We start from the raw sequence: 288,358 nt of genomic DNA, 5'->3' as shown, positions 1-288,358 counted from the left end.
GGAACAGTGAAAGGGAAAGAAATTATTTCAGTTTAAAGTCAAGCCCCTAGAATCACTGTAACTGTCCTCCCGTTGTTCATCGATTTGCTTGAGCGGGCCCAGTAACATTGTGAGACTTGTTGTTAATGTGTTTGGCATATCGAATACGTCACGGGTAGCTTGCCAGGCTTTGCCGTGCGAGCAAGATACTCTCGGTAGCTTGCCAGGCTCTCTGAGAGGGGCGGAGGAATCGAAGGCTGAGGAATTAAACTCGGGTGGACCGGGTCGGCCAGCATGCAAGGCAAATGCCCTACCCACTGCGCTATTGCTCCAGCCCAGCCCCTAGTATATGCATTATTTGTCTTGCTAGAATAGTGCTCCCTAGGGCAGAGACTTTGTCTTGTATACCAGTGCTTGGTGTCTAGCATCTAGTCAGTGCTCAATAGATATTGAGTGGTTAAATGAATGAATATAAATAGATATACTACTCACCTTCATGAAGCTTGCATTCTAGGAGGATAGAGCAATAGAAGACATGTAGTTATAATTTGAGATGTGTACTCTAAAGATAACAAATGAAGTATTATGACAGATAATTGAAGGGAGGGGTCCGACTGTAGTTAGGGTGATGGAAAAAGGATTTCCTGAGTCAAATGTGGTGCCATTTGAGCGCTGAAGGATGAGGAGTCAGTCTTGTGTAAAATCAGTGGGACGAGGGACTGGAGCAATAGTACAGCAAGTAGGTACAGGGTCAACTCAGGTTTGGTCCCCAGCACCCCATACGATCCCCTGAAACTGCCTAACATGATTCTTGAGTACAGAGCCAGGAATAATCCCTGAGCACTGCCAGGTGCAGCTCCCCCCCCCCCAAAAAAAAACAGCAAAAAAAAAAAAGTTAGTGGGGCTAGAAGGACAGGCTGTGCACAGCAGGAACTTCTACTGTGGGGAGCGCCAGGACCCTATTAAGGGTCCTGGAGTGAAGTAAGTGAGCAGGAGTTGCAGTCAGGTGCAGCTAGAAGGGCCATTTGGAGCTTATAGGTTATGCAAAACTACAGAGCTTTGCAACAAATCCTAAGGGCAACTCACAGCACAAAGTCAAAGAAGGAAAAAATTGAATCTTTAAGTGCCCTAAGAGACTAGATAGAGATTAGACTATGGAAGCAGAGGGATGTGTGGGCAGTGACACTGGCAGCATCCAGGCATTCAAGATGTATCAAGGCTCTCCCTGTGCACACGCCCAGCTGAACCAAGTAATGTTGGACCTGTCAGAAATGGGGTTGAGGGATCATGGACTCTTGATGATCTTTCTTGTTGGCACTGATGTGCTTCAGCTTAAAACAGGGAAGATACAGTAGACAAGAACCAAAAGTGGGGCCAAAAAGAGATAGCACAGGGGTGAGGTTCTTGCCTGCATGCAGCCAACCCCAATTTAATTCCTCGTACCACACATGATGCCTGAGCACAATTAATGATCACTCCTGAGTAATATCAGCTGTGGCCCAAACACCCATGCCCCATTTTTTTTAAAAAAGGCACCAGAGGCTAATAAGTAACTAGAAAGTTACAGAGAGAGAAAGACAGAAGAGGAAAGCTTACAGGAAAGAAAGAGATACTGGAGGAGATAAGAACAGAAAGGACCACCCAGGAGAGGAAACTCTAGAAGGGAAATCTGGTGAACAAGAAGGATGCTGTTTTCAGAGGGGTCTTTGCAAAAGCCTCATAAGAGTTTACCAACGCTGCCATTTGGGGCTGGAGAAACAAAGGTTTGGTGAGCAAAAGGCCTGTAGACAAGTTTACACAGCTTGTAAATGGTGGGCTCAAATATTTGGGCATGGGGTGGGGGAGACATTCAAATCTTTTTTGTTTTTGAACCACACCTGGTGGTACTCAGGGCTTACTCCTGGCTCTGCACTCAGGGATCATTCCTGGCAGGGTTCAGGGGATCATATGGGGCACAGGGGATCAAATCTGCATGCAAAGCAAATGCCCTACCCTCTGTACTATCACTACAAGATTCAAATCTAGATCTAACTGATCCTATAGCTCTTGTGCAGGGAAGATTAAAGAGCATTTTAAAAAGAGGGGTGGGGAGAAGAACTCAAGCAATAGGTAAACAGATGCAAAAAAATTCTGCTTTGCTTGAAAAAGAGCACAGACTCCTACAGCCTTTGAGAGAAGAGGGACTTGAAAGTAGAGGGAAAAGACTTGGCCTGGAGTGACTGGCCTAAATCTAGGAGGAAAGGAGACAGAGTCCCAGATAGGGCCAACCCATAAGGAAATCCAATTACTGTCAACTCATGGAATATTTATGACTCCTCCCCTGTGCCAGTACCCACTGGGTGCTGGTGTCATGGAGATGTACTGAACATGCCCCATTCGTGTCTGGAGGGGGCAGACAGGCACATAAATAAATAAAAGCCTGTGTCCTAAAGGCCACAATACAAGTCTAAAGAAAACACAAAGGCAGCAGTATCTCTCAATGAAGAGGGTCAACAAACACCTTCTAAAAACAATGCCAACTCCTGGAGTTTCCAGGTGGGCAGGGCAGGGTGAACATTTCATTCAGAAGGAGCCGGCAGAGTGAAAATGCTGCAGAAGGTGGCTACAGACGGATCACAGACTGTCTGGTCCAACAGCAGGAGAAAAAGTATCAGAGTCAGAGAAGGAAAGGCCTGTACTATTGAACATGAACCTCATACAGCAGTGGTTTTCAGACTGTGCCCTGGGAGAACCCTGGTGTCTAAGTCAAGCTGATTATTGAATTGTAACCATAGTCCTATTTTCCTAATCTGTAACAGTGCAGATTAATACGTTAGTTGAACAAAATTTTCGTGGAAGTGTTTTCCTTGAGACATTTTTCTAGGACTTTAGCCCATGTCAATTGTGTGAGAGGATTCTAAAAGCAGCTTGAAATCCTAGATTTGTTTTAATTACAATTTTAGGGTTTCTTTTTCAGGGGGTGGAGCAGATTGCAGGCAGTGCTCAGGGGACATTGGAGCCACCCCCAGTGATAGTGGCCAGACTATTCAATGCTGGGGTCCAACTATGCAGCAGCATTCAGGTGTGCAGTACTAGGGCCCACGGGGGCTGCATCCTGCAGTGCTCAGGGGGCCATACAGTGGCAGTGCCAGGGATAGAACTTTAGGGCCTCTACATGCTGGCAATGCTTTAAGCAATCTCCTCACTCCTACAGTTTATTTGCTATAGCAATAGTTCATAGCTTCCAATTCTTCTTAAATGTCAGAAAACCATTCTGATGAAAGATCAAAATAATCTTCCATCAAGGGAAAAACAAAATCTTATCTTTCTAAGAAAATCATTCTGATGTCTGAAAAAGAAGGAATTGGGGGATGTGAGATAGGAAGTGGTTAGAAAAGTTATTGGCATAGAGAGATAGCACAGGGTGAAGTGCTGGCCTTACATGAGAACCCCGATGTTCAAGCCAAGTTGATTATTGAATTGTAACCATAGTCCTATTTTCCTAATTTGCAACAATGCAGATTAATACATTAGTTGTAAATAAAATTTTCATTTAATCTTCATTTCTCATTTAATCTTAACAATAACCTAGAAACATTGCTGTGTGAATCATGTGTTAAATTGTTTTGTTAACAATATCTCACGTGATCCTCACAACAATCTTCATAAAGTGTTATTACTTCCTTTAAAAAGGGAATCAGGCCACAGCTCTGCCAAATGACATCTAAAGTCAGTGGGAGGAATAATGGCAGAACCAGGGCTCGAAGCCAGGTTTGCCAAAACTCAACAGCATCATCACTCCTCTTCATAACCCCTTTTTTCCTTTCTTCTCCTCCAGAAAGGGAGAAAAAAAAAACACTGGCACTATTTGGGCCAATAAAATCCAAAGAAATAAATTCTTCCTTGTTTTTTGAAAGTCCTGATTCAGTGTTTCACTAACTCTATTCCCTTGGGCTATCTGCATCAGACTGTTCTTAAGAGCTTGTAATGCTTGCTAACGAATGTGGGTTCCTGAACCCTTCTCCAAAAGTCTTATTCTGAGACGGAACCTTAAGGAATTTTCATGCACATTAAAGATTCTGAGTGGCAGGATTCACTCCAAAGGATGGTCTTATCCAAAAACACCTCTCTTCCAGATTCCACCAGCGCCGTCTGTCTTGTTGTGACATCCAAGTGGGCTTTTATTGATAGGCATTTCTTCTTGCCACTTGATAGGTCATGACAGGACTTGACAACATTCCCTATCATATTTCCTGGGATACATATTTCTGCCAAACACTTCCACCGTTCCTCTCAATCATCTCCATCCACTGTGAGCATCTTGAGAAGGCTCCTCCTCCCCATCTTCCATTCCATAGTGTGCTCGCCTGTCTGTGATGACATTGTGCCATCCAACCCCGCGGGAAAAATATTATCTCCTGTATAAACGAGGAAAACACACTCCAGCATCCATGGGGGCCAAGCTAGAAAGTGGCAGGGCTAGGATTTGAACCCGAATCTTCTAACTCCCAGTCTCGGACGCTTGTCTTCATGGCAGCTTAGAGGGCAATGTAAAATAATAATAAGTTTATCCTCTCTGTTGTGCAGGGATAACGGGGATAGAATGAGGTGAAGGTGATGTCTTGAAGGGTCTTGCACCGCGAGCACTCAATAAAGAGCAGAAACCCAAACTAGCGGAGGGGAGCGTCCCCCCAGTCCCACCCCGAACCGCAGCCCGAAGACATAGCGGAGGCCAGTTTCAGACGTTTCTTGTCAGGCGATCAACTTGGGCAGGATCCGGATCTCAGCGCTACCCCCCCCCGGGTCCCTCCACCGCGGACCCCCAGCTCCCCACAGTCTCCCCCGGCGCCATCGCGCGGGCAGCCGCGGAAGGGAAGTGGGTGGCGAGGGGCGTGGCCAGGCGGCGGCGCGCGGAGATGACGTCACGCGGAGCGTCGCTCTCGGAGCTTCCTGCGGGGAACATGTGGGTCTGCGGCGCGCTGTGGGGGGCGCGAGCCCCTGCCCAGCTGCGGCAGGGACTGCTCCCCACGCTGTGCTCCCCACGCCGGCCTCGCTTGGCCAACTACTCCACACCTGCCGAGCCCTCCCGGGTCCGCGCGCTGGTCTATGAGCACCACGGGGACCCAGCCAAGGTCGTCGAGTAAGAGCCGGCGCCGAAACGGGGAGAAGGGACTGGGGTTCCTGGAGGTTCTAAGAAGGGCTGTGGACAGGGGGCACTGGGAGGGGGCGACAGAGCCAGGGGGTTAAGGCAGACCGTAACAGGACCGAAACTGTCAGCCCCGGCCGCACCTGATAGGAAAATTCAGTCATTGCATTGAAGACCCGAGGCACAATTATCCAGGCAGTAGTAGCTGACATTTATTGATAGCGTACCTGGCAGTCCCTTGTTTAAATGGATGCGCATTTAATCGTCACAATCACTTTTTGAGGTAGGTGCTTGTTTCAGTCCTATTTTTGCAAATGACTGAAGCACGAAGCCAAGCAAAATGATTTGCCCAGACTCATGCAGTGCAGCCAGTAAGTGATGGGAGACTGAGGTTTGAACCCCGGTCCGACTGAGCCTGAGCTCTTTGGCGCTATTATTTATTTGGGTGGGGAAATGAGAGGGGGAAATCCCCAAGCCTTCTGCATGCAAAACACGCACTCCTGCCCTCCAACCTATCTATGCGGCCCAGCGCTTTATTTCTTAAAGAGGATCTTCTGAATACTTTTTCCTGCTTTGGATTTTCACTTCTCAGTGAAGTAGGTCAGAGGTCATTGTTTCTATTTATTGAGATCCAGATTCTATTTAGGGATGTGTCCAAGTCATCTTGCTAATGAGTGATTGCAAGAGGGGCTGATGTGTTTCCTCTCTTTCAGTTGGTGATTTCCTCTCAGTTGCTGGAATATGTACCTTTGATTCGTCAAAAAAAGATCTTTGTGGAACCACACAGACATAAGGGCAAATCCAGGTTCAGCTCTTAGTAGGTGTCTGATTTTGAATATGTCACTCAACCCTTCCCAGCTCTGTTGCTTTTTATGATTATGTCCAAAAATTCTGTTGAATCTTAGCACTGTAGCTCTGTCCTCCTGTTGTTCATCGATTTGCTCAAGCGGGCACCAGTAGCGTCTACATTGTGAGACTTGTTACTGTTTTTTGGCATTTCAAATACATCACAGGTAGCTTGCCAGGCTTTGCCGTGTGGGCGAGATACTCTTGGTAGCTTGCCGGGCTCTCCGAGAGGGGTGGAGGAATCGAACCCAGGTCGGCCACATGTAAGGCAAACTCCCTACCCACTGTGCTATCGCTCCAGCCCCAGATAGCACTGTCCTCCCATTGTTCATTGATTAGCTTGAGCCGGCCCAGTAACATCTCCGTTGTGAGATCGAATATGTCACGGGTAGCTTGCCAGGCTTTGCCGTGTGGGCAAGATACTCTTGGTAGCTTGCCGGGCCCACCGAGAGGGACAGAGGAATCGAACCCGGATCGGCCGGGCTGGCCGTGTGCAAGGTAAACACCCTACCCGCTGTGTTATTGCTCCAGCCCCATTGAATCTTAATTCATCATTTTTGCATGCAGCTAAAAAGTAGTATGTGACTTGTTAACTATTATAAATCTGCACATGAGGACAGCTGTTTAGAAACTTTAGTGGCGTCTCTGTAGTGGAAGTCTGGGCTTAGAATTGAAAGACTTTGCCCTTCCTTGCCCTACTGTATCTCTGGCAAGTGACTGGAGTTCTTTAAAAGCCTCTGCTTCATCTTTTACTATGGAGATAATACGGTCATAGCTTCATAATGCTGTCTGCCAGGAAGCATCAGTATACTTGCCTGTAGTTCCTTGTTTACAATGATGTGATTTCTAGCAAATGGTTTGATTGTTTTGCAAAAGATAGGCAAATGGATTACTTTTCATGGTTAGAATACAGACTACTATATTCATGTTAGAATACAGACTACTGTGCACACTTTGGCAGCACATATACTAAAGTCGTAATGATGCAGAGATTAGCATGGCTCCTGCACAAGAATGATAACATTCTTGAAGCATTGCATATTTTTTTACTTTTTTTCAATTTTTACTTTAAATGGGGGCGAGGGGGTGAGGGTAGATGATTTAACAACTGGACTTTGAGCTCATGAGCCCAACCTCACCACAGTCACTGTTAGAGCAATTGAGAAGAATATTGAGAAGACACATCCGTCAATAACCCCAAATTGCATGTGGTTATAAGTAATAAATCACTGTCGGGAAGATATCTCCCTTAGGACTTCATGTTGCAGTGAACTGGGAAAACTTCTGCTCTTTCAGGTCTGCACCCCAGGCAGCAGTATAGTGCCTTTCTCGCAGGCAAACCAGTCTATATGGCTAGTGCAGAAGCTGTCACAAAATAGGTGCTTTGAAGTATTAGATGTGCATCTGTTTCTGTAAGGAGCACATCTTTTGTGGGCCCAGAGAGATAGCTCAACAGCCAGAGTGCATAATTTGCATGTTGGGATCCAAGATTCAATCCCTGGTACCACCTGGTCCCCTAAGTACGGTCAGGAGTGGCCCCTGAGCACTGCCAAGTGGGTCCCCAAAAGGAAACAAAAAAGCAGTGCACCTTTTTGTTGCATTCTGTGGTAGCAGGGAAGGCCTGTCTGGGTTTCAGGGACATGAGGAAAAACCTGGAAGGGCCTACCGCTGCCCCCTGATTGGTTCCCTCTTCTTGGGATGGAAGGGAAGCTGGAATAGACCCTTAAGTGTAGACACCACTTAGGAGAAAATATAGCTTCTCTTTTCTCCTTGCATGGAGCCGTTGGAGCTTTTCAGAAGTTTGAAATAAGAGCTTTTCGTGAAGTATGGTATTTGACCTTGCCTTCACATCTGTCACCTACAGTACTTTACTACTTATTCCCACGCCTCGCTCTTAAAGACATGGCAAGTCTAGATGGCCCTGAACCTGTTTTCTTAAACTCTACAAGGACCTCTGCTGCCCAGGGGAGGGTCAGTCTGGCCTATCCTGCAGGCAGTAATTCTTTCTTTGCCCCAGAGAGCAGCTTTCTCTTCTGACCCAGATTCAGGTGACTGAACTTACTAGTTGTATGGACAGAAGCCAGAAGCTGGTATTCTTTTCTTTGTAGTCATGCACTGTCACTGTAGCACTATCCTCCCGTTGTTCATCGATTTGCTCAAGCGGGCACCAGTATTGTCTTCATTGTGAGACTGGTTGTTACTGTTTTGGGCATATTGAATACGCCATGGGGAGCTTGCCAGGCTCTGCTGCCATGGGAGCTTGCCAGGCTCTGCCATGCGGGCAGGATACTCTCGGTGCTTGCCGGGCTCTTCAAGAGGGATGGAGGAACCAAACCCGGGTCGGCCACGTGCAAGGCAAATGCCCTACCCGCTGTGCTATTGCTCTAGCCCAAAGAAGAGAGAATACAGCCTTGCAAACAGCCACCCTGGGGTTGTAGTCATGCTTGAGGAGGTTTGGGGTAACCACGCTGTCACAGAAAGAATTGGGTGTCCACTAAACATCTTGGTGACTGGATATATAGGTCAGCTTGCACCAGGTAGGGGAGTGGTACTGCCTAACCAGATCCTGAGTTCCCCAGTGTGCTGTGGTTGTGGTGGTGGCAGTGAGGGCCAGAGTTCTGGAAGCAGGAAAGGTCAGGGGAGGTGTTGTGGGATCCAAAAACATGAACTCCACGGCGCCAGAGAGAGAGGACAGCCTGTTGGCTGACCCGGTTCGATCCGCAGTATCCCATATGATCCCTCAAGCACAGCCAGGAGTGAATCCTGAGTGCGAGCTAGGAGTAACCCCTAAGCATTGCCACGTGTGGCCCCAAAACAGCAACAGAAAACTAAAACAAAATGAGACCTTCGGGAGCTGGAGCAATAGTACAGCAGTAAGGCACTTGTGCACAGCTCATCCAGGCCCCAAATATGGTCCCCTGAGCCCCACCAGGAGTGATTCCCCAAGCATTGTTGGGTATAGCCCCAAAACAAAAGAAATTGAGGCCTCCAGAACATCCTTGGAGGTCAGTCTCTTCTCATTTGTCCCCACACATGTTAGCAGTTCTGTCCTCTCCTTAAGCCTTCTTCCCTAGTCTCTTAGAGTTTCTTTGACTTGTCCTGCAACAGACTCCCTAAATAAGCATTTAGTCCTTTTTTTACTTTTAAGGGGTTAAACAACTAATCTAAGTAAGAAAGACAATACAGGAGAAAATTACAGACCTGGAGGGCTATGGAAGTAGAAAATCCAGTGGTATGGGCCCTTTCCCCTTGTTCAAAGTTCAGGATTTTTTGACAGTCTTTCACAGAAATGCCCTTGCATGTTCCCTTTCAGAACATTGCTGGTTTCCTGGTTCCATGATAAAAAGCAGCTCTTACTTAGTTGTACATCTAGCATATAAGTCATTGGGTCAATTCCTCCACTTGTGTCATGGAATTTTAAAACCATAATTGCCTGTTTTGGGCATCACTATCCTCATTTTACAGAAAGGGAAATGGAGACTCCAGAGGTTAAAAAGTTACTTGCCCAAGAACATGTAAGAAGAACCTTCTTTATATTTTGTTGTTGCTGTTTTGTGTTTTTGTTTTGGGGCCACAACTGGCAGTGCTCAGGGCTTACTCCTGGCTCAACGCTCAGAGATCATTCCTTGCAGGCTTGGGGTACCATATATGGTGCCAGGAATCAAACTTGGGTCAACCTCATGGAAGACAAGCACCCTTACTGGTTGTACTATCTCTCTAGCCTGGATCTTTTTTAAAAAACCCTTGATTTAGTATAGACCTGAAGTAAGCAATGACAGTTAGCCCCCCCCTTTTTTTTTGAGAATGAGAGGGAATATAAAATTAGCGCTAAGATAATTCAGAAGTGAAAATGGAATTGCACTTCATTCAGGTTACCCCAAGTATCCACTTTGTGGGATGGGCAGTGCACCTTAAGGGTAAGAGAAGGAACGGCGAGTGTAGGGCTGGAGAAGTGGCCCAGCCCTAGAGCATTTGCTTTACCTGGGTTTGATCTGCAGCAGCACACACACACTGGGTTTGATCTCCAGCACCATATATGCACATACCTGCTGGTCATTACACCTTTCTTACCTGCTGACTACTAACACCAAAAAGTAATGGAACTGCAAACCCTTTGCATGGACATGGACCCGATCTGTCTTAGCCAGGTGGCATTTGGGGAATCAGGCAGTGGGGAACCGGGCTGCGTAGTGAGTTCTCACTGTAGGATGCTGTTGCCTTTCAGGGGATTTCTTTTGACAGCTGATGTCAGTGTTGGAAACCAAAACTATGCAGCTGATTTGTTTTTAAGCCAAAACTCTAGTGCTTGGCAGGGGTGGGGGTGGGAAAAGGGGGACGCAGGGATCGGCTTTCTGGCATGAGAAGACAGAGTGTCACTTGCTTGTCTCCTGGCACTTTCTCCCTAATCCCAAATGAAGGTGGGGAGGACAGCTCACTGAGGTAGCCACATTCCCTCTCCGGGACCCTGCCTCCGAGCACTGGCACTGAGGGTGCAGCTCAGTGCTCTTTCATCGCCAGGGCTGGCTTTCTGGTGCTGAGTAGTGCTGTGATGGGGTCTTTTCAGAGTGTTGGGAGTACCTGAGCCCCTCTGGGAGGTGAGAGAGAGCTTTCTGTGAAGACTTAGTCAAGTCCCCAAAGTCCAAATGGCCATGCAGGAAGAAAGTATAGAAAAGAGCCCAGGTGTGTAGGGGGAAGGGGTGTGTGTGTGTGCGTGTGTGTGTGTGTGTGTGTGTGTGTCTCTGTGTGTCTGTGTCTGATGGCTGAGTGCCTTCATGCGCCTGCCCACCATATCGTCCAAGTCTGGGGGCAGAGGGATCTGCAGATTCAGAGGGTTTAGACTTGAGCCCATGTCCTCATCCTTTGTATGCCATTGCCCTCCCTCTGTACGCCACGCTGGCTATAAGGTTTAGAGCCAAACCTGCTACCCTCACTTCCCCATTCTTGTCTCTGAGGCGACCCTTGAGGCACAGTAGTTGGGTTCTCTCCCAGAGCTGCAGCGCCTAGGGGCCTGCTGCCTGTACCCTCAGAGCCTAGTTCCCGCAGATGCTCTCCCAGGAGCCCAGTAGCACTTGTGGGCGGTTCCACTCTGGCCCCATCACTGTAGAAAGCAAGGCGAAGATGATGAAGGGTTCATCTGTGAGTCGGGACTTGTCACTGGGGACCAGCCAAAGGAGCACTGTTCTGGGTTCTAGTCTTGACCGCTGGTTTGTCGCTGGGACAAAGCAGTCACTCCTGCCTCGACGCTTCAGAGTTCAGCTTGGTTACACTCCAAAGCAAAAAAATTTTAAAAGATGGGAGAGCAAGATTCTTTGGAGAGGAGCAGCAGCCCGAGGAGACAGGTGGGAAGCTGCGCTAATTCAAAACTCTCCTGTGGGCCCAGCATTCTTGACTTGAGGTCGCCAGCGTTCCTTGCAGGAACACTGAAAACCTTCATTACACTACCGCTTCCCAGTTGTACTCTACCTGTTAATTATTAAACCCCTGAACAATGTACCCAGCACACAAGGCTTGCAGTCAGAAATAGAAGACAGCTTCTTTGTGACCCTGGAGACTGCAGACAGACCTCCCCTGGGAGGGCCCATCAAACAGGCCCCCACTTGCCCTTCGTCTGCAGGGCCTCGATACCGGCCAGTGGAAAGTCCCCTGTGAGTCTTCTACTAGGTCCTTCCTGCTCCAAATGGTATTGATGGGTGTGAGGTGATGGAGTGGATGAAGGAGATGAGTGTAAACTGTGTCTAATTAAATGTGGGAGGCAAGGAACAGAGGCAGGCAGAGCTGGCCCGTTCCTGCCTTACACAGCAAATAGAACTGAGCTCGTTCCCCCAAGCGTTGGCCTCGTTCCCCCCTCTCAAAAGGCCCTTTCTTCTGCCTGCTTTTGTCTCCCCTGTAGTTCATATGGCATCCCAGGTGTACGGCCTCGGCCTCAATGGACCCATTGTGACCTTATCCCGCTTGGGATCTGACGCAGGAGGACAGTGGCATCCCTCCGACTTGCGCGGCGCCATGACACTCACAGGGGAAGGACATGAGCAGTCGGGGAGGTGACCTGAGACCCAGCCAGACAGCATGGGCGCCTCGTTGGCTCTCTTACCCCGCAGCCACTGTGCCTTGGGTGAGTTTGAAAGGAAATCCAGGGCAAAATGGCCCTCGTGATACCACAGGCCCAGTGCCCGCAATTCAGACTCAGTTTCCCTTCGTGGTTCACCAGAACAGTCTCCTTGACGATGCCGTAGAGCTGTCTGCAGAGTGTCTAATATTGGTGGCATTCCACAGGGAGGACTGGGCCAATCTCCCTGGTGAGATGCAAATGAGCCAATACACCTGTCCCAGTAGACAGCCAGTGTCAGGCCTACGCCCACCGCTGTTTGCAGCTTCAGCTCCCAACCCTAACCAGTCTCCTTCCCTCCCCCTGCCTGGTACGAATCCCCCACCCCCACCCCCTGCCTAGCACTGGGCTCCCCAGCAGACAGAGAAGGAGGAGAAACCTCCCTGTGCAGCCCCACTGCTGCTAGGAAGAGAGTTCTGGGAAGATGGAGGTCCTGTCTGCAATGTTCTGGAAACTCAGCAGTACCCAGGCTACGGGCTGCCTTACTGGAGGACTTCTCAGAGTCTTTGTGCCTAAGTGAACAGGCTGATGCTTAAAAAGGGGCTCTTGTGGACAACCTGTCCTAAACGTATTGGACCCTAGGGAATGCCAAGACTTTCCCCACTTGCCATCCCACACGCATAGGTCAGGCCAAGAGTCTGAGCTTTTAGAGTCCTGTTTACCCTTTCCCACTGTTGACTGCCAGTTTTAGCTTGAACAAGTTGCTGAAGTTCTCTAGACTTCCATTTCTATCTGTGCATTGGGGTGATCACTCCGGAGAGATTCCTGGAACTAAACAACATCATGTAAAATCTTTCGTTCAGCACCTGGGGTTTAGAAAGGTAAATACACCAGCTGCCGTTTAACTGTTCAGCCAGCTCACCGCCAGAGGCCTTTGTGTGCTTGGACTCCGAACAGCTGACTCATAGCACTGGATGTGTGCAACCCCCAGTACCCTCTGCTCCACCCCATCCTGCTTGTCACCTGCTTCACATCCACATAAAACACGTTCCTCCATCCTCCCCATGCCTGCGCCAAAAGCCCGCACGCCCTCCAAGACTTCTGCTTCACCCCCATGATGTTGGTGACCTGATGATATCAGTGCCATGACTTATGGAAGGGTTTACAGATGGTTGGAGGATTCTCTCCATCCTCATAGCTCCCATCCATTCTGCGTCTGCCCTGCTGGCCCCTCCTCCCGCCCAAAGCCTACTTGACTCTCTGTGTAGCCTTCAAATGCTATCTCAGAAATCCCCTTCCTCCCCCGGTCGTCCTGCTGCTGTTTGTCACTCTTGGTCAGCCGTATCCCTGAGCCCTCCTTGCCAAAATCTCCCCAGGTGACTGCTGAGCTCCTCAGCACAGGGCTGGGCTGTGTTTTGACCTTGAAACTCTGTGGCAGAGTCCCCAGCACTTGGTAGGACTGTTAGCAAATACTTGTTCAGTTTACTTGAATTTGCCAAATAAAGTTGCAATCTTTTCAGTTTATTCTTTCCGAGGCAGAACCAGCCAATTGTCTCTCTGGGGGTCACAGATGTAGCTCAGTGATATAGACCTCATATCTGTGAGGTCCTGAAGCCATGGTCCCCCTAACCCGATTAGAACCAGAGTGCTAGTACAGAGTGCTAGTGCTAGTAGAGTGGGTTGGCCTCTTGCCTTGCATGTGGCTGATCTGGGTTTGATCCCTGGCATCCCTGATGGTCCCTCGAAATCCATCAGGACTGATCCCTGTGCACAGCCAAGAGTAAGTCCTGAGCACAGACTGGCATGTGTGCTTCCACCACCCCCACCAAAAACAAACAAACAAACAGCCATTTCCTTAGCTCGTCTTAGTGCTGCGAACAGCTGCCCTTCTTTAGCACCTGCTGTGTATCAGATACGCCCTCAAAGGTTTATGAGCTCATTTAGTCCATGTCCTGGGTTCTAGTGTTCTCCCCATTTCATAGCGTAGTATCCTGAAGTATGGCTGGTAGAGACCAAGTCAAACCCGAGGCTGCCTGTTTCTCTCCAGTCCTTGCTGTGCTTCATCTAGGAACATCTCAGCCATGGTCATGTAGATATGCAGGATGGAGAGCAGGGTGGGGATTTGGACCACACCTAGTAGCACTCAAAGGCTACTGGGTTCCTGGCGCGGTAATCAGGAATGACTCCTGGCAGGGCTCAGGGAACCATATGAGGTACTGGGAATTCAGATTAAGGTTGGCCAATGCAAGGCAAGCACATTACCTGCTTCACTCATACCCCGGTCATGTCAACTTAAGTATACTTACCTTGCTAATTTGATCTGCATTTTTCTGTGAGGAGAGGTGCCATGGGTTTTTGCTTAAGCTAAACTCTCTGGAGGATAATCTCCGTTATTGTTTGTGTCCATCTTTCTGTAGTATTTTCCTAAATGGTCCAGAACCAAGAACAAGTACAAGCATCAATAGCTGAGACTAGTTTCAGCCTTTCCCCTGAGTCCCTAAATGACTGGAACTTTCATGCCACATTTTCTCCTAGAGAGGAAATTAGATAATTCTCTAGGAAACATTCTGAAACACTGTTTTGATCCTGGCCACTGAGTTAGGACTAAGAGCTCAGGTACTAGAATAATAGTACAATGGATAGGGCACATGCCTTGCACTGACTTGAGATTGATCCCCAGCAATCCGTATGGTCCCCTGAGCCCCACCAGGAGTGATCCCTGAGCACAGCGTGCTGTGGATCAAAAAAAAAAAAATTTTTTTTTTAGTTAAAAAAGACTAAAAGTTCAGAATCCAGAGATATAGCTCAAGGGGCTGAGCACATGCTTTACAACTCAGGGTTCAGTCCCCAGCAATGCAAGGTCCCCCACACACTGCTGAGCGTGATCCCCAAGCAAGCATAGAGTTTCACAGTAACCCCTGAGCACCACCAGTTAAGGCCCCCAAACCAAAATGAAACTAGAAGATCTTTGCCCTCCTTGAAATCACAATCCATTAAGGAAGTACCACACACACACACACTCACATTCTGACTCTAAAACCAGGTGTTAAGTAAGAAGGCAGTGAACTCAGAGCTGAAAGCCCCAGCTCTTCACCAATATCATCTCTACAGCTCCAAAATCCAGAAAGCTCCAAACACTTGACAGATTTTACTTCCATAATTCCCATGGAGACAAGAGCCTGATCTCACAAGAAGTTTTTAAATGGTTGTGATTCATCCCACTTAGTGTGAATAGGCATGCATTTTGCTGCAGAAACCGTCTAATGAGAGTGCCTCCCACCCCAATTGCCAGTGGGTGTGGACAGTACATGGTTCCGACCCCTGGAGTGTGTGTGGCCCAAGGATTTTGGAAAAGGAACTTCTGCCTGGCAGTCGATTGAAAACGCTCGTAGAAAGACTTCTTAAGCTAAAAAGCAATGAACTGGGCCTGTAGTGATAGCACAGTGGATTGGGCACTTGCCTTGCACACAGCAGACCTGGGTGTGATCCCTGGGACCTCATATAGTCCTCAGAGCCCACCAGGAGTGATTGAGTAATTGAGTGATTGAGTGCAAAACCAGCACTAAATCCCAAGCATTGGGACCTGAGCAATGGTTTGGTGGGTGGGCCTTGCACACAGCTGACCTAGGTTTGGTCCCCAGCATCTCATACAGTCCCCTAAGCACCACCAGGAGTAATTTCTGAGTGCAAAACTAGGAGTAGTAAGGTCTGAGCATCATTGGGTGTGACCCAAAAAAAGCAAAAATAAATAAATATATAAATAAAAAGACTCAAGCATTGCCAGGTGTGGCCCCCAAACAAACAAAAAAAAACCACAAAACCAAAAGGTTTACAAAACAATGAACTGTGAGATGGTCTTCAATCAGCAGCCCCTGCTGTGTACTGAGAACACTGAGAATGAAGCAAGTGATATTGTTAGGGCCAATAAGAGCATCAAAAGATGAGTTGGGGGTCAGTGGGTAACACACAACTTTCACGCGCCAACCTAGGTTGACATCCCATATGGTCCCCTGAGCACCGCCAGGAGTGATTTCTGAGTGAAGAATCAGGAGTGACCCCTGAGCATCACCAGGTTAAAAACAAAAGAGATGTCTCAGGGGAGGTCAGATTTGAGCTGGTTTTAAAGATTGGACTGAATTTCTCACTTCATGAGATGCTGTAGAAAAGAAATGCTGGCTGAGCAAAGAGCATGTCTGCAGGGACAAACACAGGAGAGGGATCTGGGGACCAGGGGGGTACTAGCATCCGCAGCTCACTGGCAGGCGCTTTCTCAGGGATGCAGCCTTCTGCACATTCATGGAGTAACGGCTCTGTCTGCCGTGCCTGCCTGCCTGCCTGCCTGCTGTGCCTGCCCATAGCCCTTCCTGCCTCTCCTTCTCCCCCGCTGCTGAGCCCATGAAGATCAAGCCCGCACCCCTCTGGGCTGGGGTTCATCTCACTGCCCTCCGCTTGGTGTGGGGTCAGTTCCTTCACTGTGTTTGGCTTCTCTAGTGTCAGGTTTGAATTGCCAGGTTCCAATCAGATCAACCACTTAGTGCTTTGGGTGGCCTTGAGCAAGTTATTTACCGCTTTTGTGCCTTTGTTCCTCAGCTCTAAGATCAGAATAATAGCACAAAAGCCGGCATGGAAAGCACATAGTGCAGAGTGCCTGACTGGTAAGCACTCAGACGGTAGTTATTCTTACAAGGCATCCACCCCTCCAGCTGTGAATAATGCACGCATTTCCTCATACTTACCTGTTTGTTGAAAGCCCTTTATTCTCTGGTCTGGTCATCAGCTCCTCTCTAGTTAACCATTATCTGCAGAGAACATTTCTGTCTTGGCTTGTTGTGATGACAGGGAATTGTGCACTTGATTGCATTCCATTCTTCACGTTCTTTATTGTTGTGCCATCTATACACACACTTGGCTGCGGTACAAGAGGAGATTGTGTGTGTATGTGTGTGTGTGTGGTACCAGGGGTTGAACCCAGGGCTTCACGCATGCAATGCAGTTGCCCTATCTCTGAGCCATATCCCAGACCCAGGATGGCACATTTTGTTATGATGCCAAGGAATCTTGGATGACAGTGCTGCTGGAACCATGGGGGGCAGGGCTGGCAGTGCTGGGGATCGAACTCTTGGCCTCATGCTTCCTAAGCTGGTACTCTGCCTCTGAGCCCTCCTGGGGCTCTGTCTCTCTTTCACTACTTTTCCCCTCCGTGATCCAGTCCAGCCTCTTCAGCTCCTGCCCTCGGGGGTCCTGATAGAAGTCCAGGGATTTCCCAGGGAAATGAGAATGTTGACTTGGGGGGATCGCTCAGCCCTGCCACTGGCTAGATTCCCACTGTCCCTGACGCTCCTGGAGCCTTCATGGCCTCTTTGATGAGAGGAATTCTGACGCTTTCCTCACGCGAGAGTTCGTTACAGCTTTGTCAGATCATGCCGTTAGTGGCCCCTGCACAGACATGTCTGTATTAAATCCCTCTTTAAAACCTGCCACTATGTTTGATTACAGTGAGCACAAGGCTTTTCTTGACTATGATTCTTGCCCCAACATGGAGACCTGGGTATAACAAAAAAGGTCAGATTTCTGCAGGAAGTAGATGGCATCATCCTATCAGCCTAGAGCAGCACTTGTCTGAGGCTGGTGAGTGAAGATGAGAATTAGTATTTAACAGGTACGTTTGGGCAGAGAAAAGCGTGCAGACATGAAGTCTGAGGGTGTAGAGAAAAAGGATTGTTAGGGTCCCAAGGACCCTCTTTGATTTTTTGTTGTTTTTGTTTTAAAAAGCCCTTCCATCATTGACTGTTAACACTCTTACAACCCTGTTACCTAGACTATACTAATAGAAAATGTTTAAAAGGTGACATCACTCAGGAAGCGCTGATCACCTTACTTCAGGGCCATGTCTGATACCTTGCAGCCACTGCAGGGCCCTGTCTGCACATTGTGGCCCCTGTGTGTATGGCTCTGTCTGCATAGCATGGCCCCTGTGTGTATGGCCCTATCTGCGTAGCGTAGTTCCTGAATGGCTGTGACGGCATGGCCCCTAAAATCCAAGTGGAAGGAGAAATTCCCAGTAACGCAGCTGTCATGAGGGACAGCCTTCCATCTAAGGGCAGCAGCTCTCCATTCCTAGGTCTTTCCCAACTGGCTGGTCCCCACTCCCGGGATGAAGCACAGTCACCCAGGGGGTCCTTTCCACACCCCACCAACCATCTCTGTGTTCCCTATCCCGGTGTGTGACAACAGGAGTGTTGCCTCTTCCCTGTGTGCATGAGTGCAGACAGTGGAGAGCATGTGAATATGAAGAGCCACCTGGGGACCCTTCTCTGAAGATGCTGCTTCAGCACGAGATTGGGGCCCTGAGAGTTGGATGGTTAGCAGACATACCATGTGATTCCTTGCTTTTTTTTTTTCAGGGGGGACCTCCCAGATGGTGCTCAGGAGGCCCCTGGTGACTCTCAGCCAGCCAGGCCAGCAGTTCAGTGCAGGGGCCCGGGGATGCACTGCTGCTCAGGCCCTGTGGTGGCAGGAGTCCAGCGCCACCCCAGCAGTGCTGGGGGCCTCCAGAGCTGCATCTGGGGGTGCTCAGAGGCCCATGCTGTGCCGGGGTTCAAACTCAGGTCAGGTGCTTGCTAAGCATGTGCCCTAACTACTGTACCATCTGCCGGCCGCCCATGTGATTCTCATCATCAGCAAGTTTGAGGAAACAGGAGGCAAATCCAGCAGGCAGAGATTTCACTGTTTTCTATCCCAGTGTAAGAAATGAAAGGTTTTCTATCCCGGCGTAAGAAACGAGATTGAGAGGCATCCCCTCCCCACCCCCGTTACTGAAAGGGTTAACGTGTGTCCGGGCTGATTCCTCCCCTCTCTCTCCTAGCAGAACCCTAATTCCTGGGCACACAATAGCAGCTGCTCAGAACAGTCGCTACCTGACCTACTTTGGGGAGATGATTTGAGTGAAAGGCGGCCTGTCTGGCCTGGGTGACGCTAACATCTCTCTTTGGCTTTGTGCTCAGACTGAAGAACCAGGAGCTAGCTGCTATGGGCGGATCGGACGTCCGTGTGAAGATGCTGGCAGCCCCTATCAATCCATCTGACATAAATATGATCCAAGGTAACCTTGGTTTCCTCGGCTTATGCCAAGTGGCTCTTTTGCTCAGCCGCCACCTCATTTTCATTCCTCCTCAGGTGTGGGTGTGAAATTCCTGTGATTAGCAGCAGCTGTTCTCCAGATGAGGCGTCTGCAGACTGTGAGCCCTGCAGGGTGGGGGTGGGGGGCCCCTTTCTGGAATGTGAGGCTGTCGAGAGTTGGGGAGATGGCATTTGCGGGGACAGCACCCACCATGGAGAGCCTGTGCCACTATGCACTGATCCGTTTGCCGCCCCCCCCCCCCGCCCCCATGCTCTTAATACCCAGAGACTCCTTGGAGGGCGTCCCCCTCGCTGCCAGAGAAGCGAAGGCTCCTGGGGGCCTCAGCCACACTCTGGTCTAGGACAGCGGCCACACTGGCTCGGACTCCAACACTGATGCTCACTCACTCCCCGGGCCTGCTTGACTGACCCTCCGTGCTCTTCTCCCTCAGGAAATTATGGCCTCCTTCCCGAGCTCCCTGCCGTTGGAGGGAATGAAGGCGTTGGCCGGGTGGAAGCAGTGGGCAGCGACGTGACTGGCTTGAAGCCGGGGGACTGGGTAATTCCAGCCAATGCCGGTTTGGGTGAGTTTCCCCGGGTGTCTGCTGCCACTCCTGGTTCCAGGTCCTGTTTCACCAACACTGTCCAATTTGCTCTTTGCTGTGCCTAAGCCATGCCGGGTGGGGTTTTGTGTATTGAGATAATAAACCTGCCCTGGAAGGGGTGAGAACTGAATACAGGAAGCTCTGTTTTGTCTGCTCTGGAGGTGGTCACGGTCCGGGGTCCTCTCCGGCCCCTGTGGATTGGAGCTGTGATTCTCTGAACCCCTGTCCCCCTAAGACTCTAAGGGGTAATGGGGAATACAAATAAGTCACCTCTTGCCCTCCAGCAGGTTCTTTTCAATCCAAAAACTAATTAAGAAACCTCAACCCAAAAGCCTGAGTGAAGGGAGTGCTCCAAGCCCGCATGAGTCAGAGGGCATGCCGGTGTTTCCATGTATTACGGAGATGGTTTGACTGAGTAGAATTCATTGGGAAGACTCTTTGTCTTTTTGTTGTTGTTGTTTATTTGGGGATCATACCCAACGGTGCTCAGGGACTATTCCTGGCTCCATGCTCAGGGGACACACCTGGTAGTACTGGGGGACCATGAGGTGCCGGAATTTGAAACAGGGTTGTGGCTACAGCCACATGCTGGGCAATGCCTTAACCTCTGTGCTCTCTCTCTGATCCGAGAATCTTTTCTTTCCCCCTTGCCTTCCTTCTGCGGATGTTGCAGGGACTGGGGGTGACACACTTTAAGTTGCAGTGCTCCCTAAAGTTATACTCTTTTAATTTTTTTTCTTTTTTTTTCTCTTTTTATCTTTTTGGGGCACACTCAGCGATACTCAGGGGTTAGTTCTGGATCTGCACTCAGGAATTACTCCTGGAAGTGCTTGGGGGACCATATGGGATACCGGGGATTGAACCCGGGTTGGCCGTGTGCAAGGCAAACACCCTACCCACAGTACTATAACTGTGCTTAAATTATTTTTAAGCACACTGGGTAAATTTTATTACTAAAACGCATTACACCAAAACAGTTTTGGAGATAAATCTTTTTTTTTTAATTGAGGTAACACGGTTTACAGTAATGTTAATATTTATGCTTTAGGCAGATAAATGTTACTGTATACCACATGCACCACCAACACTCTAGTTGTTCTGCTGCTGGGAGCCCACTCCTGGCCACAGTGCTCGTGCATCTGTTTTGGTCACAGTGCTCGCCAGGAATAACACCCTTTCATCACAGGACTCGCACTCACCTGGATGCAGGATGGCCAGAATCAGCTGTGGCACCAGTGACCTCAGACAGCAGAGCCGCTTGGATCATGCTCAGGACCAGGGTCTGAACTCAAGGCCTCATACTTACGAAACAGGCACTTTAGCCACTAAACTAGCTCCTAGAATGGACCTTTAACATCTTGGTTAGATGGTCAAGAGCCCAGATCCTTGCATTTGGAGGAAATAAAATGAGATAAAGAAAAAGTGAGTTTGGGTAGTAGCAGGAAATCCAGTGTAGCCTCCAGAGTGTAGTCTTGCACAGGGCAGAGAGTTGCAGCAGTGAGGATGGAAGCCATAAAGGCCATGGGACCACCGTTGTTAGGGGGGGGAGCTGCAGAGGCCAAGCAAGGGTTAGGATTTATTTATTTATTTATTTATTTATTTAATATAGGGTAAAGCATCATTGGTGAGTTTTGGTGATTTAGCAGTTGATGGTTTTCGAGACCCAAACATGTATAGGATTACTGACCACAGCTATGGGAGGGAAGCAGAGTTGAAATCCAGCCCTCTGGACGTGAAAGGACCAAGCTTGAGCAGTAGCCCTTGCCCACATTCCAACAGCAGGCTGAAAGAGAGCTTGCCAGACTCTTGCCTGCTACATTTTTCTGCATTAGGATATGCTGGGTCCAAACCTTGAGAGTCTGTGCAAGCTTCTTAACAATAAAAGGAAGCTTGGGGCTCGAGGGATAGTACTGTGGGTAGGGCACTTGCGTGCACACAGCTGACCCGGGTTTGATCCCAGCATCCCATATGGACCCCAAGCACCACTAGAAGTAATTCCTGAGTGCAGAGCCAAGAGTAAGCCATGAGTATCACTGATGTGCCCTCCCCATTTTTTTTTAAAAAAAAAGGAAGTTAATTGGTCTGTAGAACTTAGATGCAAGTCACAGAAAGCTTCAGGCAAAGGTCCACCCAAGATAGCAATTTTTTCTTATTTATGCAATCTCTCAACTATTTCCTTACACCAACACATATATATACATACATATGTATATATTTATATGTGTGTGCACCCAGACACTTATTTATATTTATGAGCTCAATTATTCCTACACACTAGGTAGGTACTATTATGATTCCCATTGTGCATATGAGACAGAAAATAGAAAGATAAAGGAACTGCCCAACCAAGGCCATGCTGCTAGTTGAGTTGTGGAGCTGAGATTAGGGGTGATAGTACAATGGGTAGGACACTTGCTATGCGTGCGGTCAACCCAGGTTCAATCCCCAGCACCCTATACGGTTCCCTGAACCTGCCAGGAGTGTTTCCTGAACACAGAGCCAGGAGTAAGTCCTGAGCAAAGCTAGGTGTGATCCAAAAAAAAAAAAAGATTCTAATGCCGTCTGTTGTATAACATTGCCCATTGGCAGTTGGTGTCTGTGGTTTCTGTCTTTCTGAGGACAAACAAATGAGCCTCTAGACTCATCCAAAACAACCATCTCACTCCCCAGAAGGACTCCCTCTCGCCCTGCCAGATCCTGGCCCACCTGGGACTCAGTCACAGGAGCCCGGTGGGGGCCACTCCTGTTGCCCCCCCCCCCGACTCTCTTGCTCACCTCTGGGATATAGAGATGGGGAGAGAGGGCTGTGGCTAACACCCAGAAGTTTGGAAGGAGCAGTTCCAGGAAGAGAAGGGTAGTAGGCAAGGGCCCAGGTGCCACAGGGCCCTACCAGCACTGCCAGGTTTGACCCTGTAAGTCCCTGAGAACACCCACGTATGACCCTACAGCTCCTGAGCACTGCCAGTTATGGCCCTACAGGCCCCTGAGCACCGCTTGCCATTATGGCTCTGGAGTCCATCCCCCCACCCACCCCCACACACACTGCACTCCTCGCAATGGTGTGTGACCATGGTGCTCACCAGCTCTGCAGGGCCTGAGCAGCACCACATCCACAAACCCTCAGGCTGACCCATCCAACATGTTGCGCAAGTATCACCGGAAGTAGCCCCTGGGTCCCCTCAGCACCACTTAGGAGACAAAGCCAGAAAGCCAGTGAGAAGTTTACAAGAAGCTCTTCACGGGGGCCTTAGGGATGTGGCTCAGCAGTAGTGCTCCTGCCATGCACGCGTGAGTCCGCGTGTTCATTCCCCAGCACCCCCTCGTCCCCACGTCTCCCAGTGTGATCCCATCACTGCTCCAGGGCCACGATCTCCAGCGCACTACAGTCAGCCAGGTGCGAACACTGCCACCAAGTATGCAACCCCACTGAGCACCACAACCAAGAAGGTGAGGATAGTACCGAGGCCTGAGGTCCCCAGCAGGCTTCACAGCACAAGGGGAGGCAGGAAGGGTATGGAACCACTAGGGTATGTGTCCTTTATCAAGGGGTCCCACTGTTATTATCCTAAGTGTCCAATTAGTGGGGGCTAGAAAGAAATAGCACAGCAGGGGAGGCCACTTGCCTTGCACACAGCTGACTTGGGCTCAATCCCTGGCACCACATAGGGTCCCGGAGCCCACCAGGATTGATTCCTGAGTGCAGAGCCAGGAGCAACATTCCTGAGCACTGCCGGGTGTGGCCACAAAACAAAATAAAAAAACATTAAGTGACTCCCAGAAAGGACAAAAGCCCTTTTCTTGTCTGCCGACAGGGAAGCTGCCAAGAAGCTGCCCCTCCTTCTCCCCCCTCTCTGCTTCCCCCCAACACCCCCCCACTCGCAGCCAGCTGGCAGGGAGCACTGCACCCTGCATGCAGACGGTGCTGGAAGGGTTCAGCAGGCACAGACTGGTACTCTGAGCCAGGCCCCGTGCTGAGTGAAGGGCATGCAGGGTGGGTCAGATGCCAGCCTGCCCCTGCCCTCTAAGTGCTCTTGGCTGGAAAGGTAACACTTTCCACACTGCTGTGAAAGTCCGCAGGCACAGGTGGACACTGAGGCAAGAGGTCCCTTGCCTGGGAAGCACTAGCAGAGGCCTCCAGGGAGAGGATGCTCCAAGTTAACCAGAAGGCTGAGCAGGCATGCAGCCACCAGGCAAGGTGGCAAGGCTTCCGGGCAGGAGCTGGGCAGAGGCATGACTGGGAAGAAGAGAGAGAGAGGTGGACCAGTCTCAGAGGGCTCCCACCCAGGTCAGACAAGACCTTGGATGGCTAAGGGGAACGACTGGGTCAGGTGTGTGCCATGAAGACCGATGGCAGAGCAGAAAGTCAGGAAAGAGGTGGCCGAGCACACCCAGCTTCAGGGGATGCAAGTTTAAATAGGACTCAAGCCGAAAAGACGGTTTCCAGAGCTAGGTAGCAGAACTTGGGAGTCTGAAGAGCAAGAGTAAAGGAGTGTGCAGGCATGGGGGTGAGTTGTGCGTGGTGGTGGCGGTAGCCAGACAGGATTTTTCTCCCTGGAGAAAAGGAGTCTTTGGAACCAGGTGCCAGTCAGAGAGGATGAAGATTTTATCATTGTCGGGACTATAATTAACTCAATTATTCAGTAAACATTCTGTGAGCATCTGCAGCATGCTGGGCTCTGGCATATTCTTCGCACTCGAAGACGTGCTCTTCCTTCTCACGAAGCGTTTGCCTCAGAGGGAGAGGCAGTCATTAGGCAGGCAAGTCCTCAGTGGGCCAGATCCGGGTCATTTCTCACGGTGTGGAGCTGCCCAGCTGTTCCAGCATGCCCCCACCTCCCCCAGAGCCGCAGAAGGCGACTGCATCTCTGCCCATGGATGTTCTCGGAACTGAGCAGCAGCAGGAGCCACAGGAAGGGCCCTGGCTTGGGAGTCAGTCACGGCTTTTCTTTCCATTTCGCCTGCGTGATCTTGCTGAAGCCATAGCTGCTTTAACCTTCAGTCTCCTCATCTCTGAAATGGAGCTAGCAGGCCTAACCTGCATATCAGCACATTCGTGCGACCCAACCAAGACCCACAGTGCTCTCTGCACTCACTGCATTTCTGCCCACCAAGGGGTCAGCTGGTAAATGCCTGGGACTCTCCCGGTTGTCGCCACCTCTGCTCTCCTCTGCCAGTGATCGTAGCAGCACTAAGAAAGCAGCCTGGCCCCATGCCAGCAAATTCTGTATAAAGGCAGACAGAGCACCGGAGCTGGCTCCGGGCCCCTCACTTGCCGGCCTCTGCCGTAGGCGATAGAGTGTGCCAGGGTGGTCCTCAGAGCCAGGCAGGGCCTGGGGGTTGGAGACCCAGGGGGCTGCATGCCTGTGATGCCGGGAGTCTGTACGAATGTCAGAGATTGTCTTCACACCCTGACGTGAGTGTTATTTTCTGCATTTCGTAGATCAGGAAAACTGACACTCAAGGTGAAGTGATAATTCTAAGTCACACCACTGAGTGGCAGAGTTGGGTTTTGTTAAGCAGGTCTCTCTCTCTCTCTCTTTCTCTCTCTCTCTCTTCCCCCCCCCCCCATCCCCCAACTCCAAAATCTCAGTGTTTCTACTTTAAAAACAAACAAAAAATACCAGCAAGGCACCACCAGGGAGAAAGCTCGGAGGGAGAGCTCATGCTTTGTTTGTGTGATGCCTGGGTTTACCTTTGACCCCAACCGGCCCTCCACTCTGAGAGGACTTGGGCCTCTCATGCACTGCCCCTCCTGTAGCCAGGCTCTCGCAGCAGAGGGTTACCCTGCCCGAGCCTGGGTCTCTGTGGCTGTGCCATTCAGGGTATTGGAAAATGCCCTTGGCTTCATGCACACTGAGCATCTGAACAGAGTGGAGCACACGTTGGCCAATATGAATGGGGGCGATGGCTGTGATGGAAGCAGTGAAATTGGAAAACCAGCCCAGAGAATGCCAGGTCATCTTCTGGATTCTAAAGGGATTCTTCCATTTTTCTGCCTCTCGTTTTCCCAGCCACAGCCTACCCTAGCAGAAACGCACCCTTTAATGAAGAGTGCCCCACCTCCTGGTCCCCATTCCAGGCCCCTAGACCCACGTTGCTTTCCCTCTTCTGCCGCCCATAGCTTCAGCAGTCCCCTGTCCCCCCCCCCCCCCCCCCAGCAGAACCCTGTAGACTCCAGAGCACATGTTCCCTGCGACCCACCGGGAGTTATCTCTCAGTGCAGAGCCGGGAGTAAGTCCTGAGCACGGCCAAGCATGGCCCCAAAACCAAGAAAAAATTTAAGAAGTGGGTAGGGGATGAGGCAGAGGGCAAAGAGATATACAAGGGTGACGGCAGTTGTCTCACATCCTGCCAACCCTAGTTCCATCCTCGAGTGCTCCTGAGCACAGAGCCAGGAAAAGCTTGTGAATACGTCGTATGTGGCCCAACAGCCCCTCAAAAAACAAAAGAACAGTTTTCTCTGAGTACTGCTGAAGTCAGGTGCCCGGGTGCCCGTTCCCTGCAGAGAGAGATCCTCAGCAGCCTGCGCTCCCCCTGCCCAGGCACCTGGCGGACCGAGGCTGTGTTCAGGGAGGAAGCACTGATCAGAGTCCCGAGTGACATCCCTCTTCAGAGTGCTGCCACGCTGGGCGTCAACCCCTGCACAGCCTACCGGATGCTGAAGGACTTCGAGCAGCTGCGGCCAGGTAGGGTCAGGGTCCAGCGGAGGGGTGGGCAGGCCAGGATCTCCTTTGTACGTGGCCCAGACCCAGGCCCTGAGGCCAGGTCCCTAAGGGGGACTGGGGGTAAATGGGGAGCGGGGAGTGCTGCTTATAGCAGAAGGAAATGGGCTTGGTTTCTAGACCAGCGACCTTCATCCTTTCGCCCCAGTGGTCCTACATGCTGGTCTACAGACTGGCAAGCTCTAACCAAGGCAGTAGACAGTGAGTGTCCACTGTCCCCTGCCCCAGGGAGACCTTTGACCTAGACAACATGCGGAACCTCCCGTGGACTACACTCTTGATAGTCACTCACCGAGGATCTTGGGGGAGAGGGGTGGCGATGCCTCTCCTTCAACAAAACATTGATCTGTGCTAAGCTCTGGGAATTCAAAGTCAGGTAAGATGCTGAATTTAGTGTTGGTAATTCCTCTGCTCAGCGATCTGTAGCATTTCCTGGTCTCTGGAAGTGCCCTCACAAGCATCAGACCCATAGGATGCAATCCATCTCCAAAACCGAATTGTGAAGTCACCGCATTGGTTAACTGGTGACACCCTGGTACAGGGAGATGGCCCAAAGCGTGGGCTTTACATGCTGGAGTGTCAGGTTCAATTCTGGTACCACATGGTACCCTGAACACTGCTGGGAGCAGCCTCCTAGCACCACATGGGGTGTAGACTTCCCACCCCCTGGGGGAAAAAAAAAGCACAGCTTCAGTCTTTTCACTGCCCTGTGAACTGGACTCTCTAATCCCCTGGCATTGAGTAGCATGACAGTGCAGCCTGGGGTTCAGTTTGCAGCTCCACTGAGTGCAGAGCTGAGAGCAAGACTGACTGGGGACAGACAGATCTCTTGGGGGCCGACCCCTGGAAGCAAGAGTTGGGGCTGAGGAAAAGGCAGTGGAGGTTGTCAGGCCACAGGCCTGCTGGTGAGGGCAGGACTATCTACCTCTCAGTTGTCTTCTGGGGCTGGGAAGGTAGGTCAGGTGGTAGAGCCACATGCCTTCCTTGTGTGTGGGGCTGGGTTTGATCCTTGGCACTACACGCCCGCCACAGACCACTAAGTGTGCCCCCCCCACCCCCATGTTGAGAACTAAATTAGCCTCTACCAGAATCGGCCACTTACCCGATTCTCGTTCCCCGCTGTGCCTCTCTGAGCTCACAGGAGTATAGAAACCCCCAACGCAGCTCCAATATCCCCGTGTGGACTGAGGCCAGGAATAGGGAGAACCAGGCCTTTTGGTGACCGGCCCCTGTTCGGGACACTCAAGCGTATTCTCAAAATCGTGGCAAAGCAATGAGATGAACCTGTGGTGGGGAAGACCCATAGGTGAGACAAAGGACCTTCACTCAGGTCCTGATGTGACTGATACTTTGGTCACCTTCAGGTCTCCTCTGGGCTGAGCTGCAGCTGTCCGAGAGGGCACATTGGGGCGTTGACTCCTCAGGTGCCCAGGGTGCCCCAGGTGGGTGTCACCTGGGCTAGATGGATGCACGATCTTAGCTCTTCTTTTTGAAAGGAGGTGATCGGGGCTGGGGAGGAGGCACACCCTGTGATGTTCAGGCCTTACTCCTAGCCCTGTGCTCAGGGGTGACCCTTGGTGGAGCTCGGGGGGACCTTATGCAGTGCCAGAGGTGGACAGTATGGAAGGGAGAAAGCTGTCCTCAGCTGCGCTCTGATGGAGCCACAGGATTTCAGAAGGAGGCGGGTGGGGGCATGTGAAATACTGCCGAGGGCATAACCTCAACAGAGCTTGGAGATTTGAAATCTGTGGGGATAACAGGTGACATCGATCATTCACACAAAGTGGTGCAAATTATGTCCATTGGGGACTCCCAAGTTGGAAATCCCGGCAGGCCCTGTGGGTCTTGCAGGCATTTGGAATAAGAGTGAACTACACTCCAAGGTCTTGAGAAGGTCAGAGCCAGGTCCTGGCTCCCTATATATCCTGCAAACACCATCCCTTGCAGGATATCCCTTGCAAGTTTCTAGCCTAGGAGCTATCTTTGGGAGGAGGGGAGAGTTGAGATGAGGAGGGGAGGAGTGTTGGGCCACACCCAGTGGTACTCAGTAGATGCTGCTGGCTCTGTGCTCAGGGGTCACTCCTGGCAGGGCTCAGGGAATCCTAGGGGTCCCAGGTCAGCCACATGCATGACAAGTGCCTTACCCGCTGTACTCTATCCAGCCCCCTGAGTTCCTATTAGAGATTGCAACAGCTTCACGTGGGTCTCTTTCTGCCTCACAGGAGATTCCGTCATCCAGAATGCATCCAACAGTGGAGTGGGGCAAGCGGTCATCCAGATCGCCGCAGCCCTGGGCTTGAGGACCATCAATGTGGTCCGAGACAGGTGCGCGGGATGGATGGAGGGCCTTACCCCAGACCCAGACTGGAGCCCTGGCTCGCAGGCCTGCCGGTGCCCACATCTCCACTAGGTGGCGCCCTTGCATAATCCTCAGGAAGTCAGGCAGCCCGGGAAAGAGTCCAGGTCCGTTTTAGGATGAGCGAGACTTGGAAACACAAGAGTTAAAGACAGCCTTTTTGAACAGCTAAGAGACACGTGATAGCCTCATGTTTTCATTACCACGGTTGTCGGTTGTCGTATTTGGGAGCATTCTAAGGTCTGACACAAGGACCTTGCCCCTTGCATTTGAGTGATGGCTGACGGGCACGACCATACTACGTGAAGAAGGTGGGGTGGGCCTCTCATCTCTCTCCTGGATGGGGAAGCTGTAGTTTCAGAGAGACATGCAGCAGGTCAGGAACAGACTGATTCTCCTGACTAGACCTCTTTCCCTCACATCGTTCCAGTAAGCATCACTGTCCACCGTGGCCACATCGATCATGGAAGGCCAGTCTCAAGGAGAACTGTCCTCGCTGACAGGAAGCGTTCTCTCTGCCCTGGCCAGCAAGCCCATAGCCACTCCAGGGCTGGCATGTGTCTGCACAATGCTCTGCACAACTTCTAGAAAAGTTGCGGGGGACGGGGGAGAGTTGGTCCCTACAGTAGTAAAGTGATTTCTCCCTGGGCACAGATGATCCCTAGAGAGGCTGCTGGTCCTGCCCAAGGCCGGGCTCACCCCAGGCCCCAGCTTCCCTCAGGCCTAATAGCTCCACACAGGGTCTCCAGGAGCATTGATGGAGAAAACGCCCCTGTGTTATGAACAAGGACCTTGGCTCTGTTTGGTTTCCAGACCCGACCTCCAGAAGCTGACCCAGAGACTGAAGAACCTGGGGGCTGAGCATGTTTTCACAGAAGAGGAACTCAGAGGACCTGAGATGAAAAGCTTCTTTAAGGTACCCGGTTGAGGGCCATGCCACCACCCTTTCTTGCTCATCACTCTGAGAAAAGCTGGTTTGAACTGGGAAAGCTGACGACCCACCTCACCATTCCTCTTAGCCCCTCCCTCAGGCTGTGATGAAGGATGAGGGCTGACCCCCTCTTGCCCAGAAGCTGCGAGGGGCGCAGGAGAGACCAAGGGTAGGAGAAAGCCTATGTGACTTGCAGGTTTGAAGATTCATTGTGGATTACATCAGTCTTTGATCCTCAGGTCAGGTGTAAGGGCTATCCATTTTACAGATGAGAATACCAAGACCTGGAAAGAATAAAAGACTTGACAGAGCCATGTGGTTAGTTACACAAACAGGAAAGTCAGGGCACACTCCAAGGCTTGCTGATCTATCTCAAAACCTCTTAACCTTGCAGAACATCCACACCCTGGAAAACGCATGACACTCATGTCATTCTCTAAGAGACCACACACGCACATACGCACATGTACACATGCATGCATGTAGCACACGTTCACACATGTTCCTGCACCCATGCACACATACACACATGCAAGTACACACATGCTCACTGGCGAACTCAGGCACCTCTGAGAACACTGAAGCAGCAGTTGGTCGGCACTGTGGGTTGAGATCAAGTTGTCAGTGCCTTTTTCAAAAGCCCACAGAAAGGAACAGAGAGGCCTTTTCTCTGTGCTTGCCAGAGAAGGGGAGGATTGAACCAAATCTCAGACAGCAGAATTAAATTGGCCAAAATCAGGCATCAGGATTTCAGTTATACTGGTAATACAGGTGAATGCTATAGCCATTTATCCAAATAGACTTATCACTATTGCTATCACCCCGTTGTTCTTCAATTTTCTCGCGCGGGCCCAGTAACATCTCCATTCGTCCCTGTCACGTGCAGGTGTAGCCCGATGACATATTGGGGGCTCCTTCAGGGTCAGGGGAAAGAGAACCATTCATTGTTACTGTTTTTGACATCAAGTACGCCACGGGTAGCTTGTTAGGCTCAGCCATACGGGCAGAATATACTTGGAAGCTTGCTGGGCTCTCTGAGACGGATGGAAGCTTTGGGGGCAGCCTCTAATCACCTTTACAGGTGTTCCTAGTCAGGCATATAGGCGGGTATGATACTCTCAGTAGCCTGCTGGGTTCTCTGAGAGTGAGAACTAGAGAATAAGGGGTCGCGGCCGCAAATGCGGCCACGCGCTTCCAGGATTTTGGTTTTGTAGTTTCTGGATGGCCATTGATGGGGTTACACGGCAGTTGGTGGGTGTAACTGTCTAGCTACTGGAAGGTGGAGGAGCTGGGTGGAGGAGTCCCAGTCCCGAACCAAGCAGACTTGGAGATCTCAGCCCCAGGTCCCGCACACCTGGGTTCCTCTGCCGGTTCCTCATCCAAGCGTGTGGAGAGTGGTCTCAGCATGGCTTTGGCTGGGTCACGGAGGTCTTCAGCTGTCGGGGCTCTGCTCGGGATGGAGAGGGAAACTCAACCCGCCCTCCTCCAAGGGGCCCTGGTGAGGACAGCCAGGCACGGGGGCAGGAGACTCTGCCTTGTTCTCTTCCGGGAGCTTGGTTTTATAGTCTCTGGATGGCCATTGATGGGGTTACACAGCAGTTGGTGGGTGTAACTGTCTAGCTACTAGCAAACAGACTTAATAACACTGAAAACATGAGATCTCAGCTGCGACCACTGGAACTTCCAAAGAGCCTGTCAAGTTGGCAGGCAGGAGTGGGGCGAGGGTTGGGAGTAGGAAGGAAATATGGGAACACTGGTGGATGGGAGGTTGACACTGGTAGTGTTGATTGGTGTTCAAGTATGCCTAAAACTCAACTATCAATAACTTTGCAAATCACAGTTCTTTAATTGGGGGGGAAAAATACCTCTAGGCTGTGGAAGAGGCATCAGTGGCATGAATGTCCCCGCTGTCCTTCACTAAGGCAGCACTTGGGACTGGAAGAAATGTTTTTGTTGATGTTTTTTGTTGTTGTTTTTTTTCTTTTTGGGGCACACCCAGTGATGCTCAAGGGCTACTCCTGGCTTTGCACTCAGGAATTGCTCCTGGGGAGGCTGGAACAATAGCACAGTGGGTAGGGTGTTTGCCTTGCACCGGGCGGCCCGGGTTCAATTCCCAGCATCCATATGGTCCCCTGAGCACCGCCAGGAGTGATTCCTGAGTGCAAAGCCAGGAGTAGCCCCTGAGCATCGCCGGGTGTGACCCCCTCCCCCTCCCCACCCAACCCCCCCCCCCCCCCCCGGCAAAAAAAAAAGTAATTGCTAATTGCTCCTGGCGGTGCTCGGGGGACCATATGCTGGGAATCAAATCCGGGTCAGCTGCATGCAAGGCAGACACCCTACCGCTGTGCTATTATTGCTCCAGCCCCGATTATCTTTTTGTATTTTCTGGGGCTTTATTTTGTTTGTTTGTTTGCTTTTTGGGTCACACCTGGCAATGCTCAGGGGTTACTCCTGGCTCTGCACTCAGGAATTACTCCTGGCGGTGCTCACGGGACCATATGGGACGCTGGGAATCAAACCCGGGTTGGCTGTGTGCAAGGCAGACGCCCTACCCGCTGTACTATCGCTCCAGCTCCCCCCACCCCCCGGAAGAAATGTTTGGAGTAGCTTTCAACCTTCCGTATCAAGTGCCAGCACCCTCACAGCAGGTCTTTTCTTTTCCAGGATGTACCTCCGCCCCGGCTTGCTCTCAACTGTGTTGGCGGGAAAAGCTCCACAGAGCTGCTGCGGCATCTGGCGTAAGTTCCTGGCCTCGCAGGTCAATAGGTCTGGCCCCTGGCTGGTCCAGGCCTTTAGCTAGGAGGCAACCAGTGACCCAGGCCCAGTGACCAGTGCAAGCCAAGACCTCATCAACAGTTCTTGGAGTACAGGATGAGGGTGAAGGCCAGGCCGCAGCTCTCCAGGCACTTCCTTTCTCAGCCTCCTCCTTTAGAGGTGCTGAGAGGCCCAGCCAGTCAGCCCGGGGTCTCCAGAGATCACGCTGCTGAGCTCTGCATTAGGGGAAGGATTGAGGATTCATAATCTAGATTAATAATCCCCCAAAGTCACTCCTTTCCAGTTTCCACATCTTTTATTAGCTTTTTAAATTAGATTTCTAGGGCTGAAGCAATAGTAGAGTGGGTAGGGCTCTTGCACGCAACCAACCAACCAGGGTTGGATCCCTGGCTCCCCTTGTGGCTCCCCAAGCCCACTGGGAGTGGCCCCTGAGTGCAGAGTAAGTCCTGGGCACCACAAGGTGTGGCCGCAGAACAAAGGAACAAAAAATAGATCCTAATTTTAAAGTTAATGTCATGCTGTTAGAAAACATTTTGAAAACATATAAAAAAAAATGTATGAAGCACAGAAGTCACCTGTCACCGCCCAGCCCGGGGACAGCCTTATTGACAGTGATGACTACACACCTCCTCCATGGCGCTTCCCTTTCACGGAAGCTGCTCCAGCTGAAAGACCCCCCAAGGCCTCTTCCCAGGGGCAGCAGGAATGCCCTCAGGAGCACTCATCACATTTGTGCCAGCACATACTAGCTACCAGGCTCAGAAATGGCTGGGAAGTCTCTGGAACTCTGAGCCTAGGGGTTGGGGGTGGGGGATATGTGGCAGAGAGCTAGTTCCAAGCATCCACCGTGCCACTCTGCAGGGTGCAGGAAGCAGGCACCTCCAGACACCTAGGAGCAGGGTGCTCAGTCCCCGTTTATAAAAGGACCTGAGAGGATAGTCACCCCCTCCGAGGGCTCGCAAGTGGGAGAGCCAACTTTGAGCCCAGTTTCTCTGAATTCCGAGCATGCCTCTTCAGGCACCTCCTGGGCAGCTGCCCTGCGATGCCACTCCTGGAGCCAGGAGCAGACGCTGGTTATAAGTGTAGGCGCTGGGCTGTGGAAGACGGAGTTCACAACCCCTCTGCTTTGCTTCTTAGTCGCTGTGAGGCACCCCATGGAAAGGGGGCAGGCCCCAGGCACTTCACCCGCAAAGTGCAGAGGCATAAGGCTGAAATCCCTTTCTGTCTCAGGTCAGTCTAAGGGACATGGGAACACAGGGCCCCTCTACAAGTGAGGCTTTCAGTGGTCTCATTGACAGAATGGGGCAGTGGACTAGGAATGGAGCTTGCTCAGAGGTCACTCCTGGCAGTGCTCAGGACCGCGTGGTGCCAGGGTGTGAATCTGGGGCCTCCCACATGCAGGCATGCACTCCGATTTGTGGAGCCCTCTGTCCCTTGCCTTGCATGTGTGAAACCCTGGGTTTGGTCCCCAGCACTGCCAGAGAGAGAGGGAGAGATTACTGAGAATGCTGCTTTTGGCATCCAGCGAAGATTTTTACATGTAAAATGCTCAGACCTGGTGCATAATGAACCTCCGGTAAAGGTGATGTGAGCTCAGCTGATTAGACCAAATGCATGGGGGTGGGCGTGGGGGGAGGCAGGCGTACCAAGTGTCAGGGGATTAGCGGCTGCCATGGAGACTACCTGAAGAGGCCTCCTCAGAATTCACAGAAATTGGGGTCAGACTTGTCTCTCCCACTTCCTTGCCCTGGCTTGAGTGCCCAGGAGCTACTTGCTGGAACAGGTAGCAGTTGAGGGTTATTAAGACTAACCCCACCAGGAGGCATAGAGACAGTACAGGAGGTAGGCTGCCAGCCCTGCTTCAATCCCTCACACTGCATGTGGTTCTCCCCCACCCCCACCCCCCTGAGCATCACCAGGAGTTATCTCTAAGCACAGAGCCAGGAATAAGCCCTGAGCACTCCTGGGTGTAACCCAAATTCACCTCTCCCCCCCCAAAATAAATTACAAATTAAAAATTTAGCTACCTACCTGCTTCAGAGACAAAGAGTTATAAGCACTTCTGGCATTGTGTGGTTTAGTCTCCCTTGTATTGTCGTGTGCCTTGGCTTGTCCTTGGCAGATAGACACTTAGAGAGCCTGTGAGTTGAGAGGGGGGCAGAGTTGCTAAGTCCTTCCAGCTCATAAAGTCCCAGCTTCAGGGCAGTGCCCCAGACTGCCTGTCTTTTTGTTGTTGTTGTTTGTTGGTTTGGGTTTGAGGGCCCTACGTAGCAGTGCTCAGGGGTTAGTCCTGGCTCTGCACTCAGGAATCTCTCCTAGCAGTGCTCAGAGGGGACTATATGGGATGCCGAGGATCAAACCCTGGTTGGCTGCACGTGAGGCTAGTGCCCTACCTGCTGTACTGTTGCTCCAGCCCATCATGTCTTGAAGTGGGAAGAGCCTACCTGAACTTGCGTCCAAGCTTTGCCTGCCAAGCACACACCCCCATCACACTTCACCCAGCCTGACTCCGGTTGATGAGTGGGTAACGTCCAGGACACGCTCCAGCTGGGCATCCCAGGTCACTGGAGGGGGCTTGTTTGTTCTCATTAATACAGACCTTTGCCTCTGGGGTTGGGCCCAGGAATCCGGATTTCGGAAGCTCTCCCGGAGATTCTCAGAGTAGGCACAGGAGCATGTGGCATCCCGCTCACTCCACCCTCTTTGGCTCTGCAGGCCCGGAGGAACCATGGTGACCTACGGAGGGATGGCCAAGCAGCCCGTCATCGCCTCCGTGGTAAGTTCTGCCCCTCAGCCTTGAGCACCGGGGGTGGCATCTGAAGTCCTTGCCCACCAGCCTGTCCTCCCTGTGCCCACAGAGCCTGCTCATTTTTAAGGATGTCCGACTTCGGGGCTTTTGGTTGTCCCAGTGGAAGAAGAACCACAGTCCAGGTGAGCTGGTGATGGCCTGGTTGCCAGGGGTCGTGCAGGGGACGGTGCCACCCTCTGAAACGCGCCCCTGGTCCCAGCTGCAGTCAGCAGTGTCATGGGTCAAACTGGGCTTGGGCACACCACCCTGAACAAATGTGCTGCCCGCATCCTGAGAGGCTAATGGTGGGGGGCACTGCCACAGGGCTCAGCCAAGCAAAGTGGACCACCAAGGCTAGGCCACCCCCAGTGCCAACCCCACCTCTGTCATCCGCACAGTAGTGCCTTATGCAGGATCTGCATGCTCCCTGGAGCTCAGCCTCCACTTGTGTTAAAATAGTTGAAACTCTGCTTCTCCCTCTCTGACAGAGGAGGAAACTGAGGTTCGGAGTGGCTCAGTAGCTTGCCCAAAGCCCCCCATCTATTGCTTCTGGAGGACAGGTTCCCCTGAGTGACCCTCAACCTGAGAATGACAAATGGCCTGCAGTTATCTAAGTGAAGCAAAGAAAATCGATGCATAAGTGGGGGGTAGGGTGAAGGAGGGGGCAAAAAAAAAAAAACACAAGTGCAAAACCCATCCTGGGAAGTAGGGAAGGAGACGAATAGATGAGGACCAGATCACAAAGCCCCTCTTTAGTCTTTGTGAGAATTCAGGCTCTATTTTTGTTTTTGTTGTTTTTTGGGGGGATTTAGTTTTGGTTTTGGAGCCATACCCGGCAGTGCTCAGGGGTTACTCCTGGGTGTGTGCTCAGGGATCACTCCTGGTAGGGCTTGGAGCCATATGTGGTGCCCGGGAGCAAAATGGATCAGCCACACGCAAGGCAAGCACCCTACCCACTGTGCTATCTCTCTGCTCTCTTTTTGAGACTGGGTGTGTGGTGTGTGTGTGTCTGTTTGTCTGTTTCTGTGTGTTGAGGTGGGAAGTGAGACCGGTGCTTGTTGGGCCACACCCAGAGTGCTCAGGGTTTACGCCTGCTCTGTGCTTAGACATCACTCCTGTCAGTGCTCAAGGGACCATATAGGGCGCCCGGGATGGAACCCAGTCAGCTGCATGTAAGGCAAACGCTCTACCCCTGTGCTCTCTCTCTAGCCCCTCAGGCTCTCAGAGGCAGCTGAGGAGCCACTGGCCTGCGTGGGGCTGTGGTGTGAGTGGACTGTAGCATGAACTCGTGTCTGAGAGAAGACTGCCCCCCCCCCCCCCACACACACACACACACGCCAGGTGCTCACTGCTCTTCCTGTGCACTGTGGGGTCTTACTGGGGACAGATCGAAGAGGCTACTGATGATGGTCTTTGGGGGTATCTTGGGAACTCAGGGAATGTTCCTCTTCCCTAGTATGGCTCACCAGTGCCATGTCAGCCAACACACCAGGCGCACCCGCCTTCTGCCCCGTACCGCTCTGGCTTCCCCTGTTCAGGACTCAAGTTACACCCTAGTTCTGTGGGCCTAAGCCATCTTGCCACCTCCCTGCCTGCTGGTCAGCTCTTGGGGCTACTCCCCAGACCCTTCTGGCCTTCCTCTCCTTCCGTCTCCACTGCCGCCCTCTCTGGGGGCTTTCCTTGCTCAGCTGCTGCCCCAAGTGACTTCTGCCATCCTCCCACAGACGAGTTCAAGGAGCTGATCCTCACGCTGTGTGAGCTCATCCGCCAAGGCCAGCTCTCAGCACCCGCCTGCTCCGAGGTGCCCCTGCAGGACTTTGCGCAGGCCTTGGAAGCATGCATGAAGCCCTTCGTGTCTTCCAAGCAGATTCTCACCATGTGCTGACTCCGGAGGCGAAGTGGTGGGGAGCCGGACCCACAGACCTGGTCTCAGCTGCCACTCACAGCTCCGCTCCTCACCATCACTTCCAGCTCTGAGAATTGTGCTGCTGGCCAAGGCTTCCCCCGGGGTATGTAAAATAAAAGTCTGAACTTCCTAGAACCAACCTAACAGAAACTAACAGCGGAGCTGCCAACAGCTCCAAGGGCTGGAACCCGTTCTTTGCATGAGGGGAAACCCCAGGTTTGATCCCCTGCACCACATGGTCCTCAGAGCACTATTGGGAGTGATCTATCAGCACTGCTGCAGAGTGCGGGGGCCTCCCCACCCCGCCCAAGAAACCACAGCAACCTTCCCAACCAGGAGGCCCAGAGAAGTCCTCTTACTCTTTTTGTTGTTGTTGTGTTGTGTTTTGTTTTTCATTAGGGGACATATCCAGTGCTTCCCATGCAAAGCAAGCACCCTACCCACTGCACCATCTCTCCAGTCCCTTTGCAGCTTGTTTTGCCTAAGAATCTTCTATTTTATTTCAATCCACGGTATCTGGGGTTTCTCTGAACCTAATCCTAATTGACATTCTCTGATTGAATTTATACTGAAATCAGCTGACCCAGTGAAAAAGTAAATTGTGAACGTTTGTAATTCCAGCTAGGAAATTTGGACTTAGCCTGTTGTCAATAGAAAACAAAACAGTCTGACTCAAAATACATCACATCCTCTACGCTTTACAAATACAAACTGTTTTGGTTTGGTTTGGTTTTTGATTTTTGAGTCACACCCGGCAGTGCTCAGGGCTTACTCCTGGCTCTGTACTCAGGGATCACTTCTGGTAGGGTTTGGGGGACCATATGTGGTGCCTGGGATCAAACCTGGGTCAGCTGCATTCAAGGCAAGTGCCTTCCCTACTGTACTCTCAGCCGCCGGAAACATTTTTTTATAATTTTCAGACTGAGTCATCTCAATGGAGTTGGGATAGCTCTAGCCCAGTGAGTAAATAATATCCTTCTCAGATAGCTTAAAAAAAAGGGGGTTCGTTGGCCCCAGAAGAATCAAAGAAGACCAAGAGGTATTGCCTCCTAAGAATGAGCTTGAGCATACCAGAAGCCCTGAGGCTTCGTGACTCTTGCTCTGTGGTCTCCTCAGAGCCTCCACCTTATGACTGCCAGCAGCCACTGCTGGATACTGGTACCTTGATTGATAAGAGCTAATGAAGTCAGCTTTCCTCAAGGAAAGACTGAGGTCTGGAAGAAAACTATTACTGGGCACACCTATCTGTGCCAGGCATCCCTGACGCATACCCAGAGGCTCTCAGCAGCACTCACAAGCCTCAGGCTTATTTGTAGGCACCATGTCCTGTTGAGGGCACTGGGCTCCACCAGCACAACTGAAAGGAGAGTCATCACACTGCATGTGAAGGCAGAAAAATCCTGGAAAGACAGCAAGCTTGCCCTAGGTACACGGGAAGATGTCAGCACCCTCGGAAATGGAAGGTTTCCCTAAACCATAGCCCTATGCAGTGTGTGACCATCTCCAGTGACTTTACAGCTTCCCTATACCCAAGACGGTTGTATCCTTTGCGTTACAGAGGAGAAAGCCAGAGAGAAGTAAACTAAGGTCACATAGCTCAAGGTGACAGAGAAAGCACCCAACTCCCTGACATTGTCTGGCCTCTGTGCTAGTCAGTACCGATGTGCATGTTGCCCCATGGGCCTTCAGCACTCACTTTTCTCGGAAGTTCTTGATTTTGTCTATAGTGATTGATGTGTCAGCCAGGAGAAGTTCAGATTTCCCTCTGCCTAGTGGGAGGCGTGCAAAAAAGGAAGAAGCCAGATATGATTTCAGTAGTCCAGGTGAGAGATCATTTATTCATTCAGTAAGAGCTGGGAGCTCAGCAGTAGAGCACTTGCCTCAACTGTGTGGCCTTCTACAAAAACGCTGTTTGTTTGTATGTGTGTATAACCCAAGAAGCCTATGTTTTAATTCACTCAGTAAATACTCTGAACACCCTTAAATGAAAAGCACTGTGATAGGTTGTTAGGGTTATAGCAGAATTAAAAAGAAAAAGGACCCCTAATAGGCAGAGAATGAGTGAATAAACAAGGTAATTATCTAGGAAAATAGCTTCTAGGAAATTAAAAATACAGGGGGAGCAATAGTAATGAAGACAAGGAAAGTAGACATATTAAGGTAACTAAGGATGGTCTGAAATCTGACGAGGGAAAAGCCAGCCATATTTCAGGCAGAAGGAACAGTGAGCAGATTTAAAGTGCTGATGTGTGAACAATACAATGAGGCCTGAACTAGTTTAGTCAGTGGGAGAGAAGTGACAAAATTCCTAAACATTTAGAACAGAGGTTTCCAAACTTATTTGCTCCATCATTTTTTGGAAATGGGGAATTCTTTGATGCTGGTGTGTACCCCCAGTGGCTCACACTTCGATGGGGCTTAATTCCCACCAATTGCAGCACCATCAGTATGTTAAGTGAGTAAACAGAGTGGCCCCCAACTGAATGCACATGAGGCTACTCCACCCCTGTGGATTAGTCTAGCGCCCCCAGTCCACCACCCAGGACAGTATTACTCACTCTGGGGAAGACTGATTAGAAAGAAGAAACCAAAGCACAGACTGGATGTGGTATCTGACGGCAGGGTTGGCCATCTTGCCAGTGATGTACTCCCTAAGTTAGGGTACTTAGGAGGAGGAGCAGGTTTGGGACACAGCAGTTCACCTCTCTGGGGGCTCACTCATCCTTGCAGTGGGTTTGAACAGCTGATATGTCAATGAAGGTTAGCACTAGTTCTTAGGAATATTATCCTGGAGACGAGGGAGATAGCTCAGAAGACTGCAGTACAAGCTTGATCCCCTGCAGTACACTCAACAACAATCCCCTTCGCATGGCCACATATTAGCTCAGATCAAAAAATCCTCACACCTTGCTAAATTCCAAACTAATTTTTTAAATTACAGGAGTCACAGAGACCTACAGTGGATAAAGTGCTTGCCTTGCATCTGGCTGACCCAGCTTTGATCCCCAGCATTCCATATGGTCCCCTGAGCCCTCCCAGGAATGAGCCCTAAGCAGAGACCCAGAAGTAAGCCCTGAGCACAACCAGGTGTGCCCCCTGCACTACCACCACCAAAATAAAAGACAAATATATGCTCAGAAGCCCAGCTGGCATGGCTTTTATGATGAGGCTGCAAGTTCCATCCCCAGAAACGCCATTATGATCCCCAACTGATCAAGTGTTCAAGAAGCATAACAAATATGGTACTGGCATTCCTGGACAGCAAAGCAACAACAGCAAAGGGAAGAGGCTGGAATAAGCTCTCAGGGTAACAGAATAAATCAGGGGAATCTTTTGATTTGGTTTCCTCTGGTTTGGTTTGATTTGGGGTCCATACCCCATAGTGCTCTGGGGACCGTACAAGGGATCATACCATATACAAAGCATGCCAGCATACTTTTGAACTATCTCTTTGGCCCCACCATGAAAGGTTTTTTAAAAACAAACAAAATCTCGGTGGTAAAGCCGTTGAAGCTTCAAGGCAAAATCCAGAACCAGAAAAATAATAAATTTGAACCCATATCTAATGTTTTAGCATGACAAAATATACTGTGGACCAAGTCAAAATCCAACAAACAGACCAATCAAATTATTTGCAATTTATTCGACAAAGAGCTCCTGTGAATAAGAAAAATAGGCAACAGATCTAAACACACAAAAAGCACATCTCAATTATATAAAAGAAGGCCCAGTTCATTCAAAATAATTGCAACTTAAACCACCCTGAGATTCCATTTTTCAAATCAACAAAAACCACTAGGGGCACGGATAGCTCAGTTGGATTCGGTTTCAGAGTCACATCGGGCAGTGCTCAGCACTTATTTCGGGCTGTGTTTGGGGGACCCTGTGTGGTGCCAGGGACTGAACCCAGGTCAGCCACCTGCAAGGTGCTGTATGATCTCTGGCCTTTGTTGTTTTTTAGCACAATGCTGGGATGAAACCCAAGGTCTCAAGCACATTGAAGGCACGTATTTTAGCACTGAGACTCAGTCTTTATTCCTAAAAGATAGTTTTATAACTGTTGATGTGCAGTTGGGGGAAATGGGGACTTAAAAGCAACTGAGCCACGTCTGTCAAAATTCCTCATACCCATACCTAACTAGCCCACTTCTGGAAAAGAACCTACATGTAAGTCTATACAGAGTAGTGCATTGGGAGTTTAACAAAGATTTAAACCTAACTCAATGTCCTAGGGACCAGGAATGTATCTTAGTAATTTGCATGAATCCTTGGGTTCTATCCTTGGTGCCAAAGACAAGTAAAGAAAGAAAGAAACAAAAAACAACCATAGAAATAATCCTGAGGAAGCTTCTTTAGTACCCCCACCCGTCTTTTTTGCAGAGCCACATCTGGTGATGTTCAGGGGCAACTCTGGCCTTTTAGGGTCAAGTCTTGCATACTGGGGGATCTGTGGGATGCTGGTGCTGGATTTCAACCTGGGGGGAACACGGGCCCACTACGTTTATACTGTCGCACTCCTGTTGTTCATCTATTTGCTCTAGCAGGCCCAGTAACGTCCCCATTGTGAGACTTGTTACTGTGTTTGGCATATCGAATACATCAGGGGTAGCTTGCCAGGCTTTGCCCAGCGGGTGAGATACTCTCGGTAGCTTGCCTGGCTCTTGGAGAGGGGCAGAGGAATCGGGCTGGCTGCGTGCAAGGCAAATGCCCTACAGCTGTGCTATTATACTACTGTTATTTTATTGCAAGGTGTGGGGTGGTGAAGGGAATGAGGGCATTAAGCTCCTTAACTTCTGTACAATCTCTCTCTGGTTTTTGGGTCACACCCAGCGGTGCTTAGGGGTTACTCCTGGCGGTGGACCATATATGGGACCGGGGAATCGAACCCGGGCCTCCGGCGTGCGAGGCAAACGCCCTACCCGCTGCACTATCGCTGCGTCCTCTGTCGTGTTTTTGAAAGTATCGGTATTAGGCACTGGCGATGAGCTGGCATCAATACTAAGTGCTTGACGGTACCCATCAAGGCAACTCGGAAAGTTCCCGTCCGCCCGCGAGGTGCCGCCTAAGAAGCCCAAGGTCACGGACACGCAGATGAAGGCGGAGAAGCCAGCTCAAACTCAAAGCTCCCGGCTCCAGCCGAAAGCACGCCCGGTTCAAAGGACAAAAGCAGGCATTCCCGCTCCGCTGGGGGAGGGGCGGGCACTTCCGGGGGGCGGGCTGGAGCCCGCGGGCGGCGGAAGGCCCGGCCCGACTCGGGCGCCGCGAGCTCGCGAGAAGACAGGCGGCCCGCGCGCGGCCCGGCCGGCCCGTCGATCACGTGGCCCCGCCCGCCGGCGGCGCGCCCCCGGCACGCCCCGCCCCCGCGCCTGACCGGGCGGGAAGCGAAGGCGCGCTCCCTCCCGTTCCCCTCGGCCTGCGGGGAGGGCGGGGGCGGCGGGAGGCGCGCGCCCGCGGGCTGCGTGCTCGCGCACGTCGCCGGGACTCGGCTACGTCCGTCCCGCCGCCCGCCCGTTGCCGCCGCCGCCGCCGCCGCGCCGCGCCGCCGCCGCCGTCGCCGTCGCCGTCACCGTCGTCGCCGCCGCCGCCGTCGCGCTCTCGCTCCGCGGGCAGCCGCCTGAGGGGGCTGGGGCCGGGCCGAGCCGCCGCCAGCGCTGCCGGGATGCCGCGGGTGTACATCGGCCGCCTGAGCTACCAGGCCCGCGAGCGCGATGTGGAGCGCTTCTTTAAGGGCTACGGGAAGATCCTGGAGGTGGATCTGAAGAACGGGTGAGGAGGGCGGGAGAGGAGCCGGCGGGGGGCGCGGGCGCGCGGGGGGCGCGGGGGGCCCCGGCTCGGCGCGCCTGCGCGGGCGGGGGTGCCGGCGGGCGCCGCGGGCCCGGCCCGCCGCGCCGCCCCTCCCCTGTCCCCGCCCGCCGGCTCGCGCGCGGGCCCCGCGGCCGGGGGAAAACAAAAACGCGCGTGGACTCCGGCCCGAAGACGCCGCGGCGAGTGTCGGGGCTGCGGAAGGACGCGCGGGCGCGGGGAGGGTGGGGGGAGGCCGGGGGGCGCGGGGCCGTGCGGGCGCGGGACGCGCGGCTCCGGGGCGGCGAGGCGAGAGGAGGGAAACGCCGCGCGCTCGCCGTGCCGCCGGGGACTGGCCGGTTGGGAAAGTTGGGAAGTTGACCGTGTCGGGGGAAGCGGAGGGCGGCCGGCCGGGTGTCGGGTGTCCAGTGTCCGCCCCGGCCCCGGGCCCTGAGGGGCGGGACGCGACGCGCCCGGGGGAGAGAGCCGGAGGTCTTGCTGGGGACCCCGCGGACGGAGGCTCCTGAGAGGTGGATGGGTGCTCAGAGCCCCGGTGTGGACCGGAGCGAATCGGGCAGGCCCCGGTCGGATCGCCGTTGCCCGCTCACTGGTCCCGGGCTCGGCTGCGGGGTCCTCCGGGGGCCCCGAGGAAACGGAGGAGGGTGGAAGTCGTTGCAAGGCCCGCTGCGAGCCGAGGGGGCTCCCGCCCTGCTTGTGGGCATGTGTTGGGTGACAGGAGCGTTTGGTGAAGTCTGTGTTCAAAAAAGTGACTCAACTGAAGGCAGGATATGGTGTTAATGGGAAAACTGGTTGTTGGAATAAATATGTGAATCACCTACCAAGATGCCTGCTGCTGTGTCAAATTGGGGCGGGGAGGCGGGAAGAGGATAGATAAATGGATTTGACATGTATACGTCGAGTTAAGAAGAATAATTGCTCCCGCTTAAAACTTAGGCGAGTAGAACTCGGAATGGCTGCTTTCGAAGAGTTGCTTGAAATGCGCTTTGAAGAATCAGTTCACGAGGCTTTGGAAATGAGGGGGAAATTGTGTGTGAATAGTGTAGGTCATCACTGGTAAGGGAAGGTGGTCCGAATGGGAACAGTTTTGAGAATTGAAATAGTAACCAGTCTGTCTTGGATTGAGTCTCATGAAATACTGGAAACTTAATGTAAACCAGAAAAACAACTAGAGTGTTTTACATTTAATGTTCAAATCATGGGGTCCGTGAGATGGCCCAGATGAGAGGAGCACAAGCATATGTTGCTTGTAACCCCAGATTCTATTCACGGCACTGTGCATCACCCAGAGGGACATCCCTAGCCCTCACCCCCTCAAGTCCCACCCACTGGTGGCTCAAAAATAAAAAAGACTTTTTGTTTGTTTGTTTTAGAGTTTTTGGTTTTTGTTTTGATTTTTGGTTTGGAGCCACACCAGGCAATGCTCAGGGTTTACTGGTGGTTCTGCACTCAGAAATTTACTCCTGGTGGTGCTCAGTGGACTGTATGGGATGCCAGGGATCCAACCCAGCTGGGCCATGAGCGGGACAAGCACCCTGCCAAATGTATCATCGCTCCAGCCCCGCAGTGTTTTTGTTTGTTTGTTTTTATGAGTAGAAATGTTAATCTTCTGGAGGAAATAACTCAGGAAGTAATATAAAAGGAAGAACATCTTCCCAGGAGCCTAAATACCTGGATACCTTGTGGGAATTAACCATTCCTACTGTTCTACTACTAAAGTATGCATGAAATCTGTGTTTCAGAATCGAGGTTGAAATGAAACTGGGAAGTCAGTTTAGGGATTGGGGGGGAGGGGGCGATCATATCTGGTGATGCTCAGGGGTTACTCCTGGCTCTACACTCAAGAATTACTCTTGAAGGTACCAAGAATTGAATCCAGGTTGGTTGCATGCAAGTCAATCATCCTACCCACTGTACCATCTCTCCAGCCCCAGTTCAGGAATTTTAAAGGTTTTCAAAATCACCAGTCTCCTGACAGCTTTTAGGAATGATTGTGAAGGAAAAAAGACTTAGGAGCAAAGAACTAGTGGTGTAGCTCTATTTCAAGCAAGAATTTTGACTAGTAAAAGTGCAAAGGCGTCTGAAAGGAAGTAGTAAGTAGGTGGTACAATAGGGGAAGAATTGAACAACATGTATAATCTGGTCCTGCAAACTGAGGATTATAGGTCCTTGCTACTGAGAAGCATTTTTTAACAAATTTTGGGTAATTGAAAATTAAAGACAGTTTTGGTTTGGGTATGATTTTGAAAAATTGCTGGGAAATTTCAGATTTATCAAAGTTATGTCAGTGGCTATAGTAAGCTTAAGGATAGGAAGCAAAATTCAGAATTGCTTAATTTCTTTTACAAAAGAAAGTTGAACAGATGAGGACGCAGGTGTGCTCTCAATAGAGAGAAGACTTTGTCCTCTTGGGATTTAGAGAAGAGGATGTATGCATTAGTTCACTGCCTGCCAGTTTATTGAGCCAAACCCCCCTAATCTAGATTGCCTTTGTTTAAAGAACTCATGGAGCATGCAAATAACAGTGTATGCTCCCAGGACTACATAGACCACTGCAGATCTCCTTGGGGGTCTCCTGCATTCATACCTGCCACACTAATAAGCATGAGCTAATAGATGTGGGTTCAGGGGATCGGCAATACTGACGGTGCTTTTTTTAGTCTATCACTACCAGGATAGTTTATGCTGTCTTTTGTTATTTGTAAACTTGATGGGTCTTTAAAAATAGTTATGGTGATCATTCATTTAAAGTATGCATTTAAATTTTTCTCTTGCTAATGAAGCTTGTGGTTTCAATTTTAGATCTTTTTATCTTAGGGTTTTTTGTAAGTATTAATAAACCAGGGGCCAGAGCAATAGCACAGCGGGTAGGGCATTTGCCTTACACGCGGCCGACCTGGGTTCAATCCCCGGCAGCCCATACGGTCCCCCAAGCACTGCCAGGAGTAATTCCTGAGTGCAGAGCCAGAAATAACCCCTGAGTATTGCTGGGTGTGACCAAAAACAAACAAAAAAATACTAATAAACCATTACAATTCTAAGATTATTTATTTGCCTGGTAGCTGGATAGGTAACCCCTCAATTCATTCTAAATTTTTTAAAGGAAGGAATTTAACTGACTATAAATTTCCAGACTTACGATTCATATTCAGTGAAATCATTCATTGCCAGAATTTCCAAGGACTAACCTGGTCTTTTTAGTTGGATTTTCACAGTACCCTAAGAAAGTTTTGTGAGGTTTTGTTTTCATCCTTTTAAAAAATTCCTTTAAGGGCCAGTGTGTTAAGCGGCTTGTCTTGAACGTGGCTGGCTAAGCTTGATATCCAGAACTAATTACAATCCCCTGAGCACTGCCAGGAGTGATCCCCTGAGCATAGCCAGGAGTAAACCATGAGCGCTGCCAGGTTTGGTCCCAAAATAAATGAATTCTTTCAAGTAGAAGGTTCCTAAGTCCATTCTTAAAATAATGTTAAAACACTTGTGATGAGCCAGGGATCCTTGTTCACTACAGGGCCCAGTTAGACCTTAGAAATTGTAATGAATCTGCCAATCCCAAAAACTACAGGGGGATTTCTCTTGACTGAATTCTCAAGGAAAGGTGGTTTTCTTTAATGTTCCTTTAGAGGGGTGTTAAAAAGGAAATGTGATTAGTGTTCTAGGTTGTTGTTTTCTGGCTAATTATCTGTTTCTTCTTAATTATGTGGCATATTTTATCTCTGTTCTCCACCAAATAGGTAAATGCTTTATAATTTTTACGACACTGATACCACTTGTGAGTGATGGGAATGTCTAACTGAAAGCAAATACTTCTTTTAAGAGCCCACTACCTTTTTTTAATGGCAGTTCTGCCCTCAAAAATAGCATCATTGGTGCCTGGAGAGATTGCTCAGTTGGCTAAGGATAGATATGCTTTGCATGCAGGAGATCCAAGTTTGATCCCTGGCACAGTATAGTCCCCAGGTGTGGTCCAAAAGCCAAAAAAGTAAAGTGATATCACGAGGGCCAGTGATGTGACCCAGTTGGATAACACTTGCCTAACAAGTGTGATACCCTGGGTTTGGTCCATGGTAGTACAAGTGACAAATTTGGTTTTAATTGTGATTAGAGAGATTAAACATAGTTTTTATTTAAAAACTGTTTGAAGACTGTTTGTGGCTAGTTAAAATTAAGGACCATTTTAGTTCATCTAACATTTTTAATAGCATGCATTTCTGTCTATAAAATATGAAAAAGAAATCAAAGATAAATGACACTCTCCATTAAGATTTTTCTATCACACTTGATTTTTTAAATCTTGGCTACACCCAGCATTGTTCGGAGTTTACTCCTGCCTCTGTGCTCAGGGATTACTTCTGGCAATGGTCAAGGAACCATATGTAGTTCCAGAAATTTAACCCAGGTTAGCTGTGTGCAAGGCAGCACCCTACCCCCCTGTATTATCTCTTCAGCCCTTACTTGATTTTTAAACACTTATTTTATTTATGTTCATTTCTCTTTGGGCCACACCCAGTGATGCTCAAGGCTTACTCCTGGTGCTGTACTCAGGAATTGCTCCTGGCAGTGCTCCATGGACCATATGGAATGCCGGGGCAACCATGTGCAAGGCAAACATCATACCTACTGTACTCTCTCCACCTCTACTCTTCACTCCTTTGGGTTTTTTTTGGTTTGGGGTTTTTTGTTTGTGTTTTTTATGGGGAGGACAAACACCCCCTCCCCCCAACCCCAGGCCCAGAATTGAACCAAGTTCAGCTACATGCAAGGTAAACATGTACTGTTTCTCCTGCAATTTTCACAAACTTGGTATCAAACTTTACCTAGTATTTCGTAACTTTTTTTTTTTTACCTAACTCATACTGATCCTTTTCCTTTGTCAAGCTTACTGTTAATGCCTTAGTATTCCCAGATACATATGTACATAAAATGAATAATGTACATAAATAAAGCATGTTGCATGATGTGTAGGTTGTCTTTTTTTTTTCATTGTTTTATGCATATATTATAGTGATAAACATTCGTTATGTAAATTTTTGCTGCCTCATTTTATTTGCTGCTGTTTCATGTACGAGCATGCCCATTGGGGCAGCCTCAACAGTGCTGCTAAAGAAGCCATGCTGCTTGAAATAGACACTGTTTTAGCAAGTGAAATGGTTTTGTGTTTTTTGTTATTTGGGTCACACCCTGTGATGCTCAGGGCTTACTCTTGGTTCTGCACTCAGGGATCACTTCTGATAGGCTTGGTAGACCATCTGGAGTGTCAGGAATCAAACCTGGGTCAGCTACGTGCAAGGCAAGCACTCTGCCTGCTTACTATCGCTACAGCAATACAGTGTCTCTTACGGCCATAAAAATGCGACCATGTTTTGTTTACTAGTCAGTCTATCCCCAAAATGTTGTTCTCCCCACCCAAGATATGAGTTATTTTTAAGTTTTGTCATTTTGAAAAGAAATGCCAAGAGATAATGCTATAACTACGATTTTGACTAAGCATTATAAGCATATGTTACTCTAGCTCAGACTTCCACTAGTTGATTCTGAGGTTTCCCAGTTTGTGATAATCAGTATCTTCTATAATTGTTTGGCTGAGTCATTTTAAGCCCCTGTTGTGTCTTATTCCTTGCTTATTGAAATAATCATGTTTCCATGTGAAGTATTTGTCCTTAGAATCGAGGCATAGGATATAGCTTAGATAATATCAGTTTAACTGTGCTAATTTTGGATGCGTGCCATAGGTCACCAAATTGTACTTGGGGCGTCTCAGAAGGTGCATTGAGCGTCTGAGAGAATACAGATGGGGGTAGCATTTATAAATTTATACACTTAACAGAATTCTAAAGCTTTATAAGAAGTGGAAATAAAATAGTTTTATTTAAAGAAACTTGCTTAAGTGTGAGAGGAGATAGATATGTATTCATATGGAGATAGATATGTATTCATAGTCTTCTCCAGAGGGGGGAAATGCCAAAAATTTTTAAACTTTAGATTAACAACGTACATGATAATAGATTTCGACTGAGTTTATCAAAAGTATTCTTCAAATTTGTGTTATCTTTACTTTGTACTGATGGGTTCGTTAAGTGGCCCCAAGGTTACATGACTTTTTGACAGCTTTGGAAACTGAGTATGTACCTTATTCGTCTACAAGAGGTAGCATGGGCACTGTCAGTCATAACTTCTTTCCTGTCTTTTTGGGACTTGTCTACAAAGATGATTCAGGTGCCACAGCCTGTTTAGTCTTTAGTTTCCACAGAGACTTTCAACACACCGTTATTGCAATAGGTGGAACTTTCTTTGACCTGGACTAGACAGACCTCTAATGGAGACTTTTAATGATTCTTGTTCTCAGACCATTTTTGTAGAGAGCCGTAAGGTGATATCAGCTTGGTCCTGGCTAACTAGGGTTGTATTTGTGTAAGAAAATGGTCTCTTTGCTGCTGATATTACTAAAACTGGTATTCTGCAGGTAGGGGTTCACCTGTTTTGAATTTGTAGCTCATCTTTTGAGGAAGGAAGTGCCTTATGTGATGGAAATCTTGTTTGTTTGGGGGGGGGGTCACCCACCTGAGATGCCCAGGGCTTACTCCTGGCTCTATATTTAGGGATCACTCCCGGCAGTGCTTAGGGGACCATATGGGATGCCGTGGATTGACCCCAGGTTGGCTGTGTGCAAGGGCCCTACCTGCCCTACCCACCATACTATCACTCTAGCCCTTGTAATGGAAATCTTGAGTCTCTAACCTGTAAATAATACCAAAAGAAGCACTCAGAAGCCATCTATTGTGCCTCCTCCAGGATGCCAGAGCAAGGAAACTTCATGAACAGAGACTTCTTGAGAAAGGAAGAAATTGAAATAGGGAGGTTTGAGTTCAGTTCAGCCTTCAGCAGTGAAAGAAGCAAAAGACATGGTAATGGTAATCCTGAAGTACTCTTTGAGAAAAGTTACTATGTACCTGAAATTCAACTATTGTTTTGGTTGATACCAGTTCTGCAATTTCAAGCCACATTCAAGTGTGAGCTACCAGTGATCTGTACTGTACCAGTGACATCGACATGTTAATATTGAGAAGTACCCTAACAGGAGTGATCCCTAAGCACAAAGCCCAGAGTAAGCATTGAGCATTGCTGGATATGCTCTATAAAGACCCTACCACCAAATGAGAGAATTGTTTGTCATTAGAATCTCTGACAAATTAAATTGCCAATTTCAAGGTATGGCCATTCCGAGGATACACCATAGAGTATGGTATCTTTAACAAAAAACCAAAATGACTGGGAGATAGCTCAAAAAACTTCAGTGCACTTTGTGGTGGGACCCTTTTTTTGGTTCCCAGCAATACATGGTCCCTCAGTTTCAGATGTGGTCCAAGAAAGAATGGACCAGAGAGATAGTCCCCCAGCACCACCAGGAGTAATCCCTGAGCAGAATCAGGAGTAAACCCTGTGCACCATCAGTTATGTCCCATCTCCCCCACCCCAAACAAAAAAGGAAAATAGAAAACCTGACTGTAGACAGGGACTGTGTGATGTGGTTCTGAGGGACTTGGGAATAGGCCACAGTGGTCCCAGAGATTGAACCTTTTAAAGGGTTCCAGTGTAGTGTCATTTTAGAAGTTTTAGAGGTAAGTATGAACTGGTTCTTAATTTTTGGTGGTAGCTTTGGACGACTACTGCGCTCACCACTATACTACCAATATTTGGTGGTAACTTTGGTATAGAATTAGGTAGTGCTACCTTCTGCATATAAATAAACATTGATCTCATTGAGTTTGAGTGATATAATACAGTACTATCCCAAGAGTTTAATCCTATTAGCAGTATGACTTTCATCACAAGTTTTTTTATAATCATTTTTAATTTGTGCTTGAGTTTTTATGAGTGTTTAGTTTATTATTAGGAAATACATGGTCCCCTTGTGGGATTGTTAAATTTCTTTCACCCTTAGACTCTTGGTGTTGTTAAGTATAGGAAAATGGAGCTAGGGTGCAATTGCTAGCCCTTGCCATCTCTTTTCAAAGAAAACATTCATGTTGACTTAAAAATGTCAAAGTAGTGTATTTTCTTAAGACGGGGAGGTTATGGTTATGATAGTTTGATCCACAGACCTTGAGAGTGTGTTGCTTTCTGGTGGTAGTTTCACTTTATATAGAAATATCGCATCTTGCAGGGTAGAAATAGTGTGGTAATTTAGTTGAATTAACTCCCTTCACACCTTAGGTCATTTTTGAATGGTCTTCAGACTTGAAACAAATTGGCAGATAGGACCATAAAACAGTTACTAAGTAAGACTAAATTTTCATATGTTGGTGGATTTTTTTTCTCTCTACCTCCTACAGTTATACAGAAATAATGATTTTCGTTCAGTTTTTAGGATGATGATTGTTTATATTTTCTTCACTCCAGTCAGTAGCTATTTCTTAAAGATAGTAGTCTAGAGTTCGTATGGGTTTTTTCCCCCCTGTTAGGTTGTAGTTAAAGGAACATGTTTACATTAATTTTAAGTGTTGGAGACTGCTGTTTCCTTGATGATATGTTCTTTAAATTTGTATTAAATTTTTGACGATAGGGGGCAGACAGTCAATCCCTGGCACCACATATTCTGCCATGACTGATCCCTGAGCGCAGAGCCAGGAATAAGCCTTGAGCATACCCAGGTCTAGCCCAAAAACCAAAAAGTAAAATAAAATTTTGACTGTTAATGTATTGGTTTTGTTCTGCTAGTAACTTAGAAAATATCCTGTTATTACTTAGGAAATATGCTGGTATCGGATACAGAAAAATTTTAATGTTTCTCATAAAATGTTGATATTCATGTGGGCATTTGTCTTCAATGTAATTTGATCAAACTGATTTTCTATTTGACCTTTTTTTCTCAAGCTCTTTGTAGAGACAGGTAGAGCACAATGATTTCAGTAGATTTTGTAGAATGTTAGTTTTATTTAGGTTGGGTTCTAAATTTGAAGAATCACAGATGTTGGGTAACCTTGGCAGGTTATTTAATTACTCTTCAGTTTTGGTTTCTTCATCTGTGCGGTATTATTAAACCTCAGAGTGAAAATTGTGAAGAAATTGAAAGAAGGAAGGCATGTTCATGGACTAGAATAGCCGCCACGTTAATTGTAGTTTGGGGTTAAATTAGATTTTTGATGTGTTATCATCTGCAAAGTATTTTTTTGGTTACTTCTATAGGTCTGTAAATCTTTAAATGTTTTTTGATTTCTGGTCCATTTTTTTCCACTTCACTCATGCCTGTATTTTTTTCTTTTTCTTTTTTTTGGGGGGGAGGGCAAGGGGTGGGTTGGGGGAGGGCGTCCCAGTCACCATTCCTTATAAAACTAATTGAATGCATCCTTAAATACATAATTTTGTCAATTTCCATTCACATCCACAACCTGTAGGTCCTACTCTTTATCATCTCTATGCTGTTCTAATTTTTGCTGAGCCTTAAAACTAAAGACAGTTTTCAGGGGGTGATATGGGACCTCCAGTATGGGGATTGCACAGAATAATCTTATTTTTCCTCTATTCTTCTAGTCTGTTATGTTCTGAACCCACACATGTTTTCGGAAGGACCAGATGGCTGACACTGGCTAATGGGAACCAAAAGACGAGTGAAAGTAACCTGATTGTCACTTACCCCAGGCATAGAGGTGCTTCACCCTGCCCCAAGATCAATTTATTTTTTTCCTCTGGAGATCTATCCCACTGTAGAAAAATAAATAAATAAAAACACTTTAATACAACCTGGCATACCTGAGATGAGATTATGGGTGAGACAGCAACATTTGTTGGATAAGAAGAATTGTACTCAGGATTGTGGGACAGAAGAAGGCAATGTACCTCGTGGTTACAAAAACTTCGATTTGGGAGACAGATGGAGTTGGGTTCAAATTCAGCTACACTATTTTAAGAGATTCTTGACACTGAGCAAAGTGGGTTAGCCTTTCCAAGCCTCAGCTTTCTTATTTGTAAAATGGGAATAATAGTAATTATACATTCTTCACAATGAGAAATGAATGTAATACTATAATTTTATTTGTGCCAGGCAGTATACAGTTAGCCTTTGTTATTATTAAAGAACTCATAATGAAATGAGAAAAGTAAACACAAAGAATAAGACTCAAAAGTTTACAAAACTTTGTCATGTAGAATACAAACGAAGGGCTAATGAAAATGCTAAAATGATTGAAGTCAGGCAAGTTTCTGAGACTTCGTGAAAGAGATGACTCAAGTCTATTGAAGATTGGTATGAGTCACCTTGTTTAATCAAGGCATTCTGAATTTAGAGAATGGTACAGAGGAGTCACTGGAGACCTCTGAGCAAAAGAACGTAGCAGCTGGCTTTCCCTACTAAATGAAAACAGACAAGTTGACAAAAGTGGCTGTGTTCTAGAAGTAATAGTTTTGAAGAAAGCCCTGAGCCCAGCAGAATGAAAAAGGTATAGAACTGGGCGATGGGGGCAGTAGAATGGGTGGACACCCAAAGAGAAGAAGTCAGGTGCATTCAAGGTTGTTGGTAGTGACTTAGGGGGTCCAGAAGAGAGAAATCATGAGGTAGGTTTTCTTCTTTGAAGGTGGGGAGAGCTCAAGTGCAGACTGAGCTGTGGCCAACGTTTGCAGACCAGGAATCCACACTAGCTCTAATCAGAGAGCTCTTGGTGTGCGGGAACTGCCAGTTTGCCGACGTGAAAAGAGCCCCAGACTGGGTACTGGTGAGCCCTGAAGTCGCACCCCAGCTCTGCCACTCAGTGAGCACGGGTAAGTCATCCACCTTCTCCGGGTGGCCTTGATGGCCCTCCCTCCTCTGAGGCTAAAGAGAGGTAGGCCAGATGCCCAGAGCAGCCTCCTTCCTGTCTCCGGATAGGAAAGAACCTTAGGGACCTTCTTCATGGGTTAGGAGCTCCTAGCTGCGGGTTATAAACAACCCTCCGTTATGGGGAGAGTCAGATCACAACTATGATCAGTGACCCAAAGCAGTGTATGTAACTGGTTAATTTTACTTTTGGTTAATTCTAACTGCTTCCCTGGAATGTTGTTGAAGCAGGGGCAGTTACACTAGTTCTCACGCACAAGCCTTTCTCTGAGTTGGCCTCACCTGAGCATCAGGCAGTTTGTTGCACAAGTGTCTTTCTGCTGCTTCTAAGCACATTATGCGGACAAGATTTATCGTTTTTGATGACTGTCCTGTCAATGTGTCCTAGCTTTTTTCACCTCATAACACAAATTGCCTGAAACATAGGACCTACACTGAGTGCTTTGAAAGAAAGCTGTTTGATTCCTGCTCACTGAATGCCATTTCTTTCAGGGTAGATTTAAGGGCCTTGCCCTAAAGTACCGTGCTATTGACCCTAGTTTGAGGGTTCAAGCCACCCCATGGGTTAACTTCAACAGATGAAAATTTTTCCTTGGCTACAGCAACATCCCTAATCCTGACCAGCCATGGAGAGGTTCGGTTCTTACAAGGAAAATGAGTGAATGTGGGAATGGCTCACCACATTGGGAAAACAAAACTCACATCCTGCTGATGGTTGGCTGAGGACTGTCATGTCCACATACAAAGAAAAGCATGTGGCACAGTTTTAGGACAAAGGTGAGCAGAGATCCACTGTGGAAAGGGGCACATTTCTCTTATAGAAAGAACGTCCAAGGCATGCCCCTCGGTAAGCAGTGTTGGTGGGTGACTGCAGGCACACGCATGGAGGCTTGCTTTCCCCTTGCTCCTCATATCCACTCCCCCAGTTAGCTGGTGCCAGGCACCCCATCATCATGCCCCACCCAGCGAACTGTTTTTGAGCATATCTCCAGAGCAAGGGGTGCTCCTCGTTTTTCTCGGAGGCCTTTTCTCCAGGCTACCTATTCAGTGAAGATATTTGGAGGTGACTCTAAGCCATTCTGTAAAGGGTAAGAGAAACGCCTCATTCTCTTCAGTAGAAGAACACAGTGATATTTTGGACCATTGGCACAATTGATAGGTTCCTTGGGATCCAAGGAAAGCCTAACAAAAATACAATACGTGGTAATTCTTTAGTGAAAAAAGATGTGATTAACTTTTCTACAGTTAAAGTCTTGTAGTAGCTTAGTTTTTTTAAAAAACATGTCATTCCAGCTGTGGCTTTTCAGCGTTTGTCTGTTAGCCTGAGCAATACATAATTTGTTAGAAGGAAGACTAAAGCACTGACAGTTCTATAGGAATGGACAAAGTTTAGAACAGCCTACATAATTGATTGTGGCTTATGTTGTAGTGTCCAAATTCCTACCTATACTTGGTAAAAGTTGTGGTGCCCACCTCCCTGCCCCCTATTTTTTTCTTTTTGAAGGAAAAAAATGATAGTAATTCCCTTCTTTTTTGACTAAACTCATTAGGGTAAAACATGACCCCAAGAAAACTTTTGGGAAAGGGAGTAGTGAAGGAGTATTGAAAAGAGAATTTTTCTTTTAATAACAAAATGTACATTTAAAGAAAAATGCTCATTTATTGGGCCCCACTTTTTGCTCTTTCACATAGGCATAGAGGGGAAAGAGGTGACATAAGGACTAAAGGAAGTTGGACTAGAGGAAGCATATTGGGGCAATTTTTGTTTTAAGAATTCCTGTAAGGGGGATTTTTCAATTTGTCATAGATTCATTCTTCTAAATTTCTTCATCCTTTTCATTCTCATGCTGGAATTATTGAAAGATGCTCTTTGTTTTTAATAGAGCAGAAATGCAGGGTATCTGCAGGTAGAATTAAGAAATGTGTTTTTGAATAGGTTTGGGAGGCTTATTCTTCGGTCACACCAGAACTATGCAGACATACTGGCACAATAGTGTATGTACATGCATGTGTATATTTCATATTCATCCCTACTTTTACAGATGATTTAAAGGAAAGTGCTTTTTTTGGACAAAGGAGTGATTTGGGGGTTAGTTATAAGCTGCTGATCTAAAAGGGATAAAAGGTCTCATATTAGCAAGGACTGCTTTACTTTGTTGAAGGCACTAAAATTTAAATCTGTAGTTCAGATGTTTAAAACTAAAATGAGAACCCATGCCAATTGTTTCATTTTTAGATGATAAAAATATTACATTCATCCCTATCCACTTGTCACAGTTGTATATGCCTGTGGTACTGCTATTTTTATTTAAGTTCCTCCATTGTTAAGCCAGAGGCATACTTATTTCATATTATGTACCCTACTCAAGAACTAGATTTGCAGTGTCGCTCCTTTCACAAATTAACTAAAATCCAGAGAAATCAGGTATCTTGAATATGTTCTTCCAGGTTGGTTGATAGCAGAACCAAATCTAGGACCCAGGTTGCTCTCTAACTTGCTGCTGTGCTCCAGTCGTAGATACATGGTTGAGCTCTGGAGTCAGGCCACAGGCTTTGAATGCCAGCACTGCTCCTTATTATGGAAGTTATTTAACTCCATTTCTCAACTTCCTCAGCTGTAACACAAGAAAAATCCCTTCTTTGGTGTTACTGTGAATAATCAGTAAGATAACAATTGATCTAATGAGAGAGATTTCCTAATGAATTACTTTAAGTAACTTTATTATCTAGTCCTCTGGCCTTTATTTGGAGGACTGTTCACTCTCTTTACTGAATGAAACAAAATTCTTTTAGTAAAATAGATACAAAATAAACAGTAATGTGGTAAAAATAGCCACTCTGATCTGGTCTTTTCTTTGCTCTCCGAACAGAAGTTCTATCAAGTATGTTGAGCACCCACCCACAGGTCAGTGGTAGATAGCAGTGGAAGGCAGATACCTCATTTACTTTTTGGACTGGACTTTGACACTAAACAGTTCCATATAAATTCTATGATGTTTTACAAAGTAGTAGCCAATTTTTTTTTCCTGAGAAATTATCTCATGTTAGATATTTGAATAAGGGATTGACTTGGATGTCCCATAAATGTGGCTACTGATGTGATCTGTTTGTTGGGACTTTTTAGAAGATTGAGGAAATACTATTAGGGAACCATCTCCTTTTTGCCTTTTGTTCCCTACAATTCAGGGATGAATTTTACTGGCAAGATATTCCTTGTTCCAGCCTGCAAAGAAACATTCATCTGTCTGAGCATTACATTTTGTTTTAAAAAATTGTGCCTCTACTTAACAGACTGCCATAGTTGCCCTGAAAGGTCTGTGAGGTCTGCATATAAACCCTGCAACAGAAGGAGCCTGACCCAGGGTGACCCTTGAGTCTGGGGAATACATTACCACATAGCACTCACATAGCATCATTTATCATTAATAAAATTTGGGGGCTGGAGAAATAGTATAGTGGGTAGGATGTGTGTGGGTGACCAGGGTTTGCCTCCCAGAACCCCATATGGTCCCTCAAGCCGCACCAGGAGTGATCCCTGAGCACAGAGCCAGTGTATACCCTGAGCACCATGGGATGTCGCCCAAAATTTAAAAAAAAAAAAAAAAATTTGGCTTTATTTTTCATATGACTTCCAGAGCTTAGGGTCTTATATTCTCTGATCCCCTGAATGAGTGGTTGTGCAACGTAATTATTTTGAAGAAAACTGGATGTGCTTTTGATTTGTTCAGTCTGTAGGAGTCAGCACTCCCTTCTGACTGACATCCCTCTAGACAAATTTGGGTTATTGAAAGGTGCCCAAGCAGTGTGTCACTCTCAGAAGGGGGTGGAGCCCACTAGAAAGGTTCTCTCATCCCTCTGCTTAGCATCAGTCTCTCAAAGAAGGTCAAGAGCAGTGGCACTCTGGGCAAAACAGACCCAATACCATTGACATCTCAGTTTTTCCTTGAAAAAATTTTTTTTCTTATGATCGGTTTACTTTTTAATTGAATTTTGTCTCTAGAAATGTTAGTATAGTTTTTCTGATGACCCACTCTCCAAGAAAAGGGAACAAAGGCATATACAATTAGATTTCAGATATTTTCATTCACTCTGGGATTTTAAGCTGCGTAGCAGTTTTCCGGCCTGTGGGAGTATAAAACCGTAGTTGAAGACTCCATGGCCCATTAATTGAGCCAGGTGGTTTCTGAATTGTTTTGTTGTATCTCCCATTAAACAACTAGGTGTGTCCATTAGGTTTTTAATGGCATTCCAACTGAGTGACTTCAAGTTTGAATGCCAGTCATAGACATTTCAGCTAAATGAAACATCCAAAGTTGTTTAGTTGTACACTTGACCCTGTTTGTAGGAAGTTTTTGGTAAAGGAAGAATTCCAGAATTCTGTGTTCTGTCACTTGCCATGTTGCTGAATGCAGCATTACATGCAAATCAAACTGGAAATTTTTTTCTGTCAGGTTGGACAAACTTGTGGCAAATCTTGTACCTCTTTTTAATTAGTCCCAATGTGTTTAAACACATGGGAAATGCTAACCAGTGTTTGCCTATGTACACAACTTTTTTGGTTTAAAGACATTGAGTGTAACTCTTAATTCTGTTCAAAGTATGACCATTAAGATGTTTTCGGTTTTTATGAGCAGTGGTCAGGAAGCTATACTTTTTATAGCTTATGTTAGACCAAACTAAACCTTTATTGATAACACCATTTACAGGATATTTGTTTAACCTTGCTTATAAGTACCTTACAAATTTCTCACTTCAGTTTTATGAGTTTTGATCTTTAATCGGATTGGGTGGAGGGTTTCTTTCAGATATTGTTTACTGTGTTAAGCCACCAAACCTCTTTAACTGGGAAATTCAGAGTACTACTATGTAAAGAGGTTTATGCCGTTACTCTTAAAATTTAGAGAGCTCGGTCTGCCTAAAACCTCATGGAAATGAACTTGGAATATCATGATGGGAAAGTGAATAGATCCTTTTTTTAACACTGATTATTTCTAGAACAGTTAATACACTGTGACTAATTTGATGAGGTAGAGGAACCGGAAGTTTTAAAAAATTCTTTCACCTAGATTTAAAGTATTTTGATTTTTTTTTCTGATACAATGTTCCAAACATATTTTAGCAGATAAGACACTGATGGTTTTCTTAAGACATCATTTTGGTCTAAAGCTTAAGAAGATGAGTTTTTTAATGTGACTACAAAAGAGAAGATCCTCAGTTTTGTAGAATTCTATATTTTCATGCCTTATACCAGACATCCCTGTAGAGGTCTTTGTAGTTGCCACCAACTACTTGGGGAACAAAGTAGTGGTCTTTTTCAGTCATCCAGCCTCCTACTACTAGGAAGTCAGGGGTTTACCTTGAGAAGTTTCCCTCTCCTCTTGCAGTGCCCTTTGGCACAAAATCAAGTGGTTTCAGCTAAAGGGAAGAAAAATACTGATCCTTAGTTTGCAAAACCCACCTAACCTTTGCTAAGCATGAACCTCATTGCTTTCTCTTTAATGTTTGTGAAGCTAGGTGTCAAGTTGTGCCAACAAGGGTTTGTTTGCTTTTTTCTAGATATGGTTTTGTGGAGTTTGATGATCTGCGTGATGCAGATGATGCTGTTTATGAACTGAATGGCAAAGATCTTTGTGGTGAGCGAGTAATTGTTGAGCATGCCCGAGGCCCACGTCGAGATGGCAGTTACGGTTCTGGACGCAGTAAGCATTTAAAGGACATTTGTATCAGTGACATTCTTTTGTTCTTAAATGTTAATTTTTAATAATTGATTAATGTTACAGTGAAATGTATTTATATGAACTCATTTGTTTTTTATAAGTTATGTATCTTTTTAAATATAAAATTGCAAATAAACATCTTTGATAATATCTTTAATTTTAATAGCATAAATTTCTTGTCTTAATACTATATAAATATGTTTAATGATGTGTGTTTGTGTTGTTTTTCTTTTCTCTATAATGCAATTGTTTAACATAGATTTAACAAAGACCTCAGTGTTTTAAATAAGAGAATCCTTTGAGGCTAAGATGACTGCCTGTTCCATATGCTGACCCTGGGTTACCTTTCCATGCGTGGCTCTTTGAACCATTGTGGCCCTTGGCTGACCAAAAACAGGAAGCCATGTGACGACCGCAACCTTTCCCCATTAGACCTGGGTGGTGAGGATCCCAAGGGTTAGACACAGATGAGATTAAACCGAAATAAGTGCCTGAAAATCTTTTTTCGTATAAAATATTCACAAAAACTTAAATCACTGTGAGTAACATCAGATACTGATTTAGTAATTTGGTTATGTATTGTCAAATTGTTGATAGTTTTTAATTTATGCATGTTAATTTTATAAATATTAATGAATACATAAACGTACAACTTTGTAAATTAAATTTTCATCTTTAGCTGGTTGATTTTTATTTGTTAAAATAGTTTAGAAGTGAGGGTGGGAATAGAATTTATATGTAATATTCTGTATATATGTAATATGTGGGTGGGGGTATTTGTATACTTAAGGGGAATATGTATAGTCATTTATTTCCTTTTCCTCCGCTGAGGTAATCTTGTTCATTTGAACCTTCCAAAGGTGGATATGGTTATAGAAGAAGTGGCCGAGATAAATATGGCCCTCCTACCCGCACAGAATACAGGCTTATTGTGGAGAATTTGTCAAGTCGATGCAGCTGGCAAGACCTAAAGGTTAGGACCCGATTGACCTTGCAGCATAAAGTTGGGTGGGAGTTAAGGTGGAAAAGGAGGTAACCAGACAGTCCCACCGACACATGGAATGTATTGGTGTTCCTGTTTGAAAGCTTTCCCAGAGCATTTGGGAAATGAAAGATTTCATAGAATCTAAGATATCTTACTACTTCTGTATCTGTTGGACCAACACACTGCGGTGCTCAGGGGACCATATGGGATGCTGGGAATCGAACCTGGATTGACCGCGTGCAAGGCAAATGCCCTACACGCTGTGCTGTCGCTCCAGTCCCCCAACACACTTTTTTTGTATTTGGGCTACACCCGGCAGTGTTCAGGGCTTGCTCCTGACTCTGCACTCAGGGATCACCTTGGAGGGCTCGGGGGATTGCATGCGAGGCAGTGTCTTACCCACTGTACTACCTCTCACACACTGGATTTTAGTTTTTAATCTTAATAGGGTAGAGTAATCTAAATAAACTGGGATAGTAACTCCAAAGGCTTTAGCGCATGCTTGGTATGGTGGAGTCCAGCTCTAGCACCACATGGTGCCTTCCCCGCCCCCACCCCAGCATTGCTGGGAGCGAGTACTGGGCAGTAGCAGCCCCTCAGTGCCATTGGGTATGGCTCAAAGACAAAAAAACTTATTGAATACTGTCGTAATCTGAATGTTTTAGAAGGACAGATGTGAAAAGTCAGTTTTAGAACATTAAGCTGGAGCACAGGGAGTGAGTACATTTAGGTTTAGCAAAAAGTTAGTAGCTCAAAAGGTCGGAGTGTCTGCTTTGCATGCTGGAACTTTGTCTTCAACGCCTGGTGCCACATGGTTTCCCAAACACTAAGCCAGGAGTAGCTCCCAGCACCACTGACATGAAAAAAGAGATCTTTTCTATTTGTGTAATTGTAACTTTAATTAAAATCCTGTTATATCTTTTTTTTTTCTTTTACAAATTTGCTTTCAGTAACCTTCATATAACAAAGATGAGATCCAGAAAGGGTTAATTCAGATGGGTATCCGAGTGGAAGTGCTGGGATAGGACTCCTGACTCCTTTCTGGTGCTTTCCCTAGTACCCCGTGCTGCTTGTCAGGGCAGCACTGTAGCAGCACTTACAGCATGTACTGTCCTACTACCTTCGGGCAAGAGTGAACTCACAGAAGGACTCACTCCACTCTCCTGGGAGTGAAAGGGTTGGACTTAAGGAAGGGTACTTAAACCCTTAGAAAAGTTCTCAGTTTTTAACTTAAAATGGAGTCTAGTTAATGTCCTTGTTGGTTTTATACTTCTGTACTTTGGGGAGTTTCATTCGTTGGAGAGTATGAATAGAATAGATTTTTTTTTCTTTTTACTTTTTCCTTTTCCTGCTTTTGGGCCACACCTGGCAGTGCTCATGGGCTAGTTCTTATTCTCTCTCCTTGGGCTGGTCACTCTTGGTGGTGCTCAGACCATGTCATGGTGGGGACTTAACCAGGGTCATCTGCATGCAAAGCATCCACTCAAGCCCATTGGGCTATCTCTTCAGTCCCTACAGTAGAATTTTTTTTTCTTTCTTTCTCTTAGATTTTTGGGCTACACCTGTCAGTGCTCAGGGTTCACTCCTGGCTTTGCAGTCAGGGATCACTCCTGTTCGTATTTGGAAGATTATGTGGGGTGCCAGGGATTGAACCCAGGTTGGTTGCATGGAAAGCATGCTAGCCACTGTGCTATCGCTTCACCTTGAGAGCAGATTTTCTATCAAAACCAAGCAGCTTTTTCCCTCTGCCTCATGTAGTCCTCAGCTGTTAGAGTATTTATCTCTACTCAAGATTATTGTGAAAATTAAATGCATTTTTAATGAAATGTCTAGAACAGTTTCTGCCACAATAAATACCAGTTATTAATCAACTGAAACAAATTTAAGAAATTTTATTTTAAAATTAATGAGATCTGGGCTGGAGCAATAGTACAGCTGGTAGGGCATTTGCCTTGCACGCAGCCAACCCAGATTCGATCCCCGGTATCCCATATGGTCCCCAAGCACCTCCAGGAGTAATCCCTGAGTGCAGAGCCAGGAGTAGCCCCTGAGCATCTATATTAATGAAACTATTAATAGCATTCGCATTCATCGCTGGTGTGACTCCAGAAAACAAATAAATAAAATGTATGAAATCTAATGCTACTGTCCTAATTGTGCAACTTTAAACCTCGTTAAGCTGGGAAATTTGTTATCAGGTGACTCATACATGTGGGCAAATCAAGTTCATCTGCGCCAGAGAGGAAAGAAAGCGATTAGGTACTTGAACGGTGGAATTCCATTCAGCCTGTGAATGAACAGTGGGAATGTTGGACAGGAAGGAAAGAGTGGGCAGTTAGTCAAGTTTTTTGTTGTTGTTGTTGTTTTTAAGTTAACATGCTCCCTGGATTTAAATAATAAAACTGTTTATGACATGTTTATGTTTTTAAAAAAATTTTTTTAATGAAAAAAATAAACGAAATCTGTGGCTGGAGAGATAGTACAGTAGGTAGGGCACTGACCTTGCATGCTAGCTGACCCATCTTGATTCCCTGGCACCCATTATGGCCCCCTGAGCACTACTAGGATTGATCCCTGAGGGTTGCTGCATATGGCACACATACACACACACACACACACACACACACACACACACACACACACACACAGAGCCAGAGTGATAGTACAAGGAGTAAGGCACTTGCCTTGCACACAGCTGACCAGGGTTTGATCCCTGGCACACCCCATATGGTCTTCCAAGCACCACCAGGTGTGGCCCCAAAATAAACCAAAAAAAGCAACCAAAATGTATGATTTCATAGTACCACGTGATGATCGCATTAAGATCAAAATTGCATAGTAGGGGCTGGAGTGATTGAACAGCGGGTAGAGCGTTTGCCTTGCACGTGACTGACCCGGGTTCGATTCCTCGCATCCCATATGGTCCCCTGTGCATCACCTAGTGTGACCCAAAAAAGGGTAGGGGGCTGGAGCAATAGCACAGTGGGTAGGACGTTTGCCTTGCATGTGGCCAACCCGGGTTCGATTCCCAGCATCCCATATGGTCCCCTGAGCATCGCCAGGTGTGACCCAAAAAGCAAAAAAAAAAGAAAAAAATTGCATAGTAGTGGCTGAAATAGAAACATACTTGTGTTGGCATTGAGAATTGGTAGTTTCGCCAACTAGTGATAGTACGTGGGATCGTATTAAGATGGTGTGTGACTGCATATGTTTCGGTTTCGGTTGCCACTTCAAGTGAGTTTACTTAACATCTTAACATTTCACTTTTCTCATCTGTAAAATAGTGAATGGCAGTAATCAGGGCTGAATTACTTGAAGCATCAGTTGCTGTTAATTTGGAATCCTGCTAGGATAGAGCTAAATTAGTGCCACTTGTCAAGCCTTTTCACCAGAGTTATAATACATCTCAACTTGCCCAAGACAATTTCCACTTTGAGAAAACTATTAATAGCATTCACATTCATTCTCATATGTCTCCTTTTTTGTTTGAGGCCCACCACAGCGGTGCTCAAAGCAACTCCCATCTGGGTACTTAAAGGTCACTCCCAGTGTGTTTGGTCAATTAGGTTTGGTCAACCTAATCTCCAGCCAGGCAAAGCATGCACACACAACTTTGAGCTGTGTCTGGGTTCTGTATCACAGCTTGAATCGATAAATTGTTCAAACTCCCTCTTTTTACTCCGAACCCCACTCTTATTCTGCAAATATTATGCAAATGAAGTAAAATATTTTGTGCCTCTTGAGACCAGAGAAATCACACAGGAATTAAGACACTTACCTGTGGCTCACTCAGGTTTGATCCCTGGCACCAAATCTGATACTCGAAGCACCACCGCAAGTGACTTCTAAGCACAGAGCCAGGAATAGTTCTTGAATTTTGCTAAATGTGGCCAAATTTTTTTTTCTGAAATGTGGGAGTGGGCTGGAGAGAGAAAACCATAGGCCAGCCACTTGCATTGTTTAGGGTCAAACCAGATTCCTGACAGTGCTTCTGGTCCTTTGAGCACCATCAGGAGTGTTCCCTGTGCAAAGTGAAGAGGAAAAGCTTTGAGCACTGTTGGGAGTGGCCCCAAAACAAAAACAAATAAAATGTGGGGAACTTAGCTGTATCGCTGTCACTGTCATCCTGTTTTCATCCATTTACTGAAGTGTGCATCAGTAATGTCTCCATTTGTCCCAGCCCTGAGATTTTAGCAGCCTCTCCTTATTCGTCTTCCCAATGCTGCCATATTGGAGGCTCTTTCGGGGTCAGGGGAATGAGACCCGTTATTGTTACTGGTTTTGGCATATCGAATATGCCATAGGTAGCTTGCCAGGCTCTGCCATAACAAAAAATAAAATGTGGGGAACTTAACTGTAAATTTTAAATTTGTTTGGTTTGGGGCCACATTCAGGAACCTGCCCGTGAAGGAGTCGGGCCTGGGCCTCCCGCATCCCAGTGTTCTAGCCAGTGAGATCTTTCCAGCCCCTGAGTTCTCAAGTCATACGAGTTTCTATTTCTTCTCAAAACTAAATGTGTCTGTCTTGTCTGTATATCACTTTAATTTCTTTGTAATATTTCAGTTTTATCCTCATTGGATCATTTTAAGTTCTCAAAGAGAAAAGTGGTTATGAGGGGGCTGGAGCAACAGCACAGCGGCCTGAGTGCAGAGCCAAGAGTAACCTCTGTGCATCACCATGTGTGACTCAAAAAAACAAAAATAAAAAACAACAAAAAAGTGCTCATGAAAAGATAGTGGTCATACCACTTTTTAAGATGGAGATGAAAAATTATGTACATTTTTTGTCTTCTCTTTATTTTAAAAAGAAAAGATGACAGCAATTTTAAATAGAATTGGTACTAATTTCATATAGCCTTTAGATGTTAGTATCTATACAAGTTTTCATATAGGATTTATAATAAAGTGTAAAAGGCCTAACTTATGTAGTGATGTGAGCTTTTAAGCTTTTGTAAGCAACAAACTACAAAATTTAGAAAATTGATGGTCAGCTAAGTTTTTAGAGTCACACTTAATTTTTATTTGTTTTGAGGGGCTGGAGCGATAGCACAGCGGGTAGGGCGTTTGCCTTGCACATGGCTGACACAGGTTCGATTCCCAGCATCTCATATGGTCCCCTGAGCACCGCCAGGAGTAATTCCTGAGTGCATGAGCCAGGAGTAACCCCTGTGCATTGCCGGGTGTGACCCAAAAAGCAAAAAAAAAAAAAATTTGTTTTGGGGCCACACCTAGCTGTGCTCAGGGCTTACTCCTGGCTCAGTGCTCAGGGATCACTCAGTACTTGGGACAGGTCATATTTGATGCCAGGTCTATTTAGAGGAACAATTTAATAATTATCATTCACCAGATCTTAGTGAATGGTGTGTAGACTTAAGAATTTATTTAAGAATGTGTTTGAGAAAGAACCCTATTCTGAGGAAAGCCATCGTTTCTTCCTAATGGAAAGGAAACTTTGTTAGTATGATGGCATTAGATATTTTACAAAACATGACCTTTTTTTCTTTCCATAGGACTATATGCGTCAGGCAGGAGAAGTGACCTATGCAGATGCTCACAAGGGACGCAAAAATGAAGGAGTGATTGAATTTGTGTCTTACTCTGATATGAAAAGAGCTTTGGAAAAGTTAGACGGAACTGAAGTCAATGGCAGAAAAATCAGACTAGTGGAAGACAAGCCGGGTTCTAGACGACGTCGGTCCTACTCCAGGAGCCGGAGTCATTCAAGGTACTACAGATGTTTTTATATATTGGGACTCAGTGAGAGGTCTGTGAGTTCATAGTTGTTGTTTTAAGGACGGTTTTTGTTGTTGGGGTGTGTGTGTGTGTTTTGCTGCTTTATTTTCTACATCCAGCGGTGCTCATAGCTTACTTCTGGCTCTACTGTCAGGGATCACTCCTAGCAATGTCAGGGCAGCATATGAGGTGATGGGAGTGAAACCCAGGACAGGGCATGCAAGCACCTAACCTGCTGACTAGTCATCCCTCACATTTCTTCCTAGGTCCCCAAGTTATGCTTTTAAGTTAGGAGCAGGGGTTTCTATGCTACAGGTACCCAGCAGTGGGCGCCTTGTCTTGTTTGCTGCTCTGCAGATGGCCAGGCCCTTGTGAACAAGTCGTGTTGGTGCTGGCCTGAAATTTAAATCTAGTGGAGAAGATGAGCATTAACAACCTTAAGTGTGGAGGGTGGGTTAATGGCTGATGCTCCTGTGTTTCTTGCAGGAGCCCCTGGGTTCATTTCCCCTTTCACCAAATGGTGCCCCAAATCACTGCCAAACGTGGCTCAACAGTAAATTATGTGCCTTGCTTACATGAGGCCTGGATTCAGTTCCTGGTACCAAGGGGAGAATGCTTCAATGAGTTGCTCTTTTTGTTTCTTTCCTTTTTGTTGATTCTGTTGTGATATAGTGTGGGGGTGAATAGAGAGTCATCACATACGTGGATGCTTGCTTGGTTGCCTGGTTGCCACACCCCTCTAGTTGCAGTGCTTATTACATACAGCTGACTGTTGTACAGCTGGAAATTGCTTGCTGCGACCTCAATGCCTAAGATTGAGGCATACAGATCCCTGGTACAGCAGAGCCACCAGATTCATGTTCAGTGCATGCGCCTGCACTCCGGATAGACATTCTGTTTTTTTGTAAGAATAGTTCACAAACAACTGGAGACCCTCCTAACTGCAGCAATGGTTGGTGCACTCTCACACGCACTCGCTCTCCACTTCCTGCCCCTCTGCTCAGCCACAACCCTTACCCTTTATCTTTTTCTCTCTGCAATCTGCCTTTCAATGAATATTTAAGTACGTATCTGAGAGTGAAAATAACCATACCTTGTGGCTTAAGAACTACATGAAGGGCTGGAGAGAGAATATGATAGATGGGGCAGTTCCCTGCATCCCATATGGTCCCCTGAGCACCACCAGGAGTAATTCCTTAGTGCAGAGCCAAGGTCACTCCGAAGTATCACCAGGTGTGGCCCAAAAACAGAAACAAACAAAAAAAACTACAACGATTAGATATAGTCATTTAAAGGTAAGGACATACACAGATTTTCTCAAAAATTGATTGGATGTCATGTAGCTGCACTTTTTCTGTTTAGGGTAAGTCCTGGGCTACATTGGAAGGGGCCATCAGATATTTTCAGACTATTAAGAGACCTTCTATCTTATCTCCCTCATGACAATTTTTGGTGTTGGGGGGAGGACCACACCCAGCAATGCTCAGGGGTTATTCCTGCCTTTGTGCTCAGGAATCACTCCTGGCAGTGTTCAGGGGACTATATGGGATGGCAGGGCTCCAACAGCTGCATGAAGACAGGTGCCCTATTTGCTGTACTGTTACACCAGCCCCATGATTGATTTTTTTTTTCCAATGCTATCCCATATTAAGAATTTGTGTTTCCTGTTTGGAAACATTGTATTTGAACTTCATTCCACTAAACTTTTTATAAACTAAAAGTTAAGTGTAGATATTGAGGTGCAGTATATTTTTCACAATGGTACTTGAAAGTGATCCAGGATCTTCTGGTGTTACCCTATTTCTGTCATAATGAGCTGTTCTAGGTCTTCCTTCTGTTGTTCCTGCACTACCCGTGAATTCAGTCACTTTCACCCAGGAGTCCTCTAAGTGGTATATTATTTTTCTTGTATACGTTTGATCCCCAGCACCACGTGGTCCTTTCAGCACCACTGAAGGTCCCTAATTAAAAAGAGAATGAGCTCGGTGTTCGGGAAAGTTAGTTATGAGTAATTTTATTATGCCAGGAAAGAGATGGTGAGGGCAGCAGCGGGAAGTGGGCATATTCTGGAAAAGTTGAAGAGGCAGAATCATCAGTACATAGGAAAGAATTAAGGAAGGGTCTGGTTTCTGCTAAATGCCTTTTTTTTTATAAAGTTGTTCACAATATTTGATTACATTTATCCCACCACCATGTTTCCATCCTGAACCCCAAACCCTGCCCTCAAAGCAGAATCAAAATAATTTATTTTGCATTGCTTGTTATGAATAGTCCACTAAAAATGAGACAAAAATGTTTCTTAAAAGTGTGTGGAGATTGGTCACGTTGTTCATCGATTTGCTCGAGCGGGCCCAGTAACGTCTCCATTTTGAGACTTGTTGTTACTGTGTTTGGCATATCAAATACGTCACGGGTAGCTTGCGCGGGCGAGATACTTTTGGTAGCTAGCCAGGCTCTCCGAGAGGGGCGGAGGAATCGAGCGGCCGGCCCGCTGCATGTGAGGCAAACGCCCTACCCCTGGGCTATCACTCCAGCCACATGGAGATTGGTAACATGTTAAAAGTTGAGCCTACGTATTGTATGTATATATCTGTAAAAATATATTCCCCCCTAAGATTGCTTGCCTTCTGTCTTACACCCCATCAAATGTGGTGGGCCACTCTTGGAATATTGGTATAAAGTATGAGATGTCAGGAATAGATTCACTCATGGATGAGGCTCGGCCCCAGTGTATGGGAGAGTGGTCGTGAGCCTAGCGGTGATGAGTTCTGGAGATTTTCAGCTGCTGGGGCTGACCCCACTGGGACGGGAAAGGGCCTCACCTGCCCCCCCCCCCCCAGGTTGCCCGGAATGAACAGCCTGGCTCCAGGTCCAGCGGTATGACTGTGGCACATCATTTTATGCTCTCTTCCTCTGCTAAATGTCTTAGTTTAGCATTCAGCTAGGTTTTTGTCAGCAAATATCACAAAAAATATTTTCTCCCTCTAGGTCTCGATCTCGAAGTAGACATTCTCGTAAGAGCAGAAGCCGTAGCGGCAGCAGCAAGAGCAGTCATTCTAAGAGTAGATCCCGGTCCAGGTGGGTCTGCTTGCTGTGCGTGGGGTCGGTCGGGGGCCCCTCCCCAGTTCACTTTGATTTTACTCACTCTCCTGGTCTCTCCTTACCCTGTTTTTCCATCTCATGAGAAGATAAAATCTGACTTTGCTTGACTTTGCTGTACGTGTGTCCCCTCAGATCTTCCCGGAGCAAGAGCCGCAGCCGCAGCCCCAGCCGCAGCCGCAGCAAGAAGGTCAAGAGCAGGAGCCCCAGCAAGGACAAGAGCCGCAGCCGCAGCCGCAGCGCAGACAAGGCCCGCAGCAAGGGGAAGGAGCCGGCCGAAGAGAAGGTCCAGAACAGCGACGAGGCCGGCAAGTCCAAGAGCCGCAGTCCCAGCAGACTAAAGAGCAAGAGTAAGAGCAGGAGCAGGAGCCCAGAGCGGAGAGCGGAGGTGGAGAAGCGCGGGAGCAGGAGCCGGAGCAAGGAGAAGAGTCGGAGCGAGGAGAAGGGCCTCCGCAGGAGCAGGAGCAGAGGTGGGAGCAGGAGCAGGAGTCGCAGCAAAAGCAGGGACAAGAGGAAGGGAAGAAAGCGCAGCCGGGAGGAGAGCCGCAGTCGCAGCCGCAGCCGCAGCAAGAGCGAGAGGAGCAGAAAACGCAGCAGCAAGCGAGACAGCAAGTCGGGCGGCGGCAGCAGCAGCAGCAGCAAGAAAAAGAAGAAGGAAGACACGGACCGCTCCCGGTCCAGGTCCCAGTCTCGCTCCGTGTCCAAGGAGCGGGAACGAGTCAAGGCCGAGTCTGGCCCCAGGGAAGGCCGCGGGGAGAGCGAGGATGCCGGCACGAATCAGGAGACCCGGTCCAGGTCCAGGTCCAATTCCAAATCGAAACCAAACCCTCCCTCAGAATCACGCTCCAGATCAAAGTCTGCTTCAAAAACCCAGTCTCGGTCCAAGTCGAGATCCAGGTCTGCATCCAGATCCCACTCCCGGTCGAGATCCAGGTCCCACTCGAGGTCCTAACTGGCTACAACCACAGCTGGAACTACCCGAGAAGTCTTTTGTACATGTTTGGTAGCCGTAGCACAAGTGATCGAAGTAGAACAAATGTCACTGCTGTACATTTTTAACTCCCCTAATGGTGTGTCTCCAATTGTTAAATCTAAGTGCTTCCTCTTCGTCAAGCCTCCTGGCACCAGGCCTGCCTGCCCGACTGAAAACAATCTTCTCTGAAACCCCCTTTACTCATGGCCCACAGTAGAATATCCAAAATGTCTGGGCGTTCAAGCCTGGCCTTCCTGCAGGGAGCTCCCGTCCTGGCCAGCTTTACGGCTGGAATGATGACATAGGTAGGTATGGTGAGTTCAGCCATTTTTGCCCTTGAATTGTTCCCCTTTGATGTATGCCATTTAGTAAAAGTGCTAAGTCCTAAATTTCCAACCAATTTGGTTTCATATTTTGGGACTTAACAAAGTTGTGAATAGCACAGTCTAGGAAAAATTATACCTGCAGTAACTCTTAGGAAATAAACTGTAGAGTTCCATATTCTGGTATGGTATTGTGATTATATTGTTTTATATTTAAAATTAAAAAAGAAAAGATTTTTTTTAATTTTATTTTTCCCCGTCTTGCAAAAGTATAGTGACCCCTGTTTCCATTAAATTTGAATAAAGACTATTTTTGCTTGACAAGATTTCATGGTGCTTGAATTGAAATTGCATTTCCTGATCTATCTTGACAATCTCTTCTTAACCTAAAAAGTTCATTATAATGACTGTTTTGTTCCTTAGGGTCACCCATGCGTAGAGAGCCAACACTTTCCTACAGGGTTTTTCTCAACCAACAGAATAAAGGCAAATTTCTCAGGAATTTACAATTTTTGCTCTTGTAAGAAGTTTATGGGGCAGGACCAGAGAGATAGTACAGTGAGTAGGGCACCTGCCTTGCACACAGCCAAACCAGGTTCAATCCCCAGCATCCCATATGTTCCCCTAAGCACACAAGGACTGATTCCTGAGTGCAGAGATAGGCGCAACCCCTGAGCACCACCAGGTGTGGCCCCAAAGCAACAACATCAAAAAGTTGTTTATGCAGCTAGGGATATAGCTCAGCAGTACATACAGCGAATGCCCTGCAGGTATGAGGGCCTGAGTGATCTTGCATGCAGTTGACCTGCGTTCCATCCTTGGTGCCACATATGGTTACCAAGCCCCTTCCAGGACTGATCCCTGAATGCTGAGCCAGGAGTAAGCCTTAAGCACAGCCTGGTATGGCCCCAAAAAGAAGGAAAGAAGGAAGGAAGGAAGGAAGGAAGGAAGGAAGGAAGGAAGGAAGGAAGGAAGGAAGGAAGGAAGGAAAATTGCAGGTTGTGGCCAAACTGAATAGAAATGAATCTGTCTGGGAACACAGTGCATTACCCAGTGAATTTTTTAATAAACAAATTATTTTGTTCTCTGAACTTCAGCTGTGCATCTGCAGTAGCATACCTTAGAATTTGGTCCAATCAGAAATCAGGAAGCAATGACGCTGGGGGGACAGGGCAGTGTGCCTGTAGAACCTAAAGGGTGGCCACGACAAATGAAAGAAGAAAGCAAGGTGGAATTTGGACTGGAGCGCATTGAGAGCATCCTCGAAGAGCAAGGAGGGCGTGGGTCCTGGAGCACTGCTTGCAGGGGGCACTCCAGTAGTGCCCAGTGCTGAGTGCAGGGAAGCCAATAACAGGGAACACGCTGGCTGGGGATTAAACCCGGGTGAGCTCTGTCCATCCCCTCGTGTTTTCCTTCTTAATTCACCTTTAGCCAGTTCGTTTAACAGAAAGGAGCAGGAAAGACCAGCAAGGGCTGGAGGGAGGGAGCTGCCCAAGAGCAATGAGATGATAAAAGCATTTCTGAGGAATGGAGAGGATAAAGGTGAGTTCATTTGGGGAAACATGGAATTTCAGGGTCAGACAGGCAGGGCCACCAAGTGGAGCAAAGACTCCTAGAGTATTCCCGCCTTTTATTTTGACCCATTCCCCACTGCCTCAACTCTCTGGGCACCAATGACAAGGATAGGGATGTTTCTTCGGGGTAGAGAAAAACTCCCACCCACAGTGGTCTCAGCCGTGCAGTGCTGGCAACCAAACCCAAGAGTGCCAGGAGCAGAGTATATACTCCAGCTGTCTGGCCCTCTTTGAGATGTCCTCTTTTTACACAGAAGTTCAGATTGTTTTGTTTTGGGGCCACACTCTTGGCGGGCTCGGGGGACCAAACTGGGTGCTGGGGATTAAACCAGGGTGAGCTCTGTCCATCCCCTCATGTTTTCCTCCTTAATTCACCTTTAACCAATTCGTTTAACACTAAATATTAAAGATCTGGGAGCCAGAGAGAGAGTGCAGTGTCAGATGTTTGCTATATAAGTAGTCGACCCAGGTTCAATCCTGGTACCACTTATGGTCCCCGGAGTACCACCAGGAGCACAGAGTTCGGAGTAAATACAAGGACTACTTTCATATGTGAGGCACATTAATTCAGCCTAATGAATTTGGTACGTCTCATGTTTAAGTATCCTAGTACTGAAAGCCCATGTATATAAAAGAGATCTGTAGTCTATTGTTTTTTTCTAGAAAAATTGGTTTTTTGGTACCAGGCCTTACACATGCAAGGCATGTACTTTACTGTATGTACTGAGCCACATCCTAGCCTCATTTTTTTTTCCAGAAAATATTTATCTCCATATATAAATCTTATCTATCTCCACCACCTCATTTGTTTTTAGTTTGTTTAAGATTTTTCTTTTTTTTTTTATTGAGGGGGCCAGAGAGGTGATAGTCCTGTAGGGAGGGTGTTTGCCTTTTATGTGGCCAACCTGGATTTGATCCCTGGCATCCCATATGGTCTTCCGAGCACTGCCAGGAGTAACTCCTGAGTGCAGAGCCAGGAGTAACCCCAGAGCATTGCTGAGTGTGACCCAAAAAGAAAAAGCAAAAAAAGGTTATTTTTATTGAATCACTGTGAGATAGACCCTTACAAAGCTGTTCATAATTAGGTTTCAGTCATACAGTTCAGAAAAGTATTGAACACGTTCCTATTTAGATTATGAATGTCAAGTTTAAAATTTTTTTCCAGCAAGAGAAAGGAATTCATTTGTTTCAGTGTGTATTAGCACAGATATTAGCACATCCATGTACTTTTTATCATATCCTCACCACCCCAACCCGTTGTGTTGGTGTCATTCGACTCTGATGGTTCCGTGGCACTGGTGTATTGCTCCATTGCAGATACAGAAACTGGCAGTATCCCTGCTTTTCCCCTCAGCAGTGCCCCATTTATATTGGACTGCCTTTCTGTAGGCACTGGGAACTGAGCAAGATAGACACGGCCCCTCTTATAGAACATGGGTTTTCTTACTCAGCAGGGCCTCACACGTGCAAGGCAAGCTCTCTCCCCCTGGGCTACATCCTTGCCACATTTTTCTCTTTCTCACAAGGGGATTTCACTCAGGCTGAAAGATTACCTTGGCACCTGCAGCCATACAGAGATTTGAACTTGCAGCCTCGAAGTCTAGGTTGGGAAGGATGATTTGGATTTGGTCAAATGGGAACTCACAGGCTGGCCTTTTGAGTCTCAATCATAGGATATGTCAATTAAAATACTGGGTTTTGGCACCAAAAGCATCCAAAGGAGCTCCTTCATAGTAGCAGAAAGTGAAATTTCAAACCTCTGAGCCACTTCCCACGCCCTGCAGGTGTGCCTTTTAAGGTTGAGATCAAAAAAACAAAGGCTGGGGTCATAAGGCTTGATTCATGAAGTGTCAATGCTGCTGGGATTGACAGAAATAGGGTCAGTACCTGTAGGTCATTGCTAGGAGTTCCTCTGCTTTGCCTTCATAGAAAAGCTTTTCTAAGTACAGTGTACTCTAAACTGCATTTTCCCAAATTATATTTGAGCCAGAAGGTAACAAAAATGTTTGAGGCTAAAGTAACACCTGCACCTCCCTTCCCACCCTCTTGGTTGAAGGGAAGAACAGCCTTGGGAAACAAAGCCCTTTGGTTTTGGTTTTAAGTCCCTTTCCTACCAGCATCCCCTGTGAGCCAGATGCTTTTTCTTGTTTTGTGGTGTTGGGGAGTGGACCAGGACCTCACAAGAAGAGCATGCCCACGACCTCTGAGCGATGCATGGGATGTTTTTTCACATACAGTATTGGATAATCCATTTTTGTTTGGGGGCCACAGCCAGCAGTGCCTGAGGGCCATTCCTGCCTCTTCAGGACAGTATGTGGTACCAGAACTTGAAGCCTGACCTCCCACTGCAAAGCATGCATTTAGCCCATTGAGCTGTCTCTCTAGGCCTTTGGACTTCATTTTTTAAAAATGAAAGCAATTTGCCAAATGTAGCACAGTTGGTAACAAAGGTAGGATTTATTTCTAGATTTCTCTTATTATAAAATTTTACCATTGTGAGCAATAGCAGGTAGGGCGTTTGCCTTGCACATAGTCAACATGGCCTACCCGAGTTCTCTGCCCCTCTCGGAGAGCCCGGCAAGCTACCTAGAGTGCCTCACCCGCACAGCAAAGCCTGGCAAGCTACCCGTGACATATTCGATATGCCAAACACAGTAACGTCTCACAATGTTACTGGGCCAGCTCGAGCAAATTGATGAACAACGGGAGGACAGTGACAGCCCAAATTCAAATCATCCTTCCCATTTTTAGAGAGCAAGCAGTGATGAAAAGGAGGATGACTTGTTTTTGCTTCTGCAAGGAAAACCAACATTAATACCCACAAAATTTCTTTTCCCAAAATAAACACTAAAAGGTCCACTACAATTTACCTCTTTGCTCAAAATTCAAAACTCACAGTTGCCTTTCTTTCAGTATTTTTACCTTTCATCCCAACTTTACCCAAAGTTGGGAACTGGAGAGATAGTACAGGAGTTAGAGTACTTCTGTGGCACATAGCCATCTCTGGTTTCATCCCTGGCATCACATATGGTCCCCCAAAGCACCACCAGGAATGACCCCCCTGAGCTCAGTGCCAGAAGTTAGCCCTGAGAACTGTTGTGTGTGACTCCAAAATAAAAATACTGAAAAGTGTGAAGTTAACATCAGTAATTCATGTCAGTGATCGAATTATAAGATAAAGATTGCCAGTAGATTGAAAAAAGAAAAAATAAAAGACCCAGGGTCCAGAGCAATAGTACAGCTTGTAGGACATTTGCCTTACATGTGTCTGACCTGGGTTCAATCCCTGGCATCCCATATGGTCCCCAGAAATTTCTGAGTGCAGAGCCAAGAATAACCCCTGAGCATTGCTGAGTGTGACCCAAAAAGAAGGGGGGGGGGGGAAAGCAACTATCATGTATGTAGCCTGTGAGAAACCCAGTTTAGGGCCTGGAGAGACACTACAGCAGGCAAGGTACTTACCTTACACACAGCCAACCTGAATTCAATCCCCAGCACCACATAATGGTCCCCTGAGTCACACCAGAAGTAATCCCTGAGCACAGATGGGTGTGGTGCAAAAAACAAGTGTTTTTTTTTTTTAATTTTCAGTTTAAATATAGAGAAAACTATTGGTAACTAATCAACTGGAACAGCTCAACTAATTTCAAACAAAGCAGACTTCAGAGCAAGGGGACTTACTCCAAATAAATGAGGGGTGATCCTTGATAGAATTAAACTAGAAGTAAGTCACAGGAAGATAGCAGCTGGAAAGTCCCCAAAATAGTTGGAGATTAAACAAACTTCTAAGTAATGTAGGTCAAAGAAGTCTTAAGTATTTTGAATTAAATGAAAATATAACATCAAGTTTTGTCAGATAAAGCAAAAGTGTCAACTATTCTAAAGAACTAAAGTCAACATGCTTCAACCTGAGGAAACTGGAAAAAGAAGAGAAAATTAAATCCAAAGTAAACAGAAGGAGAGAAGTAACATTCAGCACAGAACAATGAAATTGAAACTGGAAATCAAGAGATCAATAGAACCTAAAGCTGAATTTTTGGAAAACTTCCATAAATGTCTAGCAAAATTAACCAATAAAAATAAGACTCAAGTTACTAATACAAGAAAGTAGAGCCCACTACTGATCCTGGGGGAAATTAAGAAGGTAATAAAAGAATATTATGAACAACTCAGGTTTGATCGTCTAGATTAATTGGATCAAATCCTTAAAACAAGCTAACAAAATTAACAGAGTGTCTAACAGACCTTTATTTAAAAGACTGAAGCAAGAGGCTGGAGAGATTGGTTTAATTTTCCTATATGAACAATTGGAATTTGAAATAATACAATTTATGTAAGCACCAAATAATAAAAGGCTTAGACATAAATATAACAAAATACATACACAAAATCTCTTGAAAGAAACAATCTTGAGGCCAAGGAGATAGTACACTCCCTTCCACGAGGCTGACCCAGGTTTAATCCCTGGCGCCACAACTCGTTCCCCGAGCACTTCCAGGAGAGACCCCTGAGAGCACAGCCAGGAGTAGGCCCTGAGTTTGAGCTAGGTGTGGCCCAAACTCCCCTCTCTGCCCCCCTCAAAAGAATCAAGAGCCAGGAGGAATTACTGCAGGGTTCAGATGCTTGTTAAGCATGTAACCTCAACCAGGCTTAGCTCTCGACTCCTGAGCATCAACAGCATCATGTCAGGGTCGACCTGGTGGCCCATCACCACAGGGCAAGAGAACCACATTCGTGAGCCCTAGCACTGAACTGCTAGCCAGGGAGCCAGATACCACTGGATCTCTTTAGCACCATTTGAAAAAGAACATTTAAAAGAACAGCAGTTCCAGATGGCTCACTCTTAAAATCTACCAAACATTTAAGGAAGAAACTTTTACCGTTTCTTGCAGAAAACAAGCAGAAGTAATAATAGTTTATGACATCAGCATTACCTGACACCCAAATCAAAGATGGTAATAGGAAAACTACAACCAATATCAATATATCAATACAGAAATTCATCAGAATATTGCAAATAGAATCCAATGATGTATAAAATATTTATATGCCATGACCAGATGGAATTTATCCAGGTATGTGAGGCTAGTTGGACATTTGAAATAATTTGTAATTTGTAATAAGTTCTTTGCCTTGCACACGACCGACCCGGTTCATTCCTGGCATCCCATATGGTCCCTGAGCGCTGCCAGGAGTAATTCCTGAGTGCAAAGCCAGGAGTGACCCCTATGCATCACCGGGTGTGACCCAAAAAGCAAAAGAAAGAAAAGAATTTGTAGTCCTTCACATGAATTGGGATGAAAATTGACAAGAGTTTATCATTAGATGCAAACATTCATGACAGAAACTCTTCCTTGGACCAGAGCAGTAGTACAGTGGGTAAGACTCTTGCCTTGCATGCAACCAGCCTAGGTTTGATCTTTGGCACGACATATGGTCCCCCAAAACTGCCAGGAGTAAGCCCTGAGTACAGCCAAGTGTGGCCAAAATAAAGTTCTAAGCAAGCTAGGGAATTTATCTTGCTAAATCTACAAAAGACTTGCAGCTAATGAACTTGATGAGAATGTAATTGCTTTCCCCCTAAGATAAGCAACAAAAAAGTCCCCTTTCACTACTCCTAGGCAACATCTTACTAGAAATCCTGGTTAATGCAGAGATAAGAAAAGTAAGTACAAGATCTTCAAACTGGAAAGGAAGAATGCAATGCTTTATTCACAAACGACTTGATCATCTTTATGGGAAAAACCAAAGAACAAAAACTGGAACCGAATAAACAGTTGTAGCAAGGTTTTAGGATATACGATTCATATACAGAAAACACAACTGCTTTCCTGTATTCTAAGCAATGAGAAATCAGAATTTGAAGTAACACCATTTACATAAGCACCAAAAAGCGAAATGCTTAGATATAAATATAATAAACTATGCATACAAAATCTTTTAAAAGAAGCAACCTCAGGGGGGGAAAAACAAAACAATATTGGCCAGAGAAACAGTGCAGGGATTAAGACATTTGCTTTGCACTCAGCCAACATTGATGTGATCCCCTGTATTGTGTTTGGTCTTAGGAGTTGTTCCTGAGCACAGAGTTGGGAGTAAACTCTCAACACAGCTGGGTGAAGTCCCCAAAACAAAAAGTTATTTTTTGCAATTGTGCTAATTTTTAATTTTGAGTTGTGTGTGTTTGTGTGTGTGTGAAGCAAAGTAATTTTTATTGAAACTTACTTAGAAAGATGTGAGGGAAGAGAAAGAAGTACACGCTCAAGAGAGAACTCAGGCTTCCCCAGAGTGGAACGAGGCAAGCAAGAAAGAAACGGACAAGCAATCCAGACGCCTGTTCTTGAGCTCAGGCTTGAACAAGTCTTAATGTAATGTCTCTTGTAGTTTTGGTAACATAGTTACACTAAACGAAGAGTTGTGGTTTTGATATACATTCTTACTACTTTTACCATCACTGCAGTGCCCAAGAATGCCACCTCTGTCCCTGTGCTGTTTCTAGTCCATTTCCCCTGCTGCTCAGTAATCCGAGTTTTGTAATCCAAGGCCCAGGGTTTGTCATTCAATACTGTCTGTCCCCATGTTTTGTTTATATACCACAGATAAGTGAGATTATCTGGTGTTTATCCTTTCTCTCTGACTTATTTCACTTAACATGATATACCCTCCAGTTTCATATTGCAGCTAACTGCAATATTTCATTTTTTCAAAAATAAATAATGTTCCATTGAGTGTATGCACCACAACCTGCTTTGTTTTGTTTTGTTTTGGAACCATACTCAGTGCTCTGGGCTTACTCTTGGCTCTGCATTCAAGGGATCATTTCTGGCAGAGCTCTGGGAACTGTATGCAGTGCCGGGAATTGAACCATGGCTGGCTGCATGCCAGGCAATCGCCATAATCCCTGTACTATCTGTCCAGCCCACAGCTTCTTTATCCATTCACCTGCTATTAGACATTTGGGTTTTTTCCATATCTTGACTCTTGTCCTCCATACTGTAATGAACAGAAGCATGATATAGCTTTTTAAGTTAATGTTTTTGTTGGGGAGGGGGGATGATAAATACCAAAACATGGAATCACTAGGTCAATGGAAGCTCCATTTCTGGGTTTTTTTTTTTTTTTTTTTTTTTGCAGAAATCTTCATGTTCTTTTCCATAGAGGCTGAACCAGATGACACTTCCAACAACAATGAAAGGGCTCTTTTTCACCACATCCCCACCAAGGTTGTTGGGTTCAGTTGGTTCTAATCTTTTTAGTTTCAGTTTGGTCTTGAATTTTGGACTACCTACAGCTTATTCAGGTTTTATTCCTGAGGGGGCTCAGGGGACCATATGTTGTACTAGGGCTCCAACCTGGGTCAGCCAGGCAAATTCATTGCCTTATCTCTCTTGCCAGTTCCAGTCCTTTGGTTATGCTGTTCTTAGTGGTTCTAAATGAGTTCTCACTGTTATTTTGATTTGCATTTTCCTGGTGACAGTGAACCCCTTTTCATATGCCTGCTGATCTTTCACATGTTCTCTTTAGGGAAGTGTCTGTACATCTCCTATCCCAGTTTCTTTTTTCTTTCTTTTTTCTTGGGGGCGGGGGCGAGGGGGGCACACCTGGTGTGCTCAGGGCTTACTCCCCTAGCTCTGCACTCATGGATCACTCCTGGTGAGCCTCAGGGGAACCATGTGGGGTACCAAGGATCGAACTTGGGTTGCTCTCATACAAGACAAGTACCCTGCCCACTGTACCATCTCTCTGGCCCCCCAGTTTCTTTTACTCTTTGCTTTTGTTGTAGGGCCACACTCAGCAATGTTCACAGTTTACAACAGACTCCGTGCTCAGGGATCACGTCTAGTGCTGGGAGTGAAACCCAGGTAGGCTGCAGGTGGGGCAAATTCCTTACCAGCACTACTGTCTCTGGCGCCCATCCCTGTGTCTTGATGGGGGTAATTAGGGTTTTGGTATTGAGCTTTGTGAGTGCTTCATATGTCTTGGATATTAACACCAGAAAGAATCAACTTTTGAATAAATTGTGTCAGAGCAGCTGGATAGCCACCTGTAAAAGAATGATTCTTGACATACTCTGACACATTTCCCAATGGACCAGAAGGCAAAACAATCAAAAGATGAAAATTTTAAGCCATAAAATAAATGTCACGGAGGTGTAATGTACAGCACGGAGACTCGTTTTCATACTGTGTTGTATATTTGAATTTTTTTAAGAGTGGATCTTCAGAATCTCATCCCCAAAGAACAAAGTGTAATGTGTAGTAAAGAATTAACTGCACAATGCAGTGATCATTTCCTTCTGTGTACACATGCAAATCGATGTGTTATATCATGGGAACTTGATACATTTGACAATGTCAAGACAATGGAGGGCTGGAGTGATAGTACAGTGGGGAAGGCTTTGCCTTGCATGCAGCCAACCCAGGTTCCATCCCCAGTATCCCATATGGTCCCCCGAGCACCGCCAGGACTGATTCTGAGTTCAGAGCCAGGAGTAACCCCTGAGCATTGCCAGGTGTGACCCAAAAAGAAAAAAAAAGGAAGGAAGGAAGGAAGAAAATAAAATGGAGAGAGATGATGGCCCAGAGGACTGGCAAATGTGCCTTCCATACCCTGGACCCTGAGTTTGGTGCCATGTACAACAGCTTACCCCCAGAACTGCCCAGTGTGGGTCTGATGGCCCCTGAGCCCTGCAGGGGTGGCCTTGCTCAGAAGCAGCACCAATCTCCTGGCCCCAAGCACTGAGCATCAGGCCCGCACAGCCAGGTACCTCGGCACTTGTGCTGCTTAATACCTAGATGAGGGTAAGGTACATCCACACAGAGGCCTGCACATGAGTATCGTGTAGGTCCATTTATAACTGTTAAAGCTTGGAAGCAACCAAGTTGTGGGTCTAAATAGGGAGTGGATAAGTAATGGTGCTTACAATGGGGTGCTCTCAATGATAAGAAGTGAGCTATCAGGCCTCTGAGACAGGGAGGAAAGGAAACATGATCTTTCTAGTGAAGGAAGTTGATCTGAAAAGGCTCCATCCCAGGAGATCCCAATTCTCTGACATTCTGAAAAAAGCAAAACAAATAAGACGATGAAAAGTCTCTCAGGGGCTGGGGAGAGGGCTCAGTGGGCTGAGTACTTGCTCCACATGCGGGAGGCCTGGAGTCCGTCCTCTAAGCCACACGGTCCCCAGAGCACCACCTTCAGCCCTGAGCACTGTCAGGTGCAGCCCCACGTCAAAACATAGATCCTGTTCCCAGGAGTTCAGGCAAAGGAGGGAGGGGCTGGGTGCAAGGTATTGTAGAGAAGTGAAAGTGGGTCTCGGTGATAGGTGGTGGAAACAGGCTGTGCCTTTCTCAAACCCAAGGCATGTGGGGCTGGAGAAATAGTATAGAGGATAAGGCATTGCCTTGCACACCACAGAGCACCCCCGTTGCTTCTATCACTTTTAGGAGTTTAGCAACGAAGCAGGAATAAGCACTGAGCATCACTGGGTGCGATCCCAAAACCAAAAATAATAATAATAAACCATAGAATGGTTTTCAAAGTAGTTGTCCTTAGAAACCTGGAGTGAGAGCACAGGGACTAAGGCACTAGCTTGGCACGTGTCTGGCCTGGCTTTTATCCCTGGCCGCCCCATCTGGTCCCCAGAGACTCACCAAGAGTGACCCCTGAGCACAGATGAATTTGGCACCCCCATAAAACAAACAAAGAATATAGAGTGCAGCGTCCCTACGGATGAGTTAATACTGCTTTCATATTAGTTCAGGCTTTATAATGTGTCACCAGGGCAAAAAGCTGCACAAGGTAGAAGGTGGGGCCCTTTGTTTTGTTTTTTGCTTTATTGGGCCACACCTGGCAAGGCACAGGGGTGACTCCTGGCTCTGCACTCAGGAATTACTCCTGGCGGTGCTCAGGGGACCATATGGGATGCTGGGAGTCGAACCCAGGTCAGCCGCATGCAAGGCAAACGCCCTACCCACTGTGCTATGGCTCCAGCTCTGAAGGTGGGGTTCTTTGCTACTTGATTTTTCTGTGAGCCTCCAAATTCTCTGGGAATCATCTCATGTCACCCCTCTGTCTGCAGAGTCCCTTAGTAATGTCCCTATTTTGTACTGTTAATCTCATCCTGACATTCTACCCCTGAAGACTCATCAGATTACAGTTTGTGAACCAAATCGAGACAATTGCCTTTTTCATCTGGTCCTCAAACTAACAATTTCTTTAGCATGAAGATAAGTTGGGGTCCTGGCAGCCTCCATGCCTGCCCTTGGCCTTCTCAGCAGCCCCCTCCACATCTGTTGAAGCGTATACCTCATCACACCTTACTCCACTCCCAGTTATACTTTCAGTCATGGGTGAGACACACAGGAAAGGAAAGCCTAACCCCTCAGAGACTCAAGGGGGTGACTCCAAAGATTCACCCTCAGCACGGCAGGAGACAGCGAAGATGATGGGGATGAGATGCAGAAGTGCGCCAGGTTCACTGAGTGAAAAGAACAGCAGGGAAGGCTCTGCTATACCAACCAGCTGTAAACTCCTGGAGAAGGACGCGAGTGACTCCATAGTGAGGATGTTCAGTGTACTCAAAGAAATGATGGCACAGGCAGTCAGCAAAACACAAGAAAGTATGAGAGCCAAAATGAGAAAACTACGGGGCCAGAGCAACAGTACAGCATTTGCCGTGCACACAGCAAACCCAGATTTGGTCCCCGGGATTCCAGATGCTCCCCTTCCCCCCAAGCACTGCCAGGAGTAATTCCTGAGTGCAGAGCTAGGAGTAACCCCTGATCGTCACTGAGTGTGGCCCATAAACAAATTTAAAAAAAACCCAAAGTAATAATAAAAGAAAACTACAAGCAAAATTAACAGAAATAAGGAATATGTAGGTGATATAAAAATAAATGCAATAGGAGGCCAGAGAGACTGTACAGTGGGTAGGGCATTTGCTTTGCATGTGGCTGACCCAGGTTTGATCCCCAGCATCCCATATAGATTCCTGAACACAACCAGGAGTAATTACTGAGTGTGGAGCCAGTAGTAATCCCTGAGCATCTCCAGGTGTGAACACACACCACCCACACACACCACCCACACACCACCCTCACACCAAAAAAAAAAAAAAAATCCCCTGAGCAAAAAAAAAAAATTAAAGCGCTAGTGATAGTACAACAAGTAGGAAATTGCTCCCTGACACACCATATGGTTCCATGAGACCTACCAGGGGTGATCCCTGAGTACTGTCAGGTGCTGCCCTAAAACAAAACAAAAAAATGCAATAGAAGGTCGAGTGGCAGAATAACAGCAGCTGAGAAAAAAGATCAATGAGCTATAAGCTGAGATGCAGGAAACGTCTAAAAAATAGCAGAAGATGCGGAAAGTCGAAGTAAATAACAGCCCACAGAGAATTGTGGGATGAGTTCAAGAGTTCAATAAAAAAATTATCAGAGGCCCTGAAAAACAGGATGGTAAATTCTATGAAGAACTACGAATTAAAGAAATTGTAGATGAGAATTTCCCAGAGTTGAGGGGTGCATGCACTGAGATTCAAGAGCCCTAAAAGGTCCCAGCAAAAATTGAGTCTAAAAGGAAAAACTCCCAAACACATTATAATCAGAATAACAATAACCAAAGACAGAGACAGAATATTAAAAGCAGCAAGATCAAAAAAGGAACTTACAAAGGAAATCCATAAGAATTAAAGATCTATGCATAAGACTACACACCAGAAGAGATTGGTGGAATACAGTTTTAAAACGAAGAGAAGAAGAGAAGAGAAGGGAGGAGTAGGGAGGGGAGGGAAGGGGAGGGGAGGGGAGAGGAGGGGAGGGGAGGGGAGAAAGAAACTAACACCTCACCAGGAACATTCTATTCAGCTAGATTATCATTCAGATTTGAAGGAACCAATGCAGAGTTTCATAGACAGGCAATGTTTAGGGAATTCATATCCTTGCATCTGAAGCATTAAATGAACTTCTTTCAAAGACAAAACAAGGCTGGGGCAATAGTACAGCAGGTAGAGCTTTTGCCTTGCATGAGGCTGACGCAGGTTCAATTCCCGGTATCCTGTATAGTCCCCCAAGTCTGCAAGAAATGATCCCTGAGGGTAGAACCAGGAGTAAACCCTGTACACCGCTGGGTGGATGTCTACCGTCTCCCCAAGAAATAGACAAGACAAACTTCTCAACATTTTGCCATTGAGTATGACATTCACAGCACTTTTTTTGTCCTCTACTATACTAAGAAAGGTCTGTTTATTTCTAGCTTGCCAAGGGATTTTGTATTTTTCAATAATGAATGTTCCACTTCTATGTCTATATAGGCGATTCTTTTACATCTCCGCATATTTTTATAATTCTTAAGTTATTAATGCAGATACTTAAGCATTATCTGGACTGTTATATTTTCTAAACCAATATTCCCTTTTTAGTGTAAAGCACTTTCAAACTTTTATAGGCCTATTCTGTTTTTCCCTTAAAATTTTCTTCATTTGGGACTTGAAGAACTAGTAAAGCCTAGGTGTTTGCTTTCCACAAGCTGAGTTCGATCCCAGGCAGGCCATATGGTCCCCAGCCAGGAATGATCTCTGAGCACAGAACTGGGAGTAATTCCTGAACACTGCTTATGTGGCCCAAAGCCAAAAACAACAACAACAAAACTTTCAGGGGCCAGAGAGATAAAAGGGCAAGGTGCATGCTTCCAACTCGGTTCAGTCCCCAACATCCCACATCCCATATGATCCCTGAGCACTCCTGAGTGCAGAGCCAGGAGTAATCCCTGAGCATCACTAGGTGTGGCCCAAAAAACAAAATTTTTAAAAATTTTCCTCCTACTAAATTGTGTATTTGTAGGATATGGCTATTTCATCTTCATTTTAAATGTTTTAGCGTAAAATTATTCATAATATTAATTTTTTAATTTATATACCTATAGAAAAAAAGAAAGATAACACAATTCATGAAAAAAAATTAGCAACTTACTATTGGTTCATAATTTTGTGGGATTTTAGGAGTTTAGCTTTATTTACCTATGTATGTGTGGGTGTCACCACTCCATAAGAAATAAAATTTTTTCACCCATGAGCGAATCTGCAGAAAACCCAGGTATGCGGGATTCTGTGACTGAAAACTCTGGGTTGAACAGAACTGGGAACAAGGATCCTTCACCCATGTCCCCCTGCTTCTGGCAACTCAGCAGTCATGCCCATAAACCACCTCTGGTTGGCGCCAGATAATCTCATCCTCCCTCCAGAGTCTCACTGTCCTTCTCTCCAAGAAGGGAGCATAACACGATACATGTTATAACCATGCCGCTGGACCAGGCGCCAGGCTGTTTTATTCGGGATACCCCGCAGGAGGGTGGGTAAGACTCCTCCCCGCCCCAAGTGACTCAGCCCCAGGAGTCGAAAACCTCCAGATCTCAACCGCTGCCATGGCTGCTCTCTACACGCTTGGACGGGCCTCATCCATGAGTGAGCCTATTCCTGTTCAACTCATACCTTATACCCATACTCCAAGAGTACTGCACCATGTGTAGATTTGAAGTAAGAGGCAATCAATCTTAGAGGAAAATATTTTTTACAGATACAACGGGATGACAGTATATATATATATACTGTCATCCCGTTGTTCATCGATTTGCTCAAGCGGGTGCCAGTAATATCTTCATTTGTCCCTGTCACATGCTAGTGTAGCCCAATGGCATCTGCTTGCTCCAGGAACACAAAGAGCCTGTGATTTTAGCAACCTTTCTTTACTTGTCCTTCCCAGCACTGCCTCATTGGGGGCTCTTTCAAGGTCAGGGGAATGAGGTCCGTTATTGTTACCATTTTTGGCATATCAAATACGTCACAGGTAGTTTGCCAGGCTCTGCTGCGTGGGTTGTGTGTGTAAAAGGTAAAGGTAAAGGCCCTCCCGTTGATCGTCGATTTGCTCGAGCGGGCCCAGTAACGTCTCCATTGGAGACTTTGTTGTTACTGTGTCTGGCATATCGAATACTCTCGGTAGCTTGCCAGGCTCTCCGAGAGGGGCGGAGGAATCGAACTCGGGTCGGCCATGTTGGCCGCTTGTAAGGCAAATGCCCTACCCACTGTGCTATCGCTCCAGCCCGTGTGTGTATATATATATATATATTTTTTTTTTTTTTCAGATACACACACACATATAAGCACACAAGTTTCAACCTTTAACAACATCTTGGTGATCTCTTATAAAAGGGCTTAATGGGCCCTGGGTGAAATAGAACAATCTTCACACTCTTTCCTCTAAGGAAACTTTTTTTATAGCATTTTCAGCGTTTTTTCATAACAAACAATACAAAATAAATTATTTCAGTTCTGCTTTGGGGCAGGGGTTCGGGTTCAGGATAGAAACATCTGAACTATGGCTGTGGGAAGGTGTAGTGGTGGTGGGATTGGGGTTTGAATATAAAATGTAATCAAATATTGTGAACTATTTTTAAAAATAAAACAAAAATTTTAAAAAAGGAAATAAAATTTTAAAAAAGATATCTCTCTTCTACGTGAGACATAAAGAAATATAGCGAGAGAAAAACAAATGGCCGAAGTAATTGGAACTGGAGATTTTGTCTATTGAATTATGGTTGCTGGGAGAGGCCTTGAGACACTGGTGGGGGAAGCAGGCACTGGGTGGTGGATACAGTGTAGGAATGATGTGTGCATGAAAAGTGTCATTAATGTGTTGCAAGTCCCAGTATCTTAATGACAATGGCTTTAAAATATGGGGTCTAGAGAGCCAGAACAGCAGGTAGGGCTCTTGCTTTGCATGCTGCTGGCCTGGGTTCAATCCCCAGCACCATTTATGATCCCCTAAGCACTGCCAGCTAAAAAACCAGCTCCCGGAAGAGAACAGTGCAGTCTCTGCCCCCGCGCCTGGCTGTCCTCGCTGGGGCCCCTTGGAGGGGAGTGGGTTGAGCTTTCCTCCCAGCCCCGACCAGGGCTCCGGCAGCCGAAGACCTCGGGGACCAGCCACCACCATGCTGAGACCACTCTCCGCACACATGAAGGTACTGGCAGAGGGACAAAGCCACGCGGGTTCCAGGGCCGAGATCTCCAAGCCTACTCGGATTGGGGCCGAGCACCCTCCACCCAGATCCTCCAAATTCCAGTAGGCGAGGGTCACACCCACTAACTGGCCCCCTGGCACCATATAATCCCATCAGTGGCCAAGACTCAGAGACTATAAAAACCAGCTCCCGGAACATCTTATTATGACATCTTATTATCTCATTCCTACTTTGGCAAACTGGCAGGCTACCGAATGTAGCCTGCCCACACGGCAGAGTCTGGCAAACTCCCCGTGGCGTACCCAATAAGCCAAATACCAGTAACAATGATGGGTCTTATTCTCCTAAAGAGCCTTGAATATAATCTCAGGGCTAGGATGAAGAAGACGGTACTGGGGCCTGCTCGAGGCAATCGACAAATAACAGGATGATTTGTGATTTGTGATTTGTGAAGCACTGCCAGGAGTGATCCCTGAGCAGCACATCTGGGTGAAGCTCTTTGCTTCACAAAACAAATATATATGTATATATGTGTGTATATACATACCTATGTGTGTTGTGTATATGTATATATAGAAATACATAGACGTATATAAACATCTACATATGTGCATCTATATATGTGTATATGCATAATCTATATATACATATATCTATATATAGGTCTATAGATATATATACCTATATCTATAGATAGACAGAGAAATAATGTCACTGTGAAGCTGGTTTCTAAAAGAAGCTTTCACAGACCATCTGTCCTTAGGTCTCAGAACCTCGTCATGCTCTTACTGCTGGCAGATGAAGGAGAGCAAGTGGTAGAGACTTGGGGTGTGATTCCCATGCACTCTCAGGCACCCCCACGGCACACCCCCCAGACCTTCACAGCTCTGCAACCCCTTGCCCACTAGTCCAGTCCTCCTGCAGCCTGAGCTCCTGGCAACCAGAGGTCTTTTTTTTTTCTAGTGAGGTGAAGCTACACCTGATGATTCTTGGACAACTGGGTCAGTGGCTCAATGCCAGGGCTGCTTGGACCCTGCAGTGCTGGGGGGCCTCCAAGACCATACCCCACTGTGCTCAGAGACCTCTAGGGCTGCATCAAGCCATGCTCAGTAGACCATGTGGTGTCAGGGATCAAAGCAGGGTCAGCCACACACAGGACAAGCATGTACAAAACCCCTGTACTGTCTCTCTGGTCCTTGAAAATTTATTTTCAGTGCTCAGATGCAAGCTATGAGTCGGAGCAATAATCCAGTGGATAGGAGTAATCCCTAAGACAACCAGGAATAAGACCTGAGCACCACTAGGTGTGCCCCCTCCCCAAACAAATAAAATTTAAAAAGCAAGAAATTCATTCCAGGCTCAAGCAGGAGCACCTGCTGCCCACAGTCAGCTCTTAGGATTTGAAATGAGCCAGGAAAATGGAAGAGAACATGCCCCACCCCTGGCCTCCATCTCCCACAAGCACCAAGCACCACCATGAGTGCCCTGTGCTGCCTCATCTGTGACATCCCTGGACCAGACACAAAGCCAGGGTCTCCTCAATGGTACTTCTGTTGAGACAAGCCTGTTTTCAAGACAGAGCTACACGGAGGTGAAAGTGAGCAAGCTACAGCGGCACAGAGCAACTGGAGTAATGTCGCAGTGTGAAGAGAGCAGACAGTGAGTGCCACATTCATTCTCTGACACGAACGTTGGGATCAGAGCAGCTCTCCTGGGACTGCTGGAAAGGGCTGCAGACTAGGAGGGGAGGGTGCTGCTTGGACAGTGACATCTGGGGCACCTGGGGGTGTTTGGGGTGTTTGTTGGCATATTCTTTGTCTTGCTTGGTGGAATTAAATGAGTTTTGCTTCATGGAAATGTACTAAGTTGAGCCAGATAGATGGCTCAAAGGGCTGGAGCAAGTGCTTCGCATTGGGAGCCCAGGTTCAATCCTTGGTGCCTTATGATTCCCCAAGTGTAGCAGGAAACAACACCCTCATCCCCTAGCACCACAGTAGGCATGGCCCCCGAGCACTGCCAGCTGTCCTCAAAACAAAGAGAAAGTGTATTGAGGTCCTAGTCTGGGGGTTAAGGTGTTTGCCTCGCTTACAGCCAACCTTGGTGACTAATCCCCAGTGCCACACATGGTTCCCCCAGCGCTTCCAGGAGTGACCCTGCATGCATAGGCCCCTCTGTGTGCACAGAACGGCCTCTACTATGTGCAGTCTCCTGAGTGCTCAGTGTCCCCTGCCTGCACAGGCGCCCTGCGTGCCCTGAAAGTTCTCAGTCCGGCTGACTCTTCCCTGCTCTGCCTGTCTGAAGGGCCATGCAAGACCCCATGCATTGGCAGGAGTAAAAGGGAAACCGCAGGAGCCGCGTGGGGCTCCCACTCCGGGTGACACCTCAAAGGAAAAAGCAGGGTCACTGCCAGGGGGAGGCGACGGTGTTGCGGGATCAGGCCCCAAAGCAGCAGGCACTCAGGACCCTAAAGCAGGCAGGGTTGGAGCCACCGGGCGGGAGTTCGCGGTGCAAGTGCGGAACCTCGCCGCAAGGTGGTGCCAAGACCCGGTCCCGCAGCGGCCCCGCCTGCAGCTCCCGAGCGCGACTGAGCAGAGTCCGCCAGTTCCCCGCCGTCTCCCTGGCTGTGTCTTGGGGGTCCTTCCCACACAACCTTCCGTAGCTGGCTACTGGCGGGGGATACCCCTAAAACTGGAGTCTCGTTTCAGTAAGATGAGGGAGGGAGAATGGGGGTGATTTAACTCCTAGGTGACCACACACACACGAGCCCTGGTAGCTGACATGCAACTCCTTGGAGATGCCCGTCCCCGTGGGGTCTGTGTCAAGGAGTCTGGTCATCTCCCCTTACCCTGTCCAAGTACCCTGGAGACCGGGGATGCCATATAGCTGGCACTGACAAGCAGAAAGAACACACTGGATTTGTGGTTTATGTGGGAGCTTTAAATGTGGGGGAGACAGGCAGGCCCCACAGCTGCCCAGGCAGCAGGATAGGCACACGCTGGGTGCCCAACACTGGTGCGCTGTCATGCAGTGCCCTGCTCAGGTGTGCAGTGGAGTGAGAAGCATTTCTATTTTGCTTAAGTTCACTTTTCTCGTGTGTGTGTGTGTGTGTGTGTGTGTGTGTGTGTGTGTGTGTGTGTGTGTGTAGGGGGGTGGGGCTTGTAAGGGCAGAGAAAGGGTTCTGGCCACACTCTGAGATGGGTTCGAATAGCAGAACTAAGTTGGTGGCCATAAAAGTGATAACCAACGGGGCCAAGTGATGTCTCAAAGGACTCATGTGCACACTTCATCCATCCCCAGAACCACATGATTCCCTGAGAGTGACCCTAAGCACAGAGATGGAAGAGTCCCTGAGCAGGTGAGTGGGGCCCAGGCCCCTCCCCAGGTAAAGCAACCCAAACAGTAATGGCAGTCAACTTCCGCTGGGCCTTTTGTCAGCCCGTGACGAATGCTGGGACTGATAGGGAAAAGCGAGGTACAGAGAGAAGTGTCCTCAGGGTCTTTGCACAGGACAATTTCCCGTGCAGTGAACCCCATGCTGCAGTGAACCCCATGCCAGTGAGGGCATTCATGACTTTGGGACAAAATTCTTCTACCCTGGCCCTGGCACTCCCTGCCCTCCGTCCAAACTCCTCCCTTCACCCCTCCTGGCCTCTGCCACCCCATGCCCCTCCTCCCAGAGCTTGTACCTCCCTCCGCCCTTCAAATAGACGCCCAGGGACCACCCCCACAGCACATCTTCAAGCCGGTGTGGTCCCTGTGAGCAACTTCCTTCCACACAGATCAGCCTTGGGTAGGTGCCCAGCCCACTGGCCCCTCTCTGGCCAATCTACCTCCCTCTCCATGTGCTCCTACCTTCCGGGGTGCTGATGATGGGACGCGTTTACTCACACCGTGCCAGGTCCTGGTGCTGTGGGTGGGCAGGGGTCCTGGGTGGAACTCAAGCTGTCCCCAAGGCCCCCAGAGTGGGTGCTGACAATGTCCGGCGTACATGAGAAGGAAGACTGAGAGGCCCCGCACTCTCCCTGGGCCGCACAGCCTGCCCGGGGCCACTGCTGACATCGAGAATGGTCTCTGATGCTAGTGTTTGCCCTCAGCAAAGTCTCCTTCTTCTCCATCTTCATTCCTGCCTCCCAAAGCCGTCAGAGGAGGGCTCAGGGACCGGGGATGCGGGGGTATCAGGGCTCAGCTGGGACACGGCCAGGGAGCAGCAGTCAGCAGCTGCCGTGTGGAGCCGGTCACTGCAGGGCGGAGCAGCAGGCCCAGTGACAGCCCGGAAGCCACACTCAGTCTGTTCCGTGACTCAGCTGCGGCCCTGCCCAGAGCTCCCAGGAGTGAAGAGCAGCATTGAGGGGCACCCAAATCAGGCCCTTGACCCCTTCATTTCGTCTCCTCCTTCCAGTTCAGTAGATTCCCCCCCAGCTCATGCCTCCACATATTGTTGGCTGCCTAGAGAGACTATCCTCCCCCCACTGCAGCCTAGAAAGTCTTTTGACGCTGAGACCCAGGGGGCATGCCTCCACCTCCATGAAGTCTCCCCTGCTTTCATTGGCCTTAGAATGGTGTTAGTGTCTATATACCCCAGAGACCTGAAAGGGCTTAGATGGGAACTTGTAATCAGGGGCCTGAAGCACAGCTGTGCTGGTCACTAGCTGGGTCAGCACGCTCAAGGCACTGTCCCTCTCTGGGCACTGGCTTCCACCCCAATAAACAAAGGCATTGGGGGGCTGAGCAGAGAGTCATATGGTTGAGTGCACACACGTGGGAAGCCCAGGTCTGATCCCCAGCCTGGGGTGGTCCATAAGCACTGCTGGAAGCAGTGCAAAAAAGGCAAAACCAGAAAGGTAGGCCAGGGGCCGGAGCAATAGTACAGCGGGTAGGATGTTTGCCTTGCATGCGACTGACCCGGGTTCAATTCCCGGCATCTCATATTGTCCCCTGAGCGTTGCCAGGAATAACCCCTGAGCATCGCTGGGTGTGACTCAAAAAAGAAAAAAAAAAAAAAGAAAGCCAGGCCAGGGCATTGGGATGGGGTCTGGCGCCCACATGACTCTCCCTCTCTGCTGAATTTGGGCCTCCACCTCCTGCAGAGTCAGAATCCCAAGGCACCCCCAAGGCTCATGAAACCCCCCCACCCGCAGCTATGCTCAGCCTCTGAACCTGGTTCTGAATTCTGTTTTGTTTTCTGCGTCACATCCAGTTGTGCTTGGGGGCATGTGGTGTCAGGGTTAAACCCAGACTTCCCAGGCAAACCTGTTAAAGCTGTTCCCCCCGGGCTCCCCCAGGCCTGTCCCAGCCGGTGCAAGACTGTGTTTACACTGTGCAGAGGCCCCTAGACAGGGCTGTGTCCTTGTAGTGCTCCCAGGGACAGTCCAGCTGCCAGGGCGGGCAGGAGCTCCAGACGGCCCCATTGTTCCTGAGGTGGGGCTGAGAGGTTGAAACCCACTTTGGCACATGCAGGCATGCCCGCTGCTGTCCCCACTGTTGCTCGGGGAGGACATGACCTTAGGGTCACTGTCCCCATGCCCTGCCTTTGAGAGCAGCTGAGTGTCCCAGGACCCCAACCTGGCCCTTCTGCCCTCGGAGGTCAGGGAGGGTCTCAGAGCCCCATGCTGATCCCTTGCTGGGGCACTGCCCAGCAGGTGGGCTGCGTTTGTGGATGACTGAGGTCTGAGCTGTTTCCTCCTCTGTGGATTCAGCATGGCACTGGCCTGCAGACCTCTCAAGAGAACCACAAAGGGATCCATTCTCCCTCCCAGGAACTCCAGAGAAGCGAAGGTCTCCACAGCCCCTAAACTCTGCCCGCAGTCCCTATGGGCTGAGGAGGACGTGGGTTTTAGGTGGGTACTCCATGGCTGGGCTTCAGGCTTCAGACCCCGGGGAGCAGTATTGCCCCCATTTGACTGATGGGGACAGACTCAGAGAGCTGGGTCCATCTGCTGGGGGCTGGGCTGGGGCTCCAGGGAGGAGATTAGGAGGGACAGGAGGTAGGGGAGACACAGACCAGCGGAGAGCCAGAGTTGGCCAGACGGTGATGGCTAGTGGACAGAGCCGGCCTTCCTGGGGTTCACAGACAGCGGGGTCACACGCAGGAAGCACTCGGCTCCCAAGTGCTTTCAGGGCTTCTTCCCCAGGAAAGGGCTCAGCAGAAGGGGAGGGTCTCAATGATACAGACGGGCCAGGCAGGGGACGCTGCCCAGGAGAGACTCCGGGAAGGAAGCCCACCCAGGGCTGTGAGATGTGGGGTTTAGACCCATATGCAGGGCGCCACGGAGCCATGGAAGGGCCACGAAGGGTGTGAAGCAAAAATGAAGTTCCCTCTTGCAGATGTTGGAATAAAAGGGGGGGGGGGGCGGGCGGGGGAAAGGCAGCAGCCCCGGGCCAGAACTGGCTGTCCCAGATCCGCAGTCCCTGGAGTGATGGGCTGAATGCAGATGGGGTGGAGGTAAGAGCCTTAGGGGACCCCTGGTGGGGTTGGCCTGAGCAGTGGGGAGGCCTCAGCAGGAGCAGAAGCGGGGTGTGCGGGGGAATCTCTGGATCCCCAGGTTTGTGGCCCCGAGAGTGGGGTCTGGCATGTGGGCGGGGCTGGAGGGCAGGGGGTGAGGGGTCAGCTCGGAGGGCAGGGAGGGCTGCTGGGTTGTGGTTCTGTCCAGGCCTGTCCAGGGTGTCCGGAGAAGGGCCCATGCAGGGTGGGGCCTGAGTGGAGAAGAGGCTGCTTGCAGGGTGCAGTGAGGGGCTATGGGGGTTCAATTGGTGGGGAGTCGGAGGTTCTCAAGCAAAGGGAACAGAGGGGCAGAGGGCAGGGAGGCAGGAGTCCGCCGTGTACTCGGGGCCATGAAGGCGGCTGACCGCTAGGGCCGTGAGGGCCGCCCGCCGGCCCCTCGCAGTCGGTCTTGCAGGGGTCTGGGGAGCTGGCGTCCCCCCTTTGCCCTGGGCGGCTGTGCTGCGAGGTAGGGAGCCAGGCTTGTCCTTCCTTCAGCCCCCAGCCCCACCCCGCGCGGCCCTGCGGAGCAGCCGGGTCTCATTAGCGCCCCCCCCCCCCCCGGGGCCCCTCGAGTCGGGGGGTCTCGGCGGGCGGGAGGAGGGGCCGGGACTTAATCAATCCCAGGCCGGAAATTCCTCCCGAGGGGCCCGGCCCGGCCGCGGGAGCTGGGGGCCCCCGCGCAGCAGCTGGCGCGGAGCCCGGCCCGCCCCCCGCATCATGGAAACTGGGCGGCCAGACCCCCGCGCCCCGCCCCGCATTCCTGCTCCGGGGCGCGGGGCGCGCAGGCGGCGCCTCCTCGGACCCTCCCCCCGGCTCAGGACCGATGCCGCCTCCCCACCAGTTCGGGTGCATTCCACCGAGGTGGGGGGTCCGGCGGGACCCGCTCCCCGCTCGACTCACTAGCTCCGCCGGGCCTTTCCTGCGCGCCCCTGGGGACCCCGGCGCCCCACACGGAGAGCTCGCGGGGAGACCCGGGCAGCGCCTGGGCGCCCCCACGCCGGGTGCCTGCCTGACATCCTGGGGTATACAATTGCAGCTACAGCGACAGCCTGAGGGGTCGGCCGGGTGGAAACTCAGGCCGCCTCCTCCGGGGAGCCCCTCGGCGGCGCCGAGCATGCAGGGAGTCTCTTAAGAGCTCCTCGTGAGTCCTCTCCTGGAAGCCTGGCGCGAGGGGTTCTGAGCGCTCGGGCTTCGAATCCAAACCTGCGCTCTCAGGCTGCAGAGCTGGGGACAGGGGACTGTGGCTCCCGGGCCTCAGTTTCCCCACGAGAGAAAAGGGCGACCTCCCTGGCTTTTAAGAACGAAGTGAGGCGGGGACACGGGTCCCGGAACCCTCGAGCGCCCAAAGGCCACCTCGACCTGGAGGTGCTGCCCGGCTACAGAGGGGGTCTGGAGAGGGGTGTGGCTGCGCTCCGGGGCACGGGCCAGGATACACGGTTTTGACTCGCGGGGGTGGGGGGCGGGCCGGGAGGATTCCTGGGGACGGGTCTGGGGGTTGGCTTGCGGGGTGGCTCTGACTCCGTGGGATGGGCCGGCGAGGACTCCGGGGGGTGGGCTGGGGAGGATTCCTGGGGACAAGCCTGAGGGACGTGTCTTGGCTCCAGGGGGCGGGCCGGGGGGGCGGGCCTCAGGGGTCTTGTCTCGGGGAAAGCGGGCGGGGGGTTGTGGCTTGGCTCCGGGGGGCGGGCCGGGAGGCCTCGGGGGGCGGGCAGGGGGCGGGCCGGGCCGGGGAGGGGCGGGGCCAGGCTCCGAGCCGCGCGGAGGCACCGCCAGCCGTTACGCGCGACTTCGACCCGGACCCACGCGGGCGCGGCTCCGCCAGGTGAGCACAGCTAGGGTCCGGGGCTTCACCCCCCATTTCCCCCAACTTTTCTGTTCGGTCCCTCCCCCCGGAGAGTCGTTGGCGGAGGCGCCTGCGCCTTCTCTCCGCGGCGCGGGAGTGTGGACGCGGGTGGAGGCGGACCCCGGAGTGCGGGGCGCCCGCCCCCAGCAACTTGCGGCGACCCGGCATGCAGGGCCGCGCGTCCCCGAGTTCGCGCTCCCGGGAACCCCCGACCGAGACTCTGGACCCCGCGACCTCGGAGCGGGGCCGCGTCTCTGCAGATCTCCGGCTCCTCCTCGCCGGGACACGCGGGTACTCGGGGGGCCGGTGTGCACTTGGGACTGCGGCGCCGGACCTGACCCGGGACGGGGCGGTCACTCCTCTGGCCGCGGACCGGGGACAGGGCGCCACAGTCGAGGTGGACGCTGCAGCCGGCTGGCCCCTCCCAGGGCGGCGGTGCCCGGAGAGAAGTGCCCGGCGCTGTGAGGGTCCCGGGACCGAGCCCCCCGCCTGACGCGGCCAAGGGACTCGGGCCGCCTCTCAGGTCGCCGTTTCCGTCGGGGAAAACCGGGCAGTGGACTCGGCCTCCCAGGGCCCCGCGCTAGGCCGTGCGCCTTCGACTCTGCGGCGGGAGCCAGGGATGGGGCGTCCTGCCCTGAGTTTCGGGGGTGCGGATGGGGAGAGGGTGAGGCAGTCGGTGCTCCTGCTCCGGACTTGGGCTGCACGTCCCGAGGCTGGAGCTGCTTCAAACCCAACCCGGGCGGGCGAGGACACGCCACCGAACCGAAGGACGCTCGCCCGCCGCTCTCATCGCTCAGGGTGCCCGGGCTGGGACCCCATTTGTCCGCCAAGCTCCCTGCGGTGCGGGTCACGCCACACGCAGCCTTGGCGTGCTGCGGGACGCCTGCCCCGGCCCGCACCCAGCGGCCAGGCCACAGGCGGGGCGGGCCCCGGGGCAGCCGAGGTGCAGGGGCGGCGCTGCTCGGGCCGGGACGCGGGCCACCGAGGCCTGGGGCGGAGGAGGCCAGAAAGGAGGCCAGGCGGCGGGAAAGGGGATGATTCATCCCAGGAGCCCGAATTGGAAACGCCGCAGCCTGGGAACAGCCTTCCCGGGGCGGACGGCGGAGCCAGGGGGGGAGTCAGGCGAGGCCTGCCCCCGGCCCCGGGTCCCGCCGGGCGGCCGCGGGTGCGGGCACTTGGGCGCCGAGTTTGCAGGGCTCCCGGGCGGAGTCGGGCGCGGGTCCTGCTCAGGGCGATCCCGCCGGAGTCCCGCTCAAGTGTCTGCTGCTGCAGCCTCGGTGCAGATGAGGCGATCTGGGAGGAGGGGGCAGGAAGCGGCAGAGTCGGCGACAACCCCCCGCTCCCGCCGCTGCGGTACGTGAAGCGCAGTGGGGGGAGGTGGGGCCCGCAGCGACCCCGGCGGACCTGCGTCCTCCCCCGCGCACCCTCTGGTCCTTTTACTACGGGGCCGCCACGTGCGGGGGTGAGCGCGGTCCGGGCCCCGGCACCTCCCCCGGCCCGGGAGCAGCCCGCGCCCCTCCCGCTTCCCGCGGCCCTGGCTGCGCGCTCCGCTGCGGAAAACCCGAACGGGGGCGGCTCCCCCGCCGAGCGGCCGGGGAGAATCCGGGGGTGGGCGCCCGGAGCGCGCGGCCGGACCCCGGGGCCCGTCGGTGCAGCCCCTCCCACCTTGTCTCCGCAGAGCGCCCGGACGCCGGCGAGATGACGGCGGGGAGCCCCGGAGACTGCGGGGAGGTGCGGAGGAGCCCCGAGGGCCGCGTGTCCCGCCTGGGCCGGCGCCTGGGCCGCCGCCGGCGCCCGCGCACCCCGCCCGAGCCTCTGCGGGTGCGGGCGCGGCTGCGGCTGCGCTCGCCGTCGGGGGCGTTCGCGGCGCTGGGGGCGCTCGTGGTACTGGTGGGCATGGGCATCGCCGTGGCCGGCTACTGGCCGCACCGCGCCGGGGCCCCAGGGGCCCGGGCTGCCAACGCCAGCGCGCCCCCCGTGAGCGAGCTGCGACGGGACGGCCGCGGCGCCGGCCGCGCGCACGGCCCGCACGAGCGGCTGCGGCTCTTGGGCCCGGTGGTCATGGGCGTCGGCCTGTTCGTGTTCATCTGCGCCAACACGCTGCTCTATGAGAACCGGGACTTGGAGACGCGACGGCTTCGCCAGGGGGCGCTGCGGGCCCAGGCGCTGCGGCCCCCCGACGGCCCCGGCTGGGACTGCGCACTCCTGCCCAGCCCCGGCCCCAGGACTCCCAGAGCCCTTGGCTGCTCAGAGCCGGACAATTGGGACCTGTCGGCGTACCGGGGCACGTCGCCGGTGCCCTCCGTGCGGAGTCTGCGGTCCGAGCCTGCGAACCCTCGCTTGGGGCTCCCAGCCCTGCTCAACAGTTACCCTCTGAAGGGTCCGGGACTGCCCGCGCCTTGGGGCCCACGAGCCCAGACTGGCCACGTGATTATCACCGTGCAGCCTTCCGGTTCCTGCATCGAACATTCCAAGTCTCTGGATCTGGGCCTTGGAGAGCTTCTGCTCGGGGCCCCGGCAGCACACGATGGTGCCCACCGGAGCTGGCCACGACTGGAACGCCTCAGTCTGGGGGGTTATGCCAAGCTGGGCGAAGGGGACGTGGGGGCCAGGGTATGAGGAGCACGCGGCGGCCACTGGGGCGGGAGTTCCAGTGTCCAGTAGATGCTTCCCCATGCACATCGCAGAAGGGGAGGACGCTTTGCCTCCCCGCTGCTTGGCCGTTCTGACCTGCATGTGGCAGAGAAAGGCCAGCTGCACAAAGTCCACTAAGCTGGAGTATTTCACCAGCACGACTGGCCTCAGGGATTCCTTCAGTCTCCCTGCGTGGCCTGGGCCACTGCAGGTACTTGAGGGGGCTGGAGGGTTCGGGCCACCGTGCCAGGCACGCCCTAAGGAGTGGGCCCCTGGGAAGACGCCCCGTGTGAGGTCCTCAGATTCCCCACTGCCGCCTGGGAGGGGGACCGAGCCTTTAATCCCACGCCCCTCTTCTCTCAGCCATGCAGGGTTACCCCACGAGGGCTGCCTTACTGCCAGAGTCTTCATCCTCAGGGGTGCCCCACCCCAGGCGGTTCCAAGGAGCCTCCTCCCCTCCGTTGCAAAATCTCTCCGGTTGACATAAAGCATTTGCCACTCAGCACAGAATCCCTTGTGTGTGCTGATGCTGTACTTGGGACAACGGCAGCAGCTTCCTTCAGAAAATGCTCATGTCTGGGCCGCCCTGCCCGGGTATCATTTTCCCTAGGTCGCTGGTAGAAGACAATTTGAGAAGCTGATGAATCCTCACAGAGCCCATTTTTTGGTTTGTTTTGTTTATTGAAAAATGCAATACAGGAAGCAAGACCAAACATGTATCTAAACACTACAACCACTTTTACTACGAAAAGCCCCAACAGCAGACCTAATTATTGCCTAGTTAATCTAAGGATTTTGCCAATTTTATTCTGCTGTCGTAATTCCTATTTTGTCAAGAAATGTAAACAACTACTTGATATGATTCATAATTTTTTAAAAAATTTACAAAGCTCCTTCATTTTTTTTTTGTCACCAAAATAATACATTTCAGAGAGATTTGTAAAAACCAGCCTGGGGCTGAGATTCTGGGCAGGTTCCGTCTGCCTCACCCTGGCCACGGCTGGGGCTCTTTCCCTGGGGGGCTGTTGTAGCCCCCCACCCTCAGCGGAGACACTCATGTCCTGCTTTGGGGGTGGGTGAGTGGATGGGTGGTGAAGAACTCATGTGGCTTGAAGGAAATCTTTATTTCTCAAGTGAAATAAAAATAAAATTGCAGCAGAAGTTGTTACTGTGTTGTGTCTGAGTCACTTTAGGAAAATTACTGCCACGGCTCTGACCCTGGAAATGAAACTCTGGTTTCCCTTCTTTACCATTTCCACCTGGACTGGGTCTGTTTTCCTTCATACACACACACACCCACACACCCACACACACATACACACAATTGCAGGAAGAAAAAAGTCCAAACAACTGCCAAAACCCCAAGATGTGTGGCTGGAGAGGGAGGAAAGGGAAGCTGGGAAGGAACGTGCCTATTTTTTTTTCTGTTCTTTTTTTTTTCTTTTTTTTATTTTTGTTTTGGCCACACCTGGCTGTGCTCAGCACTTACTCCTGGGTTGGGGATGGGGGGGGGGAGGCGTTCATAGGAGGTGCCAGGGATCAAACCCAGGTCTGCCTCTTGCAAGGCAAGCACCCTGTGAGATGTACCATTGCTCCCGCCCTAGGACATATTTCTTGCTGGTTTGGATACTCGGGCACTTCAGCCCGGGATGAGTAATCAGCCCCTCTGGTCTGGATTAGAGACGAGGCAGAAATTGCAGGGAGACACTGAATGATCTGGAAAGCAGAAATACTGCCCGGCCAGCTCTGTGTGTGCACTGTGTCCTCTCCTGCCTGCCTCTGCACACTGCCGGCCTCAGCAGGAGGCGGGCGTGGAGGTGGGCCAGGAGCCTGGCAGCACTGGACGGCCCCTTCATTTCTGACCCTCCCGGCACAGCTCCCAGGCTGATCCCGGGTCAGTCATACCCCCCTGCCTGTGTGTGTCCTGTCCCGAGAGAGCAGCCAGTGGGCCTGTCACAGTCCCTCTTCGTCTAAACAGATGACACCACCAGCAGACTCCGCCAGGTGCTGTTGGCCATGCTGCCAGGAGCAGGGCTGTGGGGCACCGTCTCTCCTGCTTGCTGCCTGGGGTCCTTGCTGGTTGTGACATGGACCCTGTCATAGGGAGTTCCCGTCTGCACTAGAATTAGGAGGCTTTGAGGCAGATCTCTTAGTGGGAACAGATCTCTTAAGTTGGAAGATTAAAAGGCCCCATTGACCAAACATGCCCCCCAGGGAAGCTGGAGAGAGAGGACAGCAAGGAGGGGGTTTGCCTTGCACATGGCCATCCTGGGTTCGATCCCCGGCACCACATACGGTCCCCCAAGCACTGCCAGGAGTAATTTCTGAGTGCAGAGCCAGGAGTAACCCCTGAGCATTTTGGGTGTGACCCAAAAATGAAAAAAAAAAGCCCCCAAATCTACCAGGAATGGTGGAATGGGGACATTAGTCCTCATTTTCAAAACCAAACCAACTAAAAAAAAATCATACCCAAAACCCACTGCAAAAAGCAAACCTACAGAATCCGACAGACCTAGATGGTGAGAGGGAAGGAGTGGAGCTGGTGTTGGTACTCCGTGTCAAGAGAGGCTCTGGGGAGGATGGTGCCCGTGGGCAGCGGCGGGGCTGGAGAAGAAAGGTCAGGCCAGTTCCCATCAGAGCGGGCTCCCAGCTGAGGTAACGCCACTGTCCCCACGTGCAGCAGTTCCAGAACTATGGAAAACAAAACCACCACCCCAAACTTCACAAACGTCCCTTGCCCAAATCACCACTGAAAATGTGCCATTAGAGCTTCTGGCCCGAAGTGCCTGTTTTCCCCGTGAGTTACGGTCTCCTGAGATGGGCTCTGGGGGCACTGAGTAGGGCCATACTTCGGACGAGGTAAAAAGGGCAGTTGAGGGAGGGCAGGAAGGTGAAGGCCACGGATATGTTCCAACATTCACAGTATCAGATAGATCGGAAGCAACTTCTTATGTCTTTGATCTATAAAAGCTCCAAAAAAAAACAAAAAACAAAAAACAGAAAAAACAAAGCAGGAGGGAGGGCGGGAGAAAAATACACTCTTAGCAGAGCTCTTGCCCTCCCACAAAACCACTTTCAGCAAAGGAAAGGGGCAGATTCCCAGGGCCAGCGGCTTAGAGCCCTTTCTGATCGAGTCCCCGTCACTGGCCCTGAGAGGGGGCTGTGGTTGTCATCCAGAGGGTATAAAAGGAGGGAAGGGTCTGAGAAATCCCATTAAGCTGGCTTTGGCCCCAACACAGATGACAGAGTGTTTGGAGAATTTCCCCCAATCCTTTGAACTCTGTCAGTATCTGAGTTGGAAATATGTGGGAAGAGGCGAGGCTGAAGGGGTTACAAACCACCCCACTTAAAAAAAAAAAAAAGAGAAAGAAAAAGAAAAAGCTCATTTAAAAACAGTCCACAGAGTGAAAAGTCGAGCAAATTCTGTTATCACAATGTAGAAAAAGGTACTTGAAAGGATCTGTGATATCTAGCAGATTCTTTTGGTATAAACTCCAGATAGAAAATGAATTGACTTTCCGGTGGTTTTGAATAATCTTGAAGGTCTGAAGTCCGGCGGGGACAGGCTCACTTCGTGATCATTCTGCTGGTTTTCTCTTAAGACGGGAGCTGGGGAGGGGGCTGGGGAGAGGAGGATTCCTAGTGGAAAGAAAGAAGTGCACTTTCACAAGGTGATGAAGGGAACCTGCATCTGCTCCTACTGCCCGTATTCCTGTACGATGACCAGAGACAGCCAGGGCCTGCTGCTCCAGCCGGACATGGGCACTGACGATTTTGTCAGGGCACCTACTTTTATTATTTATTTATTTATTTATTTTTTTGCTTTTTAGGTCACACCTGGCGATGCACAGGGGTTACTCCTGGCTCTGCACTCAGGAGTTACTCCTGGCAGTGCTCAGGGGACCATATGGGATGCTATCCGCTGTGCTATCTTTCCAGCCCCAGGGCACCTACTTTCAGGTGTGAATAATTTGGGTCCTGACCTCCCCAAGGCAGCGACCATTCTTCCAGCCCTAATCTGGTCCTTGTGCTGTAACCATTTCTCCCCGCTGACAGCCTGGCCCTGGGGTCCTTGATTCTACTCCCTCCCCTGGCCCCCACAGGGTGATGCTCGAGGCAGAGGCAGAGGCAGAGGGTGGGCTGGAGAGGCAGGATTCAGGAAGTAGGGCGGGAGGGGGTTCCCTCTAACCCAGCACTGTGGAGGGGAGGAGGCCACGAGGCCATACTTTAGACTCTCTGTCGTGGCCCTCGTAACCTCTGCTCTGCCTGCTCACCCTCAATCACAGAGTGGATGCCTCTGGGAGACATGCCCAGGGTCCTGTCCAGTGTGTGGGGGGGGGGGGGGCACGATGGGTGGGGGGGAAGTGGTCAGTATGCATTCCCCATCCCGGACCTGAGCTCATTCCTCAGAGATTTCGGTCTCCTGATGGACGACCACCTTGGTCACCGACATGTCGGGGTGCTGCTCCTTTGCCTCTTTGATAGCCTGCACGAGGACCTAGGAGAGGCAGAGATGCTGTGTCAGGGGGACGGGGCACTGGGCAAGCAAGGAGTCACGGCACTGTTCCTTCTCCTCGGGCCAGTCTGAGCGGGACACAGAGCACCCCAGGTGGAGGAGCCTGGCGCAGCCTTTGGGGGACGGTGACACAGGCCGCCTAGGAAGAGGTATCCCTTGACGGCTCCTGGCTCCAGGTCAGGCTAGCGCCCTGGCCCCTGGACTATGTGCCTGCCCCCAACCAGATCCCTGATGCCCCTTCACATCCCGGCCGAGCTCCTGCTCTGGTTCCCGCCCACAGTCCTCTCTCTCTCTCGGAGCCTGCAGCCACTTCTCCTGACAGACCTTCCAGAGCCACCTGAGCACCCTCGGCCTGGGGCAGGGTCAGAGAGACCCTCTCAGAGCTCGCTGTGTCCCTGTCCGGGATTGTGACAGCCCTGCACAAAGTGACCTGCGGTTTACAGGTGGCGCATCACAGCTCCTTGGAGCACAGGGATTTGTTCGAGGTCACACAAAGTGACCAAGGCAGGGTTCCACCCAGGTGTGTCCCACGCCAAGCCCCCCTCGCCCCGGTCCCCGTCCCAGTGCTCTCAACTCAGTCCACACGCAGCCGGGCTCTGGTGGCACCAGTGGAGGGTGGGTGCGGGTGGTGATGTGGGGGGATCCCTGTGAGCCGGGCCCCACACATCCCGCCGTCGGGACCCTGAGCGGGCGCGCTAGGACTGGGTCCTGCGTTTCCATCCTGTTCCCTGGGCACTGCCAAGCACGGCAGCTCCGTGTCGTGTTTTTCCTCCTCTTTAAGCCACTCAGCAAATCTGCATAAAGGCCACAGAAGGCTGCTCCAGCACGGCTGCCAGGGATCCCAGGAGCATCTGCAGTCTCCTCCACCCCCTCTTCTCGGCAGCTTTTCTCTTCTAGCCTCACGCAGCAGAGAATCGGGAACATCAATCCTGACCTTGTTCTTCGCTAATTGCTTGTAGCGCACAATTAGTACCCAATTAACATAAAATCATAGAATTCTATCACTCTGAAGGGCCCTGGAATGATCTAGATCAACCTACTCTCCTCCGGAGAGAAGGAAAATCGGAGGCCAAGTGATTTGTCCAAGGTCACACGGTGGGTCAGGGCCAGGTCTGGCCCGAGCGCAGGCTGCAGGGCCCCCCAGTTTCTAGCCTGTCACACCATCACCCCTACTGTCTGTGTCCACGCCTGCCCCTCTGGGGGTGCAGATCAGATGCCGCCGCGTTGGTGTCAACTGTCACCAGCACAGGCTGCAGCATGCGATCGCCCCAGCTCTGCTCCCTTGCGCCCCGCTCTCTACAACCCCGACCTCAGCGGACTGCCACAGCACCCAAGAGGAGGACATTCCACTGTCCATCTGACGGGAGGGGCCGGAGGCCTAAAGAGACAAGAGCCTGAGTCCAGCGCTGTGTTGTGTCCGGGACGCCTCTCCTGCCCTCTCCACTAACTCCTCCTCCGCCTGATCCCCTCTGCCCCCCCTTCAGGGCTGGAGGCAGTGGGGGCTTTGTGGAGATGGAGCTGACCCGGGTGACTTTTGCAAGCCAACTCCTGTGTCTCCAGGGCCCAGGCAAAGCATCGTGCCCAGGGCCCGGCATGCCCAGAACCTCCTCAGTGCCCCACCTGATCGTGGTCGAGATCAGCATCGCCGGTGATCACGATTCTCTTCTCGATCCGGGTCTCTGAGATCCCACCTTTTACAGTCTGGAGCCAGAGGTAAGTGAGCACATGAGAAAGGAAGAAAGGAGGGGAGACAGGGCGGGAGACAGAAAGGAAAGGAAGGGGGAAGTGAAGGAGGGTGGGGAGAGAGGAAGAAAGGGAGATAAGTAAGGAGGGAGGGAGGAAAAGAGGGGGAAGGAAGAAAAAGAGAAAAGGAAGGAAAGAGGAAGGAAGAGGGGGAGGAAGAGGAAGGAGAAAAAAAACACCAATGAAGAGCGTAAGATTATTCTGGAAGTTCCACTCTGCTGCCGGGAACTAGGCCCTCAGCTCCCTCCCTCACTCTTAGCTGGGCCCACTGAGATGTGTGTCCCCTCTATTCCCTGGGGGACTCTGGGCAGAAATATCAACACCCTACATCTCAACATTAGGCATTTTAGTTCTGTGTTCACAAAACACACCCTTGGGATCCTTGTTTTAAAGCAGTTTCTTATTTTTAATATTCAAAGATCCTCAAATGTCTTCAGGGTGGGTGAGTTTCCCGACTTGATGGATGTGGAAAACCAGGCGGAAACACCTCGCTGGCTTCTGACCCCCACGTGCTGGGGCGGATCTTGCTCAGGAACCTACATGTCTCTCTTGGGAGACAGAGAACTGGGGTTACCTCTGCTACTCAGAGCGTAGTTCCAGTATTAGATTTTCTTTTGCTCCCACAATCAATATTTTAATAATTTCAATGTCTTAACATCGAAATTACAGTTTCCCATCGCCTTGGACCTGAGCACGAGGTAAAAATTCTTTGCTGTAGGCTAGAGAGCTAGTATCGTGGGTAGGGTGTCTGCCTGTGATAAATACAAGACACCGCGAGTGCAGGGTCAAGAGTAAGGCCTGAGCACTGACAGTGCAACTCCCAAACAAAAACAAAAAACGCTCTTTGTTGGATCTGAGTTCTGATTTCTGACTTGAGAAATAATGTCTGTAGTCAGACATAGGATTCACTGATCAAAAATAGGTGTGTTAAAAGAACTACAATATGTATGTTGGTACTGTGTGTGTGTGTGTGTGTGTGTGTGTGCACGCATGGATGTGTGTGTGCTGTGGTGGAGGGGATTCTCCAAGTGCTCTGGGCTTCTCGAGTGACAAGGGCTGCTCCAGTGGTTCTCACCACACAATGCCGGGACGTTAACCAGTTCTTTCAGTTACCTCCCCAGTCATGCACATGTGAGATTTGTTTGTTTGGTCGTTTCTGGGCCACACCCAGCAGTGCTCAGGGGTCACCCCTAGGGGTGCTCAGGGGACCATATGTGGTGCTGGGGATATGTGAAAGGCAAGTGCCTCCACCCCTATTCTTCACTCTGGCCCCACACAGGTGAGTTTTCAGGTGATGTCCTCTGTAGGAAGGTCCCTCTCAGTGCCCCTCTGGGCTGAGGTCTGGGAAGGCAGTGGGGGCTCCTCCTGGACAGCAGAACAAAGGGCCTGGCAGGAACTGAGCTCCAATGCTCACTGAGGGGCCGGGGGCTTTCTCACAATGGGCAGCGCCTCCATGTGATACCGAAGTCCAGAAGGCACAGCTAGCTCATCTGTTACCTTGGTGATCTGAGTCGTGGTGGTGCTGCTGGTGGTTTCTGATGTGATGGTCTGAGCTGTCAGCAGGACCCCTGGGTCCAAGTCCCCGTTGCTGTCATCCGTCTGCAGGAGGAAAGGCACAGATGAGCTTTTGTGGGACAGTGATCTCTTAAGAAGTAAAATATATTCCCTGGCAGAAAGGCTAATTCTAACAGAAGTTGGATTTTAGCACTCTTAGTGCTAAGTGTTAACTGGTCAGTGATAGGAGTGAACTAGAAAGAGGAGGTAGAGAGGAGTTTATCCACAGGCGGAACAAGAGCGACAATAAAAACCACATACAGGGGCTGGAGCGATAGCACAGCGGGTAGGGCGTTTGCCTTGCACGCAGCCGGCATGGCCGACACAGGTTCGATTCCCAGCATCCCATATGGTCCCCTGAGCACCGCCAGGAGTGATTCTTGAGTGCATGAGCCAGGAGTAACCCCTGAGCATCGCCGGGTGTGACCCAAAAAACGCAAAAAAAAAAAAAAAAACACCCATATACATCTGGGACGGCATTTTTCGGTTCATAAATGGCACTCACACAGTCTGACAAAATCAACAGAAAGGAGAGAGATTTACTAGCACTTCCAGGTAAGAAAATCAGGGTCAGAAGAGGAAAATGACTTGCCTAAAGACTTGAAATTATTGCATATCACTATCCTCATGCAAACATGGTGCTCTCTGCATACCATCCACAGTAAGAAAGGCACCTTTTCTCAGTTGCTGAGACATGGCAGGTTCTGAACCACAGAGGAGAACTTTAGAGCGAAGGGGTAGGGGAATGTCCCTGCTGGGCTTAAGGGGCCTAGAAATCTCAGGCTACCTTCTTGGATGGGAAAATGGGGCAAACAAGGCAGAAATGCCCCTTTAAGGCAAAGGGGGAAGAAACAGACGTAAGATCTTAATCACACTTCTGATGGCAAAACTATGACAGAAAAGGATGTTTCTCATTAGAAAAGGTTTAAGATGCTGAGCTAAAAAAAAGGAAAAAAAAAAAAGAAAAACCCACAAAACTAGGGGGTTTGCAATACATCCTAAAGGAAAGAGAGAGCAAAAGGGAATGCCTTGCCACAGAGATACTGGGATCAGTGGTGGTGACGAATGGGCACTGGTGGAGGGATGGGTACTCGATCATTGTATAACTGAAACCCAAGCACGAAAGTTTGCAAGTCTACAACTGTACCCCATGGTGTTTCACTAATAAAAATTAAATAAAAAAAAAAAACAACAAAAAAATGGGGGGGGGGCGGCGGTGGTGCAGACAGAGAGTACAGCAGCAGGGCACTTGCCTTGCATGTGACTGATTCAGGTTCTATCCCTGGAATCTATATTGTACCTCTATCTCACCAGAAGTGGCCCCTAAGCACTATGGATAGCCCCCCAAAATGAACGAAGCATTCTACAGCCAAATAAACCTGATGCGGGGGGGGGGGGGGGGTGGAACTACTTTTTTCAGTCTTTCTTTTTGTATGTTTTGGGACCACACCCAGTAGTGCTTGGGGCTTACTCCTAGCTCTGCACCCAGGGATCATTCCTGGCAGACTCAAAAGATCATATGAGTTGCTGGGGATTGAACCTGGGTCAGCCATGTGCAAGGCAAGTGTGCTACCTACTGTACTATCACTCCAGCCTCCTGTTTCTTCTCTTTCTCTAAGTCATCTGTATTATAAATGGGGGCCTCCAACCTTTCTGTGAACAGAACCACATTTTGTGGAGTTACTGAAGGGTGGGGAGAGAAGGTAAAGAGAATTAGGATGGAGACTTCTGCAGGCTTGGGGACCATATAGGACACCAGACATCAGACCCAGGCTGGCCCCTACCTGCTGTACTATCATATCTGCTGTACTATCACTCCAGCCCAAAGCTTATTTATTTTATATTTATTTATTTTTTGCTTTTTGGGTCACACCTGGCGATGCACAGGGGCTACTCCTGGCTCTGTGCTCAGGAATTACCCCTGGCAGTGCTCAGGGGACCATATGGGATGCTGGGAATTGAACCCGGGTCTGCCGCGTGCAAGGCAAATGCCCTACCCGCTGTGCTATTGCTCCAGCCCCAGTTTATTTATTTTTAATGAATTTATTTTATTTTTTTTAAAAAAAGAATTAGATGGAGAAGAGATCTTGGCTAGGAATCCAGGTAGGAATTGGGACAAAATAAAGAGAGAGCACTTTACTGTGAGTGCACAGTCCTGCAGTACACAGCATACAGTAACACTTTGCACATGACCTCAGAAGACTGAAATGCAGATTCCTGCCACTGCTGGGTGATAAGCACCAAATCCGACTCTGATCTCAATCACATCTTGCAGACAGTCTTTGAGGCTTCTGCTCTTGCCCACACCACAGATAATTGTGAAGAAAACTGAGGTTCTAGGGGTTAAACAATTTGTCAGGGTTCCATTCCCAGACACCCAGCAAGACACTTCTTGAATACAGGCCAGGCTTTGAGTCCCTGCTCAGAGTGTGACTCGTTGCTGGGCCATGGACAAGTCTGAGCTGATCTTCTCATTTCTAACAGCCAGTGTGTGGGAGACGCTCTGCCTGTACCACGGCATTGTTCTGAAGATCACAAGAGGTCGGAGAAATAACAGTGCTATAAACATTGTTCTACGGAGGTGAAGGAGCTGGAGAGATGGAACAGAGATTCAGGTGCTGGCCATGTACCTGCTGACCATAGGTCAATTCCCAGCACCATGTGATCTCTTAATGTACTTAAGGAAGTGGTCCGTGAGTAAAGAGCCAGGAGTAACACTGAGCACTGCTGGGTGTGGCCTAAACCCCTTACCCACACCACCTGCAAAATAAGATTTCTGTGTTTACATGTCTAGTATTTTTTTTTCTTTTTGGATCACACCAATGATGCTCAGGGTTGGGGCTGGAGCAATAGCACAGCAGGTAGGGCGTTTGCCTTGCATGCGGCCAACTTGGGTTCGATTCCCAGCATCCCACATGGTCCCCTGAGCACCACCAGGGATAATTCTTGAGTGCAGAGCCAGGAGTAACCCCTGTGCATTGCCGGTGTGATCCAAAAAGCCAAAAAAAAAAAAATGATGCTCAGGGGTTACTCCTGGCTCTGCATTCAGGAATTACTCCTGGCAGTGCTTGGGGGACCATATGGAATGCTGGAAATCGAACCCAGGTTGGCCGTGTAAAGGGCAAATGCCCTACCCACTGTACTACTGCTCCGGCCCCTACATGCCTAGCATTATTTAAAACCAAAAAGAGAAAAAAGAAAAAAAAGAAGTACATGTGGTTATGGTAAATAAATAACCACCAGATGACCCAGTGTTTCCTATATGATAGGTCTTTCCTGTTTTGGGACCACCTCCCACAGTGCTCCTGACTCAAGATTTGATCCTGATTCTGTGCTCAGGGATCACTCCAGGGGTGCTCAGGGGACCGTATATGGTGCCAGACATGGAATCAGGCAAGACCTTCATGCCCTGTACTAGCTCTTTGGCCTCAGATATTTTTTTTCCCCTGTTATATATTTATGTCACATTTCACAATGTTCTTTTTATTCACCAATTTTTATTGTTATTGTTGCTTGTTTGTATATATGTTTGGTTTGGGGCCATACCTAGTAGTGCTCAGAACCTTCATGGTGCCAGGGTTTGGCCTTAACTTCTATACTAGCTCTCTGACGCTCATTTGCCAATTTATCATATAGAGGGTTTCCCTCAGAGATTTTTACTAGCTGAAAAATATTACCTGAATTGAATGCACCACCAACCAGCTGAGCACATGCTGTGCATGTAGGAGCCCAGGTTCAGTCCATCTCACGTGGTCCCTTGAGCACAGCAGTGAAACACAGCAGGTAGTGCTCAGGGCACTGTCAGGTAAGGCCCATGAAACTTAAATCTCTCTCTCTCTCTCTCTCTCTCTCTGGCAGTAACAAATAATAATAGCTACCATTTTGGAAAAGCTACTCTGCCAGGAAAATACTATGTTTACCCCAAAACCTTATAAAAGTTTTTCAGAAGAGAAAGTTCAAGCTCTAGAGGCTAAGGCCACACAATCACGGAGCACTGAAAATGAGATCCAAGCCAAATCCCAAAGCCATATGCTCTCGTGAGCGGGCTCTGTACTACTTGGTCAAGTTAGGGTGTTACCACTGGTGCATGTTACACTGTTTTGCACTGTGCTTTCTCATTATCATAGAAATGTACCTAATAGAAGCTTTTTTCTTTTTCTTTCTTGTTTTTTTTGGGCTGCTGCTGGCAGTGATCAGGGTTTATATCAACTCTGTGCTCAGGGATTACTCCTGACGGGCTTGGGGGGACCACTTGGGGTGCTGGGGATCAAACTGGGGTCAGCCACATGCAAGGCAAATGCCCCACCTGCTGTACTATTGTTCTCATGTCTTTTCTTCTTCTTTTTGGTTTTGGGGTCATAACCCAGTGTTGCTCAGGCTTACTTCTGGCTCTGTGCTCAGAGATGACTCCTGGTGGGATTTGGGGTGGGGGGGGAACCATATGTGATGCCGGAATCAAATCAGGCAAGTGCCCTACCCATTATACTTTCACTCTGGTCTCCTAAGGTCAGTATTTTCAATCATTAAATTAGACTGCCATCTCTATGTGAGTTGGAGGAGTGTAAGCAAGATTCAAGATAATTTTGCTTTTAATAAAGTATTTCAGGATTAAAAAACAAAACAAAACTTAGATCAGTTATCTCTTCTCCAAAAATGACCCCCGAATTGTCCAGGATTGTTTTAAGCAAATGATTAGGAATCCTGTGAAGAAAGGTGGTCTTTAATTCCATTTTGTGATGCTGATTCTGGTTGTTCATTCTGAAGTCGCAAACCATGTCCTACCTGGGCAGCTTCGTAAGTGATGGTCTTTGTCTCGGTGTGGACAATAGGGACATCTTTGGTTGGGATCTCACTTTTCACAGCATTGGCGGGGTCCGAGATGGTGACTGTCTGAGTCTTCACCAGCGGAGGCTGCAGGCAGTAAACACACAGTCACTGGGGGCTTCTGAGGCTGCTGGGAACTAATCTTCTGACATTGATTTGAGCAAAGTGATCGCTCTAATAAAGCAAAGGCCAGCTCACTCTGCCTGAGGCTTGGACACTCTTCAAAGAAACTCTGGAATCTGCTATTTTGGAATAGGTCTGACACTGGAACGTGTCAACCATGAGGAATATTAAAGAGCAGCATTACTGTAATCACCTTCAGAGGCGTAATGGAAAGTAATGTGCTCTGACAGTTATGACTGGCGATATACTCCATTTTCAGGCTGGCCTTCAGATTTTAATAGAAAAACTATTTGCCAAATAGCACTCACTTTTGTTTGTCCTTCAAACTGTACTATTATAATTAAGAAAATCAGCCACATTTTCCTCCACAAAGTACAAACTGTACACGAAACAGCAGAGGCATCAAGATATATTTCCCCGGAATTCATTAACTTCTTTCAAATCAATGTCAGATGTTCATTTCAGAGCTATTGAGAAGAAACGGCATTTGGGAAACTGGAAAGAAAATAATCAGTTTTCACCACCACCGGATGGATCAATCTCAGAATTTCAGAAGAATAACATTAGTGGAATCGCAAAGATTTTTTTTTCTTTGTCTACCAGTTCATCCTCAGACTAGCATTTGATTGTTGAGCTGAGCAGCCTCCACCTGAGCAGAGGAGAGCGAGCTGAGGGTCCCGGGAGGCCCAGGGGCGGGGCGAGTGGGGTGGCGCGTGGCACCGCGCAGCTACAATGCACGAATCAGTCTGTGGGGCCTGAGGTCTGAAAAATCAGTCGCCCCTTTTAATTAATACCGTTTGGATTTTCTGAGTGAAGCCTCCACCTCAGAGCCTTCTCATAAACTCTCTTCACAATAGCCCAAAGGTCGGGGTGGGGACAAATGTGCCCACACCCACACCGAGACACATGGGGTGGGGGGTGGGGGGGGATGGAGCTTACTCCCGGGAGTTCTGCGAAATCACCAAGAAGGGCAAGTGTTTGCAGCCATGGAGGTAATGCCTCTGAATACACGTCTTTGCAGGAATCAGCGCTTTTGTGTGATTCTATGATTTGGAAAAAAAGTAGAGAGGCGACTGCCCTCAGCACCAGCACCACCACCTTCACAGGACAGACGCCGGCCCGCTCCCAGTGCGAGGTATCAGACCTGAGTCACTGAGGCAGTTACTACCTGGAAACTTCGAATGAGGGTGGGAAACTGGTCCCCCACACCCGTCTCAAGAAATGATCCGTTCTGTTTTCCAAGTGGCTCTCCTAGTAAGACAGGATCTTCGCTACTCTCTGCCTTTTGTTCACCAAGTTGCAGTTGGGAGGAAGCTGGTGTTACTGAGAGATTTAAGGCACTGGCCTGTTCCTCCAACCCTGAACCTTCCCCACTTAGGTCTCTTGGCAGTTCCTTAACATCACAGCTGCCAGCTGCCCCTGGCTCCTCTTCTGTCTCCTTGCTGCTTATGGAGACGGAACCAAAGTCAAAGCTTTGTGGTGACTCCGACGGGGTGCTCAACTGGCTCTTACTAGGAATTACTGAATGCTGGGGGCCCTCCCGTTCAGAGTCAGGGCTGGAAGGTGGCCCCTTTGTCACGGCAGCCGCCACCTCTGTGCGCATGATATTTATAGTCTACAAATGAACACATACAAATGTAAAAAGATTAGGATTAAGTGGGGAATATGGTGAACTCTGAGACTCAACAGTGATCTTAAAGAGGCCTCACACACCTATCTATCTACCTATTTCTTGATCTATCTTTTTTGGTGTCAGGGGGTCATATCCAGGGTCTCATATAGCCAAGCAAGCACTCTACGAGTAAACATCCCAGCCCTTAAGTATTTGCGCTTAGAAGAACTAAGAATCTTAGCACCCGAGATGGTCAGAAGAGAGAACTGCTGTTCGTTAAGTCAGCAACTTAAGTAGTCCCAACTTCTTTCTGGTGATATTGTAGGGACATACACAGCAGTGATCCGGGCTTGCTCCTGGCTCTGTGCTCAGGGGACCATATGTAGTACCAGGGATTTGAACTGCGATTGGCTGCATGCAAGCCTTACTTCTGTTCCATTACCCTGGCCCAGCCATATGTCTAACATGTTGTTAATCTGAGGAAATAATTCCTATGTGTCTCCCACAGGAGCAAGTACATCATATTCCTGTACTCTTCCCTGCACAACATGTACCCTCATACTTTCCTAAATCCCTAACTCATCACTGTACACAAAAGCACATAACAAATCAAGCAAACCACATACTAAGGAGCTTGATCAGGCTGGAAAATACCTTTTATCCTCTGACTATAAGTATCATACTGGCCTCTAAAAGGAAGCAAGACCCTAGACTTTGGTTGGCAGAGATCCAGAGCTGAGTATATTCTGAAGAGACTTACTCCAACTATTGCCATGGCATCAAATAGAATATATATTTAAAAAAAAACCCGTGAAACATTTATCTGTAAACAGATTATAATGACCAAGCAGCTAGAAGTATTTCTCTATGGATGAATGACACATCTCTAACCATTAGGAGGGATAAATCCTGAAAACATAGAGTTCCCTCCTGGGCTACATCTCCTACCATAGGAAAGACAGTTTTGAAAGAAGTACTCCTCAGAGAACATGAGCAATGAGTAGATCAGATCAAAGACGAGGAGATAGCATCACAGCAGATACAGCTGTTTCTAAGTTTAAAGAAAGGGGCTGTAGACAGAAGAGAAGGAATTCATGCTTCTAGGAAAGACTATGAGTCTCTGGGAAAATAATGGTTCTGAGAGAAGTCAAATGTTATGAAAAGTAACACCTGTATGGGCTCCGCAGAGAATTGAACATAAACCACCCAAGCCCGAAATTCTGGTAGGAAGAACTCACCGTATTCCATATAGGAACTTGATAACAAAAAGGAACACCTTTGAAAAAGTGATCTGGGAGTAAATGCTTGCCTATACTTTTTTGGTTCTGTTTAGCTTTTTGGTTTTGGGGGTCCACCTGGCAGTGCTTATTCCTGGTTCTGCGCTCAGCAATCACTCCTGGGTCGGTCGCATCAGGCAAGCGTCCTACCGACTGTACCATCTTTCCAGCCCACTCATACTAATTTTAGTACTCAAAACATGTTTTACTCAAAACCAATGAAAAAAACATTACTGCTGCTCAATAATGTAGATCAGTTTCCACTGTGAAAAGCATAATAGAGTGTTCTACCAAGGTAAGAAAGGACATACTGCATGAAATAACTCCAGGCTGACTTTAAAGTCATCTTGTAAATATTTACTCAAAAGCACCTCAAAGTAGAACAGTTTGAGTTCAGACTCAGTGGGTTTTTCATGGGCTGATTACTTGGGATATGATATAAATGATTAGATCAACTGGGACTAATCTCTGTTTGCAGATATATCAGATACCTAACACATGCCTCACAAGGATATATGAAATTTCTCCTATTTAAAATGAAACCAATACTTGGCTTTAACTCACAGGGAGCTGAGGAGCAAATACAATATATGCAAAAACACCCTGAAAACTCTAAAGCCACATATATATTTACTTAATTTAACCAACATTATCTGAGAATCTATGACAGATTAAGGGAAACTTAATGGGAGTTGTTGTTATATACTAACATTCTATATTTTATAGAGCACTTATTTCACCTTATCTTTTGAATCAAATTGTTAAGGAACTGTTCAAAAATAGATCAACTGAAGCTGGGGCGACAGATAGCTCAATGAGCTGGATTACATGGTTGCATATGGGAGCCGCAGGTTCAATCCTTGGCACCGCAGGAGCCCCTGAATACTACTGGAAATGACACTTAAGCACAGAGCCAGGAGCATCACATAAGCACCAGGAACGTGGTCCCCACACTAATATAAAATTAAGTAGATTGGTGGGCAACAAACACATCAGGCTTTCTCAAAGTGCTTTCTGCTGGCTCAAACCCTGAACCGCAACTCCAAACCCACTCACCTACAGAAGAATACATGGTTTTCCAAATAACTTTGTCACAGTTGAGAAGGAGGAATCATAACCAGGAAAATACCACAGGAGATCAAGTGAATGCCTGTTAGTCTGAGTTTCCTCGAATGGTAAGTGGTGGGTCTGTCATCACGGAACCCTCCGTGAGTTAAATTTGGCTAAGGCAGGCCCACCTGACTCAGAGTAGTCTACTGTTGAGTACCGTTGGAAAGATCAGTCCCGTTTTATAAAGCACATATTGAGGAAAACAAGAGACAAAGCTGGAGCCACAGCAATGTCAATTCAACAAATACTTACTGACCACCTATGAGTGCTAGCCATGGAAACCAGGAGTGGTGTGCAGGGGAGGCAGCACTGTCACCTCCAGTGAAATCAACTGAACCGGCTCTGGTGTCCAGACCTCTTGGACAACACAGCCAGCAGCTTCGTGGACATGCTCCCACGCATAAGGAATGCATTCTGCCTCCAATTAAACCACCTCTTTTGTTGCCTGGACCTGACACCCATCTTCTGGCATCATTTCCATGACATTGGAAAATGGCACAATCATCCATTCAAACTACCCCAACAGAATCCTGAGAATCCACTTCAGGCCTTCACACCTCACAGACGGCACCATCACTTCTCACAGCTCCCTTATCTATCACTTGTCCCTGCATTTGCTATCTTCATTCTGACTTTTTGGCTTTTGGATCTTACCTGGTGGTGCTTAGAGCTTACTCCTGGCTCTGTGCTCAAGGGTCACTACTAGCAGTACTTGGGGGTGCCAGGAATCAAATCATTATACAGTGAAAAGTACAATGCAAAGCCAGAGCCTTAACCCCTGTACTATCTCTCCAGCCCATCATTCTGCCTCTAATAATGCAACTTAGGGCCTCAAGCAAGTTTTCTTCTTTCCTTTTCTTCTCTCAAAACTTTTTTGAATGCATCCACAATTCTACTGATTAAATGTTCAAGTGTTTTATTATTCCAATCTCTTTCTACATTTTCACGCTCATTCTCTCCATTAATCCAAAACTATTTGCAGTTCCTACAGTGTGCCTGCTTTTATGTTGGTACCTTTGTAAGTACTGTCAGTACTGCTACTGCTCCTTCTGTCCAGTATTGTCAAGTGTCAATACTTTTGGAAGATCCCCCCCCTCAACTATGTTTAATAAAACTGCTCCTTTTGTTCCCAATGAACTCTTGTTGTTGGCTCTGTTATGTTTTTTCCCTTTACACTATAAGCACTTAAGCACTAAGAAACATAGTTATATGGTCCTTAATGTTGTACCTCAGACATCAGTAAAACTTGCAGGACTTTTACTAAGTTATTAATTTAGTAGTCATTAATAGTCACTGGTTCCAAAAGACTAGAGAACTCCTGTTTTAACCTCTATTCAAAATCTGAAAAGGCATCTTTAGAAAGAATATAAAAAAACACTCACTTGGCAAAACCCATTATCTAAACTATCATTTTATTCCCTATCTCAGTGAAATCAGTGGAAAACTAATATTCTTGTATCTTTACCATATACTGTATTAGTCATCAGCAAGTTTGCTCCTTTATTTTTCACAATCTCACATGAAAATTATCACTTCTCTGTTATAGATAAAGAAAGACAAGCACTAAGCAAGTTAGAGCTAGTAAGTGATGGAACTGGTTAATATTCAAGTCTTCCCTGGTTCTAGCGCCCATATCTCCCCATGGTTAATGGAGAACCAAAAGATATACGCTCAGAAACATATCAAAACTGACTATAATTATGAGACGTACAGTTGTTGTTTAAAGTCTTCAGAGCATATTTTAATGTTAGTGATTGGCACTACAAATTAAATATTAACAGAGGACTGGAAATCTAGGAGAAAAGATTGTGCTGAAAGGTTGCAAAATCTCCCATAATATAGCCAAAATTTGGCATAGTACATCAAAGATAAATTTTAACTGACATTGGACACTGAATTATGAATCTTCACAATTACATGTACCAAAAAGACCTGGTAATATTTAAGGGATCTTCTTAGAGATTTGAATATATGGCTGTATCTGAGCCAACCAGAATGACATAAAAATGGAGACTTAAAGTGATTCAGATGTTGCTTCTATAAGAAGAAAGATACTACAGCAGAAAGACCAGCTGTCTGTATAAAGCTATATGATCTAGTTTTGTTCAGATATGTAAGGAAGGATGCAGCAACACTGTATGGTTGAAGATACTCAATTCCATTAAAAAAAAACCCCAATGACATCATAGTGCCTCAATAAAAATGGGGGTGGGGGAGCAGAGAATCAAAGACTTCTGCTAAGTGTGATAACCACTTTTCAAAGGGATTATGACTCAGAAGCATCAGAGCTTGTATATGTATGTGCCTCTGAATTAGAAATGGTCTCTCCTGGGACTAAGAGATTCTAGATAACCTTAAGATCAGGATGAGCCTTTCACAGGTACTATGCTGCCTCTCTCTTCAAAGCAACAAAGAATCTCTTTCTTTCCACATTATTTTTGAAGTGAAGGGTTCACATATTTGGAGATGTAATTAAAAGAACTATAGTTATGCTCACGAGACTATCTTATAAGTGCCACAATGAAAATAAATCATGAAAATCTTTTAGAATATTATGCTATCTGAGCCAGGGAGATGGCTCCAAGGCTGAAGTGCAGGGCTTAGCATGCAGGAAGCCTAGGTTCAATTCCAGGCACCAGATGGTCCCTGAGCACAGTCAGGAGTGACCCACAAACAAATTGGGAGTGGAGAGGAAGGAGGGAGAGGGAGGAGAGCAGAGGATGGGGGGGGGAGAGGAAAAGAAGGAAGTACAGAAGGAAGGAAAGGAGGGAGGGAAGGAGGGAGGGAGGAAGAAGGAAGGAAGGAAGGAAGGAAGGAAGGAAGGAAGGAAGGAAGGAAGGAAGGAAGGAAGATTCTGCTACATAAGCAAGAGTCATATAACCTTTTCCAGGAGGGCCTACACAGTAACTTTTTTCATTTGGTCACTTATTCACTGCTTAGTTAAGGTCAATTTTACCTTTGAGTGCCAATAGAAAAACAATTTATCTCTCTGTGAGAAGGAAGAAAATAAACTATGATTGTCTCACTTGATTCTTTTATAGATTAAAATCACAGGAGGCAGATAAGGACCAAGGTGAAAAACATCACAGACAACCTTGCCGTGTATTTTTTTCCTTTGGCTGGGTGTGTGTGTGCATGAGCAGTAGATGTGGGGGCCTGAGAATGCAGGGTTGTTAGGGCCCTGTTGTGCCCAGAATAATAAGGACCGCCTCCTGCTGGTGCTGGAGGGGGCATTCAGGGCCTGTACAGTCTTTAGCCCCTTGCCTTGAGATTTTGAGGAAAAGTTTTGATCTCAAGACCATGATTAGATGATGGAATGAGGGAAGTAAAAAATGCTAACTGAAAAGACAAAACCCTCTTCTTGGTATGTATTTTATTATTATCTACTTAATAGTTTCCTGGGCCAGAGCACAACCAGTTTAGCAGGGAGGGCACGTGCACGTGGTGATCCTGGGTTCTATCCCTGGCACCACATGTGATCCCCTAAGCCTCAAGAGTGACCCCTGAGGGGGCTGGAGTGATAGCACAGCAGGTAGGGCGTTTACCTTGCATGAGGCCGACCCAGGTTCGATTCCCAGCATCCCATATGGTTCCCTGAGCACCAGCAGGGGTAATTCCTGAGTGCAGAGCCAGGAGTAACTCCTGTGCATTGCCGGGTGTGACCCAAAAAGTAAAAAAAAAAAAAGAGTGACCCCTGAGCACAAAGCCAGGATAATCCCTGAGCAACACCAGGTGTGGCCCCAAAACAAAACAAAAAGTGATCATTTCATATGCATGTAATAATTATCTACACAAAAAGACCTTGAAGCATACTAAAAAGTTAATTATGATAAGATCACAAATCATTTATTTATTTTTGGTTTTGGCCACACACAAATTATGCTCAGGGGTTCTTCCCGACTCTGCGCTCAGGAATTAGTGCTGGTGGTGCTCGGGGGACCACATGGGGTGCTGGGGATTGAAACTGGGTTGGCTGTGGGCAGGAAAGCATCCCACCTGCTGTATATCACTCTGGCCCCAATTACAAATCATTTAATTTCTTGGTATTTTTTTCCTGAATTTTCCTAAAAGTAAAGTAAAGGCCCTCCCGTTGATCATCGATTTGCTCGAGCGGGCCCAGTAACGTCTCCATTGGAGACTTTGTTGTTACTGTGTCTGGCATATCGAATACTCTCGGTAGCTTGCCGGGCTCTCCGAGAGGGGCGGAGGAATTGAACTCGGGTCGGGCATGTTGGCTGCGTGCAAGGCAGACGACCTACCCGCTGTGCTATCGCTCTGAATTTTCCTAAACTCTCTAAAAGAAGTATTTACTACATCTATAATACAGAAGTTATTAAATTATTTCTTCTTTTGTTTTTGCAATGCTGGGAATCCAACATATCACTGAGTCACATCCCTGACCATTAAATTATTATTACTGTTGTTGTCGGTTTTGGGGCCATATCCAGCGGCACTCAGAGCTTGTGCTCAGAAGTCACCCTCAGCAATGTTCAGAGAATCGTGAGGTTATCAAAGTGGGGTCAGCTTCATGCAGGGCAAGCACCTTAACCCTATACTTTCCTCTCTGGAATCTAAACCATTTTCTTTCTTTTTTTTGCTTTTTGGGTCACACCCGGTGATGCTCAGAGGTTACTCCTGGCTTTGCACTCAGGAATTACTCCTGGCAGTGCTCAGGGGGACATATGGGATGCTGGGAAATGAACCCGGGTCGGCCATGTGCAAGTAAAACACCCTACCCACTGTGCTATCACTCCAACCCCCACCTAAACCATTTTCTTATACAAGTTTTATACATGGTATCATAATGAAATAATCTGTAAAGTTTGAAGAGTTTGGTAAACAATTTATGAAGAAAGTGAATAAATCTTCAACGTCCTTTAGGCCTGTAAGGACAGAGGCTATTAGAAGGAGGTGGGGGAAGAGAAGAAGAGAGGGAGAGAGGAAGGGAGAAAGGCGGGGGAGGATAGGGGTATTGGCAAGAGGGAAACTGGGGACACTGGTGGTGGGAAATATACACTGGTGAATGGACAGGTATTGGACCATCTTATGACTGAAACTCAATTGTGAACAACTTTGTAACTGTGTATTTCACAGTGATTCAATTAAAAAAAATTAGAAACAAAACAAAACAAAAAGACAGGGCCTCAGAATGCCCTAGACATGGAAACATGATCCATGATCTGCATGCTGTGTTTGATACCTGATGTCCCCCCAGCTCCCCCAAACAGTGGTATCTACATTATATATACATTTTTGCTAGCTGAAATTAAAGCTTTTTCATTACAAAAAGTCTGATAATAAAATAGCATTTATAAAAAGAGAAAATTTAACATATTATCTTCATTGTCATCTTATCTGTGAGTCCCGAAATCCACACCTACTAATAAACTACTTTGGTTCTCACATTTTCTCCATTCTGTTCTGCAACTCTATCAAGTCATCAGGGCTGGCCTTGTATATACCACTTTATGATAAGATCAACACATAATGCATTGTCACCACCATCTTTGTGATAGATATGTCACCTGTTGAAAGTTAAATATCTCACAGAGTTAGTACCTTAAACTTGTATCAGTGCTTTGATCCATCAAAAAAAAAAAAAAAAAGAAGATTCATTAGACTGAGACCATTAAAAAAATGAGTGTTGATAAGGAAAGGGAGCAGGAGGTGGCCACAGGCCAGGGTAGGGGCGCACAGACACACAGGCATCTCCAGGGCACGTTACCCTTGCTCTGAAAACCCAGAAAGAAATGCTCTGCATTGCCAATGCCCACAGAACCAGCAGGAACCGAGGCTCTACCCAGCAGACGAGTCCAGCTTCTGGCTCCTAACTAAAGCAGACAATAATTATTACAGTCACTTACATTATCATATTTGATTACACCCCCAAATGACCTGCAACATGCAAACTAAAAAACATAGAATCCAATGCTGATAAGATCAGTTAATTGCGAGTGCTCTGTTTTGACATTATTCTCTTCATTCATCCAAGTAAATTTATGTCTCAGCAAGAAGGGCTTAAAAATGCTTGGAAAAGTTTTAAGGCCTTTGCATATATGTGTCTGTGCCTTAAAGTATGTCACCAGTATTTGCAATGTTTTACTATTTTGAAAAATAAGACTATGTTTTCCTTGGTTCTCTAATAATCAGTTGACACACTGACCTGGTATTTTAAGCATTTTTTTGTTGTGGTTGTTGTTAGATGCTTTTAAATGGGCACTTGCAATGAAAGACAAATCAGATATGGCATGGCTTCATCTGTAGAACCCACATGTAAACAGCACATAAAGATGGCAAATCAAGTAGAGGTAGCCCATTCTTCAGCCAAAAATGAAAACAAATGAAAAAAAGAATCTCCCAAAGAAAAACATCCCTCAGGCGCCGCCCCCAAAAGCACCATAAATAATAGCTTTGGTAGACTCTGTGGCAAACCAGGGCCAATCATCGGCTTAAAAAAGGCCACTAGAATCACCAATGGTCAAGATGGGGATAAACGAACAACAGAATAACCACATGGTTAGCATCGAGGACAGCCCATCTTTCCTCTCTATCATGCCCTTTCTTATCCTACATTTCTCTTCATTCCAAGTTTTCTCTTTTGGGATATACCCTCCGCCACTTGAAAAGGTTTGTAAGCAATTGGTCCTAGTTATAAATACATCCTGTGTGCTCACTCACTGTCTTCATGAGATGCTGTCCTACGACTATTCTCTCGCACATAAAGACTACCTTTGGATGAAGGAGCTTATTTAGTATGAGGCTGGCCTTTATGAAATAAATAGGTAAAACTGCTTACTACAGGAAAATACAGCCTTTCACAAATGCCAGCAAATGAAATTTGCCAATGATAATTTCTTTTCATATACTGCTCTTATGATTCTAAAATTTGTACTGTTATTAGATTATCCCCAGAACAGGTGAATGTAAAAGCAAACAGTTTCAAAACCAGCGCCTGATGCAAAATTTTAGCTATTTGGTAATAGAAAATTTTGCCTTAATAACACACTCACCAGCAAGTAATCCACAGATCATATGAATGTTCTGAAACCTGAACAGAGCTATAGAAGTCAAAGCGATGGAATAAATATTAAAGGTGATATTAAACATGTGTAGGAGACTGGATACCTTTTAGTGGTCAATTTCATTTCATTATACTAAGAAGGGTTAAGGTGAGGAGATGGGAAGGAAGGGGTGTAACAGTACAAACATCGATCATTCAGTATGGAGACAATTAATTATCTTTGGCAGAATTGCTCAGAAGTCCTAGTTTGAAAAATGATTAGTCTTAATAAACACTAATGAAAAACATTAAATTCAACTAGATACTTAGGCAAATGGCATAATAATTCTAATATTATATACAACAGAAAACTATTATTAGATATTTGCTCTATCTTATCTTCCTGGAAAAAAACCCTATTATAATAAACATGGCTTTCCATGTTAATATTTTCAACCAATTCCTAAAAGGAACATGACTTTGGAGAAATGTTACAAATTTTTCTTATTGCTCAGGTGTGGTCATATGCATCTGTTGAGCTAGACAATAGGCCCCTCCAAAGAGGATGTACTTGGGGACCAGATAGATAGAATAGTAGGTCCTGTATTTGGCTGATGCTGGTTTGATCCCCAGTACTGCATATAGTCCTCTGAGCACAGCCAGGTGTGCCTCAATCTCCTTACCTGTCCCCAACCCCAAAAAAACCCAAAAAACAAAACAAAAAATACCCCCACAAAGATGAAGTATTCATTTTCAGTTATTATCTAGTTATCTTCTAGGAGGGTTAGACAAGATAAGGTGAAGAGGAAAAGCGATCCACCTTGTCAGTTCCACATATAGGAGTGCGCTTGCTTCACACCCACGATCACACCCACCCCATTATTCACTCTTCAACAGGAAAAGAGCGGCAACACTGTATGCTTCATAACTACTAATTTGTAGAGTGCTTTAGAAAAAAAAAAGACATTTTCAGAGTATTAAAAATGCTTCTAACAGATGTGACAATTATATGTGTTGTGGTGACTGATTATGTTGATAAGGAAAAGGTTATTTTTAACACTTGTTATAAATAAGTCAAATGAATTCCAAGTCATTTTAAGACATTAATATTCTGAGAACAGAACACATGCACCAGGTTATCTCTATTTTAGGACTCAGAAGAAGACAATTGCTGGGTCGCAGAGAAGAGGGAAAACAAGAGAGCCTTTTGAGAAAGAATGACAGTATCTCTTGCTGATCAGCTGAAGCAGGGCTGTCTTTTACTTCTTTTTATTTTTTGCAGTAGGTCTGCCTATACATAGCATTACTGACGTTCAATTTTCCTGGTCATGCCTGGGATCAAACCCAGGGGGTCTCACGTATCAATGGGTATAAATCAAGTACTTTGGAGGTGCTGAACGATGGGAAGGGAAGGTTTCTGAGATAGCCAAACTCGGAGTACAGACTCAAGTGGTTTGTTTGCTCGAAATATTTTAAAGCTAGGCAAGTGGCTCCTTGGGCTGAGCTCATGATTTGCATGCAAAAGCTCCAGCTTGTTTCTCTGGCACTTCATGATGCCTTGAGCACCTCTGAGCACTGTATGGGGAGTGGTGACTGAGCACTGCCAGGTATGCCTTCCCCCCCTTTTTTTTTGGACTGAGGTATGTCTTGGTGGTATAGCACTGGCTTTGCAGGTGCAGGAATTGGGTTTAATACCTCACAATGCAAGAAAACAAAAAGGAAGACTGGGGTGGAGCTGCATGGAAAGTTCCCAAAGGACAGGAACGAAGTCCTGACAGAAAAGCATCATGTTTACACTGCTGACTACACAAGAGCTTCTGAGGCAGAAAACAGAACATTCTTTAGAATGCCTCCATGCAGGACCAAAAAATGAAAGCCACGGGGAAAGAGATTTTTTGCCTGAATCTAAGAATAATTTATAAATACAACCCAGAGTTTTCCAAACATACAAAATGTGTGCTTTTATGTCTTTAGAGATATTTAGTCACAGGCAAAGAGACCACTTAGTATTTAAGTCTGTAAATGGTACTGTGGAGTAAAGACAAATATTGCTGGGGAGATGAGTTCAATCAGGGATTTACCTGGTCCTAAAACTCTGATAACGCTGCCTCTTTGTGTCCCTGTCATATGAAGCAGACTGCTTTACTAGTAGGCAATTAGTAAGTGAATGGGTGGTATCAACCACGATTTCCCCTTCATTCTCATTCCCCATGACTGCTGGGATAAGTTTCTATACATAAAGGCTGTCCTTCAAAGAGACAGGAGAGGAAAAAGAAGACTGAAGAGTATTCACTATCTCCCCCCTTGTTGGCATGTGGGGTGTTCGCTGGAATTTCTCATAAATCTGATGCATGCATGTGCTCTATCACTGTGCCACATCCCTGACTAAAAATGTTTAGAGGGGACTTGGGGCCACATCCAGTGATGCTCAATGATCATAGTTGGTGCAGTGCCGGATTGAACCAGGTTCAGCTGCATGCAAGGCAAGCACTTTAAATCCTGTACTATCTCTCTGGTTGTCAATTGCATTTTTTATTCATTTGAGGGCAATCAAATTGATGGTTGGGACTTTTAAGTGTTAAGATTTATTTTATTGTGTATCCCAAACCGCATTTATACTAAAGGGAAGGGCTGTCCCCTTAGGATATCAACTAGGAAATACAGAGGATCAGAAAAGTCTCTGTTCCCTTATCAATCTGCTTAGATGTTAGGATGTTATTAACAAAATTAGCTCGGGCGGGGATGTAACTCAGTGGTGGAGTGACGGCCACACATGTGTACAAGATCTTGGGTTCAATTCCCGGCATCACAAAAGGAAGTCAATGTACTTTTAGCCTGTTGTTTCCAATCCGTGGAAGTAAAAAACTACCTTCTCTTTTGTCTTTCAAGATTTAGCATGAGGAGTTTTTTAATGAAATGATAAACTCTGTGAATTGGTATGTTGATCATATCCAGTCCTCTTCCAGTCTAAATTTACATGGCCTCCTCACTTTAAGCACATTTTCTTTTTCTTTTCCTTCTTTCCTTCTGTATTGCTAGGGATTAAAGCTGGGGATCAAAGCTTTACGCAGATGAATTATGTATGCTACCAGTGACCCACATACCTGGCTCTTAACCATACTCCACTAACCATTTTAATTGTACATTCCTAGGTCTGTACCAACATGCTTCCTGGCACAGTGCTGAAGATCAATCCAGTCTTCCTGCATGCAGAGCATGAACTCTAGTCCTTTGAGGCATCCCCCATCCCCCAAAGTATTTCATTTTGCATCACGTTCTGCTGTAGTGAAAGGGAGGGGTTATAGCAGCAGAAATGGTACGTACTGGCTATATCCACTACAATGTACAGGGGACAGATATAGTGATTCCATTAGCTATATAAAATAGAGAATGATCAATACCCAGTATGAGTGCACGCAAACATACACACTCACACACACATGTACACACGTGTGCACACACACACACACACACACCAAGGAGTTGTCACCATTTCTAGTATCCAAATTATATATAATGGGCACTTAAGTACAATAAAAAAGTAAAGCTTCTATGTATAATAAAAATAATAATAATCTTATTCAATGTGGTAGAAAATTCTGCAAGGAATTTTGGGATTCATAATTTCTCTGAAGAGAATAGGAGAGAAGGTAACTTGGTAGGGAGGTTCTAGATAAATTTACTGTATTCAATATTGTTAGAAAAAAAGTAGTGATAAGAAAAATCTAAAATTATTTTTAACATGTGTGGTCTTCCTTTTATAAATATATGACTGTGGGGTAAAGTCAAGGTACAAAATTTGATTGATAATGCCTCCTAAAAATAACTGAATTTCATTAGAAGAGATAATATGCCTCCTAGAAATAACTGAATTTCATTAGGAGAGATAATATAAAGGTTAAGGGGTTTGCTGGCATGTGGCTGTATGTATCTATGGTTCTGATTCAAAACTCTAGCACCACATGTGATCCCCCAAGTACCACCAGGCTTGGTCCCTGAGCACAGAGCCAGCACTGTTGGATTTGTTTCCCGCCCCCCCCCCCCCCCCCGCAAAGAAAACAAACTTAGCATGTCCTATTACATGCTTATCCTTAAGAAGTATTAGAGAAGTGACTTAGGGATGTAGAATAGAGTGAATTGGCTTATATGCAACAGAAATTTCAGAGTAAAGTTTACAATAATATTTAATAAAAGAAAGTATGCTAGGATGATAAAATTGGAAAACTAACCACAGATAATCCTTCATCCAATCTTAGTCAATAAATCAGTCAGCATTTTCTCCACTTAAAATTTTCACTGGAGATCCAAACAAATAGTAAAATTGACTCATGCAAAATGAATCGCCTTTGTAGTTAGTTCATTTGTTAGCTTAAGGAAGGAATGGCCAAAAGTCACCCCAAAGATAGATGCTAGGCTCATTTTCAAGAATGGTCCACTCTATTCTATTTGGATAAGATGCATTTTCTTAAGAGTATGGTAAATTTGGAAAGACATTTTTAAACTTCAGTAGTTTTAAGTACTTCATCAAATGTCAGGAAGCAGCATATGGAATAAACCCAGCTATCTAATTGCTTACATTCACATAAAACAGTCCAAGAAGTTAATGTGTGTTCATTTCCTTTTTAATTTCTATCAGCCCACCCCCGAAAAACCAATAACTGAACAATAACCAGAGGTTCTGATTCCTGGAATATGTTTTAGATTCTTTTTCATGGAACATGTTACAGACTCATTCTCATGAGGTAGTTTTGTCTCTAGATTTATGAAAAGGAAATCTGGCCATAAGGAGTTAAGTGAACTTCTCAGAGTCACTCTGGAAAGGATTAATGACAAAACCAAGGAAAAAACCCAAGACTTTTTATTGGTCTGAATTGACACTTTTAGTCCAAACTGTTTCTTACTTATCAACTGCCATTAAGAAGCAGAACCAGGGTAAATCCAATACAGTTTTGAATCTGTCTCTGGTGTTGAAAATGGAATGAGATCTGAGAATGAAACCAAGACTATATTTACAGCTCTTTGTTACAAATACTGGCAGCATTAACAGTCGGTAATACAAAGCTGCAACATCCAATATTTTTTCTCTGATAATAGTGACGAGTATGTCTTTTGAGCCTGCACTTTTAGCTTTGTCCAGTACAAAAGCTTAACCCTTCCTCCTGGTCATTCTTATCCTAATAACAGAAGAAAAGGTCTTTCCTTTGACCATAGTAAAGCTCTCTGAGGCTCTCCTGTTACACTTCAAAAAAATTACACTGGGTTTTTAATAAACTTGGAATAATTTCAAGACAAAGGAAAACAAAATTCAAGGTGAAATTTACAATAACAATAAAAAGTCATGTACAAGAATTAAAACTGGAAATATAATCTGAGACAGTTATAAAAGTATCAATAAAATTCTAAGTTTATTTCCTTTTTATATCCTTGAAAAAAAAAAGATTTGAAAGAATCTAACCAATACTATAGCTTTATCATTTCATAAAGAAAATGCTTATATTTCTATTTCACAGGGGAATACTTATAATAATTCTTTTTTGGATTAGGGGATAGCTTTACAATATTTCAGGTCAATCTGAGGTCTCTCCTTATTATAAGTGAATCAATGAACATGTTTAATTATAAAATATTTGTTATGAACAGACATAGCCTGTGATGTGAAAGATGAACATTCATACCAGACTTTTAAATTTAACACTCTCCTTGCTTCTTTTCCAGTTTTTGAAGAAAGCTTATAATGACAAAGAAGTTCAGAAAATACCAGAGGACAATTTCTACAAGTCCCTTTTTCTACAGAGACAATAAGACAATGGAGGTGGATACTGAAAAACGAACGATTCTCGACTTTCCTGTTCTCTCTCACACTCTTTTTGCTCTAAGAAGACATCTTAAAAACAAAAAATCTTGTTTATAAGTTTCATCAACTGAAAAGCATTTGAGAAGTAAAACAAGGTGCAATAATCTCAGTTTGATTAATCCTATGAATTCAATTTCAAAACAAACATTTGAGACAACATTAATCAAATCATCCATATTGATACATTCAAGTGCTATAAAAAACAATCTACATGCAAGAATTTTCATTAATATTGAGATTAAAAAAAATAACGGTTAGGCATCCCAGTTGTGTTGTAAAGAGAGGGCACACACATATTTACTTCAGGGAATAAAACATGCAAGCAAAGGGCACATACTAGTCACGACAGAACTTTAGCTCACAAGACTGTCAGTTAAAAACAATTGATCCAAAACATATGGAAGAATGAACAGGTCTGAAAACTATCAGGAAAACAAAATGTACCGATCTATTTTAAGCTTATCATAGTGGCTAACTATTGCTTCTAGCAATAAAATTATGTAAGTCATAAAGAAGTGAGTAACACAGTATTTTAATTCAGGGAAGGATATGCTTATGTACAGATCTTGAATAAATCTGTATCCCAGGACTATTAAAGATGTAGTTGTCTAGGAAATTTAGCCCTGGCTGGAGGCGAGGGGCACCAGCACCGTTTTCCTTAAATCATCAACATTCTACTTATCCATAATAGCATTTAACCTTTGCAGATAAACCTCTTCAGTACTCCAGGCAGAATAAAGATGTTTGTCCCTGTACTTCTCAAATACACATAAAAAGGCCACAGAAGTCAAAAGCCCTTTTCTAAAAAAAGGCCTTTGTATATACTGGTTTGATGTCTCAAGAAAAGGAGTGATTACCGGTTCTTAGATTAAAATGTATCATTTTAAGGCTTTTGAAAAGTTAGCAAGTTGACTTTTTTTCTTCTTAAACTACTGAGCCCATGCCACACAAATGACTATAAGGTGATCAGGAAAACATTCCATCAACTGTTTCTAAGGTATCCTGCTTTGCACAATACATTGGAGAGGACATAGCCACAGGAAACAGTAAGGACATGCAGGACAGAGTCAACAATTGGGGGGGGGGGCATACCGACCTGCCAAATGCTTAGATCTGGGTTCTCTAACCTCCATACGCTTCTGTGAGGAAGGCTGACTTCACAATCCATTGCTACTTCTTTGTACCCCATGATACATATTCTACAAAGAGTTAACATTTTTTTTTTGACAGAAAAATGATGACAAGGGCTTCTCTAGGACAGTGAACTACCAAGATTGGAGGCATCATACAGGAAGTAACACAGCAGAAGCCAACAACAGAAGTTCAATGGTTTTAGTCTTGACATTTCAGAAGAGCACCCTGTTTTCCGATCACAGAAAGACTAACCACCAAACGGCCAAGGCAAGAACCAGGAGAAAAGACATCATGAAAGGAATACGAGGTGATGGAAAAGTACTAGAGTAGAGGTGGCATTTTTTGAGAGACTTGAGATCCTCAGGGATTGGAATAGAAACCTTGGGAAGAATTTCTTCATTTTCATGCCGGGGCAAGGCTCTTTCAGGAGATCTCGCTTGCCTTTTAACTTTCTCTTCATCCTGCACTAACAGAGCACGTTCCTGTGTCTGCTTTCACGGTAGAAGATTAAGAAAGACAGAGAAAGATGAACAAAATGACAGATGGAAAATGCTCGAAAGTGATACTTGGGAGTGTGCAAAGGAATTGGGAAGATCTTTTTTTTTTTTTACATTCTTTATCTTACTTTTACTTTGGCAGTTTATCCTGGCAAAGTTTCTATAACAGTAGAATATGCGGCAATTTTTTGAATGAATCAATACCAGAAGTTCTGAAAGTTCAAGGAATCACTGGACTTCCTTTAGTATTTATTCCTCCTTTAAGGAATATTCACGTATAAATTTTGGGTCGCTGTTCACTGCTTTGGTACCATCAGGTTTTTTTTTTTTTTAGAATAACTAGGCGACTCCAATAATAAAGCATTCTTCTTGCCATCAGAAAAGTTACTTTTTTTTTTTTTACAAATAGAATGGCAGAATATAAAAAATTATCCTCATTTCTCTTCTTATAGACTTAAAAAACTACAACTGTTCATTCAGTATGGCAATTAGATTTAGCTCAAGGGCATAAAAACCTTAACCCTATATGTTCTAAAGGTTGCAAAAGGGGGGGAAAAAAAGTACAAAAGCTTCAATGTGCCTCTAAGGAGCACCCCCTCCTAAAAAAACATCCAAGCCCACAAATCTCAATTGCAAATTCCCTCCCCTTCTCTCAGAGTTGTGATTTAAATAAGAATAGTGACCATCATAAAAGTTTATCCACCACATTAAGGGGATACTTTTGATACTCTTTCAAAGAATGTTAGTCTTTTCCAATTGTACAAATGAGGTTTTTGCTCCCTACAATTGAACTCTGCCATCCAGTGGAGACAGACGTTATCTAGGAAAGGAAAAACTTGGCTCTCAGCTCTCTCAGTTGAGCCAGCCTTCTTTGATCAGTTTGGAAATTTGCCACTGATTCTTTGCACACCCCAAAGTGATATGTATCAGGGAGAAAGTAGCTGGGGGACTGGTCAGCAAAACAGAAAAAAAAAGGTGGAGGGGCGGGAAAGGATGCAAAATCATAATGATAAACAAAGGAGAAGAAAGACAACATAAAAAGAATAGGGTACAATTAAATTCATTTTCTCTCTGAGTACAAATTTACATCTTCATGCAGCTTTTCAACCAGCCATGCGCCGAAATAAGCAAATTGAAAGCTGCAAAAGCTGCAGCAGTGGAAATGTTATGTGTTAGGCCAAAATGCTGTGGGTGTGAATTTACTAGTATAGCCAAAAGAAAAAAAAAATATTCTCAGCAGCTGCTGTTCAGTTCTGGGGGTATCTGTTTAGTGCCATGACAAGAGCAAATTCTGATTGAGAAGCACAAGTCATAACAGCAGCTTTACCTCTGGCCCACCAACCTTTCTTTCCGAGGGAAGGATAGAGGTTTTCTTCACCTGGTCATACACAAATTACAAAAAATTCAGTTGCCTTGCAATGCAACAACAATGCTGTCAAGGGTGGAAGAGAAATCCCCAGAGAACAGAAATACTGTCCTGACTGTTAAAAAGTTAAGATAGGCCAGAAAGTGGAATCATTCTATATATTTGTTAAAAAGCAACCGCTTTTATATCAAAACACAGTTTGGATTTATCCCATTATTCATTTAAAGGTATAATATACATTCGCAAAGTGGCTTAAATACCCTCAACTGATCCAATTATAATTTGTAAAAACTATTTGGAGCACATGCTTTGCATGCAGGAGACCCAGGTTCAACCCCTGGCACGGCACGTCCCTGAGCACCGCCAGGAGCAGCCCCTAACCACCACTAGGTGTGGCCCACAAACCAACATAAAAAAGTAATTTCTTTAAAATCCCACAGAATGGCATAAACATTCCCCAAGTCAGCCCTTGAGGTGATTTCTATTAAAATATATACCACTTTCTGGAAATGGAGAGCAATTCAAATTCAGAAAGTCTCATCCAAGAGAGTTACATTCCTATTCATTTTTTTCCTTTTCTTTTTGGAGGGAGGAAATCAATGAATTCCACTGGGAGTCTTCGGGGAGGACTGATAGCCAAAGTCCTTGGCCAGCTGCATGGAAGCTACGAACATTCATCTTTCAAAGCTGAACATCTTTCATTACTTGCACAGTCAAAAAGAAAGCTAGAAAAGATGCAGTTATGGTCTGCAGGTAGGATTAACCTGGGGAGACAGTAACGTGGACTTTCTCAAGGCAGCACAGACTCAGAGGAAGCAGAGGCACTGTCTCATTCCGAGCACTTCCTTTAAATTTAGAATATAGAGCAAATGGCCATTTACATAAGGGAGGGAGTCGAAGCCAAGAGGCCAGGAAAATGGAACAATCACACAACTGCATCTACAGTCCCTGGAAAACTCCATTTAGCAGCTCGTCATTCGAGAGTTCTCCAGTCTTGGTAAAATTGGTTCAGCTCTATGTGGAGATCTGTTAGCCCAGTTTAGTCATTAAAAATAAATAAAACCAACTTCTATGAACGTCTCCAGTTCCAGAAACCAAAGGGTAAGTTAGATTGTTTACCATCACTACTAAATTCTGAATACAAAAACAAGATTCTTTTTCAAAAGTTCTTCTGTTATCACCTTACCTTTCTTAATTAGGATTGCTATTACTTTGAGGCAGGGGGCACAAATGAAACTTTTAAAATAATTTTAATCCCTCACTGCATCATTGTGACTATCTGTATAAGTATTTAACTTGTATGGGCTACAGATTCAGAAGACACTTTTTAAGAATGTGCACACAGTAACTTTTAAGATAGTCACACTATAAAGAATTATTTTTTCAGGTATAAAATTTCTGAGATAGGTAATGACAATAATAATACAAAAAGAGCAGTCCCTGAAAGATATTTCTGGCGTTCTCTAATTGAAACTATTTTTTAAGACAGTATAATCAAGTTTGATGTTAGTCATTAAGATTTTTAAAAATCATACATAGTTTTTCTAAAATCGAAACACTGTCATTAATACTTGCTCTTCTGTATTTTTTTACTTAGGGGCCTCCCTGGTTTATTATATAATTGTGGTCAACCATTCCAGACATTTCTAAGTTGTGCAAATGTTCAAATAAAGTTAAAAATAATGTTTATCCTTTCCCAATTTTGATCTTACTAAATTTAGTAAACTCTCCAGTTCTTGACGGTACAGTTTGAACATAAAGTTCCACTGGCTTTTGGTCAATTTGTAAACACACGCTAGCCAGAAGCATACAGCTGCAGAGATAATTCTCAGAGTCTAATCAACAATTGTCTAAATGGTCCAAATGGTCCTATTATTTGACCTAGTAGTCATACAACTTAAAAAACAAGTGTTTATGAATGCCTTAAAGCTTCAATAAATGGGTAAGGAACCAAAGCTAAGTTTTAGCTCAAAACATAATTTCAAATATAAAAAATCAATAAGCAAAAATACTGATTTCATTCCTTCTCACAACCTCACACAAAGTACTCACTCCTTCTCCTGTGGGGATTTGCCCATTGATGTTAAGGGTCCGGAAGGGGGAGTGAGTGGACAAGCGTTTGTCCCACTCACTAGGCCTTGGTTCTGGTACAGATTCCATGAAGTTCTTTTTCAGCTCACTGATGCTGGCATGATGTTTTTTGATCTCTTCTTGACTTTTGTCTAAGTCCTACAGTTGAAAGGACAAAGGTACAAAGCAATGAATATTCAGAAAAACCACTGTATCAAGGGCAGTCCATCACAAAGTGGCACTGGCAGAAAACACACCACCTCCAGGAGAGACATATGATCCACACATTGCGTTCAAATTATCAATAGACAACAGGATTCATTTGCTTGCTTTTCCCCTCCTATTGTAATACAGAATGCTTTTCTTGGAAGCAGTGAAGCAACATAACCTCCCTACTCTTAGCAACTGCGCGATCCATGAAGAAAACAGTTCTTAATTTTGAAACTTTTCTTTCCACTGTGACCCAGTGCTAGATTTCTAACTCCTTATTTCAAGATGATAATCTTACAACTCAATTAGCCACTGCCTACGATGAACTGACTTAGGCTCAACCCAGGCAGGATGGAGAGAGCAACCAGATAAAGGAAAATCTATCAAGGCACAGTGGAAGATTCAACTAGGGAATTATAAGCAGAAGTGTCCCTTTATTTCTACCTGGAGATAGTTTTGCAACCCTACTACTAGCAGGCTTTTGTTTTGTTGCTGTTTTTGATGGGGGTGGGGAGGGTTCAGACTATACCCCATGGTACTCTGGATTCAGTGCTCAGGGATCACTCCCAGAGGTGCTAGGAGGAGCATTTGTGGGTAGGGTTCTAACCCAGGGCTCCGGCATGCAAAGTATGTGCTTCAGTTTACTTAGTTACCTCTGGCCCCGTTTGTTTTTTTTTTCCTGTGGGATGGGGGGCGGGGGGTCACAGATTTACTCCTGGCTCTGCACTCAGAGATCACTCTTGGTGGGGCTGGAGGGATCATATTGGTGCCAGGGATTGAACCCAGGTCAGCCGTGTGCAAGGCAAGCGCCCTACTTGCTATACTATCAGTCTGGTCGCATGGGTTTTTATAAATCAGAATAACCCTTCTGTTATATGAAATTTCTGGCTCATGTCTCTAGAGCAAACTGTTACTATCTCTGAAAAAAAAATCACTTAGGGTTATATAATAGCATTTCCCCTTTACCATAATATTCACATGAACTGGAAGTCTTATATTTGTCCTCTGACAGTTTCATTTCAGCACTGAGTACAATTCAAAATAGAAACCTTTGTCTAGTAGCTTTCACTGATTTGGTGGACTGATTTAACAAGAGTGTATTAAATACTAGATATCAAAGAGTATTATCTCCATGGTAATTTAAAATAATTCAACTGGTTCCAGCAAAGTTGAATACTGAACAACAAGAAGCAAGTTCCAGGGAGAAATGAAATAATATAAGCTCAATAAGGCTAGAAACAATATTATTGTTTATAAGAAGGGGAAAATAACAACTTTCAGAAAGGGGAGTTGACCAAAAAATGATCTGGAAAATACGACTTGAAGATAAAACTCAAATGTTCTTTGTTTAACATACTTCTCTGCAAAAACAGAATTTGAAATATCTATGCCTGAGATCAAAATGTGTGGGAGACCAGGACTTGATGACTGCTAAAATTCTCTATTTATTATATATCAAGGCAGCTCTGTATCCAAGAAAAGCATAATCTAAGTATATCTCCTAATATGCAATGTCAATTTTGGGATCAGTCTTTCTAAAATTTTCTTCGGTTCCAAGGAAAACAGCTTCTTTGGGGTGAAGGGAGGAAAGTAAAATGAAACTCCATCAAATTTTGTTTTAGAACATTTTTTCCATAAGATATATTCACTAAAAAATATTTTTAAAAATTTTTCTTTAATTTTTTTCTTTCAAAAGCAATGTCAAAGGGCAGATAATATTGGAAAAGTAATGACATAAAAGATATAATTTTTATGCTGGAATCATTCAGAATATCAGATTCATTGCCTATTCTTTTTTAATTTTTGCAAGACCAAACAACGTATATTTGCTCTATATCTGTGAAGGAGGAAATCCCAGAAAGGGCAATCCTGTAGCTCCCCCACAGCAGAACCCCTTGCTTGCTGGAATGAAAGGCAAGTACAACTCATGAACATGGGCTTCACCCTGGGGAAACAACAGTTTGCACTTTTGTTCTGGCTGAAAGCAAGAAAAGCACGTTTTCCTCTGCTAGGCAGAGGAAAGCACGAACAAGTTCAGGCAAAGACTTGGGCTAGGCGGAGAAACTGAGACCCACCAGGCAAGTACGGCCCTGTGACCCAGCTCCGGACCGGAAATGAAATCTGCTTGGGCCAAGATCAACTTAACTAATGTGGAAGACTTAGAAGTGTGAATGGAGCAAAACAAAAAGGAGCAAGAGAGGCCATGGTAAAATCCCAGCTTTCGTGGCTAGCCTCTTAATATGAAAGCATGGTGATTTGTTGTTACCCTTCTGGCCTAGTTTCTAATTGACTTGGAACCTGAGAAAATAAATGTTTCAATATAACCAGGAGCTTCTGAAAGAACTTTCTCCATCCTTCTTAGCTGGCTCTATTAGAAACCTGTGGGGGCACAGAGTAAAATTAAGTCTCAAAGGGACCTGTTCCAAATAGAATTTGTCATAGACATTTGCTACAGGTTCTCTCTGGGAGATGGAGGAGGAGGCGGTAGATCTAAAAATGAACTCGACCTTATTTGTGCCAGAACAAAGCATTAGTGAGGGTGGGGTAGGAGTAGGGGGAGGAGGGATACTAAAAAAAAAAAAAAAAAAAAAAAAAAGAGAGAGAGAGAGAAGAGGAAAAAAAAGAAAAAAAAACACCCAACCCCCAAACCAAACCCTGCTAGAGTGAGAGGTAATTTGACAGAACTTCCTAAGGGGAAGGGGAAATCTATAATAGCTATAAAAACTGGTTAGCCATATTACTTTGGCTGTTCTGGTCAGAGACTTTTTTTGTAGCCTAGTGCAGTTTTATCAGTGATCAAACCAAAGACTTCATTAAATACAAAACGTCCTTAAAAGGGAGTTAGTAGCTTTAATTTTTTAAACACACACACTGATTTAGAAATTTCCTGTCACAGTTGTCAATGAAATGCTGGGGAACATCACACCACACACAGGGACTTTGTGAGTCTCAGAAGCAGTAACACACCTCAAGGGAACAGATGAGAAATATATGATTGGCACTACATGTTTGGAGGAAGCATGAATGGCATATTTGGAATTTGGAACTGGGGGATGTTATATTGCTGAATACAGATCAATGAACATCTGATACTCTTCCTTATCTCAGAAGTATTTTTTTTGGGGGGGGTCGCACACAGTGGTGCGACAAACTTAGTCCTGGATCTAACTTAGAGCCTTAGGGACCACCCTAGCAATGCTTGGGGGATAGTATGCGGTGCTGGGGATCTAAGCCAGGTCCGCTGTGGGCAAGGCAAGCACCCTACCCGCTGCAATATTGCTCTGGCCCCACTAATCAGAAGTGGAACCATTCAGGTCAAATTTTAGTCATGGCTAAAGCAAAGAGATCTAGGTATCAGCCTTGAAAAATCCTTGGGTTCAGACTTGGAAAATCTCATATCCCGTGAGGTGAACGTATGTACAGCACTCAGTATCTGTCAGTATCTGGCCTGCTCTAGACACAGCTAACGGTTAACAAAGACTAACTTTAATTTTCATTACTTTTATGAAAGTACCTTATATGGAGTAGGCCTTCTCTCTCTCTCATATATAGTATTAAACCAGAGATCTACCTTACAATGTTTCTTCAGACTTCAAGTTTAATAATATCCACACATTTTTACATATGTTCATCTTCCAGGACTCAGCTAAAATATACTCTCTTCAGAGTTAATTTCCTAATCTATCACTTCAGTGATAATCCTTTCATTAACAAAGCAGATTGTCTAATTTGTCATAATTTTTATGACCTGCACTCATTTTATTACTATTACTGTTTTCTTTCTCCCTGCTTTTTCACATTTAAATTTCCTGAAGGCAGGTATTATGCTGATCATCTTTGAACATGTTTATAATTCCTGTATACTTAAGGTAGAATCTTAATATCTTAATTTATTTCTTCTGGATTTTTTTTTTTTTTGGAGGGGAATAGGGAGGTTTGTGTGACACCTGGCAATGCTCAGAGAGTATTCCTTGTGGTGCTCTGGGGACTACACGTGGTGCCGCAATTTGAACTGCGGTCAGCCTCATGAAAGACAATTGGCTCTGTCTTAAATAGAACTATAAGATAACCTAGTCCCCAGCTTCTGTTATGAATTTTTCTGACATTTAAAGTAATATGGCTTCACAATTTTTCCACACAGGTTAATTCCTATTTCCTTTTTTTCTCATGGAATTTCTCCTAATTAGAATTCTCCCCTTCCTCTCCCTTCGTAGTGGTGTAGACTAACGACCACATATGCCTGGCTGTGGTGCTTGCTGGGGGCTGGCACACACTTGCACACACCTGCAGGTGTCCCCGTGATGGCACACGTCACTGCGGGGCTGTCAGGGCGTCTCTCACTCGGCATGTGGGACAGTGCCAGGGATCCGATTCAAGACTTGGAACTGCAAGGCAGGTTGCTCTATCACTGAATCATGTCAGAGACCCCAGTTTTATACTTTCCTATCCAAGGTGAAGCCCCAAATTAGATAAATTATATCAACATAGGTCTGATAAAAATCTGACCAGAGTTGGATATAATAGGAAAATGACCTAACAATTCGTGTAGGAGATAGTATGTTGCATTTTTGAAGTGGGTAAGGTAGATAGTTTCTTAGTGTTAGTTACACCCTCTCTCAAATTCTAGCTGTATGTGTTGTGTGTGTTTGTATGTGTGTGTGTGTGTGTGTGTGCGCACGCGTGATTGCGTGTGATGGGATCAAATCCAGGTCACACACTTGCAAAATCACTGCTCTACTTCTGATGTACATCCCTGGCCCCTCACATTTCAGCTTTATCATTTTACTAGCTCTGTGCTCATAAGAAAATTACTTAATGTCTCTAAACCTTAATGTATTCATCTTTAACACAATGACATGAGTGGTTGCAATTTGTGTTAATTAAATAGACCACATTCAAGTGTGAGCCACTAGTGGTATGCACCAGTGTCAACCTGTTAAAAATCCCACGCTCACAGGTTCATTCTTATAATTAAAGTACCTTACTTCATACTAATTACTCATTAACTGTCAGGTTCCCTTCTTACCTTCTGGTCCGTTATTTCTCTACACTTCCCTTTCACACCCAGATTGATTTTCTGTAATTGCCTGGTATGCCCCACACTTTTACATCAATATCTTGTACGTGTGTGTGGTGCTGGTAATCAAGACTAGGGTCTGACTCATGTAAGACACATGTGTTACTACCGATCTATATTCTTGGCCCTGGGAGACTCAAATTTTAAGTTAACTTCTGACCTGTGATAATTTTCCCTACTTTTCCACACTACCTCATTTCAGAAGATACAAATTTGATGCTTGGGACATATGGGAACCTATACACTCGGGGAATTTAAGAAGTCTTTAACAGTAAGGCAGAACTTTCTAAAAGAGGGTGAAACAATGGCATGATGGGCAGATGGGGTAGTTCCAATCATATATTTTCTTAGTAAATACCAGAGATGGAAACTGAAGAGTCAGAAGGAAGAGGTGGTTGCATATCCTCATGTTTACCAACATGCAAAAGCGTTTTAAACCTAAAATACACCCATGCAATGGCATGCAAAATCAAATCCAGCAGAGGAGGAAAGGGGGTCAGTGAAGAATGCAGAAGGTGACAGGCAACCAACTGAAATAAGCTTCAAGTTCATACAAACCTCCAACATTAAATTGCTATGTCTGATATAAATGTTTTCACCATCTAGTCTCTCTCTCTTTTTCTGTGAAAATCAAAGAGGGAAAAACAGAAAAGCATAAAAAAATTAAAATGTTGTTCTTGCAGGAAAAGGAAAAAAATGGCAATTTGGCAAACAAACAAACAAACAAATAAAAAAAGATTTAAATGAAATGTCCACAGTGCAGCATAAGCTAAACATGAAATGGTCACAGAATGGGAAGACACATGGAAAACACGTCACCATGAGAAAATGAACAGGGACAGCGCTGGATGCGACTTAAACAGACAGTGCTCCCAGCCTCTCTGGCTTCTTACAGAAGAAACTTTCATGTTGTGCAGTTTTGAAATTGAGCTGTTTGAGGATTATCTTAATACACATGATTTTAAGAAGCTTTGAAATTTCATGTTCTGTCGAGTAGAAAATGCTCTCAAATATTAATTGGCTCTTTTGGACATATTTCATATTTTGTAATACTAGATAGCTCTCCAATACTTTTCCTATGGGTATTTTGGGGAGGAAGGTTTGGGTCACACCCACTATGCCCAAGCCACAGTGACTCCTGGATCTGTGCTCAGGGGGACCAGATGAGGAGATGGTAATTGAACCTGGGTTGGCCAAATGCAAGGCGAGCACCTTGTCCACTGTACTATCTATCCAGTTCCCTCTAAAGGCACTTTACATTAAAGACCCATCAACATTCTGATTCATCCCACTACATAAACTGGAAGACTGGGGCAGAGCAGCCAAACCCACAGTTATGAACAATGCCTGGAGTTTCTGCTGCAACAGTTTGCAAAATAAATATATTTCATTTAAAAAGAAATCATTTAAAAATAAATATTGTGAATAATTTAAAGAATATATAGTGCCATTGTAAAATATTTCTTGGATAGGTTTGGCCTTCATTAATTATTTTATTGTGTTTAAAATGTTTTTTTCCTGTCAGAAAGTTTATATCAATGAGACACTTCAATATATAACATAGAATTATAATTTCTTTGGTATAATATGTATGTGTGTACATACACACATATAGATTACTTAGAAGTATTCTGATTACTAAGAAATCAATGAAAAGAGTGGATCACTGTCTTTTTAATGCACTATAAAAGTCAGTATGGTTGATGGCAGTGTAGTTTTGTGAGAGTGAAAAATGTCTAACCTTCCTCATTCTTATCAGATCTTCAGATTTTTCTGCAAGCTTCTGTTTTGCCATTATTCAAAAAAAAGAGAAAAATAATAAAATATTGGCTTGTTGAAGTTTCACTGAACCTTACAATTTTATAATTTTGTTTAAGGAGAGGGAAGATGGGGACAAGAAAAAAACTGAGGAGGGAAGGGGGAAGAAAGAAGTGGCCTGTCGGCACAAACCTGTGCATGGTCACCATTTGAGGTAGGTACTGTGACCTCCATGTGGGATCTTTCCGCCTACATTTAAGAAATAAAGTGGCAAAGACACATTTCCGGTTAGTAAGTTTCTATGAATAACGCTGTTCCCAAGCCAGCTGCATCTTTACCCTGGCTGTGAAACAAGCTGGTAAATCATCATCACAATGAGACACAGAGCACAGGCCCTCTTAAAGGCATGCGGTTAGCTCACCAGGCTGAAGAGCTAATATGGATGGAGAGTGAGATGATTTAAAAAAAAATTAAGATATTATTTCTAGCGATGAAGATCATTTTACACTAATTTAAAAAGTATATGTTAAAGGTAATGTAGGCTTAAATAAGCCATAAATGTTTTGCTTTTTTTTTATGATCTAGAAATACTATAAGTAACACTTAAAAACAAATTTACAAACAAAGATATCAATATATGACATGCACAAGTGTTAGAAACAAAAAGAAAATCTTTACAGTTAAAGCACATATATAATAAATCACATGACACCAAGCGGATAAATACAATTTTGTTAGTTGATATTTAAGGAGGCAGTTGCACCCTTGAGTTTATTAAACTACAAAACATCAAAATTAACCCAAATTCTTATTAGTACATACAATTACTTCCAAACTTAATTTATAAGTAAGCACACGGGCTCACTGCAATATTTAACAGACAATATTCTCCCTTCTAGAGAGTTGGAGCAATGTGTTCCTGAAAGGGAAAGATTCTTCCTTAATATTAGAAAAAGAATAATTAAGGTCTCTGTCTAACTTTGAAATACCTATTGTATATTAATTTTATACTCCACTTTGTAGGAAGTACATAAAAAAAAAAAAACAACAAGACAAAAACCACAACCCAGGCAGCTAAGGGAAGTGCAATAGTGAGAATGATGCCTAAAACACTGGATATTTAAAAGTGAGAGACTTCCATTGTTGTTGTTTTGGAGAGGCCATACCTGGAGGTGCTTTGGGTCTCCGTTCCCAGGGTGCTCGGGGGTCACTGGGCTACTCCATGGGTTCCAAACACTATCAGGGATTGAACTGACCACTTGGGCCACAATCCCCACCTAGAAAACTCTTTTTGTGAAGGGTCAAATCAGTCACTTAACACTATTCAATTATTTACAGAAACTCACAAATCTGTGGTTTTGACATATTGCTTGGTTTTGTTTTGGTCTGGTTTGGGGTCATACCCATCTGTGCTCAGGGCTGTCTCCTGGCACCTGTGCTCAGGAATCATTTCTGGCAATGTTTGGGGAGACCATATGGAATGCCGGGAATCTCACCCGGGTTGGCAGTGTGCAAGGCAACACCCTACCCGCTACACTCTCTCTCTGGCCCTGACATACTTTCTTTAATCACACTTGGCACAGGACAGTGCCACCAAAGTATTTTCACCAGAATGAATGCAAAGAACCAGGAAATACTACATTTGGTGATCCAGCCAAGTCAGGAGCACTTCCAACTACTGCCCTACCAAGGCAGCTTAGGATTTCAGTTACACTTGTCATTTCATCAACTTTTTTTTTAATATAGATAAAATGGAAATGATATCTTTGTAGGGATGTGTGAATGCTTAGCAAATGGTGGTTTTTATTTTGTAAAGCTTAATTTACTTGTTTGAGTAAATAATGATTTATTTTGGCTTTGGGTATTTAAGCAATTCAATAACAAGAACTGAAAGAGTTGCTATTTTGGTGTAGGAACAGAAAGCAAGTGTAATCAGTAATTTTTTGCCCTTGGAGAACACAAAATAAGACCACGGTGAACACAGAAGTGATACTATTTCTACACCAGCAAATAGGTCTTATCACTGGCTCTGGATAACGGAAAGGTCTCTCTATTTGGCACCACATTTGTGTTAGATAATGATTTACAGTCACAAGGCCAATTTGTTGCTAATGTTCCTTTTATAATTTCAGGTAAATTCTATGCTTGCTTTCTATTTTTTTTGGGGGGGGGTGAGACACACCCAGCAGTACTTGGAAGCTCCCCCCAGCATAATGCTTGAGGAACCATGTGGTGTCAGGGTCAAATTTGGAAGTCTCACACACCAAGATGAATCCTAGCCCTTTGAGCCTTCTCCCTGGCCCTTCATAAATATTTCCTTTTTCTCTGTAGTTCTCTCTCCCCCCCCCCCCCCCTTTATTTTTTTTGTTGTTGTTTCGGGGGGCTATATCCAGCAGAGCTCGTGGATCATTTCTGGCTCTGCACTTAGGATCACTCCCGGTGGTCCTCAGGGGATCATATGCGGTGCTGAGTTTGAACCCAGGTCAGCTGTAAGCAAGACAAGTGCCCTACCTACTATACTATGTCTCTGGCCCCACAGTTATTTTCTAACTGCTACAAATAAATTCAGTCACTCTTACTTCTGTCACTACTCTTATTAATAGAAAGATATACATTGTGGATAAATTGTGATTAAGTTGTGCATCACTTGAAAATTCTGGGACAGGAGCTAGAGATAGTAAACGGGTTAAGGTATTTGTCTTGCATGTAGCCAACCCCAATTTGATCTTCAGAACCACATATGGTCTGTCTGAGCACAGCCAGGTATGTCCCAAAAACAAACAAACAAAAAATTCTGGGATAACTTAAAATCTTTATAACATAATTCTGTGAACCTGCATGAACAAAATTTTCCTTCAGAGAGAGCAAGGAAGAAAAAACCTTGCTAGGATTCTATGAGAATCAATTGCTTTGAAGTCCAGGGGCTAGAGCTATATTGCAGTGGGTAGGGCGTTTGCCTTCCACGTGGCTCACCCAGGTTCATCCCGGAACTACATAGGGTTCCCCAAGTCCGCCAGAGTGATTTCTGAGAGCACAGCCAGGAGCAAGCCCTGAGCGCAACTGGGTGCAGCGTCCTCCCCTCCCCCCATTAAACAAACCAGCGAAAACAATAACAACAAAAAGAAACCTTTGCGGGGTCAAGGGGCCAACACCTTGGAAAGAGAGAGTGGGTCAGTGGGGTGTCTGGACAGAGACACTGGGGATGCTGTGCCATACCTTCCACACTTCTGTGGGCTCGGGCTCTGCCTGCTCGGGGGGCACATCTTCCGTCTTCACTTCCACCTGCACGGTCTCCTTCTGTGCTTTAGACACTGCTGGTTTTCTGGCAGGCGCGCCTTCAGCAATCTGACTCTGAGCAATGGCTGGGGCGGAGGTGGGCCGAGGACTTCGGTCTGTGGAATCAACAGCTGCGGCTGTATGAGAGGGAAACGGGAAGCATGTATGAAGGCCAAGAGTCGCGGGACAGCTTCAAAGGCACGGGGTTACATGACCATGAATCTAGGGCACATATGTGGTGTCCAGTGTGCTACTGTACAAAGAGCTAAAAAAGAAATCATTGGTGTTCGTCTAGGTAACGGATGGGAAGAAGAAAGCTCAAAGTGCCCTTCACAGGAAACAAAAATGTGTTGAGCAATATGTTCTACGAAGGGAAGACCGGGAGGGACACCAAAATAAGAACACTGAAAACTGTTTAAAAAGTCGGCTAAGACTGGCGTTTTCTGCCACTGCCACCATGCCACTTTCCCTACACCAAACAACCAGTGAAGCTTCAGAAGCTGTCTTTATTATAAAACAGGAGTTGCCACGGCCCCATATCTGGACCAGAATCTGACCTATATGATGAATCAGTCCATGAACTCGAGGAACGGGATTCCACACCGGCAACCACAGAGCAGGCTCTGCTGGTGGCAGCAGCTGCAATCAATGAGCCAGTCAGCAAAGCAAAACAGAACCAGAGTACAAAGGTGCCATGGAAGATGATGTTCAAATGGGGCCTTTCAAAGGCTCCAGGGGTAGAACTGAGCAGCTCACTGCAGAGCTGCCTCCAGACTTTAAGCCAGGCTGACTTCACTGGGGTACTTCAGATGGGGGCAGGCATCATCCCTCTACTTGCTCCCTAAAAACCCCGGCGGCTGCCAACTTCCAGAACCCAGTGAGAAGTACAGGCACACGGGTTCAGTGACGGCAAACTCCAGGCCTCAAGGGATAGGGGATGGCCCGGTCCTTCTCATCCCCCCCATCCCCATGGGACCCTGGAAGTCACGCCCACAAAACGCCTCCAGTTGCTACTTAAGCTCCTGAATGGCCATGATCCAGAGACACACAAAAGAATCTCTGAACGGAGCATCTCGCTGCAGAGATTTCTCCAGACCCTAATTATCTAAAATTTTAGAATTCCAGGAGCACGTGGTTGCCATTCATAACAAACAATATAAAAGAGAATATGGGGGAGATTGTCTCTCATAGAGGCAGGGGGAGGGGTGGGATGGTGGGGGGCTATTGGGGACCGTGATGGTGGAAGATGTGCACTGGTGGAGGGTTGGGTGATTGACCACTGTATGACTGAAACTCAAACAGGAAAGCTTTGTAACTGTATCCCATGGTGATTAAAAATAATAATAATTTTTTAAAAAGGAAAAAAATAAAGGTTCCAGGTGCTACCTGTCACACTCAGGAAATCTACACATAGCCTCTTTGTCATCCCCAGACCGGGTCTACAAGCTTCAAATTCTCATTTTTTTTTTTTTTTGAGAATTTATTGCAGTGAGCCCAGCAAGTTCAAGCAAAGAACTTTGAATCAACTTAGAGTTCAAGGTGAAGCTGTCTCAAACATTCAGGAAAATACCCAGACTCCAATCAGACAAAGGAGAGTGAAGAGGAAGAGGCTGATGACACTGAAGTGGCTGTTAAGGGTACAGAATGTGTGAAGAGCAACTGTGTGGAGAGCAAAGGTGGGAAAGTCCTGAATAATGGCAGGAATGCTACTGTAAGTGCTATTACTAAAGCTTGTGGCCAGATGAAAAATTAGGACTTGTTTTTACCTCTGGTATTTAAAAGAATACCTGCAGTTTGATTTGAAATTTGTACTGTTTCTATCACAATGGCTTTTTGTTAGATTAAAAAAATAAATAAATAAAACATACCAGCAAGGCTATACCTAGCAATCCGTCTTAGAGACCTGCAATGCAGTCTCTAGAGGATAAATAAAGTTAATTATGTCTGCATCAGGGCTGGAGCAATAGTACAGAGGGTAGGGTGCCTGCCTGCCTTGTATGTGGCCAGCCTGGGTTTGATCTGGGCACCCCAAATGGTAAGGTGAGCCCCACCCCTGAGCCCCCTCAGCAGCAATTCCTGAGCAGAGAGCCAGGAATAAGCACTGAGCACCCCCGGGTGTGGCCCAGAAACAAAAGCAAAAAGGGATTAAGTCTGATTGCTTCTTTAAAGTCTCCTGGGAGAAGTTACTAAACAACCTTATACACGGACCTGGTGGAAAATGTGTATGTTTTGATGATTGTTTAAGGTTAAAAAAAAAAATTGAACTGAACACTTTTCTCTTTAATAAATCATTTCTTAAAATTGACGTGGGGCCAGAGAATTATCCCAACAGGCAGAGTGCATGCCTTGCATGTGAGAGTGGTGTTTTGTCATGGTCCTCGGGCACCACTAATTTGGATTTGGAGAAACCATATTATATTGTCTTGCCGACAGCCACGCAAGACTGACTTTTATAGGCAGGAATAAAATGTGACAAAATGCCAGTTATTTATGCCAGCTGTGGCTTCCTTCTCTAGTGCAACCCATCCTTTCTTCTTGAAAAATAAAGATACTGGGGCTGGAATGTGGCTCAGTGGTCAAGCTGGCCACCCAGTGGGACCCTTGGGGAGCCATGCGGTACCGGGTCAATCCCAGGCTTCTCCGCACACAGCAGGCTCTCACCCTGCAGGGCTGTCTCTCGAGCCCACAATTTAATATTTGTGATACTAGATCATCATCATCCTTTCATGTATTGCGAACATAATATTTTCATTACTGCGGTCTGAGTAATAGTAGACGGTTGGGTGTTTGTCTTGCACATGGCCAACCCAGGTTTAATCCTCAGCACTCCATTGGGTCCCCCAAGCACTGCCAGGAGTGACCCCTAAGTATGGAGCACTTTGGAGTGTTGTTCCAACAATTTTAAAAAATAAAAATAAATATTCATTGTTTTGGATGTAAATTTTTACAGTTTTCATGATATGCTTTCCTACTTTCTTTTGTAAGTGTATGTGGTGGCCTCCCAAGTGGTACTCAGTGGGAGGCAATTCTTGGCCACCAGGCCAGCCATTCTTCTACAGGAGGGCTTGAGGGTGCAGTGCTGTGGATTAGTTGGGCCATTCTGACTGTGCTGGAGCGAGACAGCACAGTGGGTAGGGCCTTTGCCTTGCACGTGGCCGACCGGCCTGACCCTAGTTCAATTCCTCCACCTTTCTCGGAGAGCCGGGCAAGCTACCGAGTGTATCTCGCCCACACGACAAAGCCTGGCAAGCTACCTGTGATGTATTCAATATGCCAAACACAGTAACAACAAATCTCACAATGTTACTGGGCCCCCTCGAGCAAATCAATGAACAGTGGGAGGACAGTGACAGTGACAGCGATTCTGATCGTGCAAAGGGGCCTTGAGGACTGTACCCAGAGATGCTCAGGGCATGTGATACTGGGATGGAAGCCAGGTCAGCTGAAGGCAGGACTTGTACCTCAAGCCCTCTGTGCGCTCTCTCTCTCTCTCTCTCTCTCTCTCTCTCTCCTCCCCCCCCCCCATTCCTTCACTTTCATGGTGGGAATTGGGGCCACATCTAGCAGTGTGCATTGACTATTCCTAGTTTGGTGCTTAGGGGATCACATGCAGTGCCTAGGATCAAACTGGGGTCTGCTGCATTGCAAGGCAAGCACCTTAACCCTTACACTGTTTCTCTAGCCCTTTCCTGCCTTCTTAAACAGAGCGTACAAAACTTCATTTACCCTAATAACTTATGTTTCATAAGCAGTAAGCCAGTCCCCACAGCTGACGCCATGTAAACAAGAGCCCAGCTTCACAGCTTCACAACTAATCTCAGAAGAGATGCCAAGTCAGCCCGATACAACTCATGGGTACACCAGGCTGATAACTCTGGGGTGCCATTGGGAGAAGGGACAGACCAAGAATCATCCTAGTTCTACAGATCCCGGAGCTCTTGGAATGCATGGCCACAAATGCAGCCACATGACCTCCAAATTCCACAACACTGACAGTCCAGTAGGAGCGCAGCAAATGAGATGGGAGGTAGCCCAGATGCCAACGAAGCTTAATAAACAACACAAAGGGTTCGACTAGCAACAAGCAGCTCAGGAAACTCAATGACATTAATCATCCCACTGTGAGATATAACAATTTTCACAAATTTTCTTTTACTGAAGTATCTTTTGATAATTCCATTAGCCATCTAGTTGTAACAAGCAATATAAAAGAAATTATTTTGCTCCTGAAAGGGGACAGGTTGGGCGTGGGAGGAAAACTGGGGACACTGGTGGAGGGAAGGTTACACTGGTGGAGGGAAGATCACTGGTGACAGAAAGCCTGAAACAAATGTATTATGAACAACTTTGTAAACAACTTTTTAAATCAAGTTTTAAAAAAGATTTATACAAGGCTGGAGTGATAGCACAGCGGGTAGGGTGTGTGCACACAGCCAACCTGAGTTCGATTCCCAGCATCCCATATGGTCCCCTGAGCACCACCAGGAGTAATTCCTGAGTGCAGAACCAGGAGTAACCCCTGTGCATCGCCGGGTATGACCCAAAAAGAGAAAAAGAAAGAAAGAAAAAAAGACTCATAAGTCATAATTAGGCAAATGCAAAGAATTCCATGAATCAGACACATAAAACTTTGAAATTTACAATTACCTCATATGCACATGAAAGAAAGAAATGTTTGTTATCCTGTAATGATCTCAAGTGAAAGAAATGATTCCTTAGAGGATGCATAGGGAAAATGGTGGAAACATAAGCTTCTACTAATCTTCCAAGGAGAATTATGTGGCTTCTAACAAGTTCCTGCTACTCCTGGGCACGTTAAGCCAGTCAATGCAAGAATGGCAGATGGCAGACCAAATCTAACAACACAAGGGAATGTGACAAAATATTTTGCTCACAGTTGTGTTAAAGTAGCATTATACATGTGTATTCACACCTCCTCTCTAAGAATTAATTCCACTTTCCCTGGCATCATAGAAACGTAGTCCATGCTTTCACCATGTGCTATTTTGCCACTCGTATTTGGTTTTAATCCAAAACTAATATTGCAGAGCCAAATTATTTATGTCTCCAGCATTTCTAGCCCTGGCAATCTGTACTGCATGTGGAAAAGTAGGTATAAGTGTGGAAACAGGCACTTAGAAAAAGAGGTAGGAAGAAAGTTTCCTCATTTGTAAATTGTGGATAACATTAACTCTCTAAGACACTTTAGGAAGGTATAATCAATGAATAGAAAAATGCTTGACTTAGCATTAGTAACTGAGTGCCAGATCTAAGTCTTCATATTTCTTTCGTTATGAACTAACATTATTTCAAGAATATGTTGGGCAAAATTGATTATGCACTCATCAAAATGCAATTCAAGTGGAAAACATCATCTGGGATCCTGGGAGAGAGGCAGATTTCTTTCCTTTTTCAGTAAGACTACAAACTAAGGATCACAACAGAGAATCACAGTAGGGGTTATGGTTGATTATTAGAACAGCTCGCTCTCTCGCTCTCTCTCCTCTCCTTCCTTCCTTTTTCCCTCCCCCCACTCTGCTTTTTGTATACCCAGCTATAAACAGAGCTTCCTTCAGTCTCTGTGCTTGAGGATCACTCTTGGCTGTGCTCAGGGGGTCACATGTGGTACTGAGGATTGATTGTGGTACTGCAGTTGGTAGCATACAGCACAAGTGCCCTATCCACTGTACTGTCTCTTCAGTCTTAAAACTGCTTTCCAGAGCTGCAATTCATATCTCATTAATACATCCACTTGTTATTTTAAGTAAATTATTTTAAGTGATTTTTAAAAAGTCATTATCTCGCCCACACGGCAAAGCTGGCAAGCTACCCGTGATGTATACAATATGCCAAACACAGTAACAAGTCTCACAATGTTACTGGGCCCGCTCGAGCAAATCAATGAACAACGGGAGGACCGTGACCGTATTAAAAAGTCATAAAAGTTACTTTTACCATTCAGATGTATTCATGTACACAAGAGTTAGTACAGAGGGGCCAGAGAGATAGTACAGTGGATAGGGTGTTTACCTTGCATGTGGACAACTTGAATTCAATCCCTAGCACCCTATACAAACCTGGCCAGGAATGATCCCTGAGCACAGAGCCAGGAGGAAGCCCTGAGCACTACTAGGGGTTGCCCAAACCCCCTTCCAAAAAAGAAAATCCTATCACTTTGCATTTCAGAAGGTGTGGACTAAGAAGGACTCGTAGTGATGATTCTCTGGACCCAGGAACACCAACATTACACTGCTTTTGTCTAACAACAACTAAGTGTTCTCAAAGCCATAGAGTTCTTGTTCTACTAACACAATTCCTGCTAGTGTGGTGCAGGTACAATAGGATCAGTGGGTCCTTTATTCGAGGGTCCATGGCGCTCATAGGAAGATCTTGAAACACCAACAGAAAACTCAGTTGATGCTCAGGTGCACCTTACACAGGTAAGCTACCTAAGAACAGGGCTCTGACGTCTGTTCCATTTGAAATCTCCCAAGATAATACAGATGTATTCTCCTGGCAAGAATTGGCAAGACTCACAAGCAGGGGGTTGGAGCAATAGTAGAGTGGATTGGGTGTCTGCCTTGCATGCAGTGACCTGGGTTTGATCCCTGGCATTTCCACATGGTCCACTGAGCGCCGCCAGGAATGATGCCTGAGTACAGAGCCAGGAGCAACCCCTGAGCATCATCAGGTGTGACCCAAAAAGCCAAAAAGGAAAAAAAAGTGTAAAAGAATTATGTGCAGGGTTGGAAAACTAGCACAGAGGGTAAGGCGCTTGCCTTACACCCAGCCAAACTGGGTTTGATTCCCAGCACTATTTTTGGTACCCAGAACACTGCCAGGAGTGACCCCTGAGCAGAGTAACCCTAACATACACCCTCTTGCTGAGAGGATTAAATTAACTTAAAAAATAAAAGAGGGAGGTGGGGAGCCTAATAGGGAAGAGTCTATTAAAGAATGGAGGGGTTTGGAGAGAGGGTACAGGGTTAACGCAGTTTCCCTGCAACAGCAGACCCTAGTTCAATTCCCAGCATGGTGCATGGTCCCCTGAGTCCTGTCAGGAATGATCCCTGAGCACAGAGTGGAGTAAGCCCTGGACATCTCTGGGGATAGCCCCAAAACCAAATATCACTGTAGCACTGTAGCACTGTCCTCCCATTGCTCATCGATTTGCTCGAGCAGGCACAAGTAGCGTCTCACAACAAATTGTGAGACTTGTTACTGTTTTTGGCATATCAACTATGTCACTGGGAGCTTTCCAGGCTCTGCCATGCAGGCGAGATACTCTTGGTAGCTTGCTGGGCTCTCCGAGAGGGGCGGAAGAATCGAGCCCGGGTCGGCCACATGCAAGGCAAACACCCTACCTGCTGTGCTATTGCTCCAAAACCAAATAAGCAAATAAAAATAAATAAATATGGAGAAGGATCTGGGAAAAGAACGGGAAAAGTTTCCAACATCTCAATTGTTGAGAAGAACTTCTCAGTTACTGAGAAGATAGTACACAGAGTAAAAGAAGAAAGTAAAATAGAACCACAAAAAATTTCCTCTTTGGGGCATTGCTGGGTGTGGCCTAAAAACCAAAAATAAAAAACGTTCTCCTCCTCAATATATATGTAATTCAGATAAAAAGATAACACGTAATTCTGCTTGTCTTGGGGGGAGGGGGCTCACCTGATGGTTCTCAGGAATTATTCCTTGCAGACTCAAGGGGAATATATTGGAGTGCAGAGGATCAAACTTGAGTCAGCTGCATCTAAGGCAAGCGCTTTACCCACTATACTACCTCTCCAGCCTGGTTCTCATCTTCTTAAGATTATTCCAGTGAGGGGCCAGAAAGATAGTACAGTGGGTAAGGCCTTGCAGAAAGTTGTCTTAGGTTAAAACCTCAGCATTTTTTTTTTTTTTTTGCTTTTTGGGTCATACCCGGCGATGCACAGGGGTTACTCCTGGCTCTGAGCTCAGGAATCACTCCTGGCGGTGCTCAGGGAACCATATGGGATGCTGGGAATCAAACCCAGGTCGGCCGTGTGCAAGGCAAATGCCCTACCCGCTGTGCTATTGCTCCAGCCCTAAAACCTTGGCACTTTTATATGGTTCCTTGGGCACTGCCAGAAGTGATTCCTAAATGCAAAAAAGCACAGTAGAAATGACATCTGCACCTGTATGTTCACTGCAACACTGTTCACAATAGCCAGAATCTGGAAACAACACGAGTGCCTCAAAACAGATGACTGGTTAAAGAAACTTTGGAATCTACACAATGGAATACTATGCAGCTATTGGGAGAGATGAGTCATGAATGAAATCTGCTTATAAGTGGACAGACATGGAGAGTATCAAGCTACGTGAAATGAGTCTGAAAGAGAGGGACAAAAGAAGGACTGCACTCATTTGTTGAATATAAAATAACATAATATGAGACGGACAACAAGGTCAGTAGACACAAGGGCCAGGAATATTGCCCCATAGTTGGAAGCCTGTCTCATGAGCTGAGGGAGAAGGCAAGTGGAATAAAGAAGGGATCACTAAGTCAATGATGGTTGGAGGAATTGTTCAGGTTGGCAGATGTGTGCTGAAACTAGATAAAAGACCAAACACAATAACTTTCCAAATGCCCCAAACTAGAGAGAGGGTATGGGGGAAACTGTCTGTCACAGAGAGAGGAGGAGAGTAGGAAAGGGGGAGGGATACTGGGGACACTGGTGGTGGAGAATGTGCATTGGTGGAGGAATGGGTGATCATTGTTGGTTGAAACTCAAACATGAAAGCTTGTAACTATATCACACGGTGATTCAATAATAAAAAAATTTTTAAAAAAACCACCTTATTACCAAAATCTTAGCAGACTAAAATCAATAAATTATAAAGATCACATGTGGAAAAAAAAAAAGAAGTGATTCCTGAGTGCACATCAAGGAGTAATCTCTTGTTATCATCAAAACCAAAATTATTCTACTGAATTAGGTAACTAGCAAAATCCACCTCATTTTACAACTGAGATTCTTTAATTTGGCTCTTATATTGACAATAATACTCTCTTTGTTCTATCCCGAAAGAGCAAAGTTCATAAGAAATCATTAATATTCAACACGAACCTCCATCAAGGCTCCGGGATGCTCGTTTGCTGGCTGTTCGTTCAAAGTGTGGAGCAGGCCTGTCAATCAGAGCACTAGCTTGCCTGGTCTGAGCCTGAGTTCGGCCACTGTATCGAAATTTGGATCCCAGTGCAAGGAATTTGCTTTTAGGAATGGTGTCTGTAGATGTCAGTCTGGAAGAAAAAAACAGCAATCAAGTTTTATACACGAACTTATTCTAATGAGACCATGAGATTTAAAGACAAAGTCTTTATTTTAAAATGAATTTTGAAACGTTTTCTCAGCCATCTTAGAGCTAACTAAAACAGATCTCTGATCAAGCAATCATTTATCATTCAACATAATTTCTCAAAGCAATAAGGATAATTTATTTGTGACCTATAGACATATAGGGCCTGATGGTTTTCAAAATATTTTCCCCCAACAGACACATACACTTCAACACTGGAATCAAACCACACATGCAAAGCAGATGCTTGAAATGTCCCTGGTCCTCAAAATACTTTTATAGCTCTGCACTATTGTTGCTACATCCCTATAATACTTTCGTCATTTTATATAGGAAATCAAACCTCAAAAAAAAAATTACTTAACTCAGGTCACATTGTTCTTATAAGACTGAGCGGTGACCAAGTCCAAACCCAGGGCTCATCCCCAGGTCTGCTGCAATAAATATTTTGTCAAATGCACCCCAACTTCAATTAATGGTTGAATTGGAAACCTTTTGCCTAGGTTATCTGGCTTATTTTCAATCCAGAAACCTTCCTTCTAGACAGAACTCTGAGCTCTCCTTTGTCATAGCATTCACTGTATTGAATTGGGACCACCTCTGCTCATCTCCCCTATCAGACTGCAGGGGAAGGAATAAAAAGTGTAACTTATTTATCTTTGTGTTTTCATTTCTGGCACCGTGCCCAAACTAAGCACAGATTTGGTACACAATATATATTTGTTGAATAAAGAAAATTTCTACATTGAATACTACCAAGGAGAAAGCATTTTCCCCTTGGGACGGCTTAAGCTGCAGCAGCCTTTTTAAAAAATGTAGTGAAGCATTATGTATTAACACACCCTCTTATTTTAATAAAATGGTATACATGAAACCCAAACATTAAATAATACTGGTAGCAGCTAAAATACGCACTACAGATATGAAACATTTAAAATAACTTTTTTCCATCCTTATTCTTTTTTTTGTTTTTTTCATCCTTATCCTTTCAATCTTAAAGGGGATGCTGAAAGCACAAAGAAATATCTCAATGATATTAGTTAAAATTCTTTAACTGGGGATCCAGAGAGGTAGCAGAGTGGGTAAGGTGCTTGTCTTGCATGCAGGTGACTTGGGTTTGATCCCCAGCACCTCATAAAGTCTCCCCGGCTCCTCTTACATTTATTTTGAAACGAGAATTGAAATATTATTTTTTCTCTCCTTTGTGCTAATTCTGATAAGAAAATAAAAACAGAAGGAAAACATTTTATTGTTTCCTCTCTATACAGCCTGCATAAAGAGGCAAATTTATGACATGAGGTTTAAAACAATGGTTGGGAATAATCTAAGATGTAGTGGGAAGTTGTGGTGAGCCTCATGATGATGGTCCTGATGCTGAGCCCAGAGGCTCAGGGGCAATTCGTCATCCTATTCTCTTCAATGTGCTCTCAATGCCACTGGCCACGATAACCACATCTTTATTTGCTTTGGGTTTGGGGGCCACACTTGGCAGTGCTTGAGAGCTCCTCCCAGCTCTGTGTTCGGGGTCTGTGCTTGATGGTGCTCAGAGAAGTGTATGGTGAGGGGACCACACCTGGGCTTCCAGCATGCAAAGCCTGAACTCAGTTCTTTGAGGTATCTCTTTGGATCAAGTAAATGCATTTTCTATAAATACTGATCTATTAATAACTAGTTGGCCCTTTTGCTTGTTTGGGGGCCACACCTGGTGTTGCTCAAGAGTTACTCCTGGCTCTGCAGCCAGGAATCACTTCCAGCAGTGCTTGGGGGATCAAATGGGATGCTGGGGATCTAACCAGGGTTGGCCGTGTGCAAGGCCAACACCCTGCCCACTGTACCATCTCTGGCCCCAAGGTAGCTCTTTTCAATACAAGCAGCTAGTTGTCTAAAGTTTGCCTTCTCTGCTATACTATCTGGTCTTTCAGGACAGGGACTATCTTGTGGTATATTCCCAATGCCTCTCTAAAGGGAAGCACACAGCAAATGAATACAAAGTGTTCAAGACCTGGCTGGTTAGAAAGAAGACATGATAGGGACGGGGTGGGGGTTGGGGGGCTGAAGGACAGTGGGTAGGGCATTTGTCTTGTATGTGGCTAGCCCTGATTTGATCCCTGGCACCCCATATGGCACACTCCCCCCGCCCCCAGTACTGCCAGGAGAGATCCCTGATTGCAGGTCAGGAATAATCCCTGAGCACCACTGGGTGTGGCCCCAAAACAAAACAAACAAACAAAAAGAACTTTATTCAGTCCTCTATTGATTTGATACAACTGGGCTTCAAAGAGTCTCTGTGGCCCCTTTCTGGGAAATCATCAGCTTCAAATATTTAACCTTCCAGTAGAAAGGCCTCATGGAAACTAGTAAACGTAGGAATCTCTCCCTCTCTCCTCTCTTCCTTCTACCATATACATAAAGATGCTCTGGGAATGTTAAACATGTGTTTCAAGCAGAGAAGAACTAGATTCATTGTGTTTTGCTAAGGATGATCTCACTGAGCTAAATAAAAGGATGCCAGCCAAACAAAGAAGGGAATTTCAATAGCAAACTTAAAATAGAAACATACATAATTTATCCTAAGTGAGAAAAATACCTGAAAAATGTGTGATGCTCTACACAGACTTTCCATAATTTCTTAGCTGCTCGATAACTGGGAAGTTTGAATCCGATGGTACTTTCATACTGTTCTTGCTATAAAAATAAAAATAAACATAACAGTAAGTATTATTTCACTAGTGATATAATATCAGGGAAATATGGTGCTACAGACCATTGTAAGTAAGAAAAATGTTAATAGTCTCAAGACATAAAATACCATTGTAAGGTTTTTCCTGCTCATGTAAATAAATTAACTTACTGAGGGTGACTTCTTCCAAGCAAGAAAGCCAAGGAATACATTTTATATTACTATGTTTTTTTTTTTAAAAAAAAAAACCTACATATAAACGCTGTATATTTGAGAGAGATAAGTAAATCACCCTTTGATTGTCCAGATATTGCCCTCTGGTCATTAAAATTTCTTCAATCATTATTATAAGATAGTTTTAAGAAAGAATAACAGGAGCTAAAAGTAAATGAAGTAAATGAAATAATAGGAACTGGAGATTTTGATTCAAGTCATATACTTAAATTAAAGACTGCTCAGTTTTTTCCTATGATGGAACATTAACACACTGACACTGGCGTGTACCACCAGTGGCTCACACTTGGATGTTACTTAACACAAATTTCAGGGCTGACACTTGTGTACCTCTTTGACAAAAGCAAACCACAAACTGCTAGGATGACTAGGAGCACTGAGGTATTGCCCTGCTAATCTCTTGCCTTTGGTTCTTGCCTTAAGTATACTTTATATGATGGAAAGAAAATACATGCTCGTGACATGAGATATTATCATCTACATATTTAAACATGGGCTGGAGCGATAGCACAGTGGATAAGGTGCCTTGCATGCCGTCGACCTGGGTTCGATTCCCCCATCCCTCTCGGAGAGCCTGGCAAGCTACTGAGAGTATCCCACCTGCATGGCAGAGCCTGGCAAGCTCCCCGTAGTGCATTCAATATGCCAAAAACAATAACAACTAATCTCACAATGGAGACACTACTGGTGCCCACTTGAGCAACTCGATGAACAAGGAGGACAGTGATATAGGGCTACAGTGCATATTTAAACATGAAGACACTGAGATCAGATCAGGGAAGATATTATAGCTAGTAAGTGGCAGTATCATATAATCTCATGGCTTTTCCTATAATACGTCTAGATCATCTAACATAGTTGTAATGCCACTCTTCTCAAAATCTGTAGCTTTTAAACCGCTTTCTCAAGAAATCTGCATCTGTGGACGGGGAGACGGTTCCAAGGACTGGAGTTCATGTTGTGTAAGTGGAAGCCTGGGTTTCATTCCTGATACTGCATGGCCCTCTTATACCAAGCCAAGAGCAGCTTCCAAGTTTTGGGGGTATTACCCCCAAAACCAAAATAAATAAATATAATTTAAAAACCTGAAAAAAATTTTGGCATTCAGGACTGGAGAGATAGCACAGTGGGTAGGGCATTTGCCTTGCACGCGCCTGACCCGGGTTCGATTCCCAGCATCCCATATGGTCCCCTGAGCACAGCCAGGAATAACTCCTGAGTGCAGAGCCAGGAGTAACCCCTGTGCATCGCCAGGTGTGACCCAAAAAAGCAAAAAAAAAAAAAAAAAATTGGCATTCAGAGTAGACCCTTAAAGAAACCATAATTTTTGTAGTTTCTATGATTATTGTTAATATTTGAGCATATTAATTCCTTTTCTGACTTCTCAAATTAAACCATAGGATTGTTGATACTACCAGGCACAAAGGAAGTCCTCAAATGAGTATTTGCTGATGACTGGCTCTTGGAAAGCCGGGGACAGTGCCAAGAGCTGAGTGCACTAGCATGCTGGAGCCCAGGGCCCCACTCCAGGCTCTACCTGGTCCTCTGAGTACCCACGGGTCAACCCTGAGCACTGAGCTGGGAGTAGTTCACTGCACACCACTCAGCATAGCCCAAAACTAAATAAAAATGGCTTCTTCCTCGATCCCCAGCACCACACACAGTCCCCCGAGCATTGCCAGGAGTGATCCCTGAATGCAGAGTCGGGAGTAAATCCTGAGCAACACCAATTTGTGGCTCCAAAACAAGCAAGAAAACAAAGACGTTTGAATTTGAAGCTGAGGGAAGACACTGACCATTCCATGTTAGTCACAGGGAAATAATAATGGCACTAAACAGTGTTTTGTTGATAATCCTTTCCCTAAAATTTTAAGGCTGCACACCCAGTATTTATATGCCAATACTGAGGCATTTCTCACAGGTAGAGGGTGCTATATACACACAAAAGCTACTTTCCATTAGTCACAGGCTTTTCTGTTCAGAACTTTTAGTTATTTAATCATCAAGCCAATGATGACAAACATACTATGTCCCCTGAATAATAAAGAACCAGTCTTAGATTTGTCCACTCTTCTGCTTAATCAGTGGCAGAAACTAGACATTCTTTCCCTTGCTATGCGAGTATAGCCCTTTACTCTAAAAGTTAAATTTGCCTAACAAGTTATTACTTGAATTTGACCACTAGTAACGGAGTTATCAGGCACAACATTATTAAAGATCTAGAACTGACTAGAGAGATAGTATAGGAGGTAGGACACTTGCCTTGCACACGGCAAACCCAGGTTCGATCCCTGGCACCCCCAGATTGTCCTCTGAGCCCTGCCAGGAATGACCCCTGAGTGCAGAGCCAGGGAAAAAGCTCAAAGGGCTTGAATGTATGCTTTTCATGTCACAGGCCTGGGTTCAATCCCTTGCAAAATTGGTACCTTGCCAAGCACCACTGGTAGTGACCAATAAGCATTAAGTAGTCTCTGGGCACTGCTAGATGTGGTCCCCAAACAAGACAAAACAAAACAAAAATCTAAAGTCTAGAGCACAACCCAAGAATATATTCTGAGTAAAGACTAGAAACTATGCATATAATTTTATGCAGAAAATTTTAATTATGAGTAGTATCAGTGACTTAATTCCACGATTGAATTTTCATGTGTACCAGGAATATGGCTTAATGGAAGAGCATATGCCTTGTGAGTATGAAGCCTTAGGTTCAAAACTTGTCACTACAAAAACAAAATAAAAAAACCTCATGTGGGGCTGGAGCAATAGTACAGCAGGTAGGGCATTTGCCTTGCACGCGGCCAACCCGGGTTCAATCTCCGGCATCCCATATGGTCCCCCAAGCACTGCCAGGAGTAATTCCTGAGCATCGCTGGGTGTGACCCAAAAGCAAAAAAAAAAAAAAAACCCTCATGCAACTGAAATTAAAAATATTTTCACAAGGGCTGGAGAGACAGCTTCAAATGCAGGAGGCTTGGTTTGATACAGTGCCACTGAGCACAGAAACAGAAGTAGGTTCCAAGGTTCCAAGCACTGTTGACTTTGACCAAAAAATAATTTTTTATTTGTTTTTTGGCCACATCTAGTGGTGCTCTGTGCTCAGGGATCACAGCTGGTGGGACCATATAGGATATAGGGAATTGAACCTGGCTCAGTCACATGCAAGGCAAATATCCTATCCCCTGTATTATATAGTCCCTCCAAAATAACATTTTTCTCCTCAAATATCTGCAAGGAACAAATTTATGAACTCAAGCTTCGCTTCTGGCCATGGAATATTTCCAAGGAGAAATGACCAGAGGAGCAGTAGTGAAGAGGAGAAATCTTATGGGACTGATTTATAAAACAGAATTTTCAGTCTCTGAATGGTCTCAGCTGTGAGAGACCACTTAGATCAATTATTAAGTGTTGGCCCACAAACCAGTGCACAGAGGCCAGAGCAATAGTACAGCAGTGAGGGTGTTTGCCTTACATGCGGCCGGCCTGGTTTAGATCCCTGACATCCCATGTTGTACCCCACGCACTGCCAGGAGTAATTCCTGAGTGTAGAGCCAGGAGTAACTCCTAAGCACAATTGCGTGTGCCCCACCCCGCAAAAAAAATAAACAACACAAACCAGTACAGATATGGTCCTTATATGGAAAAAGGTCAAAGATCACTATATTTATCAGTGGCTCTCAGAGTTAATGCAGTGGTTCTCAGAGTTGATGGATCTTGGAATCACTTAAACAGATTTAAAATACTAAGTTGGAGAGATAATACAGGGTTTAAGGGGCTTTCCTTGCAAAAAGCTGACCCAGGGTCCTTCATGGCCACCAGGGGTCACTCTGAGCACTGAGCTAGAAACAGACCTTGAGTACCACTGGGTGTGGCACCAAAACCAAAAATCAGTTAATTAATTTAAAATAGAATTAATAATACCTACCACCAAGAGTGATCCCTGCGCCCAGAGCCAGGAGTAATCCCCTAAGCACTGCTGGGTGTGACACTCCTATGCCCATACTCTGGCCCCCCCAACAAAAACTAGTGACACTGGGGTCCCACCCTCAGAGATTATTCTGATACAACTGTTGTGGTTGGGGTCTGGCCTTCAAACACATTACTGAGAATATCAGAAAGACATTAGGAATTGTAAAAGCTTTTCAGGTAATTCAAATAAGGAGAAGTTTGAGAACCTCTGTCTTAAACAGAAAATGACACAACACAGAAAATAAAAATAGATGTTTGGTGTCTGATTTGGGGGGGGGGGTAAACTCTAAATAATAGTGGTGAATCTTTTATTGAAACAATGAATCTAATCAAAGCAGATAGAGTGTTAACCAGAATTCATCACCCTCACAGGGACGGGGAGGGGTGGGGGGTGGGGTTTTATTGGGGTTCTTCATGGTAAAAAATAACTATTGGTAAAGGGAAATGTGTTTGATATTTGCAGGACTGAGATCTAAACCTGAAAGCTTTGTAACCTTTCCCACAGTGATTCAATAAATAAAAAAAAAAAATAGATGTTTGGGAACGACTCTATTTGTTTCAGGAGAAAATAAACATGAATTTCATACCTCTCCAGGTCGAATTTTGATGAAAAAGCTGCTACGTTTGTAGGAAATCTTCAGCACTTTGGGCCAAGGAAAGCGGTTAATTCTCAGCTTATCTTTGTAAACCAGAAGGCCACTAGAGCAGACGCCCAGGATGATATCCACTCCTTCCAAGTCCTGCAAAAAGAAAAGCACTAGCAGTTTTCAGTCTTGAGCAAAGTGCTTGACACAGTATTGGCAATTAATAGATAATCCAGAGTTACCAATAATCAAAGGCACTTGCCTTACACAGGACTGGCCCTGGTTTGAATCCCCCAGTACCACCAGGGTTCACGTCCATGCACAAGCCCCTGAGCACCACTAGGTGTGGCCCAAACCCCACCCCCAAAATATCCACTTCCAATTTAAACTTAATCATTCTATTTCTATTACCCATTTCAAAGAAACGCCAATAAAAAAATTTTATACATGAAAATGTTCAGATTGTATAAAAATCAAAGAATAAAACGGAATACATAAGCATTAGGGTTTTATTATCTACCCCTATAGAGAAATACGATGTTGCTATTAAATAGCTACATAGGGCCAGGCTATAACTGAAAAAGGGCTTGAGGTCCTTGAGGTCCTGAAAATGTCCCCAAGTTACTATTACTGCATGGGCATGCCCAGGTACGGCAGCTGGGCAGAACACCACACCCTAGACTGGAAGAACCAGACTAAGTGTTGCCAGTAGTGACCCCCACCCCAGCCACAATGCTGGGAAGCAAGCAAACAAACAAACAAAACCTACAGAATTTATGAAATAAACAAATAAAAATGGAAATGATACATAATGACATTAAGAGAAAGGAACCAAGATAAGTACACAGTCTGAACCCACAACATGAGAAAATAAATACAGAACAGATGAACATCTCAACATGGTAATGGCATTCTCAATAAAGAAGCCCCCCAGCCGCAGGGTTGGAGCAGCCGGAGGAGCCACTCCCAGAAAGGCCTGGTTTCGAGCGAAGGCTGCGTGCCTGGGGCCACCAGGGCGGGCCCTGCAGTGCTCAGGGACCACGTGGACTGAAGATCAAACCTAAGGCTTCCCAGATGTTAGGTTTATGCTCTAGGCTTGAGTAATCTCCCCAGCCCTTCATGTCATTCTTTTAAAGATATTTTTGGCTTTTTGGGTCACACCTGGCAATGGTCAGAGGTTACTCCTGGCTCTGCACTCAGGAATTACTCCTCGCGGTGCTCTGGGGACTATATGGGATGCCAGGGATTGAATCTGCCTTGGCCATGTGCAAGGCAAATACCCTTCCCACCATACTATCCACTCAGGCCCCCTCATGTCATTCTTTAGGTTTCATTATTAGTAATTTTCTAGGCCTATACACAAATATGTGTGATTCCAATAAATATGCTTATACACACATACCAATATACATGTATGTGATAAAATTAGCCCACATTTACAGAGTTCTTTATAAGGACATTTTTAATTGTGTGTCACCAATGCCTATAATTCAAGGAAAATAAATTCCACCTGAATTAAATGTCACCTGAAATGGCAGATGATTAGCTAAGTAATCTAAAGGAGTCATCACTCCTTTTCTCCAAATGAATACAAACACGTGTGACCTCGATGTCAACTTTAATTTTGGAGGTATAATTGCAAAAGGCCAATTCGATTCATACATTTGATATACTTAACATATTCAATGAATGAACTTAACAATAACCACTATCGCTTCTGAATATTTTATTATACCCCATGTAAAGGTTATTTTTAATAGCATATGACACAGGTACAATACATGCATATTAATAAAGGCCAAAGTTATCATTACCTTTGCTTTATGAAGGTCGACACCATACATAGACAACTTTTTGGCATTCTCAAGAAATTCCAAGTCAGCCTGAGCTGGAGTCATGGACCTTTGAAAGAACAAAAATTCAAATATTGTCTGAGTGTCAACAAATAACATTTGCATATTAAAAAATATTACATAAATACATATAAAACATATTTCAGTCCTGAAAGTAGAATAGTAATGATGTAAGATTCCTATCAGTATCTGTATCTAAATGATAGAAATGTGGTGGAGAAAAAGTAATCTTGGAGAAAAAAAGTCACGAAAAAGCTCTCGGGGAGAAAAAAAAAAAACAGTCCTATTAAATATTTCTTTTAAGGTTGCCATATCGAGACTCATTCTGCCCCCTCCTGCTTCTCAACCTTTTCCTACAACAAACATACACTCCTCCCACTAATGTTTCTTGCCAAGGAGGTGACAAAATCAAATCCTCTAAGGGCCTGGTGCAATTTATAATATCTTCCTAGCTGCAGTGTTCTCTCCATACTCCTGAATTGAGTCATTATGGAAATGAAGCAGGAGGCCAGCTGAAGTTACTTAACTGGGGATTCTTAATGGGGGCAGGCTTGATGAAAAGAAAATTTCTGCTAACAGATGGTGTCCTGCCCACTGAGCTAAACAAAATAAATTGGTTAATAGAAGCATGTAGATAATGGGGCAGCTTTATTCTGTTACTAAGATGTCTTCACTGGAAAGCATATAATGAATTAAAATTGTTTGAAAACAATCAGTCTCACTGACTAAACACATTGGGTTCTTTTCTTCTCTTTTTGTTAACTTTCCTCTCTTCTGAAAAGTGATCATGAACTGTTATTTTGGGCTTTGAAGGAAAGATTGCACTCCTAATATGGCTTCATTCAGACCCATCAAAAATAACTACATGGTAACAGTCACATCCCCCAGAGAGCTGAACCCCGCCTCCTGATGACTGCCTCAACAGCAGGGGCCCAGTCATTCAACTAGAGAAAGTCTCTTCCTATCACATCTGTGTATATCCTCATTTAAGAGAGCAAAGAGATCTTTAGAATAACAACAAAATCTCAAAAGAGGCTACAGATCTGTTTGAGTCATCCCTCCTCAATAAACTTTTCACAGGTACTAAAGCTAAAGGTGTAAACCTGAATTCTATTAATGGGTCTGAAACTGAAAATACACACACACACACACACACACACACACACACACACACACACACACACACACGAGAACAGGAAAATTAACCCGTATAGACAGGCAGGGTCTGAGAGAAGGTTACAGGGGTTAAGGCGTGTGTGCCTTGCTGTGGCAGACCCTGGTTTGATCCCTGATCACAGATGGTTATGACCCATAAACCCACGTTAGGCAAGCTTTGTAGGATACTTACCCCAATATAAAGTATATACTTTCTCTTTCTTTCTCCTCTCCCTCCACCATTCTCTTCCTTTGCTGTTTTAATCTCGAGGGGTCACACCCTTTTCCTATTGCTAGAACCCCTGTTGTGCCCCGGAGACCCTAATGAGTATAGCTGGACCCGTTTTCTGCAACACTGACAGGGCTGGTCATCAAACTCATAGCAAGGAAGGCGCTCTACCCCTGGGCCACAAACCCAGGCCCAAAACAGTGCTTTTCTGATTCAACTTACTCCCTATTTGTTTTTGTTCTTACTATCATTGATGGAGGGCCAGAGAGATGGTATAGTGGATAGGGCACTTGCCTTGCACACACAGCCGATCCAGGTTCAATCCTAGGCACCCTGAGTCAGAGACAGGAATAATCTGAGCACTGTCAGGTGTGGCCCAAAACACACACACTCAAAATAAAAACAAACCAGGGGCTCTGCCTATCTGCCCACAATGTACCAATCCTGTGAGCCATCTCTTCAGCCCTGATGCTTGTGTTAATTTTTCTTTCTTTTGGCCTCCTAAGTGAACTTTGAGAGGTGGTGGGGGTGGGGCAGGGAGGGACATGGGGCTGGTGGGGGGACTGGGCAATGGTTCAATGCACGGGCCCGAGGATGTGGTACTGCTCTGACCTTGGGATGCCAAAGATACCCAGATCATCCCAGCAGTTCTCAGGGGCCACCAGACCAGGGCTACACTTGGGGGACCATGTGGTGCCAGGAATCAAACCCAGGCCTCAGATTGGGCACAGCAAGGCATGCGCCCTAATCACTGTGTATCTTCTGGGTTCTGCATTGAAAACTTTTAATATGATTAAGATTTTTTTAAAATGCTTTAAATCTTTTGAAAACACTTAAACTTAAAAGCAATCTAAAATACATCCTCCCTGCCTGCCCCTTAACCACTGGAGAATAAAAGTGCCTTCTCAAATTCTTGGGTGTTTAATTCCTATAAATAAGGACATTCTCCTACAAAAACCTCAATACAAGCAATGAAATCAGTAAACCGATGTATCGCTGTCATCTAATCCCAGACCCCGTACAAATGTCGTCAGTTGTCCTGTATAGCAGGAGCTGGTTTTGCATCCCGAGTTTCATGCAGTTCATGTCTCTTTGGCCTCCTTCACTCAAGAATAGCTCCTTTATCTTCCTCTGATTCACACAGTCTTGATCTTTTGAAAATCACAAGCCAGTTATTCTGCACAATAGCTCTCAATTTGGGTCTGATGGTGTTTTCTCCTGAGTGGGTCCTGTTGTGATCCTAAATTCCCAACAACTTTTGAAAGCAGTAACAACCCAACTGAGATTAGATACCTCAAATGATTAAGAGCTCTATGTATCTCTGCATGCTTTTTTCCACTCTGGAGAAGCCCTTGTTCTCAAACATGTATTTCTCTTCCTTCTCTCCTCTTTCTAAGAAAGTTTCATTCAATTAAAAACTAACTTGAGGGGCTGGAATGACAGCACAGCGGGAAGGGCGTTTGCCTTGCACTCAGCAGACCTGGGTTCGATTTCCAGCATCACATATGGTCCCCCAAGCACCATCAGGAGTAATTCATGAGTGCAGAGCCAAGAGTAACCCCTGTGCATCATGGGTGTGACCCAAAAAGCAAAAAACAAAACAAAACAAAACCACTAACTTGAGAGAGAGAGAGAGAAAGAAAGAGAGAGAGAGACAGAGAGAGACAGAGTCAGAGACTTGATTACATATAGGTATGGAGTTGGCAAAGGATAATTTTAAAAATATCCATGGGGCTGAAGCAATAGTACAGACGGTAGGGTACTTGCCTTCCATGCAGCTGGTCTGGGTTCAATCCCCAGCAACCCAGATGATCTCCCAGTCTGCCAGGAATGGAGCCAGGAGTAAGCCCTGGGCACTGCTGGATATGGCCCCCCTTCAAAAAATATTCATTGGTCTAGGCCAAAGAGAAGGTCAAAGGGCTGAAATACATACGTGGCATGCATGGAGACCCATTAGTCCCCCAGAAATGCATGGTCTCCTAGCATGGGCACAGCAATGGGAAGACATCCCACAAATAAAATCCACAAGCCTAACCTGGACTTTAGTGTTTTTTTTTTTTGCTTTTTGAGTCACACCCGGTGATGCACTCAGGAGACGATATGAAATGCTGCGAATCAAACCCAGAGTGGCCGCGTGCAAGGGAAACGCCCTACCTGCTGTGTTATTGCTCCAGCCCCCTAATCTGAACTTTGAAGAGACCTTTTCCACCTGTGCGATTTCACATTATACATTTCACTAAAAATATTGCTTCACTAAGTTCTAAACATTCTGAATGTTAACACACTATATTACATGATATTTTGAAAAATGACTTTCATTAAAGTCACCAGTGGCCTCATGAAAGCAGTCCAACTATCTAGACCATATCAAGATCATGGTACCAGAACTGACAGAAGCAAAACGGGCACCCAGAACTGGTGCACTCTGAGCTCAGGCTTTCTTGTTGCATCTCAATCTGTGCAGCTATGTGGAAGCTCTTCAATGCAAGATCACCCGATGGCTAGACAGAACAGTTAATTCCATGGAAAGACAACTGAAACCACTCTTGGACTTCTCTCTTCGTTTCCCTCTTGTTTGGAACCACACCCAGTGGAGATAGGGGCTATTCCTGGCTGGACCAGGGACCGGGAAATCAGGGGATCTGCTTGGGAGGAAAATCCCTTTTAGCAGTGCCTGGAGGACCATATGGTTTCAGAGATCAGACAGGGTCTCCTGCATGCAACACATGCACTCCAGCCCTTAGAATGGTCTATCCAGCCCCTTTGAATTTTCCTTTTAACAATGAAGCCCCCTGGAACACCATAACTCAAACTAACATAACTCAAGCACTCACAGCGGGTAGGGCATCTGCCTTGCACGCAGCCAACATGGCCAACCCGAGTTCGATTCCTCCGCCCCTCTCGGAGAGCCCGGCAAGCTACCGAGAGTATTCGATATGCCAGACACAGTAACAACAAAGTCTCCAATGGAGACGTTACTGGGCCCGCTCGAGCAAATCGATGATCAACGGGAGGGCCTTTACTTTACTTACTTACTTACTCAAGATTGAGACTAGACATTCATGTTAATAAGCTAAGGCAACTTAACTTATTAACAAGTCACTAAAAAGAAAAAAATGGGATGGATGGCAAGAAGAAACACAAATTATCCTGACATTTTAATGTTAGCTAACATTTCTTGAACTACCACGTGTGAGATATTGAAGCCTGTGTACATACTAACTCTCTAACCCTATCAGGAACGCCATATTACCCTGCGGTAATCAGACAAACAAGGAACCTGGGACTCTGAAGAGGCTGAGTAAGTTACCCAAGGTTTCAAGGCCAGAACGAGCTGAGTCAAGATTTTAACCCAGATAGCACAGCAGGTACTACCTGACCTGGGCTCAATCTCCATATAGTCAGCCTGCTGAGCACTGCTAGAGTGATCCCTGAGCACAGAGCCAGGAATAAGCCCTGAGCACAGCTAGGTGTGGTCCCAAATACTTCCCTCCGCTCCACTCCCAAAACAACCAAACAAAAAAAAATAGAGAATTTTTTTTTCTTTTTGGGTCATATCTGGCAATGCACAGGGGTTACTCCTGGCTCTGTACTCAGGAATTACTCCTGGTAGTGCTTGGGGAACCATATGGGATGCTGGGAATCGAACCCGGGTTGGTCACGTGCAAAGCAAACACCCTACCCGCTGTGCTATCACTCCAGCCCCACAGAGAGAAATATTGTAACTCTTGCTCTGTGTGTGTGTGTGTGTGTGTGTGTGCGCGCGCGCGCGCGCTCGTGCACTCGCATGTGCACACGGGCACGAAGACTCCTGGGATTCCACTCCAGGGCCCCTCAACTGCAAAGTCCTTGATTTTAATCCCTGTGTTATATAACCTCCCAATAGTACCAATTATTTTCATGAAAGAGAAAACAGTGGATTCAATAAAGACTTAAAAAAAAAATACCTTCAGGGGCCCTCTAAAGTCTATTTATGTATGGAGAATCCCAACATGCCTTACTCTAAGAATCTCAAGTCACCTCATATAGCTTAGTAAGTTTAAAATCTGGATCAAAGGTTCAAAGATTTTTTTTAAGGTATTTTATTTTATTTTTGCTTTTTTTGGGGGGTGACTCCTGGCCATGCTCAGGGGTTACTCCTGGTTCTGCACTCAGGAATTACTCCTGGCAGTGCTCAGGGGAGCATATGAGATGCTAGGGATCAAACCTGGATCAGAGTGCAAGGCAAAATGCCCTACCCACTGTATGATGGCTCTAGCCCCTCAAAGGGCCAAAGATTCTTTGTACAGCACCATGATGTTCCCACTCAGGCAACCACTGAACCAATCCCAGGCCAAGGACTCTAGCTTATGGCAAGACAAAACACAATTAACACCGACTGGAGACATATTTACCTGTAGGACTTATGCAGTTCCATGACCTTCTCTTCAAGTTCCTTGGTCTGATTTGGGGCCAGTTTAAAATCACTGACATAATCCACACCGTGGAGCTCTGGGTCATAGTCACCCAGTTCAGACTGTATGGTGTAAGAGCCTAGCAATGCTAAAGTTGCAAAAGAACAGGGCAGACGTCCTGCAACAATGTCCTGCCGAAGCTGAAGACATAAATAATATCTATAACCAAAAAGAAAAGATATTACCAAGTGAGCAATAAGAGAGCAACAGAAAAAAATAAATAATATCAATAACTATTCACACTAAGTATTGAATTTTGTACTATTATTTTACTATTATTGTACTATTTTGTACTATTATTGTACTATTATTTTTTTCCTTTCTATATGCTTGAAATTTTTCTAAATTTAAAAAAAATGACTGGGGGCTGGAGCGATAGCACAGCGGGTAGGGCGTTTGCCTTGCATGCAGCCAACATGGCCAACACAAGTTCGATTCCCAGCACCCCATATGGTCTCTGAGCACCGCCAGGAGCAATTCCTGAGTACATGAGCCAGGAGTAACCCCTGAGCATCGCCGGGTGTGACCCAAAAAGTAAAAAAATGACTGCTGGATTTTCATGGTTGGAAAGTAGTTTAAAGTGATGTCAAGAAACAGAAGTCAAGAAAAGTCTGAAGGAGATAAAGCATTAATATTTTGGGGCATGTACTAAGTAACATATATGTATGTATAAAATCTCCCATTTAATCTTCATATGCAGAACTGAGAAAGTGGTCTCAAGGTTAAAAGACTGCTCAATATCGAATGGTAAAGGCTCTTTGGTATCAAACCTGGACTCTGTTTTCTATCACCTTGTTTATTCAGGCTTTGAATGAATATCTGAACTAACAGATGAACGTTTTGCTTCTTTCTCTCCATGATGGGATAAGTTACACACAGCTTTCCAGGCACTAACATCGTTTAAGATTTATTCCCCAATGTGCTGAGTGTTGGAATTCTAATGGGGATAAGACAGTTCAGTTCAGCAAACCAACTGAACCTACATAGGTCAGTATAACACTCATACTCACGACTCTGGCTTAGTTGACCAATTCAGACTTTACCAAATGGGAAAGATGATTAAGCTAAAATCTTCTCTATTAATTAGAATCACATCTTTGGTGGGATGATAAAAAAAATGTTGAATAACATAGCCATCCGCAATCACTTCTGCTCCCTATAATTAGTCACTACATACACTCTTGGATTTGATGTTGTATTTGATGTTGGTATGGAGGCCATACTGAGTGGTGCTCCAGGACTTTACTCCTGACTTGGTTCTCAGAGGTCACTCCAGGCCGTGTTCGGGAACCATGCAGTGAGTGTCAAAGACCACACCTGGGTCTCCTGGCTGCAGAGCATGTGCACTAGCCCTCTGACTTACCTTCCTGCCCACCTGTGTCTGATTTTAAGTGAGACCAATGCCAGCCAAGTTACAGAATCTAAGCAATCTCTAAAATGTACGCGACTAGCAAATATTCTTAGGAATTTGTTTTGGAATATACATAATGAACCTCCATGAAGAAATATATGCAAATACAACTCTTAAGAAATAAGTGTTATTTATGGAAAAAAATAACCAAATAATTTTTTCCATGCTGAGATATGTCATCCCAATTTCAAGAATGTGCTAATAGTAGCTAGACAAAGAATATTTTTAACGGTATTAGATATTTCACAATATTTAATAACCAGATTTTATAATATATTTTTTATTTTTTTGTTTTTGGCCCACACTCAGCAGTGTTCAGGGCTTACTCCTGACAGTGCTTGGGAGATCATATGGATGCAGGAGATCGAGCCCAGATCAGCAAGCACCTTACCTGTACTATCTCTCTGACCCCTAATAAGCAGATTTTTTTAAAAAAAGAGTTCACTTAGGTTTTTCCTTTATTTGAAATAGGTGAAAACTGAAGCCCAAAGATTACATTTTTCTGGAATCAGACAGTTGACAGCACAATCAGAATTAGAAAACAGCTTCTCAGTATGTACAGTTCACTGGATAAGCACTTACTATGTATGAACAAGCTGCTAAGGATACAAATACAGATACAGATAGTTTTTTTTTAAATTTATTTATTGAATCACTGTGAGAATAGTTACAAAGCTTTCAGGTTTAAGTCTTGGTCATACAATGATCAAACACCCATTCCTTCACCAGTGCATATTTTTCACCACCAAGAGCCCCAATATACCCCCTATCCCACCCCTCCACCTGCCCGTGAGGCAGATGATTTCCACTTCACTCTCTCTCTCTACTTTGATTACATTCATTATTTTGACAAAAGATGCACCATTATTAACAAATACAGATAGTATTACTCTTTATACTAAATGTGCCACTTTCCCATTTTCTTTCGTTCTAGGTTAATATTTATTTACCTAGAGCCCAATAAGGGCTACTCTCCTAAATATAACAACACCGAGATAGCTTTTCTATCAAAATAAGAAAGAACAGGTTGGATAGACAGCACTGGGCACTTGCCTTTCATCCAGCCAACTCTGGTTCAAATCCCCAGCACTACATATGGCCCCCGAGCACTGTTAGTGGTCAATACTGAGCATAGAGTCAGGAACAGTCCCCAAGCACACACAGTGTGGCCCAAAACCACACACACACACACACACACACACACACACACACACACACACAAAGAAGATAGTGGGAGAGGAGCAATTTTAAAACACATACATAGGGGGTATGGTGCTGCCAGCAGGTCAATCTGTACCTGTGAGGTGAGTGCATCAGCAGTCTGATGGTGCCTTCAGATACCCCCAAATTGCTGCTGTGCCTTTGGTTAGACCCCAAAAACTTGGGGCAAAATTTACCCAAAAAGTAAACGGCCAAAAGTTAGGTATGTGGGAGACACATCCACAAATCACCTCCGGCTCAGCTATATAATTGGAGGAATGGCCTCTCTGGTTCCTGATTGAACTGCTTAATGGCCATGATCCCAGAGACTCAGAAACAAATCTTGAAACCCAGCAGCTTTTGGCAGAAATGCGTCCGGACCCCTCAGTAAGTTACTGTCGCTGGGCCACCCCAGAGGTGAAAGGGTGCTGTCCCTCCATCTGCTCCCCCTTGGCGGCCTGCTGGTTGCCATCCTTCAGAGGCCACTGGACAGTCAGGTTTGGGCCCTCTGTGATAAGACATGCGGGGCCTCACGGGATGGGGGTGGAGCTGGCCCTTTCCTCCCCATTCCAGCAAGACCCTGAGTCGCCACCCACGAACAGCCTCTCTGACTCCTGATCAAGCTGCTTAATGGCCATGATCCCAAGACTCAGGAACAAATCTTGGAGTTCAGCAAGTTTTGGCAAAAATCCCTCCAAATTTAATTGTTAAAATTTCAGAATTTCAAAATCACGCGGCCACTACTGCAGCCATGCAACATATGTTATTCTTAATGAGCAATAGAAAACAAATTGTCTACTGTTGCCTTTTCAGCAGATACGAGTGTTGGAGTAAAATCCCAAATAATAATGGTGAGTCAGGTGTCAAAATATTGATTGTAATCAAAGTAGAGAGAGAGTAATGTGAAAATAATCAGCCCCACAGGTAGGGGGAGGGTTTGGGATGGGGGTATACTGGGGTTTTTGGTGGTGGAGAATAGGCACTGGTGAAGGTACAGATGTTTCATTTTATGACTAAGACTTAAACCAGAAAGCTTTGTAACTGCTCTCACAGTGATTCAATAAATAAAATTATAAAAAATGAAAAAAAAAACACATACAGTGAGGCTAGTTCATTGTGCATGCACATGGTGCCTTTTGGGGGGGAGGGCCTTTGGAAAGTGGTGTGGTTTATAGGTGTCCTATTAGATGTTGACATAAAATTAGCACTGTAGCACTGTCCTTCCGCTGTTCATCGATTTGCTCAAGCGGGCACCAGTAACAACTCCATTGTGAGACTTGTTGTTACTGGTTTTGGCATATCGAATACGCCACAGAGAGCTTGCCAGGCTTTGCTGTGCGGGCAGGATACTCTCGGTAGCTTGCCAGGCTCTCTGAGAGGGGTGGAGGAATCGAATCCGGGTTGGTCGCATGCAAGGCAAATGCCCTACCCGCTGTGCTGTTGCTCTAGCCTGGCATAAAATTAAGCATTAAAATTAAGAATTAAAATTACAGATATCTGAGACTCTTCATTTGTTCGCTTATTTGTTTTGGGGCCATGGTTGGCAGAGTTCCAGCTTACTTCTGACTCTGGGCTCAGGAATCACTCCTGGAGGTATTCAGGGGACCATAAGTGGTGTTGGGGATTCGAACTTGGTTTCTGCATGCAAGACAAGAGTTTTGACCAATATACTATCTCTTTGCATCACCCCCTTTTTGTTTTTGCTTTATTTTAGGGTCCTTGAGATTTTCAAGGCTCATTCATTTGCAAGCTGTTGTGAAATCATCAGAAACTTTCTAGTTTAGATTTAATTACACATCATTTTTTTTTCAATTCTGAATAGGAAAATTCCCAGAGTTCCTAAAAACGAAACTTACTAGCTTGTTTAATTAAGAATTAATAAATTATTGAACTACTAATACATTATTTACCTTGTTATATCTTCTGTTAATTGTGCTGGATCTGGTGGGTAAAACTTTACATTAAACGTGAAATTCCACGGGATGCCTATAAAAATAAACAGAAGAAATTTTATGCTAATGCCCGAGTTTCTGATTATTAAAATAACTCAATAATATTAAAATGTTCTTCGTTCCAACCCATGTTTTATATTTTCATGTCCTATGATTAAAATATTATTTTAACAAAAAAAATTTTTTTATACCACAGACACCATTTAAGAGTGGATCTCAGGGGCTACTCACAGTGATAACTGAGTGAGTTGTGTGGGGCAGACAGTTCAGTGCTTGGGCCCAGTAGAGCTATTATCCCCATCGATACGTAGGGAGGCCAGGGAGGGATCAAACTCAAGATCCCATCAGCAAAGCTACATTCCAGCCCTTTGAGCTCTCTCCTTGGACCAATATTTGAACTTTTTGTGTGTTCTACTATAGGACCAAACATGACTGGTAAGCAGGGGCTATTCCTGGATCTATGCATGCGCAAGGATCACTCCTGGTGCTATCTCTCCAGCCTGTATTTGAACTTTTTTTTTTGCTGCTTTTTGGGTTACACCCGGCAATGCACAGGGGTTACTCCTAGCTCTGCACTCAGGTATCACTCCTGGCGGTGCTCAGGGGACCATATGGGATGCTGGGAATCGAACCCAGGTCAGCTACATGCAAGGCAAACGCCCTATCCACTGTTCTATTGCTCCAGCCCCTGTATTTGAACTTTTTAAGGATCAACTGCAGCCAAAAAAAACAAAGTTATCTCAAATCCAATCAATCATAATACCTACGATCAACCCACTTATAATATTTCATATCCCTAAAACTCTAAATGGCACTTAGGTCAGAAAAACTATCTGGTAACTTTCTTACAAAAAAAGAGAACTTTAAATATAAATTTATGTACAAGTCTCACAATGTTACTGGGCCCGCTCAAGCAAATCGATGAACTAAGGGAGGACAATGACAGTGACAGTATAAGATACAAGATGTTGAGAGCGGCTCTCCGGCACGGCCATGGCACCAGAGGCACACGGACCTAATCCAGAGCCCAGCAGTATGCGGCAGAAATGTGAATGGACTATGCATTAAACTACGGTGCCATGCCCCCTGGGAGGGAAAAGGTTTCTTTCTCTTCCGCCTTGTCCCCTCCCCCCCCGCCCCCCACAACACGGTGGCCTCTGCCTCAGAGCATATTCGACAGCCAGGTATGAGCCGGTGGTGACAGGGCAACTGCAGCCTCATGGGATGGAAGGTGGAACTGGCACATCCTTCACGCCCTACCAAGGCCACGAGTTGCCCCCTACGAGTGGCTCTCCAGCATGGCCATGGCACCAGAGACACAAGGACCTAATCCAGAGCCCAGCAGCTTGTGGCAGAAATGTGAATGGACTATACATTAAATTACGGCGCCAAGCCCCCCAAAGAGGGAAAGAGTGTCTGTCTCTTCTGCTTTTTCCCCCCCAGCAGCACGGTGGCCGCTGCTTCAATGCTTATTGGACAGCCAAGCATGAGCCGGTGGTGATGGGGCAACTGCAGCCTCATGGGATGGGGGGCGGAACCGGCATATCCTTCATGCCATACCGAGGCCATGAGTTGCCCCCCACGAGTGGATCTCCGGCATGGCCATGGCACAAGAGGTACAAAAAACAATCTCGTAATTATCCGGCTTTTGGCAGAAATCCCTCCAGACTTAATTATTAAAATATCAGAAATCCAAAATCACATGGCCGTGATAAGACATCATATGGTTTTCATAACCAGCAATAGAAAACGAATGATTTCACAATGCCTTTTCAGCATTTCTGATTGTTGTGGGGTAATTCCAAACAATAATGGTGCATCTTTTGTTGAAATGATGAATGTAAACATTATTTATTTTTTTAGGGCTGGAGCAATAGCACAGCGGGTAGGGCGTTTGCCTTGCATGCAGCCAACATGGCCAACCTGAGTTCGATTCCTCCGCCCCTCTCGGAGAGCCCGGCAAGCTACCGAGAGTATTTCGCCCGCACAGCAGAGCCTGGCAAGCTCCCCGTGACGTATTCGATATGCCAGACACAGTAACAACAAAGTCTCCAATGGAGACGTTACTGGGCCCGCTCGAGCAAATCGATGAACAACGGGAGGGCCTTTATTATTTTTTACTATTAATGAATGTAATCAAAGTAGAGGGAAAATTAAGTAGAAATCATCTGCCTCACAGGCATCAGGAGGGGAGGGAAGGGTGGGAGGGGGGTATATTGGGGTTCTTGGTGGTGAAAAATAATTATTGGTGAAGGGATGGGTGTTTGATCATTGTATGACTTGAGACTTAAACCTGAAAGCTTTGTAACTTTTCTCACGGTGATTCAATAAATAAATTTAACAACAAATAAATAAATAAATAAATAAATGAAAAAGATGTTGAATAGGGCAAAACAAGGACCGGAATGACAGCACAGCAGGTAAAGGTACTTGCCATGCATGTGGCCAACCCCTGTTCAATTCCCAGCATGGCATGCTCCCCCAACCACCACCAGGAGCCATCCCTGAGAAGAGAGCCAGGAGCGTCCTAAGCACTGCTGGGTATGGCCCAGAACCAAAAAACCAAACAATATAAATTGGTATCGAAGTGGTGGTCCTGTTTTATTTATTATATGCAGCCTGAGCATTTGATACCTTCATTCTTCTCTTGTTTATGGGTCAGTTTTAGCAATGTCTAGAAATAATGTCATGAGTAGGGTGCTTGCCTTCCACCTGGTCAATCTGGGTTTTATCCCTGGCACCCCATATGGTAGCCCGAGACATTCCAGGATGATCCCTGAATGCAGAGTTAGGAGTAAGCCCTGAGCACCACTGGGTGTGAACAAAAAACGAGAAGGGAAAACAATGTTTTTAGGCACACATTCATGTGTAATAAAAATCATTTAAAGGGGGTGGTGGGGCTGGAGGTGGTGGAAAGGAACCTGGGGACACTGGTGCTGGGAAATGTACACTGGTGGAGGAATGGTTGATGGAACACTGTCTGACTGAAATCTAATCATGAACAGCTTTGTAAGGGTCTATCTCACAGTGATTCAATTAAATTAAAAAAAAAAGACTAAATGGATCATTAGCTTCTGTAGTTTTATGTCCTTGAGAAAATTCTGTAAAATTTTATTTGAAATTGCAGAGACAATATGATAATATGACATGATAGGAAGTTGCCAGGAATCTTTAAAGAGAGTTTTTTTGTGGAAAAACTATGATTGAGGTAGTTCTTAGATCTTCATGTTCAGTCTATCAAAAAATGTTAAATAAACTCCATCTCTTAATGTAACAAATAAAAAAATCATTTAGGGACTGGAGAATTAGTTGAAAGTAAGGCCTGAGTTCAAGCCCCAGCATTTCCTGGTCTTCCCAACAAAAAAGCAAAAAACAGAGATAACCAACCCAGTACTACTGGGTATGCCCTACCCCACCAAGAAAATTCAACAACAAAAATAATTTAAAAATATCATGGAGGGTTTGAAGTGATAGTACGGCATATGATGTAGCGCTTGCCTTGCTTGTGACTGACGCAGGTTCAATCCCTGGTATCCTATACAATCTCCTGAGTCCTGCCAGGAATGACTGCTGAGCACAGAACCAAAAATAAGTCCTTTTTTTTTTGAGCACAGGATGCTCAAAAACCAAAAGTAAATGAATATACTATAATAGTGTTATATAAAACTATTTACCTTAATACCAAATGTCAATCAATATAACTGGTTATATAAATATCATTACTTACATAATAATATAAATTGATTAATGTCAATCAATAGAACTGACTGGTCAGATAAATACCATTAAGCGCTAAATATAGAGTCATCTAAAACTCTTCAAAGGAGTTCAGTTGGCAATGCAGGGGGAAGTGCATGAGTTTTTTTGCCATGAGAATGCATGTTCCAAATTATTTTTGGTTGTTGTTGTTTCCAAATAAAACTATTTTGTTGGTGGGGGAAAAATGTAAAAAAAATCATTATGTATTTTTATGAAGAGTATTAAAAACTATATTAAAGATGGGGCTGGAGCGATAGCACAGCGGGTAGGGTATTTGTCTTGCATGCGGCTGACCCGGGTTTGATTCCCAGCATCCCATATGGTCCCCCGAGCACCACCAGGAGTGATTCCTAAGTGCAGATCCAGGAGTAACCCCTGTGCAACACTGGGTGTGACCCAAAAAAGCAAAAAAAAAAAAAAGGGTCACATATTTATATGAATATATAAAACACATTAGTTATATGTCAATATTAAAATATGCATGACAGGGGCTGGAGTGAGAGCACAGTGGGTAGGGTGTTTGCCTTACACACGTCCAACCCAGGTTCGATTCCCAGCATCCCATATGGTCCCCACCCCCCCCGAGCACTGCCAGGAGTAATACCTGAGTGCATGAACCAGGAGTAACCCCTGTGCATTGATAGGTGTGACCCCCCCAAAAAAAATAAAAAGCATGACAAAATATCTACTTACTAAACTATTTAAAACTTATCATTATGTAAATATAATAATCAATTCACAATACATAAAGAACAGAACATATTATACTCATCTAAAACCTTCATTTTATTTTTTTGCAGGAGGCAGGGTTTTTGGCCACATCTGGGACTGCTCAGAAGCAACTCCCGGATCTGTGCTCAGGGGTCACTACTGGCACTGCTTGAGGGAGCTTCTGGTGCCGGGGAGTAAATCAGGACCAGCTGCATGAAAGGCAAGTACCTTTTCACTTACTACTCTGGCCTCTCTTTTAATTTTATATTTAAAAATAAATATAATTTATTGGGCTGGAGCAATAGCACAGCGAGTAGGCATTTGCCTTGCACACAGCCAACATGGCCGGACCGAGTTCAATTTCTCCACCCCTCTCGGAGAGCCTGGCAAGCTACCGAGAGTATCTCGCCCGCATGGCAAAGCCTGACAAGCTACCTGGGGTGTATTCGATATGCCAAACACAGTAACAATTGTCACAATGGAGATGTTACTGGGCCCGCTCGAGCAAATCGATGAACAATGGGAGGACAGTGACAGTGAATATAATTTATTGGGGAGACTCATCAGTAGTTCTCAGAGGGTATTTGATGTCAGGGATCTGAACTTTGGGCCTCAAATATGCATGGATGTGTTCCAGTCCTTAAAATTCTTAAAACTCCTGGGGCTGGAGAGATAGCACAGCGGGTAGGGCGTTTGCCTTGCACGCGGCCAACCCGGGTTTGATTCAAAAAAAAAAAAAAAAAAAAAAAAAAAATCTTAAAACTCTATTACAAAATTCGTACCTGAACTTTAGGTGTACAATGTTCCAACACCAATCCCTTCACCAGTGTCTGCTTCTCTTCACCAGTGTCCTAGTTTCTGCACCCCCGCCCCCCGCCAGCCTGCCTCTGGGACAGGTATTTTTTCTTTTTCTTTTCTCTACTGAGCACAGTGGTTTATAACAGCGCTCCTGAGAGAGTATCAGGCATATCCCTTTCCCTCCCTTCTGCACCCAGTCCTCGTCCAGAGTGACCACTTCCCTCTATCATTGTTGTAGGTCTGTAGGATAACATTGGTTTGTCCTTTCCACCTTGCCACAGGAAGCTTAGGTTTACTGATTTACTCCTATCAGAGTGCTCCCATTCCTCTGTGTTTATTTGTAACTTCTTTCTCTGTGCTCTGTAAACTTGTAAATATTGTTTTTCTCTTCTTCTTAAGTCCTTTGCGTAGTTAATTCAGAGCAATGTCCTTTTTGTATGGACATAAGAAGACAGTAAATGCTACGCTTTTGTAACATGGGATTTAATTGGCTCTGAATGATATTTTCCTCCTGGATATCTGTTCTCTCAACTTAAGCCTCAGTTGCCCTTACTTCCTAGCACCCCAAAAGCAGGGTTCCAACAGGGGACTGGATGGACACAGGGCAAGCGGTGAGCTATGTGCTACCCTGGCATCGAAATGGGCCTGGCCAAAGTGCCATAACGCTTAACTGTAAGTTAAGAGCTTGGTCATGGACAGAGGTTCTTTCCCTGATCTGTTCCCCTCTCCCCTACAGTGGCAAGCTTCTGGTCCAGAAGAGGACCTGCCACATACTTCTATCTTTGAAAAACAAAATTATATATACCTAGGAAAAAATATCCTGCAAATGATATAGATTTAACAGTGGTTTTTGTTTTGCTTTTTGGGTCATACCCGGCAATGCACAGGGGTTACTCCTGGCTCTGCATTCAGGAACTACTCCTGGTGGTGCTCAGGGGACCATATGGGATGCTGGGAATTGAACCCGGGTTAGCAGTGTGCAAAGCAAACACCCTACCCGCTGTGCTATCGCTCCAGTCCCCTTTACAGTGGTTTTATGGGAAGATGGAATTAGAACTTCAAATTTTCTCTACATGTCTATAATTTTTTAAATTTTTCAATCACTCCTTGCAGTGCCCAAGGGACTATGTGGGACGCCGGGGATTGAACCTGGTTAGGAAGCATGCATAAGGCAAGTGCCTTCCCCACTGTACCATCTCTCTGGCCCTTCCATGTAATGTTGCAATTTATTTTATTTTTCATTTAGGAAGGAGGACTTGAGCTAAACCTCATGGTTTACTCCTAGTTCAGTGCTCAGGGTTACTCTTATGCAGTACAGGGATAAGACCCCAGACTCTTATGTAGTACAGGGATAAAAACCCAGAGTTTCTGCATGCAGAATGTGCTCCAACTCACTGAGCTATCACTCTAGCCCTGTAACTTTTTTTTAAATGACAGTGTTTTTTCTTAGCAAGAGATTTTTTTTCACAGCCAGGAAGACCATATACTAGCTACTTTCCACTCATTATAAGCTGCTAAAAATTTTCTTCCTAAAGCATCTTCTTATACCATTATTTATACCTGAATAATATTAAATGTTAAAACTATTTTCAACAAAAGGAATTTAGAGTTGTTTTTCTTGTTATGCCTTCAGGTTGTGAATAATTTTTGTACTTTTTGCTTGTTTTGGGGTTACACCTGGCGATGCTCAGGGGTTACTTCTGGCCCTGTCTTCACAAATCATTCCTGGTGGTGCTCAGGGGAACAAACGAGATGTTGGGGATCAAACCCAGAGTGGCCACAGGGAAAGCAAGTGCCTTACCCCTGGACTATCTCTCTGAACCCCTAACTTGCATTTTAAAACAAGATTTTTATTAGAAGAAAGCAAATCATGAAGAACTGCCCATCAAAACAAGTCTTTTGTTTTGTTTTAGGGCTATATTTGGTGACGTTCAGGACATTGCCCAGCTCTGTGACTCTGCCACGGGTCACTCCTGGCAGGGCTCTGGGAAATACAGATAGTGCTGGGGATCAAACTCAGTTGTCCACATACAAGGCAAGAGCCCTACCCAATGTACTATGGCTCCAGCTCTAAAAGGAGTATTTTGCTTCTCATCATGACGAAATGTGGTTTTTAGTTGTATATTCTTCCTTTTTGGGCCACTCTGGAGTGTTCAGGGAACCATTTGGAGATGGGATCAAACCTAAGATCCCCACATCAAAGCTGGTGCGTTAGCTCTCTGAATCATCTCCTCAGCCCAAATGTGTTATAGTTTAAGCAACAAGTGAAAAGGGCCAAAGAAATAGTTCAATGGGCTGAGCACATATTTGCATTTCGGAGCCCTAGTTTGATCTGGGGCACTGCATGGTCTCCAGAGCACTGAGAACATCAGAGCACACAGCGGGTGGTAATCCTTGGGCATGCCAGGGGTGACAGAAACCAAAACAAAAGCCAAGGAAGCAAAAACCAAAGAAAAACAAAATTTGTTTTCATGTGAGAGTAATACCTATTTCAGTTCTTATTAGTTTCTTTTAAAATAAGCTTAATGAAAAGGACATCTAAAAATAAATTAAATAAATAAAAATAAAAGAACAGTTGGTCACTGACGAGGGGAAAGAGTCTCTGTCCCTTGACCTAATGGGTTTGGGACTACAAAATGCTAATCTAAACACCATCCCACCACCCCCAATCTTGAAACAGTACCCTGGAACACCAGTCTGAACAGCATGTGCACCAGTATTATATGCAAGAGGGCTTGGAGATAAGAAGAAAAACCACACCAGAGAGCACTGACAGGAATTCTTATTTTTCTATCCCCCGCCCTCTTTCTCCCCCTTCCATGGTCCCTTACACTTCAATTTTGCAGAAGACTGTTGAAAAGGGACAAAGGAACTGTAGAAAGGAAAACACAGAGAAGGTTAGAACGTAAGAGTCCAGCTCGATTTAAAAGAACAGAATCATGCAGCGAACTAATTGCAGGCGACTACAGTTTCCATCTCTACCCCTGGAGAGCTGACTCCCATATCCTTTTTCTCCTCTCATCTTTGTTCTTTTCCACCTTCTGTTTCTCTCCACCATTCCTACCTTCCCCAGCTTTGCCAAGTTGTAAAAAGCATCATCAGGATCTGACCTACATCTCAAGCCCCCACCTCTGCTGTACCTTTCTGTTACGGAATCTCCTCCTTCCAGGGGAGGCTTTATCTCCATTTCAAAGCCATCTGTCATGGTCAGGATTCTAAAGTGACTCACAACCAGAAGGTGGTTGGAAATCCTCTGACCTACTAAAAGGAAGAACTGTGAAAAAGGTTATATTCACTTACCACGAACCTGCTTTTTTATTTCTTTGGCAGAATCCAGCCATGTCTGTAAAAAAAGAGAAAAGGCATTCAGACACAGTTTCTGAACAAAAAAACCACAGAGTATTGGAAGCTTATTATGGACCATCTTCAGGTCCTGCCTACAGTATTCTTCTGATACTCTATATTAATTTCAGAGAGCACAGAAGTAATTCTAAGCAGAGAAATAGGGAACCCAAGAGTTAGGCTGGAATTCCAGCTCCATTACTTCCTAGCGTGCGTGATTTTAGGCATCTGTGTTCCCTATCTCACTCATCTATAAAACAGTATTAGTAGTAGTGCCAATCTCACAACTATGTGGATGGAATAAGCTTATACAGAGCTGTATCTAAAAGTTTTTAATAAATAAGAAATTCTAAATAAGCATTTGCTGTTTTCATTATCTCTAAAGGTAAGCGAGGTGCTGAAGAGATAGTACAGTGGGTAAGGTGCTTACCTGCACATAGCAGAGGTAGGCTCAATCCCCAGCACCCCATATATTCAGTCCCCCAGACCCCACCAGGAGTGATCCCTGAATGCAAAGCCCTGAGTACTGCTGAATGTGTCTTTACAAAAAAAAAAAAAAACTTTTTTAGTAAAGATCTACAACCAGGATTTACTGGCATTACCCAGATCTTCATTGTTCTGACAATAAGCTACTGGTGCTTGGAGGATCATGCAACATTGGAGACTGGACCAAGGACCACTCTACACAGCACATACACTCTAGTCCTTTGAGCTGTCTACCTAGCCTGAGATGTTTTATTTTTTTCCCTCCAATTCTGACCTCAGGTTAAAAAGAAAAAAAAAATACACACACGGGGCTGGAGTGATAGCACAGTGAGTAGGGCGCTTGCCTTGCACATGGCCGACCCCGGTTCGCTTCCCAGCATCCCATATGGTCCCCCAAGCACCGCCAGGAGTAATTCCTGTGTGCAGAGCCAGGAGTAACCCCTGACCATCGCCGGGTGTGACCCAAAAAGCAAAAAAAAAAAAAAGTTTTTAGGGAAATGTGTTTGATACTTACATGACTGAGACCTAAACCCGAAAGCTCTGTAACTTTTCCCACAGTGATTCAATAAAGAAATAAATTATTTAAAAAAAAATGATCAGATATGCCAAAAAAAAAATACACACACTAATTTTTTTTCACTTTGGAATAAACATCTCCTACCCTAACCAGGCAACCACTTATTTTCCATTATCTTTAAGAGAAATCTCCCCAAATAACCTGCAGTTGTCAGTTTTCTTAAAGGGATTCCATAACCCATTAAGAATCAAAGCTGGGGCTGGAGCAATAGCACAGCGGGTAGGGCGTTTGCCTTGCACGCAGCCAACATGACCGACACAGGTTCAATTCCCAGCACCCCATATGGTCCCCTGAGCACCGCCAGGGGCAATTCCTGAGTGCATGAGCCAGGAGTAACCCCTGAGCATCGCCGGGTGTGACCCAAAAAGCAAAAAAAAAAAAAAAAAAGAATCAAAGCTAAATTTGGTGGTTGAGGGGCTCACTCGGGATGGTAGATGCATGCTGAAAGCAGACGATGGACAGAACATGATTGCCACTTAGTACCTGTATTGCAAACTATAACATTCAAAAGGAGAGAGAGAGTAAGAGGGAATGTGCCTGCCACAGAGGTGGTGGGGGGGGGAATGTGGTGGGGAGGTGGGAGAGATACTGGGAACATCGGGGGTGGAGAATGGGCACTGGTGGAGGGATGGGTACTTGTATGACTGAAACACAATCACTAAAGTTTGTAAGTCTCTAACTGTATCTCACAGTGATTCATTAAAATAAAATTTAAAAAAATTAAAAATATATAAAAAAAAAAAGAATCAAAGCTAAGGGGCTGGAGTGACAGCACAACAGGTAGGGCAGACCTGGGTTCAATTCCCAGCATCTCATATGGTCCCTCGAGCACTGCCAGGAGTAATTCATGAGTTATGAGCCAGGAGTAGTAGCCCCTGTGCAATGCTGGGTGTGAGCCAAGAAGAAAAAAAAAAGAATTGAAGCTAAAATTTCTCACCATTTGGCAATAGAAGCCAAAATCCCAGGCCAAATATCAATTTGGCCTGAAGTGGCACTTGTTTTTGTTGTTGTTTGGTAATTTTTTCTTTTGCTTTTTGGGGTCATACCTGGTGATGCTCAGGGGTAACTACTGGCTTTGCACCAAGGTAATACTCCTGGCGGAGCTTGGGGGACCATATGGGATGCTGGATATTGAACACGGGTCAGCACATGCAAAGCAAATGCCCTACCCGCTGTACTACTGGTCCTGAAACTTGTATTTTAGGTGGGGGGCACAACCCCTGAAGGTACTAGAGGCTAGTCCAGGCTCAGTGCTCCACAGTTTCCCTGGCAGTGCGTGGGGGACTGTGATACATAGAGATCAAATGCAGGTTTCCTACACGCACAGCATTTACTCCAGTCCTTTGGGCTATATCCTGACCCTCTTCCATTATCGTTTGTTTGGGTCACACAGGCAGGGCAGGGGGAGAAGAAGTTCAACTGCCCACTCAGACTGGAAAGTGCCTCTGGGTGGGGCCTGGGGGACTACGGTGCCTGTGACCAAGCCGGGGCTTCTGTACACAGCGTGTGCTCAGCCCAGCACCAGTACTTTGATGACGAATTACTGTATCCACAGCAGCTCATGTAGTCAACAGATATTTGAGAGGTTCCTCCAGGTCTGCAGGGATATCACTCAGCACTCAGCACTTCCTTCACTGTGAGAGCCTGGGTTCGATCCCCAGCACCATCAAAAAATAATGCCTCCATGTACTATGCACCACAGTTTCAAAAAGGAAATTAAAAGTAGCATTTGTCTTCAAGGAGCTTAGGAAAAGAGATGAACACTAAACACATGTTCTAAGTTATGAAGCATTACTATGACAGAAATGTGTGGGAGTGCTATGACAGAGCCCGGAACATGGCAAGAGCACACGGAGGTACACCAAAATGGACTGGGAAAGAGACATGTATGTTTCTCAAAAGAAGGTTAGGAGATCTGAAGAGGAGGCTCAAAGGGCAAACAAGGGTTATTCGGACAGGTAAGAAGATAAAGGCAGAAAGTCTAGTTGGGCATGTGGAGCGCAGCTGGGACACAGATACAGGGAGGGAACAGAACAGAGATAAGAATGGTAAGGCCAGGCTACGAGGGCAGGGCAGGGCATTCCATGCTAGAAATGGAAACTTTACTAAAGGCCTAGGCAAAGGGGAGTCATTCAAGGCTTAAAAATGTGGTATCAATGGGAGGAAGCATGACTGCATACATAGGAAGGACTTGCAAAATGCTTGTCTTTTGAAGTGAAGTCTTGCTTCCTTAAATGAAGGAATCACTCACTGTTCATGCTGCTGCTGGTGTGATGACTAAATGATGGTTACAAATCACCACTCTATGTTTATAGGAGCAAGAATTCAGGTGTTCTGGGTCTTTAAGGAAAGCCTTGGGCCAGAGAGAAGGGTTAAGGCGCTTACCTTGCATGAGGTTAAACCTGATTTTATTCCAAGTACCAGGAGTCCCCAGAGCACAGAGCAGAGGGTAGTACCATCCCTCCACCCCCACCTCCATCCTCGCGCCCAAGCATGCACCGTTATGGTTGAAAAAAAACTCCCCACCCAATTAAAGATAAGAGTCACATGCAGACTGGGGATGTAGTTCAGTAGTAGTTTTAAGACTTGCATATGTGAAGCTCTGGGTTTAAGCCCCGGCACCACCAAACAATTCATTTACACCCACACAAAAAGCAGGAGAAAGAAAATCATGAGTGATTACACTGTATTTTCCTTTTATTGTAAATTCTCATTTTTTACCAGAAGAGCTGTTTTTTTTTTTTTTTGCTTCGGGAATTGGGAGGATGGAGGAAAGGAAGTAATATGTGTGGCATTTCCTCCAAGAAAAAAATTGCTTTATTTATTCATAAATAATTGTAAGCAGGAATAAAATACAGGAAGTGACTATTTAATTCATACAACCTTAAATCACAGTGGCAATAAATTTCTCGAAAGCAAGAGAAGTTTCAGGCTGCTTTTCCTCTTGTCTTGCCAGACTCAGCCTGGTAATACAGGGAAAGAGAGCAAGCCTTTCCAAGTGAGGAAAAAAGTTGGTCCAATTAACTCCCCTTGCTGCAACTGTCTACAAACAAAACACAGACCCTGAAGCTCATTGGGAAAAGAAGCAACATATATGAAGGCCAAATATTTACCTATGCTGAAAGGAGAAACCAGAGAGTGCACACAGAAACAGAGATTTCTCTCTCATTGTAATATGACTCACATATCCCCCACAATGAGAGGGAGTAAGCCTGGAGATATTTTTTTTTAAAAAGAAGATAAACTATAATAGCCAAGGAAAGAGGAATGCAAACACTGAAGAGGAGAATCCTGCAGAAAGGGGTAGCAGGAGCCTTGGACTAAAAGGGCTGTGTCTTGGAGGAAGCTTCTCACTCTTCTCGTCTCAAACCAGGGGGTAAGGCCTAAATATCGGCAGTACCAGTATTCTTTGTGCTTTCAAAATGGCCAGACATTTAGAAACATAAAGGACTGCCTTATAGTTTTAATCTTTCCTGAATAGCTACGTACTTTTAGAGAGAGAGTATCTGGAAATTTTAGCAGCCTCTCATGCCTAAAATTTTAGCAGCCTCTCAGGCTCGTTCAGGGTCAGGGGAATGAGGCCCATTATTGTTACTGTTTTGGGCATATCAAATATGCCACGGGTAGCTTGCCAGGCTCTGCTGTGTGTCTTGGATAGGTAGGCATAAATATATTGTCTTGGGGTATTCTTTTTTTGGGGGGGGCCCACCCAGAGGTGTTCAAGGCTCACTCCTGGAAGACTCAGGGGACCCTACAGGGTGCCAGGGGTCAAAACCGTCAGCTGACTACAAGCCAAGCTCCCTACCCACTGTTCTATCTCTCCAGCCCTAACATAAATACATTAACAACAAAAGAATTAAAGTAAGTTTTGATCATCCTCTTTCTCTAGTCTCCTTACCTTAGAAGTTGCATTATCCCAAATGGCTAGACCAAAGTAGTCTTCTTCCAAAAGATTCAGATGCTCACATACTCGCTTCAGCAAATCTTGTCCCTTAGCATGTTTCTGCAAAGATACACATACTTTAGTTGAAGTTTCCTCTTGTATCTGTATTCCTCACGAATTAAAATGAAATGTCATTTTCCAATTTTCTCTTTCATCCTTGGTTATTAACATTTTCAAATGGCTACACAGGGTAAGTAGACCAATAGGAATTACCAAAATCTTGTTTCTTAGTTGTCAGTTTAAATATTCAACACTCTTGGAAACAGTTCTGTGATCCAAAGCAATATATTTAACCTTCCTTCAAATCTACTATCCCCCACTGGCAGCCTAAATATCGACCTCTTTTCATGTACTATTTCCTGAAGCTCACGAAGTGTTCCTCTCAGTCACCGTGACCACCTGAATTAACCACCTCTATAGTCGACACTGACAATTCATGGCAGCAATGGAAATCACTATATTCCCTATCAATCATTTCAAGACCAATGTCCCAAGAAAATTATCTAAGTCTTAATTCCTATAATCTCTTCTGAAAAATGCAGAGTAGAATTTAGATCATTTATACATAGTGGCTCAAATCAAAATTATCTTCATTTTTTTCTGTGTGTGTGTGTGTGTGTGTGAGAGAGAGAGAGAGAGAGAGAGAGAGAGAGAGAGAGAAAGGGGGGAGGGAAATGGAAAGATGGAGATGGTGGGAACTAGGCCAGATCTGTAATGCCGCATCACATTCCCAGTTCTTCTTTATGGGTTTTTTAAATTTTGTTTTGTTTTGAGCCCATGCCCAGCAGTGCTCAGACCTTACTCCTGGCTCTGCACAGAGGGATCATTCCTGGCTGGGGAACCATATGGGATGCTGGGGATCAAATCCCGGTTGGCCATATGCAAGGCAAGCAAGCACCCTTACTTGTTGAACTTGGGCCCAACAACAGAACTTTTCACTCTGAATCTCAAGCTCTGAATTAAGGCTTTTTCTACCATAAGAAAGAATTATAATTTGGCAATGGATTTGTTTTCTAGACAAAGAAATATTAAGTAGGGACCAGAAAAATAATACAAAGGTTTGTTGTATTATTACACATTCTTGCCTAATATGAGGTAGCGGCTGCAACTCTGGTTTGAATCCAGTACCACATGACCTCCCTACCCCAAATAAAAACCAACTATACCAATGATTTTTTTGAGACTAAGAGTAGAAAATATCTTAATTAGAAATAATTTTTGGCACAATAAATAACATGCCCTTTTCAATGAGCTGAGATATTTTCAATGACTAACAGTAATTCACAACTACGTTCATTTGTTTTCAGAATTAACACATCAATTGTACATCACTTTCTTCATTTCCCCCTTTGTTTTAACTCTAAATATCCATTTACAGGTTCTGTGTCTGGATATTGGTCTGAATGGGGGAATGCATGTGAAGAAGCTTCCCACTCACCCTATACAGTGAACAGCTGAAAGGACAGATCCTAGGTGAGTTCCAGTTACCAGGACACTAGCTATTTTCTAAGTATAACAGTATAGGAGCATATGCTGCCTGAGTCCATGTGCTGCTTGTGCCCAGTGGCCAGGCACATGTGGCGCCCCAGCACATGTGTCATCTGCATCTCCCCTCTTGAGATGTAGTCTTTCATGCTTTCATACCTGATGCTGGGGTATATGCAGAGGCTCTCACAACCTTTGGAGAAGCCCGCATTCTCTCTTGAGTGCAATACTCTCTCTCACTTTCTCTCCTTCTTTCCCCTACCTAAAAATCTTCAAGTAAAATCAGTAAGTAAAATCTGTTCCCATTTCAAAAAAAAAAAAAAAGCATAACAGTATATTTTTTGTGATTTCTTTTTTAGAACTTGGAGAGGAAAAAACAATTTAAAAAATAATGTTTTTGACTACTTGTGCACTGATTTTCTGCTGTAACAAATAAACAATTCACAAAAAACCTGCCACATACTCAAGACAATACTAGATGAGAGTTATATGCTTTATCAATAAAGGTATTATTAGTAATAAACAGAATAATTTTTTTTAAAAAAATTTCCTTTTGTTTTAGAGGCCATGTTCAGGGCTCACTCCTGGCTCTGCACTCAGAGATCAATCCTTGAGGGACTCACGGGACTATATGAGGTGCCAGGGATCAAATGTGCAAGCGCCCTGGCCCCTGTACTATCCGATCAGTTCAGCAAATGACCATAATGATTGTCTTACATTAAACATGTTATTATAAGACAATTACTCCTCTGGTGAGTAAAACAGCTAATAGATTTTTAAGGATTTTTGACTTGAAAGAATAAAATAAAACAAAATAATTCTAACATTTTTGTTCAATTCTAATTTCTTTTTTTTTTTTTTCCTTTTTGGGTCACAGCCGGCGATGCCCAGGTGTTACTCCTGGCTGTGCATTCAGAAATTACTCCTGTCAGTGCTGGGGGACTATATAGGATGTCTGGGATCAAACCCAAGTTGGCCTCATACAAGGCAAACCCCTACCAGCTAACTTCTTAACTTCCTAATGCCCTACCGGCCCTGTGACTAACTTCTTACTCTTCAAAAATACTAATTGTAAGAAATAGCATCATTTTATTAGAAAAACTTCTATGCTATCCCATGGAACTGAAGAAATACATTAACTACAGTGATTAAGGTATAAATCTAGGAAAGCAGAAGAGAAGAGATCAGAATTTCTTTCACAGATACAGTTGTGGGGATGGATGGACTCATATCAGAAATTGAAGCATTCCTAGGAAATTCAGCCATGAAAGGTCACTCTATAAATAAAAAACCTTTTTTATTAAACAAAACTGTTTTTGACCATAAAAGTAACACATGCTCAATTTATAAGATTTGGCAGGTACAGAAAAAAAATGGAGAAGAAAATAACACTCACTTATACTCTATATTTTCACCTGCAAAAATTAACACTTTAGTCCATAAAAATAGTCAGTACTGGGTCTTACGTCAGGCCCTGACATCACCTATCCTACATGAAATAATTTACAAAGTTTCTTGCTACTGGGGGCTGGAGGAGGAGCACAGCGGTAGGGCATTTGCCTTGCACGCAGCCAACTTGGCCGACCCGAGTTCGATTCTTCCGCCCCTCTCGGAGAGCCCGGCAAGCTACCGAGAGTATCTTGCCCTCACGGCAAAGCCTGGAAAACTATCTGTGACGTATTCGATATGCCAAACACAGTGTCACAATGGAGACGTTACTGGGCCCGCTCGAGCAAATCGATGAACAACAGGAGGACCGTGACTGTGTGACCTTGCTACTGGAAATTAAACTGAACTCACCTCCACAACACATTCATAAACAGTATCGTCCAACAAAGATATCTTGCAATGCATGTTTCTGTGTCTTCTGATAGACTTCTGGGACGCTTTTAACTCTCTTTCTGCCTTTGTTTCTGGGCTTTCTTCTTTTGCATCTATTTTAGAGCATTCTTCAAGTCCTTCCTTGGTTTCAAAATCTGGATCTTCTCTGTGTTCTTCCTGAGCTGGCTACATAGTCATGACATGACCAAGTTAATAATAAAGACTTCACAAAGCATGCTGTACATACTCTATCCAAAATAATGTTAACATTATAATACTATGATGACGATGATGTGATGATGATTTTGCTCTTGGGCACACATCTGGCAGCACTGGGGGCTACTACCAGACTATTTCTTGGGGGCTTTTCACAGTGTGCTAGGAGAACCACATGGTGCCAGGGATTGAACTGGGTTCCCCACATGCAAACATGCTCTCCCACCCTTTATACTATCTCCCTGATTTTTATGCTTCATATAATATATATTGCTCTATAATGCCACACCTCATATATATTGTTAGTATATATTATTACAGCATAATAATATATATTATTGAAAATACTAACTCAAGGAAAACAAAGTGATATTAAGACTTAATAAGTACCCTGTTGCCTTCATAACATTTATTACAATAATGATTTTGTATCTGATACTTTTCCGTCTTCTCCATTAAAGTTCTTAAGAATAAGGTTCATGTTTGTTTTTTATAATAACAATAGGAAACATTTATATAGCAATCACAATGGGCTAGGCTAGTTACTGTTCTAAAAGTATCACTTACATGAACTCATTTTGTCTTAATAATAATGCTACAGAGAGTATACTATTATTATCCCCACTTACAGATAAGAACTGAGGTTGGAGAAGTCAAAGTAACTTGCCTAAAATGAATGATAGACTAATAAGTCATTTGTCAGCTGGACTTGAAATCTAAAACCTCTTCACCATACTATAGCTTTTATTGACCAATGCATACTTAAGAGCTGACATACACAATAGATTTTCAAAAATATTTGTTGAATTAATAAACCTGACAAACTGAGACATGGGCTAGAGAGAATACACAAGTGAGGCACTTGCCTTGCATTGCGCCAATACCAATCGAAATTCCTAGCACCACCTAAGTTCCCCTGAGCACTTCTACCGATGATCCCAAAGCACAGTGCCAAGAGCATGACCTGAGTACATTCAGGGGTAGCCCAAAAACCAAAACCAGACAAAAGAGACACGTCTTCTAAATATGCAAGGTACCCAAGAAAAAGACAGATACAGTTCTAGAACACAAATCCACTTATAAGAATTTCTGGATAGGGGCCGGAGCGATAGTACAGTGGGTAGGGCGTTTGCCTTGCATGCAGCCAACCTGGGTTCAATCCCCGGCATCCCATATGGTTCCCCAAGCACTACCAGGAGTAATTCCTGAGCATTGCTGGGTGTGACCCAAAAAGCAAAAAAAAAAAAAAAAAAAGAATTTCTGGATAGAGACACTCAGGCCAGTGATGTAGTTGAGTGGTAGAATGTTTGCCTTGAATGTGTGAGGATCTAGGCGGGGTGTGTGTGGGGGGGGGGTGGGGGAATCATATGGGATGCTGAGGATCAAACCCTGTGAGCTGAGTGCAAGGAGGAGGAGGAGGAGGAGGAGGAGGAGGAGGGCCATCACTCTTGGCAATGCTCAGAGGAGGAGGAGGAGGAGGAGGACCATCACTCTTGATAATGCTCAGGGGACCAAACAGGGCATCAGGGACTGAACCCAAGGTGCTTATGTGCAAGACAAATACCCTTCCCATTTTACTACTGCTCAGGCCCTGCAGGGTTTCTTTGTCTTTACTGTTCATAGTTACTGAGTAATAACAATTGAATAATCATTATTAAGTGCCTGGATGTATGCCAGGCAATACTTTAATAATTTTACATGCTTAACTCTTTTGCTTCTTCTACTAGCCAAATAAAGTAAATAAAACTATCTTTGTTATATAGAGGAAAGTGACCTTTGTGATTTGGGCGCCACACCCTATAGTGCTGGGGGCTATGCTTGACTGTGCTCAGAGATGCAGGAATTGAACCACATGCAAGGCAAGTGCACTAACCCTAGTACCACCTCTCTTGCTTGGAAATTGATTTCGAATGGGGGGGAGATGGGATCACAACCAGTGGTGCTCAGGGCTTACTCCTGACTTTGTGCTAGAGATTACTCCTGGCAATGCTCAAGGGAACAAAGGGGAGGGGGGGGGTTGCCAGGAATTGAACCCAGGTCAGCTGCATCCAAGACAAGTGCTTTACCCACTGCACCCACTCTCCAGCCTTCCATGGTCTGCATTGTTCTTATTATTTTTCTTTTTGGCTTTTTGGGTCATACCCAGTGATGTTCGGGGATTACTTCTGGCTCAGAAATTACTCCTGGAGGTGCTCAGGAGATCATATGGGATGCACTATACATGTATGCGTCATTTGATAAATTCTTTGAGCTATATAGTATCTTTTTTTGTTTTTGTTTTGGGGCCACACCTGGTGGTGCTCAGAGGTTACTCCTAGCCCTGCACTCAGGAATCATTCCTGGGGGGACCATATGGGATGCTGGGGATTGAACCAAGGTCAGTTGCATGTAAGGCAATTAAACTCCCTACCCTCTCTACTATAGCTCTGGCCCCTACACAGAATTTTTTTAAAGTTTTTTAATTGAGTCACTGTGAGATACACAGTCACAAAGCTGTTCATGATTGGGTTCCAATCATACAATGATCCAACACCCCTCCCCCACCAGTGTCCATTTCCTACTACCAATGACCCATTTCCCTCTCCCAGTCTGCCAGCACCATCTTTTTTAAAACTAAGTTCTTACTGACGATATTAATTTCTTCTGAGTGAAAACCCCAAAACTAGTTACTTATAACCATCAATACGTAAGCCACCTTTGAGTAAGGAATACGACCAAATGCTCTTCAGAGGGTTGAGTTTCCCTCCCCGACCCGACCAGGGCTCCGGCAGCCGAAGACCTCCAGAACCAGCCACCACCATGCTGAGACCACTCTCCGCACACATGAAGGTACCGGCAGAGGAATAAAGGCATGCGGGTCCTGGGGCTGAGATCTCCAATCCTGCTTGGATAGAGGCTGAGCATCCTCCACCCAGATCCTCCATATTCCAGTAGGCAGGGGTCACACTCACCAACTGGCCACCTGGCGCCGTGTAATCCCATCAGCGGCCAAGACCCAGAGACTATAAAACCCAGCTCCTGGAAGCGGCTGCATTTGCGGCTGCGCGACATCTTATTATCTCATTCTTACTTTGGACAAAATGGAAGGCTACCAAATGTAATCTGCCCACACGGCAGAGTCTGGCAAACTCCCCGTGGTGTACCCAATATGCCTAATACCAGTAACAATGATGGGTCTCATTCTCCTAACCCTGAAAGAGCCTTTAATATGGCACTTTTTAAAAAAAATCTCAGGTCTAGGACGAAGGAGACGTTACTGGGGCCTGCTCGAGGCAATCGACGAACAACAGGATGATCGTGATTGTGATCGTTCTTCAGTGCAAAATACAGCACATTCCTGCCTCCCATGCTCACATCTCCTCACCTGTGTTTCTGCACTGCTTAATGAATGAAGATCCAAGGACGGGTCTGTCTTGAGCTCAGGTTCTGGAGCTGCAATCGGGGCCTTTAAGATTATCTCCTCATCGAGACAGTTTCCTAACTCTATCTCTGTCTGATCTCCTTCCCCTTTCTCTTTACTTAGCTCTACTTCCCTGCCTTCTTCCTCAGAGACCTGAGATTTTGGCCTTTTGAGAAGTGAGGAGAACAGCCGTGACAGGCCCCTACTTTCAGGTGTCCGCTCCTTGTTCCTGATCAAGTCTTCTTGAGTAGGAGTCCCTCCATTGGACGTTTTCAGCTTTTGCTCACACTGATTCTCTCCCTCTGCGGCAGCTTGAGAAGCCTCTTCCAGGTGTGCTTCTTGCTGGCCCGAGTTCGTGGCTCCCTCACCCTCGTCCTTCTGTTGCTGGTGTGGTGAATTTTCGGCTTCAGCCACTAAACTCTTCTCTGTTGTCATGATGTTGCTATTAAAAAGAAGATGAGAAATAAAAGAAACTCATTAAGAAAAAACAACACATTACTGCAGACAAAACCCTAAATTGGGTCAAGCGAGTCCAACTCTTTGTAGGTATTTAATCACCAAGATATAGTACTCAAGTCCATTGAACATTTAACTTTCCATTAAAGCACAAAAATAATCTTAACTATAGCACAGCAGTACAGCGTTTGCCTTATACGCGGCTGGCCCGGCCAAACCAGGTTTGATTCTTCCGCCCCTCTCCGAGAGCCGGGCAAATTACCGAGAGTATCTCACCCGCACAGCAAAGCCTAGCAAGCTCCCCATGACATATTCAATATGCCAAACACAGTAACAAGTCTCAAAATGGAGACGATACTGGGCCCGCTTAAGCAAATCGATGAACAACAGGAGGACAGTGCAGTGCAGTGCATACACCCTGAACAAGAACCTTAGTTCACTAAAGATATGCACATAGAAAACAACTTAAAGTAATACCACTGAAAGGCATCATATTTGGGTGAGGGACACACACATAATTGTGCTCAGGGTCTAATCTCAGCTCACTGCTTGGGTGTCGCACCCAGAGATGCTTGGGGGAACATGTCAGTATCTTGCATGCAAAGCATGCGCTCAGCCCTTTGCGCTATCTCCCTGGCCCAACTGTATCATATTTTCATTTAAAAGTTCAAAACTGTGTATAGAAAATATAGTATAATTGTCCCAGAGAAAAGATTACTTTGAGTGAATCAATATGAAGGTACAAGGTTCGCAGAAATTCTCGGCAAAATTCTCTACACCTTGGGGCCGGAGCGATAGTATAGGATAGGGAGCTTGCCTTGCATGCAGCTGGACTGGGTTTGATCCCCAGCACCATTGCATATGGCCCCCTGAGCCTGCTAGTTAGAACTGACTTCTAAGCACCACTGGGTGTGGCCCAAACCCCCATCCCCCAAATTCTCTATAACCCAAATGATTAAATTCTAAAGTTTCCAACTCTGGGGGGGGGGGGGGGGAATGGGGGGAGGTCACAACCTATTGTGCCCAAGGCTTACTCCTGATTCTGCTTAGAGATCACTCCTGGTATAGCTCAGGAACTAGATGAGGTGCTGAGAATCAAACCTGGGTCAGCCATGTATAAGGCAAGCACCATATTCCATTGTACTATGCCTCTGGCCCCCAACTCTTTATTATTCATTTTTTTCCCTTTTAAAAAAATTGGCATTTTGGTCCATACCCAGCAAAGCTCAGGGGTTACTCCTAGCTCTACACTCAGGAATTACTCCTAACACTACTCGGGGGACCAAATGGGATGGGGGTTTGACCCTGGGATCAAACCCAGGTCAGCCACGTGCAAGGCAAATATCCTACCAGCTGTATTAGCATGCTGGTCCCTCACTCTCAGCATTTTAAAGAGCAGGAGTGATACTATTTCAATAGAAAAAAATAGATAAGAGAAAAATCAAGATAAAAAATATAGAAATTACCCAAGCACAAAATTTGTAAGTCTACAACTGTACCTCATGGTGTCTCACTAATTAAAAAAAAATTAATAAATAAAAAATATAGAAATTGTCTAGAAGGCTTTCTTAAAAAATATTTTTTAAAGAGCTTCTAGGAATCAAAAAATGTTGATTCAAATATATTTCATATATTTAAAAAACACTGATTTGTGCAACAGGAAAGACAGTACAGTGAGTAGGACATTTGCTTTGCATGTGGCTGACTCGGGTTCAATCCTCAGCATCCTGCAATATGGTCTCCTGAGCACTGCCAGGAGTAATTCCTGAGTGCAAAGTCAGGAGTTACTCCTGCATTGCCATGTGTGCCCCTATATCAAAAATAAATAATCATAAAACACAAAAAAATTTTATTTACCCACTTGACCTCAAAATTCCAGTGTTATTCAGACTTCACAATTATAGGCAGAGAATTCTGTCCTATCTTGTTTATTGAGGAGTAACCAGCACAAAAGGGAATACTGAGCAATGAAGCTGACTTGCACTCTCATTCATTGAAAGTATTCTACTCAAAAAGCAGTATTTACATAGTCTTTACAAGAGTTGCTGGGACTGGAGCAATAGCACATCGGGAAGGGCATTTGCTTTGCATGTGGGCCATCTGGGTTTGATCCCCGGCATTCCCCAACACCGCCAAGAGTAATTCTTGAGTGCAGAGCCAGGAAAGTAACCCCTGAGCATCACTGCGTGTGACCCAAAAGGCCACCCCCCAAAAATACAAGAGTTGCATATGATTTTTATTTGGGGGCCAGGTTGGGCCACACCTGGTGATGCTAGAAAGACTATATGTGGTGCTGGGAACCAGGGTTGACCAGGTGTAAGGCAAGCACCTTAACCCCACAACTAGCTTTCCAGACTTAATGAACTCTCTCTAGTTCATTCCCTCCTCTGGCTACTGGAAGGCTAGCCACCTTCTCATACTGCCCACCTCAGCTCACTTCCTAGGGTGCCCCTGTGCACTTCCCCACACTCCCTGTAACACTACTCTCCTTAATATTATCAATATTATCTACAACTATCCTATTCCTTAGCTTACTGGTTTCCTATCCTTTTCTCCCTTTTCCTATCCCCAGTTAACAGGTGGGAAGTAGAGAGTAACATCTGGTACATTTTAGATGTTAATAAATGTTTGTTGAATTAATTAATTTCAACTCAATGTGCCAGATAAATCTACATTGCAAAAACATTATCTAAATATATTCAATTTGGGGGCCAGAACAATAGGACAGCAGGTAAAGCACTTGCCCTGCACACAACCAAACTGGATTTGATCCTCGACATCCCACATGGTCCCATGAGCAATGCCAGGAGAAATTCCTTAGTGCAGAGTCAGGAATAATTCACGAGCATCATGGGGTGTGGCTCCAAAAGAAAATAAATAAATATTTTTAAGTTATTCAAGACTATTTATTACAAATGCACAATAGTCATTCATTCTTGGAGTACTTGCCAAGCACCTAGCACAGGCCTGTACCAGGCACTAGGAACACAAAAATAATGAAGCAGACAAGGTCTATGTCCCCCTGGGATGTATAGTTTTCATTCAACTTCCACTTTACTAAAATGAAAGAACACTCCAAGGAAATCTTACTGATAGCATGAGTTGAATTTAAGTAATGGCAGGGGAGCTGGGGAGAAAGTCCAAAGGGTCAGTGCACATACTCTCAATCCCCAGAATAACATGGTCCCTAGAGCTGTCTGGAATGACTCCCAAAGGAGGCTCAAGGAGAAGGTCCCCAAGTCAAATAAATACATAAAGACATAAATAAAATTAAAGACTAGCAAATGGAATTTGGAACATAGCAGTAAAAAGATAATAATGCTAATGTGCATTGATAAGGTCCCACAGACTTATCTACCTTAAATTCAGATCTACATAATATCAATGATCCTTTATTTTTTGGGGGGGGTGCTTTCGGAGTCACACCCAGTGATGCTCAGGGGTTACTCACGGCTCTGCACTCAGGAATCACTCCTGGCAGTGCTTAGGGGACCATATGGGATGCTGGGAATCGAACCCAGGCTGGCCACGTGCAGGGCAAATACCTTACCCACTGTAACTACAGCTCCGGTCCCTCAATGAACCTTTCAACAACAGGGGAAAGAGGGCCTCCGTATCCTACAGCTGAAGACATCAAAATGCAGAGAGTAATTTACCTCAGGTAATGCGAGATCCCACTGTAAGTGGTACGGAAATTAAGGTATTTGGTGAAAGGAAAAGGCTCTGTGAGAGCCCTTACAACTTGCAAAATCATTCAGACTTTCTCCTGAAGACAGGGTTTTTTAAACAGGGAAGTGGGTGAACAAAAGAAGCAGAGAGAAATTCAACAACTGCTTGGGTAAATTCAGGTTATCAGTGAATAAATTCACAAAGGGAAGCCCCTAGGGAAGCAGAAACTAATACCGAGCAGAGAAGCTTGACAAGCCTTGGGACTGTTAAGAGCCACTGTTGTCGCCCTGAGTTTTTATAGCCCATCTCAACAGCATGCTTCTCATTAACCCAAGCAGTTTCCAGTTTTCCTGTCTGGGGCATTTTGGTAACTCAGCCTCCTCAGTTCTTTGATAAAAAAGGCAGAACAACAGAATCACAATGGAAAAGACAAGAAAGAGACAAATGGCTCACTGGCATCTCAATACATGGCCCCAAATAAGCTTATTTTTTTTTCACTATCCCAGTAAATGTTTCAATTATACCACCCAGTATCAAATCAGAAACCTACAGATCATTGTCTGTCTTTCCCATTTCCCTTCCCAATTAAGTCAATCTGTTAAACAGATAGTCTACCTCCAAAACATATTTGGTTTTGCTTTTATTTGGTTTGGTTTTGGGGTGGGGAGTTGGTTTGCGGGGCATACCCATCAATGCTGAGAGGGAACTCCTGGCTCTGAAGCCTGGAAATTCTCCTGGAAGTGCTCCAGGAACCCTCTGGGATACGGGGAATCTAATCCGGATCTGCCGTGTGCAAGGCAAGTGCCCTACCCGCTGTACAATCTCTCTAGTGCCCAAACACATTTAGAATCCACCCCCTTTCTATATTCTCTATTGCTGCCACTTCCTACTGAGATTCATTCCCCATCCAGTTGATCATGGAAAAAAAAATAACAAGTCTCAATCCTTACTATTTATACTGTGTCTTCAATTTTTCATTCAGCTCTGGGCAGTTTATTTTTAAAGAAAACAAAATTTGTCCCAAGAAGAAATGAAAGATAATCATGGATTTTCAAAACATGTCACAAATAAATAACTGAAAGATATTGGCAAGTTTAGCTTAGAAAGATAATGCCAAAACCAAGCTATACCTCCCATTTTAAGGACTGTCAAATTCTATACGATTCCTCAGGCTGAACTCAGGTTAGTCTGTGAGGGGACAAAAACATGAGTTTCATCTCACTAAAGCAAAAGGAGGAAATTCCTAATAAATATAGGATTTTTTTTTTCAAATGAGCTGCTTAGGAATAGTGAACATTATCACTGGAAATCCTGACTCAGAAGAGGAATGACCATCTGCTAGGGGCAGGAAAAAGGGCTCTTCCATTAAGTGGGTCCTTAACTGACCCTTCCAGCCCTACCAATGCTGGATTTTAGAGCTAGGAAGGAAGACAAGAGAGAAAACAAAATGGACATTAAATAGTAATGCGGTTGGGTTATTTTTTAAGAGTTACAATATAAACTCAGAGTTACCACTTAGGTTAGAAGAGAAAAGGGAAAATAAAAGATAAAGGACCATTTTACTTCTTCAGCCAGGCCACAGAATACAATGGCATTTTTTCAGGCAGAAATAAAATAAGAAATTGTTCAATATTGATAGTACAAAAACTATACCCCAAAATGTTTCCCAATGAATTCTCTTAAAACTACAGAAAGAATCTTTCCTTTCAGTCTGCTGAGAGGGGCTGGAGATGGAAAGGGCTGTCTTGCATGCAGACATCCCTGGTTCCCCAAGATCTGCTAGGTGAGGGGTCAGGGGGTGGGGGGGGGGCTGAGCAGCGCCAGCACTGAGTAGTCCCCAGCACCACAGAGCAGTCCTGTATCTGCAGGTCCCAGTGCTGAACCCGCAGCCTGCTCGTTTGAGAATCGCTGAAAGGGGGCCCAGGGATCCTGACAGACCTGGAGACTCTGAGCTTGGGAAACTCAAAGGGAAAAAAAAAAAAAAAGAGGCTGGAGTGATAGTACAACAGGTAGGGCCTTGCATGAAGCTGACGCGGGTTTGATCACAGGCTTCCCATATAGTCTCCTGATCCCTCCAGGAGTAATTCCTGAGTACAAAGCCAGGATTCAGCCCTGAGAGCCACCAGGTGTGGCTCAAAAAAAGAAAAAAGAAAAAACAAATCATGACCAGGGCGTTAGCCCAAATGGAAGAGCACAGGTGCTGAGTCCCAAATTGAACCCTGGCCGCCCCTCCTCCTCCCAGCATCTCAAGTGTGTGTCCCTGGTGCCACCTCCCCCTCACCCCTAGAACAAAGAGACCCAGGCCTGCTGGGAGTGGACACTATAAAAAATAACAATAAATTGAAACTACATTAATTTCCATTTATTGAAAACTAGAATAACTACTGTTTTCCTACCAAAATTACCATTTAAAATATACAAAGATATACAAAGAAAGGCCGAAATGATAGTACAGCAGGTAGGGCACTTGTAATGCATGAGGTCAACCCTGGTTCAATCCCCAGCACCCTATATGGTCCCCGAGCACCAACAGGAGTGATTCCTAAGTGCAGAGTCAAGAGTAACTCCTGAGCATCACTGGGGTGACCCCAAAACCCAAAAAAAAAAACTAGACACACACACACACACACACACACACACACACATACACATACATGAGATGAGGGCAGGAGCAATAGTACAGTGGGTAGGGTGATTATCTTACATGCAGCTGACCCTAGAAATAAATTAACAAAAATAAACTATACAAATGAGTTTATTTGTATTATCCTCTTCCTCCCAAAATTATTATTGTTATTATTTGAGGGGGGTGATTTGGGTCACACCCGGCAATGCTCAGGGGTTACTCCTGGCTCTATACTCAGGAATTACTTCTAGCAGTGCCTGGAAGATCATATGAGATGCTGGGGATCTAATCTGGGTCAGCCAGGTAAGGTAAGGTGTGCAAGGAAAGCTTCCTATTCACTGTACTTTATCCAGCCCCCCAAAATTACTGAAATCTTAAAACTACTGCTTATGCAGAAATGTAAATGCTTGGCATACTGTATGAATCAGGAACATCACTCAGCATGAACATGCTATTTTCAACAACTTGAGTTTTTTTTTAAGTCATTTCTATGGTGACTAACACCATTGAAACAACTAATTCAAAGACAAAAGACATTTTAACATAAACAAACTCTAACTCATCTCCATCTAAGACCAAAAGTGTTCCATACTTCTCCTATCTAGATCTATTCTCAAAGTATGCCACCCAGAGAATTCACATCCCCACAATTACTGGGCATGAATGAGGAAGATGTGAGAACAACAACAAAAGCATTCTCCGGGATGGAGGAATAGTGTAGGGGTTAAGGTGTTTGCCCTTACAGTGAACCCTGGCTGATTCCTGCACCACAATTGTCTCCCAATCATCACCCTGGCTGATTCCTGCACCACAATTGTCTCCCAATCATCACCAGGAGTGAGCCCTGAGCACAGAGCCTACGAATAAGTCCTGAGCACCACAAAACATTTACCATAGATCTGAGATTTAGTTTCTATAAAGAGTATCTATATCTATTACTTTAGCCTGGTGAATGAAAACCTTTATAAGGTGAATGATATTCTGGCTTCATTTAAATAATACAATATTACTAGTTAACCTTCTATTGATTTAGTCACCATCAGGAATTCAGTTTCCACCTGGCTAGAGTCCCTAAGGGCTGCTGAAGTCTGTAGGGGTGAATCTGAATCTGATAATTTCCTCTTGTAGGTGCCTTGAGTGGTTTTCCTATTTGTTTATTTACAGAATAAACTCAATTTTTATTTTTGTTTTTTTCCTTATTTCAGGGGGAAGGAGTTTTGGGAGTCACATTAGTGGTGCTTAGGGCCTACTCCTAGCTCTGTGCTGGGTGTTCCTGGTGCTCACGGAACCAAGAAGTGGCAGAGATCATACCCGGGCTTCCAGCATGTAAAATACCTGCTCAGCACTTTGTTGGTTTCTTTTAAAGTTAATTTCATTTTTATAAATTTAGTTCACAATATTTGTTTAGATTTAATATACGAACACCAATCCCACCACCATTACACCTTCCCACAACCATATTTCAGATGTTTCCATCCCAAACCCCAACCCCTGCCCCAAAGCAGAACCGAAATAATTTACTTTGTATTGTTTGTTGGGCTGGAGCGATAGCACAGCGGGTTGGGCATCTGCCTTGCATGGAGCCAACATGGCCCACCCGAGTTCCATTCCTCCACCCCTCTTGCAGAGCCCGGCAAGCTACCAAGGCAAAGCCTGGCAAACTACCCGTGATGTATTGGATATGCCAAACACAGTAACAAGTGTAACGATGGAGACGTTACTGGGCCCGTTCGGACAGTGATAGTGATTGTTTGCTATGAAAAATCCGCTGAAAATGATCCAAAAAAGTTTCTTAGAGGAAAGTGTGTGAAGATTGTTGTATTTCACCCAGGAGCCATTAAGCCCATACATAAGAGATGACTAACATCATGCTGTTAAAGGGTCAGCCTTATGTGCTTTTATATTTATGTACATATATATATGTATATAGTACTGTAGCACTGTCATCCATCAATTCGCTCAAGAGGGCACCAGTAACGTCTCCATTGTGAGACTTGTTACATATATATGTGTATATATATATATTTGTAAAAATATATTTCCCTCTAAGATTGGTTGCCTTCAAATTTAAACCCCATCAAATATGGTGTGCTACGCTTGGAATATTAGTGGTGTGAGGTATGAGATGTCGCACGGCTGCATTTGTGGCCGCGAGGTCCAGGAATAGATTCACTCATGGGTGAGGCTCAACCTGAGTATGTGGAGAGTGGTCATGAGCCTGGCAGTGGTTGAGTTCTGGAGGTTTTCAGCTGCCGGGGCTGGCTCCACTGGGGTGGGAAAGGGCCTCACCCGGCCCCCTCTGGGTTGCCCTGAATGAGACAGCCTGGTACAGGGTACAGCAGCATGGCTACGGCATCCCGTCTTCCACTCTCTTCTGAGAGATTTATAATGCGTCTCTGAATCATGGCTGCCCAGCACTTTAGCTCTGGCTCTGGCTCCTAAGTCACATTTCTCCCCGAAGTCAAGGACATCTGCTAACAGAAGCCTCCTCTTCTAGTCTGCTATTTGCTACCACCGATGAGGCACCAACTAACCAAACAGTCAAAACTATGTAGGTGGGGATGCAGCACAGCGGGAGAGCACTGCCCATGCATGTGTGGGGCCTGGGTTCAATAGCACCACAAAAACAAACCACAAAAAAATCTGTGTCTAATGGACTGGAGAGAGAATTCAAAGACAGGAGTACATGCCTTACATGGCCCCCTGAGCAATGCCAGGGGCAACCTCTGAGCATTATGGGATGTGCTTAAAGAAAAAACAATAGTGTCTACAAGTCTAAAAAAAGTGCTAAGGAGGACTGAAACAAATGCTTTACATTACCGAAATCACACTGAATTTACATTTGATACTTAGGTATTATGAAACCTATCTTAGCTCTTCAAATACAATATAAATCTCCTCTAAGGTTCCCTTTAGATTATAACTGGCAAAATGCGTGACCTGCAAAGAAATCACACTGTCTAAGAATCACTTTTGGGGCTGGAGGAATAGTACAGCAGCTAAGCCATTTGCCTTGCATGCAGCCAACCCAGGTTCCATCCCAGGCACCCCATACAGCCCGGAGTTCGCCAAAAGTGATTCCTGAATGCAGAGCCAGCGGTAAGCCCTGAGAACCACCAGATATGGTCCCAAACAAACCAACAAACCAATATTCTGTTATTATGCTTTTGTTTGGAGAGCATATCCAGCAGTACTCAGGGGCTACTCCTGGCTCCATTCTCCACTGTCACTCCCAGTGGTACTTAGGGAACCATGTGATACTGGGGATGGAGCTCAGATCTATAAGCAAAGCATGTGTTCAGCCCTTTGAGTTCACTCTCTGGCCCTTAAGTATAAATTCTGAAAACTAGAGCAGATGCTAAGGTTTCTTCCACCAGTAATAATGTGAAAAATATACTACAGACTACCAGATTAAGACCCTTTCCTACACAGTTGTAACACTGGCATAGAAACAAGATTTAATAGCCAGAGTGAAAGAACCCACTATTTGCTAAAAGATATCGAAAAAAAATGAATAAGACTGATGACATTTTCTTGCATGAGTGAAAAGGACCCTATTATTGCATACTTAATTTTGAGCAATAAATAATAATTCATTGGTAACATAAACATGTCAGAAAACAACAATTTTTACTTTGGATACTGAGAATAGAGGTAGGTCATAGGCAAACTGTAAGCTTATTAGAGAGGAATGGGTGAAAAAGAGATAGAGAGAGAAAGAGAGAGAGAGATAGCCCTCTTTTTTTCTGTTTTGTTGTTTGTTTTTTTCTTTAGAGAGAACTCTTAAGGAGAAGACAATTCTAGAAAGAGAAATTCATTTGCTTCATTTTAAAGATTTATATCAAGTGGCAAGTTCTTTTTAGGGCCTGACAATATGGCGATGAAATTTTCTCCATGCAATCAGAAATTTTTAGAAAGACATAAAGTATTAAAGGAACAGTCATAACAGCAGGGGATAGATAAGCAATAATGAAGCTTTTAAATGACACTGTAAAGGAACACTTGGAAAAATAACAAGGCTCACTAAAGCAACTAAAAAAATGTTTGGGATGGGAGAAGCATGCTGAAAGTAGACTATAGACCAAACATGATCGTCACCCATTGCCTCTTTTGCAAACCACAACACCCAATAAGAGAGAGAGAAAAAAAGGGAATGCCCTGCCACAGAGGCAGGGTGGGATGGGGGAACGGGGGTGGGAGGGATACTGGGATCCGTGGTGGTGGGAAATGGGCACTGGTGGAAGGATGGGTATTTGATCGTTGTATAATTGAAACCCAATCACAAAAATTTGTAAGTCTACAACTGTACCTCATGATGTCTCACTAATAAAAATTTTAAAAAAAGGAAAAAATAATGTTTGGGGTGGGGTGAGGAAGTGGAGGGAAGAAAAGAAGGAAAGGGAAAAAAGAAAAGTCAAATTTAGACTACAAATTGAGGGGCTGGAGAGACAGTGCAGCAATAGGATGCTTGCCTTGCACACAGCTGACCAGTGTTCAATCCCCAGCACCTCATATGGTCCCCCAAGGACCGGCAGGAGTAATTCCTGAGTGCTGAGCAAGAATTAATCCCTGAGTATCTCTGGCATGACCCAAAAACAACAACAAAAATTCAGACTTCAAATTGAGAGAAAAATACAACATTAACATGTCAGAAATAAAATTGCCTGTGCTTTCTTGCTTGCTTGGTTTTGTTTTGTTTTGTTTTGGCTTCCCAAGAAGTGCTGGAGCAGGGGAGCGTGCATCCAGGGCCACACCTCATGGTGCTTGGCAAGTGGAGGGAGGATTAAACTCTGCATTATCTGGCCCAACCTGTGTCTTTCAAACCAAACAGGAAAATTTAAAGCCAGACAGTTCAGGCTAATATAAGTAACCTTACACTTTGAAAATGTGTTTAGTTCACTAGTGCTGGAAAAACTAATTTCAGAGAAGTAACTCATAAGATCTGGCCTAGGATTCACAGAGTTCCTAACAAATCTGCAGGTGTATGACTAACTTGTAGTTCAACAACTATTTCAAAGCAGCGAGGCACAATTTAGAAGAAATATGTTTTGTGGTGGGCTGGAGTGACAGCACAGCGGGTAGGGCATTTGCCTTGCACGCAGCCAACATGGCCGACCCGAGTTCGATTCCTCCGCCCCTCTCGAAGAGCCCGGCAAGCTACCGAGCGGCAAGCTACCGAAAGTGTCTCACCCGCACGGCAGAACCTGCCAAGCTACCCGTGACGTATGCGATATGCCAAACACAGTAACAATCAAGTGTCACAATGGAGACGTTACTGGGCCCGCTCGAGCAAATCGATAAACAACGGGAGGACCGTGACTGTGATATTTTGTGGTAGAATGCATGCCTACCACATGTGTGAGGCCCTGTTACAACCTAACACCAAGTTGTAATAATTAAAAATGTTTAATAAAGATTTTTTTTTCTTTTTGGGTCACACCCAGCAATGCTCAGGGGTTGCTCCTGGCTCTGCACTCAGGAATTACTCCTGGCAGTACTTAGCGGACCATATGAGATGCTGGGGATAGAGCCCAGGTCAGCCGCATGAAAGGCAAATGCCCTACCCGCTGTGCTATGGCTCCGGCCCTGACTTTTTTTTTTCTTTTTGGGTCACACCCAACGATGCACAGGGGTTGCTCCTGGCTCTGCACTCAGGAATTACTCCTGGCAGTACTTAGGGGACCATATGGGATGCTAGGAATCGAACCCGGGCCAGCCGCATGCAAGGCAAATGCCCTACCCGCTGTGCTATCTCTCCAGCCCCGCAGCCCCAACTTTTTATTTTTAAAAAAGGAATATAAGAAACTGGAGTGATAGTACAATAAGTAAGGTACTTGCCTTGCACATGACTGACGTGGGTTCAATTCCCGTACTCATATTGTCCTCAAGTACTGTCAGGAATGATCTCAGAGCACAAAGCCAGCACAAAGCCCCTCTCCCCCAAAGTAATATAATGTGCACTGTAATTTGAAAACGATTACAAAGATAAAGGTGGAAACATGAGTTCATCAATCAGAGACCAGATTAATAAATTTGTAATAAGGTCTTGGAATATAAACCACAATCATGAAAATGAATTAGAATTATATGCTTACATATATATATTTAATATTAAATGTTTGATGAAAAAAGAAGGCAGAAGAATATATTTCATGTAAAACTATATAAAACTGAGAATCACACAATGTGATGTCTTTAAAACATGCACATGTAAGTGCCTGAGGGACAATACAGAGGGGAAGGTGCTTGCCTGTGAGCGGCTGCAGACCTGGTTCAAATCCCTGACCCCATCTATGGTCCCCTGAGCACAGAGGCAGGAGTGGTCCCCGAGCACCGAGAATGTATAAATAACCCCAAAATGCATAAGAAACAAAAACATTTTTAAATGATTATCACAAAATTTAGAATAGTGGTGACCTCAGAATCAGGAAGGTAAAATGAGACCGAAGAGGACCATAGTCTCTCGACTGTATCAACAACATTTCGTTTCATAAATGATGTTTAACTTTTTTATTTCTTGAACACTGAACAATAAATTCTTAAAAATTACATAACCGGTAAGACTTGGTTTGTTAACATTACGCTTTTAGAGATTTCACAAGGGCCAAAATGCACTGTGGCTTCGCAGAAGATTCACAGTCTTCTTGACACAAAAAGGGAGGAACCTAGATTATGGGAAAGAACTGAGTCTCTGTATTCTTTACAGTGAACCACAGAATAGAATTGTGTTTTGAGCACTCTATTTGGTTTGGTTTGGATTGGTTTAGTCGGGGGCCACAGATGGCTGTGTGCTCGGGGTCACTCCCTGCAGCGCCCAGGGCCCATGTGGTGGTAGAGAGCAAACCCTGGGCTTCAGGCCAGCATCTGTTCAGCCTACTGAGCCAGCACTCGGCCCTGAGCATGTAAGCGGGACATTAACGAAACAAGATATATCAAATGACCAGAATGATGAAAAGTCCAGGAGACCAAGATGTCAGAGAATACATCAAAAGAAATGTGAAAACATTTTCCCCCAAAGATATGCAAATTGAAGGGAGACTGTATATACAGTTGTCTAAATATAAAAGCAAGAGTACGATGAATGGATACAATATGAAGTGTGCACACAATAAAATAGCTTTAAAATGAAATTATTTTTTGTAAAAAAAATCAACAAGATTTATAGCTGTGTCCAGGGTTATTGCTCAGCAGAGGGCTTGCAATGCATGCGTGAGACCCTGTGCGCAATCCTGGCACCAAAATTATATAAATATATATTTTTTCTCTCTGTATATACACATATATAGCAAATACAAGAATGTGAACACTGTAATTATTTCTTTTTTGGAGGGGAGTCTGGGCCCTACCCAGTGGTGCTGAAGGTCACTCCTGGGTAACTGAAGGGCCATCTAATGAGGTACAATGCAGGTGCTCTGTCCCCTGAACTATCTCTCTAGTCAATGTCATTCTATTTAATGCCACTAAACTGTACACTTTTTTTGTGCTCATTAGGTCACACTCAGTGATGCTCAGGGATTACTCCTGGCTCTGCACTCAGGAATTACTACTGGCGGTGTTAGGAGTACCATATGGGATGTCGGGGATTGAACCCAGGTGGGTTGCGTGCATGGCAAACGCCCTACCCACTGTACTATCACTTCGGCCCGTGAACTGTAGACTTCAAAAAATGGTTACAGTGGTAAATTATGCTGCATATATTTTATAGTTTTAGCAAAAGGAAAGGGTAAGCTTTCTTTGACTTTTTAAGCTCTAGCGAGTTAGGAGCTTCCAATTCAGCACAGGGACAGATTTTGGGCAACTAGAGAGCTAGTATAGTGGGTAGGGCACTCGTACACGCGGCCGACTCAGGTTTGCTGCCCAGTATTGCATACAATCTCCCAAGTCCACCAAATATGAGCTCTAAACAGAGCCAGAATAAGCACAGCGAGGTGTGGTTACCCAAACAACCAATTTTTTAAAAGGAATATGTTGTTTTCCTTTCTGACTGGAAGGTGATACACTGTTCAACTGGCTCTACACTGGAGTCCTGGAGATAATATGGTTTGATTCCTGACACCACATGGTCCCTTGAACATCACCAAGTGTAGCCCTGGGGCCTCCCCACCCATCCAAGCACCACCAGAGTGGCCCATGCAATCCCCAGCATGGCACCTCGGGGCCAGCATTGAACTGCTGGCCCCATTAGCCAGGTACCATCAGAAGTCATCCATAGGTCGCCACTTTTTGGGGAGGACACTCCCTCCCACCAAAGTTCTTCCTTTTTATTCTAGCTAGCTTGGTATCTATTAAAATCATGTAAATTTACTGATGAAAGAATATATCAACTGTCACTATCTTGTTCATTCAAACAAAAACAAGGTCACTCAGGTTCAAGAGGACATGTAGATAATGATCTTAAAATGTAATAACTATTAACAAAGTCAGGGTGGTAGAACCGGGCAGGTAAGAACCTTGAGCCATTGCTATTTTATTATTCTCTTAAGGACTTTATCCCCAAGAACTAAATCAGAGTTCCACGGGAGTATTCAAAACTGAGTAAGGGGGCTGGAGAGATGTACAGTGCGTAGGGTGTTGCCTTGCAAAGGCCAATCCAGCTTCAATCTCCAGTATCTCATTTCATGCCTAGAGCTCCATCAGGAGTGATCCCTGAGTACAGAGCTAAGTGTTCCTTGAGCATCACTGGGTGTGGTCCAAAAACTAATTAAAAACAAGCTGAATAGGGCAGATGAGTTCATTTCTTAGAATACTGATCTTAAGCTAATATCAAATATCATAAAAGATATTTTTGAGGCAAAGATATTTGTGATGTATTCGAAAACATTCTATCCAATGGAATAAGAAATCTGAGTTGTATGTTTAATGCTTTTAGATATCTCATTTATACAACTCTGCAAGCGCTAAGTAAGTAACATTACAGATCTGGCTTGGCTGTGAAGTACATTCTATTCTCTCACAATTTATTCTTCTGAGCTGAGGGCATTTATTTTTATTTGTTTGGGGGACATGAGGTTTGGGGTTGCATCCAGTAGAGCTCAGGATTTACTCCTGGCTATGTGCTCAGGGATCATTTCTGGCAGCCTCGGGGGACCATCTGGGGTGCTGGGGATTGAACCTGTGTAGAAGGCAAGCGTTGTGACTGCTACGGTATCTCTCCAGCCCCTATTATAAATATCTATCTGCCTATCTAAACATATCCACTCTCAATTTTTCTTTCAGTTACAGACGGTTCTATATTTAAAGTTTTTAGTTTAGGAGCTGGAGAGATAGTAGAGATAATAAGGAGTTAAGGCACTTGCCGTGCATGTGGCTGACCCTGATTTCATCCTCAGCACTATTCCTGGCAATCTCTATTGTCCCCACAGCACTGCCAGGAATGAACCCTGAGCACAGAGCCTGGATTAAGTCCTGACCTACACCTGGTATGCGCCCAAAAAATGAAAAATAAATTTCTTAGCCATGAGGGCTTCTCTGACATGATTACAGACTCCTCTTGCTAACCGCCACTGTTTTCCTTATTTTGCACAGACACACTTGTTCACACCAATGTCCTCTGCAATTGCATGAATAAAGAGAGATGACTAATCCTTATTCTGGAAATGCATTCCTGGTCACGGATAAGGGCAAGATTGAAATTACTGAGTCCATGTTTGTATCAACAGCACAGACCAAATGCTGGAGTGATACAGAAAGGAATAGCAGGGTTTCTGCACAAAGATGAAATGACTGTAACTCTTTTGAAAGATACTGATCTATCAGCCTGAACCCAACACTGAAACACCGCTTGAAATAATACACTGGGGGCAGAGAGACTGAGAGTAGGCCTTGCACTCAAGAGGCCTGGGCTTGATCCCTTGCACCTCACGGTCCCCTGAGCATTGCTGGGGAGCAACCCCAAACACAGAGCTAGGAGTAACCCCTGAGCACTGCCAAATGTGGCCCAAAAGAAAAAGGAAAGATATCATACTAAATTTCTGCAGCTCTAAAAATATGCTATTTCTTTTTAGAGGAAGGACCAAAAAATCTTTCATTCCATTTTTTTCTCCATATCCTACAGAAATTATTTTCCTGTAGATATTGTTTTCAAGCCCAGCATCGTGAAATCCCAAACCAACATAATGACCCTATAGTCATCACTGTGAAGAAATATATTCCGTGTTGCTATTTATATGACTAATATAAGAAAGCAGTTAGCAAGTACAGGAATCTCACTACAGGGAACGAATGGATAATGTGGTAGGAGAAAGAGACATGTGAAAATAAAGGTCCTGAAATTCTCTATAAACAGAATTCAATCATCTGAATAAGCTCATTGTGAAGATAACATATTGCAAAAATCAGTTTCAAATTGTTTTTGAATTGTTTATAAACAGAAACTAAACCATTCATATTTTTAAATAATATCTCCCTGCAATAACTGTAATAGTTCTTTAAAGAGTGAGTGTAGCAAAATGTATCTTTATACCAAATATCCATTACTTTTTCAATTTACAGCAACCCAGGAACTTAGCAAAAAATTACTTCTTTGCTGACCGGGAGAAACAGAACAGGTTTGTATTAAAAAAAACTTTCAATTCTTTCAAAGGCACAAGAAAACAGCTTTATTTTTCTTCATATTGCATAAAGATTATACATCAAGCACAGAAATGACTTTGGTAAGTTCTCTGGTCTAATTTTCATTCAAAATAGGAATACTTTCTAAGATATCCCTAATCAGAAGGTTATCTAGCCCTTCTTTAAACATTGCCAGTGGGGGACCAGAGTGATAGTACAGCAGGGACGGTGTTTGCCTTGCACACAGCCAACTAAGTTTGATTCCCAACATCCCATATGGTCCCCCCAAGCACTGTCAGAAATAACCCCTAAGTGCAGAGCCAGAAATAACCTCTTGAGTATCGCTGGATGTGCCCTACCCCCAAAAACAATACCCCCCCAAAAAATTAAAATAAAACTGCCAGTATCTGGGATGTTTACTATCACAACCTGTTTCAGTGTTAAGAAACACTATAGAAAGCTCTTCCCTCACACTGAACCCAAATCTTCCTTCCTAGTATTTATACTGAATCCCAGATTGAGCCACCACAGCATCCAAAACAAGACTCTGCTCTTATAAAAATAGCTCTTCAGGAGTAGGGAGAGAGCTCAGAGAACTAGAGTACATGCTTTGCATGCCAGAACCTCGGGCTCCATCCTCAGCATTACCTGGTCTTCTGAGAATTGCCAGGAATGAGTCCTGAACACAAAGCTAAAGGAAGTTTCTGAAACTGATGAAACTGATGAGTGTTCCCCCAACCCTAAGAAAAGAAAAGTCTTTCAAATAAGTAGGATTAGTAAAGATAAAATTGTATAAATCAGATTAAACCACATGAAATTATTGACAGTCAACTTTTTTTTTTTTAAGATTTGGGTCACACCTGACGATGCTAAGGGGTCACTCCTGGCTCTGCACTCAGGAATCATTCTTGGTGGTGCTTGGGGGACCATATGGGTTGCTGGAACTAGAACCCGGGTTAGTCGTGTACAAGTCAAACTCCCTACCCGCTGTGCTATTGTTCCAGCCCCCAATAGTCAAAAATTTTTTACCTTAAAAAATAAAAACACAACCATTTCATATGGTTCAACTGAATACAGAGTCTTAATTCCCTTACACGGCTCCCCTCTTCTAAGTAAAAGGCTGAATATCCCCACTCCTTGGCATGGCCTCACAGAGAAGAGTTACCTACTTTTCCCACCCATCCATCTTCTCCAAACAGGTTCCAGAATGTCAGTATCTTTTTCTCAAGGTAGTACTTAAAACCTAACGCTTTTGGGGGCAGGGGTGAAAGTGCAGCACGTAAGGCTCTTGCCTTGCATATGGTCGACCCAGGTTTGATCCCTGACATCCCATCTGGTTCCCCACGCCTGCCAGGAGTAATTCCTGAGTGCAGAGCCAGGGAGTAACCCCTGAGCACCGCCAGGTGTGGCCCAAAAACAAAACAAAATCTAACACTTATTCCAAATGACTGAAATCAGAAAATTTCTGATTTAAATTTAGTTATATAATCTGATTCTGAGCTGAAAATTGAACTGTCCATTCTTAAGTGATTTAGCTAAATGGTTCTGCTAAAAGTCACTCGGTTCATTCCTGTGGCCCCAACTTGCTCAATCACATTTTACAGCTTTGGAAATAAAAATCCGTCCCCTTGACCACTGCCCTGCTCTAGCCTCACTGGCCATCCCCATGTCACTTGAACACACTAGGCACACTCACTCTCTATCTGGCCTTTGCATTACTGTTCCCTCTGGCAGAAAGCCATGCCCCAGAGAGCACAGGTCTTGCTCCCACTGGCTCTTAGATCCCTTCTCTTACTCAGCCAATTTAGCTAAAGTCACTGTTCTCTTTCTTTGCTACCTTGTTTTTCTCTACTGCACTTAATTGCTCTTTCATGCCATACAATATAGTTTTTACTTATTTGTTATTTTGTGTGTCCACCCCACTAGAATATAAACTCCATTTGGGACCGGAGCAGTAGTAAAGCAGGTTAGCTGCTTGCCTTGCATGTGGCCAATCCAGGTTCAATTCCTTGTACCCCATATGGTCCGTCAAGCACTGCTAGGAGTGAATGAGCCCTGAGCGCAGAGCCAGGAGTAAGCCCTGCATACTGCCAGGTATGCCCACTCCCGACAAAAAAAATTTTACATATATAAACTCCATTAAAATATTTTTGCCTTTTCATTGCTGATGACAAGAAAGCTGTACACATTATCAATTGAACAGATCAATGAACAAACAAATGAAAAAGAGGCCAAAAAAAAATTTCTCTTATGATGAGATAAACATGCACCAATAGGGTAAAGAAATTAAGAATCCTGAAAGGTAAAGAAAGTAAGGTTCCAGACATAGTCAATACACAAGAAACCCATTTCTAAATCCCTGATGTGGTACTCAGATACTCCAGATATGGACAGGCTGACTTCTGTGAAAATAAATTTGAGGGCCAGAGAGAAAGTACAGTGGGTAGGGAGCTTGTCTTGCTCATGGCTGAAAGGTTTAATCCTCAGCACCCCATTTGGTGCCCTGAGCACACCAGGAATGAGTCCTGAGCACAGAGCCAGAAATAACCCTGAGCACCTCTGGCTGTGGCCCACAAAACAAAACAAACAAAAAAGAATAAATGAGAGATAGGCAATTTTCGGTATCACATACAACTTTTCTAAAACTGCTTTTGTTTGTTTTGCTTTTGGGGGGGATCTTCACTGGGTGCTCAGGGCTTACTACTTCTGTCTCTATGTTTGGGGGTCAATATGTAAAACCAGGTCAGCCACAGGCAAGCATCTTACTTGCTGACGATCCAGTTCCAAAAGCTTATTTTTCACCTACAACATACATTTAGTTCTTTTTTTTTTCCCTTTTTTGGTCACACCCGGAGATGTACAGGGGTTACTCCTGGCTTTGTACTCAGGAATTACTCCTGGCGGTATTCAGGGGACCATATGGGATGCTGGGGATCGAACCCAGGTTGGCCGTGTGCAAGGCAAATAAATGCCTTACCCGCTGTACTATCACTCTAGCCTCTACATTTAATTTTAAAGAAAAGTTTTAATCATAAAAGAATGCTTTTAATTTTTAATTACAATACAACCAGCTAAATTACTGCTGCCCTGCAGCCAAGCCCCCTGAAAATGCTTGACTTTACTCCAGATTATTTTCCTGTGTAATCTGGATAGTCTCTGGCCCAGGGAACACAGAACAGAAATCAGCAAGGAGCAACAGCACAAACAGAACCGCTAGAGTCCCTGGGGTACACAGTTCTGGGTCAGCTCCCTGGAGTCTGCATTCAAGAGAGAGGCAGCCAAGTCATTCCTCCTTCACATGTGCTCTAAAAAAGTGAGCTTCGGTTTCAGTGCTGCCGACAGGGCCAGAAAGCAAACTCAATACCCAGAAATCCTATTAACTCATTCAATATCTATGTCTGATTCATTCTTTTTCCTTTGCAATAAATACAGTTTCTACTCTATTTTCTCAGGTAGTATTTCCCTAAAAGAGGAGCTGGAGAGATAGCACAGTGGGTAGGGCGCTTGCCTTGCACTTGGCTGACCCAGGTTCAATCCCCAGCACGTCACAAGGTTCCCCATCCCCCGCCAGGAATGATCCTTGAGCACAGAGCCAGGAGTAAGCCCTGAGCACCACAAGGTGTGACCCCAAAATCAAAAAGAAAAAAAAAAGCAGGGACAGATGTAGTTTTTGTTTTCCTCAAACCCTTAGATTTTTCCCTTTTTGTTCCCAATGAGTTAAATCCAATCAGTGGGCAAATGTTATTGATTCTACCTTGGAGTCTAACTGCTTATTTCCATTTTTTTCCTTCCCTGTTCTAATTCACTCAAGAGTGCTAAAAATAACCAGCTGCTATTTCCAGTTTCTCTTGCTACCAAAATTACCTTCCTAAAACAAAGAATTAATCATGTTACCCTTTTACTCAGTTAACAAATATATATTTCAAGAGCAAACTCAAAGGTCCTGTGGGAGGCCAAAACAATAACACAGCGGGTAGGGCGTTTGCCTTGCATACGGTCAACTAAGGTCTGATCCCTGAACACCCCACATGGTTCTCCAGGCATCACCAGCAGTGACCCCTGAGAACTACTGGGTGAGGCCCAACCCTCCCCCACAAAAGATTCTATGGTTGCTTCAATTAAAAACCCAAACTAGTTCCCACAGCACCCAACAACCTGAGATGTATCCTCCCCTGTGCCCATCTGTCTCTCCTTCTCTTTTCCCTAAAACAGCCTCACCCCCCTTCTTCAGGCTCTGATCGCTACGCTACCCTGTGCTGCATCTCCACCTACTGAAGCTCTAATTCCATCAAGGCTGAGCCCAAACTATTCTACGAAATGTCCTTTAATACTTCCAATTCAGAATTAGAGTCATTATAACTTAAGGTATATTGAGCATCTATTTATTCATATCTAGCTCTTTTCATACTTTCTCCATTTGGGGCACACATGATGCAGGTGGTGCTGGTAAAAGAACCTGGGCCTGGGCATGCAAAGCAAGAACTGAGTCCCTTGGGCTATCTCTCTAGTCCTAGCTCATTATTATTATTTTCTGAGGCTTGGGGGGAGGGGACACACTACTGGCGCTCAGGGGCTACAATTTATCATTAAAATAATGACATTTTAAATCTTAGCACAGTATTCCATTACAGATGTCACAGGTTTTATTTAAAGATGCCATGCACTTCTGGGGTTTGTGAAGGTACTTCAGGGGGAACAGGGTTGGGCCATACCAGGTGTAGTCAGAGGCTACTCCTGGCTCTGTGCTTAGGGATCACTCCTGGTTGTACCCAAGGATCATATGTGGTGCCAGGGATTGAACCATGTTTGGCTAATGCAAGACAATAAGTACCTTAGCCCCAATACCACCTCTCCAGCTCCAATATGCAATTTTTGGACCAGGGAGACAACTCAAAGGGCTGGAGCGCATGCTTTGATAAGGTTTAATCCCCAGCACCTTGTGGGCCACACACAACAACAGAGTGAGCCCTGACTACCATGCTGGACATAACCACAGCACCACAGGGTTTGACCCAAGTCCTCACTCCCAGCTTAAAAAAAAGGGGGGGGGGGGGCAGAGAGATAGCATAGCGGGTAGGGCATTTGCCTTGCACGCGGCCTACCCAGGTTCGATTCCCAGCATCCCATATGGTCCCCTGAGCAACGCCAGGAGTAATTCCTGAGTGCAGAGCCAGGAGTAACCCCTGTGCATTGCCAGGTGTGACCAAAAAAAAAAAAAAAAAAAAACCAACTCCCAAAAGTGACATATAGTTTTTAAAGCATTTATTTAACATGTAGAAGAAAATTTAACAGTGTTTTCAAATAACAAAAAGATTAAAAGACACAAACTAGAGGAATAAGAAAAACTGAGGGGGTCCCACAAGGTTCACCTGACTCTAAATATTCACTGGAACTGAACTTTTATCCACACTGCAGTGAGCCATTTTAAACACATTCTTAAAAACCATGCCCGTTTAGAACAATACAAATCATGTTTTTGCCAAGTAGACTGGGCAATCTTGGACTTTTTTTCTCTTTCATTTTATTTTGACAGCTTTTACACAATAGAGAAGGGAAAATGAATTACCCAGAAGCAGTCATTAATAAAGCCAATGGGCATCCCCAGGAAAAATGACTAAAAATATTTCACGTTCTGTTATTTGCTTGCAGAGCAGCATTCACAGAAAAGGCTGTTCCTCATAATGCGGTTCTATTATGCCAAAACCAGAGCAAACATATGCATGCTATACCTCCAAGAGCCAACTATCAAGAGAGCTCACTTGCTTGCTTTTTTCCCTCTTTCTTTCCTTTCTTTCTTCCACTGTCAGGTCATATGTGGTTGCGCCAGGGGCTACTCCCAGCTTGGTACTCGAAGGATCTTGCACTGCTAGGATCAACTCCAAGCCATGAGTATGAGGTCACGTCAGTGTGAGCGACTTCTCCAACCCTCAATTCAAGTTTAATGTAAAAACCTCTTCGAGAGTTGACTTACTTTATATTCAACCACATTCCATTCTTCACACTACAACCATCAAGTGTTTTTAAGGGGGGTTGGAGGGGGGGCAGGGGGAAACACAACAGCAACACAAGTGCTTGGGATCCACTCCTGATGGTGCTCAGGGTATCATGAAGTGTCCAAGATTAATTAAATCCAGGGCGCATGCATTCCTAACTCCAGCCCTTCCACATATCTCCCAGATCAACTGACTCTTCCTTAAACAATGTTTTCAAGCTCTGCCTATAAAATTCTTACTGTTCCTTAAAAGAAAAGCTCAAGGTACCAGTCTTCTGGGAAACCTTCCCTAAACTGTAGTCCTCAGCGATCTCTCATCATCATCACTTTGGAATTTAGAGACAGTTAATATCACATTATCCAGCATCAATTTATATTCTACTTTGTCCTCTATTGTTTCCTGTACATTACTAGACTGCAAACTCCTTGAAGGTAGGATTTATATCCTGAATGTCTATTTCTCACAGTACCTAATCAGAATTGCATAGTGAGTGTAATAATAAATTCTACCAGGGCCTGAGATCAGTACAGTGGGTAAGGCCTGCACACAGCTAACCCAGGTTTGATCCCCAACACCCCAGATAGACCCCTGGGCCCCACCAGAAGTGATCCCTGAGTGCAGAGCCTGGAGTAAGCCCTGATCATCACCAGATATGGCCCCCCACAATAATAATAAATACCTTCTAAGGCAACAGTTCAACAGGCTTTGCATGCAGGAAAACCATGTTTTATCCCACGAACCACCCTATAAGTAGTGATTCCCAAGAACTGAACCAGGAATACCTCTGAGCACCACTGAGTATGAGCCAAAAACTATATAGCACTGTTGTACTGTTGTCCCGTTGTTCATCGATTTGCTCGAGCAGGCACCAGTAAAGTCTCCATTGTGAGGCTTGTTGTTACTGTTTTTTGGGATATCCAACACACCACGGGGAGCTTGCCAGGCTCTGCCGTGCTGGCAGGATACTCTCGGTAGCTTGCTGGGCTCTCCGAGAGGGATGGAAGAACCAAACCCAGGTTGGCCACGTGCATGGCAAATGCCCTACCCGCTATGCTATTGCTCCAGCCCACAACAAAAACAAAAATAAATAATACCTTTAGGTGACTCCTGTGAACTGTTTCATATTTAAAATTTAGTTCTGTCTATGCTGCATAAAGACAGTATTAGCAATAACAATGGCAGCACAGCAAAGATTCATCTGTCAAACAACTCTCTAGTAGATAAATAGCTTCATTTGTGAAAATTCTCTAGTTTTGAGAAAAAAAAAGTTGTCATTCTTAAGAGACCTATAGATCTGCTGAACGAACCAGCAGTTATTTACTTCAAAATTCTTCAAAACTAATTTTTCCATACAGCTGTGTTTACTCACACTATGTCTCATTTATTCTAGAGGTGTAAAGCCCAGATCTCTGCCTCTCTAACTCTTCTTTTTTCCCCCGTGCTTTTGTTATTTGCCTTTCTGCAGCTTGCTAGCCAAAGCTGTAATTAGTACCCCACAGGGATCTATACTTTTCCAATAAAGAGCAGCCTCCAGCACAATGGCATGTATACACACACAGTCATGTGTGTTCCTAACGAATTAGGGATATTTTACACAAGCCTTCAATAGCTAAATGAGAGCCCTCAACATGGCAGCTGCAACTGACTCACAGCACTGAATGCAGATGGACGCCCCCTTCCTCTTACTGCAGAGCCAATCTGACTGCACAAAGGGAAAAGCTTCATTGAGACGGAGCACACTTACAAATACGGGGCCTAAAGCAAGCTTCCTAAGTAAATAAAGTTGTAGAGAAAATGTTTCGTCCAATGACTAGAAAAACTGAGTGCTTATTGTGATGTTTCTGCAAAACCAAAGCTTTCTGTGTGATTAACTGATGCTTCTGAAGTTAATTCAAACAGGGCTGGGGAGACAGTTCATGGACTCAGCACATGCTTTGCTCAGGAGGTCCAGGTTTGATCCGTGGCCTCACGGATCAGAAGGTTCCTCAAGCACCTTTGACAGCAACCCCCAAGCAGGTGTGACCCAAATATTTTCGTTGTTAATTAAGCAGATAAAGATGAGAGGAGAAGGGGCTGGAGTGACAGCACAGCGGGTAGGGTGTTTGCCTTGCACACAGCCGACCTGGGTTCGATTCCCAGCATCCCATAAGGTTCCCTGAGCACCGGCAGGAGTAATTCCTGAGTGCAGAGCCAGGAGTAACCCCTGTGGATTGCCAGGTGTGACCCAAAAATATAGATAAAAAAATTTTTTTAAAAAGAAGAGGGGAGAAAGATAGTTAAAAACGTGCAACATATATATGTGGGCTCTGTATCCTGTTCTGATCCAAAGACCTGATGCATTCCCTTCACAGTCCCCTGGTCCTCCTTGTCCCCATTACCACCTTTCAATCTCTTCCTCAAAGCTTGTCTGTAATCTTGTCAAGCTTCTATCCAATCCATAACCTTTCAGTAAGTGTTAGAGTCAAGTAGAAGGATATATCATCAGATTGTAAAGAGGTCAACAACTCACTGTTAAACATTTAATTTACAAGTATAATTCAAGGAGATAACACTTGCCCCTTCTACAGAATATCAATTAAAATAGTTAAACATCCAACATAACTGACCTAGGTGCTTGTATTAGGAAGCATTACACTACTAACTATAGTAACTAACTAGCTTCATTGAAAAGCCCTGGAGTCAGGGCCAGAGAGATCGTACACAGCGAGTAGGGTGCTCACCTTATACACGGCCAACTTCAGTTCAATCTTCAGGGTTAAAGAAAGATTGAAAATCATCTCACTAAAGTCTTGAAATGAAACTATACATCTTTTTATTTGGGGTGGGGGTGGGGGATAACACTGTGGTTCTCAGGTGCTACTCCCAAGTAAGTGCGCAGGAATCACTCCGGATAAGGAGAGCAGACAGAGTGTTTGCTTTGCATATGGCCAACCCAGGTTCAACTCCTCATACCCCATATGGTCCTAGAACACCAACAAGAGTGATCTGATCCCTGAGCACAGAGTCAGGAGTAAGCCCTAAGTGCCATTGGATCTGGTCCAAAAACCAGAAGAATCACTCCTGGTGGTGCTGGGGAACATACACAGTACCAAAGATTATGCCCGGACCTTTCACATGTAAAGCATGCACTGCAGTCCACTGAAAATCTATCCATAAATCTGGGGCTTAAGTGATAGTACTGCGTAGGTTAAGGCTCTTGCCTGCATGCAGCCAATCAGGTTCGATCCCCGGAATCCCATTTACGTTCCCCTGAGCACTGCCAGGTATGATTTCTGAGTGCACAGACAGGGGTAACCCCTGAGCCCACCAGGTGTAAGTCCAAAAACAAACAAATAAATAAAGTAAAATTATCTACAAGTTTCTAAAAACTAATCAAATTAACTGGAGCTAAAAGAGGCCAAGCTGTAACAGTTACCCTTATCCTGTGATTATCTAAAATACAGAAATCAGGGAAAGATTTAAAGATTACTCTGAGCCTAGAAACTCAAATACCAAGGCACATTTTGCAATGTAAGGGAGAAGATGGCTAAAGTGGATTCTTGAGAACTTCTTCAGCTTTCCTGAGTCCTCTTAATTCCCAAAGAAAACAAAATGCAGCCAGTATTTGACCATTCCTTCATCTCGGTCCCTTACAGATAATGAGGTTGACGACCTCAGCTGCCTGAGGCACCATGAAATGATTCTACTGGGTAAGCATATGCTCACTCTTCCCTTGAGCCACTCTATCAACTTCTTCCTAAATGGGGTGATGGAGAAACCACAGCTGAGGTCCTGCATGAAATTGGTCTCATTGTTACCAGAAAAAGACAAGGGAAATCTTTCATCCTAATTTCTAAAAGAAATTTACGCCCTCCCCTCTCTGCCCAAAAACAATAGGTGAAAGGAGAGAAAAACTTCTAGACATCAGATCTTGTCTGGTATCATTTATATACACTTAGTAGATTGTCTAACACCATTCCTAAGGACAGAATGTTTAAAAGTACACTATGGAGGGGGCTATAGCAACAGAACAGCAGGTAGGACCACAGCAGGTAGGGCATTTGCCTTGCACGCGGCCAATCTGGGTTCAATTCCCAGCATCCCATATGGTCCCCCGAGCACCGCCAGGAGTAATTTCTGAGTGCATGAGCCGGGAGTAATGCCTATGCAATGTCAAAAAGAAAAAATAAGTACACTATGGAGGGCTAGAGAGATAGTACAGCGATTACAGCACTTAACTGGTTCAATCCCCCGTACAACATGATACCCCCCTAAAGCACTGCCAGGAGTGATCCCTGTGCCCAGAACCAGGAGTAAGCCCTGAGCTGGTTGTGCCCACCTATAACCCCAAATAATCCAAGAAGAAAACACATGATTGAACAAATTTACCGATAATAACAGTGGCTATCTTTCTGAGGAAGGATGTTTTCCTTTCTCCTTTTCTGCATTTCCAGATTTACTATAACAAGCATGTATCACTTTGATGACTGAGAGATAATGTCCCTCCACTCCAGGGACAGAAGAAAATTTATTTTACTACATTATGCAGTAAATATTAAGTCCCTTTACACAATCCAATTTGGCCCAATATAATGTAGGCTATAATTTTGTTTTTCTTCTAACTCTACAACTTGCTCATATCCCCAATATGAGTATGACACCTTTTTCTCAGTTTTCCTCATTTCTCCATTGTCAAATTCAAAAGGGAAGCTGATATCAAACCCCCCCAAAAAAAATCCTATTTTTTTTAAGCACTTAATCCTCTCAAGATCCTGATTTCATAAACTAGTGACTTTTTCTCTAGACAATGCCTGCTTGCCTGGAGCAAGTTCCCTTAATAGTAATGCTCTCGTCTCAGATTTTATTCTCTTCTTTTCTTCTTTTCTTTTTTTCCCCCGCTTTGGTGTGGGGGCCACACCTGGAGATGCTCTGGGATTATTCCTTGCTCTGCAGTAAGGAATTATTCCTGCTCCCTTTCAGCTGTACTATCTCCCCAGCCCCCAGAAATAGGTTTTTATAAGCTCATTTTCACAGTGATTCAAAAACATCGATCATAATGCCATCCCTAGAAAATTGAAGATGGTTGTATTTCTTCACTTGGCCTTGAAAACGTGTGCAAAAAACCGCTTGTTGCCTACCCAAGGTTCCTTTCTTTTTTCTTATGAACAAAAAAATCTCCCAACTAAGAGGTTAGATTTCCCAGCACTCCTTGAGATAGAGACAGCCAGTAGGAAATAAATGAGAGTCACTGCCCTTTAACCCTCTCCCCATCCCCCTCCTGCCTCCTTGCCTAGAACACAGATGGCAGACTGGGGGTGAGCAGCATCTTCTGACCTGCAGAATGGAAGCCATATGTTCCAGCTGGCAGAGCACAAACTCGGGAAATTAGGGCCTGACTTTGCAGAACCAAGAGTTTTCTGTTTAATACACAAATATTTCACGCTCGGGGGCCAGAGCAATAGTACAGTGGGTAGGGCGCTTGCCTTGAAGCTCACCTGGGTTCAATCTTTCTCTGACATTCAACATGGTCCCCTGGGCCCCACCAGGAGCCATCCTCACGTGCAAAGCCAGGAATAAGGCCTGAGCATAGCAGGAGGCGGCCCCCAAAACCAAAAGGAACGAAAGACAAACATTTCTCTCTAGAAGAGACATATGGCTGAAACATTCACACTAAAAAGCATCCCATTTGTACTATAACTAAAAGTTGATCATGGGAGAGATAGCTTAGGGGTCAGGGTCACATTCCTCACATGTGCAAGGCACCAAGTTCCATCCCAACACATGGACAGCCCCCTCCCCGCCCCATAAGCCCTGCCCTGGTGGACACCAGTACCCCAGGGCCCAGAAGGCAACACAGCACCTGGCATGGCTGGTAGAGTACTGCTGGGAAGAGTCCCAGGGCCCCTTGAACACTGCCTGGAAAGGCCCCCCAACCCAACAAAAAAAAATGAATAAAACCTAGTTTTTATAGACACTTGCCATACACTCGTCACAGAAAAACAAACAATTTACTAGTTAAGAGTCTGGTTCTAGAGCCAGGAAATGGTTCAGTGGTAGGTAGAACTAGTGCCTTGCTCCTGTAAGGCCCTGGGTTCTTTTTTTTTTTTTTCCTCTTCCTTTTGTCCCCTCACCCCCACACGCTTGGATCAGATCCTACATTATTCAGGGCTTAATCCTATTTCTGCACTTAGGAATTACTCCTGGCAGGCTCGGAGGTAACATATGGGACGCCAGGGATCAAAACCAGGCCGAACATGTACAAGGCAAGCACCTTTCCTATTGTACTATCGCTGTGGCCAAGGCCCTGGGTCCTATCAGTCCCCCACCTCTACCTTAGACACACACACACACACACACACACACACACACACACACACACTTCTTCCAGGGTCAGGGATGTGGCTCAGTTGTAGAATACATGACTCACATGTGTCAAGTCCCGGGTATGATCCCCTGCATTGCAAAGAGTATTAAGTCTGAGGTCAAGAAGAGATAATTCACCATGCTGGAGCACATGCTTTGCATGCATGAGGTCTAAATGTGATCCCCAGCACTGCATCCTCCCCTGAGAACTACCAGGAGGAAACCCCTGAACACTGAGCCCGGAGTAGCTCCTGAGTACTACCAGGTGTGACCCACAAAAAAGAAACAGAATTTAAAGTTAAAAAAAAACATGAATCTGGGGCCAGAGCAATAGTGGGGAGGGCGTTTGCCTTGCACATGGTCAACTGGGGAGGGCGTTTGCCTTGCACATGGCTGACCCGGGTTCGATCCCCGGTATCCCATATGGCCCCCCCAAGCATTGCCAGGAGTAATTCCTGAGTGCAGAACCAGGATTAACCCCTGGGCATCACTGGGTGGCCCAAAAAGAAAAAAAAAAAACATGAATCTGAACCTGCTCAGCCACCTGCTACCCACATATGTTATGGCTTCTTGGATGCCATAACATCTCTGAACCACAGTGTCTTTATCAAACTACTGATAGTCATGGGTTAGTCTGATTACTAAATGCTACTGTTCAGTACCATACCTGGTATTATCTTGTAAGGCTGATAATGTATACTTCAGGACCCAGCAGATCCACGTGTAGATAACCAACTTAGAGACAATTTGAGGTGCTTATATCATATCTACCCAACACATGCATGCAGACAAGGGGACAGCAGACACACAGACATGCATCCAGGCGTGCTCTGCAACACTGCAATGTCTGTCCTTGGAAACAGGAACAGGTGGGCTGGCATAATACTACAGCGGGTAAGGAGCTTGCCTTGCAAGCAGCCGAATCAGACTGGGTTCCAGGAACCCCATATGGTCCTCTCAGCTCTACAGGAGTGATCCCTGAGTGCAGAGTCAAGAGTAAGCCACAAACATCTCCAAGTGTGGCCCAAAACAACAAAAGAAATAGAAACAAGTTAGCTGTGAAATAGTTACACAATAGAACATTACAGTAAAATCAACTACATAAGTATCTCAACTGCATAAATACATAAATATCTTGGAAACAATGTTTTAAAAAGCAGATAGAAGAATTTAAAATATTTTTATAAAGCTCAAAAGCAATCTAAATTTATATACTTTAAGTATATATATTTTTAAATATAAAAACCACATAAAATTGTAAATATTAAATAACTTCAATTTGTAGCGAACCAAAATGCATTATAGTGAACTAAAATTCTTGAAACAATTTAGCTATGTAATAAGAATGAATATGAAAAATTCTAAAATTAAATATTAATATGCTCAACCTATTCTGCAGACTGTCTAAAATAGCCACATTTTTAACAGTATCCAGACACTGAAAGAGTCCCTAGTTACATCCAACAGGAAGAAAGCCATCCATCCTCTAAGGATTAAAAGGTCTATTTAAAATTTATAATTAAGCAAAGAATTTAAAGTTACACTTATCTTTTAATTTGGCCTTCCCCTTTGCACACACTCACAGCTGCTCCAGTCCCCTTCTTGATAATTATGCAATGTCCCTTTCTTCCTATTTATTCCGCACAGACCCTCTATGAAAGGAGAAAAAGGCTCTTTCCTCCCAGTATAGACTTCTCCATCCCCCTTTTATTTCTCTTTGAGGGGGACTTGTACATCCTGCGGTGCTCAGGAATCACTCCTGGTGGCGCTGGGGATCAAACCTTAGTTGGCTGCATTGCAAGGCAACTGCTCTCCCCGCTGTATTATAGCTCCAGCCCCATTTTATTCTAATGATAACCTCACAATGCCCACCAAACCAATAACTGTGGTTCACTTATTGATAAATAGAAGAAAATCTGAAGATTAAATACCTGTACTTCATACATACAGGCTCACAACACCTTTCTTCATTCAGCATTAAAATACTATTTTGGGGGCCAGAGTGATAGCACAGCGGGTAGGGCATTTGCCTTGCACGCAGCCGACCTCGGTTCGATCCCCAGCATCCCATATGGTCCCCCAAGCACCGCCAGGAGTAATTCCTGAGTGCAGAGCCAGGAATAATCCCTGAGCATAGCTGGGTGTGACCCAAAAAGAAAAAAACCTTAGTTGGCTGCATTGCAAGCCAACTAAGGTTTTATTTATCCTTATTTTATTTATCCTTTACAGATGTTACAGTTAAACATATCTTCTTAGATCTGGCTTCATTTATAATATATGTCATACTATATGATAGAAGTGGTGATACATGGTGTTTCACTAACAAAAATTTTTTAAAAAATGTAAATGATGGAGAATGGGCACTGGTGGAGGGATGGGTACTGGATCATTTTATAACTGAAACCCAAGCACAAAAAATTGTAAGTCTACAACTGTACCTCATTGTGTTTCACTAATAAAAATTTTAAAAAAAGAATCAGTTTTAAAATTGCAGACTGCAAACAAGTAGTTATTATCATAAATAAATATTAGATGAACTCCTATTATGAAATGAACATACCCCAAAGGAGACATACGGCTCGCCTTTATCAATATGATATGAAGGGAAGGGGGACACTATGTCCCAGACACAGTTCTCTCCAGGAATACATATTACCCAAGAGCTGTCTGCATGTGATCATCACAGATAGCCAAGGACAAGGGAGACTGCATAGTCATAAATGCAGTTATACATTTTATCAGAGGCATACAGTTTAATCAGAGACTATTTCGTTCATATCATCATCACTAGTAAGAACTAGATTGCTGTTACCCTAAAATTTATAAGTGCATGAACAGAATGGCACTCTGGTTTTTCAAATTAATTTTGAAATTTTGATTTTCTTCCTTGAATCAAACGACCTGGATTTTATCAAACTAACATCAGAGTTTGCGTGTTTGTTCCACTGTCCAGGGTTACAGTCTATACTCTTCATATGTAAGTAGAAGAACTTTTTTTCCAGTGTAAATATAAATATTTATACTAGATTGAAAGAACAAAGTTAGATTTCCCAATGGAACAGACTAGGAGGAGCTTGGGGATAAAAATCCATAAAGTTTTATATTATCTCACCAAATATAAACTATAAACTGTCAGAAAGAAATATTATCAAAATGGGGCTGGAGAGATAGTACAGCGGGTGGGGCTCTTGCCTTGAACATGGCCAAACAGGGTTTAACCCCCAGCATCCCAGAAGGTCCCCTGAGCACTGCCAGGAATGAGTCCTGAGTGCAGACCCAGAAGTAACCCATGATCATCGCCTGGTGTGGCCCATAAACAGAAATAAATGTTTATAATTTATTTTTAATTTGACTATGGATTTTTGTTAGTTATATCTTTTTATTTTTTGGTGCCAGGATTCAACCCAGGGCAAAGCCACTGAGCTATATCCCCAGCTTTCAATTTTATTTTTCTACTTTTCATTATTGCCCAGATTTTCTAAAACCCCACAATTATTACTTTTTAAATAGGGAAAGACATTCTTAGATATTATTTCTACGGATCTTTGAGAAAAACTCTCTGCTGACAAGTGAACGTTATCACCTAGGTAACTTCTGAGAAGTTCTCTTATCATAGCATATATTCATTAGAAACATTTATTCCACCCAAGATCACTCTTCTAATAAAACCTGCCTATAGCCACTACAACTCACTTATCCTCAATATCTGACTCCACACTAAATGTTATGATCATCTTGTTTTCTGTCAAATACTGTGAAATAAATAAAATAAATAAATACTGTGAAATAAATTCTAAATGCCCAAATCGTCATCTAGTGATTTTTTTGGTGTGTTTCTCATCCCATTTCTAAAAGTAAATGGTGATTCACTCTGGCCGTCATATATGAAAAGTGCCCAGTCAGAAAAGCAAATGTCATGCTTTCATTTTCTTATCAATTAACACATTGAGCATCCTAATATATATTTCCTGCCATGTCACAAATTAGACCGTTGTAAATATTTTCTTTTAGTTATACAACTATACAGTCAATCTGTGGGTATTTTAGGTTCCCTATTTTGGACTAGAATAACAGCTCAAAACTAAACATAAGTGCAACCAGACTAGAAAGATATCTCCAACAGATTAGATTTTCAAAAATTACCAATCTTTGAGTCAATAAAACATAACATCAAATCTGGTTATTTCAATAATTTCCCAAGAAATATTTACTAACTGATTTCAGATATGTTTTAATATTTCCTAAGTTTCATCAGGGCATCTGCAATAATTATTATGAAAGTGATATCCAAGACAGAAAAGAGAAAGTTAAATTCGAGATATGAGCTCTGCAGCCAATGATGTAGGAGCATTCATTTAGCTGCAAAGATGGTTACCAGTAAAAAAAAAAAAAAAAAGTTTTTCAATTAAGTGATCAAGTGTTGGAACCATAGAGTGAGGCCGCGGCTTTCCAGCCAGGCTCCCAGAGATGAGACCATCCAGGCTGCAACCCCAGACAGGAAAGAAAAGACCCTGTGTTCTCTGGCTCAAGCTCATAATGGAAATCTAGACCCAGGAGGACCAGCTGCCTTTGCCAGGAGTGACACCAGGTGTGACCCAAAAGCAAAAAAAATAAATAAAATTAAAATAATATCCTGAAAGGCATAGTATATTCCATGAAAGAAGTGGTATAAGCTGGACTTCAGTTAAATTAAATGTTTCTTGTTTCTTTTGGTAAATATCAAGAAGCATAATTGCTGGATTATATAAGAGTATGTTTAGAGTATGTAAGACTATGTTTAGTTTTATATAAAATGTCCAAATAAGTTATACAAGTTCACAGTCCCACCAGCAATGAATGAAGAGCTCCTGTTATCCACATCCAGCATTGGTTGTGTTGTCAGTATTCTGGATTTTGGCCATTCTAACAGGTATAATATTGTAGCTCAGTATTGTTTTGATTTGCATTTCTCTGATGACCTAACAAGTGAAACATCTTCTCATATACTAATTCACCTTAGGTATCTTTTTTGTTGAGGCATCTGATTATATCTTTGAGTTGTTTGTTGAATTTTTTTTTTTGGCTTTTTGGGTCACACCTGGCGATGCACAGGGGTTACTCCTGGCTCTGCACTCAGGAATTACCCCTGTCGGTGCTCAGGGGACCATATGGAATGCTGGGAATCGAACCCAGGTCGGCCGCGTGCAAGGCAAACGCCCTACCCGCTGTGCTATCACTCCAGCCCCTATTTGTTGAATTTTAAGGAGAGTTATCCATATTTTGGAAATAGTCCAAAGGTAAAGGTAAAGGTAAAGGCCCTCCCGTTGATCGTCGATTTGCTCGAGCGGGCCCAGTAACGTCTCCATTGGAGACTTTGTTGTTACTGTGTTTGGCATATCGAATACTCTCGGTAGCTTGCCAGGCTCTCCGAGAGGGGCAGAGGAATCGAACTCGGGTCGGCCATGTTGGCTGCTTGTAAGGCGAACGCCCTACCCGCTGTGCTATCACTCCAGCCCGGAAATAGTCCATTATCAGATATATCTTTTGTGGATTCTTTTTATCTCTTGGCTGTTTTTTGTTTAGTTTTTTACTTTATTTTTTTGGTTTTTAGGTGCTCAGGACTTACTCCTAGTTTTGTGCATGGGGATCACTCCTGGCGGGCTCAGGAACCACATGGTGTGCTGGAGATCAAACCCAGGTAAGTCTTGTGAAAGTCTGACCCACTGTATTCTCTCTCTGACCACAATAATTGAAAATTATTTGGTGGGGGGTGGTTTGAGGAGGGGGTTACACTGGGCTGTGTTCAGGGCTTACTCTTGGTTCTGCACTGAGGGATCACTCCTGACAGGAGGTTGGAGAGAGAGTACAATGCTTGACTTGCATGTGGCCAACTGGGATTTGATCCCCAGCAACCCATATGGTCCCTCAAGCAGCACCAGAGTGAGCCTTGAGTGCAGAGCCAGGAATAACCCCTGAGCATCACTGGGTATGGCCACAAGAACAACAAAATCGAATATGGGGGAGTGTGGGTGTGTGTGTGCATTGCCGCCAGCAGGTCAACCTGCACACTTGAGGCAAGTGCATCAGCAGCCTGATGGTGCCATCAGACTTCCTGTACCCCAAAACTGACGCTGTGCCTCTGGTCGGAACCCAATAACTTGGGACCAAGTTTCCCGAGAAATTAAACAACCAAAAGGAGGTAGGTATGTGGGGGTCATGCCCACAGACTACCTTCAGCTCAGCTATACAAGCTCGTTTATTGTCCTTGCTTCAGACACCCATAAATAAATTTCAAAAAAAATTTAAAAAAAGCCCACAGTTAATCTCGGACTCACACAAGGCTGAACAGACCAGGGTGAATTGGAGTGGGATGGGTCAGCCTCGTGCCTGCCCAAACAGAGCCCCCAGCAGCCACTTGCTTCCACAATCCAAAATCGCCTCCATGCCCCTGGCCGGACTCCACCATCTCAGGATGGACCTCATGGAGATATAATCTGCTAAAAATTCAGGTGTGCGGGTTTTCTGACTGAATCTTCAGGCTTTCTCTTGCCTGCGATGAGCTAACTCACCCCCCACACCTCCCCCATACTTTCAGAAGCCTTGGCAGTCATATCCAAACTGCAAAGCTGCCACCCAGTCAAAAAAGCTACTTCAATACCTTCCCAATAAAAATACTGAAAGCCCTGAACAAACATGATGACCTCTTAATACCTGTATTGCAAACCATAATGCACAAAAGGAGAGAGAGAAAGAAGAAAAGTGCCTGCTGTAGAAGTAGGCTGGTGGGGAGGAGGTGTTGGGGGATGGTGGGAGAAAAACGGGGGACATCGGTGGTGGGAAATGTACACTGTTGAAGGGATGCATGTTGGATCACTGTGTGACTGAAACCCAATCATGAACAGCTTTGTATTGGTCTATCTCACAGATATTCAATAAAAAAAAAATTTTTTTTAAACCCCAAATCCATTTATGATAAGAGTTAATTTTCTCAGGGACAGAGCGAAAGTACAGCAGGTAGGGTACTTGCCTTACATGCTGCCGACCCAGGTTCGATCCCCAGCATCCCATACGGTCCCCCAAGTACCACAAGGAGTAATTCCTGAGCAGAGAGCCAGGAATAATCCCTGAGCATTGCCATGTGCAGCCAACAAACCAGAAAAAATGTATATATAATAATAATTTTCTCATTTATCATTTTGTTTTCAATTTGGGTTTTCCTAATCGAGCTTTCCTAAAAGGTTATTCACTATAATATACCTACATAGAAATCAGAACAAAAGTTACCTCCTAAAGGAAGTGGGTGAGCAGGGGTTCACTGGGAAGAAGACATGAGAAAACTAGTTGAGATTAAGATAATGTTCTCTATCAATCACTGTCAGGTCCCAAACCAGTACCGGTGGTATCACTGAGGACTTCCTATAAACACAAACTGAGTTCTGGCGATGACTCAGTGGCTGGTTCTTGCCTTGAAAGCATGAGGTCAAGCAATTAACCCCAGTGCTGCCACACACGCAAAGCACAATGTTGGCCTCTCTGCAGTCTGAGATCCCCAGAGCTGCAAGCAGCTTCTGGCTGCACCATAACCAGATGCATGAGTGCAACAACTAAGGGCTGTAGCCTCCGGCAATCACCACAACTAAAAAGACGTTCGAGTACTGTGCAGAGCACACAACCCCAAGAGAACATGAGTGAGCCCTGCAGTGACTCCCGGGAAGAACGAGAAACGGAATGTGCATGAGGACCATAGCCAAAGGTGGGGAATTCTGCTGAGCCTGCGTGGGAATGCAACCCCACGAGGACCAAGTACGTGAACACAACTTGACGATGTGTGACAGCCCCCAGCAAACACAGCTAAATGTGTGAGCAACACAACCAAGCACGTACGCACCGTCTGGTCAACGCAGCAACAACGGAGGGGAGAGGGAGGGTACAAGAAAGGCAACCTGTAAGGCCTCGCTCCATAGCTATTGAATCAGATACTCTAGGGATAAGAACCAGTAATCAGTTTTGTTTTGTTTATAATCAGTGCCCTGGGCAGGAAGGTTGCCTTGCACACAGCTGACCCAGATTATATCCTTCCTACCACATATGGTACCCTGAATCCCACCAGAAGGAAGCCCTGAGCACTGCTGGATGTGACCCCCAAACCAAAATAATAACAGTAATAAATTAGTTTGTAAAACTTTAAAGAGAGACATATTTACATAGTTTCAAAGAATTTCCTAAGCATTTATAAATTACTATGATGGTTTTAAAGTATTTCCATAAATTCTTTCATCCTGTCACCTTCAGGGTTTGATTCCCTTCAGGCTAAATGTAGACAACACTTAATAACTCTTTCAAGACAATAAAATAGAAAGGGTGAAAAAAAAATTCTGGCCAGAGAAATAGTGCAGTAGATAAGGGGATTGCCTTGCATGTGGCCACCCAGGTTCAATCCACAGCACCCCATGTGGTCCTGTAAGCCCCCCAGGAGTGATCCCTGAGCACAGAGCCAGGATAAGTCCTGAGTACTGCAGGGTATGGTCCCAAAACAAACAAAAAAGTAACTTTCTAGTGGTGAAATTTGGTTTAAACAGCTATAACTAGTAATAACTGATGTAATCAGTAATAAGTGATATAATCAACAATGGGCTGGAGTGACAGCACAGCGGTAGGGCATTTGCCTTGCGTGCAGCTAGCCCAGTCGAGTCAGGTTCGATTCCTCCGCCCCTTTCGGAGAGCCTGGCAAGCTACCAAGAGTATCTCGCCCGCGCAGCAAAGCCTGGCAAGCTACCCGCGACATATTCAATATGCCAAACACAGTAACAAGTCTCACGATGGAGACGTTACTGGGCCCGCTCGAGCAAATCAGTGAACAACGGGAGGACAGTGACAGTGAATAATCAACAATAATGATTACTGATATCAGATATTCCCTCACCAGGACTCACCACCTCTATAGTATTCTTCCCCAAATTTGATTTGATTTGATTCTGAAAATTCAAACTCAGGGGCCAGAGAGAGTACAAGGGGTTGAGGGGCAGAGGGCCGTTCACGTGGCTGACTCCAATTCAATCCCTGGCACTACCCAGGGTGCCCTACAAAGAAAGTGGTACTGTATCTATTTTTCATGCGAGAGACCATTTTCAGAGTAAGCCAAGCCTGGGTTTACATCTGAGCACCTAGTTATCAACAGAATGACTTTTAGACAAATGGCTTCACCTCTCCTGGCCCCAGTTTACTAAAGAAAAGGAAATACCATCACCTGACTCATGGGATTGCTGAGAGAATACTGGGCAAGAGCTTTGCACAAGAATACTCAATAGAGTTTACTTCTTTCTTCCCTCCTGCCTTTTGGTTTTTTTGTTTTTGGGTTTTTTTTGGGGGGGGGTCACACCCGGCGATGCACAGGGGTTACTCCTGGCTCTGCACTGAGGAGTTACTCCTGGCCATGCTCAGGGGACCATATGGGATGCTGGGAATCGAACCCAGGTCAGCCACGTGCAAGGCAAACGCCCTACCCGCTGTGCTATCTCTCCAGCCCCCACTTCTGCCTGTTGAATAGAGCAAAACAGACTCAAAAATAAATGCTGCCATCAATTCATCAAAACATAATAACACAAATACACTTTGCTTCAAAAACGTTTTTTGAAAAAAAAAAAGTTTTATTGAGTCAAGTGCAAATGTTTTTTAAAAAAGCATACGAAACCCCCCCAAAAAAATTTTTTTAAGTATTCAACTGGGGCATATTCATAGCAGATACTTCTCCCCTCTGGTTTTCAGGACACACCTAGCTGTGTTAGGGCTTACTTCTGGCTCTGCACTCAAGGATCACTCCTAACAGAGTTCAGGAGACCATATGGGATACTGTGGATCAAACCCAAGTCAGCCACATACAAAGAAAGTGCCTTGCCGGTTACCATACCTCTCCATCCTTTAGATACTTTTCAATTTGGTTTAGAAGCAGTTGGTTTGGGGCCTCACCCAGTAGTGTTTTGGGGACTTCTGCAGTGCTACGGGGACTCCTGCAAACCCTATGCATCGAGCTGTCTTTCCAACCTCTAGAAACAACTTTCTTTAAAAAAAATTTAACATTTATTTAAAACTAAATTAAATGTGTATTAATTATATTACATTTAATTCTAAATTAATTTTAATTAAAGTTAATTTTAAATTAACTAATTTTATTTGGGGCTGGAGAGAGAGCAGGGCATTGGCACGGGGCCAAATCCACAGCACCCCGTACGGTCACCAGAGCCCTGCCAAGAGTGAACACTGAGCCAGGAGCAAGCCCTGAGAACCACTATGTGTGACACTCTCCTAAAAATAAAAAATATAAAATTAAAGAACCCACTAGGTGCTAGGCACTATGTTAATCATAGTCTATATTATTTCTAGTCCTTTCAGCAGCTCTAAAAGGTAAATATATCTTGTTAAATGTTACACAAATTTAAGAAAGGAACCAAAAGAGGAGGGGCCTGGGGTGATTTACGCTAAATATACATAGCAAGTCAGTATCAGAGACAGGATTCTAGGACTGTGATGCCAAAGGTCTTTAACACTACTATATTGTTCCTACAAGCCCAGAACCTTTTATCAACAGACTTAACTCTACAGCCCCTTCTAGAATTATCCATCATACAAAGATCACCTTTCACATTTAAGCTCAGCTGGCTCAGGGCACAAGAGTTCCATCATGATCACACCAGGTTAAGTTTATCACCACTGTCCTCAAATTTTGCACCTGATGAAGAATCTCCTTAAGAAAAACTCTTAGATAAAAATACCCAAACTACAGGAGTTGCAATGAGATGCAGTGGGTAAGGCACTTGGTGAGTCTTGGTTAGATCCCCAGCACCCCACAGGGTCCCCTGAACACCACCAGGAGTGATCCCTGAGTACAGAGTCAGGAGTAACCCCTGAACTCTTTCAGGTGTTGCCCTCAAAAATAAAATAAACTACACAAACTAAAGAATAACTCCTTAGGTATCAAACTATAAAGGGGCAAAGAACACAAAGGGAAGTTTGCTGAAACTATTTTGTTCCAAATAACTGAGCTTTGATCAGAGATTACATAAGACAGAGTGGATGGCTGAAAGGATTCCCACCACCACCACTACTTGTACCCCAAAGGCTCCTGTTCCTTTTCTGTGAAAATTGACTGGATATTCTCTGGGTAAGTGTGTCCTGCATGGTTATGGAAGCCTGGTGATGACCACAGTAATGTGACAGAGACCTCCCTGTGACAGGCCCGTGCGTGACAAACAATGTGAGGATCCCCTTCCCGCCTAGATCTTCTCCTCTGGGGCGGGAGCGTCAGACAGGACGCCGCTGCTGGACAGCTCAGAGCAGTGGACACAGGAGCAGGAAGGCTTCTAGATACAAGGCCACAGACTGAAGAGGAGTTTTATCTTGTGAGTCACATTATGCAGAAGCTTAGTAGTAACTGTGCTTCTTCCCTTTATTTTCCAGCCTTCAGTAAAGAACTGAATGTTCCAGCCTGGTCCCAGCTGTGTACTTCAGGAGTATTATGCGAGGACTCACCTCTGAGACAGAAAATTAAAGAGAAGCAACACTTCCCAGAGGTGAGCAAGAGAATCCCCAGGGGCGAGCAAATCATTGGGAATAAAAGATTCATAAGGTCCAATTAGTCCACCCCATGAATCAAATCTTCCAGAGCCAATTCCGAAAGATTCTGGCTTCTATTTATTAAAATCAAATATCACTGCATCACTGTATCACTGTCCTCCCATTGTTCATCGATTTGCTCGAGCGGGCACCAGTAACGTCTCCATTGTGAGACTATTTACTGTTTTTGGCATATTGAATGCGCCACGGGGAGCTTGCCAGATTCTGCCGTGACTCAGCTGGTAATCCATTTAAATAATCACAGTAAATTTACTTCTTATAATCTTTCTAGTCATTTTGTATGAACACAATAAGAGATATACTAGGCTTAAAGTTTGCCTCTTCCTGGGGACATCTCGCCATATATCCCAGACTATAGTCCTCAGGCCCGGTTAAGTCTTTCTTAATCTGGTATTCAAGAAAACGAATACCAGAAAATCTTGGGACTGAGATGGTCTTTCTTCCTTAGAAGATGAGACTGAGAAATAAGACTGAAAATAAGGAAAACTGAAAGTCTGTTGTTAACCCTTAGATCCTTTCAATCTGCCACATCCGCAAGACTATCACCACCTACTAAGAAAGCACGTAATTGCTTTCAGGAAAACGAAGCCACAGGATCACAGGTCTCTGGAATAGTAAACACATGTGAGGTATCTAGAGAAAGAGCAGGTTAGAGAAAGCCAGTATTCTTCATCACTTGATCACTTGACATCCCGTTACTCATCAACTTGCTCATGAATGTCTCCATTCATCCCTGTCACGTACTAGTGTAGCCCAATGGCAGACGCTCGTTCTAGGAACACAAACAGCCTCAAACTGATTGTTCAGGGTCTTGACAAAGTCTGACCATCTCATAGGTGGGCGGTCACACGATCTTTTGACGTCCCATGGAATTCAGTCGGTAATGGCTCTAGTCCAGCGGTCGTCTCCAAATCTCATTATGTGTCCAGCCCATCTGATTTTCGACGCCTTGGCAAACGAAACAGCGTCCCTGATTTTTGATCCTCGACGGAGGTCGAAACTCTGGATTCTTTCTCTCATTTGAGAGAATCAAACAGATAAATTAAAATAATATTTTTCCCTTTCAAAATAAAAACAGGGACCAGAACAATAGTATAGGGGTAAGGTGCTTGCCTTGCACACAGCCAACCTAGGTTTGATCCCCATCATCCCATATGGTCCCCCAAGCACACCAGGAATGATTCTTGAGTGCGGTGGCAGGATTAACACCTAAGTAAGCAACACCCAGTGTGGGCATGCCACCCCCAATAAAAACAAAACAGAAACACTGTAAACCCAGACCCATCTAATTTCAAAATCCATATTCTAAAAGGCTACCTCAAAAATACTGTTATGGGGGCCGGAGCAATAGTACAGCGGGTAGGGCGTTTGCCTTGCATGAAGCTGACCAGGGTTCGATCCCCAGCATCCCATATGGTCCTCAAGCAACACCAGGAGTAATTCTTGAGTGCACAGCCAGGTGTAACCCCTGAGCATCGCTGGGTATGACCAAAAAAGAAAAAAAAAACTTAATAAGCACCAGAGATGGCTAAACGGGCTGCACCTGTGCTTTGCATGCGACGGGCTGAGTTCAATTCCCAGCATCATATGGTCCTGAGAGCACTGCCAGGATCAAGCACCGCTGGGATCGACCCCTGAGCACTAAAGCAAGAGTGATCCCTGAATACCACCAGATGTGACCTCGCCCCCAAAAATACTATTTAAAGTATTTTAATAATATTTTATTAAAAGCACCTTAATTTTAAAGGAGGCACGAAGAGGACTAGCACAGAGGATTTGCATGCCTTTCCCACAAGCTTGCGCTCCATGTTCAAATCTCTGGTGTCACCATATGTGCTGCATGATCCTGGCAGCTCTGCTGACTATGATGTAAGAGGTGAGACAAGAACCCCAGCTAAAAAGATGTGTGAGCATTTCCACCACTGGGAAACGGGACCTCTGCAAACACTCAACCCATGAAAGTGGTCCAGTGTCCGCATTCACACACGCTGTAGCTAGAGGCTCCGTGGGAGCCCGGGCTGAGAGCCTAGTCCTGGGGAGCACCACCTCGAGATGGAAGTGCGAGCCTGGCCTCCACCACAACAAAGCAGACAGAGTAGAAGAAGAGGAAAGGTTTAAAAAAATAATAATAAATAGGGGGCTGGAGCAATAGCACAGCTTGTAGTCCGTTTGCCTCGCATGCGGCCAACCCGGGTTCGATTCCCAGCATCCCATATGGTCCCTTGAGCACCGCCAGGGGTAATTCCTGAGTGCAGAGCCAGGAGTAACCCCTGTGCATTGCCAGGTGTACCCCAAAAAGCAATAAAATAAAATAAAATAAATTAATAATAATAATAAGGAGGGAGGGCGGGATGGAGAGAGGAAATTCACCAGAACAACTGAAATTCATTATGCTGGGCTGGAGACAGCTCAGTTCCAATCCCCAGCACCTCATGGTCCCCTGAACAACCTCCAAGCACCACACCAGGAATAGCCACTGTCATCACCAGATGTGGTCCAAAGTAAAATAAAAAATAAATAAATAAAAGTCTGAAAGCCGGAGAAACAGTACAGTGGGTAGGATGTTTGTCTTGCACACGGCCAATGTGGGTTCAATCCCCAGCATTCCACATGGTCCCCTGAGCACCACTGGGTGTGGCACAAAGACTAAGAAGAAGAAGAGGAGAAGGAAGAGGAGGAGGAAGAGAAGGAGGAGGAGGAGGAGGAGGAGGAGGAGGAGGAGGAGGGGAAAAGGAAGAGGAAGAAGAAGAGTCACTATGGATTGGAAGTCAAAGATGGAAATATATCCACTTTTTATAGGTGTTTAACAGATGCAGAGTAACACCTGAAATACAACTAATCCCTTTCCTTAGGATCAAAAACAAGTAGAGAAATACTGAACTAAATTTTGTTTTTTGAAGAAGCTCAAGTGTAATTACATCAGAAAAGATATCCAACAACTATGACAAACATCCACATTTTCCTACTGAAAATGACTTAACAAGAACAAAGAACCCAGAATTGGGGTGACAATAAGGCTATATATATACATCAGTTCTCGGTTTCAAACAAAAAGAGGAACACTGTCTCACTTCTCCAAAATGTGTAAATACAAAATATTCTGAAAATTCATGGGTTCCCTACACTGAAAAATCATTTGCTTCTTGGTTGACTTCACAACAAGGTCTGCTATCTTCCTGTATCTGCCGAAAGTCTTGAGGACCTGGACCTTCAGGGTTCAGGTGGTGTGTGGAGTTCCTGCACAGACACCCTCCCAAGCCCCTTCCTGTTTTTAACCTCATGTGTTTACTTTCACATCTGCTGCGAAAGATAAAAGCAACAATGAGGCCATCAACCCTGTGACTGTGTCCCCAAAGGAGGAAATGAAGCTTCCAAGCCAGAGTTGCTGTGAAATGGGTCTTTGGCATATTCATATACTATACATATTTTTATGCAGCTATATTTACTAACAGGCGATGACCATACAGACTCACAGGTATCCATTTAAGGAGAAAAAGGTATGACTCGAGATCTTCTTTTGGGGCCAGAGCAATAATATAGCTGACAGGGTGCTTGTCTTGCACGTGGCTGACCCAGGTTCAATCCCTGGCACCCCGTATGGTCCCCCAAGCATGGCCAGGAGTGATCCCTGAACACAGAGCCAGGAGTATACCCTGAGCATGTCCAGGCGTGGCCCCAAACAAACCAAAAAAAAAAATATATATATATATATATATTCTTTTTTTAACCAAGAATTATTCAATGTGAATTTGGTTGTTTTTGTTTTTAATTTAGGTTCTATGATATATGAAGTTCTTTATGAAGTTATACATAGTTGAGTTTCAGGTATACGATTTTCCAACACCAATTCCATCACCAGTTTTACTTCCTTCCACCTGTGCCTCACTTTTTCCTCCCACCCCCAGAGCTACCTCCTTGACAGGCACATTTTTTAAGTTTGATTCACTGTCACTGTCCTCCTGTTGTTCATTGATTTGCTTGAGCCGGCCCAGTAACATTGTGAGACTTGTTACTGTGTTTGGCATATCAAATACGTCACGGGTAGCTTGCCAGGCTTTGCCGTGCGGGCGAGATACTCTCGGGCTGGAGTGATAGCACAGTAGGCAGGGCGTTTGCCTTGCACGTGGCCAACATGGCCCACCGGAGTTGGATTCTTCCACCCCTCTCAGAGAGCCCGGCAAGCTAAGTTTGATTATTGTAGTTTATTTGTTTGTTTGTTTTTCTTTTTTGGGTCACACCCAAAGATGCTCAGTGGTTACTCCTGGCTCCGCACTCAAGAATTACTCCTGGCAGTGCTTGGGGGACCATATGGGATGCTGGGAATCGAACCCGGGTCAGCCACATGCAAGGCAAATGCCCTACTCGCTATACTATCGCTCCAGTCCCAAGTTTGATTACTGTAGTTTGGATCATCTGCTTTCAGTACTTTTGGTTGTACAGTTCAGACATAGTGTTAGAAAAACACGTCTTTACCACTGGAGTTTCTGGGCACCAGCCCTTCACCGCCTCTTCTTGCTTTCCCCCTTCGGTTTCTTTCCAGCCCTATCCTTCACTGTCACTGTCACTGTCCTCCCATTGTTGATGGATTTGCTCGAGCGGGCCCAGTATCCATCATGAGACTTGTTGTTAGTGCGTTTGGCATACTGAATACATCACGGGTAGCTTGCCAGGCTTTGCCGTGCGGGTGAGATACTCTCGATAGTTTGCCGGGCTCTCTGAGGGGGCGGAGGAATTGAACCTGGCTCAGCTGGGTCGGCTTCGTGCAAGGCAAATGCCCTATCGCTGTGCCATCACTCCAGCCCGCCCTATCCTTAGGAATGAACATTTGTTGAGTATATGTCAGTGGCAGGCACACTGGAAGATATGTTTGCAGGGGCTGAAGAGATAACACAGGGGTTAAGGCCACCCCAGTTCGATCCCTGGCACTACATATGGTGCCCCAGCCACCATCAGGGATCACCCCTAAGCACAGAGCCGGGAGTAAACCCTGAGCATTGCAAGGTGTGGGCCTCAAAATGGGGGTGGGGGGAGGGGATATGTTTTCATCTATTATTTGTAAGTGTTGTGTGAAATAGACTATTACCTCTTTTTACAAATGAAGAAACTGAGTCACAGAAATGTATGTTCACGGGATGACAACTATTAAGAAATCACGGGATTGTCAGAAGGCCAACATCCAAATCACTCCTTTCCCACTTGGTTATGGGCTCATTGAGTAAGTTAAAGCACCACAGGGAAAAAAGGCAGCTTAGAAGCCAATTTTCACTTGCCAGTTGTGTAACTTTCTTTAGACAAGTTACTTAACATTTAACCTATTACTTAAACGCAAAATGGAATTAATCACACCTATTTCATGGGGCTGTACTGAAGACTAAATGCAAAAATAATGGCTAACATTTATCTGGTGCCAGATACTGTTCTAAATATTTCACATATATTAAAGGATTTAGTCATCATATAACAATTAAAAATATTTCCCATCCCATTATGAGATGAGTAAAATGAGGTATAGGAGTAACTTGCCTGAGTTACCCGGCTTAAGGGATGACACAAGAGAATCAAAAACCAGACTTTCTGGCCTTGGTACCCACACCTGCCATTCCACAAGGCACACAGCACAGATCCTGGCTCGTAAGTCAGCACTGAACGCTAGCGCCATTATTCTACCTGCATGTCAGAGACAAGCAGTAAAGAGTGGGGGAGGGGGAGGTTAAACTAATTAGAGACGTCAGAATGCTTTGGCACACTCACTTGTGTTCAGGGGCTACTTCCAGTGGTGCTCAGAAGACTACACAGTGCCTGAGAGAGAAACCGGGCCTTCTGCTTGCAAAGAATGTGCTACAGCCCCAGGAGCAAGAATTTTAAGCCAGGCTTTACTCTGTGTACCTGCATGGCTTCTTATGACCCAGTGCCCTTCTTCCGAGGGGTTTTGTTTTTGTTTGTGCATGGTCCATCATTTCTACCAGTCAGATCGTTAAACTTCTTGTATCTTCTACATTTTTTTCAGATGACATGTAACCCCAGGTTCCTGATCATTGCGGATAATCATTTAATGAATGAATGGGTCATGCATTCCTCTGCCCGAAATCCTCAAAATTCCCACCTCGGAATAAGATGCCAAGTCTTTAGCAAAGTCAACCAGACATTACAGATTATCCTACCGATAATCTCTGAATTTAACTGCAATCAATTCCCCCTGTGTTGTTCAGATACTGCCCTTCTGGCTTCCTCCACGTTTCTCAGACACATCAAACGGTGCTTCATCGTCATGCACGCTGTTCTGCCTGTAGTGCTTCTCCAGATCCCATTCAGGGCTCTGCCCAAAAGCCACTGAACCAAGGAGTCATGGCTGATCACAATCTCAAATACCTACCCCACCTCTCTTGCCTTTTGCCCCTTTATTCTGCTTACCTTGATCCTTACCAGAACTGGGCATTTTATCCTTGAATTGTACATAGGTTTATTTCTTGTCCTTGCCAGTGGAAAATAAGCTCCACAAGATCCAGCTCTTTTATTCACTCTATGAGCAAAAGGCCTGGAGCCATAGCACAGTGGGTTGGGCGTTTGCCTTGCACGCAGCCAATCCGGGTTCGATTCCTCCGCCCCTCTCAGAGAGCCCGGCAAACTACCGAGAGTATCCCGCCCGCATGGCAGAACCTGGCAAGCTCCCCGAGGCATATTCAATATGGCAAAAACAGTAACAACAAGTCTCACAATGGAAACGTTACTGGTGCCCGCCCAAGCGGCACCACATTGATAAACAACGGGAGGGCAGTGCTACGGTGCTATGTCCTAAAGGACTTAAAATAGTTACTGACAAGTGGTAGACAATACACACTGGTTAAATTGGGAGATTAATACTAGATTATTAGCTATCTATACAGCATGACTTCCCCAAATTTGGTGCTTAAAAACCATTTACTGGGGGGTGGGGGGAGTGGGATGTCAGAGTAGGTAAGGTACTTGCTTTGCACACAATCGACTCTAGTTCAATCCCTGGCACCACATAAGGTCTCCTAGGTCCCACCAAGAATGATCCCCGAGTGCAGAGGCAGGAACAAGCCCTGCTGCCAATCCCAGTTCAAACCTAACACTGGCACTGCCGGGAATGACTCCTGAGCAGAGAATCAGGAGCAGCTCCTGAGCATCACCAGATGTGGCCCAAATCCCCACCCCCAATATCTTAAGATTCTGAGGGTCAGGAATTCGAGTGTGGCCAGTGGAGGCCTCTGGGTCAGAGTCTCTCCTGCAGTGGCCATGCCGCCGTCCCCCAGGCCTGCATCCTTCCTCTCCAGGCTCAGCTCTGCACTCATGCTCTGCTGCCAAGCCCGCTGGCAGGGTGGCTGCAGACTCTGGCTCCCCACCATGTGGTGCTCTCCACAGGCTGCCTAAATGTTCTCAGGACACTGCAGCTGGTGATGCAAGCAACAGGGAGGGAGAGGAGGAGCATCCAAGATGAGCCACAGCGCTTTGCAACCTAATCTCGGAAGTGACATCTCACCACTTAAGCTGTTTTACATCCATTAGAAATCAGTTCCCAGGTCCAGGCGCCCCCCAGGGGAGGGGATTACACATGGATAGGCAGGCTAGGAAGGATCCCAGGACCTTTAATCCTAATGGCTGCTGACCACAATAGGCATAATAAAAATCTAAAAGGAAAAAGAATTCTGTCCTTGGGCCACATGATATATTTTTTGGAATATTTGTTTTAAATATCTGCATTCGCGCCCTCCCATGCTGATCTCTTCAATCTTATGAAACACCAAAAGGAGAATATTAACGACTAAGTAATTCTTTAAACCAATGTGCATTACCAGTCATATTAGAGATAATACAACCATCAAGTCAACAAAATTGGCACCTGGACGGCTGGGGAAGATCCTTCAAAGGGCTGTAGTGCATGCATGAGGAAGGCCCACATCTGAGCCCCTACACCCTATGGCCACTGTTTTCCCCCACCCGCCACCTGCACCCCTTGAGCAGCACTGGGTGTGACCCAAACAACAACAAAAATAGCATTACTAAAGAATTACTAAATGAATCCTGCTAGGTAGGTGATGTCAATCTTTTTCAAATAGGGACTGGGACCCGAGGATGTGGCTCCCATGGCAGGGCACGTCTTGGCTCCCACATGCTCACCTGCACCCTGACCCCAGCACCACACTAACAGAGCTAGCCCTGGAGACTCCTGAGCACTGAGTGGTAAAGAGAAAATGAAATAGGGACTGGATTTTGCTTGACATTATGAAAACAGTTTCTTTTCTTAGATTTAATAATGGTATTATGACCCTACGGGATAATGTCTTTATTATCAGGAGATGCATCCTGAACAACTGTAGGAGCAAAGTATTGTGATTTCTGCAACTTACTTTCTTACAAAAATATGGCACACATATAGGGCTGGAAAGATAATACAGCCTTGCACATGGCCCACATGGTTTGATCCCTGGCATTTCATATGGTTCCTCAAGTATCTCCAGGAGTAATTCCTGAACATAGAACCAGGTGTGACCCCCAAAACAAAACAAATTTATATATATACATATACTTTTTTAATCATCAGAAGCAGGGTGATTATTAAGAGCCAGTATAATTATCCTGATTTTCCTTCTCACTCCAGCTGGATACATCTCATATGGTCTATATGCTCTGGATCGAATACTGTGTTAAGCACTATCTGCAGGCTGGGGGACTGGAGGGGGAGGACAATGAAGGACGAGCCACAGACCCTCTGCTCTCCAGAGCAAACATTCTCATGAGGAAACACCAGCTTTCTGTGCAGTATGAAACAACATATGGCAATCCTGGTGTGCAAACAAAGAAATGCCACGAGAGTTCAGCAGAGGACACCAAACCTTCAGAGTAGAAAATATCTCTGAAGCCTCATTCCCCTAATAAGTTTCTTATTCTTGGCCTCCTTGCCCTTAAGCACTTTTCCTTGACTTTATCTACTTGGCAACATCCGTGAGATTATTCCCTGCCTAACAAGCTTATCTGGAGACTATCTAAACATGAAATACATGTTTTGCCTGTTTGGAGCACAGGATATGATTTTAAAAATAGAATACTATTTACATTTTCACTAGAAAAACTACTAAATATACTATGTGGATTTTCTTGCCTTCAAAAGCAATTGTGTTATTTCAAATGTTAAGGTTGCCAGAAAGCTTGAAGATTTAAAAATAACCTCACAAAGAGCTCATTTCCAACACCAGATGGAAAGAAATTACTCTCAAGACACGTGTGTGGGAGGACATATATACAACATCATATGATACCATGCAAAAGGTTTATAGTCTTACATAATGCTATCAAGATCAGTAGGCCTCCGCAGGTAGTAAGTTAGCAATGATGTCGATTCTCTGAATCATTAAAGAAGGATAACAGGGCAAGAAACATCAAGTGGTAGGAGGTATAAAAAAAACACTTCATTTTAAACTGCCTTCCACGGGTTCCTATTGCATGCTGAAACAGTTGGCAGGTAAATTTTAAGGATTTAAGAATCCTTGGAGCTCTTGACGGTTCTGGCTGTGTCCATCTGTCCAAACTTGGGGCAGGGGGGAGAATGAATTCCAACAATCTGTATACCAAGTGAATTATCAGGGAAAGCATTTTCCACTTGGATATATATATATGGCCTATATATATATATATATATATATATATACATACATACATACATACACACACACAGAACTTCAGACTGGTAAACTGAAACATGTTTGACATATATAAACGGAAAGAGCTTGTCTTTATAAGATGACAAACTCAAAGACATATTTTTAAGATGTCAATGTATTACAATAATTCTAATAGTATTGCTGAAATTATGCAAATATTAAGGAATAACTGAACAGCAATCACAACTGAGATCTGGCAAAGCTAAGTATGGCCCAAAAACAAACCGAAAAAAAAAAATCTTAAATTTAATCAATTCAAAATAACCCTTGCTTTAATGTCATTAAATCAGAGTTTCTCACCCCAAACTGTTTGGTTTTTTTGGTTTTATTTTGTTTTATTGCTTTTTTTTGTTTCAGGCCCACACTCAGGATTTACTCCTGGCTCTGTGCTCAGGGATCACACCTTGCCAGGTGTGCTTGGGGGACCATATGTGGTGGCAAAGATTGAACTGAGATTGGACATGTGCAAGGTAAGTACCCTACCCACTACACTATCTCTTGGATCCTCTCAGCAAAACTTTTTCTTGTTACTATTTTGGTGCAATAAACAATGGCGCTCAAAGACTGAGCTGGAGCAATAGTACAGCAGGTAGGGCGTTTGCCTTGCACGCAGCCAATCCGGGTTCGATTCCTCCGCCCCTCTCGTAGAGCCCGGCAAGCTATCGAGAGTATCCCGCCCATATGGCAGAGCCTGGAAAGCTCCCTGTGGTGTACTGGATATGCCAAAAACAGTAACAACAAGTCTCACAATGGAGACGTTACTGGTGCCCGCTCACGCAAATTGATGAACAACAAGAGGACAGTGCTACAGTGCTACAATGCTCAAAGACAACCGCCAGATATGGAGATACCCTGCTGGTAATGCATATGCTCATCCCACTAAGCTACCTCTCTGGCCTTCAAACACTTGGGGGGAGTTGGGCATAAGGGTTTAGGCTCACACCGAGATGCACAGGTGTTACTCCTGGCTCTGTACTCAGAAACCACTTCCAGCAGTACTCAGAGGACCATATGGAATTCCAGGTATGGACTCTGAGTTGGCCATGAGCAAGGAAAGCACCCTACCCACCGTACTATCTCTCCAGTCCCTCAAAACTTTCATCACTGTCACTGTTACTGTCCTCCCATTGTTCATTGATTTGCTCGAGCAGGCCCAGTAATATCTCCACTGTGACACTTGTTACTGTGTTTGGCATATCGAATACGTCACGGGTAGCTTGCCAGGCCTTGCCATGTGGGCGAGATACTCTTGGTAGTTTGCCGGGCTCTCCGAGAGAGGCGGAGGAATCGAACTCGGGTCACCATGATGGCCGCATGCAAGGCGGCAAACACCCTACCTGATGTGCTATCACTCCAGCCCTAACACTTTCATATTATAACTTTTTTATGGTTTAATGCATATATTATAAAAGTTTTCTTAGAGATTAATGTAAAACATACCTAAACCTAAATGTAAATTGTGTCCAGTGCTATAGTTTGGTAGACATATAGAAGCCTACGAAAGTTGATTTTCATTAATATTATTTTTATAAAGCAGGAAAGACACCAGGAGCAGACAGGTCAAATTTACAAATCACAACTGACTACAATACTACACAGTCTATCCTATTTAATTTTATCTTATTATTTCCACCTTTTGTTATTGTTGCACTGGGCACAGAACCCAGTACTTCCTTGTACATGGAAAGCATGTGCTCTGCCTCTGCGCTGCATCTCCGGCCCAATTTCCACCTATTTTCAAAAAGAAATTGAGGTGTTCCTGTCCCTATTAATAGATACTATTAAAGCAGAGGGCTGGAGCGATAGCACAGCGGGTAGGGCGTCTGCCTTGCATGCAGCCAACACGGCCGACCCGAGTTCAATTCCTCCGCCCCTCTCGGAGAGCCCGGCAAGCTACCGAGAGTATTTGATATGCCAGACACAGTAACAACAAAGTCTCCGATGGAGACGTTACTGGGCCTGCTCGAGCAAATCGATGATCAACGGGAGGGCATTAAAGCAGAAACATTTTTGATATATATCAAGTTAATACAAAATGGAATTCAGTAATAAAGTTAATAGAACACCTACGGCTTTTTCCTATCTTTATTATCAATATGAAATTTTGGCATGGTTCCATGAGACAATCTTCCTTGGTCTTCCCAGTCCTCTGCCAAGATAACTTTTTTATTTTTCTTTTTGGGTCACACCCAAAAAGAATGAACAGAGGTTCTCCTGGCTCACACATTCGGGAATTACTTCTGGCGGTACACGGGGGACCATATGGGATGCTGGGAATCAAACCCGGGTCAGCCCTACCCGCTGTGCTATCGCTCCAGCCCCTGACAAGATAATTTTAATCCTAACTAAGCTCCATGCATATAGTTTGTGAACCACTTTCATTTTATTCTGGAGTGACTCCTCATGGTGCTCAGGGAACTTGTGATGCCAGAGATCAGAACCAGGGCTCCAACATACAAAGCTTGCTATTCAGCTCACTGAGCCTTCTCCCTGGCTTTTTAATCTCTACAAATTAAGATTGTCATGAGAGGTGAGAATGATAGAAGAAAGCCTAAATTAATTGGAGAGAGAAGGTAGTAATTTAATAAACAAATTACCGTATTTAATGGTTTAGATTCATCTTGGATATAGTCAAAAGATAATTGCAGAATAAGAATTGGTCTTAGGGCCAGAGAGATAGTATGGGAGTTAAAGCACTAGCCTGCATGCAGCCAAACCTAGCTCCATCCCCAGAACTTCATATGGTCCCACACACAACTCCAGAAGTAATCCCTGAGCATTGAGCAAGGAATATTCTGAGCACCATAGGGTGTGACCCAAACTGCCCCCAAATAACTGTCTTAATAAGTGTATTAATAATGAATGATAGGGACTGAAGTGGTAGTACAGTGGGTAGGGCGTTTGCCTTGCACGCAGGGGACTAGGGTTGAATCACCGGCATCCTATATGGTCCCCCAAACACAACCAGGAGTAACTCCTGAGTACAGAGCCAGGACTAAGCCCTGAGCATTGCTGGTTATAACCAAAAAGAAAAAATAATAATAATGAATGATGAAATAAACATGACAGAATGACTCCAAAATTTCTATGAAGAGGAAAATTTATGGTGTAACATATTCACTTAGGATGACTTTCAAGGAAGCTAATAAAAATCAGGGTGAAGAGTCTATTAAAGTCTCCCAAGTCATTCTTTGAATTGTATTGACTACACCATAGTATGATGCTTTTCTTCAAAGCCTAATTTATTACAAATACTTCAAGATGGGTACAATTCCATTTGAATAAAAATAATCAGCAAAGTGTAAACAGACTTTCTGCATAATCAGATTCGCCCACTAAGCTCTCATATACCCAACAACTGAAATAGCGTCAGTGAGGCAGTTAATTCTAAATAAGATCTGCACTTAAAATAGAATATCAAAGTTCTCCTTTCTAACGCCTCCAACTTTTGAATGCTGTACTTTGCTACCGCTATGTTTCCTTACCCTTCTCACTGTGTATTCATTAAACAGCAGCAGAGTAAAATCAAAATACTAATCAAACCCAGTGTGTACACCAGCGTACTTGTTACCCTGCATTCTACTGAACACATCATGAATCCACTTATAAAACAGGACACACAGCCAGCTCCCTGAGACATACCAATGAACTTAAACGAACAACAAAAACTAACATATATTTGGAATGTGGCTCTTTTCTAACCAAAAGCTAGTTGACCATTTCAATATTTCTGTATTAAACTGCAACTAATTGACTTTCTGTGCAATAATTATGATTCTCCCCATAAATAAGGCCAGGGAGGAAGCTGAGGAAGTCAGAGACCTTTTAAAACAGTATTTTCCTGTAACAGTTTCACCTTTGGTGACTTGATTCAGAGAAAAAAAAAAAAGCTAAGTTATTCATAAGAAAAAAAAAATCACTGGAATTATTGCTTAGCTCATAAACAAAATCAAGTGATCCCATACTCAAGCAGCGGGTGAAAAAACAAGTCCTTTAGAGATAGCCATGAATCTGCATCTGAATATGTATGGGACCAGTCACTGCATTTCATGCGACTTGGAAAAATACACTGACAGTACTTAGGTTGGTCTCTGATACCAAGAAAACAGATTGCAGTCTAAATATAAACTCCTCCTGATTTTTTTGTTTGTTTGTTTTGTTTTGGGGCTGCACCTGGTGATGCTCAGTAATCACTCTTCGCAGTCTCAGGGGATCATATGGGGTACCAAGATTGAACTCAGAACTAGGGTTGCCTTCATGCAAGGCAAGCATCCTACTTACTGTGTACTATTGCTCCTCTTATTTTAGACCCAATCTCAGTCCCTGACAATCACTGATATACTAGGCAATAGAATCAGATCACTGCACTGCACTGTAGCACTGTCCTCCCATTGTTCACCGATTTGCTCGAGCGGGCGCCAGTAACGTCTCCATTGTGAGACTTGTCACTGTTTTTGGCATATCAAATACCTCACGGGTAGATTGCCAGGCTTTTCCATGGGAACGGAATATACTCGGTAGCTTGCCAGGCTCTCCAAGAGAGGCAGAGAAATCAAACCTGCGTTGGCTGTGTACAAGGCAAATCAGATCATCAATATTAAATGTGGTTTGTATATTCATAGGACAATGTAAGTCTCATCAATCAGATTACAAGTTATAGGACAAATATTTACAAGTACATGTGGAGAAGTCAGGAGTCATGTTACTTTCAAGTCTGAAGCTTTCTTAGGAACAGGAAAAAGGAAACTAAACAGCATGCAAGCACACTATCTTCCATAATGAGAAGTATTTAAAATTAAGGGGACAGCGCAATAGTACAGCAGGTAGCATGTTTGCCTGATACACTCAGCCAACCTGGGTTACAGTCTCCAAAATCTCATCTGTCTGCTGAACACTGCCAGGAGTGATTCCTGAGTGAAGAGCCAGGAGTAACCCCTGAGCATCTCCAGGTGTGGCCCAAAAAACAAACAAACAAACAAAATAATATGGCTATAAACTAAGGAATGAACTAGAAGGCAAGTTCTATAATTTCTAAACTTGTTAACCTTAAGCTGTACACATAAAGTATCACACTGGTAAACTTTAAACATAGGACACCAGAGCTGGAGCGATAGCACAGCGGCTAGGGCTTTTGCCTAGCATGTGGCCGACCCAGGTTCAATTCCCAGCATCCCATATGGTCCCCTGAGCACCACCAGGGGTAATTCCTGAGTGCAGAACCAGGTGTGATGCAAAGAGCAAAAAATAAATAAGTAAATAAATATAGAGCACAAAGTGAACAGAAAAATAAGGATCACAGGAAAAAGATATAAACCGTATCTCCACAAAATGCCACAACCATTTCTTTCAGAAAAGATACGAATCATTTTCAATTATTTGCTAAATTAAATATTAATTCAGACTTGTATCTAATGGGAAAAACAGAGACTAAACCACTTTTAAAATGGAAAAAGAGGGGCCAGAGAGATAGTGCAGCAAATGGCTGACCTGGAGGTTCAATCCCAGCACCCCTTTAGTCCCCATGCATCATCAGGATTAATTCCTGAATGCAGAGCCAGGAATATCCCCCTGAACACCACTGGGTATGCCACAAAAAACAAAGGGATCAGACCAACAGCACAGTGGTAGGGCATTTGCCTTGCATGCAGCAGACTTGGGTGGCATCCCATATGGTCCCTGCCAGGAGTGATCCCTGCTACCAGAGCCAAGAGTAACCCCTGAGCACTGGCAGGTGTGTCTCCTAAACAAACAAAAATTTAATTTTAAATAAAACAGAAAAAGACATGTGATATTCTTTTGTTAATATATAAATCATAGCATATTGTTTTATATATTGTATTGCATATAGGCCTACTTTAAAGCATAGGTTTGGGCCAGAGATGTGACTCAGTGGCAAAATGCATGCCTCAAATGCATGCCTGGGTTCCATCCCCAGTACTGAGAAGGAAGGAAGGGAAGGTGGGAGGAAGGGAAAGGTTTCTCCACCATACCTTCTACCTAAACATAGTATGATTTGAGTGTGTAGCAAATACTGGAGAAAAACTGGCCCTTAGATTACCAAAAAGAGATGTAGAAAGCAAGCAGACTCACCTAAAAGACAACACTTCCTTCATTCTGCTTGCTTACAGCCTGAGTTTCTGAGCAATGAACTTGTCCATAGATCTCTTAGCTCTGAGCAGAATGGAAGCTCGGGAGGTTTTCCTACTCTCCCATCAGCCATCAGCCACCATTAAGAACTGCACATTGACGGGACACTTAGGACCTAAATCCTTTTAACAACTGGTAGGCCAAAACAATGAAGCTTAAGAAAATTCAAATTTCAATCAAGTTCCTTCCAGGTAAAACATTTTTCCACACACTTCAAATAACTGCTACATGAAAATTTTTATAATTAGAGAACTGAAAACAGGCATTAGGGATATATAAGAAAAGTATAGATAAGACCGTATGACCAAAAGTACAGAGATGGATAAAAAAAAAAATGTGTTACAGGCTGGAGCAATAGTACAGCAGGCAGGGCACTTGCCTTGCATGTGGCCGATACTACACTCTATATGGTCCCCAGAGACCCATAAGAGTGACCCCTAGATGCAGAGCCACCTGGAGCACTGCTGGAGGTGGCCCAATCCCCCAAAAAAAGTATAGGTTATTACTAAGTTCTTTTTGACTGGAAAACACAAAAAGAAAAAAGGCAGAAAGACACTGGAACCATATTGTTCCCCCACCTCAGTGTAAGACTTTTACATTGGGGCTAAGAGAGTAGAGTGGGCAGGGTGCTTGCCTTGCACACAGATGACCCAGGTTAGATCCCTGGTGACCCATGTGTTCCCCCAAGCCCTGCCAAATACAAAAGAAAAAAGCACTGGTATAAATCCCTTGAGAATTTGGGTGAGGCATATGAATTAAAAACATTTGAAGTCTGAATTCAATTACACATAAGAGAAAGTGTAGTTTTGTTGCTAGAAGGAAATGGAATCAATTTAGCATAAAGAACTTGGGCCTCTTCATGAGTTACCTTGTAACAGTAGCAAAGATACAACTTACCTAATTTCCTCAGGGACAAGAATAATGCCTATCTGTGGCTTAATTATCACCTTCTTATCGAAAGCATTCTGAATTAGCACCTTGTTCCAAGGCAACCTGATGTTAATAACATCATTTAATTTCAATTTTAATGTCATTTATTAAGCACTTACTGTGTGCCTGGTATCTTATGTACTTCACATGGATTATACTGCAATACATTTTATATCTAGCAAAGAGTTTACAGTATTTCCAATTTATAATAAAAGGAAGATGGGGGCTGGAACTATAGTACAGCAGGTAGGGCATTTGCCTTGCACTCAGCCGACAAGGGTTCGATTCCCAGCATCCCATATGCTTCCCCAAGCACCCACAGGAGTAATTCCTGAGTGCAAGGCCAGGAGTAACCGCTATGCATCCGTGGGGTGTGACCCAAAAAGCCAAAAAAAGAAAAAAAAAAGGAAAATGAAGATGGGCTGGAACTCTACTACAGTAAATGTAATGGAGTAGGGCAAGTTGGCAGTTGGCAGTTGCTTTCGACGCGGCTCACCAAGGTTGGACCCCTGCATCCCATATAATCCCATGAGCTCTGCCAGGTATAAGCCCTAAGTCCCGTGGAAAAGAAAAGAAGGAAAATAAAGAGTACCATATGTTTTGTTTTTTAAAATAAGTTAACTACTACACTAATAAATTCATATGAAGTTACATAAATGTTTAAAGAATTGCAATAAAACCACACACACGCTTGATCAAAAAGGATGACGTTGACTAAACATTCTGCCAAACCTGAGGATACAGAAAACAGTAATGAGCACTGAGTACTGAGCACTGAGTACGGACTGAGCACTGAGTACAGAATATCCTCAAGAGAGTATGCATCCACTATCATAATATCCAAGACACAAGCCATAACCATGTCTTTCAATTTCCCCTAAAAACAGAAAGAACAAAATAGCAGCTGTGAAACTGACTACTAAAAAAAGCTCAGCATCTCTTGAGAAAAAGAAAAAAAACTATCTCTTAATCAGCAAGGCATGCCCAAAAATGACACGTCTGCACCGACTAGTCATTTATGGTGGGGCAGTATTCGAGATCCTCTGGAACAGGATGCCAGTCGCTGTCATGTGGCCGAAATCCAAGGCGTCAGTGACCCTCTTCACGTGAGCTCACTTTCTCCGGCAGCACAAGGCCGGCTCCCGGGCAGCCCAGGCCCACCAGGGCACGCACCACACCGCGCACAGTCCGCACCCGCACCCGCACCTGCACCCCGCGGCACCCCGCACCAGGATGCGCCCGCCTGCGTCCAGGTAAGGTGGACCGGACCGCGCCGGCAGCAGGAAACATTTCCAAGCCGACAGATGCGGGAACTGAAAAAGGAGGTCACGATGCTGAGAGAATAGATTTAACCCTTTGGTCACTAAGAATCGTGAAGATGAAGGGGGGGGTTGGAACCCTGGGATGGGGGGGGTCATTCATTCATTTATCTATTTATTTATTGATTGATTTTTAGCGCTGCGGGTGGCGGGAAGGCCCCCGAGTCCCGCGCCCCGCACCCCGGGTCGTGCCTGACCGCCCCCTCTGCCCAGCTCTGCGGCTGCACCCCGCACCTCCACCACCCCGGACCTGCGATTCTCCCCGGCTTGGTTTCCGTCCAGGGTTCCAGCCCGCGGGCCCGTGATTGATCATCCAAACGCTGCGGATTCCCGCGCCCCTCCCGCGGCCGAATACATATATCCCGAGGCGAACTTTTAGGCGCACCCCCCGCCCGCCCCCTGGCCCCGGGCTGGCCGCGTGCCGGCCGCTCCCGCGTGCGGAGGCCCGAGGGCCCGCGCCCCCGCGCCGGGGCCTGCGGGGGGCTGCAGACAAAGAGGCTGCGGCGCCGCCGCGGCCGCCAGGACCGTCCCCTCGGGGACAGCTCCGCGCCCCCCCCGCCCCCCTCGCCCCCCCACCCCGGCTCCACGCGCCGCCGCCGCCGCCGCGCCTCACCCGAGGTTCCCGGGCCGCGTCCCCCGCGCCCGTCGCTGCAGCCGCCCAATGAACAATGGCAGGAGGAGGTGCCGGCGTCCGAGGCTCGGGCCCTCTGCGGCTCGCGGGCCCGCCGGCTGCTGCTGGCGGGCGGACCGACTGACTAACCCAGCCGCCGAGGGAGGGAGCGAGCGAGCGAGCGAGCGAGCGGCGAGGGAGCGAGCAGGCGGCCCGGCGCGCGCCCTCCCGCCTTCCCTCCGCGAGGCGAGGCCGGCCCGGCCCGCAGCCAGCCCGCCCGCGCGCGCCCCGCCCCTCGGCTTCGCCACAACATTGTAGTAGATTTCTATTGGTCGGCGCGGGCGCGGAGGAGGGGGCCGGGCCCGCGGCCCGCCATCCCATTGGCTGAGGCCAACTTTGGGCTCTCCGGGCCTTACCCCCTCCCCCGGGCCGGTCGGGAGCTGGGGGGAGAAGGAGGGGGGGTGGAATAGAAAAGGGGGGCAGAGGCGAAGGGGCCCGGCGCGTGTGCGCAAGCGCATGCGGCACACGCTCCCGGCCCGGACAGACCCGACCCCTGCCGCGTCCACTTGAGAGAAGGAGGCGTTCTGTTTCCTGGACCGAGGCGTCCCGCCTGTCGGAGTGACCGGGTGGGAGACCGAGATTTAGAACCCCCAAGGAAAGCGGAGGCTGCAGCTTGAGCAAGTGCTCGGGTAAGACGCTCGCCTTTTCCGGGCCTCAGTTTCCCTTTTTACTGACTTGGCCATCTCTAGGTGCTGTTCCAGTCTGACACTGGATGAGACTTTACCTTTCCCGGCAGCGGTGCCAGACCTGATGTGGAAGCTGCGGGATGCGGCCATGGAAAGATATCACCTGTTTCCTGCATGGAGGGGCTTGTGCCCGGAAAAACCATAAAGCCCTAGGCTCCACTGTCTGCTCCCCATCTCTGACAGCAGGGTGTGCCCTGATTGCCTTTTAGACATTTCCGAGGCCTCTGCCATGCTCACTGTCAGGCTGGTTTCCAATCAGGCTGAAATCCCAAAAAGCAGAAGGAAGCCTCCTGTAAGGTGAGTTGAGTTCTGGTATTCCCGTTTTAGAAAGGAAGAAACTGAGGCAGAGGGGCTTAGACGTGCCATAATAAGAAGCTGGACCATCTGCCACCAGAGCGGGCTCATACCAACTAGACTGTTTCCAGATATCTAATCAGCTCAGCCTCCACCAACAGACTACCTGAGTTTCTTCTCAGCCTCCAGTCCTCCATAATTAATTGTGTGGACTTCTCCAGGCTGGTGCCCAGCCACATTAAAGGGCATTATAACAGTTCATGCCTCACAACAGTTATTGCTGAGGCTGGAGCAATAGTACAGCAGGTAAGTTGCTTGCCTTGTATTCAGCTCACCTGGGTTCAATCCCAGGCATCCCATATGGTACCTCAGCCCCTCCAGGAGTCATTCCTGAGAACAGAGTCATAAGTAAGTCCTGAGCACTGCTGGGTGTGGCCCAAAAACAAAACAAAATTATTGAGGGGCCAGAGTGATAGTACAATGGGTAGGGCACTTGTCTTGCCCTCAGTTGACCCAGGTTCCATCCCTGGCATGCCATATGGTCCCCCAAGCACTCCAGGAATGATTTCTGAGTGCAAGGCCAAGAGTAGCTCCTACGAATTGCTGGGTGTGACCCTCAAAAAAGAAAAATTCTCATAAGAGTGAAATGAATTCAGATCTGACGATGTAGCCAGGGTGGAATTGTTCTTTGTGTACAAAGTCCTGAGTTCCATCCACACACACAAAATATATATATATATGTAAAGAACTTAGAATAGTATCTAGCTCATATTAAGATCTACGTAAGTATTCATTATTACATCTTAAATCTCATGGTATTATGTATTTCTACTGACCTTCATCTATATATTTATTGTCCTTCCCAAATCAATTGCTGCAATGCTGAGCCCCTAGACTTTGAGCCCTGGTGGGTGAGGTCTTTTGTCCTGCTTCTTCATCTCCCAATGTACACTCAATAAATGCTTGTTTGAATGAATGAATCATCCCCCATTTATTTATCAGTTTATGTCTGCAGTACTAGGGCTCAAACCTAGGGGCTTACAAAATTTGAAGTACACACGCTACCCCTGAGCCACTTTCCCAGCTCTGTGTCTGTTTCATATAATAGGAAGCTGAGGACTTAGCCAGGACAAGTAACTTGGCAAAGCTTGTTCGGTGGGCCAGAGGTGAAGTATCTGTTCTTGAATACTCTAGATCCCATCCTCAGATCCTGGGGTTCAGTCTTGCTTTCGATGAAGGAAATTGTGGTACAATCTCTGTACTTCAGAGGCATTGTTTTGTGTTTTTTTGGGGGGGAGGGCAGGGAGGCAGGTGCTTCCCAAGCAGTGTTTAGGAGCTGGGGATCTCCCTCCCAGAGATCATCCAAAGACTTTCTTCATCCAGCAGACATGGAGGTAGCATGCAGGATAAATCCTGAAGAGCAATCACCAGGTTCATCGCTCTCGCCATGTGATCCAGCAAAATCAGTCGTGAAAAACAATATTTTTATGCCTTGAACATCTTTTTTTTTTCATTTTTTGGTCACATCCAGCAATGCTCAGGTGTTACTCCTGGTTCTGCACTCAGGAATTACTCCTGGCGGTGCTCAGGGGACCATATGGGATGCCGGGGATTGAACCCAGGTTGGCTGCGTGCAAGGAAAATGCCCTACCCACTGTACTATCACTCCAGCTCCAAACATCATCTTTTAAGCCAATGATACATGACTTTTTATTTATTTGTTTGTTTGTTTGTTTGGGTCCACATCTAGCAGTGTTCAAGGACTATTTCTGACCTATACTCTAAGATCATTCCTAGCAGTGCTCTGAATTTGCTCTAGGTGGTGCTTGGGGAACCATATGTGGTGCTGGGGATCAAACCCAGGCAAGCACCTTATCCCCACACATCATGGTTGGATACTTTGAGTGTGTAATATTTGGAGGGAAATTGGGTCACACCCAGCTGTGCTCAGGGCTTACTCTTGGCCCGGTTCTCAGGAATCAATCCTGGCAAGGCTCAGGAGACCATATAGGGTGCGGAGAATCAAACCCAGATCAGCCGCCTGCAAGGTGAACAGGTAACACATCATCCATCAACTGTTAGGCTAAGCGTTGTACTATCGCACCAGCCCCAAAGTGTGTGGTATTTAATAATCATCACCCTGAAAAAAAAGAGTAAGGGGTCTCAGGCTAGTAGAGAATGGCTGGAGACAAAACAGGTATAACCAACCTTAAGGGCCGGCAGGTAGTACAGCAGGTAAGGCACTTAGCTTATACACAGCAAACTGGGTTCAACCCCCGTGTGACATATGGTCCCCCAGCACTGCCAGGAGTAATCCCTGAAGCAGTCAAGAGTACCCCAAATACTAAGCCCCAAGCATAACTGAGTATGGCCCAAAACACAAAATAATAAATCTTGAAATCAGAGAATCTTGCACTACACCAAAAACTATTGGCACAGGCTCTGGAGTCTCAAAGACCCAAATTCCAGCACTAATTTTTTTTTAATTCTCAGCTGAGAGAGAAAGATAGCTAAAGGGGCTGGGTTCATGCTTTCCATGCAAGAGGCCTGGGTTAGATCTGATCCCATCCCTAAACATGATCTCCCAAGCACCACCAGGAGCGGCTCCTAGGTACAGAGCTGCTGGGTGTGACCCCACACACACAACAAACAAAGAAAAACACAAAAAATATATAAATCAGGGGCCAGAGAGATAGTACAGCGAGCAGGATGCGTGCCTTGCACACAATCAGCCCAAGTTTGATCCCCAGACCCCATGTGGTCCTATGAACACGATTAGGAATGATCCCTGAGCACAGAGCCAGGAGTAAGCTCTGAGCACAGCCAGGTGTGGCCCCAAAAGCAAATATATGTCAGGGATTTATGAAGTACTACATATGCCTGAAAGATTTTTTGTTATTAATTAAGTTATACATTATCAACTGTTAGGCTAAGTGGCCAACCCTTAAGTATAGTTGAGATCAACACATGTTGGGAAGGTGGATGTGGGGAGCAGAGTAAGTAACGGAGACTCTGAAGGCAGAGATACTGCCTGACCCAAGTATCACTTGTCCTCTCACAAAGGCCTCTGCAAACCCCTACCCACTTCCACTTTCCCTGCAGAGACTGCCATGGGTACCAATGGTGAAGGACCCAGGCACCATCCCAGGGGCTAATTTCCTAGGCAGACACAGCTCCAAGCTCACATCTGGGGCGTGGTTATGCCGTGCTCTAAGCCCCTGGACAGGGTCTCTAGGGCTCATCTCTATCTCGCCTGCCAGCTGAGCCCAAGAAGGTCTCCTCTATCCCCTCCCCCCACCTTCCTAGGGAATACCAGCCCTCCTAGCTGCTGTCAGCCCTGGAGCAGTCAAGGGCACTAAAGGGGGGATGGGGAAAAAAAGACTAGCATGAAAGGAGCCTAATCTTTCCCCCTCTGCAAACTGAGCTTCAGCAAAAGCAAATAGCAGCTGCTTGAGGAGGAGGGTGAAATTAGAAGGTGACCAGCAGGGAAGGCCAGGGAAGAGAAAAGGGGGCTTCCAGTGACCTGGAAGAGATGAGATTGGAGAAAATGCTAAAAAGCTACTGGAGGGAACAGCTAATGGAGTCCGAACCATTCCCATATGTGGGGCATTGGGTGGATTAGGGATTCAGCTGCCTCACAGTAATTGGACTCAAAGAAAACAGTCTCTTGTGGGTAGAAGGTGTGGGTGGTAGGGGCTGGAGTCATAGTACAGAAGGTAAGGCGTTTGCCTTGCAAGTGGCCAACCCGGCAAAACCAAACATCACCAGGAGTAATTCCAGAGTGCAAAGCCAGCCAGGAGTAATCCCAGAGCATTGCCAGATAGGCATGTAGGTAGAGTGCACCAAAAGAAAGAAAGAAAGAGAGAAAGAGAGAGAGAAACAGAGAATGAGAAAGAAAGAAAGAAAGAAAGAAAGAAAGAAAGAAAGAAAGAAAGAAAGAAGAAAAAGAAGAGAAGAAAAAGAGTAGAGGTGGGAAAAGGAATGAAGGCCTTTCAAAGCTGGGCCCACAGACAATATTTGGATTAGTCACTATTGAGTAAAAATTGATCCCAGTACCAAAAGTATTGGAAGAGTAGAACCTTCCATCCTGCCCCTGGTCACAAAACTACAGTCATCATAGACCTTTTAAACACAAATGATAAATCAAACACTATAACTGGGTAGGAAAATTACTGTTTACACAATGATGTGCCTTTCTAGGAGATAGTTTTTAGGAGTACTAGAATTGTTCATAGAAAACAGCAATATAAGAAGAAAAATATTTACATTACCATAAACCATCAATCAGAAATAATCACCACCAGTAATTTAATGGAGGCTTCCTTCCAAGGACAAAGTATCGTTCATGCATACTCAGCTGTTTATATGTGCTCAATTCATACAAAAATTATTTCAGAACTTAAAAATTATCAAGGTGGCACTGGAAAGACAGTACACTGGGAGAAGGCTCTTGCCTTGCATGTGGCTGACAAGAGTTCGAGCCCTGGCACCTATATGGTCCCCAAGCCCACCAGCAGTAATCCCTGAGCTCAGAGACAGGAGTAAGCCCTGTGTGCCACTGTGTGTGGTCAAAAAAAAAAAGGAATGGTAAAGAGGACAGAGAAATAGTACAATGGGTAAGGTGCTTACCTTGTACCCAGCAGGTTCAATTCCCATCACCATATATAGATGGGGCTCCCCTGAGCCCCATAAGGAATGGTCTCTGAGCAGAGCCAGGAGTTAGCCCTGAGCTCCACTAGGTGTAGCCCCCAAACCAAAACAAACAAAAAGGTCAAGAGAGCAACTGCATTAACCTAATGCTTTTTTGTAGATTTTCTGTTTTTATTTTGAGGCCACACCAGATCCCTGGCTGTGCTCAGGGCACCATATGAGATGCCAAGGATGGAACATTGATTGGTACATGCAGGGCAAGGCACTGTACTATCGCTCTGGCACCATCAAACTAATGTTTTTTCTAAAAACATAGATCATAGGGTCGGAGAGATAGCACAGAAATTAAAGCACGTGCCCTGAATGTGGAAAACCTGGTTCCTTTCCCAGCACCAAGTCCGTGCCCCCCATCTTACCACCACCCCCCACCCCGCCAAGCATTGCTGTGTTACCCCAGAGGCCCCAAAGTACCACTAGGCATAGTCCTGGAGGTTCCTAGGACTGCTAGGTGTGGTCCTACAGGCCCCTGCAAGCACCACTGGGGTGGACTGTGAAACCCCCAGCACTGCAAGGCCTATCAGCACCCCATCCTCTGGTCCTCTCACTAAATTCAAGGCAAGGGCTCAGGGGACCAAACTGGGTACCAGGGATGAAACCCATGTTAGCCACTATAGCACTGTAGCACTGTCCTCCCGTTGTTCATCTATTTGCTTGAGCGGGCCCAGTACCATTATGAGACTTGTTGCTACTGTGTTTGGCATATCGAATACATCATGGGTAGCTTGCCAGGCTTTACCTTGTGGGTGAGATACTCTTGGTAGCTTGCTGGGCTCTCCGAGAGGGGCGGAGGAGTCAAACTCGGGTCGGCCACATGCAAGGCAAATGCCCTACCCACTGTGCTATCGCTCCAGCCCAGGTTAGCCACATGTAAGGCAAATGCCCTCCCTACACACTGTGCTCTCTTCAGCCCCTATACCAGCCATTTCTGAATTAAAGGCAAGAGAAATCAGCAGCTGCAGTACTTTTCATGCAATACCTTGCCTTTCATATTGGAAGACACAGAACATGTTCTGACCTCTTTGATACTTCTTTCTTTTGTGATGCACTTTGCTCACAAAAAAATGCATTAAACTCTGTCTTAGAGTGTTCTATGCACAGTAAAAGCAAAAAAAAAAGTGATTAAAATTCATACTCTGGAGTTGGCAAGTTATATTCTGCTGTGGAGACATTCCAAGAAATAAGGAGCAGACGGGAAGGACGTTGGCATTGTATGTGGCTCTGGCATATCTACTGGTCTCAAGCTAGAATCACAAATGTTAGACTAAAGATGGCCCTAGAGATCCTCCAGCCCAAGCTGCTGGCTTTTAAACAGTGTGGATATAAAAGAGACTTGTCCTAAGGTCACACAACATATCGGGGGCAGATTCCACACTTCTAATCTCTAGTACAGGGTTTTATCCATGCCGCCTTTTAAGGCAACCACATTTCCCTTCCAAAGCCTGAGGCCAAGCTAAATTTCCATAAGGCCTAGGAAAGTCTGAACCTAGGGGAGCTGCAAGGGACTTCAGGGATTGTTTATTATTAAAAATAGTGACGGGGCTGGAGCAATAGCACAGCGGGTAGGGCATTTGCCTTGCATGCGGCTGAACCGGGTTCGATTCCCAGCATCCCATATGGTCCCCTGAGCTCCGTCAGGTGTAATTCCTGAGCAATTACTCAGGTAATTCCTGAGTGCAGAGCCAGGAGTAACCCCTGCGTATCGCCAGGTGTGACCCAAAAAGCAAAAAAATAAAATTAAATTAAATTAAAAAAAAAAATAGTGACAACTCGGGGCTGGAGCAATAGCTCCACGGGCAGGGTGTTTGCCTTGCACGCGGCCGACCCGGGTTCGATTCCCAGCAGCCCATATGGTCCCCTGAGCACCACCAGGAGCAATTCCTGAGTGCAGAGCCAGGAGTAACCCCTGTGCATTGCCGGGTGTGACCCAAAAAGCAAAATAATAATAATAATTTAAAAAATAAAAATAGTGAAAACTGGAGCTGGAGCAATAGTACAGCGGGTAGGGCATTTTGCCTTGCACGTGGTCCACCTACGTTCGATTCCCAGCATCCCATATGGTCCCCTGAGCACCACCAGGAGCAATTCCTGAGTGCAGAGCCAGGAGTAACCCCTGTGCATCGCTGGGTGTGACCCAAAAAAGAAAAAAAAAAGTAGTGACAACTGCCTTTATTAGGTACTTTCTGCATACTTGATATACATGGTTGCATTTACCTTCACAGTTACCTGGCAAAGCAGAATGGCTTTTCATTACGGTCAAAGAAACTAGAGCCTAGGAGCTAGGAGATGTGCCCAATGTCACACAACTGAAACTCGGTTCCACATCCCTTTTGTGTCTTTTGCAGGAAAGCAATTTGGAATTGATAGAAATGAACGACACATACCTGGGAGTCTGTCCCAGGTGCCCCATAGAGGCTATTTTGGATTGCAGCCAGGGGACATTCAAAGAAGGACCCCAGGATCTGGCCTCCTATGACCTCCCCGCCCCCAGTGCTGGGCAGCTGGAGTGAGTGGAATGACCCTGATCCAGTAAAGCCTCCAGCTCACTCAAGCTTAACCCGCTCGATCCACCCAGAACAAAGAACTCTAGGCTAGAAGGGTTTCCCAGGAAAAACAAGGACAGGCTCAGCGCCCTCAGAGAGTGACACCTCTTCCAGCACTAGGGTGGCACAAGTGACACCCCTTGTCAGCCTGGTCCACCCTCCACTGAGGGGGTGGAGAGGATCTAATGGAAAACAGGTGGGGACTGGGCACCCAGAAAGGACAGGCTGTGACTTTCCCCAAGATCCTCCACAGCTGCTGGAGCATGACAGTGCTGAAGCTGCTGTCCTGCAGAAAGAGGGAAGTGACCACTAGTTGATGGCCTTCTTAGGGCTGCTGAAATTCCCGGTGACTGAAGCATGTCCCTCGACTCAGTGCAGACTGCCATAAGGAAATGCCTTTCTCTGAGTAGCTTACTCAGCACAAAGCTGCTCTGGCCCGGGCCCTTCTGGAGGCCAGAAACCGGGCTGGTGCTCGGACTCATCTGGTGGGGTCAGGTAGAGGCTCTTCCTGGCTCACTGTGTTCCCAACTGTCATAGCCGGAACTCTTGGGTATGTGCTCAGGGAGCCTTGACCCCCTCCCTCCAGATCTTATCAAATCTGAACCCTCAAAGCTCCAAATCCCATCAGACTGGGCGGGGGTGGGGGGACACACTCACTCTGTGCATGTGGGACACACTCACTCTGTGTATGTGGGGACACAGACACTCAGTCCCTAACACCCTCTCTGGGCTCCCTGCTCTTCATCCCTCCCGTGAGGGTGACCATGCCCCAGAGGAGCCAGAACAAAATGGCTAGAAAGGGAATGTCCAGACGGGTTCTGCAGAGCCCTTTTCTATACTGGATTTGATTTTCTTTTTTGTTTGTTTGTTTGGTTTTTTTATGGTAGTGGGGAACGGGGGTTGTTTGTTTTGTTTTTGGTTAACACCCAGCAGTGCTCAACTTAGAGATCACTCTTGGTGATCACCATGTGGTGCCCCCAGTACTGTCCAAAGTGATTCTTCCCCCTGAGCACAATGCTAGGAGTAACAGTAGCCATAAACACAGTCAGGCCCCCCAAAATTAAAAAGAACCCAATATAGCAAGTCACTTCTAAGCCAAGACACCATTTCATTTCCGTAAGCTGTGACAGTACTTCCCATTTTACAGATGTGGAAGTAAAGAACTTATCCAAACAAGTTATTAGAGAAGTGAATGTATTCAGAGAAGTGAAACACTTACGCAAGAGAAACTGATTGCTAGCACCATCCTGATGGCTGACAGATTATTCCATTATGGTCATGATTATCCTACCCACAAAAACACTTAAACTTTTTTTCCACAAGCCACTTCCTTTTCACCAAAGAAATTTTTATGTGATCTGGGTACATTGATAAAAAAAAAAAAATAGGTATATAGTGGCCAGAGAGTACAGTGGGTAAGGCGCTTGCCTTGCATGTAGCTGACCGGGGTTTGATCCCTGTCTTCCCATATGGTCCATTGAGCACTTCCAGGAGTGATTCCTGAGTGCAGAGCCAGGAGTAAGCCCTGACCATTGCCGGGTGTAGCCCAAAAAACAAAATAAATGAATTTTTAAAAAATAAAACAGGTATACAAAGCAAACATTTATTCATAATAAAGCATTAAAATTATTTGAAAACAAAATCTTAAAAAAGTTACACAGCAGTGCCAGAGAGATAGTTCAGTGGGGTGAGCAAATACTTTGCATGAAGGCAGCCTGGGTTCAATCACCAGTACTGCCTGGTCTCCCCAAGCACTGCCAGGAGCCAGCCTGAGCACAGAGAGTTGGGAACAGTCCCGAGCACCACCAGGCCCCCAAAAGTACCCAACCCTGTATGGGATCATGACACTGAGTTTAAGAATAAGAAGTTAAGGAACAGATCACTGTGCCACCGACCTACTTCTCACATCAACACCATAGAGCAGGTACTGTTTTCACTCCATTTTATAGCTTTGGGAAATGCAATCAGAGAAGTGAGTCACTTGCCCAGTGTCATACGAGGAAGGTATAGGTGGGACGTGGGTTGTGTGATTGCAGAGTCTATCCTTGCCCATGCCACTCTCCTGTGGCCTTCCCCAGTGAGTCCCTCAGGGCCTTGACCTGACAGTAGGGGCTGGGTGTGAGTACCATCGTTTCCTGGGTTTTTCTCAGGTGTTCAGACCCGGGGATGCTCAGAGGTTACTCCCAGGTTAGTGAGAGCCACTCCCTCGGTCAACTAGACACCAGGCAGTGCCAAGGGCTGAATCCGGGCTCCTGCGTGCAAAGCCTGAGCTCCAGCCCAAGGAGCCACATCCCTGGCCCTGGCAGCATCATTTTGTTTGCTTGTTTGGTGGCTTTTGCCTTTTACCTTCCCTTGGTCTCTGTCACTGTTGCCATGGTCAGTGCTCACACCCTCAGTTGTGGTGCTCTTTAAATTTGTGTGTTTTGTCTTTAAATTTTTTATTTTTATTTTTTTTTGCTTTGTAGGTCACACACCCCACACCACATAGCAATGTTTAGGGGTTACTCCTGACTCTACACTCAGGAATTATTCCTGGAGGTGCTCAGAGGACCATATAGGATGCCGGGGATCAAACCCAGATCAGCCACATGCAAGGCAAGCACCCTACCCATGCTCCCGCTCCTCCTTTTTTGGTGTTGTTTTGTTTTGAATATTCAAATGCGCTTGACAGATGTGAAAGTTGAAGCTCAGCAAGAGAACAAGGATGTGCCTCAAGTGACCTACCAACTCTGCCGAGAGTTGAAACTGTGCTCCTGAGGCTGACAGCAGCCTCACTGGGCCCTGAGCACCAGAAAATGCCCCTACCCACTGAACATTTGGAAACCCTTTCCCTAATGCCCCTGGATTGGAAGGATGCCTCTATACCAGGCCGGGCATGGAGAGCCAAGGGTTTGGGGGACACTTGGCAGGACTCCTTCTGGGGAAGACAGTTCTTGAGCTGATTATGCAGATGCTGTAGCTTTGATCATCGGCCCAGACCCATAGCTAGGAAGAACAGAGGAAGTTGTTCCCGGGCTGGGCCTGCTAGCTAGCTGAGCTTTTTGCTATGATTTCTGCTGAAAAACAAAAACCTCAATCCTCTGAGTCTAAGTACTAATTATCAATAATGACATAATAACCATTGTGGGCCCAACAGCCAAACAGCCCCAACTAGAAATTCTGCATAGTTCAGGCTCAGGAACAAAAGATTGGGGTGCTCGACCGAAATGGATGGAAAAAAAAAATGGAAGGAGCAAAAGGGTTTGTCCCAGCCAAAGTATCAGACATATGGAAAGGGTGATGCCTTACCAAGACAATTATTTGTTAAGAATCTACAGTGTATTCAGCACAGACCCAGAGAGAGGCTTTATTTATTCATTAATTCACTGCACAAGTATTTATCAAGCATTGTTCTAGATACGAGGAAATATAATTACATGAACAAGACAGACAAATATCATGAATAAGCTTATATTCCTACAGGGAGAGATAAAAAAGTAATCTCTGAAGTATATATTTGTGTGTGTGTTTGGGGCCACACTCAACAGGGCTTAGGGATTACTCCTGGTTCAGTGCTCATGAGTGGTTCCAGGCAGAGCTCACAGGACCATGTGGTGTTGGGTCTCCTATGTGCAATGCCAGCGCTCCATCCTTAGTGCATCTCTCTAATCCAAACTATAGTATCCTTACAGAGAAAAGTGCTATTGGAGAAAAATAAGCTGATGGCTGGAGAGACTGGACAGGAGATAAGGCATTTGCTCTGCATGCAGCCACCCCCAGTTCAATCCCTAGCACCATATATGGTCCCGTGAGCACTGCTAGGGGTCACGCCTGAGCACAGAGCCAAGAACAGGCCCTTAGCACTGCCAGATATGGCCCAAACCTCCCTTCCCCAAAAACAGAAAGAAAGAAAAAGAAGTAGAAGGTTGAGAGGTAGGGTGCTGGCCTTGCATGCGCCCAACCCAGGTTCAATCCCCTGCACCCATATGGTCCCTCATGCCCTGCCAGGAGTGATCCTTGAGCACAGATCCAGGAGTAAGGCCTGAGCACTGCCAGGCAGGCCCAACAACCAAAAAGTTAAATTAAAAATTAAACTAGCAAGCTGTGTTGAAAAAAAGAGATGAAGTGTGGGAATTTGGTAGGAATATGTGATTCAGTTGAAAATAGGATAAGTCAGCAAATATTTACCGAGAAGGGGACATTTAAACTAAACAAGTAGGAGGTGAGAAAAGAAGTTATGAAAGTACTGGGAGGATAAAGAGTTCTGGAATCCTCACATGCAAAGGTCCTGGGGTGGTGGCAGTCTGTCTCATGTATTCGATCATACTCCATAGATGCAGGTGGGAGACCCTCAGAGAGAAATAACTGCCCCACACCACACAGCCCGAAGGCAAGCCTATTGAACCCCAGCTTTCAGCATTCTCCTGCTCCTCTCCTGGGTCCCATCTATGTTCATCCTAATAACTAACCAAATCTGTGTATTTCTCAAGCCTGTCTATGCAGTGAACTCTTTTCTGACCAACTGACTGATTTTTGCCTTCTTATCTCTACTCATCATAAGAAACCAACCATTTGAATGTGCCAATCAGGGACTGAGTTCTCTACCTGAATTGTTCTATCTAGCCCTTATGTAACCAGAGAACGGGCACTCACCTTCCCCATTCTAAAAGGAAAGAAGCAGAACTAACTAGGCAAGGTACCTTGCTAGAGGCCCCCAGGTCAGTGAGCTGTGAAGCAGGGACCTGACCAGCCAGTCAGCTGCCAAATCCCTTCCTTAGTCCTATAATATCAGTAGGAATCTCTGCCATCAAATCACCACCCCCCACTTTTATAAATCAAAAACCAGAGGCTGAGAAAACCAGGTGTCTGCCCAGGCACTCACACTGCATCCCCTAGTCTGCATTCCAGCTCTTTTACCCAAGACATTTTTTCTCTCAGACCTATTGCCAAGCCTCTGCAAAGTCTCAGTGTTGTCCCAGCCCGCGGTGGGCAGTGGCCAGGATCTCAATCCGCCAGGCCTGGGTGACACAGGATTCTTCCTACTTTCTTCTGCTCCAAAGTGCTGGCAGTGACATATCTGGGGGCTGGAGGGTACTTGGGTCATACCTGGCAGTGCACGGGGCAACTCCTGACTGCGCTGGGAGCTGGCTCCCAGTGGTTCCTCTCCAGAGGACCCTGCAGTACCAGGGATCAAACCTGGGACTTCCTGCATGCAAAACATATGCTTGGCCCACTAGAGTTCTCGCTCCAGCCCTGATAGTGGTGTCTGGTCAGCAGAGGCTGCAAAGAGAAACTGTCCTCTTGTGATTCCCTTCAGGCATGATGCCAGGATGGGCAGCCCGAGATGGGCAGAGGCAGGGGCCAAAATCAGGCAGTGGGTGAGTGAGTACAGGCAGGAAGGACAGAGGTTAGTAAACAGACTGAGCCTTTGGTTTTAAGAGATTTGGGGGCCAGAGCCAAAGTATAGTGAATAATGTGATTGCCGTGCACACAGCCAGCCCCAATTCAAACCCTGACATCCCATATGGCCCTCTGAGCCTGCCAGAAGTGATCCTGAGCATCACCAGACATTGCCTAAAACACTGTCCACCCAAAAAAATAATAATAAGGATCGAAGGCTGGTTTCCAGGCATCTGAGCCATGGCATCTTGGCTACCAGCCTCTGCCTGGAGACATGAGGGGGTTTGGAACCAGAGTGATAGTGATAGTACAGTGGGTAGGGCGTCTGCCTTGCATGCAGTTGACCTGGGTTTGATTCCCGGCATCCCATATGGTCCCTTGAACACCACTAATAGTAATTCCTGAGTGCAGAGTCAAGACTAACCCCTGAGCATTGCTGGATGTGACCCAAAAAGCCAAAATAATAATGATAACAATAATAAATAATAATAAAGAAATAAATAAAACAGATTTGCCAGATGTTATTTGTTCAACAAGACACAGTACCCTCCAGTCCAGGGCTCTCACCTGGAAGGAGACAGGCAGCAGTGAGAAGGGCAGTCACAGTCACCCCAGCCATGAGCAGGAGGCCAGACTAAATGCTTTATCTCACTCCTGCCTTTCTTCACAGCAAACCAGTCCCATTCTACAGGAGAGGAAACTGAGGCCCACGGGCGTGAAGTGACTCAGGGTCCACCTATTGAACCCACTGGTGAGACAAGTCAAAAAGGATTGGAAGGCTGGTTTCCAGGCATCTGTGCCATGGCATCTTGGCCACCAGCCTCTACCGGGAGACATGAGGGGGTGGGGCAGGCCAGAGTCCAGTCCTCAGAGGCTGGCTGGGGAGAAATAGGTTGCAAATACAGGGTGTCACGCTCTTCTTCCATTCCCAGAAAAAAGCTCCCCCCACCCCTTACCCACTGCCCAGGGCAAAAACCAAAGCTGCGGGTTTCCCTGAATCTGTCCAGTTTCAAGGCAGCTGCAGCCCTGGGCCTCCAGCCAGGTCGGTCCCTAGGGTGGGAGCGGGGAGGAGCTGCAGTGCCCTTGGGCTTGAGGCCAAAGCAGGCAAGGGGCAGGAGGGGAGTCAGCTCCGCGGGTCCAGGACCCCTCTGGAGATTTTAACTTGTTTCTTAATCTTTTCCTTCCTGTGCTGGCCAGAGCCAGCCAGAGGAGAGGTAGGGGAAGTGGTGGGTGGAACCAGGGGACGGACACGCGGGAGTCCCAAGATGGCAGACTTCAGTGGCCTGCCTGTGGCAGGCCAGGCCTGGGCAGGGCCCTCAGAGAATGAGGTCCGGGAAAGCCCTTCCCTCTGAGCAAGGCCTGCTGAGCTGGAAACGGAAACACACGAAGGCTTCCGAGGGGCTGATCCTGCAAGGCTCAGATTGTTGCCTCTGGAAGGAAGGAGAGGACAGGGGTAGAGCGGGGAGCAGGGTGAGTTGGGCTAGGGCAGTTTCGTCAGGAAGAACAGGAAGCTCTAAGGGTGCTGGAAGGACAGCGGGGACACGATCCAGTCCTGCATACCCTCTGCGCTGCCTCACCCCGGCACCGCCCAGCTCTCCCTGAAGGCTCCACCACAGAAAGTGGATCCTGGATCTTCATCTGTGCTGTTCCCTGTGCCCAGAGGTTCTTGCTCTTCCACTCCAGCTTAGCAATCTCTTCTCCTGATACCTAAGAAGACCTAGCTCTCCACTGGGCTGGACTCACTCTCAAGTGCTCCGTGAAGTTTCCTGAGGGGAAGGATCCCCGTCTGAGTCATCTTTATATCCCTGGGAATTAGTACACATATACTGAGGACACAGTAGCCATCAAGTGTTTGGTTCTGGGCCAGAGAGATGATGGTTCAACAACTGAACACGTGCTCTGCATGCATGAGGCCTGGGTTCAATCCATCCCCCACAGAGCACTTAGGCAGGAATAGCTCCTAAGCACCACTGCCAGGTATATTCCAAAAGTAAAAGACAAAGAGAAAAAAAAAAAGTTTGTTTCTAATTTTCCACTGGGTACTTCAGGGAAGCAAAACAGGTTTTGTTTTCTTTTTAATCTGGTGCCAGGACTTGAATTTAGGGCCTTGTACATGAGATGAGGCAGGAGACCCACCACTGGGCTACAGGTGTGGCTCCAAGCGGCTCCTGTTTGTTACCTCACTTTCAGGAAGGGAAGAGGGAGGCCAGAGGAGGGAGAGCTGTTCCAGAGGCAAGGCCGACACTCATTCTACAACAGGTAGAGCTTCTCTCTGTGCCCCTTCCCATAAAGTGCTCACGTGCCTTCATGCCCTGCCAGGGCCATTCGGGACAAGAGCGGGCAGTGAGAGTCCCAGTGACCTGGGTCTTGCTGCAGTGACCTATTCAACCAGACATGCCGTGGGGAGCCCCAAGGTTGCAAACAAGCAGCTTTCACCTACTAACCTCCTCCTCCCAAATATGTTCCCCCAAACAGACCGTCCAGCAAGCCCCACCAGCCAGGACCCTGAGACCTCCCATGGACGTTTCCCTCCTGCTGCCCAGGTCCTACTGGCCCACCTCTGCCCACTGCTCTCATCCCAGACCTCCCGCTGGAGCAGCTCTCCCAGGTGAACACACACTCTTCATCCACGTGCAAGGGATCCTCCCCCGACACAGCCTGGGCATGCCGGGCCCCACTTCCAGGGATGGCGCAGGCCCCCGCTCTTGTGTGCTCTCTCTGGGTACTGCTCCAAGGCTTTGCCCCGAGGCTGGGCACAGCATGAGTTCTGTGCACTGATCAAAGGGTGCTGGGTCCCATCTGCTCCTGAGAGAGGCGGGGACACAGAGACCCCACAGACTCTTCTCTGGGCCCACGGCCCAGCCCAGGGATGGCAGAGAGAAGGGAGAGTGACAGCAGACAGCCAAAGAAGGGAGGGACACTCCTCCCTTCAGAACCTGTCAGGTAGGGCTGCCACTGTCCCCACTGGCCCCTCCCAGACCGGTGGCCACTGTCCACAGAAGAATACCTTTGTCATCCCAAGACAACACTCGTCATTGTTCTGTAATAGTCATAACAGTGAGGGCCTCATATATGAGGGTTCTGGGGCGGAGGGAATTCCTGGCCCCGTTTCACAGCTAAGGGCACTGAGGCATCCAGAGGTTAAACCTTGCCCAAGGTCACACAGTAAGCAAGGGATACAGGATTTGAGACTGGGGGAGTCTTCCTACTCCATCATCTCCTCTCTTCCAAACTTTTAGGGTGCCAGAACTGGGAGGGGTGCAGAGAGGGAAAGTGTCCATCTGTGTTTACCCAGCAGAAAGCCCAGCAGCTCTTAGCAGCATGTCTGCGTATTTGTCTGTTTCTCTGTGTGTATGTCTGTGTGCGCCTGTCTGCCTCTGTGTGTGTGTCTCTATGTGTCTGTGTCTGTATCTGTCTTGGTCTGTGTGTGTGTGCCTCTGTCTGCCTCTCGATCCATGTGTATCTATCTGTGTGTCTGTCTCTATGTTATCTGAGTGTGTCTATCTCTCTCTGTGTGTGTGTGTGTGTGTGTGTGTGTGTGTGTGTGTGTGTGCGTGCATGTGTACACCCAACAGCAAGCAGGGACCGGGCATTGGAGGGAAATGTGAAAACTCAGACACAGGCTGCCTCCTTGGGGGAGGTAAGAGAATTTCACACTGACGGGAATCTTGGAGCTGGAGGATCTCAGTCTGAGAGGGAGTTCTAGCTGGAAATAATTACAAGACTGGGTAATTCATTCGATTAATTCAGCCTCATTAAGCCTGGTCCATAGTGGGGACCACATGCTATTCTCAGGGGGTAACTAGGAAGACTGGGTGAGACAGAGAGTCTGAAAGAGCACAGGGTTGGGGCCAGAGTGGTTGTACAATAGATAAGGTCCTGGCCTTGCACACAGCCTACCCGGGTTCCATCCCTGGCACCCCCTAAGGTCTCCTGGGCACTGCCGAAAGTGATTTCTGGGTACAGGGTCAGGAATAATCACTGAGCATCGCCAGGTATGGCCCAAAAATCAAAATTTGTTTTAAGTAAATTGAAACATTTTAAAAAATAAAAGAGCAAAGGGGTATGGAAAGGGCACCCAGGGCCTCACGTTCCACCCTGGCACTGCATGGTCCCCCAGCACCTCTGGGAGTAACCTCTGAGCACCTCCAGGTGTGGCCCAAAATCCCCCTAAAAACATATTTATAATATAAAATAACAGAATCAGGCCAGAACAGTAGTACAGTGGATAGGACACTTGCCTTGCATACAACACACCCAAGTTCATCCCCAGCACCCCACATGGTCCCCTGAGCCTTGCCAGGAATGATCCTTGAGAGATAGTCCAGAGAGATAGTCTAGGGATTAAGGTGCTTGCCTTTCATATGGCCATCCCCAGAACCCCACATGGTCCCTTGAGCCCCAACAGGAGCGATCCCTGAGCACAGAGCCAGGAGTAAGCCCTGAGCACTGCCACGTGTGACCCCAAAACCAAAATAATATAATAGATAAAATAGCCTATAACATCCCCTTCATATAAAAAACATCCAATAAATAACAAAACTACCTGAGCAGATTCTTAGATGCATAGGCCAACGTCAGCTGTCATTCTTCAGGAGAGCCCTCAGCCAAAGCCAGAAAACAGCCCACTCATTTGTTCACTAAATGATTCCTTTGGGAGTGGAGATGGAACCACAGAGCAATGTGTTTAGGGGATCTGGGGGTCACTCCAAGCAATATTGATAGTGCTCAGGGGGCTGCAGTGCCAGGAATTGATGCCAGGATCCCCACACGCAAAGTCCCACATCTTTGGGGGGTTTCCCAGGCCCCTCATTAAATTTTGTTTTATTTTGCTTTTTTTCTGTTTGGGGGCCATATTTAGCTGTGCTCAGGGCTCACTCCTGACAGCCTCAGAGAACCACATGGGGTTCTAGAGACTGAACCCATGCAAGGCAAGTACCCTACCTGCTATACTATTGCTCTGACCCTTCATTAGGTAATTTTTTTTTTTTTTTGCTTTTTGGGTCACACCTAGCGATGCACAGGAGTTACTCCTGGCTCTGTGCTCAGGAATTACTCCTGGTGGTGCTTGGGGGACCATATGGGATGCTGGGAATCAAACCTGAGTTGGCCGCGTGCAAGGCAAATGCCCCTACCCGCTGTGCTACTGCTCCAGCCCCCTCATTAGATAATTTTTAAGGAAGTGTCATTTGTTGACCGTAATTTACAGATGAAGTTACTGAGGCTCAGGGAAAGTGGTCACTGAGCCCAGTCACATAGCAAAAGAGGCCCTCGGTCACCGGGCACAGCCAGCTACCATGCTGGGTATGCGGGGGCCACAGGGAGGCAGTTCAAAGAGAACGGAGCCAGGAAGGACAATGCCGTCGTCTTCTTCCCTGAAGGAGCTGGAGGAAACCAACAACCAGCACTCCGGGCGCTGGGCCTGCCCTTCTCCAGGGTCCTCATTCACTATGTCCCCCATCCATGTGGGGGTGCGACTAGGCATATCTGAGGGCAGGTTCAAAGACTCAGAGCACTCCGTGACCCCTCCAAGGGCTCCCAACTAGGAAGGTGGCAGGCGGCTTTCTGATGCCTCACTTCGGTTCCAGGAATGGCAGTAGCTCCGCCACCCGTTCCGGCCCTTGAACCCACTGAGTGTTGCTTGACCCTTGGTGCCACACTCAGTTCAGAGGTCCCAGAGTGCCCTCTCCCTGAGCCCCAGTCCCCAAGAATTCCCAATCTGGAGAGTCAAGAGGGAACTTATGTTCATCGTGCAGACCCTGGATGCCTCTCAGCAGACATTTATTCAACACCAAGCATGTGGACATACGACCGCGCAAAGGAGTCTGCTCGTTCATTTGGAAGCATTCACTGAGCCCCTGCTGTGTGCCGCGGTGACCACAGTGCAGCGGGGACAGCAGTGGACAGACCACACAAGTCCTTGTGTCTTTTATGCATAAAAGGACACACAACCTCTCATGAAGGATCGGTTTTCACACTGCAAAGACGGGAAACAGAGGCAAAGAACAGCTCCGCTCCAAGCAGCCAGATAAGGAGCTGGTTCCAGAACAATCCAGGTACTGTATGACATGACCCATTTTACACGTTTCTTCCTCAATCCTGCCCGCCTCATCCCCTGGCTTCCTGCCTTGGAGCAGCCACAGAGATCCCCTGACTTTAGAACCCATATTCGAATCCAGCCCCCCACCTCCACCCCAGACATTTCAAAAAACCAGTGCACTCACCAGAGACAGCATCAGGGTCACGCAGCCAGTCAGGTGTGGGAGAAACCAGGGCGCCATCACCACAGCAGCACATGGAAGCAAAGGACAGCAGTGAGACACACACAAGCACAAACCACCTGGGCAGTCTCCCAGGGCCTCTGTGCCTGGGCCTGGTCCAGGGGAACCCCTCGCTCCCTGCTTCCGGGGCTCCCAGGGGCAGCCACCCTCCATATTAGAATCTGATCATTTGAGAGTTCATCAGCCCTGAAGAGTCCCCCAACCCTGGAGGCAGCAGGATCCCCGGTGCAGACACTAACAGCATCACCTTGTGCCCGGCAGGCTCTTGGGTGTAGTGTGAAAGCTATCCCTGTGCTGAGGGAGGGGCCCCAGAATAACTGCATCACAGCCCAGCAGAATGCTTTGGGCCACTTCAGTGGTCTTGGGTCAACCCTGGCTTGGCCACTTGATAACTGTGTGACTGATCTTGAGCCCGTTTCTCCCCTCTGCCTCAGTTATTCAACTGAAAAATGGAGGTGCTGAGAGCTCTCACTCCTGGGGTGACTGTGACGATGAGTTAATGCACATAAAACTATTTGAACAATGCTTGACACACAGGGAACTGGCTATTATTATTACCAGGGAACTGTCTACAAGGGGATTGGGGGTCCTAGTACAGGTCAAGCCACCATCTTCCGGCCATGCAGAGGTTAAGGAGACCATGAGAGGGGACACTCTGAGCCCAGAGCCGTGTGGTCTTCTTAGGGCTCTTCCCAGAGTCTGCTCAAGGTGAAACACCCAGCAGAGGCCTCGCAGCGGGCCTTCCCACAAACAGCCCGGATGCAGCTTTAGACTGAAAACTAACATCAGAGCCACATTCTCATGATGTGACTCGACCACAGTCTCCTCCTTTGATCTTCACAGCAACCCAGGAAGCGGACAAGAGTGAAGTGATTCCCTTCCCATTTATCAGGGCGGAGAGTAGGGTGCAGTGCTCCTCGGGGGCTCCTGGTGTCCGGTCCATCCCTGGGCCCACTGCAGTGGCTGAGGTGGGGTGCCCACGCCCACCTGCCTGCATTTTGTCCTCCATTATTTCCCTCTCTATATTCTTTTTCTTCGCCTTTCACTTCTGGGTCATACCCAGCAGTGCTCAAGAGTCACTACTCCCAGCTCAGCACTTGGGAGTTACACCTCGATGCTCAGGGAACCATGTGGTACACAGGATCAAACCTTGGCCTCCCACGTGACAAGCATGTGCTCCAGCTATTTGCCTGACCTTTGTTTTTTCTTTAAACTGGGGCCATGCCCAGTGGCTCTCAGGAGTCCAGGGCCACTCCCCGCAATGGCTAGCCCATGTTCAGAGGGTCATGCAGTGCTGGGGGTCAGACTTGGGGCTCCATACACGCTGGGCACATACGCTCACATTTGAGCTCGCACCCTGGCCCCAGACCTAGGTTTTAATTCCAGCCTAGCCCCTTCCTAGTTGTTTGACTGTAGCTGAGCTGATTCACTGAGAACAACTCCGATGAATCAGAGCTAATGCCGACTCCCTCATGAGGCTGTAAGGATCGCATTAGTTAATGCTGCCCATTAGAGGCTTTGCACAGAGTGCCTGTCCATGCACTGAGTGCCCCAGAGACAGAGAGGCTCTAATTATAATTAGAGAAAACAGGCCAAGAACAGGACTTAGGAGCCCATCACATGCAGCCTAGCCCTAATCCTATCTCTCCCCTCTCCTTCTCTGGGGGAGAGTGGAGGGGAGGACCAAGCCCAAGCCAGAGGCTCTAACACTGGCTACTGTAAAACCCCTAGAGAGAAACTCCAGCTCATTTCCCTTGTTCATGTCTTAGGAAGAGAAAGCCACTGGCCACGGATGATAACGGCACAGACTCCAGCCTCCTTTAAGAGAAACGCTGGGCTCTGGACTAGTGGTGGGCAGAACCAGGTTCATAAAGCGAAATCTCATAGTCCTCCAAACCACTGTAAGTCAAGGAAATGTGTCGAGCTTGCTTCAGGCCCCTGTTCTCCCTTGCCTGCTTGTCTGTTTCTTTGCTTGCTATTTCCACTCCAGAGAAGCCCAGGTTCTCTCTTGAACATACATTTTTTTCCCTGTATTTCCTCTCTTTCTCTCCCCTCACTTAAGTTTCACTCAGTAAAATCCATCTTGCTTCACCAAAAAAAAAAAAAGTGTTGAAAGAATTTTGGGGCCAGAGCGATAGTACAGTGGGCAGGGCACTTGCCTGGCAGGTGGCTGACCCAGGTTTGACCCTTGGTGTCCCATACGGTCCCCAGAGTACCTCCAGGAGTGATTCCTAAGCATAGGATCAGGACTAAACCCTGAGCACCACCTGGTGTGGCCCAAAACACACACACACACACACACACACACACACACACACACACACACGAAAGAAGGAAGAATTCCTGCGGTGCGGAAATGCAGAGGAGCTGCTCCAAGGCCCGCCCAGCCCACTCTGGCCCAGGAGCCATCACAAACAGCCAGTCTCAGGGCCGCCTTTGTGGGTGTCCTATTCGGCTCCGAGAGGTCCAGCCTTTCCAGATGCTCAGGAAAGACTCCGGAAGCTGGTTCCACTCTCTGCTTCCCCATGACCACCCCGGGTGCTGGCTCCCCCCACTCCCCCAGACAGCAGAAGCCTCTGGAGGAGCTCAAAGGCCCCCAGAGTCAGCATCCTCCCAGCTGGGCTGGGATATTCCTGCCCAGCAGGCTCCTGGCCAGAGTCCACTGTGCAGAGGGGGTGTCCTGCCAGGAGCTCCACCTCCACCGGGTGAGGAGGCGGGGCAGCCCGGGAGCCCAGGCCCTTCTGTTGGCACCTGGAGCCTCAGGAAGCAAGGTCAGCCTGGTCTAGACAGTGCAGGGATGGGCCTGAGCAGGAGAACTTTGGGGGTGGGGCCTCCTCGCCTCACTGCATGTCACCCACACGCCCAGCACCCCACCCACTCCCACATGGCCCTGCCTGCCTCTCCACTATCAACAGCAGAAACCCCAAAGCTGCCGGGCTCTATTCGCTAACGAAAACACCTGCCCCGACTGGCTCCCCGACCAGCTTCCATTCTGGTCACTACATTCTCCCCGCATCTTAGGATTCCAATTGTGTACGGAGGAAACTAGGGCTCAGAGATGTGAAGTGACTCATCCAAGGTCACACAGCAAGGAAGTGGCAGGGCCAGGATTCAAACCCAAGTCAGCAGCGGCAGGCAAAGGCCAGGGGGCTGGGGTGTCCCCTTCCTTCCCCCCAGGTTCTGAAGTCCCTTCTTCCCAAGCCTGCCATCTCCCTCTGAAAAGTAGCGCCTCCCCTTCTTAGTGCAATTCCCACCTCGGAACTGCTATCGCACTTTCCGTGAACCCAAAATCAGCAGGGAGAGGAGTTATTTCTGAAGTGTCCGCCTCCCTGACCCAAGGGGACAGCGGGCGGGGCCCCAAGTCTGCCTGCCTGCCTGCCTGCCTGCCTGCCCGCGACTGCTCCCTTCCCCAGCCCTCTAGCCTCCTGCCAAGACCAGCCCGCAGGCTTGAAAGTGGGGTGAAGGTGGGAGTTTGCTGAACCCTCGGGGCCCCGGGCCAGAGCTCCACCCCGCCCTCTCCCCGTCAGCCGAGGCTGCCCCCGACCGGCCCCCTGGCCGCGCACCGGCCACCTAGCACCTGCGCAGCCGGGCTCCCCCGCCCCGGGTCCCCTCCCGGTGCAAAGAGAAAAGGCTCCGGAAGCAGAGGAGGGGCCCCCTCGGCCCCCGTCGGATCCGGGAACTGGAGGGTCATGGTCAGCCCCTCCCTTCCCGCGCTGGGCCAGGGTCTCCAGCACAAGTCCCGCCTCCGCCGTGCAGGGGGGAAGTCCGGCCCCACCCCGAAGAGGTGGGGTCTGCCGGAAAGTGGAGGTGAGCTGACTCCCGAGGGCAGACCCCGGGAGAGACACCGGGACTCCGAGACGGGCGGAGACGCAGCGGACTGGGGGTGCGGGCCGGCGGGGCCCCGCGCGGATGGGCAGCCCGGACGGCGGCAGCGGAGCCCCCCAGCACGCGGCCCCTCCGTCGGGAAACTCAAAGTCAGTTACGTAAGGCCGGAGCGTACGGGCCCGCAGGGCGGGGTCGGAGGGGCGCGGGGAGACTGCGCCGCGCTGCAGAGCCCGGCCGGGACCCTGCCCCGCACAGGCCCGCGCCCCACCCAGCACCCCAAAACTTCAAGACGCCTCAGCGTCCCTGGACCCCCAGCTTGGATCTCGGACGCCTGGACCTCCCGAGCCCTCTCCCCGCACCCTGGCACCCGGTCTCGCCCTGCCGGGACCCCCCAACCCTTGCGGGAGGGGCGGTCCATGTGCTCCAGCCCCAACCTACAGCCCAGCCCGGGACTCAAGGTCGCCCCCCAGGCGCTGCAAGCTCACCTGGGCTGGACGGGGCGGGAACCCGGCCCGGCCGTCCTCGCGCGCCGCGGCTCTCGCCCTTTAAGAGGTTCCTGCCACTTTGCCCCGCCGGGGGCCTCCACCTGCACTGACAGGGCAACTCTGGGCAGGCTCCGCCCCGGGCCGGGGCGCCCTCTGATTGGCGCGAGCGAGTGCCAATCGGACGCGCGGCGGGGAGGACCGGGCGGCGGAGCGCGAGCGGCGCACCGGGAAGGGGCGGGGGCTGCAGGTGCGCGGGGCCGGCCCGCGGGCTCCGGGGGCAGCCGGGGATTGACCCAAGGGGTCAGGGGAGGGTCGGGGAGGGAGTTCTTGGATTGGCCGGTGATAACTCTGATGTCAAATGGCAAAAGTATGATGCAATCTGCCACGTGGTGCGTTCCCCAAGGAGTGGGAAGGAGGCAGGAAGGGAATTGGTCTTGGGAAACCCACTTGTCTGGTCCCTCCGCTTCATCCTGTATGACCTTGAGCAGTTCAGTTCGTGTCTCTGATTCTGAGTTCCTTCACTGTACATCTTAACATGTTTTCCTAAGAATTTTGCTCAGTGCCAGGCACAGACCTGGCCACATTAGGGGCCTTTCAGTTACTCGGGTAGCTGGGACACTGCTAGAGGCTTCAGCTCCATCCCATCAACACCGAAAGGGTCCTACGTGGTCGGCGTCCAAGTCCCCTTCGCTCCTTTCATTTCAGACCTGGGTTCACATTTTACCAGTGACTCAGACACACCACCTCTTTCACTTGAAACACCCACACTTCAGTTCTTTCCTGGGACGAGGGACAAAATTGCGCTTTAGGATCCGGGCTCTCAAAGAACAAATGCAACCCTTCCATATAGAACCTGGCAACTTGGGGTATTTTTCAGGTTAGAGAGTTAAACCTCTATCTTTTCTTTAAAAAAAAACAACTTGGGGCTGGAGAGATAGCACAGCGGGTAGGGCGTTTGCCTTGCACGCGGCCGACCCGGGTTCGATTCCCAGCATCCCATATGGTCCCCTGAGCACCGCCAGGAGTAACTCCTGAGTGCAGAGCCAGGAGTAACTCTTGTGCATTGCCGGGTGTGACCCAAAAAGCAAAAAAAAAAAAAAAAAAAAAAAAACTTTATTTAAAGAACCATGATTCACAAAGTTACTGATCGTTGGGGTTTGGGCAATTAATACTTGAACACCAATCCTTTGGCTAGTGGCAACTTCCCTCCACCAGTGTTTCCTTACTCCATCCTCCTCCACAGCCTCCCACCCTGCACCCCTGCCTGCCACCTTGACAGGGACACGACAAAGTTCAGTGGTTGCAGCTTAGAACTCATGTTTTCAGCGTTGTGGCTTACCCCTCTCCCACCGATATAACTGAAGCCCCACGTCCTGTACCCCCACGATTCCCCTTCTCATCTTTCTTCTCCCCCTGGATTTCTTTCCTTTACTGTCCTCCTCCCTAAGAGAGCCAAACCCTTTTTTTGGCCGCGGCAGGGGGTGGGGGGAACAGGCCTGCAGTGACTTCCTATTCACGGGCTCTGGCCTCAGAAAGGTGAGTCTCAATCTCCAGAAGCTATACTCTGGGATTAAGTGTCAAACTTCTCCAGGCCATTTTCCTCCTTGGTGAAAGGGGTTAATAAAAGAATTGTCCTCAGAGTCTGAGGAAGAATTTAACGAAAGGATCTATGTAAAGTACCAAGAACAGTTTTAGGCTCAGGGTAAACACCCCACACGTCAGCATTTGCTCCCATAACCGTGTCCATGTGGAACGCAGTGAGGTGGTCATTTCAAGCATGGTCCTCACCTCACCACAGCCCCTCAGCATCCTGTCTTGTTTCAGGCGCCAGGGCCAGTCACTGCCTTTAAGATGCTCACAGGCAGAGAGATAGTACATTGGGTAGGATGCTTGCCTTGCTTGTGGCCAGCCCAGGATGAATCCTCAGCATCCCATATGGTTCCGGAGCCCTGCCAGGTATGATCCCCGAACGCAGAGCTGTCTATATAAAGAAGCTCGAGGCTAGCAGAGTAGGGTCTGATGGGAGCCAACATATGGCACAGACTCCAATCTCACCAGAGCTTCAGTCCCTTTAGCTAGAAATCTGGACTCTGGAGACCGGTTCAAGCCCCACACCCTGCAGACACCCACCCAGTTTCCTTCAATCTGACGTGCCCCATTCAGGCTGTATTTGCATGCTTTTTATTTCCCCACATACTCACCTGCCCACCAGGTGGAGATGCCGGTAGTGAAGAGTTTGGGATATGAAGGCAGCTGCTTTAGGCTCCGCGGTTTCCCAGCTTTGTATGTTTGTCATTTCCCCTTAATCATAATCCCAACTTTATATAGAGCTGTGGTAAAAATTAAATGAGGGCATGTGAAAATACAGATGCAATGCCCCGTAATAGATCGGGTATTGTTTTTTAATTGTTCCCACGTGTATGTGTGGACCCAGGAGACCGCGGGCTGCGAAAGCCTTGATTTAGCCTCCCCCCCTCCTCCTCCCTCGAGGGGGCGGGGCGGGGCGGGGCGGGACGAGCCCTGGGAGGACCCGGGCCTGAGACCCCGCCCTGCCGGCTTGGGGCGGGCACGTGGTTCCCACTCTGGGTCCGGCCGGCCGAGCCCGGCGGCCGGTACGTGACTCAGCAGAACCGGTGCCTGCCCGTGCCTGATAAGTGTGTGCCTGGGGAGGAGCGCGTGTCGGGGTGGCCGGGGACGGCGCGGGGGCTCTGAGCGTGTGCGTGGGGGTGCGTGATGCTGGCCGTGTGCCGGTGCGTCTGCAGAGAGCGTGTTCTGCTCTCCTGTCCGCGTGGGCCAAAGCCCTGCGCCGTCCGCCCCTGCCCAGAGACCTGCAAAGGGCCGCGCTGCCCAACGCTCTGCTCCAACGGCCTGGGGGCCTGGGTGCGTTTCTTCTTGAATGATTTGTGCAGCCGCGGTGACCTTGGGTGGGTGTGGTTGTGTGTCCGCGTGTCCTATGATGGTGTGTGTGTGTGTCCGTCTGAACTTCCAGCACCCTCCCTGCCCCCCTTTCTCTGCAGTCTCCACCCTCGCCCTCCCACCCTCTGACTGTTGGACACCTCCGCCCCCAGTCGATTGCCGGGTAGTGACCGCTCATTGGACCACTCGGAATCAATCCGTCCAACCAGGATGTCCGGAAGGGGGTCTGCACCTCTACCGAGGTGACAGCCCAAGGTCGCACAGCTCCCAAGTCCTCGAGGAGGGCGTGGAGGTGACAGGCTAAGGGCATATGGCCTCCCAGGGCTGAGCACCCCTTTGCCTGTGGGGTGCTGATAAGCTGGGAGCAGGGGAAGGAGCCTGCTGGTGTCTCCCCGCCTGCTCTGTGCTCCCTGGGCCTGCCGCCAACTCCTTATCCTGCCAGAGTCGCTGGCCACCAGCTTCGCTAGGGTGACTGGCTCTTGAGTTGGGTGATAAAGCATCTGGGGAAGGGAGTTGGGGGGCCAGACCCATAAGGGAGACTTACCGCCCTCAACAACCCCAAAGGAACAAGGGAGGAAAGTTGGGCGCCCTGGGGGACACTGGAACTTAAGGCTGGGGGGTGTAGCTCCAACCTTAGGGGGCTAAATCTGACTCCGCCCTTCCCAGTAGATGCCCTCGGGCTCAGTCTTTATCAGTCAGATGAGGTAATGACACACCCTCTGGCTGCCTGCCTTTCCTTCCTTGCCAGAGGAGGGAAAGTCCTTTCTAAAATGTGATTTTGCCTCTATAAATAATGGGCACTCCTGTTGTGATTCACGGAGGCAACTCCTTACCCAGAGCCCCAGAGGGGAACTTGCTAGGCTGAGGGAGGAGGGGAGGAGGTGGGAAATGGGCTTCCCACCCCAGACCCTGGGTGGAGGCAGGTGACCATGGACCCCTGGTGGGCTGGAGCATGCGGTGAGTCATCACACTCAGCCAGGGAGGGCCTTGGGTGCCCGGTCAGCAGGGAGAGCCACGATGACCTAGGCTAGGCCCGGGAGCACAGGGGTCTGGGAAGCTGCTGCTTAGAGCCTGGAGGACAGTCCCAGGAGGACACTGAGTAGATCAGAGGCAACAGGGCCCACAGAGATGGAGGTGGACAGGGATGGGGTGATACCGGGAGGGCCCTGCACATGGAATTGAGCATTTAGGCTTTGCCAAGGGCCCCTGCCCTGGAGACGGCCCAGCCTTGCTAGCATGTGGAGAGAGGAAGCCCATTAGGCCAGAGACCCTAATCTCCAGCCCCCAGTGACTGCAAGTGTCAGGTTGTAGATGGGCCAAGTACCCTTCTAACCCATGTTGTGAGGCATAAAATGAGGAGAAGCCTCTACAGGGATGATTTGGTCTACCTGCTGTCACACAGCCAGTCAGTGGCAAAGCATTGTCCTAGGGGCAGTGAGGGGAAGCCCCAGGGAAGACAGAATCCAGAGTCTCTGGGCCTGGACGCTAGGAACTGCTGCACTGGAAGGAGTGAGGCTGGGTCAGTGTCTGCCGCCCTCTGGTGGCCACAGAGAGGCAGTGCGGCGCTCCAGAGACCAGTGCCACTGGCTGCGCAGGTCCAGACAGAGGGAGCTTTGCCCACTGGAGGGAAGAGAATGAGGTGAGGGCCTAGGATCTCAGCTGATACAGCACCAGGAGCTTTTGTTTGTTTGTTTCAGGCCACACCCAAAGGTGCTCAGGGCTTTCTCCTGACTCTGAGCTCACTCAGGAGTACTGGGCTCTAATCCTGGTCAGCAGTGTGCAAGGCAAGTGCCCTGCCCGCTGTACTATGGCTCCAGCCCACCACCAGAATTGGTGAATCCCATCAAGGCTCTTTGTCTTGCTTGTCCTCAGTGTCTGTCAGTGCCCTTGTTGGGATTAAGAGCCCCCTTGAGGGGCTGGAGCAATAGCACAGCGGGTAGGGAATTTGCCTTGCATGCAGCTGACCCGGGTTCGATTCCCAGCATCTCATATGGTCCCCTGAGCACCACCAGGGGTAATTCCTGAGTGCAGAACCAGGAGTAACCCCTGTGCATCGCCAGGTGTGACCCAAAAAGAAAAAAAAAGCCCCCTTGATTGGGAGCTGGAGAGATGGTATGGTGGAGATTCTCAGGCCCTGCACGCAGCTGCCCCAGTATCTAGGCAGGATTTTTTTAATAAATAATTTTTTATTTTATAAAGTAGTTCACAGTATTTCATTATATTTAATATTTAAACACTGATCCCACCACCATTACACCTTCCCACCACCATATTTCTGGTGTTTCCATCCCAAACCCCAATCCCTGCCCCAAAGTGAATGGAAATAATATATTTTGCATTGTTAGTTATGGAAAACCACTGAAAATGCTACAAAAAAGTATCCTTAGAGGAAAGAGGGTGAGGGTTGTTGTATCTATCCCACCCAGGGGCCATTAAGCCCTTCTGTGTTCTTAGAAGTTGAGCCTTGTGTGCTTTTATATATATCTGTAAAAAATATATTTCCCTCTTTAAAAAGGGGGGAGGGGCTGGAGCAATAGTATAGCGGGTAGGGCGTTTGTCTTGCAAATGGCCGACCTGGGTTCGATTCCCAGCATCCCATATGGTCCCCCGAGCACTGCCAGGAGTAATTCCTGAGCATCACCAGGTGTGACCCAAAAAGCAAAAAAAAAAAAAAAAATTCCCTCTAAGATTGGCTGCCTCCTACTATCAAATGTGGTGTAGTATGCTTAGGGGTTGGAGTATGTGGTATGAAGTGTCGCACAGTCGTGAATGCGGCCCCAACGTCCAGTAATAGGTTCACTCGTGGGTGAGGCTCTGCCTGAGCGTGTGGAGAGCTGCCATGAGTGTGGCAGCGGTTGAGTTCTGGAAGTTTCCGGCTGCCAGGTCTGGGTCTGTTGGGGCGGGGAGGGCTCTCACCCGCCCCTGGGGTGCCCAGAGTGAAACAGCCTGGTGTGGGTCCAGCAGCATGGTTATGGTGAACATCATGTTGTTCCCTTCCGGGAGAGAAGGACATGTAATCTGGATGGTGGCCGATGACAAGATTATCTGGTGCCAGCCAGAAGTGCCTTATGGATGTGAGCGCTGAGTCACCAGAGACAAGGGGGTACAAGCAGGGGATCTCCGTTCCCGGTCCTGTTGAACCCAGAGTTCTCAGTCACAAAGTCCCACATGCCTGGGTTTTCTGGGAGTTCCCTCATGGGTGAGGCTCGGCCCGAGCGTGTGGCGAGTAGCCGTGAGTTTGGTGGCAGTTGAGTTCTGGAGGTTTTCGGCTGCCGGGGCTGGGTCTCTTGGGGCGGGGAGCCAAGGCAGGATTTTTACCTTGACTGACGCCTGAGCTGATGCTGTGTCTCGAAATTCCCCTCAGGAGATTGGATTTGTTTCTTCAGGATTTGGCTTTTAGAAGACAGAGCACACACAGGTGTTCGGGCACCCTATCCTAGAGGGTCACCCCTATTGATGCTTGGGGGATGATACAGTGCCCGGGATAGAACCTGGTTTCCTGCACGCAGGGCAACACTCCAGACCCTTGGTGCAGAGAATTCTGGGGGCTTGTGTCACCTGGCTACACCCATTTCCAAGGGAAGTCTCTCACCCATGTCTTCAGGACCTGCCTCCTGGGTCAGAGGTCATGCTCACTGACCCTTCCCCGGCTACCTCTTGCCAGCTGGGTTGTGGCAGCTGGATGGCTCCCTCTGTCCCAATCAGTCATAAGCAATGGAAAGCATCCAGGCTTGGGGACACAACCCCCTACGCCACAAGAAGCTGCTCAGTCTGCCTTAGTCTCCCAAGAGACTAAACACACACACACACACACACACACACACACACACACACACACACACGGGGTTCCCCTCCCCAGACACATTTTGCCTCCTCTCAGACCCTCTGCTGAGAAGAAGGGGCAGAGGGGGCATCTGAGACGAGAAACAAGCTTGAGTTGAGGCCCAGGTCTCCTCTACTCACCACCACAGTCTAACATTTTCAGGGCGAAGACTAACTTGGAGCTCAACAGTCAGAGTGGGCATCAGCCTTGGGGAGCTGCTGAAGCCACTGTGGGAAAGAGGGAGTGAGGGGGAGGAGGGTGTTCTCAGTGGAGAGTGAAGGGGCTTGCAGAGGCGGCTGTGAGCTTGGCTCTCCCCAGACTGGCCTCTTCCAGCCCTCTCAGGAATGGTGAGGTGTGCAAGTTCAAGCCGGTACTTTTTTTGGTTTGTTTTGGGGGACTATGCTTAGTGGTGTTCAGGATTTACTCCGGCTCTTTGCTCAGAAATGACTCCTGACAGGACAATATCTAGGGTGCCAGGGAACAAACCCAGGTTGGCCGCATGCAAAGCAAAATATCTTTCCGCTGTACTATTGTTCCAGCCATCACGAGGGTGTCTGTACAGAAAACTGGTGGAGAAAAAGACACCTCTGCAAGCCAGAATGGAACCGGCAACCTAAGGCTCATCCATCCCATGCTCTAAGACCACTCCTGCAAGTTGAGGAGACAGGACCATGGTCCCAGGACAACATAGTGACCAAGACTGGGTACCAGAGCTGAGGAGAGAGGTCGGAGTTAAGGTGCTTGCCTTGCATGGAGCCAACTCCAGTTCCATCCCCATCAGAGATAGGGTCCCCTAAGCACTGTCAGGAGCCACTTCTGAGCACTGAGTCAGGAGTATCCCCTGTCTGCTGCTGGATGTGGCTCCTTCCCCCCCTCCCCACAAAAGACTGAACTCCTAGTTTAAGACCCTTCATCTCAAGGCTGAGCAGTGGGGGCTGAACCTTCTCTTCCCAACCCTGGTCCACCCCTCTCTGCTCTCATGTGGGGTCCTCCAACCACTTAACGTAACCAAGAAGGTTAAGAGAAGCTCTGAAGGGTCCAGGAAGCCTGGGAGGGGCAAAAGCAGGATGTGGCCTTTTGGGAGCTCAAGCATGAGGGTAGGGGCAGAGTTCGGTCACTGATTATCCTCAGTCTGAGCACAGAGGCTGCCACACTGCCAGCAACAGATACCAGTTGATCTCGTGTTTATTTTTTGGGGGGTCCACCTTGGTGTCCAGGGCTTATTCCTGGCTCTTTACTCCTGGAAAACTCAGGGTACCATGTGTGGTGCCAGAGAGCAAACTCAGATCATCTGCATGCCAGGCAGGCGCCCTCCCTGCTGTCCTGTCACTTCAGTGTCGATGGATCCCAGTGGAATGAATGCATCTGAAGCCCTGGCTCAGGGTGGGGAACCTGTCCAGCTGTGGAAATCAGCCCTGCAGGTAGATCTGCTCTGGGCCTTTCTCCAGGGGTGGGATGCACACTGGGCTCCCTGCAGGTCTGAGGAAAGGCTTCGCTTTCCTCTCTTTCTCTTCAAAGCCCTGCCCTGACTCTCACAGGCAGAAGCTTAAAATATTCACTTTAAAGTAATTTTAAGGGGCCAGAAAGATCGCTCAAGGGGCACTACATGAAGGAGGTCCACATTGAATCCCTAGCACGACACAGTCCCCAAGCACCGCTGGGTGTGTCCCCCAAAGAGAGCAACAGTAGGGGCTGGGGTGATAGTAGAGTGAGGCAGGCGCTTGCCTTGCTGTGACCAACATGGGTTTAATCCCCAGCATCCCATATGGTCCCCTGAACACTACCAGGAGTGATTCCTGAGTGCAGAGCCAGGAGTAATCCTTGAGCATTGTCAGGTGTAGCCAAAAACCAAAATAATAATAATAATAATAATAATAATACAAAGGAGACGTTACTGGGGTCTGCTCGAGGCAATCGACGAACAACAGGATTGTCGTGATCATGAATACAAAGTAATAAATTTAGTAAGTAGATTTTTATAATAAAAATGTGCAGTTATTTATAGCTTTATTGGTATTAATAAACTAAAAATAAGTAACATTTTTTCAGGCCAGGGAGACAGCTCAAGGTTTGTGGTGCATCCTGCATACGGGAGCCCTGAGTTTGTACCTTCCTCCCCCGCCACACACACCTCACAGTCCCCCGAGTGCCACCAGCTGTAACTCCCTGGGGATTTTTTTTTATAATAGAAAGCAATAAAGGGGCTAGAAAAGTGGGTAGGGTGCTTTCTTTGCATGCACCTGACCCAGGCTTAGTCTTTGACACACACCCCTGAGTGCAGAGCCAGGAGTAAATCCTGAGCACCACTTGCCTGTGGGGAAAACAACAACAACAACAATAAAGTGGTTTGGAAACATTTTACCGAAATAGTTACTGAGACTTGTCATGTGTCAGGTAGTGCCCAAGACAGAGCAACAGGAACTTGACAGGGCCTGGTCAAGCGTTCAGGGGTGGCTGCCCACGCGGCCTGCTCACTCTCACCCGGGGACTCCTGGCAGGACATATCCGCATTCAAAAGTCAGACGTTCAGGGATCAATTCCAGCCCAGTTTCCGGAAGAGGGTTTGGCCAGGTCTGAGTGTTCCCGGCAGCCGGGAGAGACGACGGAGGAGCGGAGTGAGGTTGTTGATGCCAGAAGCGGCCCCTAGGTGGCAGCAGCTGCTGCAAAATAAGCCTGTCCTGGGCTTGCCTTGGAAACTTCCCTGCCAGGCTGGCTGTGTCTGCGTATGCATGTACCTGCACGGGGACAGATGGAGTGTGCGCTCGGCGGGAGGTGTGTGTGTGTGTACAAAGAAGTGTGTGTGTGCATGCCGGTGGGATGGATGTATAGGATCAGCCTCCCCAGAAATGTTCAGATGGATTTTTCCAAGATGTTCAGAGCACGATTTCTCCACTGTGCTCCCTTGAGCATTCAGAGTTAAGAGACGCTGGTACTATAAACCTAAAGATATGCAGTGACATGGCCACAGCCCACAGTGACACAGAGACACAGGCCCACAGTGACTGTCTCCCCCTCTCACCTTTCTTCTCTCCCCTCTGCCTCTCCCCTCTCTCTTTGCACAAACTGGCAGATGCTCCTCTCTCCTCTCCCCTCTTCCTCTCTGTCCCTCTCCCCCTCTCCTCTTTCCTTTCTCCCCTCTTCCCTCTTCTTCCCCCTCCCCTCACTCCTCTGTCCCTCTCCTCCTCCCCCTCCCCCTCCCTTCTCCCCTCTCCTCCTCTCCCCCTCTTCACTCTTCTCCCCTCTCCCCCTCTTCTCCTCTCCTTTCCTTTCTCCACTCTCCCCCTCCCCCCTCCCCCCTCCCCTCTCTCCTCTCCCCTCTCTGGAACCTTCAGAGCTGTTCTTCCCAGCAGGATTCAGCTCAGGGAAGAACTGCCAACCTCTGTGCAGTCTCCTTGCCCTGAGTCCCTCTGATCAGGATGAGACTGGCCTGGCATCCACTGGCCGCTGCCCACAGCCTGCTGCAGGAAAGGTCACTGTGGCACTATGGGTCGGGGCTGCCATGCCTGGGTCTTCATCCCCTGCACAGCAGCCCCATGTGTGCCGTCCAGGATGGAGGCTTTGGGCCTCTGGGAGGACATGCCCTGGAGGGGAACGCAGCTCCAGGCCCTGCTTCCACGTGATGGAATGGCAGCTTCCGGGTCTGGAAGTTTCTGGCAGCCTGATCCTGCTTGCAGTGACCCTGGGTGGTGCCGAGCCTTGGTGTGTGTCTATGGTCCAGGAGTTACTGGGAGACCCAGAGGTATGGACAGTGGCGGGGCTGTGGGAGGGACTTAGATTGGGGGTGGGTGCAGGGACCTTGGGAGTGCAGACAGATGGCTGCAGGAGCCAGAGGCCAAGATTGCTCAGGGCAGGTGGCCACAGCTGTGTCCCCCCATCAGGTGGGCGGAGGTGACCGCCTCCTCCATCAGGCAGGCTCTTTATTACTGTTCTCCGTCACTGTCATGGGGGCGGTATGCAGAGAGCAGACCAAGCCTCGGAGAAACAGGGCATGTGCTCTGTCATTGGGCTGATCCCTGGCCCCTAAATGGCCTTTTTTTTTTCCTTTTCTTTTCTGGTTCAAGATTTATCAGATTCACATGACTCCATTCAGAATTTCAGTTTGGGCTTTTCTCGTTGCTTTGGGCCACACCTAGCAGTCCTCCCAGCTCTGTGCACCAGGGAACATGAGTGTCTGGGCCCCTCCCAGCCCCAGCCCCAGCCCCTCCACTCACACTTTGGAACACAGCTGGGTGCCCTCTGCAGTAAAGACCACCGGCCCAAAGGCACTGGCATCTCCTGGTCAGGGTGAGTCGGATCTGGTCCTGGGCTGGGCACTCAGGCACTTGACACCTCTCCTTCCTCACCCCTCATCCTGGAGCTGGAAGGTGCTGCCTCTCCCATGCCCTCACGAACTCTGCCAAAGCTCCCAAGACCTCACTGCAGAGCTTCTTGGTGGTGTGAACATGGCCCACGTTGGTGGATCTCTGGGAAAAAGCCCTAAATGAGGTGCCTGTCAGTGCTCAGGGGCCCATGCAGTGACTGGAATGAAACCCAGAGTTCCCACATGCTAAGCATATTCCCCCCCGGGGCTGAAACGGTAGTACAGCGGGTAGGGCATTTACCTTGCATGTGGCTGACCCAAGTTTGATCCTCAGCATCCCATATGGTCCCCCAAGCACTGCC

At 46.2% G+C, this 288,358-nt stretch overlaps 5 protein-coding genes and 1 pseudogene across 20 annotated transcripts; 4 read left to right on the top strand and 2 right to left on the bottom strand.

The window, feature by feature from the left end:
* Window positions 1-4,873: 4,873 nt before the first annotated feature.
* MECR (mitochondrial trans-2-enoyl-CoA reductase) lies at window positions 4,874-37,903 on the top strand. 3 transcript variants are annotated; one of them, XM_056123516.1, is made up of 11 exons: window positions 4,960-5,098; window positions 11,841-12,062; window positions 19,001-19,098; window positions 19,568-19,699; window positions 26,263-26,406; window positions 28,665-28,767; window positions 29,612-29,714; window positions 32,394-32,467; window positions 35,220-35,280; window positions 35,363-35,435; window positions 37,017-37,903. In XM_056123516.1, exons 3-11 carry the CDS (start codon window positions 19,026-19,028, stop codon window positions 37,175-37,177), a joined length of 924 nt encoding a protein of 307 aa, XP_055979491.1. In that variant the 5' UTR covers window positions 4,960-5,098; window positions 11,841-12,062; window positions 19,001-19,025; the 3' UTR covers window positions 37,178-37,903. The 3 variants fall into 3 exon arrangements, with proteins under 3 accessions (XP_055979488.1, XP_055979489.1, XP_055979491.1); XM_056123513.1 differs by lacking the exon at window positions 11,841-12,062 and having other exon boundaries at window positions 4,874-5,098; window positions 37,017-37,902; XM_056123514.1 differs by lacking the exons at window positions 11,841-12,062; window positions 35,363-35,435 and having other exon boundaries at window positions 4,874-5,098; window positions 37,017-37,175.
* On the top strand, window positions 6,896-6,996 carry LOC130032193 (uncharacterized; annotated as a pseudogene).
* Window positions 37,904-42,728: 4,825 nt separating the features above from the next.
* Window positions 42,729-70,962, top strand: SRSF4 (serine and arginine rich splicing factor 4). 2 transcript variants are annotated; one of them, XM_056123511.1, is made up of 6 exons: window positions 42,729-42,964; window positions 59,364-59,506; window positions 60,385-60,497; window positions 66,019-66,233; window positions 69,230-69,319; window positions 69,476-70,962. In XM_056123511.1, exons 1-6 carry the CDS (start codon window positions 42,858-42,860, stop codon window positions 70,290-70,292), a joined length of 1,485 nt encoding a protein of 494 aa, XP_055979486.1. In that variant the 5' UTR covers window positions 42,729-42,857; the 3' UTR covers window positions 70,293-70,962. The 2 variants fall into 2 exon arrangements, with proteins under 2 accessions (XP_055979486.1, XP_055979487.1); XM_056123512.1 differs by lacking the exons at window positions 42,729-42,964; window positions 59,364-59,506 and adding an exon at window positions 59,784-59,965.
* Window positions 70,963-95,399: 24,437 nt separating this feature from the next.
* Window positions 95,400-98,449, top strand: TMEM200B (transmembrane protein 200B). 2 transcript variants are annotated; one of them, XM_056123560.1, is made up of 2 exons: window positions 95,400-96,902; window positions 97,228-98,449. In XM_056123560.1, exons 1-2 carry the CDS (start codon window positions 96,584-96,586, stop codon window positions 98,166-98,168), a joined length of 1,260 nt encoding a protein of 419 aa, XP_055979535.1. In that variant the 5' UTR covers window positions 95,400-96,583; the 3' UTR covers window positions 98,169-98,449. The 2 variants fall into 2 exon arrangements, with proteins under 2 accessions (XP_055979535.1, XP_055979536.1); XM_056123561.1 differs by having other exon boundaries at window positions 95,448-95,528.
* A 402-nt stretch (window positions 98,450-98,851) lies between these two features.
* Window positions 98,852-252,951, bottom strand: EPB41 (erythrocyte membrane protein band 4.1). Of its 12 annotated transcripts, XM_056123547.1 has the most exons (23): window positions 252,701-252,951; window positions 192,729-193,206; window positions 189,128-189,334; window positions 185,798-185,902; window positions 180,795-180,837; window positions 172,185-172,260; window positions 167,604-167,822; window positions 161,787-161,874; window positions 159,976-160,128; window positions 155,096-155,193; window positions 152,280-152,452; window positions 143,125-143,321; window positions 140,101-140,157; window positions 139,892-139,933; window positions 138,709-138,771; window positions 132,846-133,022; window positions 130,755-130,805; window positions 112,112-112,558; window positions 110,779-110,907; window positions 105,940-106,041; window positions 104,320-104,400; window positions 102,577-102,681; window positions 98,852-101,822 (listed from the first exon to the last, which is right to left on the bottom strand). In XM_056123547.1, exons 2-22 carry the CDS (start codon window positions 193,197-193,199, stop codon window positions 102,583-102,585), a joined length of 3,078 nt encoding a protein of 1,025 aa, XP_055979522.1. In that variant the 5' UTR covers window positions 193,200-193,206; window positions 252,701-252,951; the 3' UTR covers window positions 98,852-101,822; window positions 102,577-102,582. The 12 variants fall into 12 exon arrangements, with proteins under 12 accessions (XP_055979522.1, XP_055979523.1, XP_055979533.1 ...); XM_056123548.1 differs by lacking the exon at window positions 112,112-112,558 and having other exon boundaries at window positions 130,770-130,805; window positions 252,701-252,827; XM_056123558.1 differs by lacking the exons at window positions 112,112-112,558; window positions 130,755-130,805.
* Window positions 251,858-253,078, bottom strand: LOC130031588 (uncharacterized). The gene is made up of 2 exons (XM_056122952.1): window positions 252,679-253,078; window positions 251,858-252,081 (listed from the first exon to the last, which is right to left on the bottom strand). The coding sequence occupies exons 1-2, from the start codon at window positions 253,076-253,078 to the stop codon at window positions 251,858-251,860; spliced, it is 624 nt and encodes a 207-aa protein (XP_055978927.1).
* Between the last annotated feature and the right edge of the window lie 35,280 nt (window positions 253,079-288,358).

Source organism: Sorex fumeus, unplaced genomic scaffold (genome assembly GCF_029834395.1).
Source record: "Sorex fumeus unplaced genomic scaffold, SorFum_2.1 ptg000047l, whole genome shotgun sequence".
Lineage (NCBI taxonomy): Eukaryota > Metazoa > Chordata > Mammalia > Eulipotyphla > Soricidae > Sorex > Sorex fumeus.
This window is presented reverse-complemented; position numbering and strand designations above follow the sequence as displayed.

Bases quoted from the DNA above. Each gene is read 5' to 3' on its own strand.
- MECR (XM_056123513.1), top strand. From the start codon at position 4,875: ATGACGTCACGCGGAGCGTCGCTCTCGGAGCTTCCTGCGGGGAACATG. The intron at 5,099-19,000 runs GTAAGAGCCGGC...CTTTGTGCTCAG, and splicing joins GACCCAGCCAAGGTCGTCGA to ACTGAAGAACCAGGAGCTAG. The intron at 35,281-35,362 runs GTAAGTTCTGCC...CTGTGCCCACAG, and splicing joins AGCCCGTCATCGCCTCCGTG to AGCCTGCTCATTTTTAAGGA.
- SRSF4 (XM_056123511.1), top strand. From the start codon at position 42,858: ATGCCGCGGGTGTACATCGGCCGCCTGAGCTACCAGGCCCGCGAGCGC. The intron at 42,965-59,363 runs GTGAGGAGGGCG...GCTTTTTTCTAG, and splicing joins GAGGTGGATCTGAAGAACGG to ATATGGTTTTGTGGAGTTTG. The intron at 69,320-69,475 runs GTGGGTCTGCTT...GTGTCCCCTCAG, and splicing joins AAGAGTAGATCCCGGTCCAG to ATCTTCCCGGAGCAAGAGCC.
- TMEM200B (XM_056123560.1), top strand. From the start codon at position 96,584: ATGATTCATCCCAGGAGCCCGAATTGGAAACGCCGCAGCCTGGGAACA. The intron at 96,903-97,227 runs GTACGTGAAGCG...TTGTCTCCGCAG, and splicing joins CCCCCGCTCCCGCCGCTGCG to AGCGCCCGGACGCCGGCGAG.
- EPB41 (XM_056123547.1), bottom strand. From the start codon at position 193,199: ATGACAACAGAGAAGAGTTTAGTGGCTGAAGCCGAAAATTCACCACAC. The intron at 161,875-167,603 runs GTAAATATGTCT...GTTCTTTCAAAG, and splicing joins GAACTGCATAAGTCCTACAG to GTCCATGACTCCAGCTCAGG. The intron at 140,158-143,124 runs GTATGGCACAGC...TCTTAAATGTAG, and splicing joins AGCCCACAGAAGTGTGGAAG to GCGGAAAGATCCCACATGGA.
- LOC130031588 (XM_056122952.1), bottom strand. From the start codon at position 253,078: ATGGGATGGCGGGCCGCGGGCCCGGCCCCCTCCTCCGCGCCCGCGCCG. The intron at 252,082-252,678 runs GCGCGTGGAGCC...CTCCTTTTTCAG, and splicing joins GAGGCGCGGCGGCGGCGGCG to TTCCCGCATCTGTCGGCTTG.